The sequence below is a fragment of the Podarcis muralis genome, chromosome 1, assembly GCF_964188315.1.
Source record: "Podarcis muralis chromosome 1, rPodMur119.hap1.1, whole genome shotgun sequence".
Lineage (NCBI taxonomy): Eukaryota > Metazoa > Chordata > Lepidosauria > Squamata > Lacertidae > Podarcis > Podarcis muralis.
In genome coordinates this window covers 40493340-40717638 of record NC_135655.1, presented here as the reverse complement: position 1 = coordinate 40717638, position 224299 = coordinate 40493340, and the positions used below count along the sequence as shown (strand labels likewise).

The 224299-nt window shown below is 42.9% G+C and overlaps 4 protein-coding genes across 8 annotated transcripts; 2 read left to right on the top strand and 2 right to left on the bottom strand.

Annotated features, from left to right (window-relative positions):
• Nucleotides 1–5131: 5131 nt before the first annotated feature.
• On the top strand, nucleotides 5132–46586 carry LOC114593562 (formin-1-like). Its single transcript, XM_028722022.2, has 3 exons — nucleotides 5132–5232; nucleotides 20831–22802; nucleotides 43547–46586. Exons 2-3 carry the CDS (start codon nucleotides 20951–20953, stop codon nucleotides 43762–43764), a joined length of 2070 nt encoding a protein of 689 aa, XP_028577855.2. The 5' UTR covers nucleotides 5132–5232; nucleotides 20831–20950; the 3' UTR covers nucleotides 43765–46586.
• LOC144327333 (uncharacterized) lies at nucleotides 25267–50700 on the bottom strand. Of its 5 annotated transcripts, none has more exons than XM_077926543.1 (4): nucleotides 50599–50700; nucleotides 50289–50368; nucleotides 36811–36994; nucleotides 25267–25501 (listed from the first exon to the last, which is right to left on the bottom strand). In XM_077926543.1, the coding sequence occupies exons 1-4, from the start codon at nucleotides 50691–50693 to the stop codon at nucleotides 25429–25431; spliced, it is 432 nt and encodes a 143-aa protein (XP_077782669.1). In that variant the 5' UTR covers nucleotides 50694–50700; the 3' UTR covers nucleotides 25267–25428. The 5 variants fall into 5 exon arrangements, 4 of the variants coding, with proteins under 4 accessions (XP_077782669.1, XP_077782672.1, XP_077782676.1 ...); XM_077926546.1 differs by lacking the exon at nucleotides 25267–25501 and adding an exon at nucleotides 47409–47473 and having other exon boundaries at nucleotides 35892–36994; XR_013392425.1 differs by lacking the exons at nucleotides 25267–25501; nucleotides 36811–36994 and adding exons at nucleotides 42927–43385; nucleotides 47409–47534.
• FMN1 (formin 1) lies at nucleotides 50694–168758 on the top strand. The gene is made up of 17 exons (XM_028722014.2): nucleotides 50694–53078; nucleotides 54610–54727; nucleotides 82315–82376; nucleotides 97936–98633; nucleotides 101714–101864; nucleotides 108280–108367; nucleotides 116337–116398; nucleotides 117761–117849; nucleotides 119105–119234; nucleotides 119741–119887; nucleotides 126118–126177; nucleotides 127017–127137; nucleotides 141020–141112; nucleotides 152768–152819; nucleotides 155834–155983; nucleotides 166585–166669; nucleotides 168351–168758. Exons 1-17 carry the CDS (start codon nucleotides 51483–51485, stop codon nucleotides 168393–168395), a joined length of 3747 nt encoding a protein of 1248 aa, XP_028577847.2. The 5' UTR covers nucleotides 50694–51482; the 3' UTR covers nucleotides 168396–168758.
• Nucleotides 168759–195539: 26781 nt separating this feature from the next.
• On the bottom strand, nucleotides 195540–203547 carry GREM1 (gremlin 1, DAN family BMP antagonist). The gene is made up of 2 exons (XM_028721959.2): nucleotides 203185–203547; nucleotides 195540–197591 (listed from the first exon to the last, which is right to left on the bottom strand). Exon 2 carries the CDS (start codon nucleotides 197588–197590, stop codon nucleotides 197027–197029), a length of 564 nt encoding a protein of 187 aa, XP_028577792.2. The 5' UTR covers nucleotide 197591; nucleotides 203185–203547; the 3' UTR covers nucleotides 195540–197026.
• Nucleotides 203548–224299: the final 20752 nt, after the last annotated feature.

Sequence of the window (224299 nt, the reverse complement as noted above, 5' to 3'; positions counted from 1 at the left end):
AAATCTAAACCCCATATATAATCAGGCTCTCTGGTGATGCCCCTTGCTCAGTGCATTGAAATCCCTGCCTCCTTATTCTGAAGAAGGGAGGAGGGGGTCTCTTCATTGCATGATACCCTTCCCTTCCTCTGATTTCAGAGAGTGGGGAGAGGCGGGGTCTGCATTACCTTGAGCTTTGGAGCAGAAAACTGTTCAATTTGAACTAGTGCTGTTTCTGCCTGCTCAAGATCCCACAACAAAATGAAAAACATCACTCCAGTTCCTCGTATTCTCTGGCATATACATGGGTGGGGAACCACTGACCACAAATAAACACTGGCTAGTAAGCCAAGCCAAAATTTGTCAACTTTGGAGTATTATTTTTCAACACCTTTTCATGCTGCAGAAAGGGACACGATGCTTGTGATTTATTGCCACTTGCAATTTATGCCCTTTTCCAGGCATGTGATTATTAAATCTATACAAGATCAGAGTGCACCTTAAATTTCTTAACCATGCTGCAGTACTACAGACAGTTTGTGCACATCAAAATCCCATTGATTGTAGTTATTCACAGAGAACGGTATGCCAGAAGGCAGACAAAGACTATATTCAATCAAAAGCCTTACTCAAAAGCCGGGACTAAAGTGATGCCAACATGGGATTCCCAAAGGCATGCTAATAATAATGCTTAATCCTTCTGCTTTTGAACTGCAACACCATCCTAAGCGCATATGGGGAACATGCATGGAGCAGGGGAATAGCCAAGCCCCCCCCCCCCCAGATTCTCACCTGTAGTTAAACACAATTAACGTGGATTTATGGGGCTGCCTTTGAAGATGGTTTAGAACCTGTAGCTGTTGGAGAGTGCCCAGACTGCTGACAGAGGCAGGATGGTCCAAACGTATAACACAAAATCTAGCATGACTGCACTGGCTACCAATTAATTTCCAGGCTAATTTCAAAATGCTGGTTTTGACCTATAAAGCCTTGTGTGGATCAGAACCCCAATACCTCAAGGACTGCCTTTCCTCACACGTACTGACCCAGACCATGCAACCATCATTTGTAAGTCACTTTGGGTCACCTCTGTGAGGGAAGCAAGAGGAGGAGGAGGAGGAGGAGGAGGAGGAGGAGGAGGAGGAGGAGGAGGAGGAGAATTAATAGTAGTAATATCTCTCTACCACTTGAAGAACCCAGGGTGTGTTTGTGTGCAATGGCCTGAGAGGATCTGTAACCTGGAGTGTGCATTTTTTCCAGTTGTATCTCTTCCAGAATCCTGTAAGTCAGAAACAGGAACTTCAGTGGCTGAATGCAGCCCCACAAGCCTCTCTCCAACCATGCCCCCTAAATATGTTTAACGCCAGAGTGACAGAAGCAAACCCTTTTTTATTCCGTAGTCATGAGATTATACGATGATTTTAGTGATTTAAAATGTGAAACTTGTATGTGTTCATTTTTTTAATTATTTTAAGCCACGGTTGGGAAACTGTTTTTGCTTGTTTTTTTTTTTTTACTCTAACATAGCACTGATGTAGAAGCAATTATTTGTTTGTTTAAATTTTGTATATATAACAACAAGAAGAAAAAGCATCGCCAGCTCACATTAACAATAAAAATGTTCCATCAGTCCTGACTCAAACGTATGATGTTGTAAGTTGCTTGCCTGCGTGAAGAGAGGCGTGAACAGACAGATGCCTAGAAGTCACAGGACAAGCAGAAATGCGTATGAGCCCTAAGTCTGTATCAAGCCCTCCACTATGACCCCAAGGTCTCATTCCTAGTCAATCACTGCCAGTTCAGTTCAGACCCCACCCTTCCAACTCTACAGTTCCATGATTCTTTGGAGCTCCTTACAACTCTTGTTTGTTTTAACCATCCTGAACAATTTAGTATCATCAGCAAACTTTGTTACCTCACAGCACACCTCTTAATTCTAGTTCATTTATGAACAAGTTAAAAAGCACTGGTCCCCATACCAGTTCATAGGGGACTCCGCTTTTTATATCTCTGCATTGGGAGAACTGTCTATTTATTCCTACTCTGTGCTTCTTGTTTCTTAACCAGTTACTGATCCATAAGAGGGTCTAAACCCCACTGAAGGTTCCCAGTGTGGCTCTTGGGCTGAAGCAGGTTGCCCAGCCATAGTCTAAATCAGGCATAGGCAACCTCGGCCCTCCAGATGTTTTAGGACTACAACTCCCATGATCCCTATCTAACAGGAACAGTGGTCAGGGATGATGGGAATTGTAGTCCCAAAAACATCTGGAGGGCCAAGGTTGCCTATGCCTGGTCTAGACTGAAATGCTGCTCTAATATATATATATATATATATATATATATATATATATCCCAAATCCCCGTTGATTCTGGAAGAAATTACACTAGCATTACTGAGTACAGCATTTTAAGTTATATGAGGAGAAAATATTTTCTAAAATTAGAAGAAAAGGCAGCTACCTTTTATAAATCCCTCTGATTATTAAATTTAGTGATGTGCACTTCCTCCATCACTTTCTCTTACACAGAGTAACTTATTGTGGTAGACTTTAAGCAGAACTACTTTCTGAATGTTGTTCCTTGTTCTGACTCTTCTCTCTGCTGCTCTCCCATAATGCAGTTTTAAGTGAGGGTGGGGATGTTTGCTGTGGAAAACAAGAGCCTTGTGTTAATTACATTTTTTTTAATCAGGCACATAGATTGAGCTTTGTTACTTATTGTACAAACAAGTTAATATTTCTACGAAAGATGGTGTTCCATGAAAAACAGCAAATTCATTTTCATAAAGAAGAATCCATAGTGAACCAACCTTGTTCAGTCCTATTCAATTAAACTGTTGTACTGATTTATATTGAGTGCTCTGAACTAGATTATCCATAGAATTCCTCTTCATCAATATTGCTGCTATCCTTGAATTACATACCATTGGCTTGTAGTTCTAGGCAATTAACTATCTTGTTTGTAGGAGCTAAAAATGCTTCACTTGGGCTGCAGTTCTATTCACACACTTTATTGGGAATAAGCAGTCACTGAGACTTACTTCTGGGTAAATATATATAGGACTGAACTGTTAGGAAGTAACGTTCCTGATGTCTGAAATGCAATTAAAGACTTGAACATTTTGCATGTTGTAGAGCTCTGGAAGTCGGAAACAATGATGGGACTCTTTTGGGGGAACTTAAGGCAATTTCATTCAAACTCTGTGGCTATTTGATTCATACAATTCTACCACAGCTCTCTCTATATAGGGTAAATGAAGCAGCAGGCAGGTTGCATTTATCCTATGTTGAGATGAAAAGCTGATTATGTAGCTGAGTGCAGATAAAGGGGAAACCTCTCAGAGATTAGGTTTTGCTCTCCATGTGCCCTACATTTCTGATTGACATCATCATTTCATAGTGGTTACTTTGCACATTGCCTTTCCTTCTCTTTGTGGGAATAAATGTATGTGGTTTACTTCCTTTGGAAAATAATAAACTACAAGAGACCCCTCTTGAACGTAAGGACTTACTATATCTAGCAGCAATATTTTAAGCTTGCCACAATCTGAACATCTCTGTTATTTATTTTACAAATATGTATCCTGAACATTAGTATTTCCAGGGCAGCTAACAATAATGATCGTATTTACCCTTGAACAGCAGTCCCTGGTGCTGAACTGCAAACTCTTTGAAGCTACCACATTTCAGAACTAGTGGCAACCACAACTCCATTCAACACCTGGAATTAACTATGGTTTTCTTCACTGTGGTCTTTAGTTTAAATTTTTGTTCTTGAAGCTCCCCTTTGGACTTGCCACATTCTCTCTGCCTCAGCTTCCCACTGTAAAATGGGAATACTAATGATGTGCTTTCAAAAAACTGTTGTGAGAATTAATAAAAACTATAAGCCAGTGAGGGATGCGGGTGGCGCTGTGGGTTAAAGCCTCAGCATCTAGGACTTGCCGATCAAAAGGTCGGTGGTTCGAATCCCCGCGGCGGGGTGTGCTCCCGTCGTTCGGTCCCAGCACCTGCCAACCTAGCAGTTCGAAAGCACCTTCGGGTGCAAGTAGATAAATAGGGACCGCTTACCAGCGGGAAGGTAAACGGCGTTCCGTGTGCTGTGCTGGCTCGCCAGATGCAGCTTGTCACGCTGGCCACGTGACCCGGAAGTGTCTGCGGACAGCGCTGGCTCCCGGCCTATAGAGTGAGATGAGCGCACAACCCTAGAGTCTGTCAAGACTGGCCCGTACGGGCAGGGGTACCTTTACCTTTACCTTATAAGCCAGTGAGCATACAGGCAGCAATATATACATTGTTTTTAACTTTTTTAGGTGATTATGAATGTCAAGAACAATTTATGTAGAAGTAATGCCGTCTGAGAATTGTCGTTAGTGCTGCACATTTACCTTGGAAAGTACTTTACATTTTTTAAAGCTATAAGTCGCTCAGCTACTTTGGGAGGGACCTGTTTGTTACTTTTTCTAACACAGCTAACACATTATATACCATATAAATAATTATGGGGCAAGGCACACCCACTAAGTGTGTTTTTGTGTTGATACTCTTTGAGGGTGTGTGTGTGTGTGTGTGTCAATCCTGTGGACTGCTCAATAAAATAAATACTAAAAGATCACCCTTTAGAGAGGATTTCGTCGTCCTTTACTAACCCAGTTCCAAATCCAAAAGCTCTCAAAATATTTATTGTGTGAGTTTGTGTTTTAGCATGAACTGAAGAAAGATCCTGCACAAACACATGCTCTGGAGTAGCAGGAAGATGCGATGCTCTAGGAGACCTTTCAAGAAGGCGTGGTGTCAGGGTGGTGACCGGCTCCTGAATAGGCCCTCATACATAAATGTCTCCTCTATGGGCGCCTGTGTCCCTGTCCTGGGGTCTGTCACCCACTGCGCCCGCCCACCATTGGTTCGTCTGGCGTCCTCTGCGGCAGAGCCATTGGCCTCTTAGTCAAGCCGGAGGACTGCTCAGCCTTCAGATTGGTCAGCCGCCCTGTCAGTTTTTCCCTTGGTTGAAGCTGCCGCACACACGCACAGCCGCTCTGGTTGTGAATGGGTCGGGAAGGCGAGCGCGTCTTAAGGGGGAAGGGGGAGTTCAATGTGAGGCAGCAGCAGCAGCGGCGACTGCCTGGGGACCAAGGGCGGGCGGGGGATGTGAGTTTAGCAGAAGGCAGCCGCAGAAGCAGGACTGGGCATCCTCTCTTTTCCTCTGCACCTGCGGCAATAGCTGAGCCCAGGAGCGGGCTGCACTTTTCACAAGGTAAATAACAACCCTTTATTTGTCTGTCTGTGGGGGTAACTCTCTCTTCCCAAGTTCCCTGCAGTGTCGCCTCTTGCCAAGATATGGAGGGAAGGAAGCAGACTTTGCTCCCCTCCCCAAAAATCGACATTCAGCTCCAGGGAAGAGATGAAATCCGTACGGTCAGCACCTTTCTTCCCCCCCAATGCAAACATCTGCCATCGCCTGTCCTTCCTGCATCACGCCGGTTTTCTCCTGCAGCTCTTATTAGCCGCATTTCCTAATGCATGATGTGGCTTTCTGGATCACCAATTGCAACTGCACAAGGGGCTCCCCTCCTTGCCACTGTAGCTCTAGCCTGGCCGAGCGCGGGACCCGAAGAGGGTAAGAGGTAGCTGCACACAGCTTGTCTTCCCTTAAGCGGCTGCGGATCCCCTTCGTGCTCTAGGTGGGCTAGAGAGCGGAAAGCACATGATTAATGTTTACAGTCTCTCCAGCAGTCTATTAACACTCAAGGTGCTACGGGAGCCACACTGGGAAACAGGCAGCAGACCAGCCCTGCTTTGAATGGCAGTATTTGCATGTCCCTGGGTGTAATGTAGGAACACACGCAAATAACTAGTTGAAGAGGGGGGAACTTGGTGATTTATTTATTTTTTGAGGTGCATACACTAGAAGCAGATAGATATAGATATCTGCTTTTCTCTCTTTCCAGTCTAACCAAGTTCAAAGTACTTGCTGTGATGCAAGTCATCATAAGGAAAGGGACTTTTTAGACAGTCTAGTGAAAAGAGCATCGATGGAAGAATCATGTGCAACTGCGATCCTGGTTTTGCCTCTCTTGATGTATGTCGAGATTATCTCCGGCTCATTTATACTTTATTGATTTTGCAGAGAGAATTATTGGGTGCACTTTTCCCACCTTAGCTCAAATCTATGCTGCCAGGTGCCATAAGAAAGCGGCAGAGATAGCACATGATAGTACGCACCCCGGAAATGATCTCTTTCAGCTTCTGCCTTCTGGAAGAAGATATAGGGTTATAAAGGCCAGGACTAGCCGCCTGAAAAACAGTTTCTACGCTAATGCAATTCTGGTTCTAAACGCAGCATAAGGGGTCTCTGTAGTATAGTGTATTTTAAAATGGGGTTTTAGAGTTTTTAGGGGGTTTTGAATGTTTTATGTAGTTTTCATGTAGTTTTATGTAGTTTTTATGTAGTTTTATGTAGTTTTTCAATTTCATTGTTCCGCAAGGGACAATGACAATAAAGATATCGTCTCGTATAAAAAACATATAAACACTGGGGATGATGTGGCATCCTTCTGTGGTTAGAGTTGAAGGTGGAGCAACAGACTGAGGTGCCTCACAGAACAAAGCATCCTAAAATGTAGAGTGTCAAAAATGTCACATCAGTAAGTAGAGGAGGACAGGTGCTAATTACATGTTATGAACAAATGCACTTATTAGAGCCCCAGTGCATTTTTGTAAGAAAAGGAAAGCAGCTGTTGGGGTTTGAGGAAGAATTTGGAATGAAGAAGTCAATCTATCATTTAGTATGTAGTAACAGACCTGCTAAAACAGACATACATAGATAAAAAGCATGATTGTTAAAACAAATACTTATTTAAAATACAATATGATACAAAAATATGAGATACAAATTGCAGTTGAATTGAAAGTATCATCTCATGATGCACTTGAGCAAAGAATAGGAACATGGCCACTAAATCTGTTATTAACTTGTTTGTACTAGCCAAGAAAGATTCCAGGCTCTTCAAGGGTCTTTTTCTCCATAAGGGAACTTAAATCTGTTATATTCTTCTCTATTATGATTGCATTCAAAAAAGACGTGGCCCAACGTTTCGACTACTTTGATATTGCCTTTCCCATATTGTGGAAGGGAGACAGTTAAAACTCTCCCTAGGAAAAGAGATGGTGATACTTGAGGATCATCAAAGTATTCAGATATCTAGCATATTTAGGAAATTCAAAAGTTAACCCAAACTATATTGGAGAGAGAGTGAATGAAGAAGGAATTGAGGAAGAGTGGATGCTTAAAGGTTTACCTGCTCACAATTTTTTCTGCTTCAGATGACTCACAGGTTACTTCCCCTGTCCCATGGGGATCAAAAGAAAAGGAAGCACACATTGGGGGATGGGGAGGGATTTGAAGTGGGAAATGTGTAGACCAGGATGAAGTTGAGCACTTTCCTCTCCCACTCTTCTTCTTGCCAAATTTGCCTCCCTCTCCTACTCATCTGCATGTCAAATTTACCACTCCCAACCTTTTTTAAAAACAGTGATAATCCACCCACAAAACAACAATGTCGAGTTTGAAGTGAGTCGCCTTGTAGAGTGATACAGTACTCCCATTGTTCGCTATTTTTGTAGATACAGATACTCAGGTTGCAACACTTGGACGGTCTTTTTCGATGATCAAGTTTTATGGTGGGGGGACCGTCTACTTGTCAATCACCTGATGTCACAATGACATCAGGTGTCCTGCGTTCCCCTGCATGGTGGTTTGAAATGAAACCACATGGGTACACTCCATAAGGTGCTAGCAGTGTTTGTTGGGTGCTGTCAAGCGCTGTGCACAAGGCCCTGGCAAGCCCTTATGATCATCAAGTCATGTGGAGCCCCATGGAAGCTCAGATTGGCAGTGCCCACAACCCCACCTGATATCGTATATATGGCATGAAGTGTGTGGCAGGTGGGTGTGGCTTAGTCAAGATAACCTTACAGGCCAAATTGGGAGGCCTCTAGGTTTCCCACCACTGCCCTTGTGCATACAGGAGCTCTAATGAATGCACCTAGTCTGTGGTGGAGCCTGCTGGCCTATCCCACTAGCAGCATGGACGAGAGGGAGGGCTGGACCAAGGACCCCAGGGGAATCTTAAGGAAGAATTCTGTTCCTATTTGCCCCCATCATTGCTGTGCACGAGCAGCCCAAGCATAGAATACATTGCCAAGTACGATTTCAAAACTAGTATCCCAGATTGATATGTATTCATTCTAAAAGAATGCCGGAATCTTCATTTGTTCTGCCATCTCCCTTGGTATGAATTGAACCATCTACTACACGTGTAATGTGCAAAACTTTGCCTGGGGTGAAAATGTGAAAAAGACAGCTTTTTCTCCCTTGAAAGTGCTGGTGATGACCTTTAAACTCCTAATTTGTTTAGGCCCACTGTATCTGATGGTTCCCCTTTTCCGACACAAGCCTGCCCACTTGTGATGGCATTTGCCATCTTGTACGGAAAGGTGAAAGATTTCTCATGCTAACAAAATACCCTTGGCAGCCCAGTTGAGTGATTATACTTCTCAATGCTGTGCATTTTTTAATGTGCCAAAGGGTGCAACCCACTTCCCATCTGTTTTGCAGTAGACCTGAATCATTCAAATGAACTAGGAAGACTGTGTTTTAGATATGCTGCTGCAATGGTTTATCTGGCCCAGGACTGTCAACCTCCTCCTGCAATAGGTCTTGGGGATCTCTAAGATCCACTGTTCATATTAGTTTGGCAGCGTGCAATCTACTGCAGAGCCATTCTGTGGCACACTACAAAATTAATTTAAGAAGCCTTGGATCACACGGGGGGGGGGGGCAATACTGCAACTTCTCCCCATGACAATCCCCATGACATTGCCAACTGTTGGGAAATTGGGTTAAGATGCCCTCCTGAATGGGTCTGAGCTTCTCACATTCATTCATTCGTTCATTCGGTAATTTGTGTACTGCTTTTCATGAAGGAAAAAAAATTCACAAAGCATTCTGTAAAAACCCAACACCAAAATTAAACGCTATAATATAAACAATAAATTGAATACATTTGAAGTAGAAACAGTACAATAAAATGTCCCAAAATATCAAAACATCATAAAGCCCACAGAATTAGATAGCATTATCATTTTAAAATATGTTGATCAGAGCAGCTATCCATTCAAATAGCTATATTTGACTAGTGGCAAATATTGCCTCATGTCAAATTTGCCTCTCCCAAGCTTTTTAAAAATAGCAACAAACCCTCCTCAGAATAGCAAAGCAGGGTTTGAAGTATGGGATGGGTAGTCTTGTGAAGTCGTACTTCCTTTGATGGATACCTGTGTACATACATATACACAAAGACTTCATGGTGTGGTTGTTTCACCTGACTTCCAACACAGCAGTCAAACTGCACCAACACTTACCATACTTTATTTAAAACAAAAAAAAATTCCTTCCAGTAGCACCTTAAAGACCAACTAAGTTAGTTCTTGGTATGAGCTTTCGTGTGCATGCACACTTCTTCAGATAGGTATCTGAAGAAGTGTGCATGCACACGAAAGCTCATACCAAGAACTAACTTAGTTGGTCTTTAAGGTGTTACTGGAAGGAAATTTTTTTGTTTTGACTATGGCAGACCAACACGGCTACCTATCTGTAACTCATACTTTATTTGAAATTCATGCTGTCCATGGGGTCCTACAACATAATTATTTATTCTTACCCAAAGAGTTCCAGATTTTTGGACAGATATGACTTGTCCATGGTACTCCATGCTCTGGTAATTTCCAGATTGGATTATTGCAATGTGCTCCATGTGGAGCTGTCCTTGAAGACAACTTTGAAACTTCCGCTGGTCCAAAATGCAGCAGCCAGATTACTGACTGGGGTTTCCTTTAGAACTCCTATAACCCCAGTTCTAAACAGCTGCATTGCTGGCCAGTTCATTTCCAGGCTCATGCTAGTATTTAAAGCCCTAAACAACAATCCAAATATCTGAGAGAGCCCCGCCCTTTGTTGCTACAGACCCTCTCAGGTGTTAAGAGAAGGCCCTCTTGGTAGTTTCACTGTCCTCTGAGGTTGGGAGTGATGGTGGCTCAGGAGAGAGCATTTTATGTGGCGGCCCATAAATTGTTAAATTCCCTCCTCACAGAGGTGTGTCTGGCACCTTCCATATATAGTACCTTGGAAGCTGAACAGAGTCCATTCAACTTCCAAAATGTTGGACTTCCAAGGCACTGCTTCTGGTTGGCTGCAGGAGCTTCCTGCAGCCAATCAGAAGCCAAAGAAGCACTGCCAGACGTTCGGCTTCCAAAAGAACGTTCAAAAACCAGAACACTCACTTCCGGTTTTCGATCGTTTGGGAGCCAGAACGTTCGACTCCCAAGGCGTTCGGGAGCTGAGGTACGACTGTGCAGCTTTTGGCAAATGCTGAATACATACCTCTTGACCTTGGCTTTTGATACCTGAGATGTGTGTTTTCAAGACACACCCTATTCCTGTGACTGGAATTGGTTTTCAACTGTTTTTACTACAGATTTTTAAATTGATCTAACCTGCCTTGGGACCTGATGATCATAACAGCAATGTTTGGCCAAGTACGGTAGGTTTTTTTAAGGCTTCCCAGTTGAGCTTTCCTTTCTGACTAGCTTGATATAACCAGCACCACAGAAGCTGTTTGTGTTACTAGAGTTCTACATTTTTGGTTAGCGCCTTCAGACTGCTACAATTCATTATCCCTGATGATGTAGAGCTATATTGGCTTTAGGCTTCTTGCTAATTGCATTTGTATGTCACAATAATTTGCCTAGATCTGTGTAAAAATCAATAGCAGGCACACGTATTCTCTTCGGCACAGCCGGTTACAAGAATGTAGTGCTTTTAACACATCTTCCAGATATTTGTTAACAACAATGTTGTTATCAGATGTTGATATGAATAAACCCTCTTTCAAAGCAACCAAGTCAATGCTCCCAGTATTTATTTATTTTAAGTTACTTTTGATGGTTAATTAAGCTATGATGCTTAGTACATTGCGGGGAGGATTTCCAGTCAAAAACCTTATTCCCTTCCTTAACTAGAAAGTATTTTTGGAGGGGGGGATCAGTAATTGATGTATTAGATAATTAGAAGTACTTTTTATAATAAGCTATGCTGTTTCATAATTTACTGTGCAAATGCAAAACTTGTTTACGATCTCTTATTTAAATGCATCTGGATTTTTAAGATTTCCATCTCTGAAATGCTGAGAGCAAGTTACAAATATTTCACTCAGAACATGAAAAAGGTAGAACAAATCAAAGATTGATGTGACGCATTGCCCTCCTTGAGGAGTGTAAGCCAGTGAAAGTGCCTCTTTATATCAATTCCCCTGCCCTAGTGAGGATTGGTATAGAAGAAGGTGAAATGGGTGGTCTCGGTTGAGCTTGAACCAGTGTGGTGTTGTGGTTAGAAAGCTGGACTTGGAGTATAAATATCTGGGTTCAATTCCCTATACAACCACAAAGCTGACTGCTGACCACAGGCCAATCAACACCTCTCAGCTTCATTCACAGAATTATTTTGAGTAAAAAATTTGCAGAGGTGTGAAGATTCAGAGGTTGAAACTAGTACAGTGTATTGTGTTTGCAAAACAAAACACAGCTACTACTTCCAGGAACCCAGTCTTGTGATGAGGGCTCTTCTCTCCACCCCCACCCCCTGAAGATACCATCTGTAGCCTCCTAATAGGCTTTAAGAATGACCGAGAAGCTGGAAATAATAAAATGAAAATTCCCATATAGAGAAACGGTAACAACTGAATGTAGAAGAATGATGTCATGTTGATGCCACAATGTCTACTAATTTCAAATCTAAAATATTATTGCGTGGCCACTATTTTTCAGGGAACCTTGCAGTTTTTCAGAGGCTTTCCTCAGTGATAAGATTAGCAATGGTAGACGAACATCCCTGAAAGTGAGCTTGCCCACTGCTACCCATGTTCCTCCGTAACATGCCTGCAGGGGGATATTGGGTGTGTACTGGGTGCACATGTCATGGGCACAGAGCATTGGTTGTGCCCAACAGGCCTGATCAGTGCCGCTTTGTGCCATTGCAGAGTGTGTTTCAGACTCCTTTGCCCTGTACAAGGTTTGTTGACAGATGATTTGATGAGGAAAAAGCTCCCTGAGGAGAAAAGTTTGAAAGCCACAGCTCTGGGAATTCTAGAATAGATATTATAGACACAGTCTCTTACTCGAATAAATGTTCTGGATACTTTAGTTCCTTGTAATGCTATGCTGAAAAATTCTCCCATGTTTTAACAACCGTTCCCCACAAATTAATCAGAAAAGAAATGGCATTCAAAAATTGTCAAAAGAGAAAAAAATGAAATTCTCAAGGGTGGGACACAGGTTGGGGGGTTTTTTTTGTACATACCTTATTTTTGAGGGGTGTTTGTGAGGGAACTTTCTTTCATTTGACAAATCGCCTCATTAGTGGTCCGCACTCTGCAGCCAGAACACCCATTAATGCCCAGGGAAAACCATCATGAGGTCATTCCTCCTGTAAGGCTTTTTTTTAGATCAGGAACCATTGACATCTAGGGAGGCTGCAGAGTGCTGAAGAGATGGGTACTATAAAAAAATCTTTTTAAAATGTACACACTCCCCCCAGCCACATTGCAACAATAACTTAATTTCAAGGTTCCCAACTCATTGAAATTCTAATCAAATTCTAAAGTGCCCTGGAAATGAGGCAGAAAAATGAAAGCCCCTTTCACAGGGCTGGCAGGGGCAGACACTGAAAAAATTAGACAACAGATTTTAGAAAGACATAAGAAGGGCTCTGCTGGATCAGACCAATTGCACATCTGGTACAGCTTCCTGCTCTCACAGTGACCAACCAGATGCCTATGGGAAGTCCCGCAAACAGGATCTGAGTGCAACATCACTTGTGATTCCTAGCTACTGACATTCAGAGGCATTTCAACGCAGCCCCGGTTCTTTCATTGCACTGAGCAAGCAGAACTGACTAGAGCACATCATCAACACAAAACGACTGTGGCTGGCAAGCTACAATGCATTAGTTTATTAATATCAGCTTATAATAATGAAATCTTGATGCAGGCTTTGCACTGAAAGAAGCCCTTGGTTTACACTTCCAGAAATGGTGCTGTGATTGCTACGAACAAGTATCCCTTCCTGTGCTTTGCAGCTGAGTCAAGAGCCCCATTCAGATTCCCCACATGTCCCTGATGTGGTGTTGCTCTGCTATATCAGGAGCGTTGTGGAATTTCCATTGGGAGTCACCAGTGCTGGTTAGAAAGTTTGGTGCCCACTGTTTAAGTAAGGCAGGGAGAGGAGTGTGATGAAGGAGGGGCCTTGGAAGGGCATTTTGCCATAGGCACCCTTAAACCTGCAGCTTGTTCTGCCTGGGAAACTGTAAACACAGGCATCCATAAGCTGTTAGAACATGATTTCTACAATGTGCCCTTTGTATGGCTTGTTAACTTGGAGGAGGGTGGGGGGAGAACCCTTCTCTTAAATAGCTATTCCGTGTCAGACCTCTATATCCCGAGGCTAATGGCGTTTCCTTCTGCCGGAAATTAATTTTTTAATTTTTTTCCCTTTGGATTTTGAGATCAGCTGAATCTTTCCCATGCTTTTGGGCCTGCAGTTTAGAGTAGGTAGATGTATTTTGCTGTAATATCTTTTATAATATCAAGCCTTGGGTTATTGAGTTTTGTTTTGTTTTGAGAAAAGCTTTCTGTTTTGCTTAAATAGAGCAGATGTGATGCTATACACAGTGAAGGGCGTGTTATTCATCTAATGCAGCCCTTCACCAATCTGGTGCTCTCCCAAGCAGCATAGCCTCATTTGGGAATAAATCTCAATGACATTTTAAATAAGCACTTAGGCATTTAGAAATAGCCATTTCTAAATACCCCAATTTTGAAGAACTGCTGGGCGGTTTGAAAGTCTCTTCTGCCTAGTCTTTCAGTAAGGTATGACCAGAAAAACACTTTTTATTATAAGGGTGTGTCTGTTTGGCATTACTGTTTTGACCAAGATCTTCTAATGTAGGTACTCATAGAATCATAGAATTGTAGAGTTGGAAGGGACCCCAAGGGTCATCTAGTCCAACCCTCTGCAATACAGGAATCTCAACTAAAGCATCCATGACACATGGTCATCTCCAGATATTAGAAGGTCAAATGCCACTGGAATCAGATATGATAGGGCTTGAGCCATAAGCCCTCCTGATCAGAAATTATGTTTCAGCTGAGAGTCTTGTACACAGGGAATATATACAGAAAGAACAGTGTTTTTTCAAAGTATGGAAGATGTTTGCACCAATCTCAAACATTGAAATTTAAACAGCAAGCAGCTGAACTGAGCAGTGGCTTCAGATAACTAACTTAAAAGAGATTCTGCGGAATGAACAGGCACTAAAAAGCTAAACAAGTTTTGCTAATTTAAACATGCACCATTGGGTCATGACCTCAGGGTCAATACAATTAATTGTTTTAGCAAAGACTGTGGCATCATGCATAAGGCTAGCCATAGATTACTAGATGGTATCCTTGTGAAAAGCAACATGCAAACAGCCAATGCACAATTGATCCTTAACAAACAAGAAACTTTGTAACCAAAAATGGAGTTAAAGGGGGGAAATGCAGATTACTGTTGACTTCATTGAAACAACTTAATCTCAGTAGTATTTGTAAGAATTTGGCACAGTAATGTTGTTGCTTTTCCAAAATAGTGTAGGTTTTATGCCAGCTGTTTACCATGTGGTATGATTGCTAACCTTTTGCCAAAAATTTGAGTATTTAATGCATTCCTTCTATTGAATTGTTACTGTTTCATCTTCATATACAGTGGTACCTCAGGTTAAGTACTTAATTCGTTTTGGAGGTCCGTTCTTAACCTGAAACTGTCCTTAACCTGGGGCCTCCCGCTGCCACCGCACCGCCGCACCGCCAGAGCACGATTTCTGTTCTCATCCTGAAGCAAAGTTCTTAACCCAAGGTACTATGTCAGGGTTAGTGGAGTCTGTAACCTTAAGCGTATGTAACCTGAAGCATATGTAACCTGAGGTACCACAGTAGTCATCATGGTATGCCATAAAGGAAGATGGGAAACTGATTTTTATCCAAAGATTTGTCTTAAAGTATTTGAACACTTTTTTTTATAGTCTGCATGTGAAATATATTACTGTTTTACCAGCTAGAAAATACTGGCCTTTTAATACTATGAATAAAAACCTAACTACAGTGGTACCTCGGGTTACATACGCTTCAGGTTACATACGCTTCAGGTTACAGACTCCGCTAACCCAGAAATAGTACCTCAGGTTAAGAACTTGCTTCAGGATGAGCACAGAAATCGCACGGCGGTGGCAGCAGGAGGCCCCATTAGCTAAAGTGGTACCTCAGGTTAAGAACAGTTTCAGGTTAAGAACGGACCTCCAGAACGAATTAAGTTCTTAACCAGAGGTACCACTGTACTTTTTCAATGCTTTTCATGGTCCTCTGCTTCATTTTGCTTCTGTTTTCAAAAACTATCACTGCCTGTACTTGAGACGCTACACAGTTTCATTGTGGCTTATCTTGGTGATCTCCAACCTTATGTTCTGAGTCATCCCTTTGACGCTTTATATGAGCTGGGCAAGGTTCACAAATCAACCTGTCTGCTTTGCTGCTCATGGTGGAAGTATATATCATTTTGCATGCATAGAGCTCCGTTTTGATCTCTGATAGAGGTTGCCAAGTTTTATTTCTTCTTCCTTGAACAGTTCTGCTCTAATAATTTAAACTCGGAATCCTTTGATGTAAGCTTAGACCAGCAGTTGGCTGGGAAGAGAGTGAATGAGAACAACGTAATATTATCCAAAAGCCGGACACCCACTCCCCCCAAAACCACATTCAAAAAGTAACATCTGACCAGAGCCATAATGATTCTGGTCAAAAGAAAGGAAAAGTGATAGAACAGCATTTCCTCTCAAATGCCAGCATTTCTTCTCTTTTACCCATTTTTTTCCTCCAAAGCACTGGTGTTGACCTATAAAGCCTACAATGGCCAAACACTAAAGCAGGACCACCAAACTGTGGTCCCAAACTAGTTTCATTCCGGTGGTTTGTGTCACGTCTGTGAATAACACATATAGTTTAAATTCTATGAAATTAAATTGCAATACAATAAAATGCAATGTTGGAAATAAAAGAAGAAATAAAAATGCAGTTAAAAAATCATATAACATCTAGCACAATGGCCACATCAGACAGAAGAATATTAGTAAGTGGTCCACTAAGACCTTAAGGAATTTTCAAGTGGTTTATGTGTGTGGAGGGGGAAGTTTGGGAACTACTGAGCTAAAAATTTTGAAGGCTTGCTTATGATGCTCTGCTCTGGACCTCCCCACTTATGGAACCTAGGTAGGTAGTTATCAGGGTGACACCCAGTCTATGGAAAAGCCTCCTTGAAGAAAAATGCTTGGCACCTCTTCTGTTTTTATTTTTGGCAAATTGTTTTATTTTGCATGTCAGCTTGAAGCCTGTTTCATACTTGTTAGTTATTTTGATGCTGTCTTGTTTTCTCTACTGTGGGAAGGTGGTTTATAAATATTTTTAAATAAAGAGAGGGTAATAATAGGTGTCTCCAGATAAGATATCTTTTCCCAGCATCATTAGAGCTTTAATGCGTAATTAAATAAATTTCAAGTAAGTTTGTGTAAGAGAGTGGACAAACATAATAGGTTGGATCCAGACTTCAAAAAACAAAAAACCCAATCATTTAAATCAAGTGGACAAGAAAGCCTAAATAAAACTACATTGGTATAATTTTTGAAATTTGATCAAATTGATTAAAACAAAAACAAAAAACAGTATGGTCAGGGGAACTGCCCCTTCCATACCCACACAGCTGTGTCTCTCTCAGTAGTGTGGGTGGAAAATAGTGGAATGTACATAAACACACACACAAACACACACAAAGCCCTATAACCCTTGAAGTGTGGGAAAGCAATTCTAATTCTGTATGTAGTTTACAGTGGAAGAGCACTGAATGACAGCTTCTAGTTCTACCCCATCTGGAAGCACATCAGTATTTTGGGGAGGGCAAGAGGAATAAATTATGCTATGCACCTTGAAATAGTTTTGGGGTCTGGGTGCTGTATCATATAACAAGAAGAAGGTAATTGATTTTGTAAGGAATTTTCTTCAGTTGCAGTATTAGACTTTAGGAAAAGAACGTGCTTGATTGCCTTATCGGTTTCCACAAGAATTTCTAGCCCTGATTGGTTGTTCTGCCTAAGCAACAAGAATTAGCCACATGACATATCATTGTCCTTCACGGGTTAAGTATTGAGAAGAATTGTTTTTCTGTATGCTTCCATATTATAGACCGTGAAATCATCTTGAGAACGTGTGATTTGGTCAAGCTTATACACAGGCTCAGCATTCAGCACAAGATGGCCCTTATAAATAACACTTACATTTTTATTACACATCTTTTAATTTTGGACATTGTCCGACTCCAGTGGCATTGCATGTGGCTAGACTTTAAGCTGTATTGAAGATTATGCAGCCTAAGTAGTTAGCACAGAGCTCCTCCTGTGGCATTTCCGGAGCTCTTTGACTCCTACTCCCATGAGCCCCAGCCAGCGATCAGGGATGATGGGATCTGTGGTCCAAGAACACTTGTAGAGCCACAGGCTCCCCACTTAAAGTAGTGCAGATATCTGTTGGCCAGATTGTATGAGGTACTGAATCAGTTAAATAGGGTGTGCTGCTAAATTCCTGTCACTTTCATGGAAAAACTGGGCAGTTGTAAAAAACAGAGACACATCTAGATAATTTTGTATATGAAAGAAAAGCAAAGGCGTTTTCCAGGGAACTAGCAGTACTGACAATTATGGAAATGGGAAACCATGATCTTTTTGCATCACATTTGTCAAAATCCTATTGAGATGTATGATCTCGTCAGATGTTTCATAAGTACTGTACATGGTAAAAGCAATTGCCTGTTGCTTTTGCTGTTGCTTGAGAAAGAAAGAGCATATTGAACAGTGTACGCCAAAATGACCTGGAACTGGAATTGAGCATATTATGCATGTAGCATGGTTAAATTAAATTAGAAAGAGCCATAATGTAATCACTGTGTCCCTAGCTTCCGCAGTGCTGCTAGTACACACTCATCTATCATACTCTTATCAATAATACAGTATGTCAAACTAGATATGAAAGCAAAAAACAGGCAATAAATATTTTGGTTGAAATCCACATTTAGAAACAAATGTTTTCTGTGCTAAATAATATAAAACTGATCTTAAAAGCTTTGTAAATCATGCCAATTTCCAATTTATATACAAAGGTACCTCGGATTAAGAACTTAATTTGTTCTGGAGGTCCGTTCTTAACCTGAAACTGTTCTTAACCTGAAGCACCACTTTAGCTAATGGGGCCTCCTGCTGCCGCCGCGCCGCCGGAGCCCGATTTCTGTTCTCATCCTGAAGCAAAGTTCTTATCCCGAGGTACTATTTCTGGGTTAGTGGAGTCTGTAACCTTAAGCGTCTGTAACTTGAAGCATATGTAATCCGAGGTACCACTGTATTTTAAGCTCTTTCTTCTTCTTCTTCTTCTTCTTCTTCTTCTTCTTCTTCTTCTTCTTCTTCAATTTGGTTTTATGCAAAGATCTCACGGGGTGGTCTTTGGTAACCTACTTTAAAAATATAGTATCCCCTCAGTTTGTGGACTGTGATATTAATATGGATGAATAACATTGAGCACTTAGGAGAAATGCTATTTATATGTGCACAGAGGCACTCCCCTCTCTATACTTTCCCCCCCAAATCTGCCCTAGAGAGTTGGAGGAATAATCTAGAACAGATTTGGGAGAGCACAGGGAGAGGAAGTCCTCCTATACAGGCAGAAGTCCTTGCGCTGATAATAGGTTTGTGGAAATGTAGAGATGAAAGGAACCCCAAGGGCCATTTAGTCCAGCCCCCTGCAGTGGGACAACTTTGTTGGACAGAACTCTGTATTAGGAAAGTTCCATATAAAGTGCTCTTCTTGAGCACAAAGCAGAGACACCCAGAGCTTGACTTCTCAGAATCACATTTGCTAGGGCTTCGTTCACATGGCAGTTTGTTCTATTTTTTCTGACATTTCTCTAGCTGGTAATTTCTTCATTAAAATTGAGGTTTCATATGAGTAAAAACCACTTGTAGAAAACTAATGGAATACAGCACATTTCTAATGCACATTTTCCAGAAAATATCAATTTTCAGTCCCTTTAACTCAGATCATGGGAGTAAAGTGATGAAATTTGGGGCAGTATGCCAGTACAGTGGTACCTTGGGTTACAGACGCTTTGGGTTACAGACGCTTCAGGTTACAGACTCCGCTAACCCATAAATAGTACCTCGGGTTAAGAACTTTGCTTCAGGATGAGAACAGAAATCGCATGGCGGCGGCGGGAGGTCCCATTTGTTAAAGTGGTACCTCAGGTTAAGAACAGTTTCAGGTTAAGAACGGACCTCCAGAATGAATTAAGTTCTTAACCAGAGGTACCACTGTCTACAGTTCTTTCCTGCTGTTTTCATGGGGTTAGTGGTGACGTTGTCCAGTGATGATATTGTGTCACAGGAGAACGCGGGTGGTGCTGTGGTCTAAACCACTGAGCCTGTTGGGCTTGCCAGTCGGAAGGTCGGCAGTTCAAATCCATATGACGGGGTGAGCTCCTGTTGCTCTGTCCCAGCTCCTGCCAACCTAGCAGTTTGAAAGGATGCCAGTGCAAGTAGATAAACAAATACTGCTGCGGTGGGAAGGTAAACGGTGTTTCCGTGCGCTCTGGTTTCCGTCACGGTGTTCTGTTGCGCCAGAAGCGGTTTAGTCATGCTGGCCACATGACCTGGAAAGCTGTCTGTAGACAAATGCTGGCTCCCTCTGCCTGAAGCAAGATGAGCACCACCACCCCATAGTCACCTTTGACTGAACCATCCATGGGTCCTTTACCTATTGTGTCACAGCATACCCATTAGGGTAAATAAAATTTAGCATAGCATGGGTCTATATCAGCCCCAAATCCACTGTTCCATAACACAGCAGGTCCTGCGGTATGAAAGGAACATTAGAAAATTGGATGGAAGCTCTAGCATTATCATCAGCAAATCTAACACATCTGAATGCACTCTTAGGTGCAACACGCAACTTTTAATCAATTGTTAACGCAATATCTCATTATATCAAAAATGATAATTGGATTACATGCAAATTGAAATTGTTTTATTTACTTTTATTAATTTATTTGGATGTGTTTTATTTCATACTAATATTTACACCAGCACTTGAACTTTCAATAGTGTAATCTAGTATTTTAGAGTGTTTACTGGTTCAGTATGTAGGAACATTATGTCAAATCTTGCTCAGTATTATCTACTTTGGCTTGCAGCAGCTTGCAAGGATTTCAAACAGAAGTCTTTCTGACCACAATCTGGAGGTGTCACAATCTGAAACTGGGACCTTCTAAATGCAGAGATACCACTGAACTGTAGTCCTATTACAGTACAAATGCAAAGTTATGTTGGGAGAAATCTTTTCAACCATATTCCATTGGCCAAGCAGTTTGTTAATGTTTAGCAGATCAATAAGAAAATAGTAACATAGTTCAGAAACACGCTAAAAGTATGAAGTACGGTATGTGTTTTTTCTAGCAATGTGACCAATAACTCATATGCGTCACAGTTCTTGTGACAGGCTGGTATTTTGGATTATATTTTGAAGGAGATTAGATACTTGTTTTTGTTCTGTTTTTTAAAAAAATGTGGGAAGGATAACATCTTTCTGACAAGCTTTTCTTCTTTTTTTTAACAGGAAATGTTACTGTAGAAGATTAGTCAGATGCCTCCTCTACTTTCCTTGCATCACATGGTGTGTCATGCAAGGTTAGAAATACTGACCTCATAATTTAAATTAAATAATTAGACAAACACAATGGAAGGCACTTATACTGTCCTCCAGTTGCACAGACCCATTATGGAGCTTTGCTACGTCAGCTTCTATCTCCCAAAGGGGAAAGTCAGAGGTTTCACATACAAGGGCTGTGTAACTCTGGACAAGTCCAGTAAACATTTTCATCGCTGCTATCGAGTGAGCGAAGGCTCGGAGGCAGTAGGATCGAGAGGGCAGACCTGTGAAAACATTGGAGACATCTTCTTCAAGCAAACAACTACTAAGGATATTCTCACTGAGTTGTATAAACTGAATGCTGAGAAGGAGAGGCTGTTGGCTACTCTCCTTAGTTCAAGCCACATTCTAGGTGTTAAAATGGGGAACCAGGAGGGGAAGCTGCAAGACATTTCTGAAAGCCTGAAATATAGCCATGATGGCAGACAGGGTTTCAAGGATCAACAAGAGTCTCTTTCGGGATCTATGGAGAAGAGGTCCACTCCAAAAAACAAAAAAACCAGGAGATTCAGCAAACGTAGAGAGAGCATTGAGGACTTCATAAACAAGAAAATGAAAAGGAAGACTCCTGGCGTTTTGGAGCCAGCAGCATTAAACAGCAAAGCAATGTTGTTGGGAAATGATAAATTTCTTTCTGCCAAATATTCCAGCTCATTTGCATGTTCTCATCAGGAGAAGGTGGAAGACAAAGATGATTTATCATCAGATGTGAATAAACTGGCAGAAGGATCCAGGAGAGAGTGGTATTTGCTTGAGAACAGCCGGGCTTTGGGGTCTGATACAGATCTCTCTGTTTCTTTCTCTGAGTACGACAATGATGTGTTTGGACACTGTTTTGCACATAGCCATAGTCTGCTAGATGATGTAGAGGACACCCTTAAAGGGATCCAGGTGCAGCAGAGCAGCCCGTCGCGGACCTCTTTCCAGGGAACGTCAACCAATGAATCTGAGGCTTTTGAGAAGACCTCAGCCTCTGAAATGGTGCACGGTTATGAGCGTATTTCAGGAAACTGCAAAAGCAAGCCTCACGTTGGAGTGGTCTCAAAAGCGGAAGTCTCTGAATGCTACCTGCAGAACGTTGGACGCGCCTCTGGGGAATACTGCGAAGTACCTTATGCCTCAAGTGAGGGGAGCAAAGAATCTGTCGGTTCTGGTTTCGCCACTGTAAAACAGGAGAAAGAGCAGAAAGGCTATATTCCACAACATAAAGGAGAACAAGACCATGTTATTGACGACTCATGTAGTCTAGCGGGAGTCGTCAATAAAACCTTACTGAAAGTTACACAGTATGACAGATTAGATGAAACGGCAGAATGGAAGCGATTACAGGCTGTTACAAGAGCAGACAGAAGCCCAGCAGGCTTGGTATATGAAAAAAGAGCTACGGTACCCCAGGAGGACAAAAAGCATTTGTCTTTACACCTGCCAATAAATCTGAATCCCGATACTTGCCAGGCAAGGACCATCATTAAACAGGAAGATAAAAGGCCACTGTCTCCGTCCTTAGTAGCAATTAGCAATGTTTTTAATAATTCCTATCCACTGTCCAATACATACAAACAGATGTCGCCTCTTCCTTCTCCTTTATCCTCAAGTCTGCCTAGCCCACAGCTACACCACAGAATACTTCCATTGCCCATGCTTGACACTGAAGAAGAGTCTGGCGCTAGTGATGATTGCCGTTCAAGACATTCCACTACAAATTTCTCATTGGGCAAAGATTTTGAAGCACAGTTGCAACTCAGGTTTTCTGAATTTGGACATCCCGGACTTTCTGTGAAACAACCAGGGCTACATCAAGTTGCCAGTGAGGACGACTTTGAAAAAAGCACCCTTCAAGACAAAAACCGTGTTCAACTACAGCACAAACTGCACCCAGGTTAGTCATATTTAAAATATTTTAAAATGCCAAGAATAAGCCAAAAATCATTGGGGATTTCTGTTGTGTAAGTCCTATTGAAATTTATGAGACCCGCAAAGGACAAGCTGTGGAAGCGTATATCTATATAGAAATGCACATAAGGTGTGAACGTTTAGTAGATTCGATAGATTAACCTTGTAAATTTGTTGTCGCTTGTTTTTATTTCCACTAGTGAATTGACCAGTCATGTTTTTACATTTTCACAATAACCTTCTTTCTTCAAGCCTTCAAATATAGGCAAAATATGCCAAAGACTTTTCTTGATTCTTGTATATTTAACAAACAAATTAACAAAAACACTTGCTTTATCGTGTTTCAAATGCAATCTGCCATACAGCACTTTTTAAAATGCATAATGGAATCACAAAACTAAAATAATACTGTGTCTGCATAACGCGACACATTCAGTTGTTTTTCTATACTGTTTTTATTTTATTTTTAAAGCTTTCAAAAATTATTTTAAAATGTATATTCTTCTACTTACCTACAAGTGGCAGTCGGAGCAGTTTCCCCCTGAGTTTCTTCTGAAAACATAGCAACAATTTTGGTCAAGAGACCTTAATTTTCAGGTTTTGCAACTGTGCATGCTTCATGGAGAAATATGTACACATCCATATGATGTTATTTTTCTGAACACACATCTTTAACACCACAGTCTATGTGTCTACTCAGAAGTAAATCCAATGGGGCATACTTTTAGATAAGTACGGTATGTATCAGATTGCAGCACTAAGCTAAAACGCTATACATACTTACTTGATAAAAGTTACTTCTGAGTAGACATCTATAGGACCGTCCTGTAAGATATGTTTATGGTAATAAAGACAAAATAACAAGTCAAAGTCTTCAATGGAATTCTGCCCACAATGAACTGATATCTCAAAATCTGGTGCCTAAATTAAATTTAACTATGCATTCTAAATATAGGCTTTGCGGATGTAGTTAAATGTGTTGTTGCTACAGATTTTTTTTTTATAATCTCTTGTTACTATCAGCAATAGCTGTCCAATGTATTTTGTTTAGATGTTTTGCATTCATTGTTGAATAAGGTATGACAAAATACATTTTTTCACATGCAAAAGACAGAAATCCTAAAAATACCAGTTTATTTCTTAAAATTGTCTTGCATTTTGCATCATCTTTTCTCTGTGAAATGTTAATTCTAAAATTGGTGCTGGTACATACAGAGTTTCCCTTTTAATAATTTAATTAATGTTTTTGAAGTACATTAAGGGTAAAATAGTTCCCAAATTCACAGCAGATAATTTCTCCCATTTACAAAACAGGGATATTTATGAACTAAAAAAAAATGTGTTTCAAAGAATTTAATGCAGTTCCACGGCTGAAAAGCCTTCTGTAGTTTTAACTGGAGTCACAAGGCAAGTCTGGTGAGTCAGATGCTTGTATTCTGATGAATGAACTTTCCTGAATAATTACTGTCACTTTCATTGCTGCAGACAAGCCCCAGGACTGCTTAAAATCAATATAGCAATCAGAAATTGGAAAGATTGCACAGAAATAGATGCTAGGATAATGGCAGTAACAATTTGGGATGTTGCTATATCTTCTCATTTTCTTTCCCAGTGAAGCCCTTCTTAACAGCAATGAGTTGGCATGTTAATGACACTTTGAATTGAAAGTATCTCTCTGATCAGTGTACGTGATAATGTTTTACTGCTAGGTATCTGCAGTAATAGCTGGAATGCCAGGCATGCAAGTTCTGTTTAAATCAGTGCGGGGCTTACCTCTCAGTAAACTTGGTTCGAATTGGGTTGTGGGCTATTGTTGCGCTCAACCTCCCTATCTAAGCACTGTGTTCTTTTAAGGTAAGCTACTCAGGTGTGCACAGTGAAGGAAGAAGGGGCAGCTATTGTTTCCTTAGATCCTAGTGTAGTGCTATACCCCAGGTAGACTATTCATAGTAGGCCTTTTGACCTAGTCTGAGTCTTTCTCTTGGCAACTGCAAAATAGGCCTTCCAAAAGCATCATCATCTTGCTCCAGATATTTGTTTGCTGTATTTTTACCATGCTTTTCTATAAACTATAACCATAGTGACTTATAAAACAGGGGTGGGGAACCTCAAGTGTGGCCCTCCAGGGCTTTCTATCTGGCCCTTTGAGAGTCTGCTCAGTGCACACCCCCACCCCCACCCCCACTCTAAGCCATATATCCTCATCTCACACCATGTCCCCCCATTGAGTGCTTTTGCCTGGTTGTTGCATATCCTTGAACTGTGATAATAACTCTTCCTTCACTGGATAGAGAAATGTGTGTGTGAGTGTGTAGAACCTTCTGACCTGGAACACTGCCTACATTGTTGTTGTTGGTTGTTGTTGTTTAGTCGTTTAGTCGTGTCCGACTCTTTGTGACCCCATGGACCAGAGCACGCCAGGCACTCCTGTCTTCCACTGCCTCCCGCAGTTTGGTCAAACTCATGCTGGTAGCTTCGAGAACACTGTCCAACCATCTCGTCCTCTGTCGTCCCCTTCTCCTTGTGCCCTCCATCATTCCCAAACAACCTACTTTACAAAGATAAAAATAACACTCATTGTTCCGTCCATTTTTTCCTCTGGCCTTCAACCACTACTGACATGTGGCCCCGGAAGGTTGTTCATGAGGAAATGTGGCCTTCAGGCTGACAAAAGGTTCCCCACACCTGTAACAAAACCATAAAGAATCGTTTAAAAACATAGTAGAATTTAAATGGCAACAGTTGTTGGATGATGTCATACCCTCCAACATGATGCAGCCCAAATCTGGGACACCATCTTCCGGGTCCGAAATCCTGCATGAGTCATGTGACCCATGAGATTGCGGACCCAGGAAAAGTAGTTTTTCGGGGCCAGAACTCAGCCCGAAATTGTATGATCGCAAGGCACCCAAAAAGGCTGCTGTGCTCTCACAGGAAAAAACAGGATGTCCTGGCTTTTCTAGGGCAGTTGATGGGTATCAAATGTTGCTACCTGTCAGCCAGCCTTGTTGCAGCATGTCTTCCTGCTCCCCTCCCAATCTGCCTGATGCCCCATCCCAGCGGTAGCCAACCTTGTGCTCTCCAGAAGTCTCATCATTCCTGACCACTGGCCATATTGGCTGGGGCTTTCGGGAGCTGGCTGCTCTTCCCTATCTAGTTTCTTGCATAACTAACTGCCTGCTATTGTACAACCGTTTGCTCATTCTAGCATGCATGCACAACGCAGTCCTTTGGACAGACCTTTTGGCTCAGAATCTGTTCTTCATTTCCCCCTGCCCCTGGACTGACCTTCTTTGTCATTTCCCACCCCCACCCCCGCTGTTTGTGCTCCATCCTGCCAAGATTGGCACATTGACTTCCCATGCGCTTGGCTGCCTATGGCCCAGTCCTGATGGCTGTGTACAGAAGAACAAAGTCTGGCCTGTAGAATAGCCATGGCTTTTTACAGTCTTTGCAAAAGACAGGAAATTATTTCTGCAGGAAGCATCGATATTTCAGTGATCAAAGTTGTATTTGAGAAAGTTGTACTTGAGGGAAAAAATATCGCTCAAGGCTATTCCCCATTGCTACAACACCACCTGAGTCCAGCAAAGACTCTAGCCGCCTCTCCCGACGCAACTAGTTGCTGGAACAAGAAATCGGATCTTTGATCTAAAAAGAAACAAGCAAGCTTAATAAGAGGAATTCAGTCGGAAAGTCTTGTGATGTGCCCTTAAGTAAAAAAAAACAAGTTTACAAAACAGAGGAACCTTTTACAGGCCCTCTGGAAAAAAAGACAGCTGATCTGTTGTTTGTTGATGTGTTCTCATTATGATACTGTGAAAAAGCGTCTCCGGTTATAGTTTTTGAACAGGACACTCTTAAGCAACATTGGTAGTGTTGTTTCTTTGTAAATGTGGCTTCCTCCTCAAAGCCGATCACTGAAGGGTAGCAAAGTGAATTAAACTGGAATGACAACCCAGACGCAGCTTAATGTTTCATGGTTGTCATAGATGAACAATTCAGTATTCTGTGGGACAAAAGAGCAGTACCAATTTCCTGTTTGTACTACCATGACACAGTGTTAAAAAGGGTTTTGTTTTTTTAAAAACCTCCCTTATCAATACATGAAGGGATTTCTAAGAAAGCTTGCAGGTCCTAAATGTGTAGTAAAGGGAGATAAACGTTTAATAATAATAATAATAATAATAATAATAATAATAATAATAATAATATTGCAGACAGAATTCAGAATTGGCATCTGAATAATAATTCCCCCACCCCCAATCTGACATGTTCTAAAATGATGTACATTAGCTGAGCCTATTCAGAATTGAGCTAAAGGAAGTCTTCCTGATTTTATTTAGCAACTCAGTCAGCTGGGCAGGGTACAAATAATTGATGATGATGTTGTGAGAATTATAAGGTCTAAGATATAAAATAAATGTTCATAAATGTACCAGGCAGAAACATACATTTCAAAGTGTTGGTGATGACCTTTAAAGCCCTAAACGGCCTTGGTCCTGTATACCTGAAGGAGCGTCTCCACCCCCATCGTCCAGCCTGGACACTGAGGTCCAGCGCCGAGGGCCTTCTGGCGGTTCCCTCACTGCGAGAAGTGAGGTTACAGGGAACCAGGCAGAGGGCTTTCTCGGTAGTGGCTCCTGCCCTGTGGAACGCCCTCCCTTCAGATGTCAAGGAAATAAACAAATATTTTACTTTTAAAAGACAACTGTTTAGGGAAGTTTTTAATATTTGATGCTATATTGTTTTTAATATTCGGTTGAAAGCCACCCAGAGTGGCTGGGAAAGCCAACCAGATGGGTGGGGTATAAATAATAAATTATTATTATCATATGGGCCACATGCCTGAAGGGCAGTCCTGAAGCCATTCTGACTCTCCCAAATTGACTTTGAATGTTTCTCTCAAAGGAGGAAGGAAATGGGAAACTCTCCCCATGGTCTCTTTGCTCACAAATCCTGTCTTAAGGGCATATCTGTGTATGAATATGGTGAGCCTGCGACCTGGATTCAGGAACTGAGTATTTACCATCACAAAAGACTGGCCAGGATACCCAGGTAAAAGCAATCAGTGACCATTATCAGGTATCCTGCCAGACAAGATTCTGTTGTAGACCACCCCTTCTGTGATGTATGTATGATGTATTGGAGGGGGGGTCTTGAGCTACAGGGTGGCAATTTCAAAAATCTATATAAGGGCTTGCACACCATTGTTCTGTGTTCCTGCTCCCTCCTGCGTGGGGGCGGTGTGTGTGAGCACCCTGTTGCAACAGTTTAATAAAGATCAGGCTTACTAGCTGCTTTGCTTCTCAATATTCTCTGGTTGGCCTATGTTATTTTCTCCTACCGATAGAGAACCTACGTAAGGACTGTATATGGGCTCTTGGGTACCCCATAAGGGAAAAGGAGCAGTTTTTTCTTATAACGATGATGATGATGATGATGATGGTGCCAGGATCAAGCCATGGTTCAATGATAATCTGAACCAGAGTTAAATGGCTGGTGAATCCTTCTTAACTAACAGAACATCTGTCAATGGAAAAGGAGAGAGGTATTTTTTGACTTGTATCTACCCTTCCCCGAATTTTTTGCTCCAGATTGCTGGGCAACCCTCTAGGGTACATGGGGTGTGTGCGCTTCGGGGAGGAGGAATTGCCCAAAATTGCCTTTCATTAGCAGAGTGACACCCATTAGGTTCTACCCATATTCATGAAACTGGCAAAGGATTACATCCATTCAAAATATTTGCATGGAGGTATCAGAGAAGCTACTTTTACAACCACTAAAGTGTAATATGTATGCCTAATAATAATATACTGGTTTTAACTGGCTTTACTTTGAATAATAAGATGTGAGAATTACACTGAAAAGTAATTTAAATCCGTGAGCTAAAGCCACTAAATCTAGTTAACTTTTGAACTTAAGGAGTCAATAGACTGTGTAAGGATTTTCTGGAAAATGACTTTAAATGTCTTTGTTCTTTTGTGGCACTTCTCTCCTTATCCTCAAGAGAAAGTGTGATGAAGTGCAACTAATTAGACACTTTTGATGGAAGCAAAATGTATAGTTCAGAATATTAAGTTACTTTTGACATCACCTAAGAAAAAATAAGTGACTATAAGTCAATGTTTAACCAAGGGGAGAGAAAATCGATTTTAATAGAGACCAAGCGGTTTGCATGGTTCTCACATTGCATTGAGTGTATAGAGAGAAAATAGTTAAAGCAGCCTTCAATGTTTTGATAACCTGTATGAATATCAGATTGTTTTCAGTGTTCCTGTAAGTGATGTTAGGGTACTAATTTTGTTCATCCATTGGAATTTACTATTAAAGACATGCATAAGAAAATCATGGGATTCTGGTGAGCTTTTAACATTAAACTTGTGTTTTATCTTTAATACAAAAGCCAAGATGACAGAAGTTGTCTTGCTGGTGTTAATAGGTATCTTGCTTCAATCTTGGTACTTTGTGTCAGGGACAGATTATTTTATGGAATGAACACTTGATCTGGTAATGATCTTTATTTCTTGTTAGCGCATGAACTTTCAAATGTGACAGTTGTGCCTCCCTGAGTAATGTAGTATAATTGCACTGCACAGTCAAAATGAACCAAATGACAAAAATATTTAAAGAGATCTGAGCTGGCTGCTTTTTAAGAGCAAGTTGGGGTCTAGAGTGTTGTTTAGTTATGCCAGAATTGACTATTGCCAGTAAAAAAAGGAAGCGGAGAGTTACACAATACTTTCTTCTCCTAAGTGGCTCCCTTCTCCTCCTCCTTTGCAGTTTAAAGGATGGATAAGAGTGAAATGTTGTGATTCTTCTTGGCAGAAAACACCCACTGAAAGCTCCTGTGCCAAACACAGTTCCTGGGGTGGGGTGCTCTCTGACCCCAGAGTGTGATTCCTGCAACTGTCAAAACTAAAATGTGTGTGAATCAGCTCTAATACAAAAAGTACTTATGCAGGTATCCATTTCTGTGTCCAATTACATGGACTACAAAATTATTATTATTATTTATATAATTTTTATTAGTTTTTTTAACATATCGTTTTCCACAGTAATTAAACATACTTTTACCTCTTATTCAAATTTTTGACTTCCATCAATCCTGTCTGAAAATTTTCCAGTCTAATCTCTCAGTATGCATTTCTTATCTTCCCTATTACATTTCAAACTCATAACCAATATCTCTATCTTTTTCTACTTTGTAACACTTCGTATATTTCCCCTTACAAAACTTCTTGTAGTCCTACTAGCGTAATTTGTTGGTTACAATTGCTCTTCAAATAGTTCATATACTTCTTCCAATCTTCTGTAAATCTCTGGTCCCACAGGTTTCAAATCCTTCCTGTCATTTTGTCCAATTCTGCATAGTCCATTAATTTCGTCTGCCATTCCTCTTTCGTCGGAATTTCTGGACTACAAAATTATTTTACACCTGTAGTAGGGGAGGGAAAGTGCAGCTCCAGGACTTTTTGCAGAGCAGGAGCAGTGATGAAATCTGCCAGAGTGCCAGGATAACCTTCCTTGTTCAGGCAAGAGAATAAAATGATAATGAGGTTTCTCTAACTTTGTCACAGATTGACACAGAGGAAGGAGTTAGAGAGGGGGGGGGAATGGCGCGGTGGTTGGTTACGTCTTTCCTTTTTTATCTTTCATGGGATTAATACCTCATACTAGCAACTTTAAGCGGCAACTTCTTTGCAAGATTATTTGCATTTCAAATTAAAAGATTATATTTCAACAGGCTAAAAGTATTTGTTGAAAGCTTGGTATGTTTTACAAGTCGAACCTATGCAGTCAGAAGTCAGCATATTGTTGCAGTCATAAGGGCTAAAAACTCAGCTTTTTTTTAAAAAAGGAGGCTGTGAATTCCTACTTTGTAGCTTATTCTGTTGTTTTCCTAATAGAATCACTGCATGCATCCAGCTCTGCCTGTGATCACTGACCTAGAGTGGGAGCTTGAAATGCCAACTTTCCTGCAACAATTGAGATGGCCGTGTGAATATATGAAATGTAAGGTGCTTAAGTTTGAATCCTAGATGCCAGGCTTCTCTGTTCTGCTTCTACCTCTGATGCAGGTTTTCTTTTGTTTTGTTCAGGTGCAGTTGCCTTATACAGTATAGGTGCAGTAATAATACCTATAAAGATGCGGCTAAGCTTCCCCCCACAAATAAATTCCTATAAAGGGAGAAACATCAAAAAAGGTCTATGTGTTCAGAGATTTGTTCAAGACTCTTGAGGGCAGAGAATAATTTTCTTGGCAGGAGGCCATGGTTACCTTGCCAGTTAATCCATCTGGAAATTGTTAGCCTTCTGATCTTCTCCAAAAGCTGGAACTGTCTCCCACACTTTGTAATTAGCAATGTGTGTTGCTCTTTATTTTTCCAGCTTCTACTTTTTTCTTTTTTTAATGGAAAAAATTGGCCACAAGTAGGTGGTGTTATAACATTTTTGAGATTGTGATATGTTTTATTTGGTAAATATTTTTAATATGTTTAGAGTTGGAATAGCCTTAGGTTACTGTACTCATTTGTTAAAGGCAACAAACATATGTTACTTTCAGCACAACAGAAAACCAGCAGCTGATTGGATAAACAAGGAAGGAACACAGGAAGCTGCCTTATATGAAGTCAGACCATTGGTTCATCCGGCTCAGTTCTGTTTGCACAGGGAGCATGCGAAGACAAGCTCTGGCAGATTGAGCAGACTAGACCATGGGTAGGCAAACTAAGGCCCGGGGGCCGGATCCACCCCAATTGCCTTCTAAATCTGGCCCGCGGACGGACCGGCAATCAGTGTGTTTTTACATGAGTAGAATGTGTGCTTTTATCTAAAATGCATCTCTGGGTTATTTGTGGGGCATAGGAATTCATTTGTCCCCCCCCCCCAAAAAAAATAGTCCGGCCCCCCACAAGGTCTGAGGGACAGTGGACCGGCCCCCTGCTGAAAAAGTTTGCTGACCCCTGGACTAGACCAGTAGTGGGCCAGGGGTCAAGACGGCAGTTTCGGCATGTGTTGTAGAGGGATGTGAGGGGCAGATGGGGCCCATTAACCTTGGAAAGTAGCCCTTCTAGAAGAAGGAAAATTCTGATCCTAAACCTCTGCTGCCTTGCGGGATATCTTTGGGGGAAGAAAAGGCTAAGGAGTAAGCCCTACACAAGTCCAGAGTAGAGTCCCTAAGATGGTGAAATGGTGCCTTGTACACCTCCTCGCATCTCTTGCGGCCAAACTGTTGTCAAATGTATTGCTCTGCTTTCCTTTGGACCACATCAGTGAGGACAAAAGGGGTTTTTTGTCTTGTGGGCAGCCCTGGACCTCCATACACACCACACAGGCTTGTGCCCCAGTGAGGTCACCTCATTGCCGCTAATGCAGCAGTTTGACTTCACCGCTGGAAGTGAACTCCATTGTCTCTTGAGACAGATGGATGCCAACATGCAGAAACATAGATCAGGATCCATGTTGGTTTCTCTCTGTTTCTCATTATTCCGCATTTCAATTCTCCCCATTTCCACATTAGCTTGTGATTTAAAAAAAAACAAAAACAAAACTCTATAAATAAAATTTCTACAACTTTGCCTACTACACCCATTCTTGTAGAACGTCATCACCCAAAATAAATCCATAATGCTTAATACTTTCAGCATTATTGGATCCTGGGACAATGTACTAGAGCTTTACCTGACTTTATTAGGCTGTCACAGAGGACTGGAGAGCTATTTTAATATATGTACCTATTTGAGACCAAAGGTTAGGAAACAATAGCTATAAAGGTTTGGGTGTTGGCTTGGCTTGGGATTTTAAGGCCACTCTGTTGCAGCAGTGATTCAGTACCCAGTCCAAAATTAGAGCACAGCGAAGGCAGTGTGCAGATGTGGACAGCCTTAATAATAATAATAATAATACTTTATTTTACTCAAGTTAGTTAGACCCCTTTGAAGAGAGATGAGCTCTTTTTCGAACTGTTTTCTTTCAAAAGAAGGAGGACAGCTGAAAGCGTGTTTACACTGGAGAAAGAATCGTTCCAGTTTGCGAAGGAGAGACATGTGTTTCTGTGGCATCGTAAAGAATTCGGGATTCCACAAAGGTAACCTTATGCTAGTATGTAAGCAGAGCTTGCTGGAGGTAATTGAAAGAGCTGGCTTGCTAACCTTTAGATGTAACAAGTGTTCCGATTTCTAGTGCATCAAATAGTGAGAAAGAAGAGGTAACTATAGAAGCAGGTCAGGTTGTGGCGAATGGTGTTAATCCAGATTATGGTGTGTTATAAACTGGTGGTGTTTAAGCATTGTGAGCTTTATATCTTGTCTGCTTTGAGGTTGCTGCTCACCCATCATACTGCGCTCTCAAGCTCTTTCCACCCTGGAGGTTTTGGTGGAGAGTTACCATATCTCCCCACAGCTAGTGGTGAACTGCTGCAATTCAGGGAAAGGGGCTTGCGAAGATACAGCACCTGTGCTACTTCCTTTAGCAAAATAGTTTCCCAGGTTCAGGAACAAGGGAAGGATAAAGATCTATGTCGGGAACAAGGGCGGAGGGGGGGGTTAAATCAACCTGAGAGGTTGAAAAGGTAATTAAAAGCTGTCATGGGGGAGAAACGGGCCTTCTCTGAATCACGCTGGGCAGGTGCAGAGGCCATTCAGTAGAGCATGAGACTCTTAATCCCAGGGTTGTGGGTTCGAGCCCCACTGGCTTCCTCAACCTTGGTCTTTCAGATGTTTTTGGCCTACAACTCCCATGATCCCTAGCTAGCAGGACCAGTGGTCAGGGATGCTGGGAATTGTAGTCTCAAAACATCTGGAGGGCCGAGGTTGAGGAAGCCTGGTGTAGAAGATTCCTGTATTTCAGGGGGTTGGACTAGATGACCCTCATGGCCTCTTCCAACTCTACAATTCTGTGATTCTATGATGTAGATCTTCACTTTATACATTTTTCTCCTCTGGTGGGAGGGTGGCATTTTGTGGTCCGCCTCGGGTACCAAAATGTCTTGCCCTGGCCCTGATCAGAAAGAATCTACTGGCACAATGCATTTTCTGAAATGGATATTCAGCTGTACAGTATATATTAAAGCACTTTGCAATGAGGGCAAATTAAGGGCAGATCTTCACTGATCTATCCTGGGACTTTTTGGAAATTTAAAGTGTCGCAAACTGGATAAAAGTGCAATGGAAAGGAAGGAATTCTAAAATTAGCTATAAAATTAACCTTCCTTTTAATTTGGGGAAGTGTATCTGGATGTGAGCATATTTCAGAGGATAGCTTGTTTTCGTATTGTAGCTTATTTCCAGGTTAGCTGCCTGCTGTTTAAATATTGCATTGAGTTAGCCTGTATATTTGCACAGTCATTACACGATACACTTTTGTTTTACTGATGCTGCTTTATTGGCTTTGTTTTTCGTTAGGAACTCCTAGGTGAACCTCTGTAGCTGGTACAGGTGAAACAGGTTTTGCATGGGCTTTTTGTTTTAAATCAGGAAATATATATATTTTTAAAGCTGTATTGATTCAAAGGTTTCAATTTCATTCTTATTAACAAATGGAATGCTAATTTCCAGGTCAAGTCACATTATGGCTTTAGCCCAGCCTTTGCCAAGCTGGTTCTCTTCAGATGTGTTGGATGCTTAACTCAAGCCAATGGTCAGGTATTCTGGGAGTTGTCAATAACATTTGGAGACCACCAGGTTGGCCATCATTTATTTGTGTGTTTAAATTTATGTCCTGCTTTATTAGGAAAAAACCTCAAAGGGGTTTACAAAAAAAGATAAAACAATAAAATTATCATTGGAAGATTTACAGCCACAATTAAAAACATATAGAAAGTTAAAACCGCAATGGAATAGACTAAAACAAATTAAAAGTCATACAGACTTTCTAAATATCTGGGTAGGCTTGTTTAAATAAAAGTGTATTCAGCAGGCACAAACAAAAATTACAGTGTCGGTGCTGCCACACTAAACAATCAAGTATTACGTGGCACCTGTAAAAGTGCTGATTCTGCTGATCAAAGCGGTCGAGTGGACACATATGAGGTCAGGCGATCTCATAGGTGAGCTGGTTCCAAGTTGTTAAGGGCTTTGTATATTAACAGTAACACCTTGATAGTGGCAGTAGCACCATACCTTCCAACAGACGCCATCTTCTGGGATGCCACCTTCCTGTTTTCTCTTGCAGAAGGATAGTGGCCATTTCGCACTAAAATCCACACCCCCAAAAAGCACTTTTGGCGGCATAGTGCCCAAAAACATATTTTGGGGTGCCACGTGAGATCATGCCCCCCAAGAGCTTTTTCAGTGGAGGAAACACAACACGAAATCACGAGAGATCATGGCACCCAAAATGGCCGCCATCCTCTCAAGAAAAAAACCAGGATGCCTCAGTTTTTCCAGGACAGAGATGTATGAGAACTACTAAGTGTGGAATCATTAACATCATGGAATCATTAACATCATTGCTGGTCATACAAATATAAATAATGTAGTTCAAATGGCACACAGATGAGATGGGATGGGGGAGTCAAGTATAAGACTCCTAAGAAGCCTTTACTGCAGAGGTTGCCAACATTTCAAGATCCATTTGGATCTTTGAGTGAGCGCTACCCTACAGTCACTGGTCACTTCTCTCCCTCCTCTTCCCAGATCAGTGTCACCTTCCCACAAGCCACAAAACTAGAGAAATTCTTCTAACCTTCTCCTTCTCCTTCAGCTGTATGTGCTTTTCAAGGAAGAAAAAAGGAATGCCACCTTCTGACGAAGGGGGTAGTAAGTGCTGGGGCTGGTGACTCAGAGGCTTTATGGCAACAGGGCAGAACTTTGAGAGTGCTGCTGCAGCACCCATGGGTGCCACATTTGCAAACCTTGCTTCTCCTGAGACTGGGAAAGTGTAGCCCACAGAGGCAGGATGAAGCTGGTGAAAGGAAAACCGAGAGAGAGGGAAAAGCAAGGGGAAGAACGTGTCAAGGAGGGCAGACCGGATAATTGGTAGCATTTGTGGTAGAGACAGATTGTCCCCGCATTGTCAGAAGGCAAGCCTGTAAGTTTGGCCAGGAAAAAATGATTGGATACCTTCATGAAAGTAATTTTAATGGATGGAATAATCTGTTTTTTATTTTTTTAAAGCTCCGCAATTTTGTCTTCTTAAATTTTATCCATACTAAAAATAGTTGGAAAATATTATGCAACTTTGTTGACACATGCCCAGACCAAAACCAATGGAAAATCAGTTTAGCCCGGTGAGTAAAAGTATGGAAAATCTGTGCAACAAAACATCATAAATTAGAATGAAAATTTGAACTACATCCAGATTTAACAATGTTATTCTTTAGTTTCTCTTATCTGGTACTTATGATTTGTAGAATTAAATAAAAGAGTGGATATCAGCATCTTATTGCTGACTCTGTTTTTAGAGATTTTAAAAACTTACCTGGCAAGGGGCTTAAAAGTAATCCCTTTTAGATCCCTTTTGATTTCTATACAAAAGAGTTGGGCTGCAATCCTGTGTACACAGTTACCAAAGAGCAAGCCCCATCAAACATACTTGGGCTTTCTTCTGAGTAGAAATTAACAGGTTTTTTTCTTCACAACACCTGCTAAACTCTTATTTAATGTCCCACGTTGGAACCGGCTTCAGGTATTCTTTGCTTAGCACGGTATCATTTTCTGTTGGGCACCCTGCTCATAAATAGCATTTGGTATTTTAAACTACCAAGCATTTAAAAGGGAGCTGATTTCATGGCAAATAGTTTAATAGATAAGGACTCGCACCAGATCTGACCCACAGACTTACGATAAAAGCATTCAGAACACGCACAGTGACATTTCTGGGGAAGAGTGAGGCAGGATCTGTGATAGCTACTTCTTCAGAACATTCACAACATCAAAACTATATCCAGCTCATGAAAGGAGGGGCAAAACACAAGGGAGGTGGGGAGAGCAATATCTATACTGTGTGTCATCTTCCCATTGGTGTCAACGGCAGGGGAATTACAGTGGTACCTCAGTTTTTGAACGACTCTGTAGTCGAACATTTCAGAACTTGAACGCTGAAAACCCAGAAGTAAACACCTCGGTTTTGAAACGCGCCTCAGAAGTCGATCAGGATACACGGTTTCCATTTTGAGTTTTCCATATTGAGGCTTCTGCTTCCAGTTTTCGAATGTTTCGGAACTCGAATGGACTTCTGGAACGAGAACCGAGGTACCACTGTACTTGTGTCATGTCCTGGTTTAGATGTCTGCCATGCCTGTACACCCTCCCACCAGGGAAGAAGGGGTGGATGAATATCTCCACCAGAAACAAGGGAATAAAGATCTACATTGGGAACTAAGAGGGAGGAATGGGTCAGCTCTGAATCATGCTGGGCAGGTCCAGAGTCCAGGAGACCCCAAAGGGCAGCCTCCACCATCTCTTCCCCAGGGGTGGGTGGAAACCAGCAGTGCCTCCTATTCTCTGAGAGGCCACGGCAGAGGCAGCATTGGGGTAGGGGGCTGCTGAGCTGTAAGTACATGGCAGTGGCAACAGGCGATGCATTCTTTGGAGGCTAAATAATATTAATAATAATAATTTATTTATACCCCGCCCTTCCTAGTTCAGAAAACCGGGCTCAGGGTGGCTAACAACAAATTTAAAATGCTTAATTGATGCAACAAAAAAACAGCATAAAATACAGTATAAAACGTGAATAACAATAAATTCAGAATTCAAAAATCAATTTAGGGGGGAAATCCATCCAATAAACGTTAGATGATCACCAGGGCTAGCTGGCTAAATTAGTCCTATTTGGACCAGCGAGGAGACCAGGGGAGAATTAGCTGTGGGATCCCAGAGCGGGTAATCTTCATAAAAAGGGGAGGGGAAGGGAAGGAAGGGGAATAAAAGATCAGGCTAAGTTCAAATTGAAAGCCAGGCGGAATAGCTCTGTCTTACAGGTCCTGCGGAAGGAAGTTAAATCCTGCAGGGCCCTGGTCTCGTGGGACAGAGTCTGACTTCCTTAGGACCCGGGACCTCTAAACTATGATTATTCATGGACCTTAAGGTCCTCTGCGGGGCATATCAGGAAGCGGTCCCTTAAATACGAGGGCCCTAAGCCACAAAGGGCCCCTGTGGATCGTCACCTTGCCTCATGGGTGGGCTGACCGTGGATATTAGGTATTGGCAGTTCTCCTCTTGTGGTGCCCACAACTCCGGCCCATTTTTAGGTGTCTGTGGGTGGAACTCCACCTGCAGAAACTTTCCCAGGCATTTACACAGATGTGTTCAGTTAAGGCAGTATTTCTCCACTTCCTGTGGCATTGGGAGTCTTCTGTCTCATCCTAATGCCAGTGCCCCCCCTCCCCCCAGTTGATGAACCAAAGACAGTTGAATTGCACTCTTCAATGCTATGACCTTTTTGTTAATAAATACTGTTGTACACAACAACAGCATGCCTTAATTCCTCTCGTTGAGGAAATGTCGCAGTGATTCTGGAAAACCAAGCATTAGGTTACTTTAAACCAGATGCATAATTCATTTGGGCTACTTCTGACGGAGCCTTTTTGCGTGTGTAAGTGATGATGTGCTTTGCGTTCCTCTGGCAGTAAAACTTGACACATCTGTCCTCCAGATTTCATCTGAAAAGGCAAAAAAATAAAATAACAAACAAACAAACAAGAAGATTCTGCTGCTGTCCTTGTTTAGTCCTTTAAAAGGGTTTTGCTAACAATGTCTCTTCCACGTGACAGTGGCTGGGTTGGGAAGCAGCAGCCGGGGCCTGTGGAATATCTTCCAAGTCGAGGTCATCCTAAAGGACAAACCATGCCACACATTCCCAATAACATGACACAGGAAATCTGTGATTGATCTAACTTCTTGTTTTGTTTTTTTACTGAAGTGTAGTGTGGGGAGGGCAACTTTTTACTGGGAAATGATGCTGGGAGTAAGGTAAAACACTATGTCCACCTACCACCACCAAATACATTGTCTGCATCTTCCTCACCTGACCCCCTGTGGATGCATTATTATTATTATTATTATTATTATTATTATTATTATTATTATTACCACCACTACTACTACTAGTAATACTACTACTAGTATTAGTATCAGTAGTATAGTAGTAGTAGAGTAGTAGTATAGTGCCCTGTACTTGCAGGTCCGCAGTCCTGGAAACACAAATGAAACACTAACCTGCAGTGCAATGTGTAGTGTGCCCCTAAGCTGAAATATGCGGTTGAAATATCTTCACTGAGCAGAATTATGGTCCTTTGCTAAATGAACAACTGCATGGTTCTTATTGGAAACAAATCTGTTTTTATCAACAATTTTTTTATTATAGTGTCTTCTTAAAATATCGGGCATGACTCAACTGTATTTACTTATCTGAGAGTAAGACCCATTGAGCACATACTTGCTTTTGAGTAAACATGCATAAGATGGTGCTGCAAGCTTTCAATAGGAAACTTAAAATAGCCTTTCGTAAAATCATGGAGACCTAAAAGCACTTAAGTGTGCCAGGATCATAACCACAGTTTTTATAACAGTTATAGGTAAAGGTAAAGGTACCCCTGCCCCTACGGGACAGTCTTGCCAGACTCCAGGTTGTGCGCCCATCTCACTTAAGAGGCCGGGGGCCAGCGCTGTCCGCAGACACTTCCGGGTCACGTGGCCAGGGTGACAAGCTGCATCTGGCGAGCCAGCACAGCACACAGAAATGCCGTTTACCTTCCCGCTAGTAAGCGGTCCCTATTTATCTACTTGCACCCGGGGGTGCTTTCGAACTGCTAGGTTGGCAGGCGCTGGGACCGAGCAGCGGGAGCGCACCCCGCCGCGGGGATTCGAACCGCCGACCTTTCGATCGGCAAGCCCTAGGCGCTGAGGTTTTACGCACAGCGCCACCCGCGTCCCATAACAGTTATAGATGGTGCCTAATATAGTATGGTTATATGCTATGAGATAATGCTGTTGATTTTGATCACCTCTTTCCATGTGAAAAATATTTCACAAAATGGATTGTGGTTATTCTGTTATTTAATCATTTCTCCCAGTCACATTCATAGATGCTGTATTCTATCTCGCCACACACCCCTTTCTGTTCCTATAACATAATACTGTAGTTTTAATTGATTTACTTTCTTAGTATATTATTATATTATATGCATGGGATTGTTGCATCTTTCAAACTCTAGAGGGCGCTAGATCTTAGGGATTTTAAGAAATAAAGACAATCATTGATTTCTATTTTCATTTGTGCCTTGGCTACACTGTTGAACTGCACTTTTGTTCACAAGGGGAACTGTCACAAGAATATGTTTTATTTAAGAAGGGGGCTGTAGCACTTATGTTTCCATGTGTAACACCCCCAGCATTAGCAGCTAAAAGTTTTCAGGTTTTCCTTACTTGGAATTTCTCATGAGAAAGTGTTTCTTTGTACTGCGATATCAGATGAACAAATTGGAAGTAGGATTATGCAGTAGCCCTTACTTCTCTCACAGGACCTATTTGCACAGGAGCCACATAGTCCTTCTGTATGAGCCACTCAGGCAACTGATAAGACCATGTGCTGATTGGGTTGTTCACCAGTTTCAAATCAACATCAAAATCATATCCAATATTAATTCAGCTTGGTGGTCGCATGGTCTGCTAAGCCTATGGCAGTGCTGTTGAAAATCACCACAAACTGATTTTAAAAGGGGGTGAGAACCCTATAGATGTTATGCGCTCAAAGAGCCATGTGAATATGCCTTTAGTGAGAGTTCTGAAGAAATTTACACTGCCAAGAGTTCACAAAACTGAAGTTCCTGTTTATGTGAACATGGCCTAAGCAGGAATTTTGTCGAATTTGGAATCATTTTCACCTGACTAGTTTTTGCTCAGCAGCATGTTCATCATTCAACACATATTTGATATTTATCAGTCTTCCTCATAACAGTCTCTGATTTTTGTTACATTCACTGTCAGTGAGTGTCCTACCCCTTCAACTGTATGATTCCTAAGACCAATTCCTAAAACTACTCCCAAAAGTCCAAGCCGGGACAAAGAGTGGCCGTGGGAGATAATGGTTGGAAAACAGTTGCATTCTCCATTGTACCAGAAGTCCTTGATACACGACCATGCTACCTAATCAGGTTAACAATAATCTTTACTGGCTCTGTCTGATTAAATTGCTGTTGTTGTGCTTGAACAAGGCTATTTGTAAAGCGAGAAATGCAACTTTGCTGTAGACCTCTGATCCTCTACTAATGGTTATTGGCATTCTGGAAAACTTGTCAGTCTTCTACTGTATGCATTCATGCAAGTGCACAAAATCCTAAAGTCAAGTTCGTTCTTAGATGCGGGAGACAAAACTCTTAAGCCAGGAGCCAATTTTGCACCAAAAGTATACACACACACAGAACATCAAAAGAGCTCCTTAAATATTAAGATATTTTGTTCAGTTTTAGTGGTTTTAATGTTTTTAATGTATTGTATTGTTTTAAAAAGTGTGACATTTTATGTAACCAGTCCCGGGAACATTCAGTGAAGGGCCAGCTGTATTAATGATATCACATAAATATTTCTATCTGGTACGTTCTGTTCAATGTGACTCCATCCTTTGGGACTTCGTATCTGCAAGTGTGCTTCTCATATAAAGATCTGTGCATCCAAACATGTACCTCATTTTCCCTCAATCTTGTGCAGCTTTCATACTATGCTCTTGTTCTCTGTTTCTGTCTGTCCACCATATTTTCCCCATGGCAGCCCCACATCCACTCAGTCTATGCTAGTCTCTACTGCTGCAGTGGCCTGTGGCTCCCCTACTTAAAAACTGCAGTACACCTCCGTATACAGAGCCCATTTCCTTTGTTTTGTGGTTTTGTGGCATGGTATGTAAAATGATGGGACGCGGGTGGCGCTGTGGGTTAAAGCCTCAGCGTCTAGGACTTGCCGATCGAAAGGTCGGCGGTTCAAATCCCCGTGGCGGGGTGTGCTCCCGTCGTTCAGTCCCAGCACCTGCCAACCTAGCAGTTCGAAAGCACCTTCGGGTGCAAGTAGATAAATAGGGACCGCTTACCAGCGGGAAGGTAAACGGCGTTCCGTGTGCTGCGCTGGCTCGCCAGATGCAGCTTTGTCACGCTGGCCACGTGACCCGGAAGTGTCTGCGGACAGCGCTGGCCCCCGGGCTCTTGAGTGAGATGAGCGCACAACCCTAGAGTCTGGCAAGACTGGCCCGTACGGGCAGGGGTACCTTTACCTTTACGTAAAATGATAATTGGAAGTTGCTCAGGTGCTAAATACTGTTGCATCCATTCAAATGTGTTTGTAGCCAGTTCCTGGTTTCTGTCTCTTTGTCACACTGTCCCCCTCCATGCGTTGAGACAGTGGGGGCTGCACCCCTGGCTCTGCTCCCAAAGTCACACTGCTATCCTGACCATCTGAGTAGGTCAGAGGAGCCTATTCAAATAAGCCCCAATGGGTGCGGAAAACCCTGTGTGGGATCAGGGACACTGGTGGGTGGGGCTGAGTCACCTGTTAAATGCTGAGGCAAGGCCAGTGGCACAGCTGCCCCATTCGACGCATGGATCATTTTCCACACATATTGTGCATGAATTGAGTGAATCTGTGGTGGGACAGGAACTTATGGTGGGACCCTTAGATAGGAATGGGCTTGATGCTCATTAAGATGCTCCCATTAAGTTCTTAGCAACAAAGTAAATACCGTATTTTTCGCTCTATGACACACTTTCCCCCCTCCAAAAATTAAGGGGAAATGTGTGTGCGTCTTATGGAGCGAATGCGGGCTCCAGGCCTTCAGCGATAGCAACGTGAAGTCTCCGGAGGGCAGTAGTAGCGCTCCCACCGCGCTCCGGAAGCTTCGTGTTGCTTTCGCTGAAGCCTAAAGAATGAGAGGGGTTGGTGCGCACCGATCCCTCTCACTCTCCTGGCTTTGCTTCACTGGAGAGGCACTGCACAGCTTTCCCTCTCTGCGCAGCACCCCTTCAGTGAAGCGGGAGGAGAAATGGAAGGGGCTCCGTTTCTCCTGCCGCTTCGCTGAAGGAGCACTGTGCAGAGAGGGAGAGTTTTTTTTTCTTGTCCTACCCCTCTAAGGTGCGTCCTATGGTTGGGTGCATCCTATAGAGTGAAAACTACGGTATGTTTCATGTGGCTGGAAGAGATCTAGCACAAGGAATCAGGATCATCATGGTCTGGTCCATGTTAAATATGACAAGTGTTCCCATGTACATCTCTTGGTTTTATTTTCCATATGTGAATGAAGGCAAGTAACATTCTTCTAATGGGGATATGCTTCACCGGGGGCAAAACTTTCCCTCCTGACCCTTGGTCACCTGGCCGTCCAAAGGGATAAAAGTCAATCCTGTGTACAAAGGATACAAAGATTCTCTGGGCTGTCATGGTACTACTCTGGCCCTCTCTCCATTCCTGCTCCTGCTTACCTGTTGACAAGCATTTTTCTAGTTCTCTAATCCAGGTTTGATTGGGAGACCTGTTGAGTCGATCATCTGTAATCAGGGTGTGCCTACGAAATCTGTTTTTGGTATAGAGCACAGGAGTTTTTGCAAAGGAGCTATGAACTTTTGAGTCTGTTTCAGGCGAAGCTGCGAAAAAAGGGACACCCAAGATGGGCTACTGAAATCTTGTCAATCAAATGAAAGCAAAATATATAGTACTCTTTCCGTTGTGGTACTATAAAGCTCCAAATGGCACACCACACGTCTCATAAGTGGGGATAATTTTCTTCTTCTTTAAAATCATTTAGGTATTCCAGCAGATGCTGCTTTGAAGAATGACTTTTCAGAACAGGCAGCTAATATACATGCCACAAATAAAGATGGCGATGCCTGGGTTTTAGGTTGCAGGTTGGGAGAATCTTATCCATCTACCTGTTTCAGTGAGTCAGAGAGAGCTGACCGAAATTCACTGCGCCTGGACCTAAATGTGAGTAGTTCTATCAATGACTTTATTAATTGCTATTGATTCAAACTGTTGTTTATGAAATAGTCCACTAACGACATAGTTAATTAGCTCTTCTTTTTAATGTATAATTTATAAGACTTCTGTTCTACCCTGAATACGGGATTCACAGTAATCTCCTGTCAAAGAGACTGCTCAGGCCCATGCGTGATTAGCGTCAGCAATGCTACAACCTCAGATGTTTACAGACCACTATTGGGTTCCAGGCAATAAAGCCTTTAATATTCTGATATTGTGAAGCCAGTTTCATACTATCATGCAGCAGTTTTCAGCCAAATGATCAGCAACTGCTGCAGCAGTGCTCGGAGTTGAACTAACGTGAGCAATGCTGACATCTGTTGGCAAAGCTACAGGAATGGATTAGAAATAAATCAGATTGCTGCATGCATGCCCTTAAGAAAACTTTTGTTTTGTGCATGTTTACTTGCTTGATAAAGTAACTTAGAATTTGTATGTTCAGTTTTGGCTATAATTTTACAGAGTGGCTTTTTATGTTAGCATTTTACGTATGAGTTAAATGGTGGAAATGACTAACTGGTGCTAAATTGGATATTCCTTTATTACTAGTTATTCCTAACGTTGTAGGCAGTTACGAGCTAAATTAAAAAAACAACTGAAATGAGTTCATTAATTAGTTTGTTGTGTCTAATGTGAAACAACAGCAGATACCACAAACTATTTTAATGTTTGTTTTAATGACATTCCCCCCCCCCCTTTCCCTCCTCATGCACCTGTATTTGTACAGTCTTCACACTTGGGAGTCCTGTACTTTTAATGTGCACCCAATTAAGACTACGAGTTGACATAAGTTAGGGAATTTTGCCATCATCTTATTTTAATAAGTAATATTTCTCTGAAACTCTCATTGTATATTTAAGAATCCTTCATACCATAATAACAAAATAGGCATTCTAACCCGAGTCATAAGTTGACTTTCTCCATCACAATGCACAATAAAAAGATGAGCCTAAAGGGAAAGGAGTGATAGCTGGGTTTTGAATAGTTGTACCTTGGTTTTCGAACAGCTTAGTTCTTGAACCTTTTGGCTCCCGAACGCCGCAAACCTGGAAGTGAGTGTTCTGGTTTGCGAACTATTTTTGGAAGCCAAATGTCTAACATGGCTTCCGCGGCTTCTAATTGGCTGCAGGAGCTTCCTGCAGCCAATCAGAAGCCATGCTTTGGTTTCTGAACGTTTTGGAAGTCGAACAGACTTACAGAACTGATTCCATCCGACTTCCAAGGTACAACTGTACTATGATAGGGAAAGTGTATTCCAAATAGAAAAATAACAGACTGTCCAATATGTGCAACATTTTTCTACAGTGATAGCTACTTCAGATCCATAAGGCAGCTATTTCACAGGCCGTTAGAAACACTGCATACATCAGTTTCTTTTAAAGACACAATATCTGTGGAAAGATGCTGTGGATAATCCTCCAAACCCTGTAAGATTTTATCACCCTATTCTGAAAGTTAGCAGTTGTTGCTTTTTGATAAATCACTTGTACATCTACTTACATTATAGGACCACAGACTTAAGTGATAGGCCCTGCCTTTTCAACAGTTAGCAATGTTCCCCTATGTGGGGCTGCCCTTGAGACTGACCCAGAAACTCCAGCGGGTGCAGAATGCCGCGGCGAGACTCCTTATGGGATCCTCGCTGCGAGATCACATTCACCCGGTACTATACCAGCTGCACTGGCTCCCGGTGGGGTACAGGATCAGGTTTAAGGTGCTGGTTTTAACCTTTAAAGACCTATACAGGCTAGGACCCTCGTACTTACGAGACCGCCTCTCCTGGTATGTCCCACAGAGGAACTTACGGTCTTCAAATAAAAACATCTTGAAGGTCCCAGGCCACAGAGAGGTTAGGCTGGGCTCAACTAGAGCCAGGGCTTTTTCGGCTATGGCTCCAATCTGGTGGAACGCTCTGTCACAAGAGATCAGGGCCCTGCGGGACTTGACATCTTTCCGCAGGGCCTGCAAGACGGAGCTGTTCTGCCAGGCCTTTGGTCGGGGTTCATTCTGACTCCCTCTCCCCTTTTATAAGAACTTGCATGAAAGTGGCCTCCCAATTTTTCTCACAGGCCCATATAAGTTCAGCACAAACAGTTGGGCCTGGTGAGCATTTAAGGTCCCCAACCCTAATCTGCGGGTTGCCACCCGATTGGATTTTATTCTGATACTGATCTGATTTGAGGATGTATTTTAATTGATTGTCTGATTTCATGTTAATGTATTATACATTTGTTGTTAGCCGCTCTGAGCCCGGCTTTGGCTGGGGAGGGCAGGATATAAATAAAAAATTTTATTATTATTATTATTATTATTATTATTATTATTATTATGTTGTTGTTGTTGTTGTTGTTGTTGTTGTTGTTGTTGTTGTTGTTGTTGTTGTTGTAATTGAATCTGTTTGTCAATTTATTTGTTATTAACTCTGCAAACAATAAACTGTGCCTAAAATATTTTGCCTACTTTTGCATTTTTAAATGTGTGCGCCTGCAGAGCCTGGAAAAGAAAGAGATATTTACACGAAGTGTCACATCCACAAAACAGAGATCCAAAAATGAAGCAAAATTTATAAATAATTAGTGAGAGAGGTAAAAAAAAAATTGTAAAGTTCTGATTGATGGTACTTCTAGAGTTGCTTGTTGACAGTGTATCTTCAGGTCACTGCTTTAATACAGTCCTGTTGCTTATATTTCAAATTGCTTGCTTCTTTGGTGTTTGGGATTATTATAGCAAGCTTAAACCTCTTAATGGTTATAAGGCTGTACAGCCAAAGCTGTGATTCTGCACATATGAAAATAATAGTTGTTGTTGTTGTTACAGTGGTACCTCGGGATGCAAACAGGATCCGTTCTGGAGCCCTGTTCGCATCCTGAACAGAACGTAAGACGCGACTGGGCGGGTCGCGTTTCGCTGCTTCCACGCATGCGCGTGACGTCATTTTGACTGCGCATGCGCGAGTGGCGAAACCGGGAAGTAACGCACTCCGTTACTTCCGGGTCGCCGCGGAGCGCAACCCGAAAATACTTATCCTGAAGCATATTTATCCTGAGGTATGACTGTGTTTCAATTTATGTTTTCCTTCTAAACTGCTGTGTCACACCAATTTGCACATTAAACAATTTAAAACACTTAAAAAAACACACACAAAACCAGATCCACTTAAAACAATTTATTTATACCCTGCCCATCTGGCTGGGTTTCCCCAGCCACTCTGGGCAGCTTGCAGCATACTTAAGCCCATAAAAAGCTCATAGGTTATTGTCAGGCCATTTGGGGTTTGTTTTTAAACATTTATTTTATTTCAAATTCTGTTCTTCATACTGGGGAGAGTATGTAGGAAACACTCCACTGTTTGGGGGTTGTCCTATTTTGCTTCCAAACAGAAAAATCAAACCACATGAGTTCACTATTATTAACTGAACATTAAACTACTTGGTCCTTCTGAATACAGGATGCATTTAGCTATAATTGAAGCAGTTATATCCTAGCCTTTGATGTTTAGTTTCAAAGATTATGACACAGAAATGGGAGGGTTTGACCAAACTGAGTCACAGTTCCTTCAGGAAATGTGGTGGCAACTATATCTTTGCAATGTCATTGTTGTCTATGTTGGAAAATCCACCATTCCTTACCCAAGACAGTTGCAAAGCATCCATGGAGTTGGTATTCCATATGCACTCCATATTTCCATTTTCAGCTAAAGGAATTTCAGAAAGTAGATTATGAATTTAAATACTGACTGTATGGAGAGCTGTGACCTGTTTAGTGAACAAAAATTAAGACTTACTACCTTCTTCCTGGCTATTCCATTTAAGACAGTGCTCTAAATATTAAAGCACATTATACAATTACACTATAATTATCTACCTTTTGATGGTATGCCGCCTGCCAACATGAGCTGATCATGCCTCAGATGAATAAAGTCACCACAGTCATTGCAATTACAAAGCAGTCACTACAGTGTAAATAGCGTAAGAAATCATTATGCACGTACAGAGAACATAATGGCAGGAGGGGAAAATAATAATGAGGATTTCCACTCCAGGAGAACATTCACCTTGGAAAGCAGAGGTTCAGCTAATTTTTATTATTTTATTATTTATTAAGTTTATATACCGCCCTTCATCCAAAGATCTCAGGGCGGTTCACAACATAAAGATACAGTATAAAAGCACAAAATAATCAGTTAAACAAAAACAAAACAATAACCCCCTTCTCTCACACCCATTTAAAAGGCCATAGAATATTAGTCCAAGGCCTGGTTGTATTCTTATTTATTAAATAAGCTTCTGGGCCATTTCACACATTCCTTTAGGACCAAGTTGAGATGTTTTTCTACTGCAAACGGTTGATTTTCTCATGCCATGAAGCACAGGGCTGTGGAAATCTTTTCAATCTGAGGGTCACATTTTTTTGGCACAGCTTGTCAACCAAACCCAGGCTTGTGGTTAAGCTCTGGCCTTGCTAATCATGAGCTGTAGTAGCCAAGGATTGCTGTAAAAACAGAGATGGGAGTTCCTTGCCAGATGTGTTCACGTTTGTGTGGACCCAGTAAGCTATAGTTTGGCTTGCCATGATATGCAAATGAAGTCATATCTGGCTTTATTAAGCTGAGAGATGATTGCCAGAACACAGGCAAACTGCCCTAATATTCCTGAAAATATTTATCCACTGATCAAAGTTGACACGGAACTGTGTAATCCAAGCTGCTTTTGTTCTTCTATGGTTTCTTAAAACTCAATGACTATCTGCAACTGAGGGCTTTAAGTATACACTGGTACCTCGGGTTACATACGCTTCAGGTTACAGACTCTGCTAACCCAGAAATAGTACCTCGGGTTAAGAACTTTGCTTCAGGATGAGAACAGAAATATGTGGCGACAGCGGGAGGCCCCATTAGCTAAAGTGGTGCTTCAGGTTAAGAACAGTTTCAGGTTAAGAATGGACCTCCGGAACGAATTAAGTACTTAACCCGAGGTACCACTGTAGTTCCCTTAGCCAACTGTTTTTAGAAGGCTGTCATTGGAGGAGTTACAGGGTGGATTTCATTAGGGATCTCCCTGTGTCCCCCTTCAACAACTTGAGAATTGCATCAGTCATCTGGAAAGCTAGCAGTTGAGGCCTGGAGAGTGTAAATTAAATAAAAAGTTATTTGAGGCCTGTTTAGATTGAAAGCGCCATGCTGAAATGAGCAAGTCTGGAAGTTTTCCTGTTATAAATGGGTATGCTTTTAATAACCTGAATGATACCTGAACAGACCCGGGCTACTAAGTATAACTGGCTGGCAAAGCTGCAGGTCAAAGAGGAGGAAGCACTTCAACTTAGTGTGACCAACTGATGAAATTTATTGCCAAAACCATGTTTGTTTCAGTTATTCGTTTCCGAAGATTTATATACTATTCTTCCATTGTGTGCTCAGTACTCAGGGAAGTTTAATAACAATTGTAAAATGAAGAAATCCCTCCCAGTTACCCAGCCCAAGAAAAAACAATAAAATGGTTAGAAAATGAACAACATACAAACTGAAAGCTTCAGCCTGTCAAATTCAATACCTACATGAGAAAAAAAAGTGTTGGCAGTGTTGGAATATTAATATTAATATTCTGTTCCCAGAGTGGCTGGGGAAACCCAGCCAGATGGGCGGGGAATGAATGAATTATTATTATTATTATTATTATTATTATTATTATTATTATTATTATGACAAGAGGTTGAGAGCTCCATAACTTAGGTGTAACCTCAGAGAAGGGTCTGTTATGAATCCCAACTCATATTGCTCTATATTTAAGGGCAGTATACTTCTGATTACCAATCAAGGAGGAAAAACATGGGGCTACTGTCTCCATTCTCGCCTGCTTCTAAGCTCTCTCTGCTCGTGTAAGGAGCAATAAATTTCTGGTGTGATCTTTCTTTAGTATCATTATTACTTATTAAATTTGTATACCACCCTTTATCCGAAGACCACAGGGCGGTTCACCACATAAAAATACAAAATGAGAACACAACAAACCAATAACCACCCCCATCTGGTGTGATTAATACTGTATGTTCTGAAAACCTTTGCAGTGCGATCCTATACACGCCTACTCAGAAGTAAATCCCATCAAGTTCCGTGGGGGTTACTCCCAGGAAAGTGGGCAGAAGGTTGCAGCCTTCCAGTTTTAAATGCTAGAAATCATCTAATAAGGCCAGTGCTTTTTTCCCCCCTAAAAAAAATATGTTTAGGGGTACTGTCATTTTCCTACTGATATTGAAATACTGCCCCTCAATGAGGCCAAACTTAGATAATTCACAAAATTTTTAGGGATATGTGTACGCCTGAGTACCCCCCGGGGAAAAAATAAAACATTGAATAATGCTATTTGCCAGAAAAGGAATTGAGGTGGGGGGCGGGGAGAGGCGTTGTAAGCAACTTACCTCTAAGTTAGCTACTCCTTAACTCGCTGGTTCTAAGTCTTTTTATACACAGAGTTTTCTACTTGGAGTTTTCTAGTTTCGTCACCGGCTCTTACCTGTTTCTGCTGCCGCGGAGTAACCCAGCTCCCCCTCTGGGACTTCTTCCCGTGTGCTTTTCTTTTTCCCCTCTCCTAGACTGAGGAAATAAGATAGGTGCAGAGATCTCAGATGCAAAGAAAACCCGGGAATTAAGAAAAAAAAATGAATTAAGAGAAATCGCTTTGGAAGATAAGACAGTGGACGTGCATGTTTCCACCCCTCTCTTCTTTGCAGAGTTAATGGCCGAGTTCTGGGCAGTGGCTGTTTACCTTGCCCTCCTAGGTAGTTTTTAATCCGTGGGTGTGGTTACCTTGTCTGATAACTTACCTGTTTATGGTCCGCAGAAAGAGCTGTGCAGAGTTTAAGACGCAGCAACACGAAACCAGCCTCGTTGGTTGGTGCTCCTTGGCTGGAATCTGCATTCCAGACAGAAACCTGAAGCAAAAGCGGAAGAGTGGTGCTTTCTTTTTTTATTATTATGATTATTCAGCTTCAAGGGCACCAACGTTAACTGGGACTTCTCAGCAACTAGGAATCTCCAGAAGTTAAAAGAAGGCTCGTTTGTGTGTGTGTGTGAAGATTTGGAAACATTTCTTTCTGCTTGGGATTTTCCAGCTTTCTGATCTTGCCTTCCTTCGACGACTTTGCTCAAAGCAGCTTTTGACCACCATGGGGTGCCTTTCAAGAAACTTTTGAGGAGTTTTTCTGCTGACGATTTTTTCCCTTGATTCTCGGGCCGGCATGAGGAAGTAGCAAACTGCAAGTACCAGCTGTTCTGTTGAGAGAGTGTGAGAATGAGAAAGAGATCTGTCTTGTTAACTGTTATTTCTATTCAGTAAAAAGGCTGAGTGTAGCAGAAAAGAACAGTAAGCCTTAGTGCAACAGGCGGCGGAGTTTGTAGCAGATTTGCGTTGACAAAAAATAGGCCCATTGTGTAAATAATGAGTTGTGACGCTGCTGGGAAGTTTTTATGGTATGCAACACGATGCAAAATCTTCCCGTTTCGCCTCTGTTCAAGTTGTAAAGTTTGGCTGGAATGTGCATTTCAGACCATTGTTAGAAAGAGCAGCGTGTGATCTGGTGAAAAACTGCCTCTCTCTGTGGTGTTTTAATGTAATAGACTGAATGAAAGATGTTCCCTGAGAGTAATCATATAGAAACGAACTGATATCTTCTGGGAATATAATAAGTACTACTGTGATTTGCCCAACATGGAAGCAAATCAGACTTCAGACCATAATGAGCTTTCCAGTCTAGAGGGGGCAACCGAACCTGAACCAGGCCCAACTCTCTACACAAAATTTTCTATGAAAGCCCTTTTTGGATTTACGGCTAAACTGCAACCAGGCACTTCAAAAGAACAAGCTGTTCTTAAAGGATTTCGAAATGTCAGTGATATCAGCAGCCATGCTGACAACCAGGAGGTGAGGAGCAGAATCAATGGAGATGATTATCTGGATGAAGATCATCAACTTTCAGAAATACCACAGGCTGAAAGCCCAAACAATGCTTATGAAATTTCAGAATCCAGTACTTGCGACATGTTTGCCCTTGAGGCTGATGCCACTGCCCCAGTTGACTCAGGAGTGGGTGCCTGGGTGCCAACTGACTTTGATGCTGATGCTGCCCTGGGTAACTTTGAGGATGATATTAGCAACCATGTTGATTATGAAGTCTACGGCAGCACACCTGTTGACTTTGCAGACACTACCATTGTCCCAGATGACTATGAGCCTGACAGTTACGGCCCAGATGACTTGGAACTGCAGGAGCAGAATGATCCCTATCTTTCCCATTCAGATTCTCAACACTCTCTTTTGTCTGAATTTGGCAAACAAAATGACAAGGATGCCATTCTTATTCAGGGTACTTTGGTTCATGCAACAAGTGACACAGAGTCAGACAATGAGCCTACAGATCTTAACAGTGACGAAAATATAGCAAACAGATCTGTTTTAAATAGTACTGTGTCTTTGGAGGAAAATGACCAAAATAAAGAAGAGCCAGAAACAGAAGGATATAGAGAAATAGATGGTACTATAAATGGAAGTGAAACAGAGCAGATTCTACCAAGTTCGCAGCTTCATTCAACAGAAATGGATGATACACTACATGAAATTTGTTCAGAAACTGAAACTGCAGCACTGACCAATGAGAACCATACAGGCCTGTCTCTCACAGGAGAAGATACTCAGGGGTTTGTAGATGAGCAAGGACCTCTTGCAAGCAATTCCAGCACGGCATCCATCCAAAAACCATCTTTGAATGAGAAGACCTTTCAGCTTCCTGCTTTTTTCAGTGGATTACGTGTACGAAAAAAAGGATTCTCTTCAGATCAGGAGGAAACTGTCACTGAAATCAAACAGAAAGACAGCGACTTGGCTATGCTTAAATTAAAACAGCCAGTTAAAAAGTCCAGTATTGCACCTGATCAGCTAACTAAGAGGAAACCAGCAGAGCCCAAAGCGGCCCCTACCTTTCTAGAACAACTCTCTCATCTCTTAGGGCCTAAAAATGAAGAAAAAGATTCTGGCGAGGTGTCCAGTGATTCTGGCATCGGTGAGAATAGCCAAGAAAGCAAATCTTCAGTGAGAAAAGCATCCTCCACCTCTGAAGAGGCAAAACCAAGCCCCGCTGAATCTGCATTGGATGCATTTAAAGCTTTATTTACACGCCCTCCCAAAAAAGAGACAACTGCTGATACTTCAGAGCTAGAAGCGATAAAACGCAAAATGAGACATGAAAAAGAATCACTGAAGGCAGTATTTGAAAGGTCTAAAGGTGATGGAGCAACTGACACAAAACCAGTAGGTTGATTAATACTCTTGTATGCTAGGGCTAATGCAAAATACTAATTGGGTAAATAGATAGGTGTGATCTAAAATACGTATGGCAAATGCTTATTTTGGATAGAAAAGACCCAAGCGTAGCATTACCATTCTGAGACTGGGATGCCTGTTTCGACAGCACCCAGCGTCACAATACTAAGCTGCATTGGTGAATTCTGTGCGTTAAGAATGGCATTGTTGAAATGTGGGTTATTATTTATAAATTGCATAGTCCCTTTACCATGCAAAATATGATGACACCTCAAAATATGTCTAACCTCATAACAACACACTGAAATTGTCAGAAAATTTCCCATTTCAGAAATGTACTGAAGTTGAGAGATGATTAGCAGAGCAATCAACACACCCTTTTTGGGTGGCAGGCAGAAATGAGTGTAGAAGTGTCTCTCTGCTAGCCCTGCTGACCTCCATTGGCTTCCTGCCGCCTGCAGAGTCTCGTCACTCTGCTGACACAGAGCCCCCTTCTACCCACTGAATGTACCATCACTTGGAAACCCATGGAGCTGGATTTTATATGGGTGGGGAGTGCTGAGCTCCTCTGGAATCCATTGGATTCTGAGCCATCCATGCAGCATCAGACCCAGTTTGGGCCCAATCACTGCACCAGCTATATAGACTGGTGCAGGGATCTGCCTGACCTTCCCATCTTCTGCCAGTCACTATGCACAGCAGGGCTACAGGTGCAGCAGTGGTCCCACCATTCCACAAATCCCTGCCAAGATAAGGAGTGCTGGTTTGGATTTCTCCCTAATTTGCCAGAAGGTATTGAGTCTGTGGCTGATCTGACATTTGGGTTGTGGTTCTTGAGTTCCAAGCCAGCAGTCTGCCAGCCACAGATGGCTTCAAAACAGCATTCCAATCCTGCCTTCCTTCCCCCACCCCACCCCACCCCCAAAAGAAAGCTCAGGGCTGTGTACATTTTATCCTCGCAAAAATCCTGTGAAGTAGGTTAGGTTAAGGTAGTTGCTGGCCCAAGGTCACCTACTGAGTTTATTGGCAGCATGGATATTTGAACCTAAACCTCGCCAGCCTTAACTGGTCACTCTAACCACTGAAACTGGTGTCACAGTGAATTAAGAGCATACACTTTAATACTGGTGGGTCATTTCAAGTGTGCCGCGGGGAGTGCCCATGGCTTTCCCCCAACAATAAAGGTAATAGAAAAACCCATGCCTTTATTGACCTCTGTTGCACATCAGAGCATTCAGTCATTATGATGTATCGTATGTGAACAAACAAACAGAAATTGTAGGTAGTCATAAAAAAATCCAGAATGTAGTATATTGAACTAGCTAAAATGTCACAAAATTGTGAGCAAGCTCTCGCATTTCCCCAGTACTTATTTCTGACTGGATATTAAGCAAAAAGAAAGGTGGAAAGGCTGTTGGGTTTGTTTGTTTGTTTGTTTGTTAACATTTATAAACAAGCAGTTTTCAATGCCATGTGCCTTCATATGTTAATATTTCTTAAAATATTTTTGTTTTATTAGACTGATGCAGTACTTTCCGATCAGGATGACAAGACTCCCGGTAGACTGCAGACTGTCTGGCCACCACCCAAAGCAAAGGATGAAGAAGAGAAAGTAGGATTAAAATATACAGAAGCAGGTAATATACCATGGCAAAATGTCTATTTAAAAAACATCAACACCACCTGAACCTGTTATCCAGTTTCTAGCACTGGCTCTTTCACAATAGTTATATTATACTCAAAAGAAAAAGTTGATTGCTTTGTGTTTGGTGCTGTAATTAGTTTTAAAAGGCTGACAGGTAGGAATTTTGTTACAGGTAGCTTTTCAACAGGTGTATGCATAGCCTGGTCCATCCAGACTGTCACAAACCCATCTATACTAGTATAGAAGCTTCCCAGCCAACATGAGTGTGGTAAAATAAATACTATACTCACAATGTAATAATACCTGTTTTCCTTACACATGACATGGGTGGCATTCAATACTAGCTCCATTCAGATTAGACCAATTGAAGTTAATTATCATGACTAAGTCAGGTTAATTAATTTAATGGGTCTGGTCTGAATAGGACTTAGTTGAATACAACCCATTACCTCAGTGCAGGGGGAAATATCCTGCATGGAGCCTTCTTTGGTGTTTCTTCAGTATTGATAACAGAAGTCAATAATAAGAGTAGAGTTGTAAGGGACCCTGAGGGTCATCTAGTTCAAACCCCTGCAATGCTGAGATCCCAACCAAAGCAACCATGGATTAATTAGGAAAAGGAATGTTCAGTGTAACTGACTGTGTCATTCAGATTTTAAAAAGCATTTTATAGCAATAGGTAGGCAAGCTACACAGCAAAAAGAACCCCAAGCTAATTTAACAATTCTGCATTCATGAGCAAGCTCCCTTTATAACATTTTGAAGTAGTCCCATCATTGCCTTGCTAGAGAGTTTGTACAAATTATCCCATGTAGACATAACTATTCATCCCTGAAACTCTTCAACGGAACTGCCATTTTGGTCTTTTTTAGATTCTGCTTTGGTTAGGGTTTACAGTAATTGATTCTAATTTTGTTTTTCATGCTGTTACTTTATATACCGTACACACACATATCTCCATTGCCAAAAAACATGTTTACACAACTTGCCTGGCATCTAAATTGGCAAACCAGCTGGGGTATTTCAACAGAGGTAAAAAAATAATAATAAAGTAGGGAAAATAGATTAAATAAATAAATAAATAAATAAATAAATAAATAGCTTGAAATAATCCACTGTGTCCGACCATATATATCCAAAGGCATGTTAAACAGGAACAAAAACATATTTGCTCTCTGCTCATATAAAGTGTAATTATGGCAATCTCTGTGCCAAACCTTCATATTAGCAGCTTACTTCTTAATAGTATGCGTTTGTATTATGCTAAATACAAGTCGGTGTGGGAATGATCCTTTGCAAAGGCTTTTAAATGTGGGATGTTAGGATCATGTTAAAGCGAATCGCTACTTCAGTTTTGACGCCGTATAGATTCCTCAATAGTGTTTGAGAGACAGAGGGGGAGTTAAAATGTAGAAGGAATAATATTAATTATTCTGTTCTCTGTTTATAGGCTATTTACGTTTCCTCATAAGTGCCCTATGGCATTATCAGGCCTTTGGCAAATTAACAATCTGTGGACTTTTAAACTTGGGGCAGGGTATTGTTTTGTTTGTTATTATGTTTTTTCCGTTTTTACACTGGCCCTCAGATGAAGAATGGTATAATAATAATAATGATGATGATGATGATGATGATGCTAGGAATGAAGCAGTACATAGGGACCTACCTGGTGCATGTTTTTCTTCTACAGTTTCTCTCATCACAATATGGTTCCATCTTTTGTGATGACCACCATAGGAGAGGGGTCATGGTAAGAGGAGGGCAAGGCCCAGTTTCTACCATTCCTTGACTGATGGTGGCAGAAGTAGTGAGAGACCACTGTGAGAGAAATTATCCTTGCTAAATGGTTTGCCAGAAGCGGCTTAGTCGTGCTGACACATGAACTGGAAGTCTGCGGACAAACGCCAGCTCCCTTGGTGACTGAACCTAATGGTCAGAGGTCCCTTTACCTTTAAATAGTAGCCTGAATGGGTTGCCTTTACAGCTGTACTGCTGCCTATCTGCTGTGTTTGTTGCTTGTGGGTGGGATGGAAGTACAGACTTAAAAAAACCCCACATTTTTAATTATGGCATTTTATTTCTTTTCTTAATATTCTTTCCCTTAACTTTCCTATTTAAAAATAATATATGTACCTATTGTTGTGAGAAAAGTGGAACACTGTAGATCTTGTGTACAATGCTGCCAGCTGTTGGAGTGCAGTGATATGAGTGGAAATTATCAGCGTACCAAATATATTGTAATTTGCTCAGAGCTTGGATTCTGAAGTAATGTCATTACTCATTCAGTGACTGAAAGAGATGGGAATTTAGCAGTGACTAAGACGTAACAGGACAGAAGTACCATATTCAGATGAGTAAGGTGGAGCATGTATAAACTTTACTTTCATGCTCTTCATACAAGAGGCTTTTTGATACCTTCTCACTGCTGTATAATTACCCTTGAAGCTGATCCAGAAGATCCATAAACATAGAATTCTTCTCATTCCCATTAGAATCAGTGATGCTATCACAATGGTTGTGCTCAAATCTGCAATGATTTCTTGTTTAGTTGTTCATTGGGTTATAGATGCCAAAAGTTGCCAAACAGGTCTTTCCTCTTGCTAAGAGAATGTGAGATGTGCTTCCTTTCACTGACTGTATTCAAAATAATGTTTAATGACAGCCTTTTCTCTTCATGTGCAATATATTTCCCTTGGCCATAAATAATGCTTACTGACTATACCTATTTTTGGGTGGGATTCAATCACATACAGTACTGACAAATTCAGGTTGTGCAATTAAAATTGATTTGAGCCCCTTGCACAACATGCCTGCTTCTCCCCGAAACTAGACTTTTTTTTGCAATAAGGAAAGTGATGGGAAAATGCACTGTAAAGCTTGATGCAACACTGTCTAACTTCCTTGCAAACAAACCACAACGTATGTTCAATAAACATCTCATCTGGAAGTGACTGATAATACTCATTTCTAACACTTTCCTAACCTACACAAGCAGCTATGGCCAGACAATAATGTAGATATAATTATGCGGCTTCTGTGTCTAGAGCAGGGGTCAGCAAACTTTTTCAGCAGGTGGCCGGTCCACTGTCCCTCAGACCTTGTGGGGGGCCGGACTATATTTTGAAAAAAAATAATGAACGAATTCCTATGCCCCACAAATAACCCAGAGATGCATTTTAAATAAAAGGGCACATTCTACTCATGTCAAAACACGCTTATTCCCGGACCGTCTGCGGGTCAGATTTAGAAGGCAGTTGAGCCACATCCGGCCCCCGGGCCTTAGTTCGTCTACCCATGGTCTAGAGCAGTGTTTCCCAACCTTGGGCCTCCAGCTGTTTTTGAACTACAATTCCCATCATCCCTGACCACTGGTCTTGCTAGCTAGGGATGATGGGAGTTGTAGTCCAAAAACAGCTGGAGGCCCAAGGTTGGGAAACACTGGTCTAGAGCAGGGGTCTGCAACCCGTGGCTCTGGAGCCGCATGTGGCTCTTTTACACCTTTGCCGCGGCTCCAGGGCGGATACTAGCGAGGGGAGGAGGCGCATTGTGCGCCCCGACACTTCCCACTGTGGCGGGCGGTGTTCTGGCTGTGACGTCGCATGGGGGCAGTGCGTGCATTAGTCACGCACCGTCCTGACGTCACCTTCCCACCCGCTGTCAGATCGGAGGGCAGCGGCGCGCATGCTTTAAATGTCGCAATGGTTTTGCGGCTCCCAGGTGTTTTTTTTATTCGGAAACGGGTCCAAGTGGCTCTCTTTGTCTTAAAGGTTGCAGACCCCTGGTCTAGAGGCTAGCTTAAGGGAGGCCCAGCCTGTGTGTCAGGCTTTGGCCTACCGTTAGGGGTCTGTTTCAAGCATGGATGTATGAAGATCAGAAGGATGGTAGATGATGTCACAGAAGGGATGGAGGTTAGGCACTGGATCAGAGGGCTCAGATGAAAGTGTGACATCAAAGTCAGGCAGAAGGTTCCGTGACAGCATAGAGGGTTGAAGGGGTCAGAAGTATGGCAACCAGAAGTCTCAATCTGAGGCAGCAAGGTAGTAGGCAGAGTCCTCCCATTCAAGGTGGGTTACAGTCAGTTAAAATTTCTTTGAGAGTTTGTCCCCAGGAATTCATCCTGAGTTTCTTCCCAAAGTCACTTTCTAGGGCAAGAGTTTTCTATCAGGGGCCATTGACCCACAGAAACAAATAAAGAATAATAATAATAATTTCAGGGGTTTTTTGTTTTGTTTTTTAGACAGTGTTCAGTAGGTTTTGTGTGCTTTTTCTCCACTGTGATGACTGAATCTGCTTTTCCTTAGTGAGCCATTGAGCTCTTGTCTGGCACATACAGAGCTCCTTTGTTCTCTTTCCCTCACCACATCTCGGGTTGTAAACAGGATTGTGCTGTTTCCCTAAGCTGCTCTAGCCCCCAGTTCCTAATGTAGTTGATATTGTTTATAAATCCTTTGAATGGAAGGGCCGTGCTTCCCAGAGTTGGGCATTTTGGTGTTGTTGGCATAGAACTCGTGTTGTTTCCATTATCTTGATTTTGGTTACCATGGCCTGGTGGCATTGACAAGCTTGGGAGGCGACAGCAAGCAGGGAGTGGTCCCTCAAAATATGCGATGGGTGCTCACTTCAGCACTCTTGCTCCTGCCTTTCCCCTGGTGGGAGGAAGCAGTGCTCCCCAAATCTGCTCTGGAGTGTCTGCAGCAGGAAAGAGCAGAATGGGAATGCAGGAAGAAATCCATTATGCAAGCCAGATGCCATAATTACATATCATCCTAAACATCGATCAGAGGTGTTAGCTAAACTAAGTTCGTGTTCTCTCATCAGAAAGTTTACTAAATGATCAAATTGAGCCCCAAAAATGTGTAGTAGGAGGCATCATAGACTTGCAAACTGACAGTGAAATCTAAGGGTGTTAAAATTTGTGTACCATTGTTTCACTTATGTTATCTGGTAGTGTGAAAATATTGAATGTTTTATTTCACTGTTATGTTTATGATACTACAGTATGATCAAGTAGTTTTGAGTCAACAATAAATGATGATGGTATTGTCATGTTCCAAGTCTACTGAAAGGCTTTCATATCTATTTTTGGGGGGAGGGTCTTTTGGGGCGGGTTTTGCTACAAAGGCAGTGGTTCTAATTTGCAAAAATGTTTTCATTTAAAAAGCTTATATTAAAAATGAGAAAAGTAGCAGTTTCCATTGACTGGATGATAATGTTGGAAATAATCTTACTGAGATACAATTCATGACACATTTGTTCTTTTATGTTGCATTTTCCTCATTAATTGTGTATATTGACAGGTCCCTGCTTCTTCATTGCCTTTTTAAGTTACTTCATCCTGCAGCAAAGTCATGCTGTTTCTATGGCACCTCAATTTCCATGGCAACAGTCTTTGACGCTATAAACACTATTTTTATGCCAGTGTGAGAAAGAGAAGCAAGGTTGTGAATGAGAAACCCCTTATTAGACCAAAAGGGCCTTAAATAAAATATTGAGAATAGAACTGTATATAACAGAAAAAATATATTTCAGCTGTGTTTTGAATTGGCCCCTCATAACTCACAATGTGATTTATGGAGGAGGAAAAACCCTCTTCAAGTGTAATGCTGGGGGACCCCTCCCCCCTTCCTATATAAACCATATATCATAAAGACACCACAGTCTCTGCTGTGCCTTATTTCCCAAAAGTAAACACAGACCCTGGGTAAGCACCTGAAACTGTGAAGATTGGGAGACGACGTGTAATAATATTAAAAACATCCCACCCACTTCTAAAAGGCCACAGATATTTAAAGGTGAAAGGCCTGGTTATAGAGGAAAGCTTTTGCGTAGCGCCTAAATATATGTATAATGATGGTGCCAGATGAACCTCCCTGGACAGAACTGTCCACCAACAGGCAGCCACTGCATAAAAAGGCCTGTCCTCATGTTGCCATCCCTGGATCTCATGGAGGGGCCACATGAAGAAGGGCCTCAGATGATGACTGAAGGGTCTGGGTCAGTTCATATGGGGTCTGCAATTCTGAGCTGTTTAAGGCTTTATATATCAAAACTAGTACTTTGAATTGGGCCCAGAAACTACAGTGGTACCTCGGGTTACAAACACTTCGGGTTACAGACTCCGCTAACCTGGAAGTAGTACCTCAGGTTAAGAATTTTACCTCAGGATGAGAACAGAAATCGCGTGGTGGTGGCACAACAGTGGCGGGAGGCCCCATTAGCTAAAGTGGTACCTCAGGTTAAGAACAGTTTCAGGTTAAGAACGGACCTCCGTAACGAATTAAGTTCGTAACCAGAGGTAGCACTGTAATTGGCAACTAGTGCAGTCAGGCCAGAATTGGTGTTATATGTCCAAAAGTAATATGAGGCTTCATCCTTGGGAATCGAGCAAACCCACCCCCAAACAGCAGCATAGAACACTTTCTAGGTCAAGCTAGGAAATATAGGTATCAATAACCAGATTGTAATATAGACAAGGAATCCAGTACACTTTACAGGCAAACTTAAGACACACTGGCAGCACTTTCTAAAGTGAGGAATGAAGAGGATAAGTAGCCCCTGTGCAGTTCTCCAGTTTCAGTTGCCCCCTTTCTGAAGCACTGTTTCAAATTTTAAAAGAGCCATCGGAATACTGTTTTATTACCTTGTGTGCGGTGTAGCTTTGTTAAAGTAAGGCACTAATTCAAGAGAAGTAGTCAAAGGATTTTGTTAAGGGAAAGCTTCTTGATAAAGTTCCTCAGATTTGCTATTTTTATTAGTAATCTAGGGGAGGTGGTAGGAATTTGCTTATGATATTTCAGATGGCACCAAACTAGGAGGCATTGCAAATATTATTAGGAAATCATGCAGAATTAATTGGATGGCCTCATGAACTGAAATGATGATGATGATGATGGTAACACGTCAGAATTGTGATTTCTTGTTTGATTCTGGGTAGAGCAAGTGCAAGCCATAGTTTGTTGGTGTGCATGTAATGGGAAACTGTGGTTTGTACTGAACAAAACCAATCTGTGTTTGGAAGGTGTAAAAAATGTATGTGAGCCTATGACACATTCCTTATTCTCTAAAACATGCTTATGCCTAAACTGAATGTGTCTTATAGGATTATTAGGATTAGATTTTATGGAACAAAGTAGGTGTTCCATTATTACCGCTCCTCTGTTTGAAATAGGTGACAGGAGTGTGAAACATGTAAATGACATGCCTATTTAACCTTGTTAAATGTTTGCCAGCTGGGTGGTAATTATTTGCTGTACTGTAATCTTGAACGTTTGGCACTGAAACAGGATAATTAAAGTAGCATGTGATCTGGCAGCTGAATATATTTTTCCCCTGTAAACAAGGAGACAGCAAGATATTGACTCAGACAGAAACCAAGGTGCTATGCCCAGCTGTGGTGTTTTCATTACATTCTAACCGAGAGCACATGAGCCACCAGTGAAGTTATTAATGCCCTCTGTAAAATGAACGCATTGTAGATGTAGCTTTACTTGTTGCAGCTGTGGGGAAGGTCAGCTAGATAGCTACTATGGTGAATGAATGTTTACTCTGCTTTAGCCACATTTATGCAAAAGTAACTTTGCATCTTTTCCATGCAAAGCTTCTTTTACTGTAGAAATAATTAACTAATTAACCTGTTCTTTTCCAGTTTTTCCTGGAGGGTATTAGGTATAAACATCAAGGTGCCAATAAGTGTGCTTATGAGATATATATCACACACACACACACATATACACACCATCAGTTGACCCAGACATTACACAGCATAAATTGCAATGCACGCAGCTACCAACATTTTAAAACTTTTCTTTTTACGTGTTATGTGATCTGCTGTGGATCTCATTGGTTTGTTGAGGCATTTGCTTGCGAGTATTTGTATTTTAAAAACTCTTACGTGCTGGTTACCTCTTCCCTCCCCATGTCTGCTCCTTATTATGCAAGATGAAGGTTATTATTATGAGGTTGCTGCCAGCTTCTGTGGCCAGGCTACTAGTGCCACACCAAGGACATTTTTGGTCATGGCACTTCAGTTATAGAATTCCCTCTTTAATGGCAATCCATATCCCTGACTCCTTTCAAAAAGCTGTTAGAATGTTCTTATTTTATAGCATCTTTGTGTCCTAAGCTACTGGGATCGTGACTGTGCTGTCTTTGTCTGATGTTGTGTTTTGTTGGACTTTACTGTTTATAATGCTCATTCTTTTTAAAATTTATTTTGCCATTTCAGCTACCTTGGGTTTCTTTTTATGCAAGGATTGCTTCTTCTTCTTTATTCATTCATTCTTTCATTTAGAAGTACCAGGGTGGAGTTCTTAATTGCTGTTTTGTCATACGGTCAGGGCTTTCAAGGTGCGAACAAGTGTTTTTGAATCTGGTAGAGAGATGTGTAAAGTTCACGTGCAGCTGACTCAGGCCCTTGCCTCTGCTAACCCAGGTCTGCCTGCTGTGATGGCTTTCAAATATCTGCCCAAAGTTGTTTCATAGCCTTGCTGCCTGGCAGGGACGCGGACTTATAAAAAATATTGGGGGGGCCCGGGAAAGCTCATGAATAATAAATAAGCTCATGAATATGCAAATAAAGTGGCGCCGCCTCCTCGTGAGCGAATAGGGGAGAGCGTGCTGCGCCTATTAATCAGCTCCAAAGGAAATTGGGTGGAGCTTTTGCTCGGGAGGGAGGGCAGGAGGCATGCAGCCCGCCCCTCCCTGTGCATTTTGGGCTGGGGGAGGGGCGGCGATGGCGCTCTGCTGGAGGGGTGCCGGAGATTATTGGGGGGGCGGAGCCCCCCCAAACGAATTTTTGAGGGGGCTCGGGCCCCCTCAAGCCCCATGGAGTCGGCGCCTATGCTGCCTGGGATTCTTTGTCTGGAAATAACTGGGATTGAACTAACCTGGGACGCAGAGCACAGGAGCAGCATGTTCTGCTTCAGTGCTTGAGGCAAATCGGGATTACTGTTCCACACTGCAAAGCCTCCCTTACCTGCATTGCGCAGTGTCACTAGCGAAGTGCTGGCAGTGGCACCGGCTTGCTGCAAGATCTCATGAGGGGCCCAGCCCTGGCAAAGCATGTGTTCTGCAACTTAGCTGTGGCCACAGTTGCATTGGTAGATCAGATGTGTCCTACAGAAAATGCTGCAGAAGTTCTACTAGTACCTTATCCATGTCAAAGCAATGCTTTCTAATGGGAAAGAAAGCTTTTCCAGAGTGGGCCCCTCCTGCTGTTTTTTTATTGTTTCCTGGGCGCCCTTTGGAAATCAAAAGACAGTTCGAGTTGTGGGAGAGAAAATGGTTTCACCTTTTCTTCCTTGTCTTGAAGACCTTGAGCAGTGCTGGATTTACGTATAAGCTAAACAAGCTATAGCTTAGGGCTCCACTCTCTTGGGGGGCCCAAAAAAATAAAAGAAAGGAAAAAACTGGATGTATATTTCCAAAATATAAGATAAAAAACAAATAAAATAAAAACTACATACAGCAACAGTGTTTTGTGTTGTGTAGGTTCCTATGATGTAAGTAATGGGCCCCGCCTGCTAGCCTGCTCCCTAAAATATCACTGGTTTGCTCATTTCTGTATATAGGGTGCATACATTCTGCAAGTGCACATGGCTTTAGATACCTAATAGGTCCATAAATTAGCATATAGCATATATTCAACACAAAAAACAGCGACAATTTGTTGTTGACAAAGGACAGCTGGACATATAAAGGGCCCCATTACGTTCAGTAGCTTAGGGCCTCATCAGACCTAAATCTGGCCCTGACCTTGAGCCATACAAAGGAAAGGTATATTGCAATCTAGAAGGCTGTAATAGATCCCACTTTAAATTCCAAAGACTCTGTCATGTGGTTGGGGGGCGGGAGCGGGGATGGTACAGCATTTCTATAAACTTTTGCTGCATTGCAGATGTTTGATCCAGGAATACAAAGTTTTGTGAGACAGTTAATTAAATCGCTCCACCCAAACTTTGGAGTGGCTAGTACAGTAGAAGCTGGAATAGTTTTGGCAGTTCTTTCCAGGCATGTGCAAAGAGGCTGAGTCACTCTGTGCTTGCCCAGTCACACTCCAATATAGCATTTCCTCCCTCTTTTGTAAAGCATTTTTCTTGGAGCTGGGATTGAAATTAGCCTAGCCATTTATTTTGCTAATAATACCCATTTGTTCCAAACATTCCCACAAAGTGTACTTTGTAAAACTTATTTGAAACTTAATTTTAACATGGTACCACATTATATTCATTGTTGTGTATCTGTATTTCCCTTAGTTCTTATTTAAACACATGGAAAGCAGTCATGAGTGTAATTATTCCATGCATCTTGGTTTTTACTTAGATCTGGTTTGCATAAAGTCATTTGTACAAGTTAGAAAAACCAAATGCCATTGTTTCAGAAAGGTTGGGCAGCCTAGCACCTTCAGTTCAGTTTTGAGGATGTCTAATTTGCAAAATAGAACTTGTCTGGTGCATTTTAATGGCATTGAGCTTCAGTAGACTAAATATGTGCTACTGACATCTAGTGGGTAAATTAGAAAATAACATGAGGGAAATTTAAAAAACTGCAATGTGGGGGTGGGGGAATCAGGGGGACCAAAGGAAACATTATACAGGACCTGTGTGTTACCATTTCTTACTGGACTTTTCAGTTGTAGCAACTCTGCAATGAGTCTGGACAGTGAATGGTGAGGGGAAGGGGCTCCTTAATCCTTTTCCTTTTTTCTAGCCATTTTTCTACTAAAAAAATCACATTCCCTGCTGAAAAATTTACAAACCGTTTGTCTCTTCATGCTACCTTCCATGTCGCTTTTAAAGCCTTTTATTTGAAGGGGTCTTCACAATATCTGGAGGCACGTTAGTAGAGGAGCCCCCAACTTTGTTGAGCCCAGAAGGCATTTAGAAAGCTTAAAAACTGTGCTATGAGCATCACGGGTTTCAGAGAAGAAAAACTGGTGATGCTCAGAACCTGCCCCTCTCCAAAAAATAAAAAAATAAAAACAGGCAGCAAATAAAAACCAATAAAATGCATACCAAAGGGGGGGGGGGAGAGAACCCTGCGCCAAACACACAACCCCTCTCCTAACCAAATCACCACCACCACCTCAAAATAGGGAGGGTCAGGGGGGCTTGGTGGGTGATTGGCAACACATTGAGCACCCCCAGCATTGAGCACCCCCAGAACCTTCTGTTATATTAAATGCAACAAAGAGTTTGCATGTTGAGAGAGTGAATCACTTCTCCCTGTTCTCTCTTTCCAGACCACTCAGCCGTTTTGTAATTTCATTCTTCCCCACCAGATGTAGACGTATTTTAAGGCACTTTCCAAAAGCTGACACATCTGCTTCCTGGGTTTTTTAGCTACCAGATTTCCAGAAATGTTTCATCAGCCCAAGTCGACATCCATCCACACGTGATAATATCAATACCACTTGTTGAGGAACACAAGCGAATAGCAAAGAGAACCTGTACAAATGACGCTGACACAAAACCTCACACGCACATTAAGTAAAATAGAAACATCGCCACCCGACCCATCGCCATCCACCATGGCCACCTCCACCTCTCCACCCCCTTTTCACTTTCCAATGTAACACTAATGTTTCAACAAATGAAACTGACCTGTAGAAAATGTAACTTGAAAAAAGAAACATTGCACATACTTTTGTAAACCAAGAAACCTTTTAAAAATAACAACAACAACAACAACAACAACAACAACACTTGTTTAGTCTCCCTAGCATGTGGATTCCAGATGGCGTGGTGGGAAGTGAATATGTCTTTTCATTTAATTGTTGGAAGAGTTGATTATTTGGTCTGCTCCATGGGCTGTCCCCAGTTTCAACACAAAGCCCCCTAAAACAAAGCAAAAAACAGACAAAACACCTATACCCACCAAAACTAATGAAACACAGACCAAAAAGCAGGAACCCCCTCCCAAAACATTTCGAGTGTTTGTCTTCTGTTCCACTGGAGTTTTCTAGATTTTCAGCCCTCCAAGCTATGCCACACCCTGTGTCCCTTCTTCGGTACATTTCATTTACCAGATGATTTGCAGTAATAAACAAAGATAGCATTTTAGTTGGCTAGCTCTGCATAGCCCTTGCTATGGCTTGAACAGGCTGCAATTTCAACTTACAATAGGGCACTCCCAGAACCTAAATTGAAGGCCGTGACTCAGGCCTTGAACGTGCAAAATTATCTGGGAAAAGTGCTGAATGTGTGTGAAGTGTCTTCCAGCTGAAAAACTCTGGTTAGTACCCCAATTTATGTGATGAAGAGGAATCACGTCCAGGCCAGAGAGTGATTTCAAGCCTGACTTGAGCCATTGACACCTCTCATTTTACAGTGTCATTGATTTGAAGATAAAAGTGAAGAAAGAGATGAGGGAGGGAAGCATGAGGGCACAGAAAAGAAGATGTGATGGTTGGAGGAAGACACAGAATTGAAAGGATGCTGAAAGCATTAGGGGTATGTGAAAGTGTGAGCTGGAGAAAAAAGGATGAAGGCAGCCACTCATTTCTCTAATTATTGCCTGACCAGCTTTATGTGTTTGCACATATGTGTGTACACACACACACACACACACACACACTTTGCCATGATGCTATCCCACATGGTATATGTGAAAGTATGACAGCTACATAAGCAAGACTGGTACTGTGCATCTTTCACATAGTCCCAGAATATTCTGCAAGCAAAACCTCTTAAGTAGGATGAACCTAGAAAGATGAAAAACTGGCAGGGAAGGGACCAAGTACCAAGAAAAGCAATCATTGAGAGCACTTGTGTCTTTGTCACCCATTGAGAGAAAGATGAGGTGAAATGGATTGCCTTTTTACACACACAAGCATCTTCTACCATTATCAGTAATATTAGAAGCATCATCACTAAGTTGTGCCCAGATGCAGGAGAAAACAAGCTTGCTCCATCTTCCATGTGACAGCCTTTTAATATCTGAACATGGCTATCATATCTCCTCTCAGACGCTTCTTTTCCAGGCCAACCATACCCAGCTCCCTCAACTGTTCATCTTGACGCTTGGTTTCCAGACCCTTGATCACCTTTGTCAGGGAACTGACATCAGAGACTAGCGGAGAGGGAAGTCGCCCCAATGATGCAGGGGAGGGAACTAGCAAGGAGAGAGAGAGAGCTTCCACTGGGGAAGGAAATCAAGGTGACACCAGGAAGAAAGGGGAGGCTGAGAGTACTTCGGAGGGGAGGCTCCGGGACTCTTCCAGTGAGATCAGCGGGGAGAGTGCAGGACCTCCGCTTGGCACGCCCACTCTGCGCAGAAGGCTTCCGCGCAGAGAAGCTAGGCGGAGACTTGCTGTCAAGGAATTCTTATGTTGGAAGAAGTTCAGGAAACGCCCACTGACGGATTCTGCCAGTGATTGAGACAGTCGCGTTGTGAGGGCTGTCAAACCAGGGAAAGGTTTAGCTATACCACCAGCGTGGAACGGTTGGGGAGTTGATGCACAAGCAACCCCAATTCCCATTACAACCTTGATTGCCTTTCTCTGCACACATTATAGCTTGTCAATGTCCTTGTGATGGCCTGGGATTCCGATTCGGAGGATGAAACAGAGGAATCCCAGCCTGCACAGGAGTCCCCGCCTCCAGGGCCGGCTGAACTGGGGCAAGGCCTAGATGCTGAAGAGCCTGCACCTGTGGCAGTGCATCAGGAGCTGGCCCCAGGTGAAGTCCTTCTGGCCCCAGAGGGGCTTGATGACTCAGTGGCCACAGGTGAGCCTCCTCCAGGGCCCAGTAACCCTTCGGCCTCTCCTGATCTGCAGAGGCTTAGGGCAGAGAGGCGAAGGGAACTGGTTGCCCCCAGGAGGAGTGCTCGCCTTAAGGCCAGAGGAGGCGGGGCTCCTGGGGGTCGGGACCGCCCCTGACCTTAGAAGAGGATAAAAGCCCAGTCAGCCCGGCCCCAGGTTGCGGGAGCAACGTCGTTGTTGGCTTCGGACCTTCCTGTGTTCCTGATCCCTGCTCGGCCTCCTGTTCCTGACTATCCGGTACTCCTGTTCCCTGCTCGGCTTCCTGTTCCTGACTATCCGGTACTCCTGTTCCCTGCTCGGCCTCCTGTTCCCGTCCATCCGGTGTTCCTGTTACCTGCTCAGCCCTCTGTTCCAGCGTTCCTGTTCCCCGCCCGGCTCTCTGCATCGGACCTCGCCCCTCTTCGTGTGGACTCTGCTACACCCACGGTACCTTACCCCCGGGACCAGCACAGTTTGCTCCCGCCACACCCGCACTCCCCCTTCGTAGGGGTGCGTTCGGGAAGAGTCAGAGGCCATGGCTGACCAGGCGGCTGCACTGGTGGCTTTGGCCCAGGAGAACCAGGCCTTGACTCACACCGTGCAGCAGCTCAGTGACGCGGTTGTGGCACTTCAGCAACGCTTGGAAGCCCTACCGGCTCCTGGGGCCGACGCCCCGGCTCCTGGCAAGTACCCAGTGGCTTTGCCTGAGAAATTTGATGGGGCCCCGGCCAGCTTTCCCATGTTCCTTGCCCAGGCCAAGCTGTATATTCAGGGGCGAGCCCGGAACTTTCCTGACGACCGCACCAAGGTGCACTTTTTGATTAGTTTGTTAAAGGATCAGGCGGCCAAGTGGGCGTTGCCGCTACTCAGGCAAGACTCCCCCTTGCTGGCAGACTATACGGGGTTTTGCAATCGTTTGGAGGCCGCGTTCGGCAACCCCCAGAAAGGGAGTCAAGCCAACCGGGCGATTCGGCGTTTGAAACAGGGCAAGTCCACGGTGGCCGCATATACCACGGAGTTTCGGCTGTTGGCACAGGACTTGACCTGGAATGATTCGGCACTGCGGGACCAGTATCTCGAAGGGCTTTCGGACGAGGTACTGGACCAGTTGGCCACAATGGAACGCCCCACCACGCTAGACACTCTCATTCAACGGAGTCTACAAATAGACGACCGGTTGGAGGATCGTCGTCAGGCCCGGGGTCGCCGACACTTCCAGTTCACGGCACCAGCTTTTTCCGGCAGCCCCACGGTCACAACTGATTTAACGGAGGAGCCTATGCAGCTCGGGGCAGTGCGGCCACGCCTTTCCCCCGCAGAGAAGGCGCGGCGTCGGGAGGGAAATCTCTGTCTTTACTGTGGCGGAAGTGGACACTTCGCTCGGTCTTGCCCTGAGAAACGCCAGCCGCAGGGAAACCGCCAACCCCAGTAGCTGATGGCCCTAGCTACCGGGGGTCCCAAACCGCGCAGAATGGGCCTGCACCAATGGACTTGCAACATCTTATGGTTTCGGTACGTTTATACCCTCCAGGTGGGCCCTGGATCCTCACCCATGCTTTGGTAGATTCAGGGGCAACCCGCTCCTATATGGACGCTGCTTTTGCCACCCATCATCAGGTGCCACTTCGGAACAAGCCAGTACCGGTCCAGGTGGAAGCGATTGACGGACGACTTCTGCGTTCAGGTGCCGTTACTCAGGAGACCCAGCCCCTGGTCCTGTGTTTCCAGCAGCACTGGGAGTTGCGAACTTTGGACATTGCCTCTATGCCCCGCTTCCCCCTGGTGCTCGGGATGGACTGGCTGGAAGCCCACAACGTTCAGATTGACTGGGTCAAACGGACCGTGCACTTCCCAGACCCATGTTCCCATGCTCAATCCGGGACGCTGGCGGCCGCGCCCTCAGAGGAGGCAGCACCCACGCTCCCAGCCGTGTATCAGGACTACCAGGACGTGTTCGAGGAACGGGGGGCAGACCAGCTGCCGCCACATCGGCCTTTTGACTGCGGCATAGACCTCCAACCCGGAGCGCCTTTACCAGTGAGTCGCTTATATTCTCTAACAGAGCCAGAGCGCGAGGCTTTGCAGGACTTCTTGCGCAAGAACCTGGAGCGTGGGTTCATTAGGCCTTCCACCTCGCCTACCGCGGCACCAGTGCTTTTCGTTAAGAAGAAATGTGGGGAACTCCGCCCTTGCCATGATTACCGAGCCCTGAACAAAATTACCGTCCCAGACCGGTACCCCTTGCCCCTTATCTCGGAGCTGCTGGAGCGGGTGCAAGGGGCACAGGTGTTCACCAAGCTGGACCTCCGGGGGGCCTACAACTTGATTCGGATCCGAGCCGGGGATGAGTGGAAGACAGCGTTTGGGACCCGGTACGGGCAGTTTGAATATTTGGTTATGCCTTTCGGTTTGTGCAACGCGCCTGCTGTGTTCCAACGCTACATCAACCACGTGTTTCAGGACTTGTTAGACAAGTACGTGGTGGTGTATTTGGATGACATACTGATTTACTCCCGTGACCCGGCTCGCCATGAGGGACATGTCCGGACCGTGCTGCAGCGCTTGCGTGAGCACCGTTTGTACGCAAAGCTCAGCAAGTGCGAGTTCCATCAGCGGACTGTGGACTTCCTTGGTCACCGGCTCTCTCCGGATGGGGTGCAAATGGACCCAGGGAAGGTGACAGCGGTTCAAGAATGGGCGGCACCCCGGAACCGCAAGGACCTACAACGTTTCCTGGGGTTCGCCAATTACTACCGGACCTTCATCGCTGATTATGCTCATCGCACCACCCCGTTGACCCGGCTACTGCGCCCAAAGACACCGTTTTCCTGGGACAAGGAGGCAGAGGAGGCGTTTCAGGGGTTGAAGGCCTGTTTCCAGAGGGCACCAATCTTACAACATCCTGACCCCTCTCGACCCTTTGTGGTGGAGACCGACGCCTCCAGTACGGCTCTCGGTGCCGTCTTGTCTCAACAGATTGATCCTGAAGCGCCACTCTTACCCTGTGCCTTCTATTCCCGCCAGCTCCTACCAGCGGAGCGTAACTATACTGTGTGGGAGCGGGAACTACTGGCCATCAAGGTAGCCTTTGAGGTCTGGCGCCACCATCTTGAGGGGGCACGACATCCGGTGGAGGTGAGAACCGACCACCGGAACCTGGAGTACCTCCAGACCACCCGCAAGCTGAACCAAAGACAGATCCGGTGGGCGTTGTTCTTTTCCCGGTTCCAGTTTCGGATCCGCTACATCCCTAGCTCTCAGAATCAGAAGGTGGATGCTCTGTCCCGGAAACCTGAAGACAACGCAGACACGGTACAGCAAGCAGAACCCACCACGATCCTACCTCCGGCTGCATTCCTGGCCACCCAGGAGGCGCAGCCACTGCAGGTTCGGGTGCGGGAACAGCAGCGGGTCGACGCTTGGGCCCAGGAACGACTCCGGGAGATGGCTGAAGGGTCCAGCCCACAGTATCCGGGGCTGGTCCTGCATCAGGGCCTTCTGCTGCACCACGGTCGTCTGTACGTCCCGCCAGGGCCACTACGGCTGGAGGTTCTCCGGATGGCCCATGATGCCCCAGCAGCGGGGCACTTTGGACGGTATCGGACCACCCATCTGGTCAGTCGTGAGTTTTGGTGGCCCCGCCTGAAGGCTGACGTGGCTCGCTACGTTGCTGGTTGTGATGTCTGCCGTCGCGCCAAGGGACCTACCGGGCGACCCCCCGGCCTACTTCAGCCATTGCCAGTTCCACCGCGCCCTTGGCACACGGTTTCGTTGGACTTTGTAGTGGACTTACCCTCGTCTCGTGGCTGTACCTGCCTTCTGGTTTTCTCCGACCATTTCACCAAGATGGTGCACTGCGCTCCCTGTCCATCTGTACCCACAGCCAAGGAAACTGCTCAGCTGTACCTTCAGCATGTCTTCCGCCTGCATGGACTACCTGAGCGCGTGGTGTCCGACCGGGGCGTTCAGTTCACATCCCGGTTCTGGCGAGCATTACACCAGACCCTCGGGACAGAGGTCTGCCTCTCGTCAGCCTACCACCCACAGACCGATGGCCAGACGGAACGGGCGAACGCGGTGCTGGAGCAGTACCTCCGGTGTTACTGCAGCTACCAGCAGGATGACTGGGTCGACCACCTGGCATTGGCAGAGTTCGCCTATAACAACGCGGTGAATGCGTCCACCCAGCAGACCCCGTTCCAGGCCAGTTATGGTTATCATCCACGGCTGTTTCCAGAGGTGCTGCCGGCATCCGCGGTCCCGGCGGTGACGGAGTGGCTTCAAGAGCTCCAGTCCCAGCAACAGCTTTTGGTGGAGCAACTGCACCAGGCCAAGGAAGCGTACAAAGCCCAGGCCGACCGCCACCGCCAGGTGGGGCCGGAACTTCGCGTCGGTGACCTGGTTTGGCTCTCCACTCGCCATCTCCACCCCTCTCGACCTTCGCGGAAGTTGGACGTCCACGCACCTGCCTGCCTCCGAGAGTTCCATGCGACGTACCCCGGCAAGCCGGGTCCGGACCCTCGGTTGAGGGGGGGGCCTGGGAGGGGGGATGGTGTGATGGCCTGGGATTCCGATTCGGAGGATGAAACAGAGGAATCCCAGCCTGCACAGGAGTCCCCGCCTCCAGGGCCGGCTGAACTGGGGCAAGGCCTAGATGCTGAAGAGCCTGCACCTGTGGCAGTGCATCAGGAGCTGGCCCCAGGTGAAGTCCTTCTGGCCCCAGAGGGGCTTGATGACTCAGTGGCCACAGGTGAGCCTCCTCCAGGGCCCAGTAACCCTTCGGCCTCTCCTGATCTGCAGAGGCTTAGGGCAGAGAGGCGAAGGGAACTGGTTGCCCCCAGGAGGAGTGCTCGCCTTAAGGCCAGAGGAGGCGGGGCTCCTGGGGGTCGGGACCGCCCCTGACCTTAGAAGAGGATAAAAGCCCAGTCAGCCCGGCCCCAGGTTGCGGGAGCAACGTCGTTGTTGGCTTCGGACCTTCCTGTGTTCCTGATCCCTGCTCGGCCTCCTGTTCCTGACTATCCGGTACTCCTGTTCCCTGCTCGGCTTCCTGTTCCTGACTATCCGGTACTCCTGTTCCCTGCTCGGCCTCCTGTTCCCGTCCATCCGGTGTTCCTGTTACCTGCTCAGCCCTCTGTTCCAGCGTTCCTGTTCCCCGCCCGGCTCTCTGCATCGGACCTCGCCCCTCTTCGTGTGGACTCTGCTACACCCACGGTACCTTACCCCCGGGACCAGCACAGTCCTTCTTAAATTGTGATGTCAAAAATTGGACAGAGTACTCCAGTGGTGGTCTGACTAAGGCAGAATAGAGCAGGACTATTATTTCTCTTGACCGGGACACTATACTTCTATTGATACAGCCTAGAATAGCATATGCTTTTTTGCTGCTGCATCACACTGTTGGCTCATGTTAAGCTTGTGGTCCACCAAGACCCCTAGATCCTTTTCACACGTACTACTGCCAATCCAGATGTCCCCTAACTTATATTTGTGCAGCTGGTTCTTCCTGCCTAAGTGCAGAACCTTACATTTGTCCCTATTGAAATTCATTTTGTTTATTTGGGCCCAGTTCTCCAATCTGTTAAGATCATTTTGAATCTCAATTCTATCTTTCGCAGCATTGACTACCCTTCCTAGTTGGGTGTCATCTGCAAATTTGATGAGCATCCCCTCAATTCATTCAAGTCATTTATAAAGATATCGAACAACAACAGGCTCAGGACAGAACCCTGTGGCACCCCACTTGTCACTTTTTTAAAGGATGGTAAGGAATCATTAGGGAGCACTATAATTTCAAGGTCTCCTTTCAGAATTATTGTAGCCAATCCAGAGCTGTATATGCGTTTGTTAGGTTTATAAAATAGCATCCTTCTTTCTTTTTAACTACGTTGATCTAATATCTTTGTGTGATGACCAGTCACCAAGTCCAGAGAAAACTCTGTACAGTCCAGGGGTGTAGAGTGGGGGGTGCATAGCCCCAGGCGCATGATTTTGAGAGGGTGCCTGCTGCCGGGGGTCTCTAGGCCTGGCCTAGCCATTGTGCCCCTGGCCCCCTCGCTGAAGGGCTGCCTGGCCAGTGATGTGGGGATGCACCTGCCAAAGGCCACGTCGGCCAACCAGGCTCCCCCCTGCACACGCTCCATGCTCCTTGCCCGCCTGGCAGCAGCAGCAACTATTTGACTGTGCCAATAAAAGGATGCAACGTCACTGGTACAGTCTGCTATTAATTTGATTGTCCTGCATAACATGTTTGTCAGCTGCAAATATTTGAAAACCGCTAACAGTTTCCTAGTTTGCTGAAGATACTACATAAGAAGGAAGTATTGTGGTTACTTAATGTACAAAGATACAGTACATCCATTGTGTCTTTTAATCAAATATGTGCTGTGCGTCATAATTTGGATGAAGAAGATACTTTTGCTATGTGACACAGTTTGACTGAGAGATCTGATGCAGACTTCCTTGTCTTATGCCTTGTTGTAAACCACTTTTAAAAGGATACAGAGAGTCTGAAAAGAAAGTCGGTACCACTTTTAACCTACCCAGTTGAACAAAAGCATGTATTCTGCCCTGCAGTTTCAGGCAGGCAGCAGAAATCATTGGCTTATTGGGTTGCTGATGGGTCCCTATTCATGGTAGTTGGGCTGTATTTGGTGTGATTATTATTGTATGATCTTGTCATACAGGCAGATACCATTTTTGCCAGGTGTCCTTTGGTGTTCCTCCTCATGCATTGGTACCTTTCGTTACAGGTTCCTTGCCTTGGTGTCCACCAGAGTGCTTCAGTTTATGCTGTGAGCCACCTGCCATATTAGTTCCTAAAAGTGGCTTTGATGCAGCGTTGCTTCAAGCAGTTCTGGATAATTAAACCATATCTATAACCATATCAAGCAGTTCTGGATAATTAAACCATAATTAAACTGCCTTGGTCGCACTGGTTGATGATCTCCGGCGAGCTAGGGACAAAGGTGAGAGTTGTTTCCTAGTTCTGCTGGATCTCTCAGCGGCCTTTGATACAATCGACCATAACATCCTTCTGGACCGTCTAGAGGGGTTGGGAGCTGGGGGCACTGTTATACAGTGGTTTCGCTCCTTCCTCCTGGGCCATGTTCAGAAAGTGGTGGGGGGGGTGAGTGTTCAGACCCTTGGGCCCTCACTTGTGGGGTGCCTCAGGGTTCCGTCCTCTCCCCCATGCTTTTTAACATCTATATGAAGCCGCTGGGAGAGATCATCAGGGGGTTTGGACTGGGTGTCCATCAATATGCAGATGATACCCGGCTCTGCCTCTCTTTCAAATCAGAACCAGTGAAGGCAGTGAAGGTCCTGTGTGAGTGCCTGGTGGCGGTTGGAGGATGGATGGCGGCTAATGGATTGAAGTTGAATCCTGACAAGACAGAAGTACTGTTTTTGGGGGACAGAGGGCGGGCTGGTGTGGAGGACTCCCTGGTCCTGAATAGGGTAACTGTGCCCCTGAAGGACCAGGTGCGTAGTCTGGGAGTCATTTTGGACTCACAGCTGTCCATGGAGGCGCAGGTCAATTCTGTATCCAGGGCAGCTGTCTACCAACTCCACCTGGTATGCAGGCTGAGACCCTACCTGCCCGCGGATTGTCTCGCCAGAGTGGTGCATGCTCTAATTATCTCCCGCTTGGACTACTGCAATGCGCTCTATGAAGGTGACTCGGAAACTACAGCTAATCTAGAATGCGGCAGCTAGACTGGTGACTGGGGGCGGCTGCCGAGACCACATAACACCGGTCTTGAAAGACCTACATTGGCTCCCAGTACGTTTCCGAGCACAATTCAAAGTACTGGTGTTGACCTTTAAAGCCCTAAACGGCCTCGGCCCAGTATACCTGAAGGAGCGTCTCCACCTCCATCGTTCTGCCCGGACGCTGAGGTCCAGCGCCGAGGGCCTTCTGGCGGTTCCCTCATTGCGAGAAGCAAAGCTACAGGGAACCAGGCAGAGGGCCTTTTCGGTAGTGGCGCCCGCCCTGTGGAACGCCCTCCCATCAGATGTCAAAACGATAAACAACTACCTGACATTCAGAAGACATCTTAAGGCAGCCCTGTTCAGGGAAGTTTTTAATGTATGATATTTTAGTGTTTTTGGTTTCTATGGAAGCCGCCCAGAATGGCTGGGGAAACCCAGCCAGATGGGCGGGGTACAAATAAATTATTATTATTATTATTATTATTATTATTATTATTATTATATTGAATTATCTCAACCATTTATATACTGCATAACACCATAGCCTGTACAGTAAGGTGACAAAAGATATAGAAAAGATAAAACCATTTAAAATTAACCGTAAAACTTACTTAAAATGAAATAATATAAAGGATTTTACCAGGTGCTGGAAGTTCAACAGGGAGGAGGGAGCTTTTCTGATCTCAGCTAAGAGGAAGTTTCATAGAATTGAGCGCACATTGCTATGCATATGAGCTGTGTGTATGAGCTATGGGGGGATGGCAATGATGACGTCCCCAAAGACCTCAGTGATTGGGCCGGAATATAATGAATCAGGCAGTCCTTAAGGTATACTTGACCCAAGTTGACAAGGGTCATGTAAATCAGTGCAAGAGCCTTAAAGTTGGCCCAGCAGCATATGGGCAACTATCGCAAATGGTGGGCATCTCCTACAGCGTCAGGGCCCCAGGGCCAGCATTGAATGTAGGTCTTTTTGAGGGCACTCTGGCAGCTGCCAAGAATGTCAGTTGGCCCTGCTTATCATAGCGTCTTCTATCCCGTGCTAATAGAAGCTTGTGGTTCATAGGAGTGTGACTTCCATAGCCCTTTGGTTGCTTTGGAGATGAGAGAAAAACCATTCTTCTTTTCAGTCTTCCTTTTAAAACAAAGTTAGGAGCTTAGTTGATGAATGGTCAGTTAATTTCACCTTTCATAAGCAAGTGCTTTCATAACTGAAATATACTCAGAGTCGAGTGTGGATTTCATGCTCTTTATTCAGCTCGTAGTGAGGAATGAAAGTTCCCCCAAAATATCTGCTTTATATACATTATTTACACAATGGGCCGCACATGATTGGCTAATTCCTGGATTCTCCTGTAGGCCAATCAGGTTGCGGATTCACTTCCACCTGGAGCTGGATTGGATGGCTCCTGCGGACCAATCATACTGCTGCATTGTTCTAGGACCAATCAGACTGCTGCATTTTGGATCCTATTGTTCTAGTACCAATCAGACTGCTGCATTTGGATCCTATTCAACACAGTACATAACAATAACTGAAATAAAATGTGTGTTTTCTATGAGAATTGCTAGTAAATCCAGTTACCGTAAGTGAAAATAAAGATGTTTTGGTTGAGTGAGGCTGCACTACATTTTTACCTGTGCTTTTACCTCTTTAGCTGACTTGGTATCTTTCACGGCAAAGCCAGGTGGGTAAAATGTGACACCCAATGTCCTTGTCTGTCATCTCTGTGCTTTATGTGTCCCATAAGGTCTATTTCCATGAATTGTCTGAGGGAACATTCAAGACCTATTAGAAATATTCGTTGGGAAGTTTAAGAAGCAATATAGAAGCACTGTATATTTTCATATATATGTAATATAAGAAGAATTCATAGCAGGAGGAGTAAATAAACGCCAGTGCCTCTTGGCCACAACCAGCACTTCATCAGAATAACTTTGTGTGCTGTACTTTGATCAATAGTGACATTTATAGCCCACTGACTTTCATCCATTAATACTATTTTTCTGCAGGTTATGCTTAGATTTCACATTGTGGAAGTGCCACAATAGGTTGATGCCATGTATTTATTCCTGCAGAGAATGATAGGGGACATGTATAGCAGGAGGGAGGTGTGGAAAACTGGAAGCAACTTCTCCCAGGAGGGCATCACTGATACTGTACAGCTATCTTGTTTAGTCAAGAAAATTATCAAATGAAGTCAGGTAACAAATAAGGAGACTGGGTTGAACATCCTGAAATGTTTTCTCCATAAACTTCACCCCTGCCTTAGGGCATTGGTGGGGAACCTATAGCCCTCTAGATGTTGTTGAACTCCCAAGTCCCATCAGGACCAGTGGTTAGGGATGATGGAACTAGTACAGCAACATCTGGAAGTCCACAACTTTCCTACTTCTGTCTACGTATTTGCATCCAGAAAAGTTCTTCGGGTTTTGCCTTCATTTCACTTGCTTCTTTGCCATCCGATGTTGGTGCAGTAAAGCATACTGTGTTACCTGTTGGTTGTTTCTCTGCTGTGTTACATTAGGTATCTGTTTTATGTTTTTAAGACACCAGTAAGAGAAGTGTTTTAAATGTTAATTTGAAGCTGTGTTTTTCGAAATACATCCCAGTTTAAATGTGATGCTGTCAAAAAATCCATTTATTTTTTTACTTCCACCTTACAGTTGTCATTGTAACTGCTATGTTCTTATGCATGCAGTTTTTTCTGTTATGCTTCATGGTTCAATCAGCCTTGTCTTGCTGCTTTGTTTTTCCTAAGCTTTATTCAATATGAATTAAATGCTAGCTGACTCAAATTTGATTTTGATTATCATCCTGAAGTTATTGTTGTGGTCACTTCTGTTGAACTGCAATCTTGAAAATGTATCTAGTTAGAGATAAGGCACCTTCCCGGCCTCCAGCCCAAATGAAATGTCACATGACATCCCTGCCTCCTAAATTTTTAATTCTGAATTGTGGGAGTGATGCCTGGCTTCTCTGGGCCCCTTTGATTCAAGTCTGTGCCAGAAAGGAATACCAGCAATAGCATCTGTCCATTTGTGTTCTTAAAATATATGGAAGTAACAGATAAGCACAGCAGTATATTGAAAAAACAGTTGATTTAATATAGTGATGCAACCTTCGTCTTCAGCTTCACCCAGGCACCATGACACGGCAGATTAAATTGATGCAAGTACTTTCCAAGAACACATTCCAACGAGAGGGTGTCAGAAACCCTTGCTGTTGGTGACCCTTGGTGTCAGAAAGGCGGGCGAGGGCGGTGAGCTGGTGCTGGGAAGCGCTGTGCCCAGCCTCTGCCTCTTCCCTGGCTCCCTACAGAACTTGGCGCCCTGGCACCCCACGCCACTTGCCTCTATGGGCAAGATGCCCCTGACTACAGGGAAAGGGGAACTGACAAAAAATTGTATTCCACCATCCCCTGTTAGATCATAGTCCCTTCTATTCACAGAGGGCAACTCAAACACCTAGTATTTTAAAAATGTTAAAAATATCACTTTGCTAGGGAAGAAAGTATTCATTTATGTTTATATCCTAGGTGCAGCTGGTTGTGCTTTAAAAAGAAAAGGAAAGAAAAGAAAACTAAGAGGGCCCTTCCCACATGGGTGGAGGCCACAGGTAGGGAAAAGGTGATTGTCGATCAAAGGGATGTTAACCAGTCATCCTTTGTCACACTGTGTACAAACTTGGGCTAGGTAGAATACACCTTTCTTAAATAAAGCATTTTAAAGTAAATTGTGTCCTTTTGATGTGAGGTGTTCAAGTCTTAAAATAGCAAAGGAGGAAACCATAACATTTTAGCTGCACTTTTATGGAACTAGCATAGCAAGAAGTAACTTTCAGATTTATTTTATTGAGGGTTTAACTTGTTTTAATCTTTTTAAAAGGAAAGCTACAACCTCTGAGCCTTTTCTCATGCAAAAATCTCAGGTGGTTGGTTGTCTTTCTCTAGTTCTCTGGTAACCTTTTTGACATAAGGTGACAGTAGCTTTTACACAGCAGCCAAAATGTGAACACACTATGTAATTTATGTTGTGGTGTTATGATACTTGTTTTGTTTTTAACCCTTTTTCCTAATAGTTAAAGTGTATCACCCAGTGCATGGGACAGGTGGCGCTGTGGGTTAAACTACTGAGCCTAGGGCTTGCCGATCAGAAGATCGGCAGTTCGAATCCCCGCAACGGGGTGAGCTCCCATTGCTCGGTCCCTGCTCCTGCCAACCTATCAGTTCGAAAGCACGTCAAAGTGCAAGTAGATAAATAGGTACCTCTCTGGCGGAAAGGTAAACAGTGTTTCCGTGCGCTGCTCTGGTTTGCCAGAAGTAGCTTAGTCATGCTGGCCACATGTCCCAGAAGCTGTACGCCGGCTCCCTCGGCCAATAAAGCGAGATGAGCACTGCAACCCCAGTCGTCCGCGACTGGACCTAATGGTCAGGGGTCCCTTTACCTTTTATCACCCAGTGCTGTCACTTTTGTGAGCTTTCCACTATGACCTGAAGTTAACTTTCCTAGGTAGCCACAGCCAATGTAGATTCCATCCTTTTCCTAGAAAGCAGAATTAGCTATACATTTTACTTCCTGAGCCAAATGCTGCTTTAAGCAAGCTGTTCTCAGGACAGTTTCTTTCTGCCTTCCTTGAAACGAGAAAGTGAAATCCTCATATACAGTCTCAATAAACATGGAATAAATGTATATCCTGGTAGATTAGTCTAGCAACAGTAAATGAAACAGCAACCTTCTTTCTGTTTTTGATATCACTTTGCTGTCTTCCTTTATTACTCTCAACACCACAAACTATTTCTTCAGCGATTATTTGTTCAACCACTCTAGTCTTATTTGTTCTGTCTATTCCACATAAAACATCTGTCTGATTCCATCCCTCCTGTTTTGTTTGCTGATGGAATGTCTGTGGCTTGTGAATGCAAATTCTACCTAGCAAGGATAATTGGCATTTAATAAATGTTAAACACCTTTCCTGTATCACCTGTTCCATTTTCAAGACTGTGAGAGAAGGGTGGGGGACTGGATCTACCTTGTCCAGAGCCAGAACTCCCCAAACCCTCACAGGCTACTTTGACATATAGGGTAGATAGTCCACCTGCCTATCATCTAACATCACCATGACATCAAATGCCCACATAGTTGGATTTCAAGCCATGTGGGCAAAGGAAGCAAGGTTTTCAGCAGCCTTCAATCAGCTGATCAGCTGCAAACCTTTGACCGGCCTGAGACTCACTACCTGTGCCTAGGCACTCCTTGCAACTATTTGGTGGGGCCAGGAGGCAAGTGGACATAGAGGGTGGACCAGCAGGCTCTATATTCAGGTGTGTATATACACCTGAATCGCCACCACTCCCTCTCCCTCTCATCTCTCCTCATTATTAAACTCCATCATATAAGAGTATCATTCGCCAAGTCACATTTCTCTTAAAGAGGCATCAGTTGTTGATTACTGGGCAAGCATACCCACTTTTGGTTTATTTCATTGTATTAAAATCCATAAATTAAAATATTTTTAATTCAAGAATACAAAGTAAAAAGTTAGATACATTAAAATGCTGTCATAAACAGTGACATTCATAGGCTTAACAGGCCTTGGTCTTCAGGATGCTCAAACTAACGCAATGCCATAACTACACTGTTAGTTCCTCCTTACTGTACTGCAGCCAGAACATGTCCTTTGGCAGGCCCACGTTAGATAGAGTACTTGGTGGAACGCTCTGTCACAAGAGACTAGGGCCCTGTGGGACTTGACATCTTTCCGCAGGGCCTGCAAGACAGAGCTGTTCCACCTGGCCTTTGGTTTGGACTCATTCTGACTCTTATGTTTCCCTCCCCTTATGTTTTTTATTTGTGAGCTACTATTAAAATGAGGCTGCATTTTAAATTGTATTTTAACCCGTATTTTAATTAACAGTTTGTTTGTTTGTTTGTTTGTTTGTTTGTTTGTTTGTTTCCCACCTATTATGTTTTATTGTAATTTTATTGGTGTTAGCCGCCCTGAGCCCGGCTCTGGCCGGGGAGGGCGGGGTATAAATAAATTATTATTATTATTATTAGTGCTCACATTGGAACTTCAGTAACTTTTGTGTCATTGATCTGACCAGTAATTTCATTTATTTTACTTTTAGAGTACCATGCTGCTATTTTGCACTTAAAGAAGGAGCACAAAAATGAAGTTGAAAAACTGAAGGTAAATATTTATTCTCATTTTTAAATAAAGGATCCCCCCCTTTAGAAATATATACATTTTAGAAATGTATAACTTGCTAATTATTCTGATAGAGCCCTTCCTTACGGGCATAGGAGCCCCAGTGTGTACACAGAGCACTGCTCCCTGCAAGAGGTGCCAGTGAAGGATGCAGATCCATGGTTTCGTTCTTCTACTTGTGTGGATCTGCTCACTCCAGTGAAATGATTGTAGCAGTCTATATACACAAGAATTAGGAAGAATATGATTATGCATTCAATATATTCTCTTTGAATGGCTTTCAGTTGACTAGCAGTTCAGTTCATCTTAGCCTGGAGAAAGTTGAGTTTGGGTTGTTTTTTTCAAAGACTACAGTTTGGTGCAAAACAATCTGTTAAACCGATCTTGTTAGGCCCAATAAATTGTTGAATTCAGCAAACGTCAGAGCAGCCCTGATGAATTAAAATGGATGAGTGATGGTGTGCACACTTACCCAGCTAATATCTGTAGTCAAATTTGTTTGTGTAGTGCTTCAAAAATTTGCAGACTTGTTTGATCAGAGAAGACAATAGGACAAAAGAAGCTATTGTGCATAACATCTCATCTTTATCTTGTAATCTATGATCCCAAGCACATTTTCATGGGAGTAAGTTCTGTTAAAACAGTGGGACATACTTCCATGTGTTTATATCCAGTGTATCATGTTAGAACATCAATTATTTGCACATTTCCCCCCTCGTGATTGTAGTTACGTGCTTCAACCATATCGTGCAGGAAGAGACAGTATCTGTGTACATTTGTTTCATGCCTGGTACATATCTTCACGTCCTGCAGTATACCACAGGGTCAGTGCTAGGTCTTCTACTTCTTTGAAGGAGTTGGTATTATGCTTCTCAATTTTTGACATAGCACAAAATTGGAAAGCCCAACTCTTTTCATTCCCTGGGACCAATAAGGCAAGACCACATATAAACAATTCTTGTAGAAATGCATTTTCTGCATTCCCCACCAGAGGTCAGTTAAGTATCTCTCTCTCTCTCTCTCCTATGCTGCTTCAAACATGCTTTTATTTGAGTATGTATAGTACTTATATTAAAACAAAAACAATAGTGCATATTGTACATGCAGTGTTGTTTAAAGAGCAGTTGCCTTGTCCTATTTCCAGGTCAAAAATTTTTTATTTAAGGTGCCAAAGTGGGGGGATGGAATGAATGTGGAACATCCAGAACCTAAATAAAGATGGTCTAAAGCTGCAGTCCTAACCCTAGGTATCAGGGAGTAGGCCCCATTGAATTCAATACAATGGACTTTTGAGTTGACCTAGAATTGTGCTGTGTTGTGTTTACATTTATTTCATTGTATTAAATATTCATAAAAACAAATAAGATTTCTGAAAAGAGGAGCTGGCCTGGGTCAGTTATCTCCTTGCCTTTCTGATTTGCTGCCCAGTAAACCGGAAGATTTAATGCTTTACACTTAACAGCTTTGAATGAAAGCAGAAAATTCAGGGAAGAGGCCTAGAATATCCCCAAGGGAGCCAGGATTCCCTATGGCCATAGGCTAGCTTGAATTTTTAATAGGCCTCTATTCTGATTGCTGTCATCCTATGGAGTTGAGCAGAAAGCAGTTCTAATTTGTTGCTGCTGCCTAAATTAGAAATAGTTCTGGTCTATCATCAGTGGAATCCAGGTTGGCCAGTGAGACAAAAGTTTAAAATCCAAAACAAAATATTCAGTTACCAGTCCACAGAATGGCAGGTGAACATCAACAGCACCTGCTAAAATCCTTTCTGCATAGACAAACCTACCCAGATGCATAAAATGCTGAGGTAATTTTATCTGTTTTAGTGCTTTTTTCTTGATTTTCTTGTGTTGTTTTTTGTAAACTGCTTGGACGTGCTTGTTGTTTACAGTCAAGGGTTATATAAATTTTATGAAATAAATAAAATAATGGCTGGGATCCAGACTTGGTTCCTGCTGGCAGCAGTATCCCCTGAGTGGCGTTCTGCTTGTGGGATGCTCCCACTGGAAGAAGGTGGGAAGCAACTTTTGCCATTAGTCTCTTACCATTACACTCCCTGAAAAACTGCTCTGGATAGGTGAGGTTCTAAGAACTGGAAGTTACTTTTTCCTTGAGGTTTGAATTGTGCTGGATAACATAAAAGCTTCTGGAAAGAGGAAAAATAAATGTGTTCTCCTTTCTTCCTTGGAAAAAAAATCAAGAGGTATAGATGCAAATTTTGTACTGTAGTGTGGTCTATAAACCCATAGATCAGTAGCAGAGCATCTAATTTGTATCCAGAAGATTCAAGGTTCAATTCCATTCTAGAACTAGGAATGTCCCCTATCAGAAACCTTGCAGAGCAGCTGCCAGTCAGTGTAGACGATACTGAGGTAGATGAACCAATAGTCTGGCTTGGTATAAGGCAGCTTCCTATGTTTCATAGCTTACTTATATATGGCAGTGCTAGTTGAAGCTGTACAGTCCACCTCTGGGAGAGTTGCCATGACATTCTGTGATAATACTGAAGGAATGCTACAACGTTTATGCTGTTTTGCGATCTCTCTTTAGTACAGAGCTTTCTTTTCTTTTTTAAGTGGTTGAGGTTTTAGTATGTTGAGGTGGAGCTGTTGTTTTTTTAAAACCAAACCCAAATAATCTGCAACATATCTTTATTTTAAAGAATGGCCCACCTGAGCAAACATACTCATAGGAGAGGTTATCTCACATCATTATTGCTAGCTACTCCCAGATTGTTGGCCAGTTAAGTAGAGATGATGTTAGTTTATGCTTGTCAGACACAAACTGCAGACTAAGCCATGTTTCTCTCGCAGAAAGATTCTTGTAAAATGCCAAACGTTGCAGCTTTCATCTTTTTAAAAAAGAAATTGTTCATACATAGCTTCGTACATTGATCTATTCCTGTATACCAGAGACAGGTTCTGTTTTCTGGTATTAGCAGATTTTTTTATTTAACAGAGAGCTAGCACAAGTTAGGTGCTGGGCTAGATTGGGACCATGCTGTAAGGGAAGGAGGGTTTGCCACCAGTATTTCTCAGCCATTGGTCCCCGGCTGTTTTTGGACTGTATTAGTACCTCTTTGCCATCGGAACCAGGGTGGGTGGGACACATGACTGCATTTTTTTTGGTATTTTGCTATTTATATATAGTACATTGCTCTGATGTGATAATCTCATGGTGAAATCACTGCATTGTATCTTACTGTGTGTAAAAGTACCGTATTTTTCACCCCATAGGGCGCACCGCCCCATAGGACGCACCTCGTTTTTTTTTGGGGGGGGGAATAAAGAAAAAAATTATTCCCCCCCCCAGGCATGGGGCTGGTGCGGGGGAAGCCCGAGCTTCCCCTGACCCCAGCCCCGAGAACAGTCTGCTGTCCGCAAGCCTAGGGAGCCCGGCGGGAAGTCGCGCCGGTCTCCCTAGGCTTGCGCAGAGCTGCGCAAAGCCCGGGACTGCAGGCAGCTCTGCGCAGCCCTCGGGAGGCCGACGCGACCTCGCGCTGGGCTTCCTATGGCTGTGCAGAGCTGCGCGAAGCCCAGGACTGCAGGCAGCTCTGCGCAGCCCTCCGGAGACCTTCGCGAGGTCGCACTGGTCTCCCGAGGGTTGCGCAGAGCTTCCTGAAGCCTGGAGAGCGAGAGGGGTCGGTGCGCGCCGACCCCCTCACTCTCCAGGCTTCAGCGAAAGCCTGCATTCACCCCATAGGACGCACACACATTTTCCCTTCATTTTTGGAGGGGAAAAAGTGCGTCCTATAGGGTGAAATATACGGTAATGAAAGAATTGATTTCAGGAGGTAATTACCATAGTCAGTACAACCACTGCTCATGGCTTCTAGGTGTCATTGTCACACAGAATGGGTTATGTACAGGCCAGCTGTACACAAAGAACCCTTTGCATGTTGACGTTTTGCACAGTGCTCAGTGGTTTCACAAGAGCCACTTGAAAGTAGTGTGGAAAATGTAGCGCATGCAGAATATGCCTGCTCATTGTCACGGAGAAGAACAGAGGCTAGGGCTGTGTACACATTACCAGCCTAAAATGCAACTGGGCCACGCCTTTTCTCTGTTTGGAACAAACCTGATTGGGAGCATCAAAACATAGTATTACATATGAAACAACAGGATAGACACAGGATAGATATGGATTGCAGCTAACCTGTGTCTCCCTCTTCCCAAACCAGTGGTGAGAGTGCACAGGATGCTGAGTAAACAGGAGTCTGGACACAGCCTAGGAATTGGCTTTAGTCCTTGTGATTTCAGTCGAATTTGCTGCCACACAGGTGTGCTTTAATCTTAATGTCAGGGGCACAAGATTTCATGGCTATTACAGATTTATAGGTGCAAGAATATACAGAAATAAATGTTATGTGCATGTGCTAGAGGAAATGTGACACGTTTAATAGTTCAGATTTCTTTGTATTCTCATCTACTGTTTAAAATATTAAAAAGTAATGATGGGATATAGTGAATTATTTCAAGCTTTTTAATTGGGATGTTGTATGGTATCCATTGCCCCTACATCTTTAGCTCTGTTGAAATACCCCAGCTGGTCTGCCTGTTTATATGCCAGGCTAGTTGTGTAATCATGTTTTTGGCAATGGAGATATATATGTGTTATGTATATAACAGCATGTAGAACAGAATTAGAAGCAATTATTGTAAACCCTAACCAAAGCAGAATCTGAAACAGACTAAAGTGGCAGTTCTGCCGAAGAGTTTAGGGAGTGAATAGCTATGTCTACATGGGATAATTTGTGCAAATAGAGGGATTCTCCAGGAAGGCAATGATGGGACTACTTGGAAATATTTTAAATGTGGCTTGCACATGAATGCAGAATTGTTAAATTAGCTTGGGGCACTTTTTGCAGTTTGCTTGCCTTTTTGCAAGTTTGCTTGCCTATTGCCATATTATTATTTTTTAATCTAAATGACACGTGCAGTTACAGTTCAAATCACTGAGCATTCATTTTCATAATTAAGGCATGGATGATGCAGTCGAGATTCCTGCATTGCAAGAGGTTGGACTAGATGACCCTCAGGGTCACTTCCAACTCTGCAGTTTGATGATTCTATGAGTCTAAGATTCTAAGTTCCATTGAGTTCAGTGAGACTTACTCTCATGTAAGTGGGTATAGGATTGCAGCTTTGGCACTCTTTGGATGTAGAGCATTATAGTTCTCTTAAGTAAGCAAGTTGCTCTTTAAAATGACTTTTTCCATATTTTATATAAACAAATACTTTTGACAATCACAATTAAAGGTCTGAAATGCCTCGAGTATTTCCTTTTCGTTTTTTTACTTGAAATTTATTTGTAAGAGAGCTTCCATTGAGCCCAGCATGTACATTTTGAAGAAAACTTTTGGTTGTTGAAACTTAACTAAAGTCGAAAGCTGCAGCCGAGGTCGCCAAGTCAATTTTTACCTAATGAGCTTTTTTACCTTTTTCAGTATTTCATCACGTGTTGCTGCTGCTGAAGGTCTTTCAGCTTGTAGTTCATAATAAATTCCTCTCTTATTTGAAAAGTACACGCCCTTTGCATGTGGTTTCATCCACATGTATACATCATATGAGTCTTGTAATCAGCATACAAATGAAGTCTTGATTCTTTGAACCCTACAGCTGATGAAACTATTTGCAAAATTACCCTAAAGCATGTACAGCATTTCTGTGAAACACAATGCTGGTTCCTACAAAGAAGCCATTGCACTAAATCAAAACTTCATCTAGTTAGCTTGCTGCTGTTGTATCCCATGAATTTGCATAGCACAATTAGGAAGGTTGTTATTGTTGCTGATTATTGTTGTTGACAATTGTCGCTCTACTTTTCCTGAATATTTTTTAGCTTTGTGCGGAAGCATCGCCAGTTGCAGTTCCCACATGCCTTGGTCTTTTGCTCCTGCTTTTGATAATTTTATCTATACCTGTGTAATATATTTAATCTGGAGATAACAGTTTATGTAACTAAGTGTGTGGGCTGCAGTCCACAAAAGCTTGTGCTGGTCTTTAAACTTCTACAAGACTATTGTTTTTGATGTAACAGAGTAGACTCATTCAGGTTTTCAGTACTGAACATGTGAAAAGGTGTCTAGAACACATGGACTGCCACAACCTTCTGTATACTGATATGTGTGCTAGCAGCATGTGATTGCCACCAGTCTGAACGTGGTCTAAGTGTGTACAAATGTATGTATCTGCGCTCCCTCCACAGGGAGGGAAACTTCATTGATATGTATGTAGGTCCTTGTTGACCTGAAATGAATTACACCGCAGTCAGGGAAGTTAGTTGGTGGGAGTATCAGCGCCTGGGTGCGGTATGTATGTTCAGAATCTCCTTTTACACATTTGATAACACTTGAGTACCAAACATCTGAATACACTATTAACACAGCTACCTATGTGAATTAGTTGTGCTTGTTGATGAAATATTATTTTTGACCTCTGGCAACTCGTGCAGCATGTGGGCAAACACACACAAAGAGCTCCCTCTTGTGTTTCTTCCCATCCTCGTCCTGTGCCACTAGGAAGTTGCATCCGCTTAATATAAATCTTATTCCAGGCCTGTTTGCTTTGGTGCAAATAGGGACTTCGTTTGCATAGCTGCTAGCCACATGGAGGAACTATCTCCATTCCAGTCTTAGTGGAAGAATAAAGAGGTAACCCTCCCCTTTCCTTTGCACTGCATTCACAGTGGCTCCCCATCTCCTGTAATTAGTTAAAGGAAATCAATACATGTTGCTGCCTGCTGTTTGTTAAGTGTGCATCTAGTTTGGCCCTGAGCTTCTGGGAAGAAGTGTTAGAAGATTATTGGTAATAGAATAAGAGTGATCAACAATTCTCTTAAGCTGATTCATGGCCCTTTCTTTCTTGCATCTGTTTATATCAATGAGAGAGCTTTTCTGCTTTGTTATTGTTGGAATATTGCTGGATGTTTTATTTCTGGAGAGTTCCTATTCTTAAAGCTGCACAAATGGCATGCCTTAGTCACATTGAACCTTATGAACTAAACTGCAGGTGACAGGGTGTAACAACTAAATATGTTCTTTGCTGATGCTTGTTCAAACTAACAAGGAAAATAATAATAACTTGCTTTTGAAACAAAAAACAAACACAAATTAACTGTGCTTTGGAAATTCCCTCAAGGTATTTAGTAATGATTAAAGAAAAGCCCCTCTTAGCCCCCCCTTTTTTTCTTCCAATGGTAATTTCAGGCTGCTAAGCTGGAGGGGAGGTTTTAGCATCTGCCTGCCCCTTTGAGTAATAGGTATCTGGTTAAAAGAATCTGGGAGGAGTTGCTTCTGTCCTAATGCCCAGGTGGGGGCTAAGGGCACAGCAAAGTTTCACTATTTTCCAGGGACATTCCTAATTTAAAGAAGCTGTCCCGGTTTCAGATTTGATCCTGGAATGTCCCACTTTTCCTTAGGATGCCCCTATTTTCATCGGAGAAATGTTGGAGGGTATGTACTCCTCAAGACAGGCGATCCCACAAGGGGCACTCCTATTTTATGTAAGTCATAGCGTCACTCCATCCCCCACCCCGCTGTTGGGGTAACCCAGGGTTTACTTCTGGCAGGTGGGTCGGAAGTCAGTGGTGGTACCCAATGCCTATGCCAAACTTCTGACATCTGTAATAAAGCTGTGGCCTTATTTGATTCCAATACCTTGTGTTATATCTCATTATTCGGCAACAGGGATGCAATTTTATGATGTGCCATCCCATTTTAGATGGCAAGGTGTTAAATCATCTCTTGAGCATATATCAGTTGCTTATTGAAACTGGAAAAGATTCAGCAGGTCATTAATAATGCCTATTAATGTGACTACACATAGTTATAACACTTTTTAAAAACTTGATCCATAAATCCAGTTCCCCCAACTTAATAGTTAGAGTCAGTGCTTTTCTTCTAGAAAAAAAAAGTGCCGGTACTCACCATGAAGTAGTTATAATAAGTGCCACACTTTTAACCAGTGCAGGGGGAGTTGCCAGTACCCTTGAGTACCCCCCAGGAAAAAGGACTGGTTAGAGTAAGAAAGGAACTGTCTTGCCTGCATTGCTGTCCTCTAACAAAGGCAGGAGGCTAGGAGAGTTGTTTCTGTGTGACCACACGCTCTCTTGTTTTTGTGTAGGGACTATCCACACAAGGAACCAGCTCCCTATGTCCGGTGCCATTGGCGTAACTGGAATTAAGAATATGTCACTGTGCAGCACTTATAAACTCCATGAGAAACTCCACTGATTTTGTGTATAGGTAAAGGGGAGACGCGGGTGGCGCTGTGGGTTAAAGCCTCAGCGCCTAGGACTTGCCGATCGAAAGGTCGGTGGTTCAAATCCTCGCGGCGGGGTGCGCTCCCATCGTTCGGTCCCAGCGCCTGCCAACCTAGCAGTTCGAAAGTACCTTCGGGTGCAAGTAGATAAATAGGGACCGCTTACCAGCGGGAAGGTAAACGGCATTCCGTGTGCTGCGCTGGCTCGCCAGATGCAGCTTGTCACGCTGGCCACGTGACCCGGAAGTGTCTGCGGACAGCCCTGGCTCCCGGCCTATAGAGTGAGATGAGCGCACAACCCTAGAGTCTGTCAAGACTGGCCCGTACGGGCAGGGGTACCTTTACCTTTTAAAGGGTAAAGGGACCCCTGACCATTAGGTCCAGTCATGGCCGACTCTGGGGTTGCAGCGCTCATCTCACTTTATTGGCCTAGGGAGCCGGCAGCTTCCGGGTCATGTGGCCAGCAGGACTAAGCCGCTTCTGGCAAACCAGAGGAGCGCACGGAAACGCCGTTTACCTTCCTGCCTGAGTGGTACCTATTTATCTAATTGCACTTTGACATGCTTTCGAACTGCTAGGTTGGCAGGAGGATTTTGTGTATAATCACTGATAATTTATATCTTATAGCTATTTAAAGTTACATGCACCCACAAGAACTGTAAGGAATCAAGAGCAAAGAAACTAACGATTAAAATAACCCATCTCATGTAATTGCTACAGCCTATAAGGCCACTCAGATATATAGGGAATCATAAACTGTTTGGTGCATTGTATTACTGCAGAGTATTTTTGACGCTTGAAATAAAGTTTCAATACAAATCTCCTTATTATCAAAGTTGAAAGCTAAACTGCTTGCGTGACTACACGTCTGGTATATTTACTTGCCATGGAAGGCATATACTAAACATCTTGATACTATTAGGAACATAGAAGCATAATTGTTTTTATACAATGTATTGGCTCTTCTTCCAGTTCATGTTTGAATAAATGCAAGAACTGTGGTATGCTCCAAGATCTTCAGAAGATTTACATGATTCTCTCAGTTCTTTGATGCTCAGAGGAAATTGTTTCTTAAAACTTAAAACTAGAGTCTCAGGTTCTTGGGCAATCCCTCCCATCCCCTCACTGCAGGAGAGAAAGGAAGGTCTGATCCAGGCTGTGCTGAGTTTATTAGACTGCAGTAACTCCCTGCCTCCCTCCTGCTTCTTCACTGGCACTGGTATCAAGAGAGATACTACAGTCAAATAAATGTGGAACAGCCTGGTTTTGGCATTATCTCTCCATGGTTAGAGGCCAAGGTATTGCGGGCTTGCAAGACTTCAATCAGCTGGGATTTTGCCATAGGTAGTAAGGTCTGAACAAACGTCCTGTCTTTGCAAAAAGCACAGAAACAATAGACAGGCAGTTTAAAAAGCACAAAAAACCCTCATAGGAACCAGTAAGAGAAGACTGTAAAATCAACAAGGAGCCTCTTTGTTCCCCATCCATATGTATTTCAGCGTAAATACTATCCAGATATAGAAATGGCTGTAGTGATGTTTTGGAGACTGCCTAATTGCAATCATAATGATAAAAAAAATTCTTGGCTTAGGACCTTCTTTAAATATTACTTCTGTTATCTTCCTTTGCAACTCACACTGTTCAAAATGTGTAAATAATTCTATGGAATATTCACAAGTCCTCTCATCCAAAACAAGCATTATTAAAAAAGGAAGCAATGTGGTAGAGGGGAAATAGCACAAATGATTAATGAGTGAGTTTTCTGGAATTGATAAAACTAGGGTGTCTTGTCTTACCTGAGCTGTCTGTTAAGGCAAAGCCACCTTTTGATACAATCCATTGTTTTTTGTTTTTAAATACTACTGGGATGCGTAGTGTCCAACCACAACATATAGTGTCTCAAAGGGGTATCTTGTATGGATATAAATGGTCTATTATACTAGAAATTGGAGTGTCTTTTATTATATTTGTGTTCCTGACCACTTGTTGACCTGAACTGGAATGAAACTGGACCAGTTTCAGAGCTGAACCAGGAATGTATTGACTTCATTCCCTGATGCTCACTTTTGTTTTCTGCATATATGTTTTTGGCTGACAAAACATGGACTTAACGTACGCTGAATAATGGCATATTCTTCTCTAATACCAGCTTTTAAAAATTATGGCTTAATCCACAAGTCTTCTTGCCAGTTCGCCTTTCTTTTCTGGTGTTTGTTTTTTTCAGATCGCAAAAAAATAGTAATGTGGTTTCACATACAAAAACCTGGATGGAAAGAATAGGAAGGTGGGATCGTGGTTGCCTCAGAAGCATGGCAACTCTACAAGTCTGGCATCAGCCACACTAATAAAATCCAATCCAACGCTGTTTTATGACCTTGAATTTATGTGACTGCTGAAGATCAAAGGGTTTCTGTCCCACTGGACTACAAGGTCTATAGTTCATGGTAAAAAAAAGAAAGAAAACCTCATCAAAAAGAACATTTTAGTTGTGAGGCTTTTCATTTTAATCAGCTACAGCAATAAAAGAGCTGCGAGGTGTCCAAAAACATTCTCCAAGATCAGAGACAATCACCCTCTAGTCCACACCGTGTTCTTATTAGATCCAACCACTCTCATTTGACCACACCATTGAACCTTCTGCTGCTACAACTTGTTTGGCATATCTTTTTATCTTAGGTTTCCCCCCTCCCCACTTCTTAACACAAAACTTGTCAGATCGCAGTAAGATTAATGATGCAAGAAGCCTACTCATTAATATTAAGGCGCTACGATTTTCTCAAGATAGAACTTCATTGTAATTGCCTCTCCCAGGCAACAGCTGAAATAAAGTGTGCATTCTAGGGTGTTGCTCTCCCTCTACCTCTTGCTAGAGAATCAAGTCTCATTCATTAGAATTAATAGCTGTACATTTGAAAATAGCCACTAATGTCACTGACTTGTGAAGACTTGTTGAAAAGCAGAAGGGTTATCTTGAACCTCAGCATAGCAGAAGACTTCGTGGCATTGCTTTACTTATTCCCCCCTACGGTTCTTCCTTGCCAGCCAGGAGTAACAGCCTGCCACAGAAAGAGCTTTTTAAGCCCTCCATCTTGCTTACCAGGCACAGGGATGGTCACTTGAGGGCCCTTGGACACTCTCAGAGCCCTTGCACATCCTCCCCAGAGGACCAGTAAGGAAGGTGGCGCCTTGCTTACCAGCCTTTGGGCACAAGGCTTCTGAGAGCATCCCAGGACCCCTGCACGACCTTCCCAGAAGCCAGTAAGCAAGGTAGAGGACTGCTTACCAGCAGGACTCCATCCATTTACTACAGTCATACCTTGGAAGTTGAACGGAGTCTGTTCTGGAAGTCCGTTTGACTTCCGAAACGTTCGGAAACCAAAGTGCAGCTTCTGATTGGCTGCAGGAAGCTCCTGCAACCAATCAGAAGCCGCGGAAGCCCAGTCAGATGTCCGGCTTCCAATAATAGTTCACAAAATGCAACAGTCACTTCCGGGTTTGCGGTGTTTGGGAGCTGTTCTAAGCTGTTCTAAAACCAAGGTATGACTGTAATTTGAAGACTCCCGGTGGAGGATTCGCCCTTCCAACTGCAGCCCCCCAGGTGCTACTTCCCACACTGTACTAGAATGCTCTCCAGCCCTTCTGGAGCAAAGGGGAAGAAGGAGTTGGAAGAAATCATTTTGCCCGTTCTCCACTGCAAATATTCTGTACTTGGAGTTTTGCTCTCTAGAAGTCCAGATCCAGATCCACTGCTGCGTATGTAATGTTTTAAATCAAGCAGTTCCATATATAATATATATGCTTCCGCAATTCCCCCCCCCCCCCCCGAATAGTATTTTGGTAACCTTACGCTTTCTGTTAATCTTCCGTTGCCACATCTCCTACATGTAATTGCATCTCTCATTCACTCACATGCACATTTGGATTCCATAGACACCTCTTAAACAACACAAATATTTTAGTGTCCTGGGGATTTTTGCATGTGTCATGTCTTGAATTATGTTATTCCCAGTCCATGCATTGGGAATAAAATGAAATGCTTGTCCTTGAAGACAATATTAATGCAGCATATGAAACAGATTATGATGGCTGAGGTGTCTCGAGAAAGGAATTTTGATTTTTAAGCAAATTGGCATACAGTATTTGGTTCTTCCAAATATCCTTTCATTGTTAAGCCTCTGATTGTAGTTGCTGAAATTTAAAACAAATGTATTCTTTGTTCAAGGGTTTTTGTTTTTTCAAGGCCACCAATTTTGGGGGTATGCACAAGTTGTATTGTTGTTGTTGTTATTTAATGTGAAGTGTGTGACAGCCCAAGTGTGTTATTGCTGTTTCTGGGTAAAGAAAGAAGCAGCTGTGAAAAGAAGGAGAATATCATGCAATAAGCCAGAAGAGTCTATGAACCTCTTTCTCCCCTAAATTTGTTCCTTTGCCTGAAAAATATTTGTAGGTAAATATATAAAATTTATTGTCAATTCATTACTTCATGTTTCTGGTATTGAGCAGTGAAACCATTTTCTTCATTAGTTTACCTACTTACTTACTTTAAAGGTAAGGGGTAAAGGGACCCCTGACCATTAGGTCCAGTCGTGACCAACTCTGGGGTTGCGGCGCTTATCTCACTTTACTGGCCGAGGGAGCCGGTGTACAGCTTTCAGGTCATATGACCAGCATGACTAAGCCACTTCTGGCGAACCAGAGCAACGCACGGAAACGCCATTTAGCTTCCCGCCGGAGCGGTACCTATTTATCTGCTTGCACTTTGATGTGCTTTCGAACTGCTAGGTTGGCAGGAGCAGGGACCAAGCATCAGGAGCTCACCCCGTCATGGGGATTCGAACCGCCGACCTTCTGATCGGCAAGTCCTAGACTCTGTGGTTTAACCCACAGCGCCACCACAAGCTTCCAAGCAGTTTACAAAGTACAAAAACCATTTGCACATACGTGACTATATGCTTGTATAAATAAAACTTCAAAACTGACCCCTGCAAGGTCTAATTCCCCATATAAAAGATACTAAGAAGACTCATGTTTGCATATTAATTTTGGGAGAGTGTGTTTTATTTTCAGTAGTCATGGTATAATAAAAACAAAGTAGAGACTGCTCCCAGGATGTAGATGGGTGAACAGCTTACACAAGCAAGGGGAGGGTCTCTCTACCAATGGTAGACACTAACTTGTCTTTCAGGAAAATAGGCTTGCAGACCTTTCCCCTCCTCAAAATCTATCCTCAAATGGCTATTGCTAACACATGTATGTGGACCTCAAACTGTTTACCAAAGAAGCGAGTGATGATGATGAGAGTTAGGTATATTAGGTTGCCACTTGCATCCTCCCCCCCCCCCCCGCCCCAGCAGTCCCAACAAGCTTTGCTGCATTCTTGTCCTTGCCTTCTCCGTAAAGAGCAACGGTTAGGGCCTGGGAACTAGTGCTGCAAATGTGCACAAAGATCTCCCAAGACAGGCCAGACTTTGTTGATCTTCTACATCCAGGTACTAAGGGTCCTTCCCTGATAACTCCCTTTCAGGGCTGCTCATACTCTGTTTTGATGAAGTCCCCTTCAGATTACAGTGGTGCCTCGCAAGACGAAAATAATCCGTTCCGCGAGTCTCTTCGTCTAGCGGTTTTTTCGTCTTGCGAAGCAACCCTATTAGCGGCTTAGCGGATTAGCGCTATTAGCGGCTTAGCGGCTATTAAAGGCTTAGCGGCTTAGCGGCTAAAAGGCTATTAGCGGCTTAGCGGCTTAGAAAAAAGGGGGGGCGGAAAAAAATTGCAAGACTCGCAAGACGTTTTCGTCTTGCGAAGCAAGCCCATAGGGAAAATCGTCTTGCGAAGCAACTCAAAAACGGAAAACCCTTTCGTCTAGTGGGTTTTTCGTCTTGCGAGGCATTCATCTTGCGGGGCACCACTGTATTCTTTGTCACTCTCCAGCCTGATTTTTAGTCTCATTTCTGGTGTGTGGTTTAAATGAATAATAAACAATTTCTGTTAATTCCCAGAAACACAGAGTGTGACAGAAAAATTCAATAACCAACTTGAATGTCATGATTTTGGGGGGCTTTTTTTCTTTTTTAAAAATAAAATACATTAAAAATGTAAACAAAAAACAAAAAAAACAGGCCAGGCTTGAGACAGTGACAGCAATGATTGTTCTGTCCCTTCCGTACAGCAGTTCTTATGATGATGGCAGCTTCTCCCCCACAGTGTTACCAGATTTCCTACTATTTAACAGCCCCACAGTGGAAGCAGGGGAGGCAGCTTCTTCACACCACTGTTAATTATCTTGAATCCCCGCTTGCTAACTCCTAAAATGGAAATAGTCAGTGGCATGAATCACTGGTATAGAAGTAGTTCAAATGGGAAAAAAGGCAGGACCAACAGTGTACAATAACTAAGTTACGTACTAAGATATGGGCGTATCCTCCATGAATTTGTCTGTCAAAGTGTGCTTATGTAGTGGTATGTCTCTGAATCCCAGTTGATGGGAATTGTAGGTATGGGGAATGTGTTGTTGTGCTCAGGTCTTGCTTTTGGGCTTCCCATAGGCATCTGGTTGACCACTGTGAGAACAGGTTACTGGACTAGATAGGCCACTGGTATGTTCCAGCCAGGGCTCTTCTTAGGTTCTTATGTAGCTTAGCTTACGTGTAACTTGTATTGCTTTTCACTGATGTGAGTCAGATAGGGCTGGCCAATATATCATCTAAATCTGGTTTGAAGTCCATATCGTGATATATCGGTTTCATAATTTTTGACCAGGCCATATATCGCAAATCATGATGTGTGTGTTTTGTTATGCAAAAATCACAATGTAGGCAAAACTGTGAAGCCTGCCAATGATTCTCAATTCCTGCAGCCCCTGTTAACTCTGCCGGCTCAACTCTCCCCTGTCTCCTGCAGGAGGCAGCGAATCACAAGAGCAGGGGCCGGCAAAAATCACAATGCAGGAAAAACTGTGAAGCCAGCCAGTGCCTCTATATACACAATGATATATATCACAATGTTTCACTGGTAATATATAATGTTGAAAAACAGATATTGCCCAGCCCTAGTGTCAGACCTACTTTCCCTCTTAGGTAATAAGACAGTGTCACTATAAGTGATTGCAGGCATTGCATGCAATAACTAAGGCAATTAAGGCTGCAGTGTTATACATACTAAGTAGGTCCCTGTGAGTTCTGTGGAATTTATTTCTGAGAAAGCAAGCACAGTCTTGCACTGTACGTTTCATGGCAATTGCAGTTATACTTCTTAAACGGAGACTTTTCATTATTTGTTCACAGTCCGAGTTTGAACTCAGGGTCTTTCATATTCGAGGAGAGCACGCGTCATCCATAGCAAAGCTTGAGGAAGTCATTGCAAATTTGGAAAATGAACTGGAAAATACATTATACAGGAGAAGCGAGGAAGCAAAGGATGCCTGTGTGTCGACTGAAGATGATCACCCACCAAAGACATACAGAACTGTATGTATACAAACCGACAGAGAAACTTTTATAAAGCCAAGTGAAGATGAAAGCCGGACAGTCAAAAATAACCAAACAATACCTAAAAAGCTGACTATACCTTGTTTGAATAATAGTGTTTCGCTCACATCGGACAATAATGGCCATGCCTCAGGGAGTGCTGTATCTCAGATGTTTCCTCCACCACCACCACCACCACCACCTCTTCCTGGTTCAATCCCTCCACCCCCAACATTATCACCAGGCATGGGATCTCCCCATCCTCCTCCTCCTCCTCCTCCACTTCCTGCAGCTTTTGCAGGTCAGTTACCACCGCCTCCTCCACCTCCCCCACCAGGATTTTCTCCATCAGGAGCAGGTCCTCCTCCTCCTCCTCCACCACCACCACCTCCTGGATCCAGTTTCCTTTTCAGCAGCACATTGTCATCAAGCCAAGGTCCTCGAAAGCCTGCCATCGAACCTGCCTGTCCTATGAAGCCACTTTATTGGACCAGAATACAAATACAAGACAGCAGGTAAAGTTATGCTTCCCTGTTATTTTGAAACGTATAGTGGAAACCTGTGTGCAGTATTTCAAGATCAACTAAAGCAAAAAGAGATTACATTGCAGAAATATATTTTTTTTTAAAAAACTCAACTCAGGTTTTGAAATGTAGATTAAAAAAAATAATAGGATGGTTTACTGCTAGGGAGTAGCCTTTTTCAAAAGTTCCATAATCCAGCTAACATTCTTGTTCAGAACTGTGCCCTGTGGCACACACAAATAGAGTAATATGACTTGACATGCAGTATTTTTAGTACTGCTAGAGGCATGAGTTACAAAGAACTTGGTCCTAGAGATACTCTGCCATCAGATTAGCTCATATGATAATCCTTAAGGGCCTGAGACACAGCAGAAGTCCATTGGCTTTCCAGTAGCCTATATCACTGCCATTCAGATGCTTGGCTGCTCTTCCTGCCATGCCAATTAAATGCAGCTTAGTGGTACATACAAAGAACTAGTGGAGTTGAGATAGTCAACTTTAGCCTGCTTCTGTATGAACCACATTGTAGGCCTAATACCTGTGCAGTGGCAGCAGATAGCCCCAAACATAGGCTCCAAACACCGACTATGGGGAGCCCTGGGTTCCTGAGCAAATTTTAAATGAAGGGGCTGCCCCCCCCCCCAGATTCCATTTCGCCATGTGTGCAATGTGATGATGTGGCTTGCACACAGCATGTGGCACGTCAGCATGCACCAGCAATGTGTGCGAGTGACGTCAGCATGCCATGGGCATGCCAGTGTGATGTGCGCACACTACAGGCATGCCAATGTCACACGCAGTGGCTGTCATGGGAGCAAGACGGCACACATGTCCCCAACAGTGGATGTGTGATCAATCCTAGCCAACCCCCCGCCCACCAACCTTTGGTTCTAGCTCCTGCACTTTGCTTAGAAAGAGAAATGGTGTTATGTCTCTCTAGGCTAGAACAACACTTCTCACATTTCCCTAGTAATGGATCTGGTTTTAGTGGCATCATCAAAAGCCAGGGCTTTGCAACACAATGCTGTACATGCCTTCTCAGCAATAATCCCCACTGACTTGCACAGGACTTCAGTCCCAGGGAGGAATTCAGTGTCACACACTTATTGTTCAATCAGCACAAGCATTTCTGCTTGCCCAAGCTCCTTTCTGGGGTCTCACCTGTTGCTCCAGAGTAGATTTGGGTGAGGCACATTGGGAGGAAAGGGGGGAAAGCCCCATCGAGTTAGCAGGAACCTAAGTGACATAACTTTTACTAATTAGCTAAGCACAATCTAAGCACAAGTCAGTAAGTAACATAGTTTTACTTGCCTGGAAATACATCTCTCCACCAAGTACTGATTACTGCATAGCAAAATTCCTAGAATTTATACAAAGGAATGCCTTATATGTAAGTTGATGTAGGGTCCGCATTCTAAAGTGCAGTGATGACTGTTGTATTGCCCCTAAGTTTGTGATGAAATGTCCTCCCGCTCACCCTAGACAGGCAGCTCTCCTGCCCTTGCCTGCCCACTTTCTCTGTTTTTTCTTCTTGTTGTTCTTTGCTTAGCTTGATGAAGACAAAAGGCTGGACTATGAATTCATAGAGATCAAATAACAAAGAGCAATAACACCATATCCTTATTTGGAACTTCTTTTTTTTCTGTACGCATGAGTTCTCTACTCCCCTTCCCTCCTCCCTGTGTGTGTCTGGCTTTAGTGTTTCTGTCTTGGCTACCGCTATTTTTTCATAGGATCTTAGAGTTGGAAGGGGAGCAAGGAGTCCAACCCCCTGCAATGCCGGAATCTCAGCTAAGGCATCCAGTACAAATGGCCATCCAATTTCTGCTTAAAAACCTCCAAGGAAGGAAGGAAGGGTATCCAAACTGTGAAAGCGTGGGTTGATCCCTGCTGACAAACCAAGATAGGAAGCCAGGATCGGATTAAGATGTCTGAACCAGGTTTATGTGCCCAAATGTTGAGGGAGAGACATTAAAAATGTCTTTCCCCCATTACCAAATTTCTGTTTTCTATCTGTTGTGGAAGTTGGTTAAGAGTATATCTCCGTCAGCAAATCAGTTGATACAGCCCAAGCACCATTCTATGACTAAATGTGGTACTATATTAAAAGTAGAATTCATAACATTTTCTTCATCTGCATTACTCGAATCTGGTTTACTCGAATCTGTTTGCATTGTAGAAGACGTGTCCAGGTCTGATACTTTAATTTCTGAATATTGCTTATTCTGTGAGCCTTGATTTTTTTATTTTTAATGTGAATTTAGCAGGGGGGAAAGGTGAGTCTTGATATGAAATGACAAGTAGGAATATAATGTCATGTGAGTGACACCTGCTGGAGGGAAAATACCAGCTGCTACTAATAAAACCAAAAGATAATTTTCTTATTAAGAATCTGTAGTTGTCAAAGAAAAGCAATCTAATCTCTTTTGTTACTAAAGATTCTGAAAACGGAGAATGAAACATTAAAATGAGATTGTTTTTAAAATTATAGATGTCACCATTCAGTGGTAATACTAAGTGTAATATTACTATGAAGAGGCGAATATGGAAGATACTGTCAATATTTGGCTAGGTTGTGCTTGCATTCTGCCTAGAATCCCCTCCCCACTATTTTGTATATGTTCAGAATACTTGTCAGATCACCTGCAATCTTGAGTCCATGCAAATAGCTTAAAATAATAAGTAATACACAATCTGTGTATTGAAGAGCTACACAATCTATGCAGCGGTGAGAAAAACACATTGAATATGCTAACCTTCCCCAGTTTGATGGCTTTTAGATGTCGTTGGACTCCAACTCCCATCAGCCCCAGACACCATAGCCATTAGTCAGGGATGATGGGAATTGCAGTCCAGCAACATGTGGAAGGTTCCATGTAGGGGAAGACAGGATTACAAAACAGTGTATTGAGCAGTATAAATATTTGGGTATGGAACTTCTTTCTAAATAGTAGGCCAGTCCAAAGGCAGATGTACTAAATATTGATGGAGTTTTAAATATGTGGTAAAGTAAGTAAGTAACTTTGAAAGAGACATTGTGGTAATTTTATTTTGCCTTTTCCCAATTTTAGTCAAAACACGGCACCAACTCTGTGGGATTCTTTGGAAGAGCCTGACATATGTGATGCCAGTGAATTTGAATACTTATTCTCCAAAGAAACAGCTCAGGAAAAGAAAAAGCCATTAGCAGAGTCTTATGAAAAGAAAACAAAAGCCAAAAAGGTATCACTGCATTGCGACCTTAACTTAATCTTTTTAAATAATAATAATCTAGGTTTTTATTGAGTATCTTTCTTATATGCATTTTAGTTTGCAATAATACAACAAGAACAATGAAATACAAAAGGATCTTCAAATGACAGGTCTTATATGTGGTGGCCCCAAATAATCTGTCATTGTTTAGGATGAGATTTTTCTTTTCAATGATTGCTCACACCTGGGATTGAATTGTCTTCAGACTTGCTTTGAAGCTTTGACAATAGGATTAAGTACTTAACTATGGCTATTCATACTGGAATTTTGTCACATTCTTATTAATGGCTTGAGAACTCCATTAAAACAGAGCATAAACATTAGCACCACACACAAGCCTAGACCCCAATTCATGTTCAGCTGGGGCCAGGAGCAATCTGTGTGCTGGTGGGGAGCCATCCTCCCCACAATGATGTCACTGCAGCTTAATTTGATGGGGCTGGTACAGGCGAGGGCAGCAGTGAGGATGAGATTGTGTGGGCACACTGGCCTGCTCCACCAGTGTCCTTGTGTAGCCCTGACCCATCCACCATCTTTCCCTACCCAAATCCTGTCCAGGTAAGCTACAGCAACAATGGTGTCAGGAGGGTGACCTCGCAGCTCCACAAAGGCTGCTGCTGGCTGGGGCAATACAGAAAGAGCATGGTAACAGGGCAGAGCAGACATCTTTTCTTCTACATGCTAATAGACTCATTTCTCATTGATAGCCAGCTTGAGTGTGTGAATGCATGGAGATCTGTTGGGTTGATTCTACCCACACCCAAAGAACCTAGTTCACATCAGAGTATATATGCAAATATTAAGCCACTTTGGGAAAATTCTCTTCTTGAAAGCATTAAATAAATATGTCTGTACACTTTGAAGTTCAGTTAATGATCAGGCATCATAGAATGGGGTCCTAGAATCTGGAATGTGGGTGGTACTGTGGTCTAAACCACTGAGCTTCTCAGATTTGCCGATTGGAAGGTCACCGGTTCGAATCTGCATGATGGTGGTGAGCTCCCATTGCTCTGTCCCAGCTCCTGCAATCTAGCAGTTCGAAAGCACGCCAGTGCAAGTAGATAAATAGGTACCGCTGCGGCGGGAAGGTAAACGGCGTTTCTGTGCGCTCTGGCACTCATCACGGTGTTCTGTTGCACCAGAAGCGGTTTAGTCATGCTAGCCACATGACCTGGACAGCTGTCTGTGGACAAACACCTGCTCCCTCGGCCTGAAAGAAAGATGAGCGCCGCACCCCATAGTCGCCTTTGACTGGTCTTAACGGTCCAAGGATCCTTTACCTCCCCCATCTTTTTTACTCATTCTTTACACAACTATCGTGTTGCCAAGGTGCACTGATATTGTACTGATATTTCCCACCACATACACACATAAAATGTGAATAATAGGCATACAACCACAAACACTTATATAACACATTGTGGAGCTGTAGCCAATCAGGGCTCCCAGGTGCATGCTTTAGTAAACATGCCTGTCATTCACACTTTGTGGCAAGGCATAGGTGTTAAAGCCATTGTATTTGTAGCAAACTTGATGGCTGTCCCATGTACGGAATGAAAAATGTATAGAGAGTAGGATTTTTACATTTGAATATTCACAGTATTATTTATTTTTTTCTATATCTACTGGATATTAATGATTCTTGTGGATGCTAACATTCAATTTGATGCCGTTATATTTTCTTCCTACAAAGTCAAGGGGTAAATGTCACATAATTTGTGTCATCTGCATGATCTAAATAAGACTCCATCAATCACCTTTGGCTCTTTAGTGCTATGATTATCATATCAAAGTCAGAAAAAGAAACCCACTGAAGATAATGGCTTTTCTGTTGTCCATTATCTCTAACTCATTTCAAGTAATTATTAGCACATGTTCTCATTTACGATGAGTGTCAATATTTTTGAATGAGAGTGGTTTTAAAAAGAGGATATATCCGTCATCAGGGTTTTTTATGTTTTTGCCTATTTTGTAATTGTGAGATAATGATAATAACAATTACAACATTCCACAATTCTTGAAAAGATGGCTTCATAATTCAGTGTTACACCATCCTGGGTCAGAATGTTATAAGAATGCTGCCAATCCTAAATATATTTACACAACATTAAGACCATTAAGACTAATAATAATATGGTATTATAAGTATTATTTATTTTGTAAAGGTCCCATTCCTAAATATATTGCTCACTGACTTATTTGGAACTAGTAATGGGCCATTTCATGCAATGTGCGTGCTTGTGATCCCATCCTTTCAATTCTGATTCAAAATATACTCACTGTGAACTCATACAAGTGAGTAGCTTGTCAAAGGGCCTGTATCCTTTTGTGCCCCTGGTAATTGCACCCCTGTTGTTGTGCCATAAGTGGTTATTCTTCTCTCTACTGACTACATGTTAGAGTTCCAAAATCACAATATCTGGTCATAGCTGATCACTCGCAGGACTTGATCACTGCAAGAATATTCTGAGCCCAGGTTAGCAAGCTTGATAATCATTAAAAAACACACCAAGATATGTGTGAATTGTCCTTTACTTTCAGAGAAGAACTCTTTCTCTGCATAGTTTTTGAGTGTCTGACATGCTGACCTGGTGAGATTCCGCTACGGACTGGTCTTACATAGTGAGTGCAAGCTTTTGCTGCAGGTGGTGGATTTCAGAGGGAGCACCATTTTCCTAATTCCTGCTCCTGTGAGCATCGGTCTGCAGCATGGTTCGGAAGGAGGGATGTTATTTTTGAATTTTTACTTTTAGTACTAACATGACCAAGGCTTGCACTGGCTGTGACAATCCCCATGTTTGTACAAGGGAAAGATGAAGCATGGGATCGCAGCATTTACATTCTTGTCGCAGGCTCTGGAGATACTGCATCTATTTCATTGGTATATTTAGTAACCAGAGAAGAGGCAGACAGTTTGCTGCCATGTCTGTTGCTTAGGCGTATCCTGCCAGCTGGCGTATCGTTATCATCAACTGGCAACAGCTAGGAAGTTGGTTGCTTACATACTACTGTCATCTGTGCACAAAGTGCGTACTTCTGGGAGCTTGAAGCATCTTTCACTAGCTGGGGCCAGATGGAACAATCTGGTCTTTCCAAAACTTAATTTAGTGCATACCCACTGAATCTGTAATCCACCAAGATAAAAGCTGCTTCTCAGCAGTGCATTAAGGCTTGCAAGTGCACTCTTTTTGCAACGCATATGCCTGGTGGGCTGCATTCAGCTTGATGGTTACAGAGGAGAGAAGGAGGGAAATCACAGAGATGTAAAAAATGATGCATGGTGTAGAGAAAGACGATAGATTTTTTTTTTTCTGTCTCAGATAATAGCAGTAGGTGGCATCATTCAGTGAAATGGAATGTTGGAAGATTTGGGGCATATGAAAGGACGTACAGCACATATTGTGCTTTTAATTCTGCTTGGAGCCACCAGCCAATTCTGCTGGGAACCCCAGCCAGATGGGCAGAGTATAAATAGCATATTATTATTATTATTATTATTATTATTATTAAAAAAGCTGTTCCATCACACACAAAAATACTGCGCTGTAAAAGGAACTAAAGGAATGAAAGGAATTAAAATTAGGACAAGAAGCGCCAGCATTATAACCAGTAAAACTAATGTAATACAGTAAACCCCGTTACTGAATGCAGCATTTGGGATAGCTGGCAACTTAGATGGCTTTAAAGGGGGATACAGTGATGCCTCGCAAGACGAAAAGAATCCGTTCCGCGATTCTCTTCGTCTAGCGGTTTTTTTGTCTTGCGAAGCAACCCTATTAGCAGCTAAGCGGATTAGCGCTATTAGCGGCTTAGCGGCTATTAAAGGATTAGCGGCTAAGCTGCTAAAAGGCTATTAGCGGCTTAGCGGCTTAGAAAAAGGGGGGGAAGCGGGGGGGGGGAATCGCAAGACTAGCAAGACGTTTCGTCTTGCAAAGCAAGCCCATAGGGAAAATCGTTTTGCGAAGCAACTCAGAAACGGAAAACCCTTTCGTCTAGCGGGTTTTCCGTCTTGTGAGGCATTCGTCTTGCGGGGCACCACTGTAAGGCTATGGAGGATAAGATACTCTGCACTACCTCCAGTATCAAAGGCAGTATGCCTCTTGATTCAATAGCAGATAGCATGTTGGGACAACAGCGCTGATCTGCCTTCCAGTCAGTCACTGTACTGCTCTTTACTTCCCAGTAAGAGTTCAGCTGCTACTCAAGGCTAACAGAAAGCCAGTGTGCCCTAGGTAGGCCTTTATTCTCTTGACTTAACAATTTTGTTATCCAGTGTGACAAATTTCAGCCCTACAGGATTTTTGATCATTTTGCTCAGACTATTTCAGGTAGCCAGAGTCTAGTTTGGCATTTATAATTGTGACCATATGTACTTTCTTCCCATAAAAGGCTATAAATATAAAGCTTGTTTTGTTCTGAAGTGAACCTCTCTCTAATAGTTTTAAATTATGTAATATTAAAGGCATTTTCAGTTTAAAATAAGATACTGGAGTAGGAAAGTTGTGCGAGCTAACCTGATCCTATCTTTAGAGCGTACCTACAAATGTAGTAGTTTCAAATATAATATTGCCAGTATGAGGTGTCGTCTGGAAAGGTTTTGCCTCAAACTAGGCATGCCTAATGGGGTTTATGACAGCCTATGAATTTTCCTCTGAAAAGGGTCAGCCTGGAGGTCAGTGAATGCTATACAAATTGCACTCTACTTAAGCCTTTAATTACCCCTATTAGAATTTAATCTGCTGCCAAGTTCATCAAATAACATTTATAACTTCAGAAATGTCTGTGACAAACTTCCATTTAACTTGTAGATTTACTCTATGGTAAATTTTCTTCTGTCCCTCTAATTTTTTGTTATTAAAAATTGTTTTGTTATTTAAAAAATTAGTGAATGGAGACCAAAAAAATTGCACCCATTATTTTGTAGACATGAGTTCAGAAAATCTCTGAGCATCCATCATCCTTTTATTCTAAGAATTGAAACTGGGCACGTTACAGCCAAAGTTAACTAGCTTTAAATCCCATTGGCATTGGGTGCAGACTAAGTTGGTTCAACTTTTAAGTCCTGTTGAAATCTGTAGGAGCAGTTAAGGGAACTGAAATTAAACTAATTTACACTGCTATCCTATACACACTTGCCTGAGTGTATGTCTCATTGAATTCAACGACATTTATTTCTACATAGACATGTATATGTCAGGAGCCCATCCTACTCTCGAGTAGGACTCTGGCGGAGACACATACCCAACTGGCATGTTCTCTCCCTCCTGGTCGATTGTTCGGGAGCTTCAAAAGCTTTCTTCTACCCAAACATCACAGCGACTGATGCCAACAGACCTCGGCACACTTAGGGATCCTCAGAGTCTTTGCAGCTTGCATAACAGTCCTCAGCAACTCAGCATTTTGGCTAATCTACTTTATTTACATATAAACACACACGGAGCACTGCAACATGGCTCCCTCTCTCTCTAGCATCAGACAGCAAAGAGAAAGAACAAAGGACAATAGTCCCACTTCACGGAACACCGGAACACAAACATCCTGTCTCCGTCACTTCCCACACTGTGGAGTGAAAACATACACCATCATGTGATAGACAACAATCCCATGACTGCAATCACGGAGCAGGAATCTTAACAGTATAGGCCCTGCACATCTGAATCTGTCAGGGCCAGCCCTACCATTATGCAGAGTGAGGCATTCGTCTCAGGCAGCAGATGCTGGGAGGTGAGAGATGTTGGCTAAGTGTCGAAGAGCGGAATTGTGTGTGCCACACAACATGCCCTGTGCCTCCTAAGAGAGCTAGCCACCCTTAGCTGTAGCAGAGGACACTGTCCTTTTGCCAACATCAAAGTAAGATTCAACTGCCAACATAGTTGCTTTCTGTATGTGAAACAGGAGGAGGTGCCATTTTGTCTTTCACTCTGAAGCAACAAAATGTATTGGGTCATCCCTAATCCAAGTCAGAAATCTTAAGTGGAAGAGTTACGCACACACCCTTAAATTTGGTGGCAGGTAAAGGTGATTTTTTTTCTTGGAAAGTATACATAGATTTTATTTTCCCATTCTATAGGCAGATACATAGTGCCATAAAAATGAATTAGAAATAATTCTAGGTTACACTTATTTGCTGGATTTCAATAATGGTTGTAAAGCTCTCATTACTGTTGGATTCACAGAACTGTGTGTAAGCTTTCCCCCCTCACAGCAATGTGACTTTTCATATTATCATCTATTCCTGGCATACAGTTTTTTTAAAAAAGAAAATACCATGAAAGATGAAGGGGAAAGGAAGTCACATTTAAGTCACTTTTAAAAAAGTGTTGGCTTGCTTTACGTTTCACATTTATTTGGACATTTAAGTATGACCAACTATTTTTATTTCCAGATTATCAAACTGTTGGATGGAAAGAGATCTCAGACTGTAGGAATTTTGATTTCCAGTTTACATTTGGAGATGAAGGACATACAACAAGGTGAGTGTTGCTTGCATCTTGAAAGGAACCTTGTGCATGGAGATGTTTTCAGAAGTTAATAATAATAAAATAACCTTCAGATGCATATTTTACATCACACATTCTATAGCTGTGCGTCCCTCTTGTTCAGCATCATGTGTTGCACAGGAACCAGCCAGATTCTTCCAGGAAACATGAAATAGGCAGTAACTTTTCCTTCTGCCTGCTTCCCACCCCTGCAATTGGAATTCATAGGCACACCGGCTCTGAACTGGAAGTTCCACTTAGCAGCCCTAGCATTCAGCTGTTGCTACACCATAACTGCCACTTACTCCTCTAGTCCACTTTAAAATCTAAGCTAGTGATCATTGATCCTACAGCAATGAATTTCACAAACTGATTATGTGTGAAGAAGTTGGGGGGGTTGTATGTTCTCAGTCCGCTGCCAATCAATTCCATTAAGGGGTCTCAAATTGTAGTGCTATGAGAAAAGGAGAATAATGCTGTCTATTCTGACTTTTCCTATACATAGAATCATAAAATTGTAGCATTGGGAGACATCCTAGGGATCATCTAGTCCATCCCCCCTGCAATGAAAGAATCTCAACATGCTGTTTCCCCATCCAATCTGAAACCATAGCAGTTTTATTGCTGCCCCACGAGGACCGCTATACCATGCATAACACTATAAATATCTGCCTTAGTTGCCATTTTTCTTAAATTCCTAAACATGCCTAGCCTTTTCTCATAAGAAAGACGTAAATTATTTCACACATTTGTATAATCGCTTGCTTGAGAGAGAGTAGGCACTCCTGTCCTAGGAATTGGCTGTGTTACACCTAAAGTGGCTGTCTTGTAGAGATATCTAGTTTCAGCCCTCTTGCAGTATTCCTTCCTATGAAGGAGCAGCAAAGCAGCAAGCTCATCGGCCAATCAACAAATTAAATTTTTGAGTTTTCTGATTTTAAGATGTCATTTGAGCAGTAATTGGTGTGTTAGGACTGGGAGGGATGGGATTACAGTTTACCAGAGCATAGTAACAATCATCATCATCATCATCTCTAGTCTTGGCAGCCAATGTCTGCTCATGAGAGGTGAGACAGAGACAATTGTATCCCCTGTTGCTGGCACGTGTTAGGATAGATGTAGAGTGAGTCAAGGTAGTGACAGCAAGGTCACGTGTACATACACCTGTCCCAGCATATTGTTTCATAGGACCACTGACCCACAACCCCTCCCCAAATGCACAGATAAGCTGTTACTGTCTGTGATTCCAATATCATCAACTGATGACAGAAAAATGATGAAAATTTGAATGAAAGGTTGGGTCCAGAGATAGATGGTTGGAATTCTACTCATGCAACTGGGGTTCTCCTGGTTCACGACTCAGCTGCTGCCCCTGAAGACTGAGGGAACATTTAGTACAGAGTGTGATGGGACTGGAACAGGGAGGAGGGGCTGCAACAGAATAGGGAACTTGGCCCTTCTGCTTCTGCAAAGACATGTCTGGATCCAAGCCATAATGCCTGAAGAAATTATTTTTAAATAACCTCTGAGCTTGCATCAACGTGACACTCTTTCTGCTCCGAAAACCTATCGCATCCGCAGATGTCCATGCAAAACTAGGGAGAAGATAAAAGAGAAGCAATAGGAAGACAATGTAATGCTATCTCAAGGTGGTGTCGGATTTTTGCCTTGAGAGATTTCCACCTTCGGTTGTGTCTAAGCCCAGTAACTGACATACTTGGCAGTTTTCATGTTGTCTAGCAATGGCAGTATGTGTAGCTCTGTACATCTGGCACACATATGGTTTGGTTTGCATTTGATTACTAGCCAACAAATTGAGGACCGCCACATTTGCGGGAGGAATCATCCACAGATGTTTCTTAGGAGAGGGTGACATTTTCTATCCCTGAAAAAGGTAGAACGGCTCTATCGTTGCTGGACAAAAGGCAACAATATTAAGCACAGAGAATGGTTTTGTTGCCTTGTGGTGTAGTTTGAGCTCCCCGTTGGAAGAAAATCAAAACCTTTCTGTGCCAGATTAAAATAGGGGATGTGTCTCATAAAAAGCAAATATATATTAGCATGTCATTGCTTCTTTCTAGGCTGGGCATTCCCAGACCTCTGTCTCCTCAACACCATTATTGACTGGAATCAAAGTGCTTTTCACTACTTATATATCTTTGTGGACATACAGAATGACCTTGTAGGTCTCCTTCTTGGAAAATAATTGATATCTGTAGGAAATCCTAAAATGCTGCTTAGAAGTATTTGCAAATTTGTAATAAGTGCTCATTCCAAGGACAGCATGGAACATCAGGGGTTTGTCAGGATCCTTTCTTTATTAGGTACCCCATCATTCACTCCCACGGAAGTTCATTTGAGACCCAGGCAATTGGAACTTTCACCTCCTTCATAGTGTATGAATGTCAGCAGAAGCTTCGTCAGGCTTCTTCCTTCCAGCACAGCTGCTGTGCAGCTACAGCACAAAACAGCACATCGCTGACCGAGGCTGCATACACACACCATACACTTAAAGTATATGCTGGGAATTGTAGCTCTGTGCAGGGTAAACTACAGTTCTAATGATTCTTTGTGTGGGGAAATGCACTTTAAATGTATGGTGTGGTCTCAACCAAAGCCTCTGTTACATTTTATACTGATGGCGTTGGTGAGGGTGCACAGCGAATCATTTCCCTGCAATTTGGCCCAGGCACAACTTTTCCATAGCACTCTTTGCTGTTTAAATAAGGCTCTGTTTGCTGCAGATTACCCAAGAGCTTTGCTGATTTTTGTTCCTAGTGAGAATGGATGTTTGAGAGACTCCCACACCCCCAAATTGAGTAGAAGGTTCTTCAAGCAGTTTCTTCTACGTTAAAGGCATACATAACGTCCTGCAAACAATACGTTTCCTCAAAGCCTTAGCTACAACCCTCTTTCCACAGCCCATCATCTTGCAACCACCCTTTGATGTGCCATGGTTCAAGTAATTCAATAAGCTTTTTAAGAAGGCAAAACAGAAAGCCACATTTTGAAGCCTGCCTTCACATTAGTTGGCAAAGCAATATTTTTAATATAAGAAGGTGCTTTTCACTAAGTGTCGTCAGTGACCCATTTAGCCCAGTATTGTGAGTTCTGTCAGAAACATTCAGTGATCTCAAGCAAAGGATTTTCATGACTCTGCGTCCCAAAGTCTTTTATTGGGAGACCAAACTTGGAGAATTGATTCTGGGGTTTCATTCATGCAAAATCATGCCCTTTGCTGCCTAGCCAATGTAAGAGTTTAACATAATAGCAACAATAATTTCACAGTACCACCAAATTATATATGCATTCAAAGTTCTAGAGAGGTCATCTCCTTAGCAATTTGTGGGGGGGAATGGTAAAGTACTTTTCAACTTTTCTTGTAATAAGTTCATGTAAAGTTTATTCTTTGCCTCATGTCAAATATCTATCCAGTTACAAGGTCAGGAAAACTGGCAGCCGTGAAGACATATATGCATCTCAGTTCTACCCTGTTTAGTGAAACTATTGAGTGAATTTTGTACTGAGAATATTTTCTCTGGCATATGAAAAAGCCCTGGATAATTTGTGATTTTGCTGGTTATGGAAGACACATGAGAAAATCATTCAACAGCTGTATTGCATGAATATGATTGATAAGGAGCTGCTGGTTTTGGTAACAGATTACTGTATGCAGAAGTTAAAAACTATGTCACTTTTATAGTATATAACTTCTCTCTCTCTGTGTGTGTGTGTGTGTGTGTGTGTGTGTTGTCCATATAATACGGAGCAAGCTCTAATATACAACTCAGAAGTTGGGAAACAATTTCCTTTAAACGTTATTTCCTTTGTTCTGGATAATTTGCAGCATATGGTTTTTGTGAATCTGCCTACGGGCACCAAGCCTGATGTGGTTAGGTTAACATGAGTTGCCCGAGTCTTTTGCTCATGACTTCATGCAGCAGTTGAGCTTTCCTAACCTCCTAAGCCCACTTTTATACCCAGACTGCTTTTCTGCCTCATTAATCTTATAGCATTTTTGCATGACAGTCAAATAGTAGAAGGAGCTTTTTGAGGAGCTTATGCATCTGAAATAAAGAGGCTGGATCTGTTAATTTTTTTATCAGTGTAGGATTTATCCCATGCCAACAATAAAAAAAAAAATCTGTGTTTGTCTTCAGTACCAGATAGTACTGTAATTCTGGTATATAAAATAGGTAATTTGATAGCCAAAATGGCATAGTGTTTGGAGTGTCGGACCTGGACCTCACCTAAGAGACCAGAGAGAAGCTCCCTGGGTGATCTTGGTCCAGTCACCAACTCTCAGCCTAACCTACCTCACAGGGTTATTGTGCGGATAAAATGTGGAGAGGGAGAACCATATACAGTGGTACCTCGGTTTTCGAACGTCTCCATTGACGAACATTTCAGTTTATGAACGCCGTAAACCCAGAAGTAAGTGCTTCGGTTTTCAAACACGCCTCGGAAGTCGAACATGCCATGCAGCTTCCGCTGAGTGCAAGATCCTGAGGCCTAGCTGTCGGCTGTTTAGTTTTCAGTTTTCGAACATTTCAGAACTCAAACCGTCTTCCGGAACGGATTACATTCGAAAACTGAGGTACCACTCACTGTACACTATTTTGAGCTTCTTGGAGGAAAGGAAGGAAATGAATGTAGTAAAATTATTATTTTGTGGGAGTAATTACTTAGAATATTTGCTTTTTGGAAGCTGCCAGTCTCTCATGTGAGCAGAATTTCTGCTAGTTAAAGCTTTCTTAATTTAGAGGACTATTTAGACTTAAATCTTTAAGAACTACAAATGCCCACAGCTTTATATGCTCTCAAATTAATTATTAGGCTTCCTTAAATCTTGTTCTATCAATACATTGTTCACACTGTTTTGGGGGGGAAGGGGGCGGGAAATGCAGGTTTGAAAAAATAGTGAAATTTTAGATATAAAGTGTGTGTGTGTGTGTGTGTGTGTGTGTGTGTATACTGGTATATATGCAAAGTTGTTTTTATAGTAAGTTTATTGTCCTGCTGCCGTCTTGTGTAATGCAGTTAGCAAGTATTTTTATGTGCGGCACTTAGGCTGAATGCATGGTGCTGATCTGCTTTTTGTCCTTGCTGACGGTTATTTTATCCTAATGGGCACAATACTGTGCTAATTATCCTTATGTATATAAATTCTTCTTGTTGTGAGCAGACACCATAGGGCCACATAAAAACGTTTGCCTCAATTTCCCTACAAAAAAGGAGTCCAGAAACCAGACTTGTCCTAGTAACAGATTTTTAAAGGTAGAGGAACCCAATAAAATTACCAGCTCCTCACAGCATGCATCTATTTCCTTTCGACATATTGTGAGGTGTAGCTGAGATATCCTAACCAAACTGACAGTGTAAGAAGGACGGCTCACCAAGATTAAACGTAAAAATGAGGTTTTAGCAGCTGCTTTGGAATCCAGTTTCTAAATGTGTTAGGCTTTGCTGCAATAATCTCACCTTAGTGAATTCAGGCAGGGGCCCTGCAGCCAAATGTTGCAGTCTGGGCTCAGGTAACTGTGGGGGTGGAAAGATAAAAGTTATCATAAAAGACAAGAGTCTCTGTTCTAAACTGGGTCTTATTTCATGTGCACAAAAATATTTTTAGGATAAAGATAATTATCTAATCCTCTTTTTAGGATATTTTTGGGGGATTCTAGTGCTTAAAAGTGTAACTGATCTGCATGCAGGTCAATGGAGCATGAGACTTTCATATGCAATGGAATGTTTGGTGAGGCCTGGGAGGAGGACCAATGGGGTCATTGAAGTAGCCCCACCTCTGGCCTGAAATGGAACAGCCCATTCCATTACAGGACGGTTGCAAGATACTTTCTCTTATCGCAACTCTGCAGTGGGAGGTGAGACTTGCCAAAGGTCAGGTGGAGGTGGCTTGCAACTCACCCAAAATATGGGGGCGGGGGAAAGGGGAAGAATCAAGCAGCATTTGATATGTAGGCTGTATGTGTGTCGTTTGAGTGACAAAGGCAGGAGTAAGCCATGCTGGATCTACAAATTTTGCCGGGGAGGGGGCAAAAGTCTGCACTGCGAACATCTCACACTCTGATTAAACTAAACATAAACTTTGACATTAACATTAGCATTCACACCTAGGTCAGTTTTGGTCTGACCAATGTATGCATTCCTAGAAGCTCAGTCCAAATTTTTCTGACAGTAACAGCCATTCAGCAGTGGAATGGACTCCCTCAAAAGGTGGTGGACTCTCTCTTTCATTGAAGGTTTCTAAGCAGAGGTTTTCTGGCTATCTGTCATGGATGCTTTAGCTGAGATTCCTGCATTGCAGGGAATTGGACGCGATGACTCTCAGGGCACCTCCCAATTCTACAATTCTGTGATTCACCTTAATAGAAAGGTGGCTTCTTCCATTTTAAAGGATGCATGAGCAGAGCTGTTCTCTTCATTGAAGTAAATGGGAAACCCTGTTCACAAAGGCACTAGATATATGTTGTTGTTATTTAGTCGTTTAGTCGTGTCCGACTCTTCGTGACCCCATGGACCAGAGCACACCAGGCACTCCTGTCTTCCACTGCCTCCCGCAGTTTGGTCAAACTCATGCTGGTAGCTCCGAGAACACTGTCCAACCATCTCGTCCTCTGACGTCCCCTTCTCCTTGTGCCCTCCATCTTTCCCAACATCCGGGTCTTTTCCACGGAGTAGATATATGTACCGTGTATGCAACTCTGGATCTGAATGCATTGTAGATTTTAAACAAAGTTCAGTAACAATCATTTCCCATGGTTGTTAAGATCTTATATTTGCCATTCATAATATTTACCTTTTCCCTAACCACCTTTGTTTCCAAGTTAGGCACAGAATCATAACTGACAAGCAGAATTTTAAAGCATTCTAAATGTCATTGGACCTTTTAATAGAATTAATTAGCCTGCTACGGAGAAAATTTACTAGCCTGCTGGTTAATTTCACAATGTAAAATCATGGGGTTAGAGGTAGAAGGGGGAGCAACCTTATTACTTTTAAATAATTATTTAAAGATGCTTGTCTTGCCTCTCTCAAACATCACAGAAAAAAACAAAACTCAGCAAGAGCTTTTAAACTGTTCAGCTGTGAGTGGTCACTTCTCCTTTTATAGGTAAGGCAATATGTGCAGCAGAAATCAAGATACCGGCTATTAACCTTCAGCAGATGCAGAATCATAGCTGGTAGTCAAAGTTATTAATATTCCTACTGTTTTAATTTAAGCAAACAATTTCTCTTTAAGATGCAAACTGAAATGTTATGCCTGGGATACTTACATTTGTGGGTTTTATAAATAATAATTTGTTTTTGGAATAAATGAAAGCCTTCCATGGGTTTCTGTGATATTACATACAAAAGGCGCTTCCGCACAGAGATTTTTTGTGGAATTGGTGCTATTCATGCATACAAGTTTTTCATGTCATCCTCATGATGCCATTGCCATCAAAATGCCAACCCTCTTCTTTCATTTACATTTAATTCGAATTTCCTCTTATTGTAGAAAATGTGGTCAGTAAAAATAGCCATAGATGCTGGCATGATGAATTGGTTGCGTCCACATTAGTTTCACTTCTGATTACATGGAATTGAAATATCCCCCACATTACAGTAAAAGCCAATGTGCTAACAGAAACTCTTTCATACAAGAGCACATTTTGTCTTTTTACACCATTCGCTTTACCTGCCACACCATCAGTAGTCTAAAAGAGTCAACTAGTAAACCAAACCCCATAGAAAAATGTCAATGAAAAATGTCTGCGTATAGAGGACAGCAGCCACCTTCTTTCAGTGTCTTAACTCATAGCTATGTGTAAGCCTGCATGGGAGAAACGTTCACATGAAAGCTAACACATTCCCCAGTTTTTTTCTTTGCTGTTTGTGGCAACAGATTAGCCAACAAACCCAGTTGTGACATATTATCTAATTTATGATTTTATATTTTCTACAGCTATACTAAATGTGGATCATTCCATTGTCGACTTGGAAACGCTGGAAGCACTGTATGAGAACGTAAGTATAAAAGGGTCAGTTCCACACTGCTAGTTCACAAATAGAAAGTGAGCTGTGGGCACATATCTCACCTTCATGTCCCATGTTCTCTTTATCCAAATGCTGTCTTTCTGCAACAGAAATGCAGGTTTCCCCCCATTGTCTTTAGTAATAGATGTCTGGTTGAATCCACCTCGAGATACAGTTCTTGTTTTGTTCAGACATTTCAATATTCTATAGTCCTTCGTTTTCGGTTTCCATTCTTTCCTCCGGTAATGCCATACTTGTACAATATTCACATGCAGAGCAAGAGTTGAGGGTTCGTATGATGGCTAACATTGCTTGGGAGGAACACAGAGTACATATAGGAGCACCGCATGCAGACATCAGTACAACTCCTTCACATGCCAGCCAAAATACACCGGTGGCTGGTTGGCTTCTGTAGGCACTGGTAAAAAGGAGCAGGGCTAGTCTATGAAATTCTGCTCAACCCCCTCTCCTGGCCTTATGTTCTTTCAGTGTTTGAGTATATAATTTGAACCCCACTATAATTGGCCCCGCTATAACTGGCACAGGTTAGAATCTTCTGTGGTGCAACCAGGATCAGATAACTATTCTGGAATAGCAGTGGTGCCATTGAGGCCAAATCACTGTTGCTCAGATTACATCCTGCTCAGAGACTCCAGATGCAACCACATGTAATTTGACAGTTCCACTGTATCTTGGGAAATGTAGTTCACATAGCAGTGTGTGATTCAGTCAAGCATACATGTGCAAAAGTTTATGCAGCTTCTGAGAACACTGTGACATCCATGACACAGATTGGGCCTCATCGTGTATTTAATAATAATGTGTGTCAGGCTGTGTATATATTACGAGCCTAAAGTGCAGCCAGGTTGTTCTTTTTTCCAATTCAGTCTGTGGCTTATTTGAGGGAAAATGCAACAGAACACAGAATTTCATAAGACACAACAGGATAGATGTGGACTACAGCTAATGTCATGTGTACACTGCTTCCCAAACCAGTGGTGGAAGCACCCAGGATGAAGAGTGAACAAGAATTAGCTAAGAATTATACTAGCAATTCAAACCTAATTGTTGTCCATGGTATGCTGAATTGTGTCAAGTGAAACAAAATTGCTTCTACATTGAAAATACCTTATTAGGAAAACCTATCCTGTTCATGTTGCGTGTATGGTTCTGTCAGTCTCTGTTTGTAGGTGGGACAGCAGCACCTACTCCTGAATTCTGCCCCTTTCTCCTTGCCACTCCAAGAAGTATTTAGTGATTCCAAAGATGTGGGCATTGAAACACATTGGGTTGTTTTTTTCTCTTGAGGCTAAGAAAACTCATTAGTGGTTTTTTTTTTCATTGGAATTGCAGAGAGCGCAGAAGGATGAACTGGAGAAAATAAAGCAGCATTATGACACTTCAAAAGAAGAAGAAGTGAAGCTTCTTGATAAACCAGAACAGTAAGATGGTCCAGGGGTCCTACCATAGGTTCCTATCATTCAAAGAAGTCTTTGGAAAGCAGAACAGTTGGAACAGCACTGCATAGAATAGAATAGAATTGTTCAAAGAAGCTCCCATGTGCCATATTGTGAAATACCCATCCGAAACTAGAAAGCCCATTTTGACGGATGTCCGCTTATACTTCTGTTGGAAATCTCAAAAGGCCGATATTCCATAAAATTTGGCACTTTATTCTATTGCTGAACTTTTAAAATTAACTTACGCCTACTTTCCTGTCCTTTCCAACCTCCTGCTTCTTTTCCTAGCAAATAACAGTGAACTAATGTTCTAAGCTTCCTACTGGTATTAAACATAGCAGATATGGATTTAAAAACAAATGCTCCACTCCAGTAGGCCAAAGGCTCAGAACAGTCTTTGTTTCGTACAGTGGCTCCATTCGCACATTACACTGAGCCAAAGTATGGCTAAGCACAAATATGCAGCTCATGGAGAGGAGATTGCAGCTGGTTTGCTTCTCCCCAGTCCTTTCATCTCAGCCCAGTGTGGTGGTGTTTGAACCTAGGTTCATGGTTCACCTCTCTCCTCCTCAACCACTGGTTGTCACCATGAGATTGGGTTCAGATGACACGCTAAACCCTTATCCACTGTGACACACGTAGGGGGTGGAAGAGAAGTAGGGGAAGTCCTGTTGTGAACACAAGAGTGCAAAATGCATTGTGGTCCTTGTTTCGTTAATCTTTACAAGATCACTGCATTAGGGCTGGCAGAACAATATTACTCTTGATTTCTGTGTTGGGACCAACAGCATAAAGTTGAGTCCCATGGCACTCAATGTGACTTTCTCTCTACAAATTGTGTTTGGAGTGAACCCTAGAAATGGCTGAACTCCTGGGTTCGTATTCAGATCTGGAAACAATCTGCTCTCTTTGTCAAACAACCGCAGTAGAGCGAGGGGGACACACACAGTTTATATAGAACTGTTCCCGACCAGCAGAGTGCAGTATCTCTCCCTATGTCTCGTTCTTGTTCATGCTGTTTCTCATGTACATTAACTCCAATGTTGAAGTTTTAAGTCTGTCCATTCTCCTTTCATGGTAAATAGCAGCATGCACCATATCTTGTATCATTTAAATCACACAAAAAACTAATTTTATGAAAGGAATTTGACATTATTCGCTGATAAATTGTATTGGATGAATGTAAAATTAGGTAAATAGGGAACTTTTGTGTTATTTTTTCCACCTATTTTTGCAGGTTTCTATATGAATTATCCCAGATCTCCAATTTCGCAGAACGTGCTCGATGTATAATCTTTCAGTCTGTCTTCAATGAAGGAATAACTGCAGTCCATCGTAAAGCTGATATTATTAACCGTGTTTCTAAGGTAGTTGTCAGAACCGATTGTAAATTTGTGGTGAAATAATGGATCTGGGCTGGTTCTAAAGCAACTTTACAATAATATGTCTTCAAATAAAGTGGGGGAGGGCGAAGGAAATACAGCAATACAACTCACATTTCATCACCGGAAAATGTATTAATTTACTTTTCATTTCTTATTTAAGACATTTGTGTCCCACCTTTCCTTAAGAAATCCAAGATGGCTAACAATGCAAAAGCAATGAAAATATTTTTAGAACAATGGCAGCATAAACGCAGTGGCTTCATTGCACAGATCCAGCTGTGAAAGCATTAAGAAATAATGTTTACCTTTAGGTTTCTGGATTCAAACTTTAATCAGAAATTGAAAAGCTGCTTTTGAAAGATTTCAGTGCAATTCTATTTCATTCTACACCAAAGCATTCATAAGTGTAAAAAGAGGCTAACATTTGAATGGTATGTATGTACTCGTCCTCTGCTTTCCGATATTAAACACTGGCATTCTTCTTTCAGGATTTGCTGGATATAAAAAGTGTGAAAGACATTTTAGGATTGATCCTGGCTTTTGGAAATTACATGAATGGAGGGAACAGGACGCGTGGTCAAGCAGATGGGTTTGGTTTGGAAATACTTCCCAAACTAAAGGATGTTAAAAGTAGAGTAAGTAGTTTTTTGGGGGTTTTTAAATAGAATTTTATTTAAAATTGGCATTTTAAGCAAAGGTCTGCCAAGTGCCAATGTTTCTCCTTTCTTCCTACAATTCTTTGCTTTTCTTTATGCCTGAGACACAGGCACTGGGATATAGCCTTTCTCCATACAAATTAATGGGTGTTTCTTATTGCTACAGCTTCACCACCACAAGCAGCCATCCCCAGTAGCAAATGACAAGTGAGTTCTTGAACTCAATGGGGACTTTGCCATTAAAAAAAAACAAAACCCAGCTCCACAATAACGTATGCACATATTCTTGTCTCCAGTGTAAGAAAATAGATCTCACAGTTTCGGACATGGATTACAACATTCATGAGTGAGAATGTCACAGGGCATCGCTTCAGAACTTTAAAGAATTGATTTAGAAGCACGACTCATTTGCCGTTTCCCATTCCCAACTTTTATTTATGTAGAAAAAAATATTTTTATACTGCTGCTCATAAAAAGCGTCGGGGTGGTTTACAGCAGTCATACATAAAACCATACAATAAAATTCATATAAAAAATTTATAATCAGATCTCAGCTCACTATTATAGAAAGGTGTGTTCTTTAATTGCCTTCCTTAGCTTGGTGGAATAGAAACACTTTCAGCAGGTGTTTGAAACAGAAAGTGTTGCGGAGTGTTCCGCAGGACTGAAGGCTCGGTCACTGGTGGAGGAAGAGGAGTGGGCCTCCCCTGGCAGCGCAATCCCAGTAGGGTGCCATCGTGGCTGCCCCCCTGCCTGCGCTGGGCGCCATGCCCCTACAGGTGGCGTGCCCCGCCACCAGGACACGTGCCCCGCCACCAGGATGCACACCAGCCCAGACCCCCACTGGCTCTCCGCCCCCCAGTGCCGGAGCATAAAACTCGCCACTGGGCTCAGTTTCTTGTTGTCAAATGAACCTTACCAACTCAGAGAACAACCCAACATTGCTCCTGCAGGCAATCTCAGAGATTGAGCTAGAGAAGAATGGTTCAGGCATCCCCTAAGGTGCCATGGACCTAAGTTCTTCTGGGCATTGAAAATTAACACAAGGACTTTGGACCTGGCTTGGTGGCAGATGGGCAACCTGTTCAGATGTTTTAGCAGTGGCATTACATTTTATCACCCAGGTGTCCCCATCAGCAGTTTGACTGCTGAATTCTGCACCAGCTGGAGCTTCTAAACCAAGAGCATCTCCACAAAAAGCCATGTTACAGTAATCCAGCCTCAAGCTTACCCATGAATGGACTACCATAGTCAAGCTATCGCTGGCCTGGAATGGGTATAGCTGGCGAATCAGACGAAGCTGTTAAAAGGCATTCCTAGCCTCATTTTGTGCAATGTAGCTATCAATTTCTTACACAAAGGATGCTCTGCTAACCAGTGCTTGTATCCAAAGGTGCATTTCTGCACACATAAAGTATCTCTTGGTCTTGCTCAGCTTCATGCACAAGCAGAACTGCTAGAATGCCTACCGATTGCAAGATTTCTTGTGCAAGCATGTCTGGAGCAGTACTCTAGCCACTATTTTCCTTTGCTCACAGTTCTCCAGACCCAGACTTGGACTGTTTCTCTCTTTAACTGGCAAGTAACATGGCTACTGTAAATGCTAATCACAGCAACAAATAGAATGTAAAAGTTCATGACAGATGTCTATGAATTTTTAAAATAAAGGTAAAGGTACCCCTGCCCGTACGGGCCAGTCTTGCCAGACTCTAGGGTTGTGCGCCCATCTCACTCAAGAGGCCGGAGGCCAGCGCTGTCCGCAGACACTTCCGGGTCACGTGGCCAGCGTGACAAGCTGCATCTGGCGAGCCAGCGCAGCACACGGAAACACCGTTTACCTTCCCGCTGGTAAGCGGTCCCTATTTATCTACTTGCACCCAGGGGTGCTTTCGAACTGCTAGGTTGGCAGGTGCTGGGACCGAGCAGCGGGAGCGCACCCCGCCGCGGGGATTCGAACCGCCGACCTTTCAGTCGGCAAGTCCTAGGCGCTGAGGCTTTAACCCACAGCGCCACCCGCGTCCCCGAATTTTTAAAATAAGTCCACCTAAATTTTGGGGCTTGTACCCATCCAATCTATGTTAAACTGCAATCCTAGACACAATTACCAAAGAAATAAACCCCACTTAACACAGTAGGACTGATTACACATGCATAGGATTGTTCCCCTCGTGATGTCTCATTGCAAAAGAAGTACTGAATAATAAAACAGGAGTGCAATTCTATCAGCATCTACTGGCTCAATGGGTCTTACTACCAAATAAGTGAGTATAGGATTGCAGCATTAATCCTAAACATTTGTGGAACTTAGTGGGACTTGCTACTGAACAGACATGCATAGTCAGATGCTGTTGGGAGTCTTAGGTCCATTCTGCGCTGCCGGTCGAGTTACCAGTTAGGTTGTGTTGCATGGTTCTTTAAAAAAAATATTTAGAACAAGCAGTTAAGAATTTTGATGCTGCACAATGGTATTAAAATTAAAATGAATACATGGACCCTGAATTTAATACATTCTATTGATGTATTTTGCACAGCGAAATCCTATCTCAGTAGCTTTTGGTATGCTATTCAAAAGCAAATGCACACTTCAAAGGCATTCCATATATAATACAGTTCAATGTCTTTCTCTTTGTGCTATTTAATAATTTCCTGTAACTAGTGATTTCATACCTAAAGCACAGTTTATCCGTCTCCCTAGTTAATCTTCACTGAATTGATTCAGTACCCTGCGTAATAAAGGAACAATGTCAAACAAATAGTGCAAGATAAGAAAAACATTTTATTTTACGTAAAATGCTTTCTTTTGACTGAATTTGCATTTGTTCACTTAAAAGACTGTGTGATATTCACAGGACACTCCACAAATCTATTTGTAATAATCTGTTTGATGCCCTTTTCTTTTGCATTGCATAAGATTGCTCACTATTTCAGACATCTAGATAATGGGCACATAATGTAAGGCCTGTAGGCTATATAGGGGTTTTTAGTCCCTTTAAAAGGCCAAGTTACACCTGGCAGTAGTGCAGAGGTAAATAGGTCAGAAGGTGAGCATCAGAGCTTTTTTTCCCAGCTGGAACTCAGTTCCGGCACCTCTCAGGTGAGTGTCATTGCCATTATAATAGATCAAGGGCGGTGATTGTGGTGAGCTCCGGAACCTCTTTTTCCAAGTGGTGGCATTTATTGTACAGATCCTCAGGACCATGGAAAAAGACCAAATCAACACAGGATTCCAAGGGTGGGATTTTGGGGTGGGGTGGGGGGAAGAGAATAAGATCAAATAATGACAGAACGTAATTCCGATGGCTTATAAACACTAAATTCAGACTCTTCTCTCCATGCCAGCATTTAAGTACCTATATCTCAACCCATCCAAGCAACCCCAGGACTATGCAGACTAAAAAAAGAGGGATGATTAAGAGACCTTTGGATCATATTCCTCCCTTCTGTTTATAAAGAGAGTCAACATCGCTATACTCCCAAGAACCAATTGGTAAAGGAGAGCAACAGAGGCAGGTTAATTTAGGACACTTCTATGGTGCAAATATTCAGCTATCTCCAACAGTTGTTTTTTCACAAACAACAGGTGCCACTGCCTTTGGATGGTGGAAGCTGTACAGCCATTTAAAAGTACCTCTCATAACTTGTTGATATCTCCCCATCACCACACATTTTTTATAAAACTTGCTGAGCAAAAGTACATTTCCCCATTCATTTTAAAGTGGGAGCTGTTGCTCAGAAGTTATAACAGCCCAAATGAAAACCAGAGAGAGAGAAACCAACTTAATACAGAATTTCAACCACCCAGAAGAAAAATAACTGAGCACCATCTATTTTAATAGTGGGGTGAAATATTCAGCTACGGAGAGGGTTTGGCTTTCCACATTTTCTCTTTTGGCATTCCTCATTGCCACCTTCAGCAGATCACCTTCTGTCCAAGGTTAACTTTACTCCTCTGCTAGCAAAAAGACAATGGTGCCAAGTCTATGTGGCTTTCTCTTCAGTCTCATGGAGAACCAAGGTGGGTAAAATGCTGCAAAAAATGAGAAAGGCCCCTAAGGTTCTGACTGAGACACTGGCTTCGTGCTAACCCTTCCATCTAACCTGCAGGATCAGTCTACACCAGGTCGCACTTAGGAGTGACCTCTATAATCCTAAGGACCAGAAACAAGATGATCTTTTAAAAAAATAATAATGAAGGGGCAAGAAGCAACAGAACATCAAATGTGGTTACAAATCCTCATACTGGATGCAACGTCCCAGTTTTTAAAAATAGTAAAATAATTGACAGTAAGAACTCAAAACCACCTTCGCCCTCCAGCTAAAAATGGGTGAGGGGCATGGCCATCAGAATTTATCTTGCAGCTTGGGAAAATACCCAGACTCAAAAAGGGGGGGTTTGCACTCCCAACTGTGCAACAGAGTCTCTCTTCTTCAGAGGATAATACACTTCCTTTTGGAAGATTTCTTCTTGCGCCCATTGCTGATCTTTTCCTTGTGTTTTCGGATTTCTCACACCAGGGTGTAGAAAGCATCCTCCACTCCCTGTCTGGTTTTGGCAGAGGTCTCTACAAAGGGGATTCCGTAGCTTCTGGCAAGCTCCTGGGCTTGTTTCGTATCCACCGTCCGGGAGGGCAGATCACATTTATTTATCTTTTTCTTAAAAAACATAATAGCACTGGTGCATGTGTAGGTTAACCTGTCATAGGCTTATGCTACCAATCCCAGGGGTGGTGTTAGGAGGTGGACTGGGGGCTAAGCCCCAAGTCTCCTGCCTATCTGCATTTTCAGCTTATCTTTAAAACCTGTCTTATGACCCTTCCAGAAAAACCTGCATGCCAGTCCCTTAACTGCTAGTTTAGAACAGTACATTTTTGTATTGGCCTCTGTAGGTTCATTGCCGCCTTCCCCAATCTGGTGCTCTCCAAATGTTTTAGACTACAGTTCCCATCCCAGTGAAGAGGGACGAACAGGGATGATGGGAACTGCAGGCTAAAACTTACAGAAGGCACTAGGTTAAGGAAGGCTGGTCCCGTAAATCTCATAGTAACGTAACATGCCATGTGATTAGGGAGACATAGTATTGTCACCATCCTTCCTCATCTGCTCTTCTCTGCTAAGCGAACTGCAGTGACCCTCATGGAGCTGATACATTAGGGATTGGGAGCAACTAGAAGCACCAGTGATTGCTGTCACACTATTGCTGATGCAAAGAAACCAGTTGTTCCTCTTTTTTCTAGGTAAGGCAGGGATGGAGAACATGTAGTCCTCCAGATGTTGCTGGATTCCAAGTCTCATCAGGCCCAGTCAACATGGCAAATAGCTCTGGATGATAAAAGTTACAGGTGTCCAACCACATCTGAAGGGCCACAGTTTCTCCACCACTGTTTTAAGGGGACTAAGAAGTTCAGTACTGGAATGAGCAATTAGGCTTAAGGCATTGCTCATTGTCCTGGAGACAGCAACAATTGAACCTTAGTTACTTCAAAAAGCCATTTGCCTTGGTTACTACAAAAAGGTCCCTTGTCTCATTAGAGATATTGACGAGGTGATTGTCCAGATTGCATGAAATACTGCCCATGATGGTGCCATTGGTCCAGTTGAGATGCACTGCCAGCATGGGAAGTACCTCTATTATATGACCAGCCCAAATGATGGACAATTTAGCACATTGCTACAATTTTGCATACTATTTTAAATTGTTGTAAGGAACTTTAAAAAAAATAGTATACATCTTTGACCTTTAGAAAGGTGCAGTATAAATGTTAGTATAAGTCCATACATTATATGATATGGGGTCCACCATTAGGAATTTTCCAGTCCTGGCAAGGATAAGACCATGGTGGAGTCTGGTGGAAACAGGATAGCTAGGATTGACAGGCAAGGCACTTGTATGCACTCAAAAGCCACAGGTCAGAAAGCAAGTGAGGTCAGAGGCACATCCTTCAGAACCCTGGACAGGTCTGAGGCAAGAGATAACTCGATCTGACCAGGGATGGTTGCTGACTGAGCTCATATTGCCTGAGCACACACAAGCCAGGCTCTGCTCCCTTGCTGGAGAACAGAGAGACTCCTGGCACTCCATCTTGGTTGCAACTAAACATAATATACAATTGGAGACAGGTCTTTTTCTGTGTATGTTTGTTTTAAATGGCAGTACTTCTAAAAGTGTTCTCATTACCTCTCTACTGTTTGGAATCTTTCCCCTCTTTTAGGATACTAATATCAGCCTTGTGGACTATGTTGTGATATATTACCTACGCCATTGTGACAAGGTAAATTATTTTGTTGCATTCACTATTTACGGTAAGTCGTGTGTTGGTACATTGCTTAAGAGAATGAATAGCCATGATCCAAGGGTTTTGTGATGTTCTGTTCGCAAATAACTTCCCCTTTGAGAAAGAAAACATAGAAGCCCACAGGAACCCCAGTTCAATAGGCAATTCCCACTGTGTATGCCTGTATCTTGGATCATGGGGGGATTATAATAGGTTAGTGCAAGTATACAAATGGGATTCAGAATAATCCGGACACAACACAGTTGCCCTTTTTTTTTTTGGCCAAAGTTATTGAGTCAAAATCTACACTTCTGACATGAGTTTTCTTGGCAGCTATCCTTGTATCACAAGGGTACTCTGTTAGGTACTCTATAAATTAGCTCCTCCCGATTTCCATTTTATTTTATTAAGATTTCAGCTTGGTGCCCACCTCCCAGCAGTTTCAACTTGAAAATTGCTTGGCATCCTGTTCTCCATTGTGTTTGACAAAGCCATGTGCAGAATTCCAGCTCCAGATATTAAAATTCCATTAGCACATTGCATAGCCTTTCCTCTCTTTTTTGCTGTATTATCTTAGAACAAATTTTAGTGCATAAGCTGCATATATGAGCAACAGTTTATTTTTCCGCTTGAATCTTTAAACTACATAAGAAGAGGGGGAAAGACTGGTACAATAATTTACATTCTGCCACTTGAATAAATGCTGCACTTACAATCTATTGGTTCTATTTATTTGATCACATTGATAGGTTCACATTTAAGGAACAATGGCTTGTTTTGTCAGAAAATTTTAACACTATTATAGCTACCAGGTTTTTTTTCTTTGTCTTGTTTAGGATGCGGGAACAGAAAGGAGTGTGTTTCCTCTACCAGAACCGCAGGATTTCTTCCAAGCATCGCAAGTTAAGTTTGAAGACCTAATAAAAGACTTGAGAAAACTGAAGAGAGATCTAGAAGGTAAATAAGGACCAGGTACCATTTAAAAATCTGCAGCCAATCTTCTGTATGTTATATTGGAAGTAAGTCCCCCTAAAATCTATTAAAGGTAAAGGTAAAAGGTACCCCTGCCCGTACGGGCCAGTCTTGACAGACTCTGGGGGTTGTGCGCCCATCTCACTCAAGAGGCCGGGGGCCAGCGCTGTCTGGAGACACTTCTGGGTCACGTGGCCAGCGTGACATCGCTGCTCTGGCGAGCCAGAGCCGCACACGGAAACGCCGTTTACCTTCCCGCTAGAAAGTGGTCCCTATTTATCTACTTGCACCCGGAGGTGCTTTCGAACTGCTAGGTTGGCAGGTGCTGGGACCGAGCAACGGGAGCGCAACCCGCCACGGGGATTCGAACCGCCAACCTTTCGATCGGCAAGCCCTAGGCGCTGAGGCTTTTACCCACAGCGCCACCCACGTCCAAAAATCTATTAAGCTTCCATAAATTTGCATAGGATTGCAGCCTTACTGCTTAACAATTCAAGCTTAGCCATGTCTACTCAGAAGTAAGTTGTATTGAATTCAGTACACCCAGGCAAGTGAGGCTGGGATTGCAGCCCGTTATTAGTGCTTATTCCTGAAACCAAACTTAAAGGTTATGCTGTTCAATGGTCTGTCCCAGGAGTAGACTTCTTATTTCAAAGCCAGTGACAAATACTTTTCTTAATATCACATTCAGTTCTTCATTCCCAAAGGAAATCTGCAGGAAATGTGTGAATTCCAAGCAAATTTATTCTAATTTCTCTGGGGGGCTCTGAATTTAACCTTGCAAATGGATGAGCCCAATAACCTGTATACTTGTCTCTATAGTTCAGTAATGTGCAATAATCATGTGAAGGACTGTTCATTGTTCACAGTAATGGAGAATAAAATAAGCAGTTTGGGCACAGTCAAAATAATTGCATGCAACTAGAGATGGTGCTTGCAGATTAAAGAGAAATTCTACTCCTAAAGAACCAAGAAAAGGCCCCTTTTAAAAGGAAGAGTGGTTTGACTGTTTGACAGAAGGGGCTACTCAAGAGGAGGAAGATCCAGTTGCACACAAATTGTCCTTACTTGTATATGGGCATTTTATTCTCCAGGTATTCCAGGAAAGGAAACAAAGAAGTTCACATCTAGTGCTTTGGCCACAATGACTCAAACTAAAGTTTCACTGATATTTTAACTAACAGACTAGCAAAATTAAATTATTTGGGCCCATAAACTAAGGCATACATTTACTCCTTTAAGAATAGGGAATAATCTAATATAATAATATTGGTCTTACTGTCCTTAAAATAGAGCTTTCTATGTATATTGAATGAAAGGATTTTGTTAAGGTTAAACAATAAAAGTCTTCACAAAATAATTTATTATTCCAGTTAGACATGGCTGAATTAGCCTATAGTCCCCTTAAAGAAAGTTTCAAAGGTCAGCTGTGGTAAGGAAGTATCAATTGTTATTTATTCATCTTTGGCATACATGAATGCTCTATCTCCTCTCATCTCTTAGCTCTGTAAAACCCTTGGCCTGCCCTCTCTTGTGCTAGTTTGTGCTGAAACGTGATCTGTGTTTGGTCTTCTGTTTTTCCAAATGTGTAGTCCTGGTGCTCTAGATTTCATTCTTGCTGGCCGTGCTTCAAGACTTTGACGTGCTTATGATGTCAATGACAGTTACAAAACGAAGGCAGAAAGAAAAGCAGAATGCTGATTTCACTTTTCATCTTTTCCAGCCTGTTTAAACTGAGGAGTTTGTTAGACTCTTTGCTTCTACAGCAGCTGATGATTTCACTAAATATTGGATAGAAATTATGCAGGCACTTCTCTAGAATACATGCTACTTTGCTTTGCATGGGGCATAAAGTCCCATGTGCCTTATCAACCTGAGTGAAGTGCATTTGGTTGAATTCAATTAGTCAAGAGAGCTCTGTGTAGGGGACAGGGGAGAGCAGGCCATTTTCACTAAAGGAAGACATTTTGCCAACCACAAAGAAGATCACAAGTCTAGGCACAAGAGCTGCTCAATGGGAAGCTTCATCTAGCAACTTCTCTAGAGAGAGAGACATCATTCCTACAGATTCAGATTCTGGCGTATTCCTACAGATTCAGATTCTGGCATATTCCCATTTCATGGGTTCTACACATTTTGGCAGGGGCGGCACATCCTGTTTCACTGCTTGAGGTGAAACAGGACATCCTGCCCTGCCAGCTCTACTGCCAGCAGAAAAATGGCACTGGTGGAGAAGCGGTGTTGGCATTGTGTCGATTTCTGGCAAGATCTCACGTGCTCCACAAGATGCCATGCAGTTTCATTGAGCTCTCACTGCAAATGGTTGTGGATACTGTCACTGCTTCTCCACTAGGGTGCCTGCAGTGGCTTTGCCTGTGGGGATTCTGCTGCCTGGGGAGGCAGATTCACCCTGCCTGGTGGCTGTGCCAGCCCTGCATTTGGTTGTCCTGCTAGAGGTGTTCCTTGTTTAAATGAAAGAGAAGGTGGTACAGCTGTCAAGTGCCAGGAAGGAAGAAACTTTGTTTGGGGCACCATGCTTATCTGTCAGACCTAAACAACTTAGACAAAACCTCACTGGGATCACTCTTCTCATTAAGTTCTATTGTGTTATTGTTTGAACTGTTGCAGTGCTTCATTTGGTGTTTAGCTGATAGTTCTTTGCTAAGCAATGCCAGGTTGAGGGACTTGTGTTCTGTGCTTCCACTGGTGAAGAGATTGAGTCTGCCCAGAAGAGGTGTCTTGGAGGTGAAGACTGTGCTCTGCTGACCTCCAAAAATGGGAATTCACAGTAAATTAAAAAAAAAATTTCCCCCGTATAACATTGTAGAAAATTCTGCATGGAATATTTTAACTGAAGAGCATTTTGTTTTTTAGTGCATATACAAAAGATCTGATGAGCATCTGTAGTTTATGGTAGCCATTAAAAACCTGTGGCTGCTGGCAAAATGCGAGTGAAAGCTTAAAGCTGAAACAGATGTGATTTGCAAAAAAATGTGTTGGAAGAGGCATAAGTCCAGACAAACAAAGTCATTCATATACATGTTATTTGGACAAGATTAAGTTCTCTGTATTATAGGTATATAGATCCAAAAATAGATGTATGGTGGAACCGTGAAATTGGTAGTTGTGATTTTATTAATGTTTATGAGTTCCCAGATTTGCATACGATTGGCTTGGGCTATATTAGCTTATTAAATGTTACAGTTCTTGAATTCATTTGGGGGAGCATTCTGAAATGTGGGACCTGTCCTTAGCAATTGGTGTGGACATACAAATAATATTTAGTTTTTTAAAAAATAACAAAAGTAGTTTCTGTGAGTAAACAAAGAAAGAAAAGGGGGAAAAGGTGTTACTTTTTCACATCAGAAAAGCAAACAAATTATGATGGAAGACAAGCAATTTTGCAGTAAGATCTCAGCTATAGTGAGATCTTACTCAAATCTCAAAATGCTGTGAAGAGATTCCTTCTAAATAAAGTAAAATGTAGAAGCTAAGAATCCACATAATCTGTTCACACCAGAGTTAAATGACTCTGCTCTAAGTCTCTAGTTTTAAATTCCAAGACCCTACGGAACCAAGAGTTCAAACACAAACGGGACCACTGGTATTTTTATCCTTTACTTGGGTTTTCTCACTTGGGATTTTAAAGATATAATATCAGCTAATACATAGTCAAACATATTTTAAGGGATAAAGGATAGTATTGTAGATGAAACAACCAAAACCATACATGTTATATATATATATATATATATATATAAATCAACCCCACCCCAGTAAAAGGCATGCTGAAAATTAGGGCCCAAAGACTTGGGGTACATAAGAATGTTTTTGTCTGGCTCCTAAATCAAATAGTGATACCACCAAGCGTGCCTGCCTGGGGAGAGCAGTCCATAAACAGGGAGCCACCACTGAAAAAGAAAGAAGTGTTTGGATTTGATATCCCGCTTTATCACTACCCGAAGGCGTCTCAAAGCGGCTAACATTCTCCTTTCCCTTCCTCCCCCACAACAAACACTCTGTGAGGTGAGTGGGGCTGAGAGACTTCAAAGAAGTGTGACTAGCCCAAGGTCACCCAGCAGCTGCATGTGGAGGAGTGGGGAAGCAAACCCGGTTCACCAGATTACGAGTCTACCACTCTTAACCACACTGGCTTCATGACACCTGGAAGACACCACATAAGCTATCCCTGGAATAGGCAGATCTGAGCTACATGGACCATTCGTCTGATTTACGCAGCTTCCTATATTCCTAGGACCCCTATCAGCCCCAGCCAACATGATCAATGATCGGGGTGGTGGTAGTTGTAGTCCAAAAACACCTGGAGGGCACCAGGTTGGAGAAGCCAGCTTTGGAACAAGAATGTTATTTCTCAGTGTAAGACATAAAATACATTGGGGATGGGGAGAGCAATTAGGAGAAATGGAATTGGCCCAAGAGGATGATGAAAACTTTATATCCAGTAATACACACAGTTCCAAAGCCAGTATATCGGAAAGGATTTTTTCTAGTTAACAGTCAACGTAATATTAAACTATGAATGACTCAAGTGAAGAGCTCTTTACTGGTATTTCAGTTTATAATTGTTACATTCTCCATTTCCCCCTTTTCAAATGTTTGGCTGCAACATTTCCAAAATCTAAACAATAGCTTTAAAGCAAATACAGTGTCCAGAGTCTTAGATGTGTTGCTATGGTGTGAAAAATATTTAACTTTGCTAGCAGTTTTTGTTTTGTTTGCTTTTAGCTTGATTTATTTTTGGGATGCTTCTTATTATAATAGTTTAAGGTGGTTTGTAAAACTCGAGATGTCAAATACTGCTTTGCTTTGCCAAGCTCTTTAAGCCAAAAAAACTTTAACTTGAACATAAGTTCTGCTGGATCAAACCAAAGGTTTATCTGCTATCTTCTTTCCAACAACTTTCGAGAAACCCACAATTTAACCAGTTTGTGTGCCTAAGTTAATTTTAAAAGTGCCAGATATGTATGGTTTAACCAGTATTGGAAAAACAGAATATTTCATATAGAAGCTAATAGTCTTTTAATCATGCCTAAACCGTAGACTTTGAAATATCAATTTTCATCTCTCTTTTCAAACGATGTTAAAACTTTAGCCCATACTACGTCAAAGTTCATGTTCATATCTGCTACATTTTGCACCAGTGTTCTGCTGATGCTGAACCAGTTCTGACCCCCAAACAGGCTGAGATTCATTTATTTAGCATGCAAGCCTAAAGCGCCAGTCCTAGGTCATTTTGTCCTACAAAATGGTTTTCAAAGCACCAAGTATTTGACCAGTTCACATAGACACAGGGGTGCAGTTTTTATAGGCGGTGATGATCAATTCAGGTGCAGTTTGGGCTTCTGTAAATCTGCATTAGCTTTATTGGACATTTCTGTGTGGAAGGATTCTATGAGACTGGCTGCATTCAGATGCCTCATCAAACCAAGACTGTAAAAGCCCAAGCATGATTTGTTTTTGTTTCTTAAATCTAAATCTATGTTGCTCTACTTTGCACAAGGTACCTTTGCCTTCTTTTCTTTTCTTTTCTTTTCTTTTCTTTTCTTTTCTTTTCTTGCAATTCTCTCCTCCACCTCTCACACCATATTCCAGAACTTTCCTGAAGGTTTTCGAACCCTCAGGAGAGGCATTTGAGGCATGGGGGGGGGGGCAACAGGAGTCTTTGGTAGAGAGACGGTGCAAAAGCCCTGTTGTGAGAACAGACTTCTACATTCATACCTTGAATCCCGAACATCTTGCAAGTCAAACGTTTTGGCTCCCGAATGCCACAATCCTGGAAGTGAGTGTTCCGGTTTGCGAATGTTATTTGGAACCTGAACATCCAGCGTGGGTTCCAAGGGTTCTGATTGACTGCAGGAACTTCCTGCAGCCAATTGGAAGCCGTGCCTTGATTTCCAAACGTTTTGGAAGTCGAACGGACTTCCAGAACGGATTCCATTCGACAGTAATGGCAGTAATCACATAAAAAACTGGTTGCTATAAACATATTTGGTACTTAGGAATTAATTGTGGATGAAGTAGAAGCAAAAGATATGTAGTCAGTTTCTGAGCTCAATTCTGTTGTTTCATAACTCTCGGTGTGTATGTGTTACTTTCAGTTTAAAATAATTGTATTTTTTATAAAGTCACTTTTACAAAAATAATTGTTATAAACAGCAAAAAAATTACAAGCTATGTGTGTTAAAATCATATAAAATAATACAAGCCTAGCAGCTAATAACAAATAATACCAATCTTTTCAGTATTATTTCCTTGGAAAAATAATTTATGCCCTGAGTTTAACGTCCCAATTATAAAGCTTCTGTCCAGGAGGCACATGGTTTCAAATGGACTATGAAATAAGCATGTCTTTAACAATCCTGTGATGGTATTAACTGTCAGGCTCTGAGCAGACATTAGGAGATACACAAACAGTAGTGGCTGTTAGAAACTTTCACTGGTGTGTAATTCATGAAGGATAGTATCAGTGACAGGTTTACAGGGGTCCATGCTGTTAAATACTTGGGTTCACTGTCAGGATGATTCCCATACGCGCTACTGGTAGGTCCTAGTATTTGTTCAGCAATTCACTCTTATCAACACTGAACTATTTCTAGTTTTACATTTACTTTTAAAATGACACTTAGAAATACCAACTCCCTCCTGATTGACACTGCAGTACCCCTTACATGAAGGTTTGTTTATATGTAATGATTCTTTGGACAGATTTACAAGTGTCTGTGGAGTTTTAAAAGACAATTTGCCCAACAGGCATTAAGCGAGAGACACTCAGCTTTGTAAATATTTTAGTTTGTTTGGGGATTTTTCCCCTCAGGTTGAGCCAAATACCCCATTAAATCTGTAGAGAGTGGCAAACTGCTAATCAGCAGCTCAAGCTATGTTTGAACATTTTGCTAATGATTTCTAAAGCTTTGCCGTGGGAACCACAATATACATCTAACAGTACGCAAGTTGAGGAATTTTAAGGAATGCCTCTCATTACATTCCATACACATTTTGCAGTATAGATAATTTTAATACTCGTTTTAAGGTTGATGCAGCCGACACACGGCAGGCATCCAGAAAATCTATTTAAAAAATGTACTGTGGCAAACCATTACATAAAGCTGCTTGCGCATGATGCTAACTAGTTGTATTTGATACTAAATTGGAACGGGCTCTCTCTTAAGAAACCCCATCACTCTTATATGTTGATCTGCAAAGCTGCTGTTCTGACTGCTAAACATTTGGTAATGCCAAATGTATGAGAATCAGTCGGTCCTGTCTAAAGGCCTTTCAGGTTCCATGTAGCTCTGCCAAAAGAATTTGATGGAATCCTAGCTCCAGATTGTGTCAGTCCAAGGGAACACCTCTTCCTACTGTAACTAATCCTGTGTTCTCTGCTGAGGCAGCTGCAGCTATTGGTACAAGGTCTTCAGGCAAACTTCTTAATGGGCAAACTGTGCTGGAGCACAGGACAGAGAAGAAAGGGCGCACATTAGAGAAGGAAGGGGAGAGAGTTCGCCCCATATGCTAAGGCCTGCTAAAGGGCTCTATTCTTGTAATACACTATTTGAATATTGCAGTCCACTACAAAGGGAATTCAGTTTGATTCACTAGCAGTTTTCATGCCCACCTCAAGGTTCTTTGGGCCATGGTTTGTTGAGTGAACTTTGAAGCACCCCTATTTGACAGCTAGTCATATTTTCTTTATTATATACACAGGCCAGTATTCAGGAAGGATATCCTTCGTGAACCAGAGATCCACACTAGTGTAGCAACCAACCTCATGAAACAGTGTCCCATTTACACTGCTGTCTCTCTTTAACTCTCCAGGCCTCTTGGCTGCTACTCTTTGCTACAGCATCGTCCAGCTAAAGTCATTTGAACCTCTCCAGAGAAAAAGTGTTGCATTTTCAAGTTGGATTCTTAATCCTCAGATCTGCCCTTAGCCATAATTCCTTAGCCATCATTCCAGTGTGGCACAGGATGAGGAACGACTGTTTACTGCAGTACGTTTCATTATCAAGGGAGAAGACTGGAAAGGAGCATGAAGAGTCATTAGCAGAAACAGTTCCTTCCAGACCTCTCTAAGAGTCCATTGAGGAAGTCATTTCATGCCTGTATTCGGGGATTTTTTTTTAAAGAATCCAGTCTCCTTTAGAACCTTCCTTATCTTCAGTTTAAACAAAACAGTCACCCCACTTCTCAATAAAACTGACTAGGATAAATATAAGTATGCACCTTTACATTGAACATGCATGCTTCTTTCCCTTCGTGAATGACAACATTATTCCTTTAGCTGCTGTGATTTGACAAACACCCGCAGCAAGGGAGGTAAGACATCTCTGCCCGACGTCCTCATTTTAAAGCATTTTGTTATGAGGAAGAGAGCTTTGCACCAGGACCTACATTGCTGAAATAAAAAAAGAAATGATATATTTCGCATTAATGCTTTGTCAGGGGCAGGTGCTAGGAGCAGGTCAGTAATAACTCATACGGCATCAGTGAAGTTAAGTCATTATTCAAACAAATGAACAGCTCGGGAGGGCCAGGCCTAGTGAACACAGCAACTCCTTGCAGTGAGATAGTTGTGAAGACCGAAGGTCCCTGCCTTCACACAATTGTCTAAGCCTCCTCTCCCCCAGGTCCTTCCCAAGCAGTCTGAGACCCCATTGACGCATCTGTCTCTGCTCTGACCTCTTCATACCTTGTCTGGTCCTAGAAGACCTACAGGGAGGGGTCTTGGTCTCAGCAGGAGGAGACCCCCTGGCTTCTTGAGCAGCCTGCCAATCTCGGCCTTTGGGGCCCACTCCTCTCCAGCCTCCACTTCTGCCTCTGATTCTGGACTGCTCTCTGCCACAGCCTCTTCCTGCTTATAAAACCCTGCTACCTCTTCAGTTTCCGCACAACCTCCCAGTTCCTCTTCTCCCTCTGACCACTTATCATCATCCAGCCAACAATCCCCAGCTCTGAGCCTTCTTCCCTTGGGAGTTCTCCCCAGCTAGTCCTCCCACCACCACTCCTCTCCAGCCAGCCAGTCCATGACATGCTTCTACCCTGAACCAATATATTCTAAAATAAACTACATTTATTTTATAAGGTTACCTTTCAAGTAAGCATGTTTAGTATTGCAGCTTTCTTTTAATTTCCAGTATGAGATCTAGTTTTGATTTCCATTCAAGTAACAAATAAATCTATCTTCCTTGAAATAACAGTAGGGATCTAGCAGTGAAGGGAAGGGTCAAGTTACTTGTCTGGGGAGATACTGCCTACCTTTCCATCTTGAACTGGGCTGCATGCTTTGGACATTTTCTCCATCACTGATGGGTTCTGCTGCTCCCAGGCTGTAAAGAAAAGAACTTGCTCAAGGACAAAGGATTCCCTTGCCTGATCTTATGCCATGTTGCTACTTAGCAAGTCTCAATGAAATTAAGACTGTCAGTTCTTTAAATATTCCATATTGATATACATATGTTCGTTTCCATTAATATTTTCAACCATCGAATAAAAATATGCAGTGCATTCTGTAGTTAATCCCACATAAAAATATAGAAAAGTATCATTAGATACTTTTGAAGTCATTGGCAATTATTTCTGAGTACAGTGGTATCTCTGGTTACGAACTTAATTCGTTCCGGAGGTCTGTTCTTAACCTGAAACTGTTCTTAACCTGAGGTACCACTTTAGCTAATTGGGCCTCCCGCTGCCACCGCGCTACCGCCATGCGATTTCTGTTCTCATCCTGAGGTAAAGTTCTTAAGCTGAGGTACTACTTCCAGGTTAATGGAGTCTGTAACCCAAAGTGTTTGTAACCCAAAGTGTTTTGTAACCTGAGGTACCACTGTAAATATGAATGGAATCAGGTTCTTTGCAAAAGTCATGTAAGCTTTAAAACCCACATCAATGAATTTCATAGTCAAATTTGATATATGAACATTTAATTTGCCGATCGGAAGGTCGGCAGTTTGAATCCACAGGACAGGGTGAGCTCCTGTTGCTCTGTCCAAGCTTCTGCCAACCTAGCAGTTTGAAAGCATACAAGTGCAATTAGATAAATAGGTACCGCTGCAGCGGGAAGGTAAACAGCTTTTCTGTGCACTCTGGTTTCCATCACCGTTGCACCAGAAGCGGTTCAGTCATGCTGGCCACATGACCTGGAAAGCTGTCTGTGGACAAACACCAGCTCCCTCGGTCTGAAAGCGAGATGAGCGCCGCAACCCCATAGTCGCCTTTGACTGGACTTAACCATCCAGGGATCCTTTACCTTTACCTTAGTTGTCTTTAGTTTACTTGGACACTTTGATTTGTAGGTTGCTGCATTAGTTTTTCAGTTTTTAAGTTCTGGGGTCAGACTGAAAGGTGAGAATGTTTTCTCTCTTTAAATATATTCTTCAGGAAGCTGCATTCTTTTTCTCTCCCATTTTATCATGCTCTGTTGTAAGCATTGGTGGCTGCCAAGTCAACAGTTAAGAAAATAGCACTGTGAAGTGTTTTGGGACAAGCACAGGCCCTACTGTTTATATTCTTCTTTAATTGTTTATTTTAAAATGACTTATATTCCATTTTTAAGGATACCAAATTTACACTTGGAATGCCTTTTCTGCAACACTAAGTGGCAGAAAGATCAATTTTACATAATACTGAAGGGGGGCATTTTGTAGGGGAAGTGTTGTGTTTTTCCAAAAATAGCTATTTTAGTCTTCGTTGGTTGGAAGGTTTCTGCTAAATGTTCCTGGTGGTCCACATGTCTTGTGTGCTTTGATTGGAGTTCTTCTGCACCAGCTTGTAAAAACACAGTGGTATGTCATGGATTTGTGTGAAACTTTATGTTTGTTAAGATCCTTGTGATCCTCTTTCTTCTCCCAAAACTACTTCTCTGCCTAACTCCCATAAATAGGTGGCCTTGTGTCCTGCTTTACAGGGGACATCTTGTTGTCATCTATTTGAAGGGCTGTTTGGTCCAAGTCTGGTCTAATGATAAAGAACCATAAGGCAAAGTAGGAATCTTGACATTGCCCATCAGCAGTTATCACCTAAATCAGCAGCTTGAACAGATACACAATTCACAGTCTTCTCAAGGGTCCTGTGTACTGTAATTCTATTTAAATTAAATAATTATGCTGATGTATCACCTCCTGGCAAATAGAAGGAGAAGAAATGGAGGCAGTGAGAGATTTTACTTTCTTGGGCTCCATGATCACTGCAGATGGTGACAGCAGCCACGAAATTAAGAGACCCCTGCTTCTTGGAGGAAAGCAATGACCAACCTAGACAGCATCTTAAAAAGTAGAGACATCACCTTGCCAACAAAGGTCCGTATAGTAAAAGCTATGGTTTTCCCAGTAGTGATGTATGGAAGTGAGAGCTGGACCATAAAGAAGGCTGATCGCCGAAGAATTGATGCTTTTGAATTATGGTGCTGGAGGAGACTCTTGAGAGTCCCATGGACTGCAAGAAGATCAAACCTATCCATTCTGAAGGAAATGTGCTCACTGGAAGGACAGATCATGAAGCTGAGGCTCCAATACTTTGGCCACCTCATGAGAAGAGAAGACTCCCTGGAAAAGACCCTGATGTTGGGAAAGATGGAGGGCACAAGGAGAAGGGGACAACAGAGGACGAGACGGTTGGATAGTGTCTTCGAAGCTACAAACATGAGTCTGATCAAACTGCGGGAGGCAGTGGAAGACAGGAGTGCCTGGCATGCTCTGGGCCATGGGGTCACGAAGAGTCGGACACGACTAAACAACTAAACAACAACAACAAATTTATATCTCTGATATAAAAATAAAAGTTAGCATATGTAGATATTGTGCAATTGTGTGCCCTCTTTTGTTTTCTGATCCTTTCCCACTGATGTAGTTCTTCCCCCCACCCCGCCCCAGCAATGCATAAGCAGGCCACCCTATCTCCATGCATGCCTCTGTCACTTCATACATACTTCATAGATAGGATGTCCACTTATGTTTCATCAGAAAAGAGGAAACATATGTCCTGTCTTCAGCTGTGGCAACTGCAGTGCTTCTGAGATAAGGCCAATACTTTCCCTACGTGCCAAGCTGCCATGGTGGCACAGGGAATAGGTTTGGCACAAAGAGTAAGGGTCCTCTGCCCCATTGCTTGTTGCCAATTTGAGAAAACACAGGATATCACTTAATATTTCCATATCTTTCCCTTCAGTGCATGTACCTAACATTCTACATGAAGTTGAAATTTAGTAGAGTAGAAGAAATCCTTTTTGGGTTGATGCGACCCAAAGCAATAAAAGCAAGTCCGCCTCAAATTCTTACTAAATAATTGCACTGCTTTCCCCATTATATAATAATTTACAGCCACTATGCAGAGTACATGGAATAGCATTTTATTTTTTTTAAAAGCTGTCAAGAAAATATGACTTGAACATCCCATGAGTGGGTGTTATTAGATCTCCTGGTTTACAAAACTCCACCTAATCCCCTCCATTTTCAAAAGTAGCTGCACAGATTGTAACTGTGCCATTCCCTTAGGTAATTATAGGTAGTAATGAGTATGGGGAGTTGTTAACTGAAAATCACATAACTCTGAAAAATATATTAAGTTACACATATTTAAAGCTCTTATCCAGGCATTTATCACTCCCTTTCAGTTCTTTTCTCACATTACTACCTATATAACCAGTGATAAGTGCCTATCTGCCATTTATCTAGGTACTCTTTCCATTTATTAGAACTAAGTAAAATAAATATTAACCGGATTATCACTGACTCACAAGAAACTAGTAACTTCTATGCATATCGTATATGCTTTTAAGCATATACTGCTGCAAGAGAATTTACAATTTTGTATGGGGGTATTCTCATTACATGCAAATAAGCATTGATGCATCATCACCTCATTTACAAATCATTTATATCGCTATTGGCTATAACATTTTTCCTTCTTATATAATTGTTTTTCTTTAAATCCCCACACCATATCTCCCTTAATTGCCACTCTTCACATATAATTTCACTGAAGTTAAGATAATGCAATTTCTGCTGTTTTCTCTTCAGATGTGTGTATTAGACTAGTGTTTAACCCTAGGAACATATAGAAATGATATCAGTGTAAGTCAACTGGCCTCATTTCCAAAAATACGACTATGGGACCAAGATGTGAGACTGTAAATTACATAAGGAAGGAACCTTGCTTACTTTTCTGTTTGTAAATCATCTGAAAAAATAAGCACTCTGCTCCTTAGATGTTTACTCAGAAGTAAGCACCACTGAGTTCATTGGGGCTAAGTGAGTGAGTGTAGGATTGCAGCCAGGATCTCAGTAATCACAGAAGCAATATAATCATAACTCCCAAATATTTCAAAATGCCTTCATAGTATAAAGCTTGAGCCATCTGGGTTGTTTTACTAAACTATCCGTTGAATCATGTAGACACCTCTAAAATAAGGCACATTGTTGAGTTTTTTAGTGTCTTTTGGTGCTGTACTTTAATATAGGTGATGAGGGCTAATTTGGGGGTGGTTAATACACAACGAATCCTGTTTCATGACATGGGAGCAAACTGTGATTTTGAAGCTAACCATAATCTAAGATATTCCCTGTTGAGAATGGCATTTTTAAAAATCAGATATTTTAATGACTAAGAATGTAGCCAATGTGGATCAGCAGAATCACTATCTTTAAAACCATTTTTTCTTAAAGAATTCAAATAATACTTCTACTGTTTTGATAGGAGACAGTTCTTGCATTCATGCTCTTGTTTGTTTCTACAATAAAAGGCACGGTATGAAATAGCCATTGGTTTTTTTTTAATGTTTGAAAATACTTGAATGTTATTTTAGTTGGTTAAAAAGTTTCATTAAAAGGTAACACTGAACTTGTCGTTGCAGTTTGTGAAAAACAGATGAAAGTGGTTTTCAGAGACTCACCAGAAGAACATCTCCAGCCCTTTAAGGATAAAATGGAAGCTTTTTTCCTGGAAGGTATGTGCTTTCCAAAAAACGTTTGTTTATATGTGTTCTTTATACAGCCACATGAGGGTTCTCTTCTTAATAATGGCTAAGACTGCACCGAATGCTGGTGCCCATCTCTTCATACAGATGGGGAAGGGAGACCTTTTCAGATGGTACTGTAACAATTTTCCACATGGTCTCTTAGCTTCCATAATTTTACTTCACATGCAAAGGACAAAGACACTACATAACTCAGAAAAGGCTTTGCCAACATGGTACCCTCCAGATGATTTAAACTACAGTTCTCATTAGTCTCAGCCATGATCTCATAGTGTGGAACAATAAAATAAGAGCTCAGCATATAAAACCAAAAGCTTAGGAGCAACAGGTTAGGCCACATACCACTCAGAGTCTTCCTACACCTTGCTGCCACTCATTGTGCTCTGTGATCTGCTGTCTGGGGTAGCCTCCTCATTCTGCCTAATGTTGGGCTGACTCTGAAAGCTGAAACTGTGTGGGCATGTGTTAGGGCTTTGTCAGTCATGGAGCCAAATTGATGAAGCAGACTACCCAGCAAGATTCTTCTGTGCCAATCTCTACTAGCATTTTAATCTCTTATATTTTGTGTAAGATGAATTCATTGACTGGTTTTGATTTTAACCATTGCTTCAGAATGGATTACAATCTGTAAAAAAATATTAAAACAAGAAACAGTGAAACAAAGCCGACAAAACACGCTTCATGGAGCAGATTAAAATCAAAATTAGCCAGTGTTTAAGAAGCCATGGAAAATAAAATGGTTTTTACCTGGTCCTAAAATACATGAGAAGGTGGCAGGTGAATCTCAGTGGAAGAGAATGTTGTAGAGAAAAAGTGCCACAGCTAAAAAGTCCTATTGGTTGCCACTCAGCTTACTGCAGGTGATGGGGGTACATGAAGAAATGTCTTCAATACAGATCTTAACACATGGGCAGAAACACGTGGGAGAAAATGATCCCTCAGAGACTAAGTTGTAAAGGACTGTAAAGGTAAGCACAGGACTTTGAATAGTGCTCAAAAACAGACCACTGTTTCAGACTTGTGGGATATGTTCCCTTGTGCCAGTCCTACTGGGGACAGACCCAAGGGTAGGAAGAAGGCCGCTTCTCCTGGGTCCTTCACAGGGAGTGGCTTTCCTCCCAGCATCATTTACATTTTGCCCCTACACCTCTTAAATTCAGTGCCTGAAATATAATACGGCAACCTAACTCTCTTGCATTGCTTGCGGACCATTTTGAGAAGCTTCCATGGGCTTTGGTGTACAAAATGGTGTCTATTCTGACAAAGTTATCAGCTCAGTAAGCCAGCAGTTGTTCTCCAGCTCAGAGTTAAATCCAAGAAGGAAAAGAATCTGGGAGCTATAAAAACTCACCTCTCATTTCAGGTGGGCCTCTGTGAGCCCCTGAAGTTCATTTCAAAACCTTCTTCATAAGAACTCTGCTAGTGTCCCTAGCCAGTGCTGTTTTGTGCCACATAATGTGGCAGCAAATTCCATACATTTATTTTGTGGAGTATTTTCCCATAGCTAGCCTAAAACTCCTGCCTATCAATTTCTATTCTTGAGCAGACAACAAGTCCTCTCTTTTCACTTTCTCCACAGCGTTTCGACTGCTGTTTTTGCTCCCTTTTCAGTTCTGTGATAACTTCTTCTTTTTTAAAGACATGGCAACCAGCACTGTACACAGTATCCCAAAGGCACCATAGATTTGTTGAAGAGGTTTACAAAACTGGCAGCTTTAGTGTTAATAGGTTTCCTAGTAACCCTAGTATGAATTTTGCATTTTGGCACTGCTGCTGCACATCAAGGATTTTAAATCGGTTACCCCAGGATCTCTTTCCTGGTTAGTCACTGCCGGTTAAGACCCCCATCAGTTTCCCTGTGATTCTTCTGCCCCAGTGTGTATTACCTTACACTTGAGTCACCTTGTACCTCATTTATCATTTGATGCCCCTTCTTCCATAAAAAAGTAAAATTTGTTTCTATTTAAGTCAATAGCATTAATGCATGCTCCTTCTCTCTGGACTGCACTTTTGAGTATCACAAACTACAATTAGGTACACAGATCTCCTATTGTCACAGCAGTTCTACGAGACTCTTGTAAGGGAAAGCAGAGCTAATTGTAACTTGCGGTGCCTATTCAAGGAAATTGATATTCCCAAGCGGGCAGTATCTCCAAAAAAAAGTCTTCAGCAATTTACTGCCAAATGCCTGAGAAATCACATGCGTGGTGGCACAGTTTGATTATGTGAGTGGCTAGTCTTACAATTTCATTTTTCTTCCACAAGCATGGCTGTGAAAGAGACCTGAAACTTTAGCTTTATAATCTTCCCAAATTCAAAACAAAGTATATTGCACTCTGTATTGAGTAAGATCTACTCCCGTGTAAATGTGCAGTGGGTTACAACCCTAGACTATAAACATCTCATCATAGGTTCCTGCCCCTCACTAATGATACGTTTCTAGAAAATGTAATACATATATTAAGCTTCCCCCATAAACTTAGCAGGGTTCCTGCAAGGGAAGGCCTCCACAGTAGGACTGTTTCAGTCACAGGTATGTCTGTTCTGGTGGTCTTTTCATCTCATTTAATTAGCAGTTTATATTTATGGCTCCAGCAGTAAGTGAGCTTGAGAAAGCGCTGTGTATATGTGCACATTAACACCAGCAGTCTCGCACACTTTGATATATATTGCCTTCTACTAAACTCTGAGCCAGCCTTCTGTTCAAATTAAGCAACCCTAAATAATCAAAAAAAGCATATGGGAAAAACCTACCTCCAGTTGTTAATAATTTCCCAGCCTTTTTCTACAGATAAACTTGTCTCCCCACAATGTATTCTATGATATGCGAGGTTTGCTTAAAAAGGACTGTCATGCTGAAATTATTCAGGAGCCTTGGGGCAAAATGGATGTTACACCACTTTAGAGGAAATGGCAGGTTTGGGGCCCCTAGGAATGGGGTAGGAATAAATAGAGTGTGCCCCCACTCTCTAGTCCTGATCTGGATTGGGGCCCTTGCACCCGCTCTTTACAACCATTCATGCAATTGTTAATTGCATGGATGTTGTCGTGTTTGTCGCCCCAGGAAGCGTGAGAGAATCATGGTTCTCTTGATTTTGACAGTGATGAAGTTGGAAAATGATGAACCCCCTCAAATTATTCACTTATGCAATAGAATCTTGCTTCCGCGTATTACTATCCTGTGCCTAGAAATGTGTTCATTGATGGACCACACTACATTAATCTTAAAACTGTTTCTCAGAATTTCAGCTCAGCTCAGCGGTTTGCTGAGAATAGCATAGTGTTGATTGTTGCTAGACTTAAAACAAGTATTCAAAGTTTTCAGCTCTGCACCTCCAGTTCCTGAAGCAAAAGTAGCAAATGTGCCTTCCAGACGCTGTGGGACTCCAGCTCCCATTTGCCCCAGTCAACCAGACCAGTGGTTAGGGATTATGGGAATTGTAGTCCAGCAGGATCTGCAGAGCACCATGTTGGTCACGCCTCCCTTAAAGGCTGTGTGTTCCCTTCCACTAGTGCAGGAGTTTACAGCTTTACTGATTGTTGTTCAAGTGTCTGTCTTCCTGCGAGCAGGATACCTTCTCTGTAGTAATAAGGCTAAATATCTTACCTAGTAAAAGCTTGTGCAGACCACCTATTCCCAGTACTTTAGCTATTGTTAAGGGATTGGAAGTGTTTCATTTGCACAGGCTGTGCATGAGGCAGAAAACCTTGCTATTTTGTTGGATCTGCTGGTGTGCAGGTATTTTTTTTTAAGAGCAAAAGTACGTTTTTAAAAAATCATCTCTATAAAGGTCGAGAAATGATAATTACTGGAAAAATCAACTATTACTTTTGACAACCTGAGTAAGGAAAAGAATTCTTAACTCTCCCCTGCCCCGGCCCTAAATGAAGTATCCCATAATAGTCTAATGATACGTTTCTTTAAGCATTCCCTGCTACTTACTCACCTATTCTTTGTACGTTTGGTCTGCTGTTGCATACATAACATTCACACATAATCTCCATGTAGGAAAGCAAAATGGCTTTATATTCTTTGTTACAGAAGAGGCAGAACATGTTAGCATATGTGAGGCCAGCTGCTCTTACTCATAAAGGACTGATCTGGGAAGAAACTCCTGGATGGTTGATAGCCAAAGCATGATATGCCACATTACTATTTTTAATTAGTGGATATTTTTAATTAGTGGTAAAAACACAATGGAATAGTAATTTAAAATAATCAGAAATATGCTTCACAGTTCATCAATTTTTCCGTCTATGGCATATGTTTTTAGTGAAACAGTGTTTGAATAACCATAATTTCCATGTTTTTCAAATTCCATTTGTTGCTAAACATTTATTGTGATCCTGATTTTCATTGCCTCATGCTCAGGCATGTTTCCCCTTTCTTTCCATGGCCATGAATTGCAACAGCTGCAGGCGACTGGAAACATGTTAATAGTGCCAGGGATAGGATATGACTGTCTGCTCTCAACAGCAAAACTGAATCTTACAAGGAGATAATACTGAGATTCTCTTTTCAACAGGAATGTTTATTTGCCCATGTAATTGTTGTGTGCAGTTGTAGAAAGAGGCTCAGTGTACACAAATTCGGATATGAAATGGATCTCGCCCTGTGAAGTAGCAAACGCTACTCTTAATTGAAATTTTGCAATCTAATGAAAAGAAAGCTGTCCTAACACCATTACAGTCACTTCTTCACAGTTGTGTTGTACATAAAGGGATCAAATTAGTACAAGTTAACTCATTTAAACCACCTGGTTTGGCAGTTGCTGTCCTTATCAACCAGGAAGTAACTATTCTTTTGATAACGGAAGTTATCTCAGACCACGTCAGAATTATTCATGTCCATAGACACAGATGTATAGCATTCAAGCCATAATGGATTAACTTCTTTATAACCCTTATTCATTGATGTGGTTATTCATTTTAAATGCAGCAGTCTTATACAAACTCATTTTCAGGTTTTCCATGTTTAAAATTCTGAAGTACTGCCTAAGAGTATTGTTTAGTGGGAAGGAATGACTATTTCACACTGGTCTAACAATTGCCCTGTGTCCTAATATCCCTCAATGACTCCTATACATGATTTTTGAATATGTGGCGATCTGCCTTCTTTCAGCCCAAGCACCATTTGGTCTGCTACGTCACCATCATATGTCGGTGAGCACATTTGTTAGTCCACATTAGGAAGGCTGGTTTGTGAACAGGGATCAGGTGACTGGATATAAATCCTTCATGAATATTCAGCCTACATGCTTCATGAAGATACAGAAAAGGTAAATGAGATCCCAAGGCCTTAGTCAGCAACTAGCTTTCACAGGAAAACTGCTTTGTGAATAGAGTCGGGGGTGTGGAGAGCCAAGGCTGTCCCTATCTCTTCAAGGTCACTAAACTGCCAAATCCTATTTCTATAGACATTTGTCCCTCAACATCCCTGTTTTGTCTCTAGGATGCCAATTTCATTAGACAAGTAGTACCCTCGGTGGCCTGGTTTGGCCTAGAGTCTTCCATTGACTTTCCTAGATGTGGAAATCATGTAGACTTCTTATGATCCACTTCAACATGCCTTGTTAATGGTATGCTCTGACTTGGGAACATGAGGATGTGCCCTGAATCACCCCAATTTGCCTTGTTATTCAGGGAATACACAGTTCCAGTGTGCACACATAGTAAACATTACTTGATTTTACTACCTATTATGAATTCTGTACAAGTTAAACATGGACATACTGTCAGTACCTTATTTGCATCTGGTTATATTGTTGGCCAAAGTGTGAAATAAGTGTGAGAAACAAGTGTAAAGAGGCTTACATAATTCATTTAACTCTTTGGGCAGGTAGTTTCAATCTAGTTATGATGTTTCAGACATGGCTATATTCTGAACTAAAAAAACAGCAACCCTGTTCAGCGCAGTTTTGACCACTGGTCTAACCAAGCCCTTTTTCTAGCTCAGCATCAATGCACGCAGCTTTAAAGGTGTAAATTATGAAGGAAAAGAATAGAAATAGACTCACATGTTCATTTCATTTTTAACATTATGCAGGATCATTTGCTTGTGGCCTGGTTTTGTATATTAAGATGCAATTCACAATCTGACCAGTACCTTTATGGATATTAAAGCTGCTGCAAACCATTTCTAACATTGAATATTCTCAGATATTGCTTTCTGACTCTCGTAAGCAAAAAAGCTATTGAAATTTTCACTTTCTTCCAAGCAACACTTGGATAAAAAAACTGAGTACTGCAGTTCTTTATTTTTCCAAACACACACTCACACACATATCCATTTTTGCCTTTAATCTATTCACTGTGATTGAAATATACATTTAAATGAGCAAAGAAACAGATGTGCTCCATATAAAATATGCTATAAATCTTGTCGCACAACTTCTTTGCTCCATGCTCTCTTTCAGAAACTGTCAAATATCCAATTTTCATTCTGGTATAAAATGCTCATTTTCTGACTTGGCGCCAACCACCATATGCCAGAATAAAGTCAGTAACCAACAATAAAAAAGGCAACATAAGCACCTTTGAAATGGTACAAAGCAATTAACAGTGGGGAAAAGTCTATATAAATCTATGAAGAATTAATCTCTGCTTTGCCACTGTCCTGCTGTGCATTTACAATGAGCCTCTGCTCCTGACCACCAGAAGTGGCTTAACTTCATAAAAGGAGAATGTCCTAATGAGGGAGGGAAAATAAATGAAAATGAAAGCCCTTGGTTCTTTTTATATCCTTTCCACCTTTTAACTGTTTTAGGAAAACATAGTTTTGCATATGTTCTGATCTGTGAGTCTGCTGCACATCTTGCATGCCTATATTTTTACCTGATCATGTGAAACCAATCTTTACAAAGCTCAATGTGAAGAAATAACCTCAGCTTCATAAATCATTGTTAGCATCCCACAGGAGGAGGTAATGCTGTGGTTTTTCTCTTCTAAAACATTTCAAGCCTTCACTTTCATATGTTTTTTCCTAAAATTAGTTTCATTCTGCCCCTATGCATTCTCTCTCTCTCTCTCTCTCTCTCTCTCACACACACACACACACACACACACACACATACAATGACCCATTCTTTACAAATCAGGCTGGATATATAAAGCAATTTACTTGTTAGCTGGGTATTTATAACAGTCTCATGTTTTAGAGAAGACCTGTTTCCTATTCTTATGGACCATCATTTATCATAATTTTGAACATATTACCCCGTACTAAGAATGTGCTGATCTTTATGTTTTTTCTCTAATTCTTGCTAGAAGATTTTATATGTGAAATCTGCCTGCAGAATAGATTAGTTTAAATTTACTGAGTTTAAAAGGGATTAAAACTAATTTTCAAGTTTCTTAAACTGTTTGGGTATGCTTAGCAATCTCAGAAGTATGAATCAATGACATTCTGTTTGTAATACTAGCATACATTTCTGTTATGTTTAATAAGAACGTGTTTTAAAAGTTATTATCTGTAATCCCAGCTGGAAAAGGAATGATAGATTAACGTCATTTTAACCTAATTGCATGGGAATATTTTTGCAAAATTAGATTTTTACAGTTTCCAGTTAGAAAAACATTACTTTCAGCATAATCTAAATTTAGAGGCGTGCAGGGTATTCTGTTAGCACCAGTATATTTTAGTGAAGTGTTGCTAAAGAATATATTAATTGAAAACAAAATTTAAAATATCATCTTTCATCTTCTAAGCAGAAGTTTTCTTTAAGTAAAACAATCTGTCTTTCAAAAGCAAATTTCTAGGGGGAGAAGATTGTCGTTTATATTGAAAGATACGAAAGAAAAATGAATATATAATATCTGGCTTAGCTGGCCTCACTGCCATAATACCTAGTAAACTAAACTTCAACATTATTTTGACAAATATATAGGCAACATTATCCTATTTTAAACAGAGCATATTTTCTTAGTTTCCTTGTGTTACTTCTGATAATAAACAGTTGAATTTGTTCTGTGGGCTGAATGCATAAATATAATCAGTGTTTTTGCATGTGAATACTCAAGATTTCATGTACCGTGGACTTGAAAAATGTTAAGACTTCCAAAATCCCTCCAGTTTAGGGATGAGTAGTATCTCACCCTTTGCACACCCACATGCACAAATATGTATACACTATACTTACATATGTACACTTCTTAAACATCAAAGCAACACTGGTTTGAAAACAGGTTAGGTTACAGTATTGCGCATATAAAACCTGGCATTTTTAAGATTTGTTAAACACTGCCCCTTAAAAATGTTGTTGTTGTTAATTAATTAATTAAATTTGTATACAGTGGTACCTCGGGTTGAGTACTTAATTTGTTCTAGAGGTCCGTTCTTAACCTGAAACTGTTCTCAATCTGAGGTACCACTTTAACTAATGGGGCCTCCTCCTGCTGCTGCTGCTGCTGCTGCACGATTTCTGTTTTCATTCTGAAGCAAAGTTCTTAACCCGAGGTACTATTTCTGAGTTAGCGGAGTCTGTAACCTGAAGCGTCTGTAACCTGAAGCGTATGTAACCCGAGGTACCACTGTACTGCCCTATACCCGCAGGTCTCTTGTACATCTTAAGGGAGCAATCCAAACCCAAGATGAGCAAGGATGAGCAAGTTAGGATTGAGCAGTTCTCTGATTTAGCCAGCCAATTCCTGGTACAGCTGGGCCACACCAGTGTAATTCCCCCATGCTGGGGGGAACGGGACTTGGGAACAAAAACAGACATTTCATTAATTGATCATAAGCAATTAACACAGAGAGTTTTAAAATAATCAAATAACCAGGAAGGATCAGGACCATGATTCGGGGGGGGGGGGGGAATATTAATTATGCTACATATCGGGCGAGTACATGTCAAGGACTTGGTCATCCCGAATTTGGCCTTGTATACATGAGCTGACCTGGCATATATTGGAGATCTGGCTGGATGGGACAGGAATTGTAAATTGGTCCACATTTTGTGCACTTGGTTTCCTGATGCAGCAGCTGGCAAATCTAAGTGATTCTGGAGGGCAGGGAGGTAAAGTTGCAGTAGTTTATGTGATTTTTATTTTCCGGTCTAGTTTAGCAATTACTTAATTTTGAGTGTTGTCTAATCCACTGAGCCTAGGGCTTGCCGATCGGAAGGTGGGCGGTTCAAATCCCCGCGACGGGGTGAGCTCCCGTTGCTTGGTCCCAGCTCCTGCCAACCTAGCAGTTTGAAAGCATGTCAAAGTTCAAGTATATAAATAGGTACCTCTCTGGCATAAAGGTAAACAGTGTTTCCGTGCGCTGCTCTGGTTTTGCCAGAAGCGGCTTAGTCATGCTGGCCACATGAACCAGAAAAACTCTCTGCGGACAAACATCGGCTCCCTCGGCCAGTAAAGCGAGATGAGCACTGCAACCCCAGAGTCATTTGCGACTGGACTTAACTGTCAGGGGTCCTTTACCTTTTTAATTTTGAGTGTATGCACCTAATGGTGGACTTCTGAGCAGAGCAGAGATACCATTAATGTGCTAGACAACCCACTGCTCAAATAGTCTCCCTGCCTGATTTGGATGAGGTGATCTCCAGTCTGGTGTTGGAGCTTTCTTAACCCACTTTACTTTTCAAAAAGTGCTATTGAGATCCATTAAAATGAATGGAAGCTCAGAGATTTATTTCAGTGAGATGTGAAAATGCCCTCCATCAGTCTGAAAGGTGCCACCAATCTTTGTGTAGTTTTTGCCACAGCAAATTAACATGTCTGTCTTTTATGGAATTTGTACTCAATAATTGTCTAGCTAGAGCCAGGTTTTTTAGCTCTAGTTCTGTGTATCAATGGGAACAGAGTTCCTCACATAAAGCAAGTTTTCTATGTGATTTTTTAAAAAATTGGTTTGAATTAATTCACAATCTGGTCAAATTCATTTCATTTTGTCTATCGCCTACATAATTGTCAATCATTAAATAAAGAAAACTTACTTTGGGCAGTAGCTTGCACCTTTGCAACATTTAGTTTAAAGAAAAGGCGAGTGAGAGAAGATATGATAGAGGTGTATAAAATTTTGCATAGTATGAGGAAGGTGGACAGAGAAACATTTTTCTTTGTCTTTCATAGTACCGGACCTCATGGACATCCATTGAAACTGAATATTGGAAGGTTCAAGAAAGCCAGCACATAGTTTAACAGCCAGAACATAGTTAAACTGTGGGATTGAGCGGCTTCAAAAGAGGATTAGACAAATTCATGGTGGATGAGATTATCAGTGGCTACCAACAGTGATGGTTATGTTCTGCTGCCCCTGTTGGAAGCTATATACTTCTGAAAACCAGTAACTGGGTACCAAAGAAGGGGAGAGTGCTGTTGCACTCCGGTCCTGCTTCCCACAGGAATCTGGTTGGCCACTGTGAGAACAGGATGCCGGACTGGATGGGCCATTGACCAGATCCAGCAGACCTTTATTTAGATAAGTGGTATTAATGGCGTATTCAATGCAAAAGAAATGCTTACTGAAATCCAATTATTACATGATATATGCCTCTCTACTCCAGAGGCTATGTTGTGTTGGAGTTCCAGAAGAGATTTCCCAGAACATGCGTTTTTGTCAAGAATGGATCAGACAGCACAACTTTCTCTCTTGGTCTGATGCCAGACTGTCTGGAGAGATGGCTTATGTCCCTTGTCAGGAACTGATGAATCTTTATAGGTTACCTCTGATTCCTGGGAAAAGATCTCTGGTGACGTCTTCATATATTTGTCCTTTCTAGCATGAGAAGAGCAGCATCTTGAAATTCCATCGGGAACTTTAATCTTGCCCTTTTTATAAGAGCCTGCATTATGCTGACAGTGGAAAATAAATGGCTTCGTTTCCAAAGATGCGGAAAACTTCTAAGATCCTAAATTGAGGGCCTATACTTATTAACCGAGAACACCCAAAGCTCTGAATAAAAGGGAATCTGTGGTTTAAAGGGTGAGGGAGGAGAGCACCTGTAATGAATGATTCTGTGATCCTCTAGATGTTAGATAGTTGAGATTCCTGCATTGCAGGGGATTGGACTTGATCCCTTGGTATACTTTCCAACTCTATGATTCTGTGATTCTAGGAACAATAGCAGATATGCAAGGGTGACTCCATGCCACATTTTTTAATACTTACGTGACCTTCGTGTTCACATCATGTATAGAAACAAGTGTGAGACAAGCATTCAACCCACACATTAGGAAGCCATGATGAGCTTGCAACAAGGTACCTGTCTTGGTTTGCTTCAGCATGCAAGAGCTAAATGGAAAGCAGGAAAATGGACAATTATGCATGTCCTCACTATAAATGTGATGCTTTTGCAACACAACAAGAATAGTTCTCTGATAAAAGACACCCTGAAAAGCTTCTTTCTATCAAGCTGTGCATGTACATCCAATTAAGTTTAGAGCCCACATGATATTTGTAGAAATACTTCTTTTATCCCCACTGCACTGGGCTCCACAATCCTTGCACATGTTCAGGATGGAAAGCTTCAGCACTACACCCTACAGTGTCTACAAGAATACACTTTAATGCTTGAAATAGCTCACTCTTGGTACGAGAAATCTGAAATATAAAAAAAAATACTTTAGAATGCAGATACATATTCTGCTTTCTTAAATAATAAACATGTTGTTTATTTGTAGCTGTAGAAGAACATAAGACAGTGGAGAGTCATTTGGAGAATGTGCAGAAGTGGTGAGTATTACAGATTCTTTAACACGTTGCGTTATGAAAGGTCCTACTTCATCTTTAAATATATTTGAATAAGTGAAAAAAATCATCAAATGCACCAGAGTCCTTATTTTTAAACACATGCTCATACTTCCAACATTTTCATACAGCTTGTCTTGGACTTTAGGGAACAAGCTGTCTGAAATGGAAGCTTTCTAGACAAAACAGTTCATTATGTGGTAAAAACTGTTCCTAGAGTGTTCTACTGCAGACTCCAGGTTTTGGTGAGGGGTGTTGAATGATTGATTAAAATAATCACATGCACAGAAAAAGCAGAGACTTGGTAATATAAGAAGCTGCCTTAGATTAAGTGAGGTCATTGGTCTGCGTGGCTCAAACGTCTACGCATAGTTCGCATACAGCACTAAAGCAAACTATGGTTTAGCCTGAATGCACCAGTGGGTAGACTCCCAAGACAGGAGACTGGGAATGTTTTGCTCCTCCACCAGTTTTCTGCTGCTGCTGCTGCTTTGAGCTACATTTGTTGGAAAGAGACAAACTACTAGTCTGGGTTTACGCAACATACTGAGCTCGGCGTGCTGAGTCATGGCTTGGGATACAGTAGTGTGGCTGCAGCAGAACTGAAGAAGAAGCAAAGCGGCTGCAATTTCTCCATAAGTCTGCATGCTTGCATGTGGCGTTCACTACACTTGCATATTCACGGTAAGGAATGATTTGACTCAGCGTTCCTTCCAAACTGAGCCATTGGCAGCAGCCCTCCAGTTTTGCAGCCAGGGGCCTCACTCTGCTGTACTAGGGAATGCCAGGATTGAATCTGCATGTAACACCCTGTGACTGAGCTGTGTTCCTTCCTCCAAGAGAGAATCTCTGGGAACTCAAACTCAAACTGCAAGCGCCATAGAGCAGTTCCTTAGCCATAGCAGCAGACTGAGAACATTTCATCTCAGCATCTTGGCTTTTGTTAAGGGAAAATTTCTGCTGTGTCTTTTTTAATGCAGACCTGTAATCTGAAGTGGTGCGGTCTAGGAACAATTTTACCACACGCTTGACAATTTATATACCGTTTAACTACAATTGTCATCAGCTTCAAAAGGGATTTGCTGTGTAGGTACAGATTGTTGTTTACACTAAAGCCCAGTTGATACATCGAATCCCAGCTGGTGCAACAAATGCTTTTTGTTGTTGTCGTTGAAACATCTGTTCCTCTCTTCACTGATTTGTATGTTCAGATTTCAGGTGTATAGATATTAATATACATTTTAATATTCTAATACAAGTTTGTTGCAAAACAAGTTTAACAGTAGAAGACTCTTTCTAATGTATTTCAAGAGTACTTCAGCCTATAGTATGGACCTGGTAAATCTTAAAGTATTAGCAATAACACCTGTTGTTCATTGCTGCTGTCGTCAGTTTCCCAAGATCCTGAGAAAATAAATCGTTTTCAGGGTATTATACCTGGAGACTTTCATTGGGTATCAACTGGTGTGATGTTGACATTGCTTTTAATAAATATAGACTGTAATTCTGGGCTCATCCACACTTACCTTTTGCCTATGTTTTCCAGCCATAGGTCCATACTTTCCTAGTCCGTATCTGCCACTTTCCCCAGGAAAACCTGCTCTTTAACGCTGAATTGGAGCAAATGGCAATTTGGGTTTTTCACAGATTGATGAGAGCATTAAAGAGCAGGTTTTTTGTGGGCAAAACGGCAGTGCAAAAAAAAAGTGCTCAGAGAAACCTGTGCCTAGAAAGTGTGAAGGAAACTTAGTATGAATGAGCCCTTAAAAAGGCTGAAGGGGTTGGGGTTTTTTGTTAGTTAGTTAATTAGCTTTCTTCGCCCCACAGAAGGTAAAGTTAGTTAATGCATGGTTTTTCAGAGCCAGGCTCATCTCATAGTCTGGACAGTGTAGGCTCTGAAGTAAGAATAGAGTTCTAAACTTAGGTGCCCCTAGAAGGGAAATTTAACAGTTTTATATATAAGGCAGTTAGTCGTTTTCCTCAAAAATATTCCAAGCGATTTGGAAAGACTGCTTAAAAATAGAACAAATTTCCAGGATAAAATGGCACCATAATAAAAAGAAAACAAAATTCCTAGAAATAAACACGGAAAACACAATTAACAGTAGCAATAGAGTCAGCATAAGAATGTAATTAAAAATAAGTCATAAATAGATCATAAAATGCAACCATTAAGCAGTTGCACAGCTGCGAATGCCAACTGAAATATAAATGCCTTAATGTGACAACAAAATTGGAGGAGGAAAGGAGCTAAGCAAACCAAATCTGTTTTGGAAGTGAATTCTGTACAGTATCTCAGTCTAGTCTTCAAGGATGAATACCTGGTGTCTGCAGGTATTCATCCTTGAAGAAGCCCACCACTTTCTCCTTCAGAATCTTTTATTTTTTTACCTGACCTTTTTGGCTTTTGTTGTTTGCTTATTTGGGGGCAGGAGCTGTGGCCTGCGTTTTGTTTGGTTTTTTGTATTTTTGGGTTTTTGGGGGAGGGAAAGCAGGAAAGGTTTAGCCTGTTGCTTGGAAGATTTTACTGAGTATCACCAATTTTTGTTCCATGAAATGGGTATTTTGTGGTGCCCACAACAGTTCCTTAAATTTCCAGATATGCCCCAGGCACAAAAATAGGTATGCTACCTCTGATCTAGGACTTTGGGGGCTTCCATATACCCATGGTAATGAGCATAAGTCAATAGGATTCTGGTAAATAAAATCAGACGCTTTCTAAAATGTTTCCGTGCCCATATTCATTCATATTGTGTCTTAATGTACACACCCACCAAAACAGCACCATTATTATTATTATTATTATTATTATTATTATTATTATTATTTAATTCAGAAGTGCTGGGTGGATCCATTGCTGGTACAGTGCCCAGATTATAGCAGATTTATGTTAATTGCCAGCCTAGGCTACTGAGTCAGAAATCTGCCCTGAGGGAAACTGAACTTCCACCTTAGGTTTATGTGCTGACAATTTTCCCCTCCCCTGCCCAACACTGTAGCTTTGAAGAATTGGTGGGATACTTCGGGATAAAACCAAAGTCTGGCGAGAAGGAGACCACGCCAAACTACGTTTTCACGGTGTGGTATGAGTTCTGCAGCGACTTTAAGGCCATTTGGAAACGAGAGAGCAAAAACATTTCCAAAGAAAGGTAAGGTTCTAATAAAGCCATTAATACATTTTTTTTCAGAAGTCTGGGAAACTGGTCCTTTTTAAACTCAACAAATTATACTCCCATATTTCACAGGCGTCATTGTTTTCTTTCAGATCAAATGGACATCAAGGAAAGATTATTCCCTCAGGGTGCCTAGGAAAATTCACCAAAGGGATGCTGTCCCCACAAAAAGATAAACACATATAATCTGATAAATTACACTTTCTTAACCCCTTCCAATTACTAGCTAGTAAAATGAAAGGGGAGCTGTGCTAATTTGTAACAGATTGCTTCTCTTTGCATTTTTGTGTTGGACTGCTCTAAATGAGGCAATATTGCTGTTGCAGACAGGACAGACAAATAAAAGTGAATGCTTTTTCCAGTTAATATACTACACTTGCATCAAAGGGTAGCCTATGAGATTCAGGCCACACTTAGCACAGCGTTGAAGTCCCACACTGAATTTACAGCACCGCTTCTTGGTATCCTGCTGTGGACATCAAACTCCATGCCGCAGCATCTCCCACTGTCTTGTGATTTTATTAGGTTTAGTTAAAACCTTTTTTAAAAATAAAAGGTTTCACCTCTTGAGATTTGTTTTTTAAAAAATTAAAAGAAAAACGAGCACTTTCTTTAATATACTTTCCCCCCTTTTTTTTACTGTATGCAATTGCTCTGTTATGGCATTCTATTGTAAAATAATTAAGGGAATTGCCCAATAGGTGTTTTTAGTCCAGCACTCTTATTGTATTTCTTTTCATGTACACTAATAGGAAATACAAATCTCCTTGAGTGCCTCTCCTTGTGTAGCAAGGTAGCATTAACATTGTGGGAACCTCACAAAATCATTTAGAAGTAAAACTTTAAGCTAAGGGCGGAGGGGGAGAGAACTCCCAAAACAGTCCCATGAGGATCGGGCATGCTCATTGACTGACTGTAGGACAGGTAATGGAAAACTGTAGGGGAGGGTGGGAAGAATCCAGTGGATTCTCCTGTAGGAGAGGGCATGACTGTTATCCTTAGCAGAAACACTCCATGCTGCAACATCTTGTTGCAGGTTCCTCTTGTCCTGTTCTAATGTGCACCTTTCCCTCTTCTGGACAAGCGCAGACTCATTATTTTTTGTTTGTTCCTTTCTCTCTTATTAAATGTTGAATATGTGCTTCCCAACAAATTTGTTGGAGTTTGTGATTGAATTTTGAAGAGGCCAGTTTAAAATGAATGAGCAGATAAAATTAACAAGCTCTCTAGGACTAGTCTGTTGTTGTTCAGTTGTTTAGTCGTTTAGTCGTGTCCGACTCTTCATGACCCCATGGACCAGAGCACGCCAGGCACTCCTGTCTTCCACTGCCTCCCACAGTTTGGTCAAACTCATGCTGGTAGCTTCGAGAACACTGTCCAACCATCTCGTCCTCTGTCATCCCCTTCTCCTTGTGCCCTCCATCTTTCCCAACATCAGGGTCTTTTCCAGGGAGTCTTCTCTTCCCATGAGGTGGCCAAAGTATTGGAGCCTCAGCTTCAGGATCTGTCCTTCCAGTGAGCACTCAGTGATAAAGATGGAGTCCAGAGCAATCATTCAGAAGCATGCACTCTTTTAAATAGGTGCAAGCCTTTGATTGGGGGAAAAAGTGGTGTGTAAACAGTAAAAGATTACAAGATGGCTGCAGAATTTGTGACTCCCCAAGACAAATGTAGTCCATCCATCACATACTAAGGCTTGGCAGGTCACAGCTTCTGAGGGCCTAGTGTGAACCATGCCCCTTAGGGTGAATATCAGTGGGTGATTGCATGAAAAATGCCAAGCAAGATGCAGCCAAACAGATATTTTGCACATCTTCCAAGTCCTAATATGTACAAACAGAAATCATAAACTTGATACGTTTTATATTTTGAGGTCTGTTATTTTGTGTACCAAGAATATAAAGAAATAATTGTTACTCTGGAATCTGAATCATTTATCAGTTAGTTGGCCTTCTGTATGAAACAGCAGTGTTAATCAGGCTCAACATTAGAAGCTTAAATATCCTTTAGCATGCAATTTTAAATTAGATGCAGATAGAGATAATCCAGTAAATTGTCGTACTAATTATACACATAGATCTGCTGATTCCTTTGTCACAAGCAGCAGTCTTCTAGAATAGTCAGTTTCGCTGCTAAGAGGGGAAATGCTGCGGGGGGTGGGGAAGATACTTCTAAAGTGAAATTGGTCATTTTAGAAATTTTTGCAATTTGTTACTTGAGTAGATCTACTTATGAGCAAGTGAATTTTGCTTGCTATTTCAAGGAACATGTTTGCTAAGGGACAGTGTTGCTCAGTGTATCTCCTCCAAATGTTGGGTGAACTAAAGAAACAAGCATAATGGAGGGCTGCTGCAAACATTTGTAGAAGAGTCTTTGAATCGTGTAACAGGAAGGTTCTGCAGCAGTTCTCATGCTTCTCCTTGCACAAGAAAGAGTGCAAGGAGAAGAAATATTTGGATTTCGTTTCACTTTTCTCACCCAACACTGAAATGGAAAACTGCAGCCAGTGAGAAAAGCTGGAATTTCGGAATGTGGAATAGACTCCACCTGCTGCTACCGGGAAAGCTGATACAATATGAACAGGATCTGCAGAGACAACTCTACTGTGGGTGTGATGCTATCACTTCTTCAAATGTCAGGAGTACCTAAGAATATAATAAAAGTTTGCTGGATTAGGCCCATGACCCTTCTAGTCCCAACATCCTGTTCTCACAGTGGTCAGTCAGGTGTCTATGTTTCCCATCACAAGAGCACTCTCCCCTCTTGCAGTTTCCAGTGGTGGGCACTGCTTCTGACTGTGGAGCAGTTCTCCAAGTCTTTTAAAGTATATAACCAAAATCAGTTTTAAACAGGTCAGGCTCTTAAGAAGTGAAAGACAGTGAGTCTAGAGGGAATGATGAATTCCATATTAATAAATTCAGAGTAAAATATGTGATTTTGGATATGCTGTTTTGAGTCTGGATTAGCCTTCTTGAGTAGCAGGATAAGACTTGCATATATTTTGTCATGAGAATGAATGGTTTGTTTTTTCCTTCTTAACACATGAATTTTATTCATATACTTTGGTGGGGCTTGTGTTTATTTACTAATGACTTCATTGGATTACTTTTAGCCTTTAAAGGTTTCAGTTTATTCTCAGTTCAACTTGTAGATGATTCATGAAGACAATGAGTAACTGATGTCAAGTATATAAGTTTGAATGACAGATGAGTTGTTTCTTTATCACATTCAAATGGCTTAGAAAACCATGACCCTTTAGAGGTTGTTATTTTACAAAGTATGAGTGACAGTTTGCCAGCCGTATTTTCCAGGAAGAAACACATTTAGAGAACTGAGAAATAACCATTATGTCTTGAAAAACAATTATTTTCCTAAGGTGTATTTTAGTGTAATCATATTGTTTTCATAACCTCAGCAGAATAGAAAAGGAGCCAGTTTATACACCCAAGCTGTAACTATTTCTTGGACTGCAGCATTTAAAATTCCTCAGAGAGAAGAAGGAAAGTTTGCATGTTTGAATGCCCTGTGCCAAAAAACAAAGGCCGCCTCTACACTTAGGAAAGGGGCATGTCAACTTCCATTCTAATCCAGCATCCTGTTCTCACAGTGGCCAACCAGAAGGAATTACAGTGAATCCTTAGTAATTCTTTTGCAATGCACATCTTCATAAACAAGAGTTTACATGTCAAATAAAGAGACACAAAAATAGTTTCATTCAATTAGATTAAGAAAGGTTAAATACCTTGGTTCTTGAATGCCTTGGTATTCCAACATTTCGGCTCCCGAATGCCAAAAACCCAGAAGTAAGTGTTCCAGTTTTTGAATTTTTTTCGGAAGCTGAACGTCCGATGTGGTTGCTAGCTATTGTTTCCTGGGTGCCTGAGCCAATCGGAAGCTGCGCCTTGGTTTGCAAACATTTAGGAAGTCGAAAGGACTTCCGGAACGGATTACGTTTGAGAACCAAGGTACCACTGTACCTGATGATTCAAATAGTTGATAAAGTTTGTTCTTTTCTTTACAACATTTTAAAACACAAATGTGAACAGAGGCAAGTTTGCAAAATTTTATACAGGATGCCCATCTAGCAACAAAATGATCCTATTTTGCCAACTTGTCAATTATGAGATGATGGTGGTGCCCATCTGACTGGGTTGCCCCAGCCACTTTAGGCGCCTTCCACCAAATTAAGACATAGTAAGACATCAAACATTATTGGCACTATTGGTTCTACTAGAATATTTTGAGGTTATTCAAAGGACAGTGCAACATCTCTTAGCGCACTAAGAAAAAGCAAGTTAATGGTAGCTTTAACCAATGGGCTAGGCTGCAAGGGTTTGTTTTGTCTGAAAACTACTTGACTTTTAATGTAAGAAAAGTGTAGAAATCTAATTAGATTTTTATCAGACATTTTAGAAGAGGAAACACTTTAACCATGCTGCCCTACACTTAACCTACCATGAAAATAAATTAGCTGCCTGTGTAATATAGCTGATTTTTGCCCCAAGACAAAATCTGCATAGCATACAGGAATCTGAGGGTACTCAAAGGTACAAACATTATATATAACTAGCAAACATACTTACTACTTAAATCAAAAGGCAGTTTATATGAAATTCCTGGATTACCTCAGGAACATAAATATTACATGAATATTACATGAAAAGGATACAGCAGAAATATATTACGTGTAGCCAACAGTCATAAATTTGGTATGGCTGTTTTGCTCAGCTGAGTGAAAATTTTGAATGAAGTAGCTGAAAAGTATTATCTTACTCTCAGTACCATGCGGTATTCTCAATACCACAGGGATGTGACACCGTTTTAGGGTCAATTTACACGGTCACTTTCGTGGGCTTATTTTTAATCTGTAGTGACTTTTAGTCAGTCCTGATTTGAGTATGGATATAAAAAAATCAGCCATTGGAGTGTTGAGGGCCTTTCTGCTTCATCAGATTTCTTATATAATAAAAGTATATTCAGCTATTGTGGATGATGCAGCCGCTCTCCTTTAACGGAGCACCGCTGTTATAGGAGCATTGCATTTTCCCAGTTGTGAAAATGCAGTATATTTTGCATAGATAGTCTTTTAGAAAGCCACTTACAGTTACAAAGACTTGAATCTAGACTTGCCCTCCTGCAAGTGGAAGGGCTCCTTTCATTCACAGAAGAGCCTTTAATCCAGTGCAGGCTCCCGATGGTAGAAGTGATGGGAAAGAATTTACACTAATTTCCCCTGGAACCCATTGTACCATCTCCAACACTTTTCTGAAGGGCACTTTTGGGGAATTACTGGGGACTGTAAAGGGGTGAGAGAATGTTTCCCTGCCTTCCATCTGTGGGAGCATCCACTCACAGGCCATTGTTAGTATTCTTTATATAATATAATTTTTATCAAATTTCCTTTTTTTTCTCAAATTGACTTCAAATTAAATAGTTACATTGTTTCATGCATTGACTTCCCACCCACACTTCCACAGTGTTTTTCTTCAAACCCTTTTCTACTGTGTTATATATAAAACTTATCTGTTATGGAAACCCCTCTAATACAATTACTTTATCATTTTTCTTCCATTGTTCCTTTCTCAAATCTTGCCCATGATTTCATTTGACTAGTGCTTTTTCAAATACAGTCATACCTTGGTTCGCGAACGCCTTGCGAGTCGAACGTTTTGGCTCCCGAACACCGCAAACCTGGAAGTGAGTGTTCCAGTTTGCGAACGTTCTCTGGAACCCAAACATCCGACGGGGTTTCCACAGCTTCCAATTGGCTGCAGGAACTTCCTGCCGCCAATCGGAAGCCACGCCTTGGTTTCCGAATGTTTTGGAAGTAGAACGGACTTCCGGAGTGGATTCCATTTGACTTCCGAGGTACTACTGTAGTCCAAAATGGCCTCCATTCTTCTTTTTAAAAAAAGGTTCATCATTTCGATCTCTTAATACTGCTGTCAGCTTTGCCATTTGCACATATTCTATTGCTTTTAGAAGCCATTCCTCCTTCATTTGAACCGTCTCTTCTTTCCATTTCTGTGCATACAGCATTCTAGCTGCTGTAGTCACATACATACGTAAAAGGCCATTGTTAGTACTGTATTGTTCACCTCCCTCCTGAAACCATGGAGCAGCAGGGGTGGGGATGTGTGGTCTTATCTACAGAAGCATGTACAGAATGATATCAGTGCTTTTAAAAATAAATATATGGTTGGTATTCTTCACATGTCTCATGAATTCAGATAAGTCACAATGGATTTTCATACAATAGATGTCAGTTTGCATGTCTCACATTACATGACTGAGCCTTTGCTGAAACTCCACTTAATTAGCTGCTTTCTGATTTGTGGGGAAACTCTTTAGTTTGCAGCCTGAAATCATGGTTTTGAGGGCAAGTGCCAAACATGCCATGCTGATGTAAGGTATGAAATGGTGAACTTGGTATGCAGTCAACCAGGAAGTAAGTAAGTAAGAAGAGCAGACAAGGAGAGGGAGGCACACACAAGCTCATTTCTATTGTGCCATGTCGTAGTTTGGCATTATATGTGGACCTGACATAAAGCCCCCCCCCCCCAAAAAAATCCTCCACAAAAAAGTAATATACATTCCAAGCTTCAGTTTGAAAACAAGCATTGAGCTTACCACAGAACAGAACATTGTCAGTTACAGCTTGTATCTATTGAAAAACACAACAGCCTCAACAAGCTAGTAACCCTATTCAATAACATACTGCAAAGTATACCCTAGCATCCTTTACACATCCCATAAATACAGATCATCAAGTTGGAATTTAATATGGTGATGATAGTGTATAGTGCCAACAAGCACTTAATAGCACTTGTTGACTTAAGGTCCAATCTACTGGTTGCTGCGCCAGCAAGGAAGCCGTCTGTGGCTAATAATCAGTCTCTGGGTATCGGATCACTTCATGGCTTAATTCCTATTCTTTCCTCCCTCTATGTTGAGAATGAGAAGAGGCCACAGGGTTAAGTAAGCAGTGTTTTTTCTTCCTAACCCTTGGCACAACTATGTATGTTCTTGTAAAGGTGAAAATTATTCTTTTACTTTATAGACGCAAAGGTACTTTAAAAAAAAAGGCTCATTTGAACTTCTATAGTTCATTTGTATAATTATTTTTTTTCAAAATAGCTCTGGTTCTTGCATTTAATCTGAAGATATATAGGTTTGAAAATGTGATCCCTCAGAACAGAATTTGGTAGGGACATTTGAAGGTAATTTAACTTCTTACCCAAAACTCAATTGCTGTGTGTTTTGTTCTTTTTTTCTGAAGCAAATAATCAGGTGGTTTAAGGTTTTTTTGAAATACAGAACTCTACTTTTTCTGTTGCTTTGAGTTGTGGTTTTCCACACAGCATGGCAATACACAACAGTTGTAAAAGTGTGTTAATATTATTGCTGACACCAGCAACCTTTCTTCTCAATTCGTTTGCGTATTTTGACCTTCTTTGCACCATGATGAGTGATCCTAAATCTTCTTTTGAACGGATTCCCCTTACATATGGTCAGATTTCATGGTTTAAACTAACTGCATTCCTTAAGATTCTTTGCCTCCCTCCCCCTCCATTTTAACTGAAGATTCAAAAAATATTAATGGGAATTGTCTTGAATGGAAAGTGGGTCCCGGCTGCATCACTCACAGATCAATGCAACGCAGTAGTGTTACAGTCCCTTCCTAAAAGTTCAAAAAAGTTAATTATATGAATTAAGAGGGGATGTTGCTCTGTGGATTAAATAGGCTGCAAACTCTAGTTAGTATCAGTTCTCACAACAAAAAATGTAGTTTGCATGTTATGCTGAACAGATGACACCAAATTATTAAAGCTGGTTAAATCTAAAGCAGTGGAAAGAGTTACCAAAGAAACTCACAGCTCTATTTTTGATAAATGCAAAATTATTCACAAAGTAACCTCAGTTATGTTTATATGATATTGAGAATTTTTTAACACTTTGCATATACCCATAAAACATCTGTTTGTAAAGTATCTGCAACCAAAATGATAAACAGAACACTATGGTTTATTATGACCATGTTATTTTCAATGGCACTATAATGCCTTGAGTCCTGTTCTAACTATTCTGTTCAGTTGTTGAAATTGTTTACAAAAAGAATATAAGACCATTCATTCATGGAAATGCTAAAATGTGTAGCATAAAGTTCTTGAATGTATTGAGGGAATAAATATGAAGCTGTTTCACATACACATGGAAAATAGAAGTAAAAACCTTACTTTAGCCCAAGTTATGATACAGGAAAGTGGTCACAATATCCAAACACTGGCACCAGTCAAGATTTTAAAAAAGTCATGTGAAGAAGTAGCCTTATCTGCTTGATTTTGAGTTTTGTATTGGATCCAGAACTGTAGTTTTCTCCATATTCTATTAACTTATATTGGAGCAGTATCCCAGCTTGACAAGATTGATTCCTGATGCTGAGGCCAGGCAAAAAATAGACTTTGGTGGTGAACCATTGGCCAGTCTCCAGTTGGCTACCTCGAGCCCACTGATTGCGAGGATTCTTTCAAAGGATGCTGGACTAGGACAATCTTGGGCTGATCCTGATTCATAGTTATGTTTAGTTATGATTTGACTGTTATGAGATCCTGAGTTTATGCTGTTGAAGATACGAAGAGAAGTGGTGGGCCACAGGATTCTCGGTTTCTAGTAAAAACAACAATTAAGGAGAGCACAAATTCACTTTCTGCAAACCCCAACTTGTTCCTATGAATCAGAGACTGTGGTTTAACAAGTCAGCTTCATAACGCATGGTCTGAAATTGACCTGTTCAGAAACTGGCTAAAGTTTCTTTTAAGCCATGATCCCTGCTTCCTATGTAATGAGAACCCAACTAGAAAGTGAAACTAAATTGTGCCAGAAATCCTTTTCCTGGACTTGTGGGATGAGGAGAGATATCGGGAAGTACAGGAGCCTGAGGTTTATGGCAGCTGCTTTCTCCTTGTGCAGATAGGGAACCTATGATTCTCCAGATGTTGGATTTCAGCTCCAGTCAGCAAGGCCAATTGTCACAGGTTATGGGAATTGTAGTCTGGCAACATCTGGAAGGACACAGGTTGCCCCCCCCCCCCCATCATAGTGTAGCATTATGTGTGAGCCGGACTTACGCTTCTAACAGTTAGTAGATTAATTAAAGGCTATATAAGCTACATATTCATTGAACTTTTTTAATGAAAGCCAACCGTGATTCTTTTGTTTGGGTCTTGCAGCGCCATGTCATCCAGGGACATAATTTGTCAATGCATTTTAAAGCTTAAGAACGTTTTGCAAAAATGAAGAGCAGTTCATGGGAAGATTTATAATCCCTGTAACGTGTGGAGGTTTTATGTTTGTACTAAGTATGAAGGGAGAAGAAATCTGACCAACATTAGTCACATACAATAGTATGTTAAGCCTTTGAGATTTAATCACTGAATGCTTAATTAACGGGGAGTGCATTTCTGTATCTCTTATCAGCACACTGTGTACGTATGGTTTGAAATAAGACCTCTGGAAAGTAATGTGACTCTTTCCTTAAGCAACAATAATGAAGTCACAAACACTGAACAGCTGTATGGGCACCATTTTGACAAGCAGTGTAGTTTTTTTAAAAAAAACTTTAGGTAGTGTGCATTAAGGTAATAAAGTATATTAACCAGTGAAAATTGCAGGAATACAAAGTGCTGTTAAAGGAATAAGCTTTCTCATATTACTGCAGAAGAAGAAGAAGAGTTTGGATTTGATATCCCGCCTTTTACTCCCTTTAAGGAGTCTCAAAGCGGCTAACAATCTCCTTTCCCTTCCTCCCCCACAACAAACACTCTGTGAGGTGAGTGGGGCTGAGAGACTTCAAAGAAGTGTGACTGGCCCAAGGTCACCCAGCAGCTGCATGTGGAGGAGCGGAGACGCGAACCCGGTTCCCCAGATTACGAGACTACCGCTCTTAACCACTACACCACAATGGCACCCTTCAGAGGACAGGAAAACAACATGTAAACTTCATAAATCACAGATGTATATGAAAGCTTGATTCTAGTATTCTGTCAGACAACACAATGATCAGGAAACATCCCAGGCTGGGTCTATAGAAAGAGAAGCAAGCGGAAATGCTGCTATTGTCGCCATGATGCTTTTCTCTTTCAGCCCTTGCACTGTGCCACCTCTAATAGTTGTAGCCTCTGCTCTTAACATCTTCTCCAGCCTTTCAGAGAGGGGCGTACCGTTCCCTTTCAACCTTTCAGGCTTGATACTGTCTTGTTTGTTTGCACACTGGCTTCGTAAGCCCATGATACCATTTAAACCCACTCAAAGCACATTTCCCCCCTCTCCCTGCCTCCTTAATCCTGGCAACTGCAATTTTCCCCTCACAGAGCTACAGTTCGCAGCACCTTTGACAAGCTACAGTTCCCAGGATACTTTGAGAACGGAAATATGCTTTGAATATGCTATAAAGGTATCATGTGTACACAGCCTTATTCTTATTCAACAACTAAGCGCTCCTGAAAGCAGCTTGCATATGCTGGTTATGTACCATTTCTTTGGCTCCAGTAAGATTTGTTGTGTGTATTTTGTTTCAGACTCAAAATGGCTCAACAAACAGTGAACAAGTTAACTGCAGAAAAGAAAGTGGAAACAAAGAAAATCAACCCTACTGCCAGCCTGGTATGATGTGTTTTTGGAATGGCTTTGTCTTCTAGTTTGCTTTTAAAAACAGCTAATAGGATGCATGTTTTAGTCCATTCAAATGCAATTTACTATCATGTCCTTTCCAATCCCAAAGTACATATATTCAAGTAATATTGTTTGAGTGATTGAAGCAGTGACTGGGAGTCAATTCAAAAGCCTTTGCAATTTTAAATTCAATATGTCCATGCACAGACCTTTGCCAGGAAAACTAGTCTGCATGGGGAAAAAATCAGTCCTCAGGAGCTGTCTCGGTTTTGTCACTTGTCTCTGACCCATTGGTGTTCTTCTTTCCTGCTGCATTCTGTACTCTGAATAATCTCAAGGGCTGCTTTTACAACCTGTGCTCCTAAAAATTCCATCACATTTCTGAAGGGGATGAGAGGGGAGAGCAGATTGAAATGGCAGCAAATAGGGCATTATTTTCGGCCTTTCCCTACATTTGTCACCCTGTTTATCTAGGAACGAGCCTGGCTTCCTGGGTTTTCTCCAGTATAGGCTGCTCTCTCTTCTATTTGTGCACAGACAAATGGAAAATTCTTTTGCCATATTTGGATGCAACCAGTGCTGGCTTGCCAAATTAAGGTGGATCCAATTTAGCAGCAATATTTGAGGGGGGGAAACAACCAACTGTGCTTAAATCATGCTTGTGCCATTTATTATTGGTACAGTCTGGTATAAAGGGGTGATCCTGGAGGGGAGATGGTCATTTATCAGTTTGGCCTAAGGAAGAGTGTGAGCCAATTTATCTGGTCTATACTGGCTTTAGTCCACAACTTCTATGTACCCAGGGTTCCCCACACAATCATGGTTTATTACAGTTTTCCTTTTTTATCAAGGGACCTCTCCGTATGTGCAATGAGAAACCACTACAGTATTGTCCCACTTTGTGGGAAAGGGATGCTCCTGCTAAAATCAGCTCTAGTACATTTCTCTTTTTTAAAAATAAAAAATAAAAAATCTACTTCTGTAACTAGAGACATTAATCCCTCCCCAAGTATTCTTGTTTGCATTCACATTACTAATATTTTGTGGCTGTGCAATATTAGCTAATGTTAACTATAAAGGCATTTCAGAATACAGTGGCATATATTTAGGATGATATGAGAGGCTAAGTTTGTATCCAGGTAAGTCATACTCAGAGTAGATACATTAAAATCAATAAGTTTGCCATGACTCCTTTGCATTCATTTACAGTGGCACCTCGGGTTAAGAACTTAATTCATTCTGGAGGTCCGTTCTTAACCTGAAACTGTTCTTAACCTGAGGTACCACTTTAGCTAATGGGGCCTCCTGCTGCTGCCGCCGCGCGATTTCTGTTCTCATCCTGAAGCAAAGTTCTTAACCCAAGGTACTATTTCTGAGTTAGCGGAGTCTGTAACCTGAAGCGTCTGTAACCCGAGGTACCACTGTATTTCAGTGTGTCTACTCTGGGTGTGACTTAGATGCAAACCTAAGTATGCTTGTATAAAGCTTGCCATTGTCTTGGCTTGGCACTTCAGGAATTAATTTTCAGAAAAGAAAAAGCTTATGTCTACTTTGGTTTTGGACTGCTCCATTCTTCAAGTGTACTAGACCACATACTCTGTGCAATTTGAGAACAGATGGAAAATTAAAGAGAAGAATGATAATAAAGTTCCTTTTTTTTCTTAAACAACAGAAAGAGAGGCTACGTCAGAAGGAAGCCAGTGCGACCACCAACTGAAAGAAGACACATGAACATAATCGCAGTGTGACTTAATACCTTGCATGATGCTTTCCTCTGCCCATTCCCTAGAGAGCACCTTATTTTAGATGTTAGGAAGTTCTGCTTTGCTGTTCTCTTCCTCAGACAATCCTCAAAAGACTTCTGAATCCCTTGGCTTGTGCAGAAGAGGGAACAATAAGAAGTTTGTTTACATGGGAATTATGAAGAGTTCTATGTAACTCTTCCTTATGTGGCTTAAATGCAGTTCTTTTCTTAAAAGTTGTTTGAAGTACTCTATGCAAAATGCACTAATGTAAAAGACAGCAAAAGCAGGGTTTTAGACAGTGAATTAAATAGCTTTTATGCCAGCTCTGCAGGATGGCTCATGTGCTGGTAGACCGTAATATTTACTAAGTCAATGTCTGTTTAAAATGATTTTGATGGTATCCAAAGGATTAACTTTACCTTCTTGCAAATGGTGGAAGTTAAGTGTATCAGATGTATTCTGTATTTTATTACGATTATTTTTATAGGAACCCCAATCAATGCCATGGAAGTAGAAATACTGTTTTTGCACATGTGGAGAAAGAAATCTCATATATATATATATATATATATATATATATATATATATGAATAAGGTATATATATATATAAGGTATATATAAGGAACAAAAGAAGAAAAGGCACATACACCATACCTCCTCTACAGCATTTATAGGAACTCAAACACTGAGATCCTGCTCTGTTCCAGTAACAAGAAGCCGAAAGCACAAGCCTGAAGATGACGAGTGAGACCTCGTCGAAACGTCGCCTAGACACCCCAACTTTTACACGGGAAGATACCCGAGGACACCAAAACCTGCATTCCTGTACCCGTGAAAATCTACGAAAGCATATATATATATATATATATATATATATATATATATATATATACTTGAATAAGGCATAGATAATGTAACTGCTACATTCATTAACGTTTGGTGTTTTGTTCATACTATATTCTTCATTTGTCTGATGGCAAAATGAATACTTTCTGTATCAACATGAGGTCAGATTAGCAATATTCAATAATGCTTTATTTATAGTTGGTCTTCTAGCTGTAGAACACGCATTTCCATTATTTATCATTAATCTATACCAAAGCCTATATTCTTTCATAGTCAGCATTTTGGTGAAACTGATTTTAGGACATGTTTACATTTTCCCATACATTCGTGCATGTGTGTGAGAGAAAGATCATTTACAGACATATGTGCGCTCTTGAACATACATTATTCATACACTCTGCTCCATAGACTTTGAATAGAAATACCTCATTGCTCTCCCATTGAGGTACTGTAAGTGACTCATGTGAAGTGCCATTTAGAATCTCTGTCAGGTATGTCAGGATCTCTCCCCTCTAGGCTGTAGTTGAGAGAACTTACAGAATCACACCCTTAAAATTAAAGAGCAGTCCTTGCAATGGAAAAATTATGTAAAATAAAATGCTGTATATCATAAATACTTAAACACAGGCTAACAGATGGTTGCCACAACAACTAAAGAGTGTACCAAGAGGGAGATGAACAGGGGTTCTGGGTCCTAGAGGACACTTGTAATAAAGTATGATAAGGGAGTCTGGTAAATTACATTGAGAAAAGAGTGTGGAAGAAAGGGAAACTTTGTCACCTACAGGACAAATGCAGGAGAATCATATTTCGTAATAGGCCTAGGCAAAGTGCCACAATTGAATCAATCATTTATCTTAAAAAATAACTTTTAATTTCTTATTATCAGAAGTTAATGTAACTGTATGAACAACCTATTTGAAAGATTTAATATGAAACATGCTATTTATCTTACACAATTCAAGGGCGAGGTTCTCAGACAGCACATATTATGTCTCCTATTGGTATCCAAATGTCATTGAAATTTAGTTAGTATCCTAAATATTGAGACATTAGAATGCAGTTAATGAACTTATCTTTGCCCTCTTAATGTAAACATTTATCATTTATAGCCCTACAATTTCCTATGCTGAAGGAAACATAATTCTTAAAACAATTGAAAATGTTTGTATGAAGTACAGGAACGGGAAAATTACAGCATCTTTAGAAATACAGACCAAAGTAGCAATACAGTCTAGAAAAGCCAAAGAGTAGGGCAACAGTAGTCAGATCATGATGATCAAACCCAGCCAGATGGGCGGGGTATAAATAATAAATTATTATTATTATTACAAAATCCTGTGGAGGTTTAGTGACATGCTTCTGATCAAATATATGTGTGTGAGTTATAATGGAGCTATGCAGTTGAAATGTAAGGGCATTTTGATGTAACCCACAATTTAAAGCTTAGCAGCAGCCACACTACAATTAATTCAACTGACATTGATCTTAATTGATGTATTCTTTCACAAGCAGTGTAATGTCAATACTCACAAGAGACTTGAGATCTTTAATGCTACTGGCAGAACGTAAAAGCCACATGCTAGCAGTATGAAGGCACAACTACCACTGGCAAGAATTATCATTTTTTTCAGAAAATGAATGAGTGAAATTTACCCATGACTGAACTGGTCCAAATCACAGTGGATTGGTAGGCAGTACTTTACCACAGGATGTTGCAAGAGCTGAGTTATATGCATAGGGAAGTTGCGGGCAGTAGAAGCAAATAAGGGATGTAAGCCGCTGGATCTTGGGAGACGCCTATATTGGGGACAGGTGAGCACTCAAGCTAATATTGATATCCAAAAGCACTTTTAAATCCCCTGACTCCATCTGAAGTGATCTAAGAGACGCTTAATTCGCCCACTGAAAGCAACGAGACTTAAAACTCTCTTTGTGCTCTGCAGTTACTTTCACCGGCTCACATTGTTAAGAGGAAAGCTTGGAGAATGTGGCTGGAGGCACTAGGCCACGCATAGGCAAACTCGGCCCTCCAGCTGTTTTGGGACTACAACTCCCATCATCCCTAGCTAACAGGACTAGTGGTCAGGGATGATTTGAGTTGTAGTCTCAAAACAGGTGGATGAAGAAGAAGAGTTTGGATTTGATATCCCGCATTATCACTACCCGAAGGAGTCTCAAAGCGGCTAACAATCTCCTTTCCCTTCCTCCCCCATAACAAACACTCTGTGAGGTGAGTGAGGCTAAGAGACTTCAGAGAAGTGTGACTAGCCCAAGGTCACCCAGCAGCTGCATGTGGAGGAGCGGAGACACGAACCCAGTTCACCAGATTACAAGTCTACCGCTCTTAACCACTACACCACATAGGCCGAGTTTGCCTTTGCCTGAACTAGGCTGCGAATGAGTGCCCATGACCATTCAATAAGTGCATGGAACCACTCAGTAAGCTGGTACTGCCATTTGGTGGGGTGCATCCTGTCACACCTCTGCACCTCATCCAAAGAAGCAGGGGAGTGAAAACTTTCTCCTCCATATCAGGTAGGACTCGGCATCCATATAGCTGCCAAGTCGTTGTGTGCAGGTTTACCGCTTGATGAATTGTTGAATGATTACCCTCTCTGTAATGTTAGTTGGTTGTGAGTGTGGAATGCGGGTGGCAAAACTCCTTCAAGCCAGATGCAAGTTTAAGGCTGCATAGGCACCATAAATAGAAAGTACACACCCTCCCCCCGCAAAACCCCCATGGAAACCATGGTTTGCTAAGGCTGCTGTAGCTCTGTGAAAGGGAAATTACAGTTCCCGGGATTCTTGGGGGAAGGGGAACGTGCCTTAAAGGCGTGGTATGAACACAGCCTTAGACTTACAAATGTAGGAAAGGGCTCTATTCTCTTAGCTTCCTTAAAATGGAGAAGGGGAAAGTAATAACGCTGTAGTTTATGGTAAGTGCAAACTAATATCCAGTGGTAAAAGTGTACTTCATTCAGTGCAATTACTTTCTGGCATGGATATATGATAGTTAGCCATGTTTAGTGCAAAATGTTATCAAGAGATTAGCATCACAGCAGTGGAGCAAAGTGCATGCGTTTGTATTTTGAAAACGAGAGGGGAAAACCTATATTGTTTTTTACTTTGCAAAGCTTATGGAATGGAACGGTTTGTTTCGAATATCTTAGGGATCTTTTAACTTATATCTGCTTGGATGCAAAACACCCATTGCTCAAGAGAAAAGCCCCTGTCCTTGCAGGAAGCAGGATCATAATTCACACACAGAGAGAGTTTCTCATTCTTCTTGAAAACAGACTTCAGAGAGTCAGGGGGACACCCCCCCCCCCCCCGAGCAGTGTTGGGGGTGACATTCCCTTTCACCCACATGAGCAAAAGTGTCTTCTGTGCACACAGCAGGTTATTTGTCAGCCAGTCACTGGTTTTACACTGTAATAATAATGTGAAATATTACAGTTGCTTTGCCGTGGTTAATTTGTCTTTTTATATTGTACTTTGAAGAGTCTGAATTTATATTGATAGTGATCTTAGAGTATATTTATAGAATTTGGAAATGGTATGTTAAAAGCAATGTGATAGAGGTGTAAAACCTCTTGAGTCAATGAATGCAGATGGTTAAATATAGCAGAACTGGTGGGGGGAGTAGCAAAAACGAAATAATCAAAAATTGATTCATCTCTTGAAAGCACTACTGAGTAAATATGTATGATTAAAAAAAAAGTTATCACTTATATTTCAAATACCGTTAGGTATGTTACTATTTTGTAAGAGGGCTTAGGTCCAGGGTAGCCCTTCTGTGAATGGAAGGGCTGGAGACCCAGAAGCTGCTGCTGCCACCCATGGAAGGGAGCAGGGAGGTGATTTTTGCCAGTTTTCCTTGCTCCCTCTCCCAGCTCCTAGTCTCCAGAGCAGATTTTCAGGGGAAAGAGTGAGTTAAAGACATTCACCTCCTGCCCATTTGATGTATGGGACTCTGCGCACAGGATCTTTAGATCCTACTAATTGTATTGGCCAGTTTTTATTGGAAAGGCAACCAGTGAGCACTGTCAATAAATACATGTACTCAGGGCCAGCCCACCCATGAGACAAAATGAGGCGACTGCCTCAGGCATCAGGATCCACAGGAGCAGCAAGAATACATTGCACTCTGCCACCGCCACCAGCTGTTGCACACTTCTTAAAGACTGGGCCTGCCGTCTCCTTGGTTTCTCCCTCCAATGTTGCCTCTACAGCAGCCTTTTAAATAGGAGGCACTGGTGCTGTTCTCCCACTTTTGTTCTCAGTGTAGATCTTTATTCCCACTCACCCCCATTCCTGATGTAGATCTTTATTCCCCCCCTCCCCCGTTCCCAGTGTAGATCTTCACTCCTTCCTTGTTCCCTGGTGGGGAGGCACCATTTGGATGCCAAAATGTCTTGGACCGGCCCTGCTTTCCTATCCAGGCAACCCTGTGCGATGTGTGATGTCTTTTACTTGTTTCAGTGGAGCCAAGCAGCATCCACACAAAAATTATACATTTGGCTTCTTATTTTCCATTTGTTGAGCTCCAAGTCCCATGAGCCCCAGTGGGCATTTAAGCGAATGAGAAACCCATTCCAAGTGGAAGTGCTCAGTATTTGCTTTAAAACTGAGCTGTTGTAGGTGATTTTGGAGACTTATATTTCCCCTTCATCATCTCATCTTTCCATCTGCCATTGATAGAATCCCCTGGATCTTAAACTGCTTAGAACTTAAGCTTCTCTGGACAATTCACTAGGAATCAGTTTATCTGATTTCTGCCCTGCTGCCTCGGGAATTTACTGCTTCTTCCCTGGTGCTGTTTTTCCTCTCTTCTTTAGAGCAGCCTTGTAAATATGTGAAACATGTTCTGAGTTGAACCACCATTTTCTGACTTAGATCACCATTTTTTCTTACCAAACTGGTCCTGTGGGTCAGCTTATGATGGTTAGCAGTGAAATGTTCTTGTCAACGGGGAGACATGTATTTGCCTGTGCCCCTCTTATTATTCCATTTATATCCCACCTTTCCTTCAAGGAGTTCAAGGTGGTGTATATGACTCTCCTTCTCCTCATTTCATCCACAGAGCAACCCTGTGAGGTTGGTTAGACTGAGAAATAGTGACTGCCCCAAAGTCGCTCAGTAAGCTTCAAGGCTGAGCTTAGGTCTCCCTGGTCCTAGTCCAGCACTCTAAGCACATTCCTTTCTTACTAGAAACTCTGGATGGTGTAGAGGCAGAAAAACCAGAAACTTACCAGAAACTCTGGATGGTGTAGAGGCAGAAAAACCTCAGCCTCTTCATGCCTTCAGCTAAGGGATGTGAACCTATTTGGATGGGGCAGCTGTACTGCACAGAGGCTAGGAAAGCACTTGTGCCATTCTACAGTTAAAGGCAGTTGTCCGGCTGGAGTTTTTCATTTGTAATAGGAGCAGCATATGGTTATAGTATGTGTTAACTATAAGGAATTGCCTAGGTTTTTCTTTCAAATCTTTCCTCGTCACTGTTGCTCTCATCTCTATCTGAATCACCTCTGCTTTTCTTAATACATGATGATTAAAGCAGGATGCAGTTAAAAGCCCAAAATGGTACCCAGTGAAATTGCCAGTTTTGCTTGTGCTAAGGAAGTCCTTAGCCTTGATTGTTTTTAAATCTTACTACCAATACAGCGTGCAAAATTGTAATCTCTTGCTGGAAACCCAGCACATTTCCTCCCATTTTGAAAAACGCTGCTGTAGTCATTGCTACGGATTGTGGGGTGAGTGGGTGGGTGCCAGGGGACCCGTAATGTGACTCCCAGCTTCATTGGACTTGAGCAGTCTAAGGTAGTCTTCTTGTGGTATCCAATTCGAGACTGAATGTGGGAACCATCAGTGGGAAATTGCACATCTCTGGGCCAAAGCTGTATGGAATGTACATTAATACATTTCCACTGTGTTGCTGTTAGCAGAACTCCTTTTACAGTATTGTTATAACAGTCACCCCTCTTGTTTGGCGAGTTCTGATAGTACTGTTTAGTCTGAGAAGAATCTTTTGTGCTAAGCCCATTAGCATCTCACAGTTATTCAGATCCCATTTCTGGATTGTTTTGTTTATTTAAAGTTTACTTACAGTAGCACTGGAAATGGATCCAAATGGAACGTAAACAACTGGTCCCAACTCATGCTCTGCATTTTTGTTTCCTAATACTTAACTATCCTGCCGCAAACTGGGGAGGGAAATAATCTTTGTATTCTACTCCCTGATGCAAAATTGATAAAGATATTTAAAATGCTATGACACCTTGAAATTCAGGGCCATTTCCACAGTAAACTAGTGTGTTGAGAATGTGAGCTAAGTGGGAATACGCAGAGTTCAGCGCATGGCGAAAACAGTTATTTGATTCACTACTCAGTCATATAATAGTTTCATCCACATTCACCACATCACTGCTCAATCTGTTTTTGGAAGCTATATGAAAGATGTGGTAACTGAGTTGAACTGCATGCTGGATATGTGGTGAGGCACTCATACAGCCATTTTAACGTGTGCCAAGCTACATGCATTGAACCAGCAACATCCACAGCATAATATTCAGTGATGTGAATTTTTTTTAGCTGGTGTATTATGTCATCAAGTGCCTGCCAGAATAATGTTTTTCTTCTGCCTAACACAAATTGGCACAACTGTTGTTTTGGAAAACGAGACAGTTTATATTGTTGAAAGATCATGCAAACTTTCAGCTCAAACAAAACCCCTTAATACAGTAGAATAGAAATATACCCGATTCAGAACTCATGCAAAGTGTAAGAATATTTACAAAGAAGAATACCTTGACTCAGTGCTTTTTTTCTAAAAAAAAATGTTTAGGGCTACTCTCATTTTCCAACTCATATTGAAATTCTGCCTCTCAATGAGGCCAAACTTAGATTCACAAAATGTTTACCCCAGAAAAAAGCACTGCCTTGAAGGTGTCCTTGTTGATTATTATTTTAAGATTAAGCCACTTGTACCTACCATTCTGACAGCACTGTGTAACTGTTAAGTAGAAGCAGAAGAATATTTTAATGGATTACTGTATGCTATATGTATAATGGAGAAAAAGCTGCCTTTCCATTCTGATTCATAAAGACTTAAGAATAAATGATAATATGTATTATTTCTACTAAGCTGAACAATGAAGTATTGCAGAGTTAGCTTGAAAACTTGAACGCTTTGATGAACAGGTTTAGTGAGTGGCTGCATCCAACATTTTTTTATCCCAAAGCGATTTGCCATACCAGAAGAACCTACTCTTGCATTGCTTTTGCTATAAGTGCATCTCTCCCCTGTTTCCATGCTAGAGTTCCTTGTAGCTGTTATTTTTCAGTTTTTGTCTCTTGTTACATTTGGAAATTTAATCTCATCATTGAGGGTTGCTTTCTTATGAAAGCTGTAGACACTTTCCCTCTTTATTCTAAAAAAAAAAAAAAACACTAGAATCACAGTTTGGTCATATAACACTTTTGTTTTTCTCAGACATTGAAACCTTCCAAAGAATATGTAATATAAATTTTCTTTCGGTATTTTCCCATTTGATGTGACAGACATGGGTACTTACAATCCCTTCATAAAATAGTTACCCATCTTCAATTTCTTGCTAGGCAAGAAAGCAGAAATAATTGTTTCTGTTGGCCTGGCTGCTCTGGTTTTCCCATTCAGAAGTCCTCTGTTGGGCCTCTAAGTAGTGCTGGAATCTTCTAGTGTGTTGAGAATAATGTTGGCATTCGTTCTGAGTAAGACAAATTTGAACTGTCTAGGATGGGAATAGTCTCCCACGCAGAACACAGAACCAAAATCAGAGAAATAGTTCCACACAAAATCATTCTGTTTCCCAAAGGCTTCACGATGCTGCATTGAAGAGCTTTATAGGTTTAAGGTTTCATATGAAGCAGATCAAGCTAGGTTTTCATTTGAGTGGTATTTTTAATTCACACGTCTTAAGTCTTCAAACTCCCTACTCTACAAACAGTTCTTTATGCAAGAAAAATGTCTTAACAACCACTTCAGTTTTTTAGTTTAGAAAAAAAATGCAAATAACTCCAAACCACAATGCTAAACTAGCTAGAGAAGAGAATGCCAAATATGCAAAGTTATTTCCCAATGTAGAAAGACATTACCTTTTCCCTCTTCAGTTACTACCACATATGAGATCATAAGCAATTACATGCTTTCTCTTTTTTGCAGAGATATCTGATTAAATGCCTTTCATACCTCTGTCATCTTAGACGCTTCATCAGAAACAGAGAACATGGTATCTGAAGTTTGTTATTAGAGGATCCAGTTTTGCATAATGCGTACACATCTTACTTAGGTAAACAGCTTCACTAGCTTATAAGCCTTTGGCAGGTTTTCGCAGGTAGCGTATCAAATATGACCGGCAGCACAATCATATAGAGGTTGACTCACAATTTGGGGAGGTGGGGTTACTCCATAGTATTGTATTAATTAATTAGCTTTTCTTACATGTATATCTCATCTTTCTTCCCATCATGGAACCTAAGACAGTGTACATGCCGTTCAAGCTTTAACTAGACCCAAAACTGCATAACTTCAGAAGGGTGTTGGTTTTGTGTGCCTTCAGACTATATACTGGCACTGATGTGTGTTTCAGTTTGTGACCTCACTAATTTTCCTGTATAGAAGAAAATGCAAATACCTCTTTGGTAAGGAGGATAGTTCTATCTGTTCCTAAAGATGATGGTCTAGACTAGTGAAGTCTACTAACTGAACTCTGCTAATCGACTTTTAGTGTTGTCATTTTTATTGTTGGCTTTCTTGAAGTGATAGGAAATGCAAAATATCAATTTGTTTTGTCACAAAAGTCCAACTTAATGCTGTATTGTTTTTAACACTTGATTGGAAGCCGCCCAGAGTGGCTGGGGAAACTCAGCCCGATGGGCGGGGTATAAATAATAAATTATTATTAATATTATTATTATTATTATTATTATTATTATTATTATTATTATTATTTCAGTAGGAGAAACCACATGTTTAAATCTCCCCCATTTAAATCACTTGAACTTAAGCACACTTTATGATGAATGTTGTTGTTGCCAGAATGTGCCCAATAATTGTACCTTCTGAACGAGTAAAAATGTAAGTTAAATTTAGGACTTGAAAGTATCCTTTTGTATAATGCTGCTATATGGACACAACAAAGTTCAGTATCTGCAAAGTCTGGTTTATGGGAAGCCCTCTGTCTGTGTTCAATGTCTATTTGAAGCATTTTGCAAGTGGTTTAAGCCTCCTTTGTCTCCAGACCATGTCACTGATCCAGGGACAATACAAGGTTGTCCACCACCTTCTGCAACACTTTTGGTTCCTTCTGCAAAGAACTCTGGATAAGATAACACTTTGAGGAACTATGTGTGTTTACCTCCAGTTTTGGATGTGATAATTGGTACCCTTGGGGTTTTTTGTTTTTTAACTATAGCTGGTCTGTGTGCAGACTGCTCTTTCTGGGTCTGGGTAAGACATCCTCCTGCCATCTCTACTTGACTCCTCCAGTTCTACAGTATCTCTGATGGTGATCTTTTCTTATCGAGCTCTAGCACCATCACCTTTCCCAAGGCTTCCTCTTCCCTCAAATGATTTTGTCCTTTCCCCCTTGATGCCCTTTTCCCTCTTCCTCCTATAATGCCTCTGTGGTTCCAATGTCTTGTTCTTCCTTCAAATCCGTTCTCAAAATCTGTATTTCCATGAAGCCTTTCACATAACCTCCTCATTCCCATATCTAGTATGACCAAGCCAAGTGTGTATAACTGTTGATCCCTGCCTTCATTTCTCTTCCTTTCCTCTGTTGTGTTGATTTCTGGATTGTAAGCTGCTCAGGGCGGGGATCTGTCATCATTTGAAAAGTGCCATGTACGTAGATGGCACTAGATAAACAAAAAAATAGAATTTTGAAGTCATCTTAGTTCCTCTTCCATTTCTAACCATTCTGACAAGAACTTAAGTGTACTCCTTTGTGGGTCAAAATATTCCACATTATCAGTGCAGTCACTGAAAAGGCCCTATCTCTTGTCATCATCTATATCTCCACCCCTGGCAGGAAACAAAGAAGGGCCTCTCATATTTCAGTGACGCATCTCACTTGTAGTTGAACTCTTGAGGTGTTAGTGTCAATCATGGATAAAATGTTTTTAGAATCTATCACGAAAGCTTTTATCAGGTCTTTTTGCAATTTGGTAGTAATTCGTTAGTGAATGCAAATGGATTTTTTCCTCAATGAAAGATCAAGATGTTCAGCTGCATTACATCACCTCATTGTTTGGTATGCAATAAAAACATTCCTCTGTGCTTGAATAAATAAACAACTCTTCCCAATTTGCATGTTACAGAAACCACAGAGACTGCAGCAAGGTCAGGAAAACATGGATAGTTCCAACCGGCCAGTCAACAAATATTATTAAGCACGCAGTTGATCTCATAGGCCAATGGTTAAAAAGGAAATTCATCTTGAAATTGAGGGTGGAAGCTAGTGTGTCTCCCCTATGACCCAGTTCCATGAGTCAATATGCTGACAAAGGCGCACGTAGGGCTTGGGTATGAGAATCCCATGAGAATGCAAGGGCATGATGTTTGACCCTAGCCCCACTGCCAGCACAATAACAAGCACTGGTGCTATTCTACCAGCAGCAAACCCCTGCCGTTGCCTTGGCACAACTGTACTGCCTTGGCACAACATTTAATGCAGCTTGGGAAAGGTTTGCCCCAATCCACTTCTGCGCCAGGAGTCAAAAGTCACAATAGTTCTTATAACAAAGGCAGAACAGGGCCAAGGGCTGGATTTCTCACAGTAGCCGTGGCGGGGCACCTAAAACAGAGGAATGTCTAGGAGTTGGCAAAGCCAGCTCTACTGGGAGCACAGGTCTGAGGGAAGGGGCACAAAAATCACGCCAGAAATCAGTCTCCAGTTATCTGTGTAATGTCATGAGTTTAGGCAAGAGCTGGAAATTGAGCAGTAGGAGAAATGGCAAGACGGTATGAAGGTAGACCACTAGAGACTATGGAGTGTGTGACTTAGATGTGCCATCACTGTTGTGACAAGATCAAATGTGGGGAAAGTGATTTTTTTTGGTGGGGGGAGTGCTGGTCCAGGTCCTTGCCAAGGGCACAAGGGACCCCAACAGGAGAAATGGGATTGGGGGGGGGCACAGATCAATAAAGCTCCTTGCTAAGGGTGCAAGGGACCTTAGGTACGCCTAGAGTGACAGACTTTGAGCGCTGGTTTGAACATGCATATGCATTACTTGGCAGCTGTAGCATCAGCTGGGGACTTGGTGTATATCTGAATGTGCATTTGCATTAGAAATCACAGATGGATTGGGGAGGAGTGGCCAGACAGAAAAGGGTTAAGCAGCCTCTTCCTTGGCATTTCCCATCACCCACACCAATCTCACAAGCTCCTGGGACTGCCTTGATAGAGGGAGAAAAGCGAGAAAGTTGCATTCAATTGTGTGCCATGTCTAGGTTGGGCCTAAGTTGGTTAATCGAACACAGCTTTGAAAGATTTGAAGTTCAAATCAATGCCATTCCGTAAAGCTTCATTCCATGAGAACCAGTCTTCTGGGGCCTGTTCCCGAGATTTCAGAGGCAAGTCAGCAATCCTTGTGTAATGATGCAATCCAGACTATTGCATAAGGAGCAGGCGCTTGTGTGATATGAAATAAATTCCTGAGCTTGCAGCAACATCTGAGACTTGACAGTGCTGTTGATATAAAGATTTTCAGTGCATATAAAGATTTTAAGCATGAAGAAACTGAAATGCCCGAATGTCTTGTCTTCTAAATACAGCAGGGGCTGTGTAGTAGTTAAGAGCATGGCAATAACTTAGTGGTTCAAATTTTGTCCTAATCAGGGCTTCTTTTTCAACCAGAACTTGCTGGAACTTGGTTCCAGCACCTCTCAGATGGGCACCATTGCCATTATAAGAGAACTAGGGAGACATTCATGGTGAGTTCTGGCACCTCATTTTCTAGAAAAATAGCACTGGTCTTAATCATAAATTTACTGGGAAATCTTAGGTTATCTGGAGTCTCGTGGTCCTAGCCTGTCTGCACCTTATTACCTTACCACTCTGGTTCCTTCCAACCCTACAATTCCACGATTCTATGATTCTGCCATCTAGGGTGGTGGTGATAACACTGGCCCAACCTAGTTGAATGATTAAAGAGGTAAGATTTATTAGCTGTTTTGAGGCACTGGCTGGGGGGGCTTAGTATAAAGATACTAAGGATTAATATTGTTAAAGAAACAGTAGTATGTATAAAATACATATAAGACCAATGAGAAGGTGGTGAGTGGGGTGGAAATGGGAACTGTCTCTGGAAGTGACACTAATAAGACAAGCTGCCCCATCAATAAGTATCTAGAATGTACTGCTCTTTTACCAGAATAGCATTGCCAGACATGCTAAGGAAATGCTTGTTGCATGGATGTAAATATAGAGGGGGGGGATATGCAGAATAGCAATGCTTTTCTTCCTTTCAGGGAAGTTCCCAGTTGCTAAAAAGAAGCTTGGATTATGCTAAATTTTTCTTTACAATTATGTACCATATGTTCCCGTTGAGTATTTAAAATCTAATTTTACTGGAAATTTCAAGATAAGTTAAATTTGTAAAAATGCTTTTATTTTTCAAAGAAAGAGATATGGGACCATTGCATGTAAATAATAGAATATATTTTCCGTATTATTGCTCTGTATTTTTATATGCTAAATCTCTAGCTTCAGACTAACCCTGATGCAGTGGAAACTTTTATTTATTTAAAAACAAGAATGATGTATTTTGACTTCACGGAGATATAGATATAGATATATTACAAGATAAACATTTGCAGGTGTTTCATTAATGGCTGATCTACTTTTCATTTGTTGCAAACCTGTATGTTGTTACACACTTTTTGATCCTGTCCGCCATAGCTTTATAACCACCAAAAGATCACCTGATCAACAGAATACTTTTCGAAACATGCTATTCTAATTCCTGTTCTACCAGTTCATACATTAAAAATCAAATAGGAATTTTAAAGTGTGTTGGTTTTGTTGTCTGCAACTGTTTTAAGTTTTATGTAACCCTTGAGGGTAAGTGATTGGGTCACGTATGACTGTGATGGGAAGAAGAAGAGCCAAAGGCAGAGAGGACCATCCTTTTCATTTCTGTCTTTCTGGCTCCCCCTTCTCTCACTTTCTCCCTGTCTCCCACATTCCTCCACCCATTGAGCTGCTGAAGAGGCTCAGGTCACCTTTGCTAGATGTTTTAATTAATCACCAGCAGAGAACTTTGGGGAAACAAATCCTAAGGGCCATACGTAGCCTCAAAGCCACAGGTTGCCCATCTGTGGCTAATGCAAACTAGGTACCTATAATGGTAAAAAAAACCCAACCTGTTTTACCTGACTTGCATCTTTCTTTCTACGGAAAATATACCACTAGAAGCCTCCTACCCAGTGTTGCTCAGGAATTCCAGGAAACCAAAAAGTCAGTGCCGTTTTGAAAGGGTCAGCCTGCCATCTTGATTCAAAATAGAATCCAAAAAAGCAGAGACATCACCTTGCCAACAAAGTTCTGTATAGTTAAAGCTATGGTTTTCCCAGTAGTGATGTATGGAAGTGAGAGCTGGACCATAAAGAAGGCTGATCGCTGAAGAATTGATCCTTTTGAATTATGGTGCTGAAGGAGACTGTTGAGAGTCCCATGGACTGCAAGAAGATCAAACCTCTCCATTCTGAAGGAAATCAGCCCTGAGTGCTCACTGGAAGGGCAGATTGTGAAGCTGAGGCTCCAATACTATGGCCACCTCATGAGAAGAGAAGACTCCCTGGAAAAGACCCTGATGTTGGGAAAGATTGAGGGCACAAGGAGAAGGGGACGACAGAGGATGAGATGGTTGGACAGTGTTCTCGAAGCTACCAGCATGAGTTTGACCAAACTGCGGGAGGCAGTGGAAGACAGGAGTGCCTGGCGTGCTCTGTGTGGTGTAGTGGTTAAGAGCGGTAGACTCATAATCTGGGGAACTGGGTTCACGTCTCCGCTCCTCCACATGCAGCTGCTGGGTGACCTTTGTTCTAGTCACACTTCTTTGAAGTCTCTCAGCCCCACTCACCACACAGAGTGTTTGTTGTGGGGGAGGAAAGGAAAGGAGAATGTTAGCCGCTTTAAGACTCCGCTTTAAAACTCTTCTTCTCTGGTCCATGGGGTTACGAAGAGTCAGACATGACTAAACGACAACGTAAGTTCAAACCTACTTCTTCATCTTGGGAACCATCATGCACAATTTGGTTATAGTTTTTGTCAGAGGGGTCCAAGTGCATGGCGACAACTTTCTGAGCAAGTTTCCAAAATATACTGTAGATTAAAAATTAAATCATCATTACTTATTTTTCAAAGTGCCTTGAACTGTGGTGGCATGAATGAGGCTACACATGGAAGCACATGCTTTGATTAGCCTTCCCCCCCCCACCCGAAAACAAAACTTGTTCCTTTTGTTTCAGAGTAGTGTTTCCCTTGCTACATATTTCTGCCTCCCAATTTTTATTTATTCATTTATTTCAAATCCGTTCTAAATTGCTTAATAATTTAAAAATCTCTAAATGGTGTACTCTGTGTACTATACAAAACAATATCCATTCAAACAAAAATAGAGCCTAAAATCAATTTTTAAAAGTGCAAAAATATGAAAGCAAATAAAACAGGAGGAATTCATTCACATATATCGGGCTCCAATCTTGTGAGTCAAGAAAAGCCTTGTCAAAAAAGGTAAGTCTTTATAAGAAGTCTGAATCTTCCCCCATGGCAGAAAGAAGGACAATCCACAGAACAGGGCAATTGTGCTAGGCCCAGGTGTTAACCCAAGCAACGCAGTCCAGGTCCGGTCCCAAATCCAAGGATTCCACGAGGAGTCAGTCCAACAGGGCCAAGGCAGGAAACCAGGCTAGGTCAGCCACAGGGTAACAGGCAGGTTCCAGCAAGCAGCAATGTTGCTCCTGCAACCTGAGGTGGGGTCCAGCAGCCTTTTATCTCTGATGGGGTAACGGCCAGTCCTGATCCCCTGGTGACTCACCTCCCTGTCTCGCCTGAAGGCGAGCGCTCCTCTTGCGAGTACTCAGGTCTCTCCTTTCAGACCTGAGTCTCTGCAGCTCGGGAGATGTTGGTGGGTTACTAGACCCAGAGGCCACCTCAGCCTCTCCTGACCCAACTGGTAGTGGAGCAGCTGTAAGTGATGGCCCAGTAGAGGGCAACGAGGTAATCCCTGCATTTGGAGCCAGGGCAGGCTCAGGCCCCTGACTCGGCTCAGCTGGGGCTTGTTGCAGGGAAACCTGTGCAGACTGGGGCTCTTCAGAATTAGGCCCCAGACTCGGTTCAGATGCCGCCTGAGGCAGAGGATCTGGTGTGGACCGAGACTCCTCCAATTCCAAGTCCCAGGCCATCACACCAATACTCTTCTTGTGACCATCTTGGCTTGAGTCCTGGAAGACCTGTTCTGTGTCTTGCATGCTTTTTGACACCTGGCCTGGGAGAGGAGGGCCCTGACTGACTCCAACTACAACAGCTGAGGCTGCTGCAGAGGCCAGAGAACATCTTGGCTATCTCTTAGTGTAAACCCAAGTCATCAACCCTGAGCTTCCACAGCTGCCGCCCATCATGAACCACCATGGGCAAGATTGGCAGCAACAGCAGCAGATACATTCTATGCTTATGGTAATATTTTAATCTCTTGCTAATTGTGCTGTTTTAAATGTGTATTTTATATTTAACTTCCTTTAGTAATGTGTTCTTTTGAAACGTTTAAAAAAAATTAAACTTTGCTGCATTAGATGTGCTTCCTGTAGTTTATTTCCATTGTAATGTTTTGTTTTGAAATCTTTTAAGATAATATTTTAGTTTCCTATTAATTAAATTGAATGTACACTTTATATCTGACTTTCTTCAGGAACATTTTATTCTGGATTGTTTTATTTAACATTTAAATTGTTGTAAACCACTTTGAACTTTTTTCTTTGAAAAAAATAAAGTAGTATAGAATGAAATTAGCAACAACCACAAAAAATGCCCATTTTCAGGTCACAGATTTATTATATACTGTAGGGTTCAGCGCCACAAGGAGAATCTCCCCCAGATTATCTAAGTGAAATTACAGGTCTATATGGAGCCAGTCCCATTTTGCTGTGGCCAAAATTTACGCTATTGCAGAAACTACTGTATATATAATTCCAAGCATGGAATTATATATACTGTTGCTATGCTTGAAATTTTCTAAATCGTATTTTGAGAAGTAAGCTAGAATCTTCACAATCATTCTGCTTTCATCATTGCAAGAGCAGCTTCTTTCTGAAAGTTTGTGTTCTAATCTACCTTGTCTTTTATATCATCTAATGCCATGCTCATTTACTCTGAAGAAAATTCCACTGAGTTTACTCCTAAGTAAGGGTGAATAGTAATGTTGCTTTTGCTGTGGAGCCCAAATCCTCTGACATTAGAAACCACACCTTAACAAGTTGAATATAATGTCAAGCTTCTCTACAATCAGTCATCAAAGCTTTTTTGAGAAAGAAGGCAAAAATAAATAAATACCCCAACATTTTGGCATTTGGTTACAACTATAGTTGTGGTTAATAAGATTCCATTTAGTTAAAAATAGATCTGAAAGAAAGAAAGAGAGAGAGAGAGAGAGAGAGAGAGAGAGAGAGAGAGATTCCTGGATTGTACTCTAGTTTCTTGAGTGTGTAGATCTTATGGTATGAGTTAACCATGTGTTTCCCAGTTCCCATGTGCATTGTTATTCTAGTATTTGCTTGGGGAAGAAAAGCAAATGTATGGTTCACGCCATAACCTTGTCAAGTTCTGACCCTCGCCAGCTCAGGTTGACACCATACAAATGCTGAAAGGAAAGGCCACAGCCAAAATTAATCATAAACATTAGGCATAAAATATTACTGTTGACCTCGCCAAGTGGCAGACCTCTAGGAATAACATCCTGCTTCTTAAGAAAATAACATCCCTCTCCAACTGAGAAGAGCAGACGGTCTCGCCTATGCGTGACGGACGTGCTGACCTTTTGCCTCAGGGAGCCACATCCAGTTCTAACCGAAAGGAAAAGAGGCACTCTGGGTTTCAGTTGGCTGAAGTTCTCCCCCACAACATGTCCTTGTTTAAACTTCAATTGCACTTCCTTCCAGGGTCAGCCCAATGGACCACAGTGTGATGGGAGCCCCAGGTAGCCAGGTACGCAGCAGAGATCAGGCAGGAAACCATTCAAATCAAATATACACGTATTTCTGACTCCCAGCTTTAGAGAAGGACATTGTGCATAGAGGCCTTGTAAGTTTGGGTCTGACTACTGTTCCTACTTCTGCCCTGTGTACTATTCATGGTGTGGGCCTGCTTGTCTTCTTAATTCTAACAGTAGCATGTCATTAGTGGCATGACTTCTTTTCAGGCTCTTTAATTTCTATATCATATACAGTATTTTATCTATTATATTAATAGAAACACAGGGATCAAGTGACCTCGCAGGTAACCTAATCCAGCATCATGCTCAGTTCTGAATCTGCAACACCCAAATCTCTGGTGGATAGCTGTCCACCTCTGCATAAATGCCTCCAACAAAGTAGGTGGTTCCACTGCTGAGCAGCTTTTACTGTCAAGGAGTTTTTACTAAATGTCGACCTGAAATCTGTTTCCCTGCAATTTCCACCCGATCAATTAAGTTGAGCCTTCTGGAGCAACAGAGAACAAGTCTGGGCCATCTTCTGCATGATAGCCCTTCAGATACTTGAAGACTGCTGATATGTTTTCCCATAATCTTCTGAATACCAGTTGCTGGAAACCTCTTGAAACAATTACCAGCTGAAATCAGAAAGAAACCGAGTGTGATTGTGTTTAGGCACCTACAGTAGACATGTTTGTTTAGGAAGGCTTTCACTGAAGTTGTAACCCAGTCATTTATGGAAGATAACTTTTATATTTGATTAAATTGTTTCATTGATTTTAGAGTTTGTATGGATGGTTTTATTATTTATTACTTTAGAGTTTGCTGTCTTGACGGAATGGTCACCTGAGGCACCAGATGTTTTGAGGCAGTGAGTAGTTTTGGACACTACAGCTACATGTGCCACACAACCTGCAATGAACACTCTTAAGCTGTTGTTGTTTAGTCGTTTAGTTGTCTCTGACTCTTCGTGACCCCATGGACCAGAGCACGCCAGGCACTTCTGTCTTCCACTGCCTCCCACAGTTTAGTCAAACTTACGCTGGTAGCTTCGAGAACACTGTCCAACCATCTCATCCTCTGTTGTCCCCTTCCCAACATCAGGGTCTTTTCCAGGGAGTCTTCTCTTCTTATGAGGTGGCCAAAGTATTGGAGTCTCAGCTTCAGGATCTGTCCTTCCAGTGAGCACTCAGGGCTGATTTCCTTAAGAATGGAGAGGTTTGATCTTCTTGCAGTCCATGGGACTCTCAAGAGTCTCCTCCAGCACCATAATTCAAAAGCATCAATTCTTCGGCGATCAGCCTTCTTTATGGTCCAACTCTTAAGCTAGTTTTCTGCATTCGGATGGGATGGAATACACCATTCCATCGCCAGCATTAAAGTGAAATTCACCTGCTAGTCCAGTCAGTTTCTGTACATAGAATTGGGGGGGGGGCAGTCTTGTACTTTATCTCAGGCACCAAAAGTGTTGGGCCAGTTCTGATAGTGTTCCATGTTTGCATGGAAATCATCCACTGTCTAGAGAGTAGTAGTTATCCACAAGGATGGATTCAATGAAGTCACAGTTTTAAAAATAAGGGAGAAATAATGAACTATGTTTTTTCAAGCATGGGATCATAGAATCACACGACTGGGTCACAAGGGTCATCTAGTTCAATCCTTTGCAATTCACAAATCACAGCTAAAGAATCCCTGACAGATGACCATCCAAACTGTTTAATCTTCCAAGGTAGTCCATTTCGTTGTCAAGTAGCTCTCACCATCAGAAAGTTCTTCCTAATGTTTAGTTGGAATCTCCTTTCTTGCAATTAGAATCTATTGGTTTGGGTCCTACACTCTTGGGCAGCAGAAAACAAGCTTGCTATTATTGCTCCCTTTGATCTGAACACCATTCTTCTGTTGATGCAGCCTAGAATTGCATTAGCTTTTTTGTTGCTACAACACACTGTTAAATTTGTGGTCTACTAGAGCCTTTTAAGCTGTTAAGCCTATATTTGTGCATCTGATTATTTCTTCCTAAATGTTGAACCAGGGGGCGCGGGTGGCGCTGTGGGTAAAAGCTTCAGCACCTAGGGCTTGCCGATTGAAAGGTCAGCGGTTCGAATCCCCGCAGCGGGGTGCGCTCCCGTTGTTTGGTCCCAGCGCCTGCCAACCTAGCAGTTCGAAAGCACCCCCGGGTGCAAGTAGATAAATAGGGACCGCTTACTAGCGGGAAGGTAAACGGCGTTTCCGTGTGCGGCTCTGGTCACGCTGGCCACGTGACCCGGAAGTGTCTCCGGACAGCGCTGGCCCCCGGCCTCTTGAGTGAGATGGGCGCACAACCCTAGAGTCTGTCAAGACTGGCCTGTACGGGCAGGGGTACCTTTACCTTTAAGTGTTGAACCATACATTTGTCCCTATTGAAATTCATTTTGTTGGTTTGGGCCCATTTCTCCAATCTGTTAAGGCCATATTGAGGATGACACGCACAAGAAATTCCCATGCTGCTTAGGGAAGTGTTTGTACATGAAACTCTCATAAGTGTGATTTAGTCTCTGACACTTCCATGTATTGCAACTGGGCTTCCAGATCACTGCTGTTAATGAATTTCTTGCAGAATACACAACACTTTTCTACATCTCATGGCATTCATTCAACATGGGTAAATGGAAATTGTGAGTGTGCATTGATTATAGCAATGATAAAATCCCAGAGATATTTAAATAATTTGTTACCATGCGGATAAAAGTTCTACAGCAGCTGATTTTTCCAAATAAAGTGAATCATTTAATACATCTTTCAACTCCTGTCCTTTACTATTATTTTAATATACTCTTATAACCTCCAATGATCTTAATGCAAGATGAAAGGTTTATAAGAAGCTGGGCTACAGATGCTGCAAGTATCTTCATATACGACACAATAGGTCTTTTTATTATATGAAGAAAATTGATGATTGCCTGCACAAGAACTCATTTACTAATAATGCGTGGAAACATAAATGGGGTTCTAATCACGACCTTTTTGTGAGAGGGCTTAATGATTTGACACTTTTGATGCCACCTCAGTTGCCAATATTTAGAAATCTGTCTTTTGTAAAGGCCTTTAAAAGCATTAGAATGTAGAAATCAAAGAGACAATAAATTTTAAACCAATCTTATTGTCTGCAGCCTAAAGTGTTATTAAGATCAAAGTGGGGAAAACATCTGGCATTTGCTCCACTGCAAAAAATTAGACCCAATCATCTCCCGTTGCCATCTTGCAATCCAGTTGCCAAGTTCTCTCTCCGTCATACGTACAGCTTGATCTTTCCTTTCCCTTTGACAGCTTTAATTTTGCAAAGTCTCACTTTTTCATACATCTGGATTACAAACAAATAAAAGAATACAATCTAGAAATAGTGGCCTCACTTTTCAACTCTTTTCAAGAGCCCTTCAAAATCTTTTAAGCCCCAAACAGAGATTTCTTCCTCTTTCTTCTTAGGCGATCACTCGTAGCCGAGTAAGATTGTCTTCCATAAACATGGTTTTAACAATGAGTCTGTACGTGACTGTGGAGGCCAATTCTGGATCCACACGTCCTTCCACAGTGGGGACATTGGTTTCTGGGCGGGAGTTGATCATGGTGTGGATTTGCCAAGCGTGCCTTCCTCTTAGCACATTTCTCCCTTGCGTCCTAAGTTCGAGTGTCTTCAAAGCCCATGACACCTTTGGTAAAGGCTGTTCTCCAACTGGAGCGCTCGCAGGCCAGTGTTTCCCAGTTGTCAGTGTTTATACTACATTTTTTTAGATTTGCCTTGAGACAGTCTTTAAGCCTCTTTTGTTGACCACCAGCATTACACTTTCCATTTTTAAGTTCGGAATAGAGTAGTTGCTTTGGAAGACGATCATCAGGCATCCGCACAAAATGACCAGTCCAACGAAGTTGATGTTGAAGAATCATTGCTTCAACAAAGGTTTAGCCTGCAATCGTATACCCATTTTCTTGGAAGTAAGCTCTGTTGAACTCAATGGGATTCACTTCTGAGTAGACTGGCAAGGGATTGCCATGAGTTCGTTGGTGACTATTGTTACTCAGTTATACTTACCTGGTGATTATTTGTCTGTAGTTTGAATTACCTAGCCTGCATCAAAAGTGGATGGAACATACTTACTTGTGTACGTATTCTGCCATTTGTGTTGATGTAACCCTCTAGAACATACTTTCTATAGCTAAGCATTTAGCTCTATCATCAGTACATTGTATTTTATTTTATTGCTAAGACTAGTGACTGATGCAAACAAAGATTCTATGTGTCTACTCACTTACCTGGGCAATGTGTGTAAACCCCATTTGAACACAATGCACTTTGCTTCCAAGTCAATATGTACTTGACTTCATGGTCTGCACTGTAAATACCAGTATTTATGTTCTGGACAAAAGTATTTTAGCCTATACGAGCAATTATTTATTTTAAATTTCTTCAATCATTTTTCACTTTACAGTGGTACCTCAGGTTAAATACTTGATTCATTCCGGAGGTCCGTTCTTAACCTGAAAGTGTTCTTAACCTGAAGCACCACTTTAGCTAATGGGGCCTCCTGCTGCTGCTGCGCCACCGGAACACGATTTCTGTTCTCATCCTGAAGCAAAGTTCTTTACCCGAGGTACTATTTCTGGGTTAGCAGAGTCTGTAACCTGAAGCGTATGTAACCTGAAGTATATGTAACCCGAGGTACCACTGTATATGCCTATATTTGTATGTCTGTTGTTTTGGTACTGTGTGGCCACACACTGCCAGAGATGCATTTATTGCTATTCCTTCAGAGATAGGAAGTATGTGCCTTTATGGGTGGAAATACGTTAATTCAACACGTGACTCTTTCCATCACCCTTTTAAGAGCCAAACCATCCACCATGCTTCTTTGAAAGCAACTTTCCATCCATGGAAATGGCCACAACAATGCTGGGCAGGACTTCACATGGATGCTGATTCATTTGTGGAAAAAATGGTCTTAATTGCATGCACATTCCAAATGGATTGACGCTCACATCATGTCCTCTCCTACATCTGATACTACTGTTGATAAAGTATGCCAGGGAGACTGGCTCCTACTGCTTGTATACAAAAAGGCAAGCAGGAACTGTGACATATGTAATAGTAGAAGCCCCCCCTCCCCCCCCAAACTAAGGAACTCTGAGACTTACAGTTGCACATTCCACTTTGCACATAGGATGGTACATATTTTTCTCTCTCAAGTTACAAAACCTGCTGTTTCGCATTAAAGTTTGCTTAAGCATCCTGAAGTATGGCCTACAACAGTGGTTCCCAAACATCAGTGTTTAAAAGAGGAGCAGGGAAGCTGCTTCAAAGTCTACTTTTGCAAGAGACTTCAAGACAGCCCCTGCTTCCATTTGTGCCTCTGGAGGCTCAACTGGGAGAAGAAGAAGAAGAGTTTGGATTTGATATCCCGCTTTATCACTACCCGAAGGAGTCTCAAAGCGGCTAACATTCTCCTTTCCCTTCCTCCCCCACAACACACACTCTGTGAGGTGAGTGAGGCTGAGAGACTTCAAAGAAGTGTGACTAGCCCAAGGTCACCCTGCAGCTGCATGTGGAGGAGCGGAGACGCGAACCCGGTTCACCAGATTACGAGTCTACCGCTCTTAATCACTACACCACACTGGCTCTCTGGGAGGGATCATTGTCTTAAAGCCTTGGCAAGTTTTTGTATGCTGGGTCCATGACATTTGGGGGTGGGAAGGAGAAGGGATCCTCAAAGATTGGGAACCACCTGGTAACAGATTTGCACTATAATGTTGGTGAATTTTGATGAGGACTTTAAAAGAAACACATGCAAACTGATGAGAAAACATGGAGAACTGAACTGAAAAATGAGAAACTGGAAGAAAGCAAAATGGACAGATTTCACCCATCCTTTCAGTAGCTTTCACTGCTACTGCCTCAATAGCACACCTTGCCTCAACTACATCTTCCAACTCAGGGCATCTGGCTGCATGTCTCTAACTCAATCACTATATTGTCAGCATATATCTGCTTTTGAATGTTTAATTTAAGAAATAAATGCCAGTGTTTTTGTTAGGAACCACTGCAAATGTTCTGCTCCAACTGATTCATCCCTGAATGATGTGACTTTACATCTGTATCAAACAAAAGATGAAAGAGACATCTTAGAAATGTTCCTGTTTTACTGTTAATCAAACCATTCTCCTTTTATGTCAGTATATTTGTCTTTCACATCTTCTTGTAATTACTTAAAAGGGACGTGGTTATAAATATTGTTTCCAATCAGATGGGAAAATAATGAAAGCACAATCAAGCAGCAATTAAAAAAACATTGCCCCTCCCACCCCCACCATCAAAGCTTAGCTGAGAAGTCAGCCATTTGCCATATGGGGTATTATGTGGAACCATAATAAAGTCAACAGTTCTTAGTCAGCAAAGTCAGCTAACTGGACTTCAAATGTCATTATAGATATTCATGACGATTCCCTGCTTTTCTGTACATGGATTTGGCATAGAATAGGACAGCCATTTACCAATACAGGTGACCACTTAACAAGTTGAAGATTAACACTGTGTGTGTGTGTGTGTGTGTGTGTGTGTGTGTGTGTGTGTGTGTAAAAACTGGCTTGATATTGAAATCAAAATGTAGGCACTGGTTTTTTTAAAAAAATCATGTTTGCTTTGACAGGAGCGAGCCAGCAGTAAATCACACCAAGCAAGCTGGTGTTAACTTCACTAGCAAAACTGAGATCTGCACAGGAGTGCCGTGCCTAATGAGCAAAGCAACTCAACTTGGGTAGGTCTTGCCCCCATGAAGCAGTTGATGGGACTGAAGGTCCCCACCTACTCACAGCTGTCAAAGTTCCCTCTTTCCGGGGGTTTTCCCAAGCAATCTGATATTGCTCCTGCACAAAACTAACTTCTCTGGCCAGTTCATGGGAAACCAGAGTTCTGGGAGACCAGAGGGGAGGGGAGCTGGTCACAGCAGGAGGTGGGAAACACCATAGTCTGCCCCAGCCAGACTCATCTCTGCCTCTTGGACTCCCTCCTCTCCTGCTTCAGCTTCTGCCTCTGGACTGCTCTCTGCCACAGACTCTCCCTGCTCATTAAGCCCTGTTCCCTCTTCAGCTTCTGACACCTCCCAGGCTTCTCCCTCTGAGCACTCATTGTTGTCCCACCACCAATCCACAGGCTCTCAGCCTTCTTCCCCATGCGGCTCCCCAGCTGGTTCCTGCCACCATTCTTCTGTGTCCAACCACTTCATGACATTGTTGCATAGTCTTAGGTGGCTATGGGGATGTCACGAAGCATGTCTGCAGTTTAGAATTCACCGCTGCATCACTGCTAAGAGCTTTACGAGCTACCAGTAGCTGCAGTTCCCAGCAGTCTCCCATGGCATGGTCAAGAAGCTTCATTGCAGACAGAGGGTTCCCTTGTAGCAGCTGCTGGGGTTTTGTGAAAGGTGTTGTCCCAATTCATAAACACCCACAAGGCTAAAAAGAAACCTGCTGTTGTACTCAAGTAACCTCCCGCTTCATCCCATCTGTTCCCAGTATGTTAGGCAAGAGGAAATGGGGCTTGGGATATGGACCATGTAGGAATCTGAAGAGCCCCAGGAGGATACTTTGGTTTTACCTTAATTGCATACCAAGTTAGGAAAGTATGTACAGGAATCTTATTCCACGCTTTCCCCAACTTGTCCAACTTGTACCATAATCCTGTTCCCCTCCTTGTGGTGGCTGGATAAATCCTTACCACTGTTCTTGGCTGTCTTGTGAGATGCAGCTAAAGCCATTATGCCAAGAATGGGAATTGGACATTTCTGCCTCTCTCATATTTACCCATTTGAAAATCCAGTTCTAAAACTTGCAATTTCATTTTAGCCTGCAATTCAACATATATATTTTTAAAAAACATGTTTATTATAGCAAGTGAACAAACTGTTGGCAAGTTACAAAATCAAAGTTGTTTGTTTTTAAACAGCTTTTGCATTGTGAAATTCTACAGAACACACAGCAGCTTGGGTTCCTCTTCATTGTTTTATAAGAAAAATTCAGATTTAAGTACAGTACATATGGTTTGATTTGAAATCATTTGCAGCTACATCTTTGGTTTCCTTGAAACCTGAAAAATCAATCATAAATGACCTGCCTATGAAACCAACATATATATTTTTCTGAAGAGGGATCTTCTATTATTCTTTCTTAGATAACCAACTCCACCTTGCTATAAACCTTAAATTGTTTTACAAGTTGTTGCTTCAAAAATGTGCTGTATGAAAAGTTAAAACTTTTAAAAAGCCAGAACTATATATTGCTTGGTGAGAGCTGTATATGAATTATAGGAAGAGAAAGTCCCCAAGAGTTCAGAAGGCAAAGGGAATGCTTTAACCTTGATACCTTCTAAGTAGTAGTTAGTGGAAAGCTCTCTGATCATGTGGAAATGCCAAAACCATTAAATATCTTCCTGCTTAACTATTCACATTCCACACAGTGGAAATTTTCTCCTGTAACTCAGAAATCAGGCTTTTAAAAATTATCTACACAGAAATAAATGTATGAGAATACCTATTAAAAAAGATTGCAGTGGGTGATCCTGATATGGGCTAATATGCAAGTTTGCAATTTGTTACTGGTATAGATGAAGGCAGTAAAAAAACATTTGCATGTGAAAGGATGCTGACAGGCATCTGGCTATGCATGATCATGCTTGTCAAGGTCCCAGTGAACTGGGGGTTTTTATAGAAAGAGGTATCCCCTAATTGTTATGCAAGGGACTACAACTTAATAGAGGAATAAGTAACTAGAGGATACAGCTATAGCCTCTAAAACAAGATGAAACATTTAAAAAGAAGAAAAACAGTTGTTGACTTATCCTCTAAAGATGGAACAAGAAGCAATACAGCTAAATGATAAATGGGTAGTTTAGGTTATAAATATGGGTTGTTTTATTATGGTATATTTGAGGACTGTGTGATATGTCAAGAGCCAGAATGCTTCTTATATGAATACATTTGCTTATTAAGCAGACACGTTATTGGCAGGCTCCTCGTTGTTACAGACAAATAAGTGTTTTATTTCTATAAATACCTGTCCTCTCCTTGTGGCATGAACCACAAATTGCCTACTGTGCATAGACAGTTGGTTAATGTGTTCATACTTTCAAAAGCCAGTCTATCTGTCCAGGGGCTTCAACAATATAAATAAAGGCCAGAGGTTTACAATGGGGATGGAAACAGAGGTGGCCACATCTGTATATGTAAATAAAAATAAAGCAAAGGGGAGGCACGAGAGGTGGTACCCTATCATACATAGGGGGAACTGGTCAAAGATGAATTCAGCTACAAACCATGTAATAGTAATACATAATGAATTTTACACTTAAAAACCATTTTTCGCTCTCAAGGCTGTTCTGTTCTGACAAAAGGCAATATTCACCATATATTACTGCTACATGTTTATACATGAATGGACTGTTCAAGAGCTGTTCAAAGAAAAGGCCCTTATATTCAGTAAATGCTGAAGGAAAGACTGAGCACTCTGCCACACGCCCAGCCCCGCCCCCAACAGCACCTAAAGTTTAGCAAATCCAAAATCAAAGATAATATGGATAAATGCAAGGTAAATGGGCAAGGCAGTACATCCTTTGGGCCGGAGACTAAGCAGCATCTATCACACAGCTCCTATTGAAGCTCTGAAATATATAGCTTTGTATGCTTATTGCATTTGAAGTCCTAAACGATCACTGTAGAATTGTGCTTTCTGTGTTAAGCTGAATTACCTGATAGTATAATGGAGATAGAAAAGATGTGTACACATATACATTAACAGATTTTAGACAAATTATTACGGCAAACCTAAAAGCTAATGATGGAATTAAACACTACAGTTATAGTCAAAGAATGCAGCATCCCAAAACAATTACTTAACTAAAAAATGTTTTTAAAGTACATTCAAAGCATCAGTAGAGTCATTATGCACGTTGCCTTCCCTTGTTGCTCTTAATTCTTGTACTTTCTCATTTTTTCCTTGCCCATTACCTTCTTTAAAGTCTTCTAATGCTAGTGGCTGTGTTTTTCGATCCAAACAAAGCTGCTTCTGAACATTCATTCCCAATTATAATTGCACCCTTTACTGAACACTATTTACAAGGGGCATTTCTGTAAGTCTACTGCATCCCTGTTAACATTTTGTTCTAAGAAATAACACTGGACCTAGAGAACATCAACGCTCTCACTTGCAACAGGTACACAAGTCAATGGCACAGATGCTGGTGGAAAATGGAAGCGCAGGAACCCCAGCACACAGGTGAACTAGTGAGATACTGACCCTAGGAATAGGTGACAACTTGCACTCCAAGTAGTGGTGCTATTCCATATGCATGCTTTTGTAATTGATGTATTGGCATTCACACTTGCACACAGATACGCATACATTGTTTTTGTTGCAGTTCTCTATTGTTTGTGTCCCATTCAGACAGATTGGGTTTCGGGCGTCTGTAGTCAAGGGCAAGAACTGGAACACCCATCGTGGTGCCTCCTAATCCAAGTCTATGGATATACAGCGACATTCTTTAACTCGCGTGATCCTCTTTTTCTTCCTCGGGGGCTGAAGCTCCGGGCAGTTCAGTGTGACAGACATGGTGGTGAGTTTCTTAGGTTTGCAAAAGGAACAGGACTGGAAGGAGCCTTCCTCTCTGTGGATATGCCTGGGGATGTAGAAGGAATTGCACTGCCCGTAACAGAACTTGTTGATAATGGTGTGGCTGTGGCAGCCTTCCTCGTGGATGGTTTGCTTCAGGGAATGCGTCTTGCACCAGTCCCGCTTCAGGTACTGTCGCTCAGTGACGTGCAGCGCCTCTTGGCTCGACTCCAGCACCTCTTCAGCAGATGGAGGCTTGATTCTGTCCTTGCCACGGATCCTGGCGCCCGACTGCTGCGGTGGCAACGGCGGCTGCTGCGGCTGTTCCGAATCATTGGGTTTATCTTTGTCAGGCGGGGGGATGGCGCCCTGGGCTCCACGGTTCCTCTTGCTCCCCTCTGCGGTGGGCAGCAGAAGTCCAAACAGAAGGAGGACCCCAACTGTAGAAACTGTGCGACTCATCCTGGGGAGAAAGGATATATCTATTTCACATGGCATCAACTAAAAAGTTGCACACAGTGCATCACATCACCCCTTATCCCAAAGCTAGTGAAAATACCAACCTTCCTCTCAGGAGCGGGAGAAAAAGGACAGGGAATAAAGCAAATCCCTCCTCTTTCAAATCTAGCAACTTGAGAGATTCCAACCTGTATGGAATTTCCCTCAGGTAAAATTTGGAAATGCAAGGGCCAATTTTATCACAGGTGACTGCCAACAGAAAAACCTGGCTCCTAGTTGCCACTGTCTGAACATGTCGTGTATATGACATAAGCTACAGAATCAGCTAACTTGACCTAAACTGGAAAACGGGTTTGTATTTGGACAGAGACTGTCCTTCCAGCATGAGGATACCTGGCCATGCAAGGCTTTCAAGGTTAAAAGCATGCAGGAAAATAGAGAAACTGGCACAGAACAGGTTAAATATGTGCCCACATCCCAACACCAGTTAGGACACTTAACAGCTGCATCCTGCATGGTGTAGAAGGCATTGCAATGAGTTACAGGACTGTCAGGGAATACTATGTGAAAGTCATCCATTTATGAGTCTGAGTTTTCCATATGTAATTAGAAGTTTTGTCAAAGGCGTATACATGGATGGTCACAGAAATTCATTGGTAGTTATGTTCTCATAAGAGATTTGGATTTTCAAAGTACATGGGCAGTTCAGAAGACTTAGCTGGAACAGGTTTTTACCAGCTGCCCATCATATAATTCTATTAGTTGTGTGCTCTTATATTGAAAATCACTTTATCAACCTGTGACTTCATAACCACTGATCATATCTGATTCCTTGATTTGTTTATGCCATACTGTATGTTGTATCAGTTTGTAAACTTGGCATTTATTTTTTTGAGTTGTACCCAAGGGGTTGGACAAAGGGATGGTAGGCTCAGGAAACCAATTTTCTCCCTCCCCTCCTCCCACCTGTAGTCCCTAAAAAGTCCCTGCTGAGGCTCAGGAGAGATTTACTGAACACTGCGGACTGTGACTTATAGGGTGGTAGTGGAAGGAGGGCAAAAGGCCTAAAACTAGGCAAAACAATCTCGTAATGCTCACACAAATTCCATGCTTCCGGCAATTCTCTCCTCCCACAGTAGCCCCACAAGACATCCCATAATGCTCAGAAGGTCACCCTCAAGATTCTGAAGTGGGGGTGTGCACACTCAGGGGACTGAAGAGGGAGGAAAACATCAGTTGTGGCAGCTGCCTTTCACTCATGCAACATGGATTACAACTGTGTCATCATTTTTGAACTAGTTCAGTTATATTACTTTTGTACATTTGCAATAGGACTCGTTTTACAGTCAGAAAACAAGAGCCCACCTCTCTGTCGCTGAGAGACGAAAAGGCAACAGCTCTGACCCGCTTTTCTGGAAGCAAGGGATTTTCCAGAACCAAGAATTTTCCTCCCCTACTCTTTAACTCTAGGGCTGGATAACAGATTTATTTTTATTTAAATACTTATATTATGTTTAAGTTTGCTGTGATCATTTTGCAGCAACACTCAATGAGGGAGACCTCATAACTACTATGTAGATTCTAAGCCAATGTACTTGGAGGTTGAAGAAATAGAAGCTGAACATGTTGGTAGTATAAAAGACTTGAGTGTTCCAACTTAGTGTCATTTCAAACATACAAATGATGACTAACAATTCCATTACACACTTCCACACACGCACACTGAACCTGCTCAAGAAACATAGCCATGTTTTTGCCTGAAAGTTCTAGCTTGCAATACTAGAGTAAATAAATATAATAGGAACCAGTAAGTATATTCCTATTTCAGGAACATTCAGAGAGCAAAGCACACATTTTAGGGGGGAGAGCCTGCATACCTTCGTCCCATTTCCAGAAGAAAGTTTTTGGTGTAAGCTTTCAAAGGGCTCAGTACTGACCTAGACCAACCTCTCTTCTGTTAAGTTCAATAGCTGAAACCTGAGCACTTTTGAGTAAAGGCTCTATTTTAAATCCATCATTAGACCACAGCTCTAAAGGAAATCACAATGAAAGCGAGATGGTCTATGAGGAGTAAGAACACCAATATTGCTATTAGCAACAATTACCTAAAAGCCTTCAGGACAAAGCTCATATTTTGGGTTGGCATAGCAGACAGCATTGGCAGTCAAGGACTCTTCTTTTAAATTAAAGGTTTGGTGTGTGTTTATATGAATACAAATAATGAATACAAAAGATTAGAGGTGAAAGTGATCACTTCACTAACAAATCAACTCAATGGCTTGTGTTTGTCATAGTGCTAAGGCTAAGGCACCTCCCTCTCGTCCCAATATTTTCTGTGGGTTATCCCTAATCCTTCAGAGCCATTTGGATACAATACATCATATTCAATCCAGCCATTGTCAGAAAACGTCCCCACCTAAGTTGTAAAAACTTCTCAGTTCCAAGTAGATGATTGAAGAACTACAAAATGCAGTGGGTAGGCAACTGAATGGTAATGCAAGGCAAGGACATCACCTTCCTTAGGTGCTACAAGCTGAAGTGATTTGAAAGAGAATTGACTCCACACCTGAAGGGCGGTATATAAACTTAATAATAATAATAATATGTTTGTGGCCTGCCCCCATCTTACTCACTTTTTTAAAAACTAAAGAGCTTTAGACTGCAATGCTATGTACACTTTCCAGGAAGCAAGTCCCACTGAAAGCAATGGGACTTACTTGAAAGTAGATGTGAGCAGATACACATATGACTACACTGTTAAACTTCTCGCAGGAAAAGATGATGTATAGTTGCTCCTTTCTGCATCGTCCTGAAGCTTTGCAATTTCTTTTTAGAGATGAAAAGGCCAGAACTGCATTCCAAGTGTCTGTTCCCTTGAAAGTAGGGACTGCCAGTCATTTTTCTGAGGTTTAAAAATATATGTTTCACAGTTTAAGAATGAGTTTTTTGGGGGGAGGGAGAGACAGAGAACAGACTGATCTGAAACACAGAGGTTCCAGATTCAGATCTAACAGAAGTGTGTCTGTCTGAGGGATAGTGGTTTGTGAATTGCAGACAGAGATTCTAATGTTATCAAAAGATCAGGTTTCTAAATCAGTCTAAAGGAAGACTTTATTGAAGATTACAAGTGCTCCCAGGACCGCAGGGAGATTTCTTACAGCATGGACTTTTTCAGATTTTAAGGTTGCCTTCACCAAATGCTTAAAAGCCCTGTTACCAGAGTCAGGGCACTGCCAGTGAGATTCAAGCAAGTTGCGCAATTTAAGCTGATACACAATTTTTGCACAGCAAACCTGCTTTGCACCCCAAATCAGATAAGGAAAAATGAGGGGATCCCGCAAAGTGTGGAATAACATTTGATGCAACGTCCTCTAACTTCCCTGCAAACAAATCAAGGAGGAGTGCTCAGTTCACCCTCAGACTAGAAACCAGAGGCGGGGAACCTGTTGAGATTACAACTCCAATCGTGACCACTGACCAAGTTATTTCCCTTATCGGAAGAACAGAAGCATGAGCCAAGGCATACAGCACAAAGTATTTGAAGATAGATCTTTCATAGGGAAAGACTGAGGCATTTCTTATGGGAAGCTTAAAATAAATTTAACCAACGAGAAGGGAATATACAACGGGGGGAGGGAGGAAATGCGTTTTTGGATTTATCTCCCACATTAACATCTACATGTTTCAGCGTGTCAATGACGAGAGCTCAAACGGGGCTACTCTTCGGCCCTGATAATGACGCTTCTTGGGGTGTTGCCCCAGGGTTAAACTGAACTCCTCCCTCCTGACAACCCAGAGCCAGTTGGAGCTGATGGGAGTTGTAGTCCCACGCAGCTGGAGCACCCCAGGTTGGCGAAGGCTGCTGTAATGGACAGAGAACCACGCCTCGCCCCCTCGGAGATGCCCGGCGTTTCCCTCTGGTCTTGCCGCCCAGAAGGCCGCCGCGCGGGAGGCGCAGCAGAGGGTGGCCGGCGGCGCGCTGGGTGGCGCCTCTTTCTCTCCCCGCCAAGCAAGGGCAGCGCCCTCAGCTCAGCCTCGCCCAAGACAGGCCGTTTCCAGGGTTGCTCCGCGGGGCCCACCGACCAGAGGCGCAGGAGGCCGCCGCCTCCGCCAGCGTTTTGTTTGGTTTTGAGTAAGTCACGCGGCGGGGTCTTAGGAGACACCCGCCTCCCCTCGGCGGCTCCGCCCTTGGCAGGGAAAGAGCCGCTCGCGGGAAGGGAGAACCGACGGCTTTCCGTCGCCACCGGAGCAAACGCCGCGGTCCGCGCCCGTTTGCCGTCGGGGCGGTGCAAATCCCCGAGCGAGCAAAGGACGAACTCTCCGCCCTGCCGCCGCCGGCACCTGGAATAGCCCCACTGGCCCTAGTGAGCGGGGGGGGGGGGGGCTACCGCGGAGGGCAAGCCCCGTTGAAGTCAGTGGGAGTTACTTCCGAGGAGGCTTGCATGTTAAGTGCGCCTCCGCGCAGCAGGGCCCGTTTGAGGCGCCGGCCCAGCCCGTTTTGTCAGCCAGCGCCCGCCCCCTTGCAAGGGGCCAATCCTTTTAAAAGGCGTTTTCCGCGGCCCTCTTCGCCCATCCCGGCCGCCGCGCGGCTGTGAGCAATTTTCGGCCCTTTCGATTAAATTAGCCCATTAGGCAGTGGCACCACAGGGCGCCCAAGAAAGCCTAGAGGAGGGCCGGTTGCGAATACCGACCCGCGGGGTGTTACGGTCGCTTTGGAAGCGCAGAGAAGGCAGGAGCGGCTGCACAGGCTTACTGGGGAAGGAGACGGACTTGGGTCACATCCTGGGCACCCTGTAAAGAGTGGGCCTTCTTTTTCCGTGGGAGTGGCGTTGGCAATCCGACGAGCTTTTAAGGTTTCCTCCAGCAACCCGGGCTTGGAAAACACCAAGTGCTAAGATTGTTACTGCAGGGTTGAGGAATCCCCATTTTTAGCTGGCATCCCAACGAATGGAGTCAATACTAGAATTTCAGGTGCACACAGAGAGAACTTGTTCGGTCTGAAGCCCCATGTTTACTAACTGGGACGTAAACCCCATTTAAGTTAATGGCCCTTACTTCCAAGTAAATATGCATGGAACTGCGCTATAAATCACGTGTGAAAATGGTATTGGTTCTACCTGTAGTTCCATTTGTGGCAAAAGCCAGCCAAGTCCCCGTCCCCCCCGCCAAAAAAAAAACTGCGATGAGAAATGTGGGGTGGGAATTAGGGGGTTCCAGCGACTCCCCTCCCTCCAGTCAGGCGCTACACAGATACGGGGAAAGGTAAGAGCTTCGGTATTTCGTAGCATATATTCGACAGGCTTTCCTGGATTAATTCCAGGAAAGCATTTTATCTACGATGCCAGGCATAAATCTAACTTAAGTTATCCTACCCCATCAGAGTCGGTATTCTTCCCAGAATACACTGACCTGCAGTTTCCAAGGCTCTCATCACTTTACTCCCTTACGCCACGAGTAACCCTACTGCTTCCAAGGGGCTACAACCCAGCGCCTCCTGCTTGCCTGGAGCAGACCGGCAGTCGCCATCCTTCACCCCGGCGTAAAGCAACCCAAGGCCTCCCAATGAAGCCCCGAAATCCTTTCCGCTGCCGCCTCACCTGCGCGTGGGCGGAGAGCGAGTCCTGCTCCGCGGCTCCTTTCCGGCGTGGGGCGCTTCAGTGCGCGGGGTGACGGCGTGGGCTGCTGCTCTGCTCCCGGTCCCTCGAGCCCATCGGAAGGAGAGGCAAGGAAAGCTCGGGCCCCGCTTCCGAATTGCAGGCGCACCGCGCTGTCTCCCATTTAAATGCCTGCCAGCTGAGAGCAGCGCTCCTGATCATTGGCCAGCGGCCGCCTCCCAATACGCCCCCTAAACGCTTCCAGCAACTCCCGCCAGGGAGGAGAACTCTCCTTTCTCCAAGAAAGCGACGCCCGGCTCCTCCCTGAACCTCCAGGTCAGACCGGCGCTGGCGGGCGAGGGACCCGCTGGCTGCTACCCGCATCCCCACGTGCCGAGGGACGCGCGACCGGCGGGGGCGGAACCCATCGGCAAAGACAGCGGGCGATAGTCTCCCCCTCCTCCTCCCGACACTGATGCCTCTGCTGGAGTTGGGCTCGAGGTCTTTTAGAGGCTTTTGCTCGCTTTCGAAATCTTGTCTACGGTACCCAGGCTTGCTTTAGATGCTTCAAAAATACGAACTCTTAGCACAAGACCGTCTAAAATCATTGTCGCACAGCAGGGCGGAGCAGGACCACCAATCCACAGGCTTTGTGATATAGCTTGGTGTGTTCAGGAAAGATTGAGAGAGCTTGGATTCATGCAGTCCTCCCACACACACTTTGGATTAAGTTCCATTAATCACAGTGGTCTTTGTATGCAAGTAAATGTGCACAGAAGGATCACAAGCCAGAGACCTGAAAGTTCCCCACCCCACTCCTCCTCTTCCTCCTCATCATCCCAGGTTTTTAGGATTTCAGCCAAGCAAATCAGTCCCAAGCATTTATGCTCAGAAATTAATCCACGATTTACATCAGGCTAGTGGCACTGATGACTGCTATTCAAAAAGGTAAAGGACCCCTGACACTTAAGTCCAGTCGCGAACGACTCTGGGGTTGCGACGCTCATCTCGCTTTACTGGCGAGGGAGCCGATGTTTGTCCGCAGACAGTTTTTCCCAGTCATGTGGTCAGCATGACTAAACCGCTTCTGGCAAAACTAGAGAAGTGCACGAAAACGCTGTTTACCTTCCCGCCAGAGCGGTACCCAAGGCTCAGTGGTTTACACCACAGCACCACCTGCATCCCTGATGATTGCTATTGGGAGACTCTAAAAGCCACCCCACAAGAAAGTAGACTATTAAATTAAATTAAACTGATGCTGTTATCAACAAGAGTTCGTCACACCTGCATCCAGAAATGTATGTCTGGGGCAGATACTCTCTTGTTAGAGTTGTTTAGGTCTGCCAGTTAATGTTGGCAAAAGGAGACAAGAATGTTCTTCTGGAAGTTTTACTGCTAAAGTTCAATCAGGGATCGTGTTCGCTTATCACAGAAAATGTGCAATTGCCGCTGGTACATACCGTCACTCTGGCAGAAACTTTTGTCTATAACCTGGCTCTCCAGTTATCATTGATGGGGGTATAAGTCAGGCAATCACTGGTTGAGGTGATAATTGCTTAGATATGCTACTCACTTAAAAAAAAAATTATTATGACTTGAGTATAGCTTGATATTTTATCATCAGGTATATTAACAGTCAGTTCTTCCTCTGGGCACCTGCCTTTATATAGCCAAGAGACACTACCTATGTGGAAGAGGAAGGTGTTCGCAATCCGAAGGTTGGCACACACACAAGCAAATAGGGATGGAGAAGCCTTGAAAGGTGGGTGAGGGAGAAGCCACAAACAGCTCGGTTGAGGCAGACTGAACATGGTCACTGGGCATGGCATGGTAACTGAGTGTTGGGAGGGAGAAGGAGAATGAAACAGATATATTAAAAGTGACCTTGGGTGCAGAGATATTATTGCTGTGTAACCAAAACAAGGCTACTGAGAAACAAGGGGCAGGTATCAGCAACTCGGGGGGGAAACAAGCATTGCAGAAGTGAGGTTTTTTTGGGGGGGGGCACTCCAAAATAGCTCAGTGCTGACTATGTTCAGTGCTGAAAGAATGCTATGTAGTGTCTGTTGGGACCACTCTGCAGCGTTGTGTAGCCAGTCCTACTTTTTATATACTAATGTTATGTATTATTGTATGTAGGTAAAGGTAAAGGGACCCCTGACCATTCAGTCCAGTCGTGGCCGACTCTGGGGTTGCGGCGCTCATCTCACTTTATTGGCCAAGGGAGCCGGCGTACAGCATGTGGCCAGCATGACTAAGCCACTTCTGGCGAACCAGAAATGCTGTTTACCTTCCCGCCGGAGCGGTACCTATTTATCTACTTGCACTTTGACGTGCTTTTGAACTGCTAGGTTGGCAGGAGCAGGGACCGAACAACGGGAGCTCACCATTATGTTAAATCACTGTAATTATTTTTTATTCTTATTTTTGCTTTTATCTTTATTTTTACAAATCATAGAATTGTAGGGTTGGAAGGGACCACGAGGGTTAGGTACTCCCAACTCTCTGCAATGTAAGAATATTTTGCCAAACGTGGGTCTTGAGCCTACAACCCAGAGTTTGAGTCTCCTGCTCTACCAACTGAGCTGCTCACTCTATTCCTCTGAGGAACTCAAGGTAGCATACTGTACATGCTTCTCCCCCTTTCCATTTGATCCTCACAACAACCTTGTGAGGTAGGTTAGGCTGAGAGACTGTGATTGGTCCAGGGTCACCCAGTTTGTGTCATGAGCAAGTGGGAATTTGAGTCCTACTCTTTTAAGTCCTAGTCCGATGCTCTAGCTATTACACCCATCATTCACTAGGGGGCCTTGGAAATCACTTTTCCTCTCTGTTTTGTTAAATTTTCTTCAGTCCCTTCTACAGGAACTATTCTTTTAGTCAGGTTAACTCTAGCATGATGCATTATGGAGGGCAGAGACCCCCTCCCACCCCCTACCCCAATCAAAAGAGTGGTAGGGAGTTGAGTGAAAGAAACACATTTGTATGTCTTTGGTGTTTCCAGAAGGGAGTTTACTGTGGAACTGGTTCTTCTCGTGCATAGAACTTTTGTGCATTTTTCGTATGATGCTGTCAGCATCATTATCATCAAAATGCTAGCCCATAGTTTTTCTTTATTTAATTTGAATTTACCTATTATATGGGGACGCGGGTGGCGCTGTGGGTAAAAGCCTCAGCGCCTAGGGCTTGCCGATCGAAAGGCCAGCGGTTCGAATCCCCGCAGCGGGGTGCGCTCCCATTGTTCGGTCCCAGCGCCTGCCAACCTAGCAGTTCGAAAGCACCCCCGGGTGCAAGTAGATAAATAGGGACCGCTTACTAGCGGGAAGGTAAACGGTGTTTCCGTGTGCGGCTCTGGCTCGCCAGAGCAGCGATGTCACGCTGGCCACGTGACCCGGAAGTGTCTCCGGACAGCGCTGGCCCCCGGCCTCTTGAGTGAGATGGGCACACAACCCTAGAGTCTGTCAATACTGGCCCGTACAGGCAGGGGTACCTTTACCTTTATTATGTGGAAAACCCAGTAAGAAAAAATAACCTGTTATGCCAGTGTTTCCCAACCGGTGTTCCGCGGCACACTAGTGTGCCGCCAGACGTTGCCTAGTGTGCCGCGAGATGTTGCCTGGAGGGAGGCGGGCGAGTCGGCGGCGAGAGGCGGGGCGGCGGCGGCGAGGAGAGGCCGCGCCTCCTGCTGCTGCCTGGCGCTCCTCCTCGCAGCCGGCAGCGCTGCCTGGGCGCCTCCGCGCGACTCTGCCTCGCTGGGTTTGGTCTCCCAGCAGAGACGGGTCACACGCGCCACTCCCTCCCTCCCTCAGCCTGCGCGGAGGGAGAGCCAGAGAGAGGCATCGCTCCTGCGCGGCGGGAGAGGGAGCTTGGCGCGTCCGCGGCTTTTATAGGGCGCCCGGCGCGCACCAGCTCGATAACGGGCACCGGCGCGGCGGGGGGCGCCGGGCCGGGGGAGGGGGGCGGCCGGCCTGTCTCCTTGGCAACCCCATTGAGCAGCGCCGGCTCCCCCGGGAGGGCCATCCCCCCGCGCCGCCGATCGCCAACACCGCCGACGCTGTGGCTGCCCGAGCCCGAGCCGAAGCCCGAGCCCGTCAGTCAGGAAGGAAGGAAGGAGAAATGGGGAGGGAGACGAGGGAGGAAAATTGCACGCAGGGTGAAGAAAGGAGAAGGGCGAACGAGACGAGCTTCCAACCCAAAAAAGGGCTGGAAGACTGGGAGGATGAAGGATCGGGAAAGAAAGCGACGCCTTCCCTGCCCGCGACGTCGCCCGCTTGTCATTGGCAGCGCAGCGGGCGCCCAGAGGGGCTGGGCACCGGTGCAGGGCCGCTCCGCAGCCGCGGAGGACAGCTGCGCGGCTAGCAAGGTGCGCTGCGTAGAGCGCGGCCCTTGTGTGGCCCGGTGGCCAGGCAAGCTCGGGCGGGGACCCCCCTGCGAATCTAAGACGGGAGAAGAGGGCAGAGCAAAGGGGGTCCCTTCCCCAACCTCCGGCTCTGAGACTTCCCTGCACCCCAGAAAAGCGAAAGGATTTCCCCTTTTTTTATATATAAATATTTTATTAAGTTTTCAAATACAAAGTTAGAAACATACACTGAAGAAAAAAGTAAAAGAACAAGAAAAAGAAAAAAAGAAAAAGAAGAAAAGAAAACCAACCATTCAACACATTTTTTATATAACTAACTGGACTTCCTCGCATCTCCCTTACCCTGCATTCTTTATAATAAAGATATCAGCAAATTATTACCTTGTTTCGTACCTTATTTTGTACTTTTCAAATACTATACCTCTAAATTTAACATACTTTTCATCAGTTACTTATATCTTAAATTAAACATAGTATTACCTTAGATTTTGACCTTTTCTTACTTAAAATATAATTTCCTGTTTCCCAAATCTAATTGCTGAAGCTATAGTTTCCGAATCGTGTAAATTTTTAACATTCATACAACTTATATTGCTTTTGGAAATAGTCCTTAAATTTTTTCCAGTCCTCTTCCGTTGTTTCTTCTCCCAAATCTCGGATTCTGCCAGTCATTTCAGCCAGTTCCATGTAGTCCATCAATTGCGTCTGCCACTCTTCCAGTGTGGGCAAATCTTGTGTCTTCCAATATTTTGCGATAAGTATTCTTGCTGCTGTAGTTGCATACATAAAGAAAGTTCTATCCTTCTTTAACACTTTCTGGCCAACAATGCCCAAGAGGAAGGCCTCTGGTTTCTTGGGAAAGGTATACTTAAATACCTTTTTTAACTCATTATAGATCATTTCCCAGAAGGCCTTCACTTTTGGACAAGTCCACCAGAGGTGAAAGAATTTCCCTTCAGCCTCCTTACATTTCCAACATTTATTATCAGACAGGTGATATATTTTTGCAAGCTTGACTGGGGTCATGTACCACCTATAAATCATTTTCATAATATTTTCCTTCAAGGCATTACATGCCGTGAATTTCATTCCGGTGGTCCATAACCTTTCCCAGTCCTCAAACATGATGTTATACCCAATATCCTGAGCCCATTTTATCATGGCTGATTTGACTGTCTCATCCTGAGTGATTTTCTCTTCAACCTGCCCTCCATCCTCTTGCGGAAAACTCTTTGCCTGCCCTGCCCGTATCTCGTTTTTGCTTTTTAATTCCACACACGCACCCTTCGGACTTCGTGGCAATCGGGCGCGCGGGTGTGTTTCCTAAGAGAGTGAGGACCCCCGCCTCCTCCCCACCTGCTCCCTCGCCAGCCAGCCAGCCGCGCGCCCTAGCCGGAGAGCCCCGGCCGTCCCCGTCGCGCATTCGGCTGGATCTCCCTTCAGCAGGCCGTGCTCACAACTCGGCCCAGGGACCCCCAGCAGCGGATCTCCGGCCCAGCTGAAGAATCCGGCAACAAGCCCCCTCCTCCCCAATCGCTCCGCCGAAATATGCTCCAAAACCCCCCAGATAGGCCGCCGGCCGCCAAGTCTCGTGGCGCCCTGAGCGAGGGTCTCTCCCCAACACCGCCACCTTGAACTGCGTTCTCCCGGCTACCCGAGCGAACCAGCGGCAGGACGCCCCAATATTTTTTATAAGTCGGCGCCCCTGATAACTATAACTCGTGGTTCTGATGTCCCAACGCTCCCACGGGGCACATTTCATTCAGGCGGAGGAGGGGGTCGTTGGCTAACGGCCAACAGGCAGAAAGGACTGTCCAACAATGCGATTATCCACACACACACATCTGATCCATGGATTAACATCAAAATCCTTGCATTAAAGCTCACTCCTAAGGAACCAGTGGGTCATTAGGCTTTCAGATGCACTTTGAACAAAGAGATGTTCAAAGGGAAAGCTGCTTTTAATAACGCTGCTTTTGCAGGTACTATTGGTCTGGGTCTCATCCAGCATCTTTTCAGTACACCCAGTTAGGATTCAGCAGTCCAGTTGTACACTCTTGGGTATTCAGCATTAGCTTAAGGCGTGCAATAATCACATGCCCACTTTTGCAGCATCTTCATAGCATCCCAAGTCACTCTTGGAATGCTCTCTTTATCATACCCTGCAAGTGTTTACTTGTGTAACACATCCTACCATATCTTGCAGAGAAGCACTTCAGAGAGGGCCAAAACCCCCCACACTTGGTGCCATTTTCATCTACACATGCAGCAGAGTAAGTTGACCCAGAATAGTACCAATTCAGATGGCAGATGGGAGAATGACAGTGCTGAATGCTTTCCCATGTAGAACAGTCCCTGCAAATAAAAACCTAGCATATTTGGAAGAGGGATGCTAGCCTAACCATTACCTTCTATGCTGTTACTATTTTATTTTTATTTTTACATAAGTAAAAAGTGACCTTTCCCCATCTGGCATGGTGGTGTGCCTCGAGATTTTTTTCATGAAACAAGTGTGCCTTTGCCCAAAAAAGGTTGGGAAACACTGTGTTATGCATCTTCAGTCACTGTTGATGTGGACCCTCATTAAATGATGATGAGGATTTTGGTGGGCTGTTTATCCTTTGTGTGGTGATGTTTGTGTGGTTACTGGCAATTGCCATGCCACTACTATTTGCTCCTCATGTGAGCACGATCTAGCTATTTGGTTTCCAGTATGCCTCTTTCCACCCATCACCACCTGCGGAAGGCTGTTCTCTCAAGATTTCTGTAATCTGTGTGACTGATTAATATCTAAATGAGAGATACTAGGAGTCAGCTGTGTTTGGAAGTCATTCTTATATCCTCTGATGTAAAAGCCATTATGTTTGCTGCACAGCTGACATTCAGTGGTGGAAATATCATGACACTTCATACATGTTTGGAAGTGCAAAACTCAGATTAAAGAAGAGAAGAGAGGAGATTTTAAAACACTCAGCCACACCAACTTGAACATTACAAACCACTTCTGTATTTACCAGCCCCAGTCAGGATAATTTTGAAATTGTTCTGTTCATGTCAAACTAACCATAGATATACGTGACTGTGATGGTGCCCAGAGTGGCTTGTGTTGATGTGGCTACAGAGGCATCCTGTTTGAGGCAGGAATGGCAGGTCCATCCTGCTGTTTGATGTGTCCAGTTTTAATAACGGCTTACTACAAAGTACCTCATACACGGGTTTGTGGTGCAGTGGCGTGGCAGCACGGCGATTCAAAAGAAGAGACGACGAAGAAGAAGAGTTTGGATTTGATACCCCACTTTATCACTACCCTAAGGAGTCTCAAAGCGGCTAACAATCTCCTTTCCCTTCCTCCCCCACAACAAACACTCTGTGAGGTGAGTGAGGCTGAGAGACTTCAGAGAAGTGTGACTGGCCCAAGGTCACCCAGCAGCTGCATGTGGAGGAGCAGGGAAGCGAACCCGGTTCACCAGATTACGAGTCCACCACTCTTAACCACTATACCACACTGGCTCTCCTTCTGCATCAGACCAGTGGCCCATCTAGACCAGCCTTCTGTTCTCAAAGGGGCCACCCAGATGCCTGTGGGAAACCAGCAAGACCTGAGTCCAAAAACACTTCCCCTCCTGCAGTTTACAGCAACTGGTATTCAGAAGCATATTTGCCTCCAAGTGAGGAGGGGGAGCATAACCTCCATCATAGCTAGTAGCCATTGATAGCCTTGTCCTCCATGAATTTGTCTAATCCCCTTTTAAAGCCATCCATGTTGGTCGCCATCATTATCTCCTTCGGTAGCAAGTTCTGTATTTGACTATATAAGTGCTTTATTTTATCTGTCCTGAATTTTTCAGCATTCATCTTCGTTGGATGTCCATCTGCTCTAGAGGGAGAAAAACTTCTCTCTCAGCACTTTCCTCACGCCATGCATAAATTCATGAACTTCTTTCATGTCACTGCTTACTCGCCTTTTCTCTAAACTAAAAGCCCCAGATGATGCAATCTTTCTTCATAAGGGAATTACTCCATAATCTTGATCCTCTTGCTCTTTTCTGATACCAGAGAACTTAAGTACATGGGCTGTTGTTGTTGTTTAGTCATGTCCGACTCTTCGTGACCCCATGGACCAGAGCACACCAGGCACTCCTGTCTTCCACTGCTTCCTGCAGTTTGGTCAGACTGGTAGCTTCAAGAACACTGTCCAACCATCTCGTCCTCTGTCGTCCCCTTCTCCTTGTGCCCTCCATCTTTCCCAACATCAGGGTCTTTTCCAGGGAGTCTTCTCTTCTCATGAGGTGGCCAAACTATTGGAGCCTCAGCTTCAGGATCTGTCCTTCCAGTGAGCACTCAGGGCTGATTTCCTTAAGAATGGAGAGGTTTGATCTTCTTGCAGTCCATGGGACTCTCAAGAGTCTCCTCCAGCACCATAATTCAAAAGCATCAATTCTTCGGCGATCAGCCTTCTTTATGGTCCAGCTCTCACTTCCATACATCACTACTGGGAAAACCATAGCTTTAACTATACAGGCCTTTGTAGGCAAGGTGATGTCTCTGCTTTTTAAGATGCTGTCTAGGTTTGTCGTTGCTTTTCTCCCAAGAAGCAGGCGTCTTTTAATTTCGTGGCTCCTGTCACCATCTGCAGTGATCATGGAGCCCAAGAAAGTAAAATCTCTCACTGCCTCCATTTCTTCCCCTTCTATTTGCCAGGAGGTCATGGGCCCAGTGGCCCTGATCTTTGTTTTTTTGATGTTGAGCTTCAGACCATATTTTGCGCTCTCCTCTTCCACCCTCATTAAAAGGCTATACATGGGCTATAGATAAGCTATTCCTAATTCTGTATGCGCTGTATTGTCAAAAATAAGTGCCTCTAAATTACCATACTTTTCTGTGTATAAGACCAGGATATATATTTTTTTTTACTAAAAAATAATGTTAAGAAAGGGGGGTAGTCTTATACACGGGGGAACCCCCCCTTTTCTTAATTTTAAGTCCCCAAAGATTGGGGGGGCATCTTATACACAGGAGCGTATTATACACAGAAAAATACGGTAGGCTCCATTATTTTGATTTGGGATCAGCTTAGTCCAAGAACTCTTCTCAAGTCGTATTTCATTTTGCGTACATACACTGTAAAGCTGAAGCAAGATGTTGGATAGATCACGACATTCAGTCCAGCACTGAAATAGGAGGTTCAGAGTCAGACATGGCTCAGATGCCGGCAGTGGTGTAGTGCGGGGGGAGGGGTGTGGCCACAGGGGCAGTTGCCTTGGGCACAAAATTGTTAGGGGCACAAAATTTCAACACCCGGTGCTGGCTCGATACAGCTGTGCACTTCTGTCAGTGGCCTCCATTGAAAATGGCTTCTCCTTGTTAACCAAGTAGTGACCTCACTAGATAACAGAATGACTCTTCTTTTCTTATCTCTGTGGCTGCAGTCTCCTGGGTGATGCGGACGCCATTAGGCAGTTGAATGCACATGCGTCTTCTGTCTGTTTCCCTCCCTCCACATGGCCCTGGGTGCTGGCAACCCACACTATGCCGCTGGGTGCAGGAATTCTTATGTATCAATGATTTGAAAAGATGGTTTTCAATGTGTAAGCCATTCTCACATGTGGAACTCTTTAATAAGGATGACAAGAAAGCTGATGAGTCATTTGCACATAAATTCCAGTACAGTAGGGTTGTATGCAGTGCATTTTGGTGCTGAGCATTCAAATATGTAGATCCCGATTCAGTGATCGCCATTAACTTCACTGAGGTTTTAGCAAGTAGTTTGGCTCTCAATTTCCTCTTTGCTGAACCACAATATATGAAGCAAAAACCTTTTAAAATATGACAGAAGGACCAGTTCTGAGCCTTTCAGGTCCAGGTGAAGATAAAAGTAATGAAAAACATTACTCATCTTACAAGCTGTTACTACCATTCTGCCTAAAACCACATTATCAGCTGCCAATGTAATCATGGATGATAAGGATTTGGATTATAAGTTAAGTGCCTGTAAAGTTAAAGCAAAACTATGAATTGCAAAAATAAACACATCTCTACCTTTCAGTTGTATTATTACCAAACTTCTCTCATGTCTTTAAGAAACTGCCAAGAGCTTTTCCATTTCTGGGAAATGGTACCACAAGCCTGTGGCCAAATCTTTTGTCTTTCTATTTCCAACTGTTCTGTTTTCCTTCATATGTTTTTCTATCAAAAAAAACAACAACCCATGTTCTGCCCTATTTTCGCTTAGGGCAATAGTACGTTTACTTCTTGATCTCTGCCTCTAATATCTTGAAATGTGATTAGCATTCACCAGTTCTTGTATTTTATTCCCTGACCACATCCACATCAAGAATGGTTCATCCCTTTTTGTAAATTTGAGCTGCATGAAGCAAAGAAGGGGGGGGGGTAATATTTTATTTTCCACAAACAGTTGAAGTTGCCTATTAGCTTTTTTAAAAAAAAAAATCCAGTTGATGTAATTGACTTAATTGACTGAAACATTAAAGGATTGTGAATAACACACACACACACACACACACACACACACACACACACACACACACACACACAGATATATAAACAATGTGTCCAAATGTGGAAATTCGCCACACGGTAAGTGGGGCTTTGTGAACAGTTTAGCAACCCAAACATAAGAATGTGCAATAAATCATGCTTCAAATCTTTTGTGTTTTTAAATAAATTTGGACAAGTCATAAAGTATAAACTGTGTGTTGCCAAAGCGTAAATGCTCCTAATGCTCAAAAACCACTTCCAGTCATAGGAAGAGGTCAGTTGTTCCGGGCGTGGGCGAGAGGAATGGAGAGAGTCAGGAAGACTGGGAGAGCACAGCTGACATGGAAATATGCTTTGAGTGCCCCACGCCTGTCCCAGGCATGCCCTCAAGATGCCTCTGGGTTGTGTGCTGGGACACAGTCAGAGTGGGCCAGAGAGAGAGAACCATACTCTCAGGGCACAAAAAGGAAGAGGGGCACAAGGTGGCTGAAAGATGCTCAGTTCACTCGAGCTGGTCCCTATTCTTTGCTCTCTGCCATCTGTTTAGCAAGCGGTTTGGATGCTTAATAAGAACTGCAGCCAATCCCTATCCCAGCACTGCATCAGCTCTCATTCTTTCTCTCCATGACAGGCACAAGTGACAAAATTAAGCAGCAAGTGAGCAGATCCCTCGCCTTTCAGTGTGTGTTTTGGTCAATATCGTTTCAGAATATGCATACTAGCAAAAGTGCCTCGTTTTCAGCAATCTATTCTTGTTATTTATTAAATTTCTATATGGCCCTTCATCTGAGGATCACTGGGTAATTTACAATAACAGGGGTCAGCAACCTTTTTTCAGCCGTGGGCCGGTCCACCATCCCTCAGACCATGTGGTGGGCTGGACTATATTGCGGCGGGGGGGAGATGAACGAATTCCTATGTCCCACAAATAACCCAGAGATGCATTTTAAATAAAAGGACACATTCTACTCATGTAAAAACACGCTGATTCCCGGACCGTCCGTGGGCCGGATTAAGAAGGTGATTGGGCTGCATCCGACCCCCAGGCCTTAGGTTGCCTACCCCTGTACAATAATCTAGACATACTCTCAGTTTGACATTCCATTCTGGTCAGAATAATGGTGATCTGGGGTACTTGTCGTAGCTCTAATCCTTTGTTATGGGCAGACCATGAGCCCCTTGGCTTGGGGGCAATGCCCTGTTGCCCTGACTGTTGGCCTTATTGAAGACCTGGACAACTTCTGGAATGAGGAAATGGCTGCTTACCCAGTCACAGGGTGGGCGGCTGTCGCATCCCATCATGCCAAACTCCTTTCCCTTGGGAGCAACACATGGACTAGGCCATTAGGGAATTCCCAGGCCGGCTGCTGGAGACTGGCGGACTTTCCTGCCATCTGTTTATTTGAATCCTGGCCAATCCGTCCAGACCAGGTGGACAGGGCTTGGGACCTGATAAAGACTGGCTGCACTGACCCCCAGGGTCCATAGTCAGCTGAAGAACAATGATCTGTTTCACATTATACCTCCTAGAGACCCGCTGAATCAGATCCTTGGTTTTCCTGTGAGCTGGAGGTGATATGGCAGTATAGTCTATGATACAAGTGGTTGTTTCTTAAGTGCTTGACCAGCTGAACACATGTCATGTGCTCCTACGCCTGCATTTGGGGTTGCCAATGGGCAGCAGCTGAAAGACAGCACCTGCTTTGCATGACAGACCCAGGTTCAGTCTTCGGCATCTCCAGATGGGGCTTGGAATCTTCTTTGCCTGAAACCCGGTAGAGTCACTGCCAGCCAATGTAGACAGTAGTGAGCTAAATGGACCAATGGTTTGACTCTGTGCGCTGCTCTGGTTCACCAGAAGCAGCTTAGTCATGCTGGCCACATGAACCAGAAACACTGTGTGGACAAATGTTGGCTCCCTCTAACAGTAAAGTGAGATGAGCACCGCAACCTCAGAGTCGTTAACGACTGGACTTAACTGTCAGGGGTCCTTTACCTTTTTTAAAAAGTCATATGTGGATGAAACCCATTAAAAGCAGTTGACTTGACTAACAATTTGATTTATTTCAGTGACTGTATTCTGATAACTTAGTTGGGTGCAACCTGTAATAATTAGTAATGGGCTTACATACTGTCAGAGACTGCCTCCAGGTCCCAGCTCACAGAAGACCAACGCTAGCCAGCATAACTGTACAAAGTCTTTATTGAAGTTTAGTTCCCATTTTCAAACCCTAGCGTGCGTCTCTACGTCTAGACCCTAGACCAGCGAAGCCTCGTCTGAGTCTCCGCCCCCTGTACACCAGTTTAAGACTCTGGCCTTACTCCACCTTCTACGTTTCTCCTTCCTCCTCTGGGTCCTACTACCCCCCTGGGTGCCTTCCTTCCTGGACGCCTCGGAAGCGGACCCTTCGGACTCCTCCCCCTCTCTTCGGCGGGCTTTGGGACCCGGCTCCCTCTCCGGGCTGCTCATTGCGCCCCCCTCTTGTACATTTGAACTTGGCGCGCGCGCGCTGCCCCTGACCTTCCTTTTGACCGTTTCCTCGCTCTCTGATGCAGGCGTGGCTAACCCTGACTCATGTCCTTCCGCTGACGGAAAGCTGCCTGCTGCCGATGCTTGGGACTCCTCCCCCTTACTGCTCTCCGGTGGGGAAGCTGGTCCCGATTTCCAGCTGCTGCTCTCTGAGTCCCCTCTGGCCCCTCCTTCCTGGGGTGTTCCCTCTGGCAACCCCCTAGCCCTGACCACGGGAGCCCCTTTCTGTGAATCCTCTGATTCGCTGGAGAGACTTAGAGACCTCGGATGGCTATCATCGCTGACCTCTCCCTCGGATTCCTCTCCCTCGGTCTCTAATTCCTCCCTTTCCTGTCCCTCTGCTCCTGAACCCCTGACATCCATCCCCCCCTCGAAGCCCCCCCTTCCCCCCTCCCCTCCTTCCGGTGTGGGTACTGGGTGCTCCGTCGTAGCGGGGGTGCGTGCAGGATACAGTTCGTCCCCCATGTACTCGTCGACGTCGCTCTCCTCTGCCTCCATCTCTCTGTCTCCGTGCTCGAACCCCACGTTTTCCCCCAACACGTCCATGTCCGTCTCGCCCCCCTCCCCCTCTTCGGGTGGTCCCATCCAAGGACCCCTCAGCCACTTCCTGCGCCACTGCTCCTCTGGTTGATCGTCCCACCAATACGAGTGGTCTGAGGCAGACCCCGGTGGCGAACCCACCTGGGAGCTCGGGACTGGTGCCTGTTCCTCGTCCGAGGCGAACCCCTGGAATGTGCTGGCTGAAAGAGTGGGTGTGAAGAGCCAGTCGTCGAAAAACTCTGCTGGCATGGGCCTGTGCGGGAAGAGGGCATGAAACTCCTCTTTGAGCAGAGGCTCCTCCAAGGCATAGTCCGGTACCCAGCTGTTGGCACTGGCCGGGGTACCCTCTCTGGCTAGGAGATATTCTACTCCCTCTTCCCCCCATCTCGAGTCTAAAATCTCTGTGACCTCGTTGATGTGCCCCCTCCTAGGCGACCCCCCCTTTCTGGGCCCTTCTCTGAGCGGGTCTGGTGCTGTGTCTGGCTCCTGAAATCTATGAGGTGCTTTGTAGGGCGTGAGCACCGATCTATGGAACACCGGATGCATTCTGGAACCTTCCGGAAGAGCCAACCGGAAGGCCACTGGATTGACCTGTGCCTGGACTTGGTAAGGTCCTAGCTGCTTATGTCCTAGCTTCTTCTTCGCTAACGATCTGGTCGGCACTGCTTGCGCTGCTAACCAGACCCAGTCTCCCACCTGTATGTCTTCCCCAACTCTTCTGTGTCTGTCGGCCTGCACCTTGTATGCGTGCTTTGCTAGTTCTAACTGCCTCCTGAGTTGTTCGTGGACTTCCTGCAACTCCGACGCTAAGGCTTCCGCTGCCTGTGGCTCCCCCTCCCCCACTCTCTCTAAACCCGGGAAGGTTCTGGGATGCCTCCCGTTGTTGGCGAAGAACGGCGTCACGTGCTTCGTATTGTTGTAAGCGAACTCGGCGAGTGGCAGGTAGTCCACCCATGTCGTGGGCTGCTGATTGGCGTAGCATCTCAGGTACTGCTGCATGATGGCGTTGACCCTCTCCGCTTGCCCGTTGGTCTGTGGGTGTCTCGCCGACGCCAAATTGACTTTGACGTTCAGAATGCCCATCAGCTTCTGCCAGAAGTTCGAGATGAACTGTCGCCCCCGGTCGGAGAGAATAGACCGTGGCAGACCGTGGACTTTGAACACGTGGTCTATGAACAGTTTGGCGGTCTGCTCTGCCGTGGCTACCTTCGCACACGGAATGAAGTGTGCCATTTTAGTAAACATGTCCACCACCACTAGCACTGCTGTCTTTCCCCTCGAGCTGGGCAGATCCGTGACAAAGTCCAGGGCCACCCTCTCCCACGGTTCAGACGGTGTCTGCAGCGGTTCCAGCAGTCCCGCCGGCGGTTTGTGAACTGACTTGGCCCTTTGGCAGGTGTCACATCTCGAGACGTAATCCGCTACTTCCCCCCGCATCTTGGGCCACCAAAAGTCTCTGGCTACTAGTTCGACAGTCTTTTCTTTGCCAAAGTGCCCGGCGGTGGGAGCGTCGTGTAGCTGCTGCAGGACCCTTGCGCGGAGGTCGTCTCCCGGCACGTAGAGTGCTCCCTTGTGGAGGAGCAACCCATCGCGTACCTGGAACTCGTCGGCCCTCGCTGTGCCCCTGTGCACCTCCTCCATCTTGGCCTGTGCGAAGGGGTCTTCCCGCAGCGCGCGACGTACGGCGTCCAGGTCCACGGTTGCCGACGCGCATGCCCACGCTTCCGGTGCGAAAATGTGCTTGGCCGCCGACGGTGCCGCCTCCTCAAGGTATTGCGGCTTTCTGGACAATGCATCCGCCATCACGTTGTTGTCGCCTGGAATGTACTCTATCTTGAAGTCGAAGTCCGCGAAGAACTCTGCCCATCTAATGTGTCTCTGGTTGAGGAACCTAGCCGTGCGCCAGTACTCCAGATTCTTGTGGTCCGTGTGGACCTGCACTGTATGTCTGGCTCCGATGAGGAAGTGCCTCCATGCCTTGAATGCTGCATGTATGGCTAGCAACTCCCTGTCCCAGATAGTGTAATTCTGCTCCGACTTGCTGAGCTTCCTCGAGTAGAAGGCGCACGGCCTCCAGTCCCCCTGCTGGTCTTGTTGCAACAGGACAGCTCCCACGGCTCTGTCTGAGGCGTCTGTCTCCACCCTCATGGGTCTGCTGGGATTCACATGCAGCAGCTGCTCTTTGGACGCGAAGAGACGCTTGAGTTTCTGAAAGGACTGCTCCGCTTGCTCCGTCCAGATGAATTTCTTCTTCTTGGAGCTGAGCGTGTCGGTGATGGCCGCTGTCTGCATGGCAAATCCCTTGATGAACTTGCGGTAAAAGTTGGCAAAGCCGACAAACCGCTGGACTTCCTTCCGATTGCGTGGGCTTTTCCAGTCCAAAACTGCGCGAACCTTGGCGCTGTCCATGGCGAGCCCCTTGTCCGACAACTTGTAGCCCAAGAAATCCACCTCCGTCACGTCGAACTGGCACTTCTCCAGCTTGGCGTACAGCCTGTGCTCCTTCAGTCTCTGCAGAACTTCCCTGACATCCCTCTCGTGCGCCTCTCGCGATTCTGAAAAAATCAGGATGTCGTCCAGGAAGCATACGCACTTCTTGTAAAGGAGCCCCGCCAGCACATGATGCATAAAGGCTTGGAAAGTGTGAGAGCCATTTTGTAATCCGAAGGGCATAACTCTGTATTCGTAGGTGCCCAGTGGCGTGAACATGGCCGTCTTCCACTCGTCGCCGTCGCGCATGCGAATCAGGTTGTACGCCCCACGTAGATCCAACTTGGTGAAAACGCGTCCTTTCCGCACCGTCGCGAGCAGGTCGTCTATCTTGGGCATGGGGAAGGCTGAGGGCTTGGTTTTCGAGTTTAAAATTCGAAAGTCCACCACCAGCCTCCTTTGGGGCGTGTCCCGCTTCTTCACAAAGAATACTGGACTGCCTCCCACCGCTTTTGACTCCCGGATGAAACCACGCTTCAAATTGTGATCTATGAACTCCCTGAGTTCCTGCAGTTCATCCTCAGACATGGAGTACAGTTTCCCGGTTGGCAGCGTCGCCCCCGGCAGGAGGTCAATCTTGCAATCATAGGGTCTGTGAGGAGGTAGCTTGTCCGCCTCCTTCTCGCAGAATACCTCCAAAAACTCCGCATACTTGCGGGGTACTGCTTGCAGCGTGCCCAACTGCAACTGCGGGTCTTCCTCTTCCCCTTCTGGGCTGGGTATAATGCAGTGTTCCGCACAGTAGGAGGATCCAAAAGTCAGTTGGCGCTGGTACCAAGCCAATGCTGGGCTGTGCCTGTGTAGCCAACTCATGCCTAATACTACAGGCGTGTCCGACAGTTGGGTGACATTGAAGCTGATGACCTCCCGGTGATTCCCAATTTGCATCACCATCGGCGGCGTTTGCTGCACCACCTGCCCCCCTAGCAGTTCCCTGCCATCCACCGTGACCACCTTCAGGGGCAGCGTGGCTGGCAGTAATGCTACGTTGTGTTGTTGAATGAACTCCAGTCCTATAAAGTCTGCATTACTGCCAGAGTCAATTGTAATAGGCACTTCTAAGGTGAGTCCATTGGGCAGCTGGAGCGATGCGGTGAGCTGCACCACTGGTTTGGGCGGGAGGGGGTCTGTGGGCTGCAAAATCTCTGGGGACTTCCTCACTGACTCGTCTGGCTGGGCCCCAGTGCCTCCTATTCCAGCCAGACTTCGTCGTTTCCCTGCTGTGGTTCTCTCTGCTGAGTTGTTTCCAATACTGTCACTGAAGCTGCAGTGTGCTTGTGGATCCTCTGGGGACACTCTTTCGCCATGTGCTCTCCACTCTCACATATATAGCACTTCCTGTTCCTTCTAGGCAGCTTCGGTTTTACTGCTCCCGGTGTTAAGGCTCTGGTAGCCGAGTGAGCCCTAGCACCGCCAATCTCCATCTGCTCTTCGCCCCCTCCCTGTGGAGGCGTGGACTGCGCACGCGCTGCCTCTCTGGGCAAGAGGGGGGGCACTCTCGCTGGTGTGCGTCCCCAACGCCCTTCTTCTTTGCTCCATGGGCGTTCTTCCTGCCTCACCCCAATCGACAACGCTCTTTCAACCACTTGCTGAGTGGTTGTGGGTCTCTCTCCCCGTGCCATCTCATCCTTGATCTGTGGGCTCAATCCCTCCAAAAAAAGGTCTCTAACTGGCGGAGAATCCTTATCCCAATTCAGCGCGTTGACCAATGCAAAAAACCGGGAATGATACTGCCTTACGCTGGCTTTCCCTTGTCTTAGCCCAAATATGTCTTTCCGGGCAATGTCAATGTCTATGTTAGATAAGAAACAGGAGTCCATTGCCTTAATGAATGCATCTGCGCTTTGGAGCGCTGGATCTTTATCCCTCCACAGATTGCGCAGCCATGCTTTCGCGTCCCCATGCAGATGGGACAAAATAAACCCCACTTTCTCCCGCTCATCTCTAAAGTCTCTCTCCAGCAGCTGCAGCGCAAACAGCACGTCTGCTCGGAAATTGGGGTACTGCTGCAAATTCCCATCAAAATGAGATACAATGCTGCCTCCTCTCTTCCCCAACCCAATCCCCTCGGATCTGGGTCCCGGTAGCCCCTGCTTCACAAGCCCTTCCAACCTGGCTTGAAGATCTCTGCAGGCAGCTGCCGCTTCTTCCTCTCTCTTCCTGGATGCGATTATTTCAGCGCTGAGTTGTGTCACCGCTTCTTCCAGGGAAGCTATTTTCTGTTCTGTAGTCATCTCGCCTGACTTTTGTGAGCTCGCAAGGCACCAGTTTTCTGCCCTCCCTGCCTCGCTCCCGTAGCGATGCTTGAGGCGAAGAAAACCGATGAAACTCAGAGACGAGGCTTACTGTCAGAGACTGCCTCCAGGTCCCAGCTCACAGAAGACCAACGCTAGCCAGCATAACTGTACAAAGTCTTTATTGAAGTTTAGTTCCCATTTTCAAACCCTAGCGTGCGTCTCTACGTCTAGACCCTAGACCAGCGAAGCCTCGTCTGAGTCTCCGCCCCCTGTACACCAGTTTAAGACTCTGGCCTTACTCCACCTTCTACGTTTCTCCTTCCTCCTCTGGGTCCTACTACCCCCCTGGGTGCCTTCCTTCCTGGACGCCTCGGAAGCGGACCCTTCGGACTCCTCCCCCTCTCTTCGGCGGGCTTTGGGACCCGGCTCCCTCTCCGGGCTGCTCATTGCGCCCCCCTCTTGTACATTTGAACTTGGCGCGCGCGCGCTGCCCCTGACCTTCCTTTTGACCGTTTCCTCGCTCTCTGATGCAGGCGTGGCTAACCCTGACTCATGTCCTTCCGCTGACGGAAAGCTGCCTGCTGCCGATGCTTGGGACTCCTCCCCCTTACTGCTCTCCGGTGGGGAAGCTGGTCCCGATTTCCAGCTGCTGCTCTCTGAGTCCCCTCTGGCCCCTCCTTCCTGGGGTGTTCCCTCTGGCAACCCCCTAGCCCTGACCACGGGAGCCCCTTTCTGTGAATCCTCTGATTCGCTGGAGAGACTTAGAGACCTCGGATGGCTATCATCGCTGACCTCTCCCTCGGATTCCTCTCCCTCGGTCTCTAATTCCTCCCTTTCCTGTCCCTCTGCTCCTGAACCCCTGACACATACCTAATTGTGGCAGAGTTAAAAGTGGGTATGAAGACAGGAGTGCCTGGCGTGCTCTGGTCCATAGGGTCACGAAGAGTCGGACACGACTAAACGACTAAACAACAACAACAAATGAAGAGAATGCTGCATGTTGACTTTAATTTACTGCATTTTCTCTGTCACGTCTCCTAAGCTCAGTTTCCTCACTCGGGTCTCCTAAGCGAAGAAATTTTAAGTGCCCTTATGTACAACGTCACTGGAAGCACAGTGGATTTTAAAAAGAGATGACAAGGTCTGCAATAGCATCTGCTTAACATTTGTTAATCCATGTGCACTGGGGTAGGAACCTGTGACGAAGACAGAAGGGCAGTACGACAAGAACTTGGAGGTACCAAGTTATTTTCCTTCTTCATACTTTCAGCTTAATCCAACAAATTAATTGTATGGGGGAATGTTGTGCCACCGACACTCTTATTTTCCATGTTTCTGCAGAAAGCAATTATTCTCATTTTCGGTGGAAAAATGATTTTAGTCACCCCATCCTTTCAAGATTGGAACCTTTCACCCTATTCCTTCCCTTGTGCCCTGAAACCTTAAAAAAACCTTAAAAAAAAACCCACCACCCTAGATAGTGTTAGCTGTACGTGATCTTCAAAGTTCTGTCGGCGGTAATTGCAAAGGTTTCTGCCATGGCATTTACTATCATTTAAGATTTGCAATGCTCCCATGTGTTCAACACATGGCTACCAGATAGTTCTAATGTGGGGAACCACATAGTCACTGGGGGGGGGGAGTTTTTGTCATAAATAAAGCAAGCACAAACCGTTACTACAGGCGCCCTTCTCATGGTGAATTAGGAAGAAGGCACAGGAGGAATTCAGGCTGATCCTTCAACTTGTGTCAGAATGCTCCAGCACAAAAGAATAGGTATGCCATGTATGTTGCTGGAGAACTGAGTGCTTAATGTTCCCCCATAAGAATACAGCCAAACAAAAACTATGAGAAAATATTAAAAGTGCTGCGTTTTCAGCTGGAAAAATGGAAATAGTGCTTACCTAGCACATGGGCGCCATCTCTCTACCTAAAGGTAAAGGTACCCCTGCCCGTACGGGCCAGTCTTGACAGACTCTAGGGTTGTGCGCCCATCTCACTTAAGAGGCCGAGGGCCAGCGCTGTCCACAGACACTTCCGGGTCACGTGGCCAGCGTGACAAAGCTGCATCTAGCGAGCCAGCGCAGCACACGGAACGCTGTTTACCTTCCCGCCAGTAAGCGGTCCCTATTTATCTACTTGCACCCAGGGGTGCTTTCGAACTGCTAGCTTGGCAGGCGCTGGGACCAAACGACGGGAGCGCACCCCGCCGCGGGGATTCAAACCGCCGACCTTTCGATCGGCAAGCCCTAGGCGCTGAGGCTTTTACCCACAGCGCCACCCGCGTCCCTATCTCTCTACCTAGACTTCCTTTATTCCATGTCAGCTTCTCAAGCACAACTATTGGGAGGAAAGCTTAAACAATTGTCATGGGCTATCCCCAGTGTGTGTATGTGTCAAGATACCCATTACTGATGAGGTTTGAACTCTCTTGGTCACATAACCTTGACATTTTTAAATAAT

Excerpts from the sequence above, each read along its gene's own strand:
- LOC114593562 (XM_028722022.2), top strand. The coding sequence starts at position 20,951 with ATGGAAGGCACTTATACTGTCCTCCAGTTGCACAGACCCATTATGGAG. Across the intron at positions 22,803-43,546 it reads ACAGCACAAACTGCACCCAG|GTATTCCAGCAGATGCTGCT; the intron begins GTTAGTCATATT and ends AAAATCATTTAG.
- LOC144327333 (XM_077926536.1), bottom strand. The coding sequence starts at position 50,693 with ATGCAGATTCCAGCCAAGGAGCACCAACCAACGAGGCTGGTTTCGTGT. Across the intron at positions 50,369-50,598 it reads TTTCTGCGGACCATAAACAG|TCTAGGAGAGGGGAAAAAGA; the intron begins GTAAGTTATCAG and ends TTATTTCCTCAG. Across the intron at positions 43,386-50,288 it reads CTCCGCGGCAGCAGAAACAG|CTTCGCCTGAAACAGACTCA; the intron begins GTAAGAGCCGGT and ends CTTTTTTCGCAG.
- FMN1 (XM_028722014.2), top strand. The coding sequence starts at position 51,483 with ATGGAAGCAAATCAGACTTCAGACCATAATGAGCTTTCCAGTCTAGAG. Across the intron at positions 98,634-101,713 it reads ATACAAATACAAGACAGCAG|TCAAAACACGGCACCAACTC; the intron begins GTAAAGTTATGC and ends TCCCAATTTTAG. Across the intron at positions 155,984-166,584 it reads AAAAACATTTCCAAAGAAAG|ACTCAAAATGGCTCAACAAA; the intron begins GTAAGGTTCTAA and ends ATTTTGTTTCAG.
- GREM1 (XM_028721959.2), bottom strand. The coding sequence starts at position 197,590 with ATGAGTCGCACAGTTTCTACAGTTGGGGTCCTCCTTCTGTTTGGACTT.